The sequence below is a fragment of the Ctenopharyngodon idella genome, chromosome 7 (assembly GCF_019924925.1).
Source record: "Ctenopharyngodon idella isolate HZGC_01 chromosome 7, HZGC01, whole genome shotgun sequence".
Lineage (NCBI taxonomy): Eukaryota > Metazoa > Chordata > Actinopteri > Cypriniformes > Xenocyprididae > Ctenopharyngodon > Ctenopharyngodon idella.
Genome location: NC_067226.1, coordinates 20239287 through 20527644, shown reverse-complemented (window position 1 = coordinate 20527644; position 288358 = coordinate 20239287). Strand labels below are relative to the sequence as shown.

The 288358-nt window shown below is 36.8% G+C and overlaps 5 protein-coding genes and 1 long non-coding RNA gene across 11 annotated transcripts; 3 read left to right on the top strand and 3 right to left on the bottom strand.

The window, feature by feature from the left end:
- Positions 1–123697: 123697 nt before the first annotated feature.
- Positions 123698–240793, bottom strand: arap2 (ArfGAP with RhoGAP domain, ankyrin repeat and PH domain 2). Of its 3 annotated transcripts, none has more exons than XM_051901517.1 (33): positions 240651–240793; positions 217202–217981; positions 216007–216083; positions 214624–214700; positions 213593–213657; positions 212999–213310; positions 208140–208209; positions 200626–200746; positions 195165–195343; positions 186117–186223; positions 179735–179934; positions 174471–174556; positions 174217–174399; positions 170946–171120; positions 168310–168435; positions 156455–156599; positions 155901–156003; positions 155145–155343; positions 151353–151416; positions 150727–150890; positions 150368–150580; positions 149372–149477; positions 148636–148783; positions 146391–146459; positions 144358–144435; positions 143904–144021; positions 142947–143075; positions 141469–141605; positions 135790–135872; positions 133291–133326; positions 132985–133048; positions 129037–129159; positions 123698–128752 (listed from the first exon to the last, which is right to left on the bottom strand). In XM_051901517.1, exons 2-33 carry the CDS (start codon positions 217882–217884, stop codon positions 128423–128425), a joined length of 4770 nt encoding a protein of 1589 aa, XP_051757477.1. In that variant the 5' UTR covers positions 217885–217981; positions 240651–240793; the 3' UTR covers positions 123698–128422. The 3 variants fall into 3 exon arrangements, with proteins under 3 accessions (XP_051757477.1, XP_051757476.1, XP_051757479.1); XM_051901516.1 differs by lacking the exon at positions 240651–240793 and adding an exon at positions 232643–232787; XM_051901519.1 differs by lacking the exon at positions 240651–240793 and adding an exon at positions 232643–232787 and having other exon boundaries at positions 144358–144432.
- Positions 234518–244586, top strand: dthd1 (death domain containing 1). 2 transcript variants are annotated; one of them, XM_051901522.1, is made up of 9 exons: positions 234518–234836; positions 235676–236186; positions 238443–238767; positions 238965–239144; positions 239984–240216; positions 240328–240483; positions 240608–240897; positions 241959–242206; positions 244041–244586. In XM_051901522.1, the coding sequence occupies exons 1-9, from the start codon at positions 234518–234520 to the stop codon at positions 244104–244106; spliced, it is 2328 nt and encodes a 775-aa protein (XP_051757482.1). In that variant the 3' UTR covers positions 244107–244586. The 2 variants fall into 2 exon arrangements, with proteins under 2 accessions (XP_051757482.1, XP_051757483.1); XM_051901523.1 differs by lacking the exons at positions 241959–242206; positions 244041–244586 and adding an exon at positions 241493–241622.
- On the bottom strand, positions 243826–247314 carry LOC127516699 (uncharacterized). Its single transcript, XR_007931048.1, has 2 exons — positions 246512–247314; positions 243826–244585 (listed from the first exon to the last, which is right to left on the bottom strand). It is a non-coding gene; the product is annotated as an uncharacterized LOC127516699 (long non-coding RNA).
- Positions 247315–247458: 144 nt separating this feature from the next.
- per1b (period circadian clock 1b) lies at positions 247459–268129 on the top strand. 2 transcript variants are annotated; one of them, XM_051901520.1, is made up of 18 exons: positions 247459–247677; positions 254045–254891; positions 255397–255650; positions 256107–256228; positions 256572–256773; positions 256911–257105; positions 257230–257415; positions 257523–257676; positions 258506–258749; positions 258911–259019; positions 259113–259269; positions 259375–259493; positions 262106–262429; positions 263291–264102; positions 264294–264492; positions 264686–264878; positions 266193–266343; positions 266437–268129. In XM_051901520.1, the coding sequence occupies exons 2-18, from the start codon at positions 254518–254520 to the stop codon at positions 266755–266757; spliced, it is 4116 nt and encodes a 1371-aa protein (XP_051757480.1). In that variant the 5' UTR covers positions 247459–247677; positions 254045–254517; the 3' UTR covers positions 266758–268129. The 2 variants fall into 2 exon arrangements, with proteins under 2 accessions (XP_051757480.1, XP_051757481.1); XM_051901521.1 differs by lacking the exons at positions 247459–247677; positions 254045–254891 and adding exons at positions 255744–255946; positions 260585–260731 and having other exon boundaries at positions 255513–255650.
- Positions 268130–268842: 713 nt separating this feature from the next.
- pcolceb (procollagen C-endopeptidase enhancer b) lies at positions 268843–280152 on the top strand. Of its 2 annotated transcripts, none has more exons than XM_051901525.1 (9): positions 268843–269135; positions 271554–271662; positions 271739–271997; positions 272462–272586; positions 274674–274810; positions 276701–277242; positions 277326–277400; positions 279313–279483; positions 279644–280152. In XM_051901525.1, the coding sequence occupies exons 1-9, from the start codon at positions 269047–269049 to the stop codon at positions 279772–279774; spliced, it is 1638 nt and encodes a 545-aa protein (XP_051757485.1). In that variant the 5' UTR covers positions 268843–269046; the 3' UTR covers positions 279775–280152. The 2 variants fall into 2 exon arrangements, with proteins under 2 accessions (XP_051757485.1, XP_051757484.1); XM_051901524.1 differs by having other exon boundaries at positions 268855–269135; positions 277320–277400.
- A 1415-nt stretch (positions 280153–281567) lies between these two features.
- On the bottom strand, positions 281568–286787 carry paqr9 (progestin and adipoQ receptor family member 9). The gene has a single exon (XM_051901526.1). It carries the CDS (start codon positions 285295–285297, stop codon positions 284173–284175), a length of 1125 nt encoding a protein of 374 aa, XP_051757486.1. The 5' UTR covers positions 285298–286787; the 3' UTR covers positions 281568–284172.
- Positions 286788–288358: the final 1571 nt, after the last annotated feature.

Below are 288358 nucleotides of genomic sequence, written 5' to 3'. Positions count from 1 at the left end.
AAGTAATGGATTAATAAGACCAAGGATTGCCTGTTTTATGTGCCCAAAATGAATTATATTTCATGTTTAATCACAGGGGCAAATCCCCAAAGCACTGGCCGAGATGAAGCTGTTCTCGGCGGGCACTGAACGGCTGCTGATGGCCTGGAGCTCGCATCTCTGAAAACGTCTAAACAAATTGTAAAATATGCGCTATGATTAAGTATGAGTCACATATTTCAGGTCTAAGCAACTACATTCTCGCCTAAAAAAACTCTTAAAACTACAGTTCGTGGTACAGCAAGTGTAGTATTTGCAAAAAATACGGTGGATTTGCTCGGCCGCCATAATAGTCGCTTCAAGCGGAGTGATACAAACGGTGAAAAGGTAAGAGTGCTGTTATCACTAAAATATTGCTCGGCTATCAGCCAATCACATTCGAGAACCAGAAAGAACTGTAGGATTCATTATATATATATATATATATATATATATAATGAATTTCAGCATATTTTTATATTTGGTGTGTTTTGGTGTGCAGCATTAAGTTTGTCAAACTTGATAATTTTCAGTGTGGTCTCAGACTTTTGGACCCCACTAGATGTACACCATCATTCAAAAGTTTAGGGTCAGTGTGTTTTTTGTTTTTGTTTTGTTTTTAATTTATTTCATTTGATTTTTTTTTTTTTTTTTTTTTTTTTTTTTAATAATACTTTTTATTTAGCAAGGATGCACTCAATTGAAAAAAAAAATGACAGTAAACACTTTTACATTACAACAAAAATCTCTAAAATATTTTTGTTTTTTACTTTATTCATCAAATAATTCTGTTATTTTGAATTGTAATAATATTTCGCAATATTACAGTTTACTGCATTTTGTTCAAATAAATGCAGCGTCTGTGAGCATAAGACGCTTCTTTAAAAAAAAAAAAAAAACATTAAAACATTTTCAGTTAGGGTATACCATATGCATGGAAACCTATACATTTTTCTAAGTATTAATATTTAAATCAGGGGAAAACAAATAAGGAACATCAAATGATTATAAGAGGCATCTCCATAAGCTTTAAGTGGTAGGTGCTGCAGAGATGATCATGGACCTAAAACTGCCTCTCTTCATCAGCAGACTGGCTGTGTCGAGAGCTTTAATGGACTTGCAGAGAGCTGCTAAGTAAAACGCCTTTATGAGCACAAGTACAAATGTTATGTTGATGGCATACTCTCTCTCTCTTGTATCCTCTGTAAAGGAAAAAGCAAATTAGGAAAGTGCTGTGCTTGCATTTTATACATTGCATTGCCATTGCTTTGAGTGCTTTGTAAATTGTGTTCTAGCAATGATCTAGGTTAAGACGTTTTTTTTTACATTGACCTGAAAAAGTAGTTTGTCAGCTGCTGAAAAACAGCAGACACTTCAGACAGAGTGCTGTTGTATTTCTCCACACTGCATTATTTACTGTAATGCACCAATACATCCACATTACTTTCAGTCCCCCATCCCCACACAGACACATACTTAAGACTTCTTTCAAATGCATTTTTGATTTTACAGCCCATTCTTTGTGCTCATTTGAAAGTGGGGCGGTACAACAAATATCTGTCAAAGGCAATTAACATTGTTGAATCCTGTTGCTCATAGTATGGTAATTTTACGATTGAACTGCAAGGCAGGAGATTTGATAAGTGAACTTGTAGTGCAGTCAAACCGCTCGCAGGAATTAGAGCACTAGAGGCATGAATTGAAAATATGACTTCCTCCTGTGAACACAGTTTGTACTAAAAATGTCAATCTTTAGTAACTACGAATGAAGACTTAAGTTCTTGTAGGCCACTTTTTTTTTTTTTTTTTTTTAATCATGGACTACCATACATTATCAATGAGATCTCTTTAATATCTCAGTTGTTTCTTCTAGACAACAATGACATGACATGGAGAGTATGGAGGCTTCCATTATTCCAACACACTCTCTTAGCAATTTGCACGTTTGGCAAAATGGTGGATAATTCCTATGAATTTGTAAGATCTCATTTCTGAGATAATGCTTACACCCCACTAATGGTCAGGTTTAGAGGTGGACCTTCCTCACTAAAAAAAAAAAAATCACTCATTTCCATATGAATCACATCATATGAATCCATACGAAATCGACACCTCATAAAAAGTTATATATTCTCGCTAGATCGAGTTTGATTTTTCATCTGAGTAAAAGACCCTAGTAATCTCACATGTGTCTCCTCTAGTTTCAAAAGAGATCTCAAGAATATCTCAAACTTTTTTTTTTTAATTTGCCAATATATACAGATGTCTGCAAGTAGATTTCAATATGAACTCAAACAGTTCTCATTAATTTTTGCAAGATCATGTTATCTGAGCTGTTATGTACATTCATTGTTTAGCTCTATATGTACATCTATAAGTGTCTATATTTAAATTTAATAAGGAATTAGAAACATTTGAGACAAAGTTGATACTTATATGAAATATGTCTCCTGAGCTATGAAAAGAGCAACCTCTGAGCAATACGATTTTCCTATTTTGTACACGATTCTTTAGAAAATGCTCAGAAAGCAGCTTACTGTTGTGTGAAATTTGACATTAAGAATCTTCTATGTTTGTCTGTTCTGCAAACCCAAGGGCTGCAAAAATGCAATGTTTAATTTTGCTCTTTTGGAAGTGCAAGGCAGACTGGAAATCAGCTCATAACACTATTCGAAGCTTATCTGAATATGCATTAATCCAATTGTAGAATATGAATCAGCTATGTGGCTAGTTTGAGGATGTCAGTGAGGCTAACGAGAAGAACCAATTCAAATTATGATGCGGAGGACTTCATATTGGGATTTTGACAGGATTAAAATCTTTTATCTCCTAATTTACACTGTGATGAAGTAAATACTAACTAAACACCTCTCAGAATGTTGATTATTTTTATTATTAATATTTTTTTCACATTTTCATGAATCACTCAAAACCATCAAATAGAAAACTGAACAAAGGGGGCAGAAGTGGCACTCATTTGTAAGTCCCAGAAATCCCCATAAGAGTTTTGGCAGCCTCATACTTGCCACTACTGCTGTCATGTGATGAGCTGGCCTCTGTCTGTGTCAGCTATGGTTGAAAAAAGGCTCAGATTCATTCACAGATACAGCACTATGCAAACAGTCAAAGCTTTCCCTTTGATCCTCTTCAGAGGAGAGGAATATGTCTCTCTGGTGAGCCAACCCTTTCCAATTAATTTATTATTTAAGGTAAATAATGTGTTACTGGAAGCCATCTTATGTCTGTATTATACAGTGCTCAGCGTAAATGAGCACTCCCTTTGAAAAGTAACATTTTAAACAATATCTCAATGAACACAAAAACAATTTCCAAAATGTTGACAAGACTAAGTTTAATATAACATCTGTTTAACTTATAACATGAAAGTAAGGTTAATAATATAACTTAGATTACACATTTTTCAGTTTTACTCGAATTAGGGTGATGCAAAAATGAGTACACCCCACAATAAAAACTGCTACATCTAGTACTTTGTATGGCCTCCATGATTTTTAATGACAGCACCAAGTCTTCTAGGCATGGAATGAACAATTTGGCGACATTTTGCAACTTTATCTTTTTCTATTCTTCAAGAATGACCTCTTTTAGAGACTGGATGCTGGATGGAGAGTAATGCTCAACTTGTCTCTTCAGAATTCCCCATAGGTGTTCAATTGGGTTCAGATCAGGAGCCACTGAATCACTTTCATCCTGTTCTTCTTCAGAAATCCAACAGTGGCCTTAGATGTGTGTTTAGGATCATTGTCATGTTGGAAAAGTGCACGACGACCAAGAGCATGGAGTGATGGTAGCATCTTCTCTTTCAGTATAGAGCAGTACATCTGTGAATTCATGATGCCATCAATGAAATGCAGCTCCCCGACACCAGCAGCACTCATGGAGCCCCACATAAGGACACTGCCACCACCGTGTTTCACTGTAGGCACCATGCATTTTTCTTTGTATTCCTCACCTTTGTGACACCATACAGTTTTAAAGCCATCAGTTCCAAAAACATTTATCTTGGTCTTATCACTCCAGAGTATAAAGTCGCAGTAGTCTTCATCTTTGTCAGCATGGGCCCTGGCAAACTCTAAGCAGGCTTTTTTGTGCCTGGGCTTTAGGAGAAGCTTCTTTCGTGGACGGCACCCATGCATGCCATTCCTCTGCAGTGTATGCCGTATTGTGTCACGGGAAATAGTCACCCCAGTTTGGCTTTCTACTTCTTTAGATAACTGCAGTGAACTTGCATGCCGATTTTCTTCAACCCTTCTCATCAGAAGACGGTCCTGTTAACTTCCGTGGATGACCTGGACGTCTCTGTGAGATGGTTGCAGTTCCATCTTTTTTAAATTTTTGTACCACTTTTGCTACAGTATTCTGACTGATAAGTAAAGCTTTGCTGATATTTTACTTTTCTGGTATAAAGAAATTATTTTCTTTCTCAGGTCTTGTGATATTTCTCTTCCATGTGGTGCCAGTGCTGACAGCATGAAACGGGAAGGGGTTTTAACACCCTTTTATAGTCAACTGTCTGCTGGACACCTGTGTAATGAATAATTAGACTCACCCGTGGTTGAATTCTTGTTAAATTAGACATTTGTAGTCTAAAATTTAGCTTTGCTCCAGAGACTTTCAGTGGGGTGTACTCATTTTTGCATCACCCTAATTTAAGTAAAACTGAAAATTTTGTTTTACTTAAGTTATATTATTAACCATACTTTCATGTTATAAGTCAAACAGATGTTATATTAAACTTAGTCTTGTCAACATTTTTGAATTATTATTATTTTTTTGTGTTAATTGAGATATTGTTTAAAATGTTACTTTTCAAAGGGGGTGTACTCATTTACACTGAGCACTGTATATGTAGACCTGGGTCTCTTCAAATAAAATAAACATAAAGTGATTACCCACAAAACAACCTCCCACTATACTGCTACTGATAAAGAAATAAATCAGTTTAAATTAGTTATACAAATGTTTTATTATTATAATTATATTAAAATAATATTATGTTTTCTATATGTAATTATTATTCACAAATTATTCATGGCTCTGGAGAATGATGTGGGACTACAGACAGACTGGAAATGGGAGGAGCCGGTAGATGGAAACACCACAGCGGGGATGATAGAAGAAGGACCCAGGGAGAAGCTGATGAAAGAAGGATCCAAATGACAACCCAAAGCACAGTCATGATGAAGGCCCATGGCAATGGTGGGAGGAGCCAGTTTGGAGTTAGAGATCTGACCATCAGCGGTGGAGCCAGGAGAGTTGGAGACCCAGGTAGAGCCGAGGAGACACCGTAGGTCCTGAAGGCCAAGGCGAGTCGCGGTGATAAATGGCCAGGCCAGGGTGCCGGAGGACTGAGGGGCAGCCGGTGGGACCAAGGACAAAGGTGAAGCTGTATGAAAGGCGGAGCCCGACAGAGCCGAAGAGGTGGTGGGGTGGAAGCAACCAGAAATCTGTGGCGCAGGCAGAGCAACGACTGACCAAGACAGAGCCACAAGGACGATGGGACCAGCAGACACATGAGTCTTTGGGGGATTACCTCTTTTAAATCCTCATTAAACAGCACAGAAGCCAGGCACAGCTGACCCTCGGCAGCGGGAGTATGGGCGGGGCTCCAATCCATCCCTTCGTACTCCACTAGGATGCCCACAGGGACTGACGATGTAGAGCTCACGCACCTGGTCAGACTTTCCATGCTCCAGGGCATTGTTGGGCTTTGGTATTGGCTCTGGCACTGGCTTTGAGGCGGGCTCAAGCTCTGTGTCTGTGGTGGGCTCTGGCAGGATGTCCATGATGGGCATTGCAGAAGGCTGCTTGGATTCTGGGTCTGAGGTGTGCTTGGGGGGACATCTGGGTGGATGGACCCTTGAACAAGAGAAGTGGGCATGAAGGTGGTGATGTCAAAGTCCTCTTCGACCGCCCCCATTATCATGGGGGAACCCACGAGCCACAGTGCGTAATCGATATATTGCTGCAGTGTGCAGCTGGAGTTCCCCACTGGCAGCAATATAATGAAGTGGTCATCAAGCCCAAGAAGCAGATCTTAAGTGTGTCGTCGTTCCAGGAATGGAACCCCCTGGCTCCATTATAATGTCCTCTCTGGTTCGAGGCAACTAATGAATTACTAGAACTAAGGCAAAACAGTGACAATGAAAACTAACAGCGACAACTTCGCTCAGTGCTGCTGACAATGCTAAAATACCTCTGCTTTCAGGTGTGTCTTTTACTCAGATGAAAAATCTGTGTGTTTAATCTATGTTTATTTCTACACACAGGCAAAATAATCATCACAGATACAAGTGATTACAGTTTGGAAAGAGGAAAGCGGACTAAATCCAGCATAAACTCCGGCACAATCTGCATATTTTTAAAGTCACTACCTGAACCTCACAGCGATTGGATGTTGCCCATGTTTTTCACTTGATATTGAAGTTGAGAACTGCCCAACCTTTTGATGCTCTCAATGCTTTCCCCAGTCTGCTGTAAATCCCAAAATCCACACAGCATGTGTGAAGCTCAACTTCCATAGGAATGAATTGAAAATGCTTGCTTTGCTCTACTTGCTCCATGCTAGTGGACACACACCATAAGACTAGAAACTAAACAAGATGAAATAGAACATGATTGTGACTAATTATAAACAAAATTATTTATTTATGTAAAGTGTGATCATGGTCATTGATTTATAGGGTGTTGTTTTGGTATCATCCTCTTTAAACTTTGGGATTTTCTCTGGCTTTTTAGCTTTTTTTTTTTTTTTTTGCTTAGTTGCAGTTCTTAAAATGCAATTCTGCCTCCAACCTAATCTTCCATGTAGGTAATGAATAAATAAATCTCCTGGGCTGCGATAACTTGATGATTATGCCAGAAAGTGTTCTCTTAATAGATCTTTGTTATTACTTGCATTTTGAGAAAACCACTTAAGTAGTCCAAGAAGTTAAGCAAACGCCTGCTAAGCGACCAATACACCCAGAAAACACGTTCCTTTCCATGAGATGTGTGTGAATGGCATATATTTTACTCAGTCGAATACTCCTTTGTGATTTGACAGTGTCAACTGTGCCATGGGAGAAGGGAAACATTTCCACATCCCATCTCTCTGCAAATAGCAGGTGCCATAAACACAGAAGATTAAAGATTGCACTCATAGCTAAAGTGTGCATGCTGACTGCTTATTGTCTGCTGTTTAGATATTGCCAGAGGGTAGAAACATGACTTCTGTGGAAAACCTGGAGTTCACAGAGGCTTTTAAAAATCCACTGTGTGAGTATGTATTTGTTTATGTAGAAAGAATGAAAAAAGCATTTGTCTGTCTCCGTTTCCTGAGTCTTTGAAAGCAGGCTCTCTGAAGATTCACATTCGGTTTCTTGGAAGCCAAATGTGTCAGTTTTCAAAATATACTTTTATGTCTTCCGGTGTCATAAAACAGAAAATGAGATGAAATGTATCGTACAGTCCCATGTAACGTCTTGTCTTTGTTGAGCCAGAAATTAAGTGTCATGTTCATTTGAAGGCTCTATCACAAAAATAAAGAGGAAAAACAATTATGGCATTTCTCAGTTATGAGACTGTAGATGAAAACCTTGGATGAGTTCTTGGAAACATCATTGAACTGTCACAAAAAATTACACTAATATGTAACTCGGCAAAACTAAAATGCAACAGTTTTACTGAAGGTTAGTCACAGACTGAAGTGTGAAACCAATCTTCATTAAATTCAATTTCAACATGCTCTTATTGTAAGGAGAAACACTGTAAGAGAAGCTCCTCATTAATATTTTAACATTGCAGAGAAAATCATCAATTTTGACTTAGAGGTTAGTTTTGATTTAAAACTGTCATAAGTGCCATGAGGCTTTTGTTAATGTCTGGGCCCTCTGAAACAATTTTCAACTTTTCCAAGCTGTGGCTGTGATACTGATAAAGCTTTTAGCTTGGAGTCCCCCAGTGGACTGCAGGACACAGAGGTGAGACATATTGACTGCTAAACTCTACCTGTTGGGAAGCAGTTTGTTCTGATTGAGTTTCCACACACTCTCTTACACACATATGCGAGTCGCACTCTTCAAACCCAGCACAGATGGAAGAGCAGCTGTAATCAGTGACTTGGAAAAGGTGCCTTGTTGACGGGGTTTGATGTTTGAATCCCTTGGTTTCGCCCGGCAGAGAAAGAATCTATCGCACAGCTTTTTTTTTTGCTTTTTTTTTTTTGCTGCTTTCCTTCATCTTTTCGTGAAAGAAAGTCCACTTGCTCACAGGCAGTAACACATTTCAGGTATTTTGCAAGAAGCGGGAAACAATGGAAACTGTGAGAGCTTTTAGGGACAGTGATATGTTTGGTCAATCAAATAGACTGTATCAAATAGCACTTGGCTAATTTAATTCATTTGCATAGACATGCTTGTTAGCAAAACAAATTCGGCCCTTGCTAGGGCAGGGGATCCATCATCCACAGCCAAAGCAGCAGATGTTGGGAAGCAACACCTTTACTTGCATATCAAAGAAGCTGGCAGATTATTCACAGAGTTTGTACAGAGTTTGTTTTGGAGCCAGACAAAAATGAAACATTTTGTAAACATTATTTATTGCAAAACAATTCACACACTGCATATTACCTTCAATTTTGTGGCATTACTTTATGGTAACTGAAAATCCACATGGACTGAGTGATTGCACCAGTTCTACACTTTTAATCTTTTGTTCAGGTCTGATACATCAATGTGTATGCTGTTCGAGAGGTGTTTTGGGTATTATGTTACATGTTTTTTTTATTGTTTGGTCAATGTTCTTGCAAGGCCATGGGAGTACATCTTTGGATATCACCTGCAAGAAGCTTTTTAAGAAGCTCAAATTTTTTCCCTCAGGTTCCATTTTTCAAATTTTTCCTGGAACTGGTGTAGTTTCTAGTGCTGTTGTTTGTATTTACTTAACTTTTAGTGTTTTTTTTTGTTTTGTTTTGTTTTCAAGGCTGATCTGTGAACTTTAATTTCCTGTAATTTCTGTTCATAGGCAAACCCAGACAACAGTTAATATTCATACTACAGGAAGTCAGTGAATATGATACAGTCTCCTCCAATATCATGAGATAGGAAAATTTCCTCTTTGACAAGTGTCTCATCTCAGAGATTGTGTGTGTGTGTGTGTGTGTGTGTGTGTGTGTGTGTGTGTGTGTGTGTGTGTGTGTGTGTGCTTGTTTTTGTGATTTATGAGGACACAAATTTGTATAATGACATGGGTATTACACTGGTATTACAAACATGAAATATGAGGACATTTCATGAGTCCTCATATTTAAAATAGCTTTAAAAACATACTAAACAATGTTATTAAAAATGCAGAATGCTTTCTGTGATGGGTAGGTTTAGGAGTAGGGGTAGTGTGGGGGATAGAATGTACAGTTTGTACAAACCATTACGCCTATGGAATGTCCTCACTAAGATAGCAAAACAAACCAGTGTGTGTGTGTGTGTGTGTGTGTGTGTGTGTGTGTGTGTGTTACTGATTAAAGATATTGTAGCGATGTTTGCTCTACCATGATTTTTCTTACCTTCCAGCACTGCATTTACAGCAACTTCACACTGTAGGATATCTGCACTTGTTGAAGTGCTTGCTTGCTCGCTGGGAGCCACATCTGTTCCCGCATCACAAGGTCACTCTGCTCCATTATTTGCATATAGTTCTGAAGGAGAAAATCTGATGTGGGCATTGCTTGACAAACATGTCATGTTTTGTGTTTGAAAATGCATGATTTTGCACATCCCCCCTTTTGTACGATAAGAAACCAATAACTTTGATTTATTTTATGCATTATGAAATGTAAAATGAGTCATGCAACACACTGATTCCTACAGATGATTGATGCTATCAGAGAACAGTGTTTGTGTAGATGTGCACATATGCATTTGCTTGCGTTCTTTATGTATGTGATAAGGCCATGCATGTCTGCATTTCCTTCCTCCTACACATCAGTGTTTCTTCTTATGCTTTTCATTCAAGTCATGCAAATGCAATGTTTTATTGGATTGATGTGATTATGAATGCTTTTAAAGAAATATAGCAACCATCAACCATTGTATATTGAATAAGTTGCATATAATAAGCAAAGAATGTTGCTTCTCAGTCCTTCATTTCTCTTTTTTTCTCATGTTTATTCCAATCTATCTAAACACTTAGATTATTTTATTTTATTTATTATTTGTTGAGCCAGAATAATTCTATGTTACACATGGGGTAATATCATTATAAAATGTAAAACTATATGTGAAAATATAAAGGGTTTAAAACTATTTCGAAGTAAAAATGTCTTTTTGCAAATAAATATGGGTGTATTTTAAAGATGGAGACACAATGCAAAAAAAAAAAAAAAATAGCACTGTTAAAACACTCACTGGTCTGTTTAGCTGCTTTTTGTGCCATTGCATTTGATAGCATGTGCTATGAAAACACAGGCCAAAAGCAGGAGATTAACAGCTCTAGAGGCAAAACTACTCATATGTCCGCTTCTTATATCATCAAAGCAGACCACTTTGACCTTTAACTCCAACATGATGACAGTCAGTATGAGACTGGTACTGTCGGTCTCCGTGGACATGACCCCTCTGCCCTCAAGCTGTGACATGTTAGCAATCATCACACTCTAGTAAACACAAACTGTCTGCTCTTTGTGTATCCATTGTGGGTGTTTGTGTTTTATGGACGAGCTGCTGTGAATCCTTTTTACATGAGAAAATGTTAATACAATGTAGAGACAGACATAAAGCAGTTTACTGTTAACATACATGACATTTAAACTGTCTGCAGCCAGGGCCTAAAAGTAACACTCGCCAAGAGCCAAATGTGAGTTAAAAAAAAAAAAAAAAAAAAATAAAATATCGGTGATGGCAAGTGTATGAAACTGTGCAAAAAGACAGGAAAGGGAACTGAATTCTGAATTGAGCTCGCTTTCACATCTTCTTGCGCTCGAACAGACAAATTCACACAAAATTTTGTAAAAAATACAAATGCCCGTCTCGGCGAGTATCCTAGTAAACACAGACGGTTATCTCTAAAGTGAACATAGTTGAGAAAGACAATGCACGTGTACAGTATCAGTATATTGGAACTGTGCATTGTCTTAAAGTGACAGCATCCTAATATTCCTGCTGCTGTCTGTTTTTAATGTTAATCAAACAAAGAAAAAAATCTTTCACTGCTCTTAACTGTAATACTTTTGTAACTTTATTAAGGATTAATCTATATTTAATTTATACTGTGAAGACTATATGCAGTGTTATTATGCATTTGATTACTTTATTCAATTTCTATACCTGAAAACTGTAGACCTGTCATGTGCCATGGTGGATAAACACTCATGATCAGGAGGAATGCAGAAAGGAAGACTTTAGTGATAATCCAGGAAACAGGAGAAACACCATCAACACAAACATATTACATTGATGTATTCCTCCTGATCGTGAGTGTTTATCCACCATGGCACATGACAGAAGAACTGACCGTTAAAACACCATCCTGGTTGAGGACCGCCTCTGGAGATCCATCTATTGCTATCCTCCAGCAAATCCCCAAGTCCTCAGCGCAGTGATGATGATGGCCGCCATTCCAGAGCCTCGTCGCAAGATGGCCGTCATCCCTGAGCCTTGTCGCAAGATGGCCGCCATCCCTGAGCCTCGTCACAAGATGGCCGCCATCCCAGAGCCTCGTCACAAGATGGCCGCCATCCCAGAGCCTCGTCGCAAGATGGCCACCACTCCAGAGCCTCGTCGCAAGATGGCCGCCACTCCAGAGCCTTGTCGCAAGATGGCTGCCACTCCAGAGCCTCGTCACAAGATGGCCGCCGCTCCAGAGCCCTCGGTCAAGATGGCCGCCGCCACGCCTGAGCCCTCTGTCAAGATGGCCGCCGCCACGTCTGTAGTACATGTCTGTATTATTCGTTGGTGTTTGATGGTGTTACACTTGTTTCCTGGATTATCATTAAAGTCTTCCGTTCTACATTCCTCCTCATCGTGAGTGTTTATCCTCCATGGCACATGACAAGACCTACCTAAAAAACCTGAAAAGCACTGTTTTTTTGTTTTTTGTTTTTTGTTTTTTTCATTTGTATATTTGTTCTATTATATTTGTTTGTGCTATTGCTTGTTGTAATTTGATTATTTGTTCCTTTTTTGTTTACCAAAATATATAACAATATATAAAAATTATATATTAGTTAGGCTAGTATCTAAACTTTTGGTGTCTCTCATTACTGGCAGGTGTAGCAAAAAGTTAGTTTTAGGCCCTGACTGCAGCTATTTCATCTTTCTCATTGTTGCCTTATATTTGTCATGGGATTCAGAGGTGGAGACTGTAGATGAACTCAACAGGCAGGATTTTAAAAGGTTTGTGGGATGTCAGGAAATGCAGGTAAGTATATAGATGATAGATGAAACAAAGACAACACTTAACTTGAAATGAACAGTTCTTTGTTGGAGGTGAGACGAACACACGAGGAGACCAACCTGAGGGAGTAAGCACAGCAGAGCAACAAAGAAGCAGATAGGCGATGGAGAACAACAATGACTCAACAATGGAAAAATCCAAGTAAGTATTTCCAACAGTTAAGATCAATACGAGCATCTGAACAGTCTTTGGTAAACAATGACGAGACCAGACAAAGAGTGTGTGTGTGAGCAGAGTATAAATGCTGTCCTTGATGAGTAGGTAAATGATGACTAGGTGTGTGCAATTAGAATGCAGGTGAGACTAAACGATTTGGGAGAGGGGGAACCTGGTGACCGTGACATCATTGTCCTGAAAAATTACTGCACTCAAACTAACACTATTTCAGCAAGGTTATGTCACACAATCCACATGTTGCAAACTAAACCAGGGGGTTAGGGATTAGCTGGTTATCTGGTAACACTTTAGAATACTGTTAAGTCATTAATGAACAACTACACAGGAACAAATAGGAGGCGCAAAATTAACACTCTAATAACTACTATTAAGTAACAAAAAACCAGAGATGGAACTCGAGTCTGTGACTTGGACTCGAGTCGCACTTAAGTCGCAAAAATAAACGACTTGCGATTTGACTTGGACTCGTGAACTACTAACTCGAGACTTGACTTGGACTCATGAACTATTAACCTGAGACTTGACTTGGACTTGAAGACAGAGACTTGTGAAAAAATACAAGTCTTTTGGCGTGACATTCCCGATTACGTTCTCGATTTACTACCCCACACGATGGCACAAAACACCACATTTTACTGTCTATTCATTCCCAAATATGTGTTGCAGCAGCGAATATCACAAATCATCTCTAAACACACCAAGCCATCGAGCGCATGACGCATCTGAAGGCACGCAAATTCATCACCCATTAGAAAACTTAAATTAGCAACAAATAATAACAATATAGCCAAGCCTTACCTTGCGATAAAGTTTGTCATTTCATTTGAAAAGCAATCAATTAATCCGAAGGGAAGCTGCGGTGTTACACAGCTGCAGAGGCTTGCTTGTAGTCCATTTTCAAGAAGTACATGTTCATGTACAAGTACATGTCATTTTTTATTTTTTGCCCAAGTATTTGATAATGCATATAATATCCAGATTTACCATGTTAAATTGTATTTTATGACCCTGTCCATCGACTAATTTCCACAGATCTGTTTAAGTCGCAGTGCGTTATTATATTGCCTTATCACAAACGAGACACACAGATGGAAATGTTGTTCGTTGTTTTGTTTACTGTAATGCTTGTCTATACATAGGTTTTGTTACCGCCGGCGCTCACTGGAAGACTACATTTTCCAGCATTGCTTGAGATCTACAGCAAACTGCAGCAACTCATACAGCTCAAAATACACAGCACTTTTTTCCTTGCGGTGGTTCTAAATGGTATATTTTTGTATAAAGTTAGAAAGTAATAGGCTATAAATGATTTAAGTAGTATTTTGTGTGCTTTATTAGACAATTTTAAAGTAAAAGTAAGCTGTTTTGTTATTTAAATACACTGTTAATTACAATAACAACTAGCTGAAAAAAAATATATTGATAAAAATAGAACAAAGACTTGACTTGAGACTTTACTTGGACCACTAAAGACTTGAGACTTGACTTGACTTGGACCTCAAAGACTTGAGACTTGACTTGGACTTGGACCTCAAAGACTTGAGACTTGACTTAGACTTGACCGCAAGGACTTGTGAACATCTCTGCAAGAAACTGCTCAACGCATTAGTAAGTAATAGTGCTTAGTAGAATGTGGAAGTTCATTATTAGCTAATCAGTAACTACTATTCTTTCATTCCTCCCAGAGGACTACTAAGAACTACTATATACAGATTTATAATTAATGGGAATAATGCATAATGTATTCTAAAGTAAAGATCATGGCAACCCACTAGTAATGATTCAAGTATTATTAAACCCTTCAGAAGGAATTACTAATTATTTGGATCAGTAAGTGAAAAACATGATAACTCTAGTAATGATTGAAATCATTGTAAGCTTTTGAGGTTTTTGTAAGGTTTTGGATAGTAATTCTTTCCAATGGATTTGGTAATATTGAGTCATTACTAGTGGGTTACCATGATCTTCACTTAGAACACTGATCCAAATAATTAGTAATTCATTTAGAAGGATGTAGTAACATTTGAGTCAAAACCTTACAAAAACCTCAAATGTTTATAAATGCTACCATGATCTTCATCTTAGAATTAATTATACATTATGCATTATTCATATTAATTATGAACCTGTATATAGTAGGGGGGGGTGTTACTGATGTGTTCCTGTGTAGTTAGTTATTCATTAATAATGGAACAGTATTCTAAAGCGTTACCGGTTAGCTTCTGTAGTTAGTCTCTGCTTGTACAGTAGATGCTGTTACTACGCAACATGTCACATGGTCTGTCATATGACATTTACAGCTGAGGTGATTGGCCTGAAATGTTTCCTGTGTCAATGAAAAAATGACAGCAATAGCTCTCTCCAGGTAAGTCTTTGAACTAAACACATTATTTTATTTATTTTTTATTTTAATAAATAAATATTTCAGACTTACTTTATAGTTCCATCCGTTTTACTTTACAAAATAATATGATGCAGAGTCTGATGAATACTAAAAGTGTTCTGGCATTACAGTGAAGCGTAACAGTTAAAGAACTTAAGTGTTTTGTTGTGAAAATGTCCAAGAGGAAGTCAAAACAGTGCTCAAAGCCACAGCTGTGGTCTATCATTGTGTCAAGGAGTTTAGATTACATTATTTCATCAAAGCTTCCAAGGTTTAAGAGCCCTTCAGATGCTCCATTTAAAAAGAGCGACAAGATCTGTTATTAGTGCACAACCTAATCCTTACAGCGCAGAAAGAAAGAGAGAGAGAGAGAGAGAGAGAGAGAGAGAGAGAGACTGAGAGAAGAAAAATCACACATCTTTTAGAAATATCTTAAGGCTCATTATCTGGAAGTGTCATTGGGACTTCAAGTCAGGATGAGATGGAGTTCAAATAAATCCTTGTTAGGTCTTGAGCTGATGAGCCTCTCTGATACACACATTCACCCATTTCTCTTTCTCTCTACACGCACACTCACACACAATTTTGCTCATTCCTACTTCCCATTTCTCCTTATTTTTTGAAGGATTTACTTCCTTGTAATCTGTTTTGGTTAAATACACAGGCAGTAAATAATCTGTGAGGTATTTCTAGGACAGTTGAAGTGTAATGTATTCCTATTTATACCATATATAAAGGTGCAGTCACATTAGCAAAGGTCTATTGTCAATAATGTAGTGTTCTATGAAGCACAGCTCACTCAAAAGTCACTTTCAAACCAAGCAGCTTTCTGTTGGTTAATGTGGCGAATATGTGTAACCAACTTGATTCCGTTTCAAAATCTTTGTGAGGAAATCTTTTGCCCTCACACGAAATTCCAAATTGCATGGATTCCCATTAAAATGATTACTTTTCCCCTGTAAAAATTTGCCTAACAATGGTAAATGTCACTGCATCTTAAAGCCCAAAGTATACTTTGCGTACAGCAAAAAGCATAGCCTTTGAAAGTATGATCCATTTGAGTGCATCTCAATCCAGCCGGGTCTCATTGTTAATACTTATAAATACGTAACTTTCAAAGACACAAAATGTACATTTTTGTACATTTAGAAAGGTGCTGAAACTACAATATTGACGTATTTATAGCACTAAAACGTAATAATACTTAAGTTTTTTTCAGCGAAAAAAGTAAAAAATTTACGAATCTTTCATGTCATAAAGATGTAAAATTTCCCTTTTATCGTTTTGTAGATAAATGTAAGATCCCTAAACACAAATTCGGGGAACCTGTAAGGACAGTAAGGACCCTGGCTCACTACACATTGAAATTCTGATGGTGACATTGTGACCGGTCCTACTCGACCCACTCTGAGCGAGATTCAAACAGAGTCTCCGGCATGGGAGGCTAAAGACTGTAGTCTCTAGCATCAGTTGCTAACATGCATCTTAGGCAGGGGAGTGAGGTTTATTCACACAGCTCTTACTAACTGGCCTCCATTACAACATGATAGCGTTTTCTTCGTACAACATCACTACTGGTATTTATGAAAAACAACACAACTTTTTTTTTTTTTTATGTTACCTATAATGTATGTTAATGCTGAAATATAATTAAGTAACAGTTTGTTGTTTCAAAACATCTATCACGTGTCATTATGTTTGTTGGGTTAGCTCGTGTGATTGATGTTTTGTGCTTCAGAACTTCTGTTAAGAGAAGTTCTCTCTCTGTCTGAGACGTCTTTGTGCGCATGCTTCAGGTCTGTCAGTCAGCGTGAGTAAGATTGATTTGTTTACATCAGCATGAGTTTTAAAAATCACATTTCATTGGTTCAGACTCATACCATCAAAAATTCACTATTCACAAAGTTGGAATACTGCGCTTTAATATGAAACCAAACTTGGACTAATGAGGAAGTTGCTGAGGGGAAGTGCGAGTGGTGAAGCGAGCAGAGAAAAACTGCATTTTTTATGGACAAAGGAAAGGTATCTCAGAAAACATACAAATAAAGATACTTTTAGATGTTTAATTGCTATTTGAAGCATTTGGATTGCTAGATGAGGCCTTAATGAACTCATTTTTGTGAAAACCTCAAATTCGACCAAAATTGTCATTTTTGACTTGTTTTGCCATAATTAGCCCATGCACATTCCGACTCATTTTGCCAGCACGGGTCACATATACTGACTGGCTTCATCTGTCTCCTATCCACCAATAAGCTGGTGTGTGGTGGGCATTCTGGTGCAATATAGCCGCCGTCGCATCATCCAGGTGGATGCTGCACATTGGTGGTGGTTGAGGAGATTCCCCCCTTCTATATGTAAAGCATTTTGAGTACAGAGAAAAGAGCTATACAAATGTAACAAATTATTAATTATTATTAAACACTAAAACACATTAACAACACACAGACCTTTGGGCAGCCATTGCAGTCATTGCCTCTTTAAAATCCTCTTACTGAGACCAGTTTATTCAGCTCATTCACTCATTCAGTGTGATGATTTGCTCTCTTCTTTTAAATTAAAAAGTAATAAGGGACCCAAATGAATTGATTATTTCAGAATCCAGTCGTGTGATCCCTGAAAGGAAAAGCTTCATGGGTAATTAAAAGTCCATCAACATGGCTCATTCTTTAAAAGACAAGAGACAAGGAATACACACCAGAATACAAAGGATCTCGAAAGGTACCAATCTAATGCAAATCAAATCAAAAAGTGTTAATGTTATGCTAACTTTTGGTTTCCCAATATCCCAAGGTTTACTCAAAATCATAATTGCCTTTTATGTGGTCTCTCCAGAGCAGCGACTGTGGTGGCCGAAAAGCGGCGTCTGACATGTGTACCTCTTTGAATTCAGTTTTGTTCCATTAATAACATAAGTGCTTATGGGAGGGCCGTGCGCACTGAGGCCAATTGTTAAAAACAAATTTTTGTTGAATGGTGTGGTCGCATGCTAATTAGCCCCTTTTACCACCAATCACTGTGCAGATGGAAAGGCAGAGCTGCATTTATGTTGTAATTATCTGGTGACACAGAAAGGTGTTGGGGATTTTTGTGAGATCCCTTATTGAGGTTTTGTTCAGAATTCATAATGGGCCACTGGTCACATTGGTGTCACAGCAAACAAAAACTTGGGCCAGAAAAAATATAAGGCAAAAAAAAAATCGAAGCAGCATAAACACAATTAGGCGTTTGTGATGTGTTTACAGTCCTAATGCATTTAGAATAGGACTCAGAATCCCCATCCTCATTATGGGTGGAGTTGGGGTCATGGAGTCAAAGAGACAACACAAATGGGAACGGGAGGATTGGTTTTGTTTATAAAGATGGAGGAGGAGGGTTCGGATTTAGCACAGGCAGAATAGTGATGACCTGTGAGGTACATATGGGAAACCACTGCTGACCCAGACATTTTTATGAAACAATTTGAAGAGGCCTCGATAGAGACATTCTGTGGGTTGCAATCTCGAAATAATCACTTCATAATTGAAGCATTAACATTCATGTGTGTGAGTGTGTGTGAGGGGTGACTATTCCATATGCCACAGTCCAGATAAAGGTCCAAATCTCATTCAGTCTCTGCTGTTTCGAGTAGCACAATTAGCCAATCATGGATATCCTTCATTAGGTTGTTTTTGCAGTTACCATGGCAACAGGGCACCTGTTGCTGGCAAACTTTCCTTATGAAATACATTTCCTTGATGGTTAGAAACACTGAATGAAAATAAGTGTTTGGCTCACACACATTATATACATTTAAAGGTATCCATGTTTTGACCATGTGTGATTTTATATTCCTAAATCTGGAATTACAGTGAAACATAAAATGATGTCCCTGACAGTTACAGTTAGCACTAGCCAAGACATCTTGTGTAGCGATTAAATCATTAATGATTAATTGCACTTATACTCTCTATTATTTAACAAAGTCTACCTCCAATTAGTCCTGACGAGTATCACCATTTTGAGTTAGTATGTGACATAACACACACACACGATCTGTATTTCTACAGTTTTCTAATGTATATTGTAAACACCCCCATTTATACTATGAACTTCATATGAATGGGCTGTCTACATTTCACTGTTGCTTGACAGGGAGTGAAATACATAATAAGGACACAAATCATTCATGCTTTCCAAACCCCCTTCATCCGGCCTAATGAGTTTAATGACACTTAAAGAGATACTTTAAAAAGACACTTAAAAAGATAGGTCATCAAAAAATGACAATTCTATCACCATTTACTCACCTAGATGTAATTCTAAACCTGAAATGTCTCTGTTCCTTTTATATATATATATATAATAGAAGTCAATGATTACCAAAACATTTGGGTACTATTATTCTTCAAAATATCTTCTTTTCAGTTCTGCAGAAGAAAATAAAGTTGAATGGTTTGGAACAATGATGATGATGACAGAATTTTCATTTGTGAACTGTCCCTGTTAGAAATGTCGCTCTATTCTATGCTTAGAATAGGGGCCTAAATGTGATGATACTGATTTCAGGTTTAAATATTTTCTCCTAATACAAATAGACAACTATAAGGAAAAACCATTGGTTGACTTCCCTATAAAGTGTAAACATTGTGGCTTTGTGACACTATTTACTGTTTGAGCATCCCGACCCTTACAAATAATGGAGCAAGACCATCTGGTTGATCGAGCAATGGTAGACAGGGGGTGTGTTTGGGAAACCAGTTTGAGAACAATCATTATTTTGGCAATTTTGTTAGGTTAAGTGTGAAAGACAAAATTATTAATAATAGTGTTAATAATAATTTATTAATAATACATTATTAATAATTATTACTACTAATAATTATTATTAGTAATAACAGGCACACCCAATTTTTTTTTCTTTTTCTTTTCTTTGGGGGGGTTAATGCTATTTCATGCATTCTGACTTATTTGCACTGGTAAAGAGTTTGATTATCATGCTAAACATGGCCAAAGTTTCAAAACACGAGTTGGACATATGACGTTTCTGTGCCAAAAATACTCTTCCAAATTTTTTTTCCCAGTATGGGCCTGAGTGACGTAAACGGGGGCAGAATTCCTTGTACGGGCACTTCTCCCGGAAGGGCGCGCGCGCACATGTAGACCAGAGAGAGCAAGAGCACGCCCATCAACGCGCATTTGGCTTTAAGGAAGTCGTCGGCAGCGGTCCACAGGTCACAGGATTTCACAAAATCAACAATGTCACCAAAGAAGTGTGTTTTTGGTTGTGAGGGAAAGATAACCTTGCTACCCAAAGAACCCAGAGTTAAGTGGAGCTGAGAGTTTTGTGCTCACGCATTACATTGATGCGCTCTCGATATTTGTCATTAAAATAACCATAGAAACTGATAGTTGCAATCATGTTTTTATTGGTTAAAATGAATGGAGAATATCTCGTGTTTTTCCGTGGCTGTTCGAGCCCTCGGGATCAGCGCTTATGGTTTCATAAACAAGGCCCAGTTCTACGCTGGATTTACAGATCATTTGAAACTGAAAGATGGGTCACAGCGGTAATGATCCCGGTCATGAGTCGGAACCACAGGTGGTGAGTAAAACTGCTTCAAATGTCTGTTTTGTTAGCAATAGGCGCCTAAGTGCATATAATGAATAACGTAGTGAATTCATAAATTCATTATTCATCATTCACTATATGCTATATTCATTATAGTGATTCAAAAGTTATCCATGGATAACGCGATGGTGTATTGCGTGTGTTTAAATATATTTGTTTAGCTGACCATTGATAGCTTGCAGCCGATCTCTACACAAAAGCTGGGTGTGCTTGTGACAGCTAGTCACTCTATCTCCGCTCACAACGACACGCCTCCAGGCACTCGGCTGTTTTCGGAAAGACTCGGTACAGCGTATGTATCTTTTATAAATATGATAAAACTAAAGATTTTTCGGCGATATGAAGGATGCTATACTACTCTATAGGTACTTAAGATTAACATGAGATTGGCAGAAACTGTGTGTGATACCCCCCCTTTAAAAGTGTTCTAATGTTACTTGAATTTAAGTGTGTTCTATAAGATGCCTGTAGGTGGCGCATCACGCTAGAGTGATGAGGAAGTTACGTTCTGGCAAAAAATCAAAGCAATTGATTTGTGTTGATCTCGTCATTTTCTACAGGTATGTAAAATTGTTTTTATTGACCATCAAAATTGACACTTGAGAGATTCATAAACGTTCAGTGATGATGTATGTCCAGTTTAAAAGTAACTGTCGAGTTTTTAAAAGATTATTTTATTCGCAGTTCAATCGATGCAATTTCCATGCGTAACTTAACTAGGAGATGTGAAACAATCACCTAAAATCACCGTGATTTTGATAGATTTTCCATGTTGAGCTGTATTATGTAGTGTTATATTGAATTTATTCAATGCATTTTTACCACGTGGAAAAGCTGAAACGTAAAATTGTGGGTTCCTTTGGGATTAAAGGTGCGTTTACGCCATGTTGTATCATAATTACGAGATTTCAACTTGTAAAAAGCGTTCACGTCCTAATTGAGCTAGTAATCACAGCTTGTAAAATGGGATATTTCTGAGAGCTCCAACCTGTACCAGCTGACCGCTGCAGATTCATTTAAGCATTGATCGTGGTGCCAGCTATGTTTCCACTCACCTATTTTAAGCGCATTTTGACATATCGCATAAAAATGTGCTAAAAGAAACGTATGCTCTCAATTGAGACAGATAAACTTTTTTTCCGATAAGAAAACCTGCACATAAACTACGATGAAAACACATTTATCGAATAAATTCCTCAATGTGCATCAAAAAAAGTCATGTGACTTTGCAATGGGACGACATAACTGGACTAACTAGCAGACCGATCTCATTGCAAAGCATCTGAAATGCTGTCTTGGTTGTTCTGAAATGCCTCAGCAATGTCTGTTGTCAAAGTGGTTCAGTATAATTAACTCCCAGACCTGTCTTACACAGCAGACATCCGCTTAATAACTTTATTGAATTTCGTCTGCCTGCTCTGAGGCACAAGTAATTTATTATATACGAAATTATTAGCCTATTAGCCTGCCTTCTCTCGCTCACTCGTCTCATTTGCTCCGGTTGAATATTGCTTGTATTGCACATAATTTTAGTAATTCCCGAATATTTCACACTTACACCAAAAGCGCGTGCACCAATATAGCCACCTCTAAAACAACTTGTGTTGTGAGTACCAAATTGATTTCTTTTTCATGGCTTATTGCACTTAAATGGTCAAATACATGCAAAATTATGTCAAAATTCCCATCTTGCCCAGTATTCAGGTGAACACAGTTAGTTTTGGAACATAGTTGAGAGAAAATGCATGTTATGTAAAAGTATATTGGATCTGTGCATAAGCTCTTAAAGTGACAGCAGCCTAATACACCTGCTGCTGTCTGTCATGATAATCAAAGAACAAAAGACTAAACAGAAAAATCACTCATTTTACTTTTATTTCTATAGTATTCCTTACCTGAATATTATTGTTAGAGCCACCTGAAAAAATTAAATCCATGTTTATTTCATTTGTCTCTTTATTCTATTGTATTTATTTGTACTATCATTTGCCGTTTTAATTGTTCTTATTTTATTACTGACTGTTTTCTTGATTTTTTTTTTTTTTTTTTTTTTTTTTTGTAAATGTAGTTCAGTGATTTAAATAAAGCCTTCCTGTGCTGTGTACGCCGTTACAACAAAATTACCCAAATTTTAAAAAAATTGACATAACAAATTATCTGTATGGCAGTCTATATGGCTGTTTTCACCATGGTATCGAAAATGGTATTGAATATCAATATTTTTTAAGGTATCACATCGAAGTTAGAAATTCCAGTATCATGACAACATGCCAACAAGCCACCCACAACCTAACCATAAGCTCAACTCTTCAACACAATGGTAACCAGAAAAACAACATATAACAGAAACTCTTTTAAATATAAAACATAACTGAACATTAAACAGTAAGAGGTATTTTCCTTCACTCAAAAACACATAAAATCACAATTAATTTCAACATTTACTCTCCTGATCCAGTGCAAAGTGTTCTGGGAACTAAAAATCATCTGACCATTTTCAGTTAAATGCAACAAAAATTATTCATGTAATCCCAACACAAATGGATTAAGTAAACTTCAATTTTACATGTATTTAAGTAGATTGAACACAATGAAATTAAGTTAGGACAAAATGTATAGCAACTGTGTTGCTTTAGCTCATTTTAATTAAGGGTGTATTCACACCAGGAAAGTCTGCTAGTTCACTTGCTTTGGTCCAGACCAAATACAATGTTGATTTTTTTTTTTTTTTTTTTTTTTGGTGCGGTTCGCTTTCACACTGCCCTTTTTGCAAGTGAACCAAAATTTGTAAACAAAACCACACATGTGCTAAGGTCATCCATTCATTGGACAGAAATTCTCGAGCAGAGAACCGTACCAGAGTTCGTTTGGAACCAGACCGAGACCACCTCTTCAGCTGGGTCTCGGTATGGTTGTTTGGTCCACACCCGAGTGCGATTGCTGTATTCACACTTGCCCAAAAGATCTGTACCAAGGGGGGAAACGAACTTGAGTTCGATTCAATCGAACCAAACAAGACTTAGTCATTTGAACAAGTAATTTGAACCTAACCAATAGTGTTAACAAAAGCAAATATGAGATAAAAACATTTGCTGAAGTAGCTATGACATTTTTATCTTTCTTCTAAAAGTCTCTTCTAAAAGAGATCTTTTGTTTTATCACTGGACTCATACCGGAGCTCTCCACATAACAAGTGCAATGTTATAGTAGGTGAGCTAATGAGCAAGTTTACTATGTTAGAATAGCCATAAATATGGAGCTGGTTATGTGATGCAAACATCAAAATGTGTAATTTTTTGTTTGTGTAATGTATTTTAATGTAAAATGTAAAAAAATAATAATAATAATTATTTTTTCAATGCTGCAAATCGGATTGCTCCAACTGAATTTCATTGTATAAACATATGCAATGACAATAAAGACCTAACCTAACCTAAAAATGTATTAGTTTACAAATCATGCAGTATGGTAAAAGTGTTGTGAGGTCATGACATGGTACTGTGCAAGAATCTGTGCAAAAAAAAGTCTTCATTAATTGATAATCTGCCCCATAATCACAGTTTGTGTAAAAAGGAATACAAGTTATTGCCGTTGTACTGCCTCTAGTGTTTATTTCAGCTGAATACTGCAGTGAATTGCATGTATAGGTGTGTTTTTGGAGTTTTGTAAAATGTAGGTAGTGGCACGTATTTCCAATGAGCCTAGGTTGGCCACTTTGAAGTTGTCTAATTAAAATGCAAACTAAAACTAGAGAAGTATTAATACCATGGAGGGATATTTCCACTCAAAAGTAATGATATATTGTGGTGGTGTTCTTCCTTTGCTGCAGGAAATGCCCTCAGACTCACTCCTCCACCTGCACCATTTTTATTAAGCATCTGGACTACTGCTGTTGCTTTGTAGAATTTTAAACAGCCTACTAAATAAATTGTCAGTCTTGCAAAGGTTAGAGGAAGTAGCTTTTAAATGTTTCATCACGTATTTTGATTGTGGACACAGCCATAGCTGCTGTGTACCGTACATGTTAAGTCTTGGATGTGCCAAGCTTAATTTGTGCAGCCACTTTGAGCAGCTCTGAGAACAAGCTCTCCCTGCTGTCTGCAGGAACTGTCCCTGGGGGTACATCTGTGTGTGTGTGTGTGTGTGTGTGTGTGTGTGTGTGTGTGTGTGTGTGTGTGTGTGTGTGTGTGTGTGTGTGTGTGTGTGTGTGTGTTTGTGAGAGAGAGAGAGAGAGAGAGAGAGAGGACAATGGGACTGCTTACTTGAGCATAATAATCTTCCAAATATGTCTAAATAGTAAGCTTTGTGCACATGTGACTTTCAAGCTAAGGTCAAAGACAGTGATAAAGGGCAACACATTTGTGCTCTTATTCGTAAAATAGAATTGAATCTGATATACACACAAATCACACCAGGATTATTATAATTTTATTTTGTCAATTTTGTTGTTGTTTTTTGTAATTTAGTTTTTGCCTGCTTTCTTGCTAGCTTCTTATTTAATTTTTCCAGTTTTACGTTTTTGAATAATGAACATGTATTTAATTTAGTTTCAATTGTAGTATGTCAGTGGGTTTTTTATTTATTTATTTTTTTTATTGAAAATGCAGTTAATGGGTTTTCATTAATAATAATAATCGCAATGCTGCAAACCCTGCTTTATCCAAAGACTTAGCTTTTTTCAGATCTCTTTGTCTATCTGCCTGTCTCTTCAAAATGCACACAAACAAATATATACACACAAATATATACACGTTGATAAAGTCGAATAATAATATCATCCCGCATAGTCAAGCCAGATTAATGCAGCATTGCAGGCAATTATAATGCAAATATATGACAGCAGCATTCTAATACAAGCACATAGGTTGACAGGAACACAGGTGCTATACAGACAGCATTTCTGCAGTCCCACCGGTGATGTGCTTCAGTGAGGCGCGTCACAGCAGTGCACTGCAACCACACAGAAAAAAGAAAGAAAAAAATCTTAACTGAATTGTAATTAATGAGCTCCAATAGTTGCATATTTAAATGGCTTGACCTCTCCTACACACTTCTGTTGTTCAGTTTCTCTCAGGTATACGAAGCTGGTTCTTTTTCTCTCTTTACCTCTGTGTCTTGTTTCTATGAATTTAAATGTCTGCTTTTACTCCCACATACTGTAAATGCAGGGCCATGTTTTTTAGCAAGTCTTCCCACATATCAACACTGTCTCTTATGTTCACTGGAGAACTTGACAGTGAGGTCAGAAAAAATAGTGCTTTTATAAGTAGAGACTTTTGATAAACTTGTCACAATCCCACACTTCATAGTCTTCAATAATTTGAAGGCGAGACCTATAAACATCAGTACTGCGAGTCAGACCCGCACTGAAGCCACTAACATAAATAGCTCTCCTCCATTTAGTTAAAGCAGGCCGTAATCATGATTGGTCATGTCAATTCATCGCTGGAAAATTTCTGCATGATTTGATGCTAATTAAAGATGGATGAGATTTGTGATTTATTTATAGGAGAAAGAGAGAGTGAGAGCGATAAAACATAAACAAGAGTAATGTGAGTGCAAAAGATTAAGTCTGCACAAACAGTGAGTGTGTGCATTAATTTACATTTGTGATGTTTGCGGTGTCACTTTCAACAGATTTGAATCGACTATATAAAATAAAGGGTGACTGCTCTAAACAGCTGTGCTACTTTTAAGCGTGGGGTCTTATTCACTTATCCTGGTAATCCATTTTAGCCAGGCCCTAAACGTGCTGACATAGTGATGCGCCATATTTAAGTTAATTGTTATTCTTTCTGGTGCATACACATCAGACTTTCAAGTGTCCTTTGACCCACTTATGTAGGACTTAAATACATCTTTATATGTAATTTGGTAATTCTTTTTTATTTTATATATATATAGAGAGAGAGATAGAAAGAGAGTTAAAGTTCTGCTGACATGCATTTATGGTAAACTTTTAATTTGACATTATTACAAAAATGCACGTTTTAAAAGTATACTTAGTATAACTTTGCTGATTTTCAACCTGCTTTGTATTGTTACAGTGTAGGTTGTGATATGTCATATTCATGTAGCAGCAGAGGTGATGAGAGAATGCGCTTGAGAAACAGTTTAGAGAGGAGAAATTAATCTACATATAAAATATTGGTCACAAATTATTGGTCACTTTCTAAATAATAAAAGTATAGCGCATGTACTAATAATTATATATAAATAAATCAGTTTTTACCGATGCAAATATGTTAGAAACGACGCATCGCGATACAAATGCCACCTTGTATCCGAGACACAGTTGATGAAATTGATGCATCGCGTCATTAACTTTTATGCCGATGCACCGATGCGAATCGGTGAATCTTACCATCCCTAATGCTTACTACTCATTTTAAATATTACGGTTATCGCCAATACCAGTATATTGTCACACCCTTAATTAACACAATATCGATATTTCATGTCGGGTGGCAGTCTTTGAGCCTTCCCCTCCTTATTGATGATAGACACAGTGAGTCTGTGATCTATTTAACAGTTTATATAGTTAATAATAATAGGGGGGTATTGAGCTGCAGATGCTGCCTTGGGCTGTTAGTGCCTGGGGCCTCATTTATGAAGCGTGCATACGCACAGATTTGATCTTATAGTGTGCGTACGCTTAAATCCACGCCAACGCTCATATTTATAAAAACTGTCTTTGATGTGGAAAAGTGCTTAGAGCCACGTTAGGGTCTGAGCAGACGTACACACTTTTCATTGTCAGATTAGTGCAGGTTTTTGGAAATCTAAGCTATTCTTGCAGCTCGCTAAGGATTTGGACGATGACTGTTGATTTTTTATATGTAAATGACATTAATTAGGTGTCGTTTACAACGCGGAGAACTGAAACCATTCAGCTGCGCGCAAGTTCAAGATCATTTTCGATTTATAGATTGCACATCTGAAAGAGAGTCATACGCTCGTTTTCTGTGTGTACGTTCATTCTATGAATCACACGTACGCACATCTGAGAAATGATCGTAAGATCAAATTTAGGACGGTTTCTGTGCAACATTTTGTAAATGAGGCCCATTGTCACTAGGTGCACTGTATGGCAATCTTTGGCTACAGCTTAGCTCACAGGTATTTTTTTAGCAAAACTAGCAGGCATTTGTTCAGTATAGCATAGTGGTTAGTTAATTCCCATAGTGTCAACTCCATGACACAGTATTGAGTTTGTACTACCTCTTTAAGGATGTTAAGAAACAGTCAAAAAATGCACTCTCTTTAAATACACTAAAGTAGCCTTTTATTTCTCTTAAGTGAGATAAAAGTACACTTAAATGGCCATTTTTAAAAACATATACTTTTAAGATTTGAAGTACACTGCACATTCAATACAATTAAGTGCACATATTTTTCACAAGGAATGCCAGATCACAGTTGACTGCTTTGTCCTTGACAACAATGCACTCAGAACTGGCCTGCAAAATGGGTAATTGTTCAGCGCTAATAATGTGTTTACCTGATTTACATAATTCCTTTAGTGAATAGAGCTCTAAAACATTGGAAACATCACTATCATTGGACACCATTCATTCTTAGTGGATTCCTTCCAACGTTTGAAGCATTCCTGAAGTTTCACCTTGATGAGCTGTTTCGTATGCTAGTGTTTGGAGTTGAAATTTCCCACACTGACCTCTCTGGTTTTGTCAGCATGTTTTAGAATCTGATAGCTTAAATGTAAATCGACATGAGGTTGAATTATGTATCAGAAGAAAAGTTTCTGTGTAAGCGCGTCAAATAACTTTGTCAAAAGTCAAACTAGTACAAATGCATATTGTGGCTCACACAGTGGACTTTTTGTCAATATTACTCCATTTTTGCAGTAAGGTCTTATTTTCCAAGATTACTAATTGGTAGATATATCTTCAACTGTAGATGACATACACATCCAGTAATAACACCAGTCATATTTTACCACATAGATAATAGTCAATAATTTTCAAGCTAGTTGCAGCAGCCAGATTATCAAGAGGTGCAAGGGAGGAAAGAAATGATAGAAAGCAAAACGAAGTGTCAGCATGTCCCAGTGCCTCAGCGATCAGTTCAAGAACTCCCAATAGTTCACTCTACAAACTCATTAGTGCTCTGAATCTCTCACCTAACCCTCTGAAACTGCTAAATGCAGCAGTTTCCACCACCTCCTGTTTTCTTAAACCTACCTGTGTTGGGCAGTAGTGCCGCTATGAAGCTGTTAGTCTAAATACATGTCTTAGCAATGACGTGACTGGGAATTTTTTTTCTTTTTTTTTTTTAGTTCCTATGTTGTTTTATTGATTAAAAAGCAGGGTAGCAGTGTACGCCTTGCATCTGGTGTATTTTCTTAACCACTAATTTTCTTATTAACACACACACACAGGTTTACTTGTATTTATTTATTATTATTTATGTATTATATTTATTATTATTTATATATTGTATCTAAAGGGGGGCTTCTGGACTTTTCATAGTTTTGTGAGATTTTATCAGGTTTAGCTCACTTACTAGCTCACTCTAGATCAAATTACAGCTTACAATTTTTAACATTTATTATTTTAAAAGAAAGCAGCTTAAAGGAGCAAGCCATTTTTCCATGTAGTTTGTAGTGTAATTAGCTACTTTCGTTAAACAACAGCTTTTGGTTTAGCTATTTTAATGTAGACTGGCTATTTTTAAGTGGCCAAAAGTGATGATTTCTTTCTTTCTTGTTTTTTTTAATGACGAGACAAATTCTATTACAGTTTTTTTTTTATTATTATTATTCACTTTGGTGCTATTTTCAATCCAAAAAAAATCCAAACCGATCATTCTTTCAAAACCTGATCTCATGTTCTCATTCTAGTTGTACATATTTTCATTCTACATAATCACTGTTTCAGAACACAAGATCATTGTGATATGTAATGAAAACATTTAATCACCGAAACAACAGTATGTTCTTCTTTCATTTTAGTACTTTTAACAATCAGTTCATTCAATGGCAAACAATGCAAGAAACATGTTTTAAATCACCCTTGTTGCTGAAATAATTAGTTACACAGGTTACAGATGCCATATTAGAAAATACACTTACATTACCTAACTTACATAATTGGCATAAAATCCATTATGTTTGTAATAGTATCTATACACTGTGTTATCAAAAAGTGTGATGAAGTTATAAAATGACCATGAGGTTTTGTGCTAGAACAGAGTTTGCTCCCAAAACAGTAAATGTACTCACTGTACCATATTTATCTATACTGTAGATGAGCTTTATAAGAGTGAGTTATAGTAATGTGGCAGTCCCTACCATGCTAATCTGTTTACAGTATCACATAGCATACATACTGTAATGTAAAATGCTGCATTTGATGCCATCTGTCTCTCTTCTTCTGATGTATCTCTGATCAATCTGATGTTATACAGTCATTGACTGTTTCCCTGTTTTCCCTTGTACTTTATCCTGCTCTGTGTTCACAAATTGCAAATCTCTCTGTCACACACATACACACACACACACACACACACACACACACACACACACGTTGGGTTTCCATGTTTTATGGGGACATTTGTAGACGTAATGGTTTTTATAGTGTACAAACTGTATATTCTATTCCTTTACACTAACCCTATACCCCTAAACCTACCCATCACAGAAAACTTTGTGATTTTGTGTATTGTACTAACAAAATTGAAAATATGCTGGAATGTTTGAAAAAAGTGCACTTTTGATGATCTGTTGTGATATTATAACTAAGAGTTTTGAAAATGTACCAATTGCTTGTGAAAATTGCGCCAAAGCAATAAAAAAAAAAAAGAAAAAAAAAACTGTAAACCATAAAAATATGAGGAAACTATTTTTACATTTTTAAAATATTTTAAATATGAAGAAAAAACAAAACTCTAGACTTGGTTAAGGTATTTATCTGACAAAATTATTTGGCAAAAAAGCAAGTCACAGGTACAGGTTTTATTTTACTCTGCAAAAAAGAAAAAAAAAAAAAGAAAAAAAAAATGTATTGAAAACAAAAAGCTCACAGGAAAAAGCATACACTGACTGCAACATAATCATTTATTAATATTTTGTTGTTTTTCCTCACGTGTTCATAATTTCTTTGTATGACAGCCTGGCATTATCACAAATAAAACTATTGACTCCAAGTCCAAATATGTAATATGATTACAAATTCTTAAACAAATTTGCAATAATACTTAAATAAAGAGTGAGGATGTCCATTTTTACTAGCCCAGTCATCATTTTTGGCCACTACAGTAGTTCCTTGTGAAAAAGTAGTATACTCTAGCATACTTTAAAAAATAACTTTACAAAAATAATATACTTTTAAAAGAATATACTTATATAAGAATTGAATGTAATGTTTGCATGTTAATTGCATTAAATTAAAATGTAATTTAGTTTACATCTTTATTTGTCATTTCATAATTATGTTGTCTTTAAAATTTGGTTAAAGTGTTCTGAAGAATGTACCGACAAACATTTATGGTAAAACAAAATATACTTTAATGTCATTTCTATTGCAACTTGTATGTCATGTATTTAGATATATTTGTAATGAAGTTGCAATTTAGTACATTTAAAATATTTTAACTAAAATATTGAATTACACTTAACAGTTAAAATCATGTACTTTACATGTGCTTTAGTATGTTAGTCAACACTTCAAAATACGCAAGTGTACTACTTTAATGCACAACAAAAGATTATTAGAACATAATAGCCTGGTTTCACAGATTAAGCCAGGATTAGGCCTTAGTTCAATTACGACATTTAAGTAGTTTTTATAAACATGCCTTAGAGAACAAAAAAAAAAAAAAAAAAACATTAACAGTGTGCATCTTGATACAAAACAGTGGCACTGGCATATGTCAGTGCAAGTTGCTTGCAGTTAAAACAGCTCAATAATGCATTGTAGTCTGGGACTAGCTTAAGCCTTGTCTGTGAAACCAGGGGAATGATTTAAAATGTACTTCAAAGTAAAACTTTTAATTAGACATAATTACAAAGTGCACTTTTTAAAAGTGTGGTAATGTATGTTTACTCTTGTTTCGTATCCTGAAGAGAGCCTTTTATATCATTAATATTATGTTATCTGCATGTACATTTAAAAATAAATAAATAAATAAATGAACTTTTAAGATCTGAAGTACTCTACAAGTGCATATTCAGTACAATTAGATGCATTTCTTTTTCACAAGGTTATATTTCTTTTCATGTTTTCTTCTAACCATTCATTAGCTTGAATAAGCTAGATTTTCAGAGATGATTGCAGTGTGTGATCAGGCTTAGAAGCTTTATGTTTGCTATAAAGGATAGATAAAGCATATATGTGATAATGAAAGCGTTATGATATAGACAGCACTGCACAATGCTTTCATCTGTAATTAAGAGGCTCAGGTCTCCACTAATCATAAACAAAATATAATTCAGATTTTGTCCCCTTCAGCCCTAACTCTCATTAGCAATCAATCTGCCTTGACTCTACATGATTTTCAGCATAATAAATACCAATAACTTAATATGGGGGTAACCTTGCTAGTTAAAGGGCAAGCACTGTAAGAAGGGTCAAACACTTAGTGAGACATGTTGATGACAAGAAGACACATTTAGAGATTTACAGTTCAGCTCAGAGGCATTTATTGCCTCCAGTCAATTTAATTGGTTTCCTCTCTCGAGGTAAATAAATGATCACCAAAAGTTTTTCTGCCTCAATATGAATCAATCGAAGTAATGAGATGTCAGTAATATGATAGCAAATAAGATCATTTCATTGCAGTATGAAATAAACATAATAATAAAGAGTAGAGGAGCACAGAAACACATTCCATATGGCCGTTGGCATGTATATTTGTGAAATATTGACTGGGTTCAGAAGGACACGTACTAACAAGGTATTTCTATCAGCATTATTTACAGAGTTTGCTTTTATTTTTACCCATAGAAATTTCTCAGGGTGTAAGGTGCACTTTGAAAACTCAAGCCAATGCAGCCACTCAGAACAACAAGTCTAAAATTAGTACAGCATCTCTGGAGCAACGACGAACCTGCTCATCTAATGAAGTTTGGAGGCCATTAACAACATCAAAGCCAGAATCTGGAAATTAATTAGACTCCTCACTTTTTCTTAGAACATACTCTCTTTGAGAAACCTATTAGCATGTGCCATCAAGACATACCTGGGACGTTTCAGTCAGCGCTAGTTAATGAGGTACATTATGCTGCTATCTGCAGCACTCAATTAGCAGTGTATCTCATCTAGTATTGTTAAAATCTATACCACAAACAAAACGCATTCAAATGTCTTGGATGTAATGAAAGTGTTCTACGTTAGACATATTTACAGTATCTATGATATGACAGTGTCACAATAATATAAAAGGACCTGACATGGCTTGAGCGAGCAACCTTAGCTGTCATCATACTGTCATCCTATTTACTGTAGCTACTACTATAACATTGCAAACTACGACTAGACTGCATATTGTAATACTACTGGATCTCAAATGCATCTCCTCATAATATTAAGGTCTGTTATTGATGAGCACGGTTCAACAAAATACCAAATCTCTGCCCAGAAAAAGGTTTGTCGCATCAAAGGGATCGTGAGCTCCTTGTTAGGTTTAATGTCAAAAGAAACGCTGACTTTATGTGCTTTCTGCAATCATTTGGCATACTTCATTAAACACTACTATCTGACCTACTCTTGTGAAGTCACTTCAAAGGCATCGGCAACTGCATATTCTCTCTAATGAAGTGCTGCCGTGTACGCAAGCTCTGTAAAGACACCTGATATGAAATGTGAGGTGAATTACATTAATTAAGGACACATTTAAAACCAAAATATCCAGATAGTAGTTTGTAATGGTTTGTTGAAGATAACTACGGACCTAGATACTAACACTGTTTATAACTTTATATAAAATCTCAGCAATATGAAAAAAGCAATATTACATTTGGGTTATTCTTGTTTTGATTTAGCATTTCATCTTTGTAGCATTTCGCTAGTTCTGGTCCTTGAGCTTTTATAATAAAGGCCTTCTGATGCGAAACGATGCGTTTGTGTAAAAAAAAAAAAAAAAAAGAAGAAGAAAAAAAATCCATATTTAACAAGTTATGAAGTAAAATATCTAGCCAGACTGCCTTCCGTATTCAAGTTACAAAGAAAGTGTAAACTGGCATCGCGTCAGTTACCCTTTTTCCGTAAGTTGAATAGGGCCTTGTAGGACGTAGTGTAAGATTTTTGAACTGCTAGAGTTTTACACTTTCTTCGTAAGTAGAATACGGAAGGCGGTCTGGCGGAAGCTAGATATTTTACTTCATAATTAATTAATTAACCCATCCCCCCCAAGCCGTGTGTACATTTATGATGGATGGATGGATGTGGATGGAGACACTTTCTTCATACTCGTTTGGTAACGCTTACTGCCATTTTAAGGCTTGGATGCGTCAGGATATTTATTAATATTTCTCAGATTGTGTTCATCAGAAAAAAGAAAGTCATGTACACCTAGGATGGCTTGAGGGTGAGTAAAGCTTGGGTAATTTTCATTTGAAAGTGAACTAATCCTTTAAATATGGTTACTCTGACTTTCAGTGTATAGAATGATTGTACAAAAGTAATATCACAATCACAATCATGCTAATGCTAAATGTTATGTAGAACAGCACTATTGCTCATGGGATGTTGCTTAATTGCAGATTGTTCTTTGAAAATGCAAATGGATGCATTACTTTAAAAGTGACATGATTGTGAAATAATACACAGTGAACTCATAGAGGATGATTAGAAAGAAAGACCAACAGGCCTAGACAAATCCGTCACTCTCTGAGGATAAATAGTTGAATGTGCCAGTGAAATAGATTTAGGCCTACATGAGTGTGGCTTGTGAGTGTTTTCCCCACTCTGTGACAGAGCCAATCTGAAGCTGCCCTGAGCTGACCTCAGACCGAAGAGATTTTATTAGTGGTGACTTTCACTATTCAGGCTGCTAGCTCTGCTTCCATGCTCCTTTACTCCCTTTCTCCCATGTTCCCACACACCTTCATTCCTCTCTACTTGTCTGCCACTCAGAACCTGCCTCTTATTTCAACAACCTGAAATTTTGTCATATATTTCTTAGTTCCCTGTTCAAGCTCATACCTGTCCTCCAGTGAAACACTTGCTAGATCCAAAAAAAAAAAAGGAATTGCAGGAATTGGTCAAAATGCTTGAATTCTCTAACCAGAATTTTAGAAAGCATTCAACTAACTGTTTAGAGTTCATTTATGGCTATTTTTTCCCTTCATTCCATTTAAAGGTCAATACATATAAATCAATTCAAATCACTCTGGCATATGCACAAATTTATTATAAGTGAAAAACGTAAGTGGTCGAAACACTGGCATTGTAGAATGTAATATACAAAATGTACAGAATATGTCTAAAATGAATGTTACAATATTAACTTCATGTTTATTGAACTGTTGTAAATAGCAATATCAAATAGGCTACAAATAATATAAACAATATAAAGATGTGATTACAAAATGTTCACAGTACTTGAGACAGTTACGGCTCATTTTAAAATGTGCTTAACAGTACTTAAATGGTTCTAATGTTACTGTCAATCATGACTTAACACCATAACACACTATATATAACGCACAGTGATGTGTGTAACTGAGTAACATTAGTCATAAGGCAGTGACAGTAGGCACAGCTGGCATAATGTGCATAATGGGATGCAATAAATAAATAGGCACTGTCAAGTATGTAATAATACTGACAGTACTACTGGCATAATACAACAAGAATACAATGTATTTTTGGCCCATACATGCTTAAAAACCATTTCTGGATATTGTAAGCATCTCAATATCGAGTACTATACACTGAAAAATATAGTTCAACCTAAGCTAATTGGAAATACATGCCTCTGCCTACATTTTTGCAGAACTCCAAAAACGTACCTATACATACAATTCCCCACAGTTTCCAGCTGAAATAAAAACTAGTGGCAGTAAAACACAAATAATTGTTATTCCTTTTCACACAAATTACAAATTACAGGGGCAAATTATCGTTTGATAAACACATTTTCACATGGTTCCTCACACAAATTACAATGCAGGGGCAAATTATCGATTGATAAACACATTTTCACATGGTTCCTCACACAATACTATGTTATGACCTCAGAACATGTTTACTATATAGCTTATTTGATGTAGTAAACTTGCTCGGTAGCTCACCTGGTAAAAGAGCACAAAGGCTTGTAGAAGCAAGAAAAAATGGCATGGTTACTTTAGCAAATGTTGTTGTTTTTTGTTTTTTTCCCTCACATTTGCTTTTGTTAACACTATTGGTTAGGTTTAGGGTAGGCTTTAGTGAAGGCAGTGTTATTTTCACGCAATAGAGGATTAATTTTTTGCACAATATGTACAGCAACCAACTTCAAACTTTGCCAGATCTGTTTTGGATAAAACAATGCATTTTTAGCTCCACTCACTGGACATTTTACTTTGAAAGTAGAAGTGTCACACAATATAATATTATAATTTTGCATAAATGTTGTCACAAGCTTTTTCAGTGAGCCTGGGATCAAATAATTTGGTCTTAGAGGTTTTTATGTTGTCTTCATTATCCTAAATAATGCTCAAATCCCTATTTAGTAAAATGTTTCATTTTTATTTGAATTATTACTGCTCTTTTTTTTTATATACAAGATTTCATATGGTATATGTCCTTGTCCATCTTTACTTTTTATTTTATTTTCTGAGGGCACTGTGCACTCAAAGGCAGACAGAGATGCTAGCTGCCAGCTCTAAGGTGCCAGTCATCTCAGATACATATCAAACACAAAGGAATAGTTGTGGATTAGGGCCATGGGCCAAAATCAATAGCATGATAGTCAACTTCAACAGCAAACAGTCAGCAAGAAATAGTCCCCCACTGAGAACTAACATTTGCATTCTTTGTTTCTCCAAAACATACCAGCAAAAGAAATAAACATCTATTACTTTCAAACTGTGGAAGGAAACAGGCGGTTCAGCTCTTGATTAATAGGCTCTCTGTGCACTTTACCAGAGTATTTCACACATACCTCTATAAGTTTAACAAGTAGGAATGAGTGAAATAACAGCTAATGGATGGCTGTTGTTCAAATATGCTTTTCAGACCTTTTCAGCAAGATAAACAATGTTGTGTTAAACATTAATTGTGAAATTGATGAGGTGGTAATTCCAGGTTATGTAAAAAATGTCATCCAGGCCATTTTAATAGCTTGGTGTGTTGCTTTCCTTGTTATTCAAAGCTCAAACTAGGCTGCAGGCAATATTTTATAGCAAAATTAAACACTAAGCACCCTTTTCTTTCAACCAAACTTCCAAATTACAAATAGGTACATGCGTTGTGAGAAGCTATTAAAGGCAGCAACAATTTCAATATGCATGTTCAGTACAGCTTATGGCTAAGAACTGTTGAAAAATCGACCAAGAAACAGGTCTAAAGTGAACTCTGTTTTATATAAAAGTATGAAGCTCTCTTGGAGAAAGCCCAGCAGCCATGGATTAAGCCAGGCCTTCTCTGCTCTTGACAAATGCCATCTCCACACGTCTCCCTAAAGCCTCCCCAGGAGACCAGGGTTAAACACAACTCCATTACTTGCTCCTAGGCAGGAGCAATGGATGGGGAGCACATCAATCAAGCCGTCTTCTGCTCTTTAAAAATGTACTCGCCTCTCCCTTGCTCCAGCCTCCCTGCTCAAGGAGGTCGGCTATTGTTCAAACATCAATCGCTCAGACCTGTCAGCTGGGGCGCTCTACCTCATCTCAGCTGCCATGGAGATAGGAAAAGGGGTGGTGGAGGGAAGGGGCTGCCTGATGAAGAGGTATTTATGGCATGGGGGAGCTGAGAGCATGAAGGGGTTGTTGTCTTGGAAGTTGTGGCCTTTAGGTTCCCAGGGGTTTGGTGAGATTTGACACAGAGAGTATGGTATCTTTTAAAAAAAAAAAAAAAAAAAAAAATTGATATTAAAGATGTTCAGATGTTAAAGATGTTCCAGAATTTACTGCTGGAAACTGAACAATGGTTCTGATCTGTTTCCTGAACATAGAATTACTAAGCTCCCTCTTTCCCAAGAGCTAGAATGCAAGTATGTGAGCACAAAATCAGCCACAGAGACATGAAAAGATACAGCAAAAAAAAAAAAAAAATGAAATAGCCTAATTACATTGACCCATACGGCATAATTTTTTTTAAATATAATTTAAATATGCAAAAAATGACTATAGATTTTTATAGATTCTAAAATATATTGACATACAGTCAAACCAAAAATTACTCAGAGGTTTTTGATATTTTTGATATATTTTATTGGGTGCAGGAGACTATTTATGTAAGTGAGGATAGCAAAATAAAGTAAACTGTGATAAAAAATTTGGAATCAAAAATTATTCAGATACTTTGACCTGAACATGTTTTGCTTAAGTGTTATCTGACATAATTAAGATAATTTTTTTCTGACACAGTTTAACTTCTTGTCAACTTCTTGAGTTCTTGTCATATTTTATTGCCATTTTTTTAAACTATAGTGAATAAACTGTAATAATGAATGAAATGTTCAAGGTGTCTGAATAAATTTTGGTTTGACTGTATGTTGGATTATTTTAAACATTACAGGGATTTACAGTGCCACAGAATACTTAGATCTGACTCTAAAAGAAAGTGAAGTCTTCTTCACAATCTCCTGTGCCTGGTGGTTTCGGGCAAGATACACTGTGTGCCTGCCATAAGGGCAAATCGTCAGGTGCCTGCTGGGCCACTTAAGAGTACTGCTGATTCCCTCAGCATGAGGCAAGAGAGATCTGCTCAGGGTCAGGTCAAAGAGCAGAGTGGAATGCTAGGATGAATTTATTAGAGGGGGAGATAGACAGCAGAGGGAAAGGGAGGGAGGGGAATATAGAGGGAGGCAAGGGAGTAAAGAAACAGAAGAAATGGCATCACTGTCTAACAGGGACGATGGTACTTGTCAAACATGTCAGTGCATCCTATGGAGAGACGTTATCTCATTTTACTTTTAACCTTTTCTCTCTCTGCAGTCATACTGTAAAAGGAGGACAGACATATCAATCTGAATAAGACTACCCAACCAATTATTTATTTATTTAAAATGAATATCTATATATCTATCTATCTATCTATCTATCTATTTGTCTGTCTTTACAACAGAGTTAAACTAAGCCATAGTAAACTAGCAAATCCATGTGAGACTATTTTTTCATATTTTTCCAAAGACTAATTAAAGTCTAATTAAAGTCTAATCAAAATGGTATCCCTAATTTATACAAATATCTACACACACCCTTCCTCTACGTAGGATAAAAAAATCCTATTTTACACTGAACCTTTAAAAACCTCTCATTGCACTTGCCCTCAAATCCATTTCCCTGTGTTATCTTTCCACTGTACACAACAGAAGCCTTAATGTCATAAGCCTGTGAGGGATTGAAAGTGCACATATAAAAAAATAAATAACTAACACGTCCTCCATCTTTGCAGTTTGTGGAGTAATCGCAGCAGCCGGTACACTTTTGTTTTGTTAATAGGGTTCAATTAGGCCCATGGAGTGGTCTGTGCTGAGATAAGATGTCTCCAGAGCCTGGTGGGGGGGCTCCAGCAGCACTTGTAATGAATGGATGGAGCCTCTGTTGATGTGCAGTGATCATTAAGTAGCTGATAATTACATTGGGTATCTCAGTGTGTGTGTGTGTGTGTGTGTGTGCGCGTGTGTGTGCGTGTGCGTGTGTGCGTGTGTGCGTGTGTGTGTGTGTGTGTGTTAAATCCTGCTGTGTGAGGCAGTGGTACACTGATGAGTTTGGGAAGGGGAATAATCTGTGTTTTTGCATCCCCCTGATCTTCCTTTTTTTTTTCCTTCAAACTCTGTACCATAATTTCTGAGCTCTCCCTCATTTCCTCATTTTCACCATCACTCCCACCCTCCCTCCTTCTCCTTAGTAGGGCCTGCATGACAGCTCATTTTTACTACTCAACTAGTCACCCAGAAAAGTAGTTGCAAGAATTTAGTTCCTGAAATGTGAATGACCTAAATCAAGGGTTTTAGCATGAAGTATGGCGTTTTCATTTTTTTTCTTGATAATTACTGTGCCATAACCCCCACCTTCCTCAATTTTGTGATTTCCGCAGGATGCCAGACTCTGTTTACCAGCATGCATTGCAGCATAAACAAATCATGCAGATTACCTCATTGCTTACTGTTTTATTTGCACTTGTGTTGTCGTGTTTGTTGTTCCCTTTGGTTATGCGTCATGTGTTGTGCACATCTCTTTTCTTAATAATTTGATACTGAGTGTCACCATGATTGTGTTCTGTATGTGAAATGCTAAGAATCATTACTGTAAATCATTTGTAGTGTGCATATAACAAGCTGTTCTGCAGAGATTTTTTGTTTTAAGATGTTGCTTATGTCTCCTTTCATATAAAGTATTCTGAAAGTACCATTTAAAAAAAAAAAAAAAAAAATCCATATTTGGACATTATAAGTAAGCAATAAGGTATAAGAGGCTGTGCTGTATCATGAATAAGTCACGGCTGAAGGGCGTTGTTAGGCACGACGCAAAGCAACCCCTTCAGCCTTGACTTATTCACGATACAGCACTAGCCTCGAGTACCTTTTTGCTTTTATAAAACGGTTACCACACAATACAAACATTAAAGCCAAAAATATGTAACAATGCAAGATAATACATCGGACAAGATAATACATCGTACATTTAAACAGATGTTTTATTATGAACATAGGACTGACCTGAAGGAAAATGCTAAATCTGAATGCAGGTAATAAACTCGCTCACTCGAACTCTTTCTCACAAAACTCTTCTACATAATACAGTTAAGCTTCAATGAACAATATCAATTGAACAAACAGTTTACGTTGCTAAGAGTGGTTGCTAAGGGTGTTGTGTAGTGATACACAGAACCGTTGGGTGAAGCGGTCATAGCCGTGTTTTATCATGAATAAAACACAGCTATTGACCAATCAGAATCAAGGACAGGAAGTAACCGTTTTATAATTCACCAAAAATACACATTTTCCATGTCACTAACTAGTTGCAGGCCTAAACAGTTACTAAACTAGTTGGTGTAACTTGTTAGATTAGAGTATCAGACAAAAGCTACTGGATTGTCTCTGAACTGTTTCCCTCTCCTTGATTATATAAAATGGCACCATTTTAAGAATCATGGGATGAAGACACTGCACCTATGGCAAGTAGTCGAATACTCGATCTGCTGCTAACACTTAAAATATGATACTGCTGGTATTTGTTATACAGCTGACAGTTATTATCTTACCATGATCTGGCAGAATATTAGTGGTCTTTTGTTTTGTAGGTTGATTTTAATGTTGGGACATGAAATCAGACATAACACTTTTTAAAAAACAGCATGCAAACACCTTCTATAAGGTGGGCTATTGTTAAAGTTAGTGATGCTATGTAGTGGATTGGGTGGGTCACAGATACTATATGCTTTCTGCCCTGAACCACAGTGCTGTGCAAGACACGGCTAATTGAATAGTGCTGGCTGAAGAGGAAAAGACACTCCTGGAGTGTGCGGAAGGGTTTCAGCCAGCTACAATTAGACAGGGAAATGATGCATGAAATGGTGGGAGAGTGAATGAGGAGAGAAAGCTAAAGAAAGACAGAGAGAGAGAGTTAGAGCTAACCACAGCCAAACTAACTAAGAAAAATGACATTTTCAAAAGTAAGAGAGAACAAAAGTGTGATAAAGTGAGAACTCGAGTTGAAGTCAGAAAATGTGAAATCATGATTGAACTGAAGTTAAGAATGAGGGAAAGGCAAGAGGATAGGTGTCTTTGCTACATGTCATACTTTATCACAAGAGTTGAGAAATGTCAAAAAATTGCAGTGTAAGGTTTTAGTTAGCACCTCAAAAGACTGAGAAGTTTTCACAGGGGCTTTGAACCTGCAGCGCATATTAACTTCATCATCAGAAATTGTCCTTCGCTAATACTGCATTAGCCGTCAACATGAGGGAAGTCAGGCTTGTTTTAAGTTTGTCCCCATCATATTTTGTCCTCTACTGTACTGTGACGTATCTTGTGTGAACTGTGGGGACATCAGAGAGCAAGGGCTTTTAAAATGGCTTCCCAACCCTGTCACTACAGAGATGTGTTTAGCTTTGTACAGATATGGAAGAAGGGCTGTCATTTGTCCTCTGCATGTGAACCAATCTCCTGCTGTTCACTGATGTTGTCACACAAGTCATGCATGAGGAGATACATTGTGCCAGCTGAAATCACACTTTGGAAAATATCAGTATGAATAGATGTTTGCCAACGGGCTCAAGCAGGCTATACTATGTAGCTAAAACAAAATGATTTAATGATTTAACAGTTGTTACAAAATGTTCCACACAAATACATCCAGTGACTCATTCGGTTAAACTAACAGATAAGCATTATTTGTAGCACAACATTATTATTTGAAGTGATTTGTTTCAGTCATCTTGCTTGGAAGTTCCCCAAACTGGAAGTGCCACATATAATTTAGAACACAGTAGGGTCATTAGAAAAAAGGTAGATACTGTACTTAAAAGAGAAAAAAAGTAATGTTTTGCTGGTGAATACGATAGTTATACTGACACCTACCAGCATGGAAGTAGCAAAAAAAAAAAAAAAAAAAAGTTTTCCATTACCTATGACATTGTAGAAATACCCTGGGTTAAACTTTATTTTGATGGTCCACGTTCCACATGAGGAGGACATTAAAGATACATAAGATTACTGAGATTTATAATAAAGCTTGGAGGTGGAAGGACACTTGTTATTCTTGTTTACATCATATTGGACCTTACATTACCCATATATCCTGCAGACACTGTATGTTCTGGTATATTGCATCATATTATTTCATGTTGTGTGGTTGCGCAATGTGCCCTCTGCATAATGTCTGCCTAGTATTTCACCTGGATTTTCTAGTATTTCAGTTTACACAGTGCTCATTATTTAGTTACAATACACCTTGAACTGTCTTGACATGTAGCTGCAAACCAGTGGTCCTGATCAGCTATGATTTTGAGACAAGAGATATTTGTCATGAAAGAAAGTTTGTAAATTCCACTGTTTGATGAATTCCAATTTGTAAACTGGTTTGAGAGTCAGCCTCATTCAACAATACAAGAAAAAAGACAAGAAGAAAAGGCAACCCAAATATGTTGTGCATGGAGGACCAAAGAGGGAAAAGAGGTCCTATGTGTAGCATTGTGGGAAGATTTATTTAAAGGTTTGTAAATGATACTCGTTTTTGTCATATATAATGCTTAACTCATTATTTTACTTATTTTCTGAATTAATTTTGATATTTTGGTGCCACTTTATATTATATCTTTAACTATTATGCACTAATCAAACAAATTAATTGTTAGGTGCAATGTTCTCATTGTGCTTATGTATTGCAAAACATTTTACTGCTATTGAGGTGGATTATGGGTAAGGTTAGAGACAGGTATCATAGTATGGTTAGGTTTATGTGTTGGTTAAGGGAAGGGTAACTAAGATGTAACAACAAATATTAATCACAGATGTAATTACATAAAGGTAATTTTTAAATATATGTACAGTGTAAAAATATGGTGCAAGCAACATAACTTGAGAAATGGGGAAAGAAAAAGTAAAAGAGTAAATTATATTACAGAGGACCCTTGCAAACCCTCTTGACTTAAGGTCAATAAGTTAACCTTAAATACATTAATTATTCTATATTTTTCTTTGGAAAAAGAGAGGGGGGCTTGGAGTTCCCTTAAATTAACTAGCCCATATCCCTAGAAATATGCCTAAAGTTTAAGATGCACTTTTTGTCACTGCAATGCAGTTAGTGTGACAACAGTTGAGCTCAAAGTTGTTGAAACATACTAGGTGCCACATGCAGTAGCTAACAGCAGGCCTCCGCAGGTTGAAAAAGAGAGTGGAGAAGGGAATTTGAGAGTGAAGCTGTTGCCGCTCACTCCTCACTTGCCTTGTAGTTTGAGCAGCCACACAATTAGAAGAGGTGGTGGTGACTCTTAGCACATGAGGACAGTTAATCTGAAGGGTGTGTGGGACGCCAGGAGCTTGACAGCGAGTTTCAGATAAGAAGTCGTCCATTGGTAGTTGACTTGGATCGAGGAGGAACGGAAGGACTTGAATTGGGATTCAGTTGAGGAAGCACCCGCTGTGAGCAACGGTGCAAGAGACTGAGTTTGAAGGGCAGAAGCAGTAAAGTGTTCTTGAGTGCAGAGGAGAGGCACCTGGAGCAATGTCGAGGAATGTCAGAGAATCACAAGCACGCTAGCATCTCCGACACGTAACAGGGGTGTCAGGTACGTAGCTGCGTGGGCTCTCTAGAATGAGTTTTGAGACATGGTGGGTTGAGTACTTCATCCTCAGAGGTTTAGATCGCAGGCTTTGCTACAGCAGACAGTTTCACGGCATATGCGTGGGGACGACGCTGGAAGAATTGTCAAAAGGATGAGGTAAGTAGCTGTTTATATACCCTAAGCATTATGACTTGACCATGTGGGCATGTTTAAATGACGTTCCAAACTTTTTGGTTTGGATCTCCATTCAAGATTTGAACATTTTATCGTCAGTTTTGCAAAAGCGCTAATACAGCTTTGATGTTTGATTGTGTTCCTTGTAGATTAGTATGAAAGGCACAATCTTCAGAAACAAGTTATTTTGCCTTGCAAAATTTTGGCTGAAGACAACACAACTCAAATGCATACCAGCATGGGTGTATTGAACTCCGCCGCTCAGTTAAAACCAAAATCCTCTGTTTACATCTCAAGAAAAGTCCAAAGCTTAGTGTTGAAACCTGTGACACATTGCTGAGACCAAATTTGACCTTCAAAGCTTGAGAAAATTAAAGGCGTGACGGCCGAGTAAAACCAATCACACTTGCGCACAAGTTTGAAATTCTACACCTAACATACTTTAAAACAGCTTTCAGCACTAGCTTACGCTGCGGCAAGTGACAACACCGCTTAGCCTTGGCAGAAATGCTAGCTTTAAGATGATAAAATAGCTTGCTGAGGATTTGGGACCAAGGGCTAGTGGAGGTTGTGAAATGATTCGCTGAGGTGCCCTGTCAACGCCTGTCCAAGTGGCTGTGCGGGGAAAATGGCCTTTAAATGATCTCTAATAGAAGCCTGGTTCTGCTCACTAATGTCCGCTGTATGGGAGAGTGACTGCAGTGTGGAGAATCAGTGCTGAATGGCCCTTTAAGTGCAAAATGTGACATGATTGAGAGGGATTTGGGCTCTAAATCAACTCAAGGCATTTTTTACAGTGATTCCTGACCACTGTGAGCCACAGCAAATAGGCTTTGGAGCAAAGAGGGGAAAGCCTGGGGTGAGATAGTTTTGTCGTCTAAGTACGTACAAGGTAAACATTCACAGATATTGGCGTGCATTAATCTGCATATGTTACACTGTGGCGAAGACATGGAAATATCGCTGTGATTACTAATGTAATATTAGTATGAGAAACGCATGGCACTTTGGTTTTCGTAGCAATTTTTTGTTCACCAAGTAAATTATGTTTCTGTGCTTTGCAAATACTCACATCTCACACCTCCGGTCTTCAACTGCCATTCTCATTTATCTCCTTTATGACATCACATTAAACTCAAATCAGAAAGGACCATCAACGGACTTTCAATCACTCCGGATGTGCAGGACGCCACCGTTCTCTTCCATCTCTTCCATCTTTTCGTCCGTATCCCGCGTCCACCCCTCTCCTCCTCTTAATCTAATCCGCTGCAGTTTAATATACTGCCCTCAGCGCTCTCTCACAATGCCTTTAAAAGTAGGTTTTATGAGACTGCAATTTCATTCCAGCGGAGAAGCCGGTAGAGTAAATCCTATTCGCCTGTCGTCACACGGCGATACATTAACATGACAAAAGTGGTGGCTGCTGTGGAGTCGTGTAGTGTGCAGACAGAAAGAGAGAGAGAGAGAAATACAAAGATTAATTGAGGAAACCCTGAGCAAAATAGGCCTTCTTGGTTATTGAGAGTTTACTTTCATTTGCATAATGTGAAATTTTTAGCAATCTTTACAAAAGATAGGCATATGATATCAACTGATTGCCGAGTATGTGCATGTGTGTGTGTGAGAGAGATGAACTAGATTTCTCTTAAGGTTTCTTTCTCATCTTCTTAAAGATCTTTTTTTTCATTGCCTCTGTTGCTGCTCAGCGGGGGGTTTGTAGGGCACTATTCTTTGTAAAGCTGCTTTGAAACATTAGAAAAATAATCTGCAAACTATACAGGAAGAGTACAATGATGCTGTACTGCAAAATACAACTCTACTGCAGTTAAATGCTTTTAAACTTCTGTACTTAATTAGTATTCTGCAGTAAAACTACATTCAAGTAAAGTATATTTGTAGTCTGCTGTACAGCTGCTGTTCAGACTAATTGTGCTAATTACCATCCACATAATATAATAGCGGTTCACTACAGTATAAATACACTATAGTGGTAACTTGCAATTGTTACCATAAAGAGCTATTTCCTTGATTTAACCCATAAAAATGAATTTTGGTGGTATAAAGCAATGTATTAATGTGGATTTAGTGATGTTAATAATTTTGACATAAATTAAACTAGTGAATATAAATGTTTACATTTTTAGGTTACCATTTTTACAGTGTATGGTTCAGTGTAGTATATTTTCAGTTTGGTATGGTTCAGTCTTTGCTATTTCAGTGCAATACAAGTTACACTCAATACAGTACGACTGCAGTACAGTTGAACAAATCAACAACAAATGAACAAATGAGCAAAATGAACACACACCTATGTTGGGTTTTTGTGTGCAACCCGAATTCCGGAAAAGTTGGGACATTTTTTAAATTTGAATAAAATGAAAACTAAAATATTTTCAAATCACATGAGCCAATATTTCACAATAGAAGATAGATAACATAACAAATGTTTAAACTGAGAAATTTTACACTTTTATCCACTAAATGAGCTCATTTCAAATTTGATGCCTGCTACAGGTCTCAAAAAAGTTGGCACGGGGGCAACAAATGGCTGAAAAAGAAATTTTGAAAAGATTCAGCTGGGAGAACATCTAGCAACTAATTAAGTTAACTGATATCAGGTCTGTAACATGATTAGCTATAAAAGGGATGTCTTAGAGAGGCAGAATCTCTCAGAAGTAAAGATGGGCAGAGCTGTGAAAGAGTGCGTAAAAAAGATTGTGGAATACTTTAAAAACAATGTTCCTCAATGTCAAAATGCAAAAGCTTTGCAAATCTCATCATTTACAGTGCATAACATCATCAAAAGATTCAGAGAAACTGGAGAAATCTCTGTGCGTAACAGACAAGGATGAAGACCTTTATTGGATGCTTGTGGTCTTCGGGCCCTCAGACGACACTGCATCACTCATCGGCATGATTGAGTCAATGACATTACTAAATGGGCCCAGGATACTTCCAGAAACCACTGTCGGTAAACACAATCCGCCGTGCCATCTGCAGATGCCACTAAAGCACTATCATGCAAAAAGGAAGCCATGTGAACATGGTCCAGAAGCGCCGTTGTGTCCTGTGGGCCAAGGCTCATTTAAAATAAAGTTTCAAAGTGGAAAAGTGTTCTATGGTCAGAAGAGTCCAAATTTGACATTCTTGTTGGAAATCACGGACGCCGTTTCCTCCGGGCTAAAGAGGAGGGAGACCTTCCAGCATGTTATCAGCATTCAGTTCAAAAGCCAGCATCTCTGATGGAATGGGGGTACATAAGTGCATACGGTATGGGCAGCTTGCATGTTTTGGAAGGCAATATAAATGCTGAAAGTTAGAGCAACATATGCTCCCCTCCAGATGACGTCTATTTCAGGGAAGGCCTTGTGTATTTCAGCAGGACAATGCAAAACCACATACTGCAGCTATTACAACAGCATGGCATCGTCGTAGAAGAGTCCGGGGGCTGAATTGGCCTGCCTGCAGTCCAGATCTTTCACCTATAGAGAAAAATACGTCAAAGATGACCATGAACTCTTCAGCAGCTGGAAACCTATATCAGGCAAGAATGGGATCAAATTTCAACACCAAAACTCCACAAACTCATAACCTCGATGCCCAGACATTTAAAAAAAAAAAAACGTCCCAACATTTACGGAATTCGGGTTGTATTATGCGGACTTTCCAAAGATATGATTTTATGTAATACCTTGACCACACACAGGCGCACATATATATTCTTTAATAATGCCATTTTGTTGATTAATTTCAAACAGCTTGAGTAGTTATGTTCAGGTTGTGCATAAACTAATTTTCTAAAATATCTACATAAAATTTCTTGTGCATAGTGCAGTTCTTGATAACAGCTGTAACAGTACAAGAATGCAGGAACTACAAATCTGGACAAAGTTTGAAACTGAAGTACATGCGTCATCATTTATAAGTAGAACTGCAGTTTAGTGTATATATATATGGAAATTATTACAGTATTATCGCAGCTTTCAGCATAGTGTGATGTGGAAGCAGTTGAAAACTGCAGTTTTGAGTATTTCAGTATAAGTGTGGTGACTGGGAAACAAGTTACGTGGCCTTGTGGTTAACACATGCTTCAGTGGTAATTGGCATTTGAGTTCAACTGGTTTGAATCCAGGGGCACATTCAAGCTCAAACCGGTGTGCAACGTTTTGCTACGGTTTCCGGGTTGAACAACATGTTTCCTGGAAACGGTGTGCAACGGGTTTGAGATACGTTTTCTTTGTTTGGTGGGTGTGTCAAAAATGTCAGCCCAATCAGCAACAACTTGTATATAAACTGGTATTAAAGAGACAGCTCGCATAATGGGTATGAATGTAACATAAAAGTACTATACATATTTATATATTTTGCTATTGTATTTTGGAGTGACACTTTCATAAACTTTTATATTCTCCTCTGATTATATAATTGTAAATATTACAATATCATAGCACAACAATAGTGATAATCAATAATGATAAGCCTAATACTCACAATAAAAATAAGGTCATGTAGATCATAACACAGTCTCAGAGGTAAGAAGTGGATTATCCTTCATCTGAAATGTTTGTCTTTTCATTCTGAAATGCAAGGCAAATGTTGGACCACGATAATTAGGAACCACAGTTTCCACAAATCCCTTCACTCGATTGGGATGTTCTCTTATAGTGTCTAGCAATCCAATCCTGTCAGCTGCTTCCTACCACTTAAAGGGATAGTTCACCCAAAAATGAAAATTTTGTCATCATTTACTCACCCTCATGTCATTGTATGACTTTCTTTCCTTCTGAAGAACACCAAAGAGAATATTTTGAAAAATTGTGTTGTCATACAAAGGAAGTCAATGGTAACCAATACTGTTTGGTTACCAATATTCTTCAAAATAACCTTTTATCTTAGGTGAACTATTCATATTATTAAGCAAAAAAATCTTGAATCTTGAGCAGTTTTTAGTTCACTCAAGTTTTCCAATATACAATACTCATACTCATCTTTCTGGTTGTTGGTAAACAAAAGGCATTAGTTCATAGATGACCATTTCTATTTTGGCTGAACTGGGAGAGAGAATTTCCTGCTTGATTTTCTCATTTGCTTTGTAACTTCAGAGTCATAATGAAACAACAGTTTTTGTGAATTATTGTGTTTTTACCCTAAAAAATTCTAAACCTAAATATAAGGTATGTGCGGTACATTCTATGTAGTTAGAGCTTTGAAGCAACAAAGAAATGCTATCAGTGAGAGTGAAACACACAGCATTACTGGCATCACCCAAGTGACATTCAAAGACCACTGTCACCAAAGCAGATGGCCTCTCTCTCAGAGGGCCTGCTCTACTGAATGTCACACTAACCACTCACAATGCTGAGGATGACTGGAGCCGTTTGCGTGTTTAGAGAGAGGCCATATGGTAATGTGACAGTGTGTTTGGTGTGTGTCACTAAGGTGCTGTCATTAATGGACTGTGATAGATATTTCGCATCCTCCGGGTGTACCGATGATCACCCATCCATTAGCTGCTAAACACACCACCTCTTTGATTTTTACTCTCTCTCCCGCCCCACCACACACACACACACACACACACACACACACACACACACTGTACACATGATGGAATGACAACACTAGCTCTGAACGATGGTGGCCAGTGAGGACAGGGCTTTCATTTTGTGTTCTTCAAAAAAAAAAAAAAAAAAAAAAAAACTGCATACAGATTTGAAACAACATGAGAGTGAGGAAATAATGAGGATTTTTTTTTTATTATTATTTCTTTAAAATTGGTATTTGTGCTAAACACTTTCTTGTTGTTTTTTTACAAATATCGAAAATGCATTGAATGCATAGCTATCATGCACAGGTTGAAATAAAAATGCATTACATTTAAATTATTCTTGTTGATTAACACCCTAACTCTAGCCTACCTGTTGTAACACACTTGCTTTATGTTGGCTTCACATTTGTAACATTTCCCTTTGTAAATAAAAATAAAACCCTTGTGGATTCATTCTCATTCAGAGAGGCAGAGCAGCCCATCTTCAAAACTATGAGATTAATTCAGCATGAATTTTGCTGATTGACACTCTATTGTTGAGGAAATTGGCTCCTTCCTAAGCCAGGGCCATTTTAACCACACTATTACATATTATACCAGATTCATTCTCTCTGTGTAAACTGAGAGGAAGTGTGTGTAAAAGAGAGGAAAAATCCTTTCAGAAAGAGATACAGAGACCGTTCGGAAGACAAAGAGAAGTTCCTACACATCTATAAAACTGTCTATAGAAAATCTATAAAAGCTTGAACAGACAGATAGGAATTGTTAACTGAGACAGTTCATTTGAAATAAACATTGAGACCGCAAATTAAAACATGAAATAGTAGAGAGAGGTTTGGAGAATTCTGCATTGTAAGCTCACAATCAGAAGTTCAGAAGCTGCTGTTCTCTGCAGGCTTTTGCTGGTAACCTTCCTACATATGACATTATTTACATAAAGGACTAGGGCTTCCGAGAATATTAATTATTGATGGTAGCCATAATGAATGATTTATTTAAGAAAAAAGCCAATCTAAAGAAACAGTCTTCCGACACAACCTAGGTAGAATTATATATTAATAACTCAAGGACAAGCTGTCATTGTTCAGCCCTACCTAACGCTTCAGGGGTACAGCAGAGAAGAGACAGCTTTTGTACTCGCTATCACGCTTTAATGTCACTTTGGAAGAGTCTGAAATGGTGTTAAAAATGTGCAGATGTGTGTGGAAAGAAAAACATGTCCCTATTATTAGAATTTGAAAAGTTTTTGTTTCGAATATGGTTAGTTGGCGTGTCTCCACAATGTGTTTGTAGAAAAATAAATTCTTGTCTTAAAGGAATAGTTTACCAAAAAAAAAAAAGTTTGTCATCATTTACTAACTCTCATGTCGTTCCAAACCCCTGGTACTTTTTTCCCCACGCAAACAACAAATAAAATTAAATGAAATAAATATAAAAAATTGTACTGGTGCAATGAATGTGAACTGAAACATTCAAGCTTCAAAAGTATTATTATTATTATTAATTGCTGATGCAGTGTATATGAGCTTAACTGGCTTCCTCTTCTATGCTAATGACACTGTTACCCTTGAGGCTTTGTTGATGTTTACCCCTGTAATTTAGTACATAGTACTAAGACAAAACTAAATGAAACTGAAGCCAGAGCTTTTTACTTTTAGTATGAGGCTTATATGACTTTAATGTATGTGTCATATACAGGCAATGACAGAAGAGAGATGGATAAATTCAAACAGTTATGTTTATTGGTGAATCGGCAGGAACACAGTCCACAAACAGGTGAGAAGATAGTTACTTGAAGTACTCGAAGGCTTTATATAAATGTTAGGCTTGTCTCACAGGTTTTCCAGAGCACACAAACACAAGGGATCAGACAAGGAGACAAGGGATGACTGGATGACGTCTTGGATGACTTGATCGAGGTAGTCTCACATAGCCAGGCTTCAGACTGAAGGCAGAAGGTCTGGACATCATCGCAGCTTTCTTTGGCCAAGGACCACCAAGAAGAAGTCTGAACGACATGTAAAGCAACCAATCACAGTTTGTTTTGCTCCGTGTCATGTTTAGGGTTGATGTGCCTATGATAACAGACAGTGTGCATCTAATAAATTATTCATTAAAGAAAGTTGCACAAGTTTACTGCAACAATACAACAATGGTGCTGCAAACTTCACATACTTTTGAAAATCCAGCGTTTAGTTGATCCCGATAAGCATTCATTGTCACAGTTGTAAACACGACGGCTTTCTTCTTTCATGAGGGGGTTGGGCGTCATAAAGGCTTTGTTTCCAGGCGGACTGTTAAAGAATGAGACAACGGTCAATGTAGACGCAATTTACTTTTTAGATGCAGTGCAGCACTTCCTGTTTCTATGTCAGAACCTCTCGGATTTCATCGAAAATATCTTAATTTGTGTTCCGAAGATGAACAAAGGTCTTACGGATTCGGAACCACATGAGGGTGAGTAATTAATGACAGAAATGTCATTTTTGGGTGAACTAACCCTTTAACATTTGAAGAGTTTGGTTCCAAAATGTGATAAGCGCCATTTTTAAAAAAAAAAATTGAGTTTCCGCCAAAATCAGTATTGTATCTGGTCGGTATTGAAAAGTCATTTATTAATTTTGCGCCAAATGCGATTTCAGTCGTGTTATTCAGTCATGTTTTCTCCCTTTCTTTCCAAAACGCGACAAACGCCAGTCTCCTTTCTCTGCAGAGTGCAATATATCTGCTCAACCAATCACAGCGCACCATTCCACGCGCTGTAAACAGTAATGGCGGCACTCTGAATACACCCGGCATCCTAGTTTTCCTAATCTGCTTTGTACTTTGTGATCAACAAAAACAGAAAAATTCATAATTTTGACGGCATTGATGAACCTGTGGTGGTTTCTGCGGTGGGGAAGAAACGTAAGCCATCGAAATTTAATCATTTATGTGAGGAGATTAAGAAGATGAGGCACTCGAGTCGGGAGTAGGAAAAATGCCGACTGTTGCTTGTTCCACGACAGCATCAAACTTCTGTCACGGTCCCCAAAACTGAATCAAGGACAGTTTTTAAAAGCCATTTTTAATACCAATGTACTCGGTAAATGTGTTTATTTTAACCGTGCGGAGGCGCCAGATTCTCTTTAATCGGTAATGACAAACAGAGACATAATTCATTTATAATATTAACAAGATGACTCGTTGAACTAATTTTGGGAGCGACGATTGAATGTATTTTTAGTCAAATGCCTGTATATAAGATAATATTGACAAAGTTCAGAGGCTGTCATGTATGTGAATCAACTTACTTTGTTGTGTATTTTCAATATGAAAAATAACTTTTCTATTGATTGATTAATTGCATTTTGAAAAAAAAAACGTGTCATGGATGTATTGCATTTTGGGGGAAAAAATAATCATTTTAAATCCTTTTAAAATCAAAATGTAGATTTGAATTTTTAATGTTTTTATAACCAAAAGATGCTATGTGAAAGTTTGAAACAAAATAGTGATTTACATCTTGCCACTTTCTTGGTAAAGAAAACACCTTTTTACTCAAATTAATCAAAATGGAGTTATAGCATTTTGGAACCAAACTCTTCATTTAGTTTTAAGTTTTTGTGTTTGAAGTTTTAGATTTTTTTTTAAATAACTGTTTGTAAGTGAGAAGTGGCCTCTAAAGAAACAACATTTCAGTCCAAATGCTCTGCCTTTGCCTCACAGCTATAGTTACTTACATCTTGACTCATTTCAATCCAGTTCCAATTGAATAAAGGGTGACATGAAATGAATGGCTCCATCACAGTAATGACATTAGAAGGATGAAGACCCAGCCAGGTTTCTACAGCCTGCTAATACACAGCAACAAATGAATCAGACAGAGAAAAAAGAAGCAAGCAATCATGTTAGCTCTATATTAGCCTGTGAGAATGTCACTGATAGAAGCTGCAAATGAATGACAGAAAGTGATATACACCAAATCCAATAATATTGTGCCACTTCATGGTAACAAGTGACTGAAGCCCACAGTCACTCATCTAATTACAGGTATTTGGGTGAAATACCTTTTAGAAAAGATGGCAGAAGAGAAAAGTATGAAATGTTTATTGTGAATTTCAGTGAAGGTCCAGCTTGGCTTGGTTACTGACTCGTTTGGAAGACTGCAGACATAAACAGCATAAAGGTCACAGAACATGACATTCTATCAGATGAAAGAAAATGAAATCACCTACACACACTTCAGTATGCGATTATCACACATTAAGCACAAAGGTGCTTATGCCAATTGATTGTGCAGCTAATTAGGCATGATTTGAATTGAGCTATGATAATGACTGGTCAAAGGTCCATGTCATGAAAAAAAAGATTGCATGAGGTCAGTGTGCCCTTCAGTGTATGTGAAAGCACAAAAATTGGATTGGATATCAGTCTACCACAATAAGAAAAAAAAAAAGAAAAAAACAGTATGTGTTTGAGCTTTTTTTGTGCATTAGTTTTTTGTTTTTTTTGTTTTTTTTTTAAGAAATTTGTATTTTTCTGGGGTTCATTGTATTTTTATTGTATTTATTTTATTTTTTAAGTGTTATATTACCCTCTAGAGTTACTTGTATTTCCATCTTCTATAAGCAAGTTAGGCCAGCTTTTGAGTGAAATCAAATAAAACCAAAATCCATGTACACTGCCTGGCCAAAAAAAAAAAAGTCGCTGTTTGGATTTTATTAGGCAAATACAGTGATTATTATTTTTCTAGCATGTTATATGTTTGGCAATGGTTCTTTTAACCCTAAAAGATGGAGTGTGTAGCTTTTCATTTCTTAAACAACCATGTATTAAGATGTATCATGGCCATATTCCAGGATGACAATGTCAAGATTCATCAGGCTCAAATTGTGAAAGAACTGTTGGGAGGGAGCATGAAGAATCATTTTCACACATGAATTGGCACTGACCTTAACCTCCGTGTAAGTTTTTGGGATGTGCTAGAGGAGACAGAGTGCTCACCTCTTGCATTGTCAAGATCTTGACCAAAAATTGATGCACCTCTCAATGGAAATAAATGTGGTGATGTTATTTCCATCAAGAGGTGCATCAATTTTTGATCAAGATCTTGTATTGACAATGCAAGAGGGGAGCACTCTGTAAAGTCTCTTCCAGCACATCCTAAAGACTTTCAATGAAATTAAGGTCTGGACTCAGAGGTGCCAATTCATGTGTGAAAATGATTCTTTATGCTCTATGAACCATTCTTTCACAAGTTTAACCCTGGTGAATCTGGACATTGTCATCCTGGAATATGGCTATGATGTGTCTTCCTACATGGTTGTTTAAGAAATGAAAAGCTAGACACTCCATCTTTAAGGGTTAAAAGAACCGTTGCCAAACATATAACATGCTAGAAACATAATAATCACTGTAATAATGATCCATTCATAGATTCTTAAGTATTTGCCTATTAAAATCCAAATGGCGACTTTTTCTTTTTTTTTTTGGCCGGGTAATGTATTTAATAAAAGTAAGGCTTTGTTTATAGTAATTCTACCTTAAATATATTCATTAAATTGAATAGCCGTGCGGGAAGCCCTCAGGTGTTCTGGGATCTCCTACCTAAATAAAATTGGAGTGGTGTAGTCAAGGGCAGTTTAAAAAGCACCCATTGCCCCATTACAGTAATTAAAATCAGAAATATATCAATATAAATGTATTGTAGAATCTATATTAACAATATATTTTGGCCATTTTTTATATTTTGAAATATATTTTTAAAAACATAGTGGGGTTTGCATAGTCCACATGAGAACAAAACTGAATTAGAGCTCATGGAGGAAAGAAAATATTTAAATGCACTTTATTTTCATTTTTATATTACATTGTTATTTTCAAATACAGCAACCTGTGATATCAAATAAAATATATAGCAAACGTTAGATCTCCAGCCAGCAGAAGAATCCTCCGTATACATTCATTCAGGCTTTTACGAGAGAATTTTACGGCTCACTGAGCCTCATGCCCTGCCAGTATTAACAAAGGTGCGATATCTGAAACACACTACCATAAATCAGTGCTGTGTTAAACTGTTAATCTCTCCCTTTGGCACATATGAGTCACATGGCTATAGTCATGCATTATTTTATCTTGCTGTAGTAACAGGCACGTTTGTCCCAGTTTTTTTTATGCAAGCAAACACAATCTCAGTTGTGAGTGCATAATATATGAGTTCGGAGTGAGAATGTGAAGCATATGCACACCCACATGCACAGAATGTACTGTTAAACATGTCTTCTGATGGATATTTCACTTGCTCCAATAATTTACATAACTGAATCATACAGAGACACTTTGAGCAGACTTGTCTTTGAAGGAACCTCTTGACTTCTCTCTGACCTAGAGAAATGTCTCTGCAGTCACACATGAGCCCTTTGATAGTGCGGTATAACAGATGCATTGTCTATGCTAAAACCTGGGACTGCTGCGATATGAACCTGCCACGGCTGAAAGAGCCAAACCCCCTCGCCATCTCTTACAGCCAACCCTTGTCTGGACTCCCCCATGCCAGGCCAGGAATCAGAGGGCTTCCCTTGCCTGGATGTTCTATTTGGTGTCCTTTCCCTTTTCTCCAACCCATCAGTCCTCTCTTCACCCTCCCCTGACAAAGACATTGGCAGGGCTGCATGCCGTTCCATTCCCTGATGCCCGTGCTGGTTAAGCCGCTGCCAGCCTGATGGTCTGCGCTATTTATTGGTTTTTGCAGTTTTAGGCCACATTGAGCAATGCCTGTTGGTTACTGTTGCATGCCAAGATTTTAGTGGAATACAGTAGAAGATACGCATTAAGTATTATTCTTTCCTCTTGTAATATCTACTCTAATTTTACTCCACCAACACGTGACTTAATTCAGAGGATTCCATCAAAGCCTCAGCAATATTTGCATATTATTATGTTTGCATGACACAACCAGTAGTGTGTTTAACCACAACAGGTTTTATAGTCTTTATATTGTTAAAGTCCCCCTGTAGTCAATAATCTTATCTCTTAAAACTCAGCTTTGATCACCAAAATGACACATTTAAAAAATTTTCATCCTGTGAAAAAAAAAATAAAAAAACATTTTTGTTCATGCCTTAAAATAGCTAGAATGTAACTTTACACCCTTGCCTCATTTATTATACGCGGACCTATGAATATGTTAATTAGCCCTGCCTCCACTCACTCGCACGTGCTAAAGAGATCCACTCTGTGAACTTTTACTCAACTTACTGAGGTAAACGCTGCACAATGGTATCGCTTTTTACAACGCCAGACAGGTTTAACGGTAATTAATATGATTAGCGTTTTGCTTGACTACATTATCAAACAGCTAATAATGTGTTTCTAATGCTACACACACCTTGTCCCCATTCGCGAGTCAGACAGCTGCCTTCTAACAATCAGTATCCTTAGAAATGCTTTGAACACCTTAAAGGGATAGTTCACCCAAAAATGAAAATTAACCTATGATTTACTCACCCTCAAGCCATCCTAGGTGTATATGACATTCTTCTTTCAGACAAATATAATCGGAGTTATATTAAATAATGTCCAGGCTAATCCATGCTTTATAATGGGAGTGGATGGTGCCCCAAATTCTAAAGACAGAAAAAAAACGCACTCATCCATTAGCTTTCGCTAACTGTCATACGCGCATTTACGAGAGAGTGGCAGTTCCAGCTTATGACGTAGGACGCATGCACAGTGTGAGCTCCGGTGACGAACACGGAAGTGCAAAGGAGAGAGCAAAACAAATTACCGGTCACGAATTAAAAGTACAAAACTACGATTTCTTAAGAAAAATGTTGGAGGATTTCGATATAAGCCAAGAGAAGACTTTGTTTTTTGCCCAGCCATATTTGTTTGAACCGGAGTATACCGACCAGGAACTCCGGGAGATGGAGGAGGCTGCAGCAGCAAAACAAACTGAAAAACTGTTGGCCGAAGCATGTTTATATTGTCGGAGTAAATGGCAATCACTAGCGAAAACCACGTTAGCCAAACCCCGTAAGTCACATCACCAAAAACAGCAGGCTAAGAGGGAGACAACACACCCAGATTTCAAGCAGTAAATGGTGATATAGAAATACAAATAAAGCAGTAATCTGATCCGTGCAGCAAAACATACAAACAATCCATCCAGGTTTGAAGTGGCAGCCAGTCACGCACAGCGCTCTGCATCTCCCTTTGATGTCGGCGCACGTAATCTCAAGAATTTAGCTTTGTTGAAGCAACTCGGATATTCACAAGAAATCAGTATTTTAACACTAATAAAATGTAGAGTATAGCTCAAATAATTCGCTTCTTCACGTGGATTTCCTTTGCTGTACACAACTTGGTTCTCGTGAGACTAGTATATTCTTACCGGAGCTCACGCTGCGCATACGTCTTTCGTCACAAGCTGGAACGCCACTCTTTCGTGATCGCGCGTACGGCAGCTAGCAGAAGTTAGAGATTACGGTTTATAAAGTTGTAAATATGGACATTTTTCTTACACAAACGCATCGCTTCACTTCAGAAGGCCTTTATTAACCCCCCAGAGCCTTGTGGACTTCTTTTATAATGGATGAGTGCATTTTTTCTGTCTTTAGAATTTGGGGCACCATCCACTCCCAGTACAAAGCATGGATTACCCTGGACATTATAACTCTTGATTATATTCGTCTGAAAGGAGAATGTCATATACACCTAGGATGGCTTGAGGGTGAGTAAATCATGGGGTAATTTTCATTTTTGGGTGAACTAACCCTTTAACGTCAGTGGATATAAAAATAAAAAAATATTCCATTTCAAATAAATGTTGTTCTTTTGAAATTTGTATTCATCAAACAACCTTGAAAATAAAAAGTAAAAAAGCAGAGCAACAATTTTAAACATTTAAAAAATAATAATAAATGTTCCTTGCACACCGAATCAGCATATTAGAATGATTTCTGAAGACCATGTGACACTGAAGACTGCCGTAATGATGCTGAAAATTTAGCTTTGCCATCACTTTTATATTGAAACAGAAAACAGTTATTTTGAATTGTAAAAATATTTCACATATTACTATTTGTAATTAAATTATTGTATCCTTGGTGAGCATAATATTTTCTTTCAAAAACATTACAAAAAATCTTACAGACTAACTCTAAATTTTGAACGATAGTGTGCGTGATGCAGACAAAGAAAGAGTGAGAATTTGCCTTCCTGCTAGTCATATGTCTTATCCTGCACCACCAAAACTTGACTCTCGTGACATTGTCACTTTAACTCCATCAAGGATTCCATCAAAGCCTGAGCAACATTTGCATATTATTATGTATTTTAATATAATATCAATACATTAACATAAATATTATAATTTATACTATTAGATATCCAATATACAGTATAGATATTTTGTAACAAATGTCAGACTTTAGTGCTAAATTTGGGTCTGTTCTTCACACAAAGTTATCTTCTAAAAACTGGTAATATCGTGCACAAAGAGAACAGTCAAAGTGTACTTTTGGAGCTGCAGCTCATGCATTTAAAAAAAAAATCCTTTTCCGTCTTACAGAAAAATAAAAAAATAAATGATGACAGAATTTTCATTTATTTGAACTTTTTAAAGTTTATCCTTAGGTAAAGTCATGGAATCCAGAGTGGCATTTGAAATGCAAAACAAAAGTGACGTTTTGTAGTTGCAGGATAAATGTTGCTAGAGTTGCCGTTTATTTATGAGAGTGTGTTGTTAAAGGCATGTTGATACAATCTTGAAGTTAAGGAGTAGAGCAGCTAACCTTCCTAATGAGATCTTTGATGTTCTAAAGCACAGACCAAAGGGACCAACTGAGGAGAGCAGCTTTGCTTGTCAATAAGGCAAAGTGATCTGAATCTAATGTTGCTAAATGTTGTATTAAAGTGAACATTGTTATGTTTAAGAATGTAAAGAAAATATTGTGTTTACAAAATGCAGTAACAATCTATACAAATATAGATCTTCCAGAATATTTACTATTCATTATTATCTGCAAAAATTCTAATAATAATACAGTTAATCATTATCAGCACAAATTGTGCAGGCTTTGCTTAATCAGTGTATGCGCTAATTAGAGAGAGATAATATTTAATGATATTAATGATAATCGGAATCATTGAGAAAGAGACATGGTGGGAAAAGGAGCATACAAAGAAGATGCAAATATTTTTTGTGGATGTTTTAGAAAACAAGGTGCAGATACACAGGGAGAGCCAGCAGGAAAGCAGAGAAACAAGAAGGGACTGGAGGGCAACCACAGAGTCCCGGTCTGTTGGGACCAAAGTTTACAAGACACCAATTAGATATGATGAAGCAAAGCTTCTCCAAAGTGACTCAGATCTCCTGCAGCAGCAGTGCAGAGAATCTTTGTGCACTCTGTAGACCGGCTCATTAAGCAAAACATAGATAGGTCTTTGCTTATCACTGCTGAACACATGCAAACTAGACACTATTTTTCTCAGGCACTCTACCTTTTTACTTGCTTTCGCTCTCTGTTCTTTCGTTTATTTCTCTTTTAACAACAGAATGTCATCTCTGTTTGGACTGGTCATGTTATGACATGGGCAAAATACATTTTTGACACTCTGCTCCCCAAATACATGAAACATTAGCCTTATATATATGTAACCCACAGACAGACGTAATAAATGACCAGTAGTATCTAATGATTTAGATTTATGATATGAAGAAAAAATAAAATGTTGAAATATGGAGATGAGTTTTCTCACCAACAGTGGTATTTTAGCATTATAGTGAAATAATAATAATAATTAAAAATATTATTTAAAAATATTATTTTTCCTCATTGTAATTGCAATAGGCATGAGCATAGGCACATGCCTAATAATTCTTATGCATAAATCCGGCCCTGGACTGGTCACTGACCTTCCTTGATTACGCTCTCTCACTACCTCTTAAAAGAGAATAGGAGCCATTTGAGCTGAGAAACTTTCTTCATTATTAAGGGAAATGCAGGATTTATGTGTTGCCTTGTGCAAAGGTGAGTTCAAAGAGTTCTGCAAAGCCCCAGAATGATTTTGAAGCCCAATAATTAGAGGCTTGAAGCCTACACAAAGGCCAAAATTCAAATACGAACCATATAATATATTACAGTATTACTATCTCATCCATGTAGGTTGAGTTTTACAAGCTTTTAAGTAGGTATTTAAGTAGACTTTAATTACCAGATTGGATTCCTGTTTTGATTATTCATATTCAGCTCTGAATGAACTGACATAAGAACCAACAGATGATAGTCTGAGAAGAGAGACAGAAAGGAAATGCTATATGACTTTCACAAGCATGTTACTTCTGTAATAAACTGTTTCAGCACCCCAAAACAAGTGTGAATAGAGAGAATAATGGTGGGAGGATTAATAAAAATCAGTCCAAAATTCAACACGGTACAAACTGAATTGGGGTGCTTCTTGAAAAGTTTCAGAAATCTGACAAAACTCAAATGGACAGTAAAAGAACAGCAGAACCTGATTAACTACAGTACATTAAACAGTTTAACTAAAGTACATTACCATTCAAAAGCTTGAAGTCTGTAATTTTTTTTTTTTTTTTTTTCAAAAGAAGTTTCTTATGCTTAATAAGGCTTATTTGATCAAAAATAATCATAATAAAAAGTAATATTGTGAAATATGTTTACAATTTAAAATAACTTTTTCTATTTCAAAATGTAATTTACTGATTTGGTGCTCAAGAAACATTTCTTGAAACATAATTATCAATGTTGAAAACAGTTATTGTGGAAATATTATTGTGGAAACCATTACAGTATTTTTTCAGAATTCTTTAATGAATGGAAAGTAAACAACAGCAGTTATTTAAAAGTTTTTTGTAACATTATAAAAGTCACTATTGTCACTTTTGATATTACTGTCCTATATATTAATATATTAAAATAATATTAAAATATAAAAACAAAAATAACAAAAAACTTCAAACTTTTGAAGAGTAGTGTATGTGAGTTTTTAATCTTAAAATGTTTAATCTCTTCTAGACCTGACAATAACTGGACAAGACTGTATTAACAATTTCTATTATTGAGAAAACATTTCATGCTGAAAACCCAAACATTCAGGTCTGTGTTCACACTCTCCACAAACTATATGTGTCAATCTGATGAGTCTCTGGTAAAGTGGGAGAGAAATCTGGGCGTTGAACTGAAGGAGCAGTTGTGGGGAGACCTGTGCAGGAATGGAGTAGCATCTATAATGAACTCTAGGTTCACTATATATAAAAAAATAATAATAATTTTCTCCACCAGCTCTTCATTACCCCAGTCAAACTTTATAAATATGACTCCGGGATCTCTGCGTTTCTCTTTAGATGCAATGTGATTGAGGGCACATTTTTACACGGCACATAGCTATGCCCTAAAGCAGCCTCAAGCAGGCTGTACGTGATGCACTCCCTGCTATACACAGAGCTACAGTCCCCCTGGACACAGAACTATGTCTACTGTGCAGTTTTACCATCTTAATCCTAAAATCAGTTACTCTGTAAAACTTATGGAGATATTCCTGCCTTTTGCTTGAAAAAAAATGCAAAGAATAGCAAAGAAGTGGACTTTGTTGTCAGTGACAGGTATGGAAGGTATCCTAGTCATTGTAAATGTCCACCCAGAGTGCTGTATTTCTGATGAAAAATGTTTTTTGTTTGTTTTTTGTTGTTGTTTTTTTTTTTGTTTTTTGTAATATTACATTACTGTAATAATGTAATGTAAGACAGTGAAAAAAACTAAATAGAAACATGACAGAGAAAGAAAAGATATTGTGAAAAATAATTATTCTTAATATTAATGACTTAATCATGGCCACGTTTTATTAATTCATTGTCACGTTTTAGGTAAATTGTGGCCATGTTACACTAATTCTGCTAAAACGTGGCCAATATTTTACTAAAATTAGTACAACGTGACCATGATCTACCTAAAATGAGGAAACAAATGAATAAACTGGGAACAAATTCTTAATTTGTGGCCACAATATTATGTGAAATACAATATCTCTATAAGTGGTTTTAGGAGTCAATGTTTGTTTTACTTATATTTCATTGAACAAAAATATGACCTACAGGCCACAGCAATACATACAATTGATTTTGTAGACCATACAGAATGTACTGTAACAAAAATAGCATTTCACTCCAAAGAGTGATAATGCTATTATGAAGAAATTAAATATCACTGATCAATATTTACAGCAGAAAATATTTATTGCTTTTTGTATTCCTCATTTGTAAGTCTGTAAATGAATAACTTTAATGTAAATATTGAGCAGAAGTCATTTTTTCTACTCAGTTCAGGCTTGTGGAAATTAAAGTTCTACAAAATTATAATGTAAATAAAGTACATAAATATTACTCCAGAATGTGTCCCATATTTACAAAGAGTCTTTAAATATAGATTTGTAAGTAAAAATTTCACTAAAAAGTTATATTTGCTCACTGACTCAATATTATGTTGCAAAGTTATGTAGATTTTACTTAATATTATTATGTAAATGTGTGCAACAACCTGCAATTTTTAAGGGCACTGAACACTGTCTATTGTTTGTTATGGGAATAAAATTCATGCACCCAGGCCTGCATCTGCTAATCGTGCCACATGGCCTTTTGTATGGCCAAGTTATCAGGGTCAGACTTTCATGCACTCATACACTCTCATCTTTTCCCTGCATAATTGGAAAGTGGAAGGCAAGTGGAGCATCACCACAGGCAGACGTGATTCACTCCAACACATACACACACACACACAGTCATACTCACTGGTTCATCCAATGCTTCTCCTGTTACTGTGGTAGTAAGAAGGCGGTGCCTGTCTGTCCTCAAGCAATTTGCCAAAGGCTTCACACTGCCCTTCACAGCTCACTTGGCAAGTGCCCATTTGCAATGGAAAGGGAACATGAAACATGCTGTCAGGAATGACACCTGTATCACTACATTATGCACGCATGGTCCTTATGCATTAAGGTATGCACACACATACACAAACAAGCATAAAGTCACTCCTGCCATGTAAATCAAATGCACAATGGACACCATTTGAATATATGGACAATATCCAACTCCGGTAGCAAAGCAAAGTCACTGAGGCAAGCAGAATTCCAAATACTCCTCTGAGAGAATTAGCATTTTGCCCCCATGGGCAGGAAAAAAAAGAATGATGGAGGAAAAGAGGGAGAGGAGAGAAAAGAATAAAAATGTCAGAGTAAAGCCTTTCGGATTTCTCCTGACAGCAGCCTCAGTATCACTCCAAGGTTCTTTTCAAAGTTCAACGCCATTGAAGGTTATGGATGCCATAAAATCAATTCCCCTGGACAGATAAAAGGCAGAGAAATGCAATGCAGCTGTGATCAAAGTGCATTGTTTTGCTTTTTTTTCTCTGTCTCCTTGTGCTCCTTTTTTTTTTTTTTTTTTGTCCATGAGCTTAAGAGGTGTGTGGGTCAGAGATATATTGGTTTATGGTCAATCCAGGCCTATTAGAATGAAAATCTTTGGTACTGTAGAATAGGCTGGCACTGATATGTAAAGGATAATGTACAGCCAGCCAGCCGTAAACCCTGACAGGACGCAGACAAGAAGCATACAGTATCGACCAACTTTTTACTCAGATATTCACCAAATAATATTTGAAATATTTAAAAAAAGAAGAAAGACTATTACAAAGTACAAAACGGCCTATCACACTCTAAAATGATTTAGTTGTTTCCAAGTATTTTTGAAAGTTGACAACTTTCAAGTTCTGAATTTTTTCATTCAACTTAAAATATACAAAGTGTTCATTACAAAGACTAGAAATTGAAGTGCTAAATTTTTGAAAATGAGATTTGGGCTGTTTTTTACATTTCGCTACTTTGTAAGCAAATTGATTAAGTGTTTTAAAGGTGTATTTTTGTACAGTATATGTCATATTTACTATTTTATGTTTTTAAATTCTTTGGCATTTTGATATGGTTGTAATGAACTGAAATGAATTATTTCATGGAAGTGCTGAACTGCGTTCACTACGTCAACTGCGCATGACAGCAGTTGTTAAATAAAGCTGTATTTTTGTTTTTGAGCACAAAAAGTATTCTTGTCACTTCATAACATCAAGGTTGAACCACTGTAGTCACGTTGACTCATGTCTTTACTACCTTTCTGGACGTCAAAAGGTGCAATGACATTGCTGCCTATGTGTCTTATGGGTTTGGGACGACATGAGGGTGAGTACTTACTGACAGAAATTTCATTTTTGGGTGAACTAACTCTTTAATAGCCCTTTAAATAAAACAAAAAAATAGAATTAAGGTTGAACCACTGTAGTCACATGGACTATTTTAACAATGTCTTTAATACCTTTCTGGGCCTTGAAAGTAGTAGTTAAATTGCTGTCTATGGATGAGTCAGAGAGCTCTTGGATTTCATCAAAAATATCTTAATTTGTGTTCCGAAGATGAACGAAGGTCTTACGGGTGTGGAACAACATGAGGGTAAGTAATTAATGACAGGATTTTCATTTTTAGGTGAACTAACTCTTTAAGCGACACTGCTGGATGACAGCATCAACAAAGAAGCTAAAGCTTTACTGCTGGAATTGCTGTTTGGGTAAGTTATTTAAAATACTATAGGTATTTTAAATAATAGGTTATGTAACTGATTTTATTTAATTTTTTCAGTGACCAATGATATTCCAGAGAGCCACGTAATAGTTTAAGTGGTCATTTTTTATTTGTTTGAAATATGTCATGCAAACTCTGCCTTTTTCTGTCTCCATTTTTTTTTTAAATACTATCTTTTTCAAACAATTACACAGAAGTTCTCAAATTAAAGATCAGAGGTATTAACTACAGGACAAAACATAATAAATGTAGTGTTTGTTAATTTGCATACCATCCAACATAAGCCATCAGTAGCCTCCAGTCCACAGCAATCCATTTTGTGATTGAGTTTGTCAGTCTGTCCGAGGTGTTGGAGAGCACTGTCAACAGGGAGTAAGCAAGCAGAAATAATGACATCAGTGGACTCCACAACGATTATGCCCAATATTGCACAGTTAAAAATAGCATGAATATAACAAGGGACATGAGATAGATAAGGCCATATTATTCTATCATATCATGCCACAATTTTATACACATCATTGAGTTTAAAAATGTCTAGTGCTGAAGAAATGTCTCCAGTAAACATCATAGCAATATTAGGTTATTACGAATAACAATAATTAAACACATTATAGATTTATTGTACCTATAGTTTAAATGGCAGATGTCATAGCTAGCCTTGTAAATGCTTTGATGTACTGGAATAACTGTGAAGAGGAGCTTGTCTAAACTGATGTGTTTGAAAGCTCAGCTGGTGGAGTGCTGGACTGTACATGCGGATTCACCCTCAGAGATCAATAAACTACATATATGTCTATCTATCTTGACTCCAGCTGAGTTTGTTCAGGTTGGTTTTTCAAAGCATTTACTATAAATACAGATAACCACAATAGCACAGCACCCAAAATAAACCAATGGCCATGAAGTACAGTAATAAGAAACCTCTACAGTTCATAATTTGGAAAATATCCAAGATTGAAGAACCTTCTGTTTCCATAAAAACCTTCATTTGCTAAAAAGGTACAAATGTAATGATTCCAGCTGAGGTGAGAAAAATAAAAGTGCCAAAGAATGGGAAAGAGGCTAAAATAACTGTTCGGGTAAAAAGGAAGAGAGAGAAAAAGGGACATGGGGTGAAAAAAAAAACAGCAAAACAGCTTTTTAAAGGCAATTGAAAACCCATTAAGCAGTGACAGAAAGTGGAAAAGTGGGATTTGTTCATAATTATTGCATTCACAGAAAAAGGTCATGTAATAACCCTGCAATGGCATAATCACACTACACCAGCACAACCTGTATGTGTTCTAGCATTGACACTTGGTAAAAAATGAATGGAAGGCCCATGATTTATACATATTATTATGATCATTGTTGCTCAAAATTCTGTTCACACTTTATATTAGTATGATATAAATAGTTTATGATATAAACAGTGCCGATATGTAATTATATCAGGGAACAGCGTGTAAATAGGTACATATTGTTGCTGCTATCGCTGATATATTATATTATTGTGAATTACAGACTATATAATATAAATTGTTATATATGTTTACTAAATTAATTATATTAACTGTCACTGTTGCCATTAACTAAGAAAATCATTTCTTTTTTTCTTTTTCTTTTTTTTTTGTATAATATGCATCAAAGGTGTATTTTTGTTTAATTAGGCTCAATATCTTAATTCATGCTTTCCAAAACTGGGTTTCACGGACTGCTGGGGGTTCATGGGAGAAAGCTGATAATTACTTAAATACAAAAAAAAAATTAAAATAAATAATTAAAAAATAAAACAATAAAATTTTATTTATTTGCTTTATTCGCTTACCTACATATCATGTGACCATTGTCTGACACCAGAGAACCATGAACATGTCGATATGCTGTTAAATTATTGAAATATTAACTTAAAATCTCAGGGGGTATAGTACTTGAAAAAAAATTGGCTGACAAAAAAAAAAAAAAAAAAATGTTGCCTTTCTAGAATGATCTAGCTTATTTTCTGTTGAGGTCACAAGTCATGTCATAAACCATTCAGTTAAAACAAATCAATGCAAGACTAATTTGTGTTGATTTGTTTTTCTGATGCATGGATGACCATCTTCCATAGACACACGCACACGCACACACACACACACACACACACTCCTGGCCAAAATAAATAAATAAATATAAAATAAAAAATGCAAGCTCAAAATGGCTAAACACTAAGCTTTTAAACCACAAATTATTGGTCAGCAAAATTTAAGCAAATGCAGGAAAAAGCCATTGCTGCCTCAAAAAAAAAAAAAAAAAAAAAAAGACAGGATGAAGCATGAAGGAAGACGTGTCATTGTGTGGAGAGCCTTTTTAGCTGCTGGTATTGGTGAGCTAAGTCAATTAATACTTTGGTGTACAGGAGAATATTGCAGAATGGCTTGCTTCCCACAAATGAAAAGTTGTTATCTAAAGAGGAATGATCAGATGTCATTTTTTTTAAAACAAGACAATGCTCCTGCCCAAATTGCAAAGACAACCAATACTCAATCAGACTCATGTTTTAGCCTGGTCAGAGTCCAGATTTGAACACTATGAATATTTGGTCTCAAATGTGGTATTAAACTCAAACGAACTTCAAGGACACAAAGGACTGTGGTTCTACACCTAGAAACTTAAAAGGACATCAGCCATCTTGGTTGATTTTACTGGAGTTCAAGGACATGAAGAGGCATACAGCTTGCACCTGTGAGGCCTTAAGAAGGATCTTGGAAATCTTGGAAAGTTACAATATATGTCAATCAAGAAGATGACCTAACGTAAACAGCAGGACTATCAAAGACCGAGGAGTTAATTGCCTCTTTGGATACTGAGTTGATACGTCAGTACCCCCGACGCCTAGAAGCCCAGTGTGATTATTGAATTTTATGCTTTATTGATGTTTTATTTGCCTTTACATTTTTGTTTATTATAAAAAGTAGACAATTAAAAGAAATTTAATTGATTAATTGATTTTTAGTGTTTAAAGGTAGACTCAGTAGAATTTCAAATACACTGTTTGGAAGTTAGTCGGGCCGACACCAACAACAAACACGTAACCAATCAGCATTAGGGGGCGTATGACGGTTAGAGGAAAGAGATAGAGCAAGAGGGAGATTTGAAAATAAGAAAAAAAAAAATGCAGAATGAGAGATACAAAAGAGCTCAAAAGAATATCACTGGAATGAATGTTTATGACTGGGCAAGCGCTTTAGGACCCGCGTTTATATTAGAAAAGCTTTCCAGTGCTGGAGACAGCTAAGTCGGAAGGCCTGAAAACAGACACGGAGGCTGCTTTGATCCCGCTTCTCATGTGAGTAACACGGTTATGATTGTCTGGAGCTGCTGTGCTGTTTGCGATTAACAATGAATGCTTTTTATTTACTCTTGTGTACTGTATGTTCATTTTTTGTGCTTCCTTGTCGTTCATTCATCCTTTATTTTTCGTGAAGCATTTTGTTGTGCGTCAGCTGTGATAAACAGACATTCACTCACATTGTGTGTGTAACAGTGGCCAGATAGTAAAAGATGTGCAGGTAAACCACTGCATAATGACAACCGCTAGAGAATGCAGTGTTTAGCGTCATTGTTAGTGCATTTGCCTCACATGCCAGTAGCGATTGGGCTAGGGTTCGAGACTCAGAGCAGGGTTGTTGGGATTGGAGTGTGAGTTTTGGAGCCAGAGCAATGAAGAGAGGGGTGGGTTTGTTTGGGTTGATTTTAAATATCAACAATATCCAACAGCGTTGTTCAAAATCTGCTTACCGCACCTTTAAGTCTTTAAGCAAGAAGACTTCTGACTAAATTGTAACTAAACCAAATTGTAACTAAAAATTAACAAACTGTAATTAAAATAGACTCAACTGTACATATATGAGACAACATTACAGCACAAAGCACATAACATTACAATAATAATGGAAACAACTTATCCACAGTTATTGTTAGAACTTAAAGCGGTTTTGTAAGCTTGTTGTTTTGGTTCAAAAGGAACTGTAAAATGCGTCTGCCGGTTTTCTATTTTTCTCACTTTTCTATTGCTGTGACTAGCAATGCGTTTACAACTCTGAACATGTTGATGACGGGTGATGTCTACATGAGTTATGCAAATGCATCGGTTGACAGGCAGGTAGGGCATCCTATTTTTTTTTTTTTTTTTTGGGGATCTGAGACTTTCACAGAAGATATATTTGCTTTAATATTTGGCCCATTTTAATTATTGATTGCTATCAGGATATGAAGAGACTTTCAACCAAAATAACAAAAAAAAACAAAAGCCTATCCTAGCTTTATACATGTAATACACTATAAACATTTTTTTTTTTTTTTTTTTTTAATCCACAGTGCACAATTTACCAAAACATCCTTCAGGACCATCTGACTACACAAGAACTTAGATTTGAACCTGCAATATTTTAGTTTAGTGCTCCAGCTCCTAAGCATTAGGCTACCATCATGCTGGTCTATAGAATTAAAACTCATTTTAAATAGGAGTTATGCCAGAAAAGACATATCTCAGGACCACAGATACTTGTTGGTTTTCTTTCTGATTTATTGTAAACAAACCATGTAGCAGAAGTTGTCCACACACTGGAAAAAAAAAAAAAAAAAAATTTATTCAGACCAAAAAAGGTCTATCAAAAATATATCTTTAATTTTTCTTTTGCATGTGAAAAAGGGAAAAAAAAAATAAAAAAACTAGAGTGTATTAAAAACAGACAAGAGAGCAAAAGTTTCAGCCTAGTGCTTTTTCTTTTTGATTTAGAAATAGCAAGTCTATCTCTAAACCTTGACTGACAAAGTTACTCTTGAAAAGATGCCATGCATCAGACTGTAACTGGACCGAATATTAAACTGGAAAAAATTATGTTGACTGTCAGCTTACGACAGTTTGCTGACAGTTATATGTGATCATCAAGCACCATTTCAGACAGCAATTGGTGTGCTTGTAAGTGGCCACTGGTTGCGATGTTCCACAAGCCAACTTGAAACAACCCAGTTTTACTACGGGGTGTCACTTTTACCCATTGTTTTAGTTGAAATCTGGCCCCTGTATGTCAGTGGTCTGTCACACTCGGCGATTAGGAATGAAAGAGAGGTGACAGATTAAACGACTGCATCTGACATTTCTCTATGAGTCCTTGTCACATATTGCAAAGCCTCATTTTGTCAGCAAATCACTGTGAAGTCTGCCGAAATAAAAAAGGAGTACAACACAAACAGAGTTGTAATAAGCTGAATTAAGATGCAATTTGTGGAGTAACTGTGAATGTGTGCCACTGTTTTTGTCTTCTTAGACTTGCCATAGAAAGTATATGTTGTGCAGTAGGGGTTTGCAGTGAATCCATTATCTTTACAGTGTACAGTAGTGGACAAAATAGGACAAAATAGCCTATATATATATATATATATATATAGCCAGTAGAATATGCTAGCAAACAATAGCACATATTAACATGCTTGAGTTAAGCAGCGAAGACATTCACTTTATGTACGCATCCAAAGCCGAAGAAAAGCCCCACTCTTCACCACAATTTTAAACCCTGTGTAAATGAAACAGTTCTAAATCCCAGCCTAATCAAACATTAAACACTATCAAGTCTCAACAATTTCAACAGTTTTACTTTCTCTGAAAAAGTCCCATGGAAAGGATGCTGTGAAGCAATTTCATTAATGTCAACATCAGTTGTTGTTGTTTTTTTTTAATATTTGATCGGTTCACATCCACCCTGCATAATTTAATTTAGTACATTTCTCATTTTAAAGAATTACATTATTCGAAAGCAATAAAAAAAGAGGTGTGTAAAATTTGTGTAGATCACAAATAATAATTGAGTAAACCAGACGATCTGTTTTTCCACTTTTTTAGTGTATATAGCCGATATACCTTGTTTAAATTCATGCAATAACTGTTTTGCTTTTTTTTATTACTTCCCTTACATGAAAGAAAGCTAAAAGAAAGAAAAAAAGGTTCTGCTTGAATCGTAAAAATACTGTAACAACAATAGCATGTTTCACTTTTGTTTTTGAAATAAAATTCTTATTGGCTCCCACTGATTCTCCAGCAACTTTGTAAATGAAGCCTTTAACTGCATATCTGCTAGTTAGGTGCCCACCTTAAGATACAAAATATGAATATTTTACTTTTGGCCAACATGTTACTGTAATTACTCTGTCCTCAATTAAAACCATATAATCTTTAGATAATCGTTAAGGACTCCTCATGGCCAGAGAGCAAGAGCGTGTTTGTGCATTTAAATGCGTGCTGATCTCTCTCTGTTCTTTTTCTCGTTGTCTAGCTTTACTCTGTTACTTTGGCTCACATCCCTAAACCCCTGTCAGACATCTACTCATCCACAACCCTCTCACCAGGGGTGGGACAAGATGTCCAAAATCTCCTCGACCTCCAACCCTCTCCTGCATGTTTCGGTCAGGCCCTTCAGTGCTGCCCTGGTCCTCCTGAGAGAGTTATGCTGCCGATGCAAATATTAACAAACTGCACATCTCGTTGGCCTCCTGTTAAGATAACACAATTAGCATGTGGGCCCACCGCTCTGTCAGCAGAAGCCAAATCTCACCCTCAATACCAATTAACACAAAACACATCACAGAGTAACACTAATTTTGAGAAGAGAAAAAAGAGGTTGATAGGTTCCTATTTCCTTCAAGATGCAATTCTCCTTTTCACCTACTTCGGCAAAAGGCTAAGTTAATACCAAGTTTAGCTTGACAAACAATTAAGTATTCATGTATACTGCAATGTAAAACATGTAGTTATAGAAGGAGTAAAACTATGTGTCAACTGTATCTATCCTTTGAAGAAAGTACCAACAATAACTGACAAAATGAATGATATTTAATTAACTTATATATTAAGGTAATTACTGATATGCATAATAGTCTGATGTGCCTATATTAATTATGCTTGCAAGGAAATAATTTAACATTGTAATAATTAGGCACATTTTAATTAGTGAGATTATTGTATACATAATGAGGTGTACCACTTCTATTCGTTTAGAAATGGCAAGATATTTGTGTAAGTCACCACAGAAAAAGGTACCACATTACTGTTGCTTGGAGAATTACAATTTCACATAATTAAAATCAAATACGTTATGTAGTAATAGGAGGGGGGGAGCCTATTCAATTTTTTTTTTTTTCTCTCTTTACTTTATGCTGAATAAATATTTCCAAAATGTTCCATTCAAATCTTTTTCTTTTACTCTTTCTCACCTCTCAGCAAACGTCACACTACACTGCAGTTTAATTAAGTCAAGGGGAAACTTAGCACATTGTCAAGGTTTCCTTTGACAGATATTTTCACCTACTTCTTAAAGGCACAATATGTAGTTTTTCGCTGCTAGAGGTCGCTTATGCAAAACAAAGGCGTAGCTTGATGACACCTTGATTTCGCGAAATTATGGGTGGTGTTGTCTTCACGTCTACAGCCGGTGGAAAAGAATCAGACAACACTCGGGCAGAAATCATATTAATGGATGAGCTAATGTATTAAAGATTTATTAACATTACTGTAGAATGGAGCAGGGTGTGGCTAAATGCCATTGAAGCTGAACGAGGCCGCTGGAGCAATTGCTAATGAGAAATAATGATAATGCTACTCTGTGCATTCACTTGGCAGCTACTATGAGACACTTGTTGCACACTGCAGTAAGCTAGATCGATATTAGACATGATAAAACATGGTACTCGTGGTAAATCAAGAAAATGAGATTTAAACAATAAGACTTACTGTTTTGAGATATATAACAATGATTAGATTTCTGTTGATGAAAGTATCCAAACAGTTGCTCACCTGTCTAATAAAACACATAAGACATTAAAGCATCTTTGGTGTTTCCATGGTTTCTACAAAATAAAACCTGAAATTGAGGGTAACGTGGGTGTGGTGCCATTGATAGGCAACGCACGGACATGGTCCGTGTACTGGTTAAAATTGCTTATTTCTCTGAATTTAAACATTCTTGGAAACTTTTGGGATAATGTAAGTACACAACATAATATTGTTCTAGTGGTTTTTGGATATTTTAATCCAAAAATCTTTACATATTGTGCCTTCAACATGATTTCAATCTGCCAAACAAAATGGTATACCAATCAGTAGGATGTAAACATCTTCAGCCCCCTCCACATTCTAAGTTTCTAAGCCAACTGTATGTTTAAGAAGTTTCTTGTTATAGAATACACCAGTGAAATTCCCACTTACCAGTAACGCAAACTCTGGACACCTGTGCGTAACAGTTTAAGGAAGTTTAATGTTTTCTACAGGGACATTGTTTTCATGAGTTTCAGTGTTCCAAATCACAGGTGGAAAAACACAAGCATTTGATGGACGTACAAAGTCTGCCTGACTTTGATGTAGTGATGTCGCTTTGGTACGGTGGAGCTGCAGTCTCATGGGAAGTTGTGCTGAAGCTAAACAGGGGGAAATGCATGTCTAACATGCTCGGCTTTGGACAGTTGACAGCTGGTGGAAATAACAAAACAACCACTTCAATAGGACCAGAGAACATTCCAACACACTTTCCTACAGATCTGCCATGTTTGCCTTGTTCTGTCTTTGTTGAGTTTGTGTGCTCAGAGCGATTGGTGGTGGGGTGGGTTGGTGGGGGGACTGTAAAGGATCCAAGAACCCCAAAGAACAGACTGGGAGTTGGAAGCTTCAGGTGGCCTTGGAGAGGATCAGAGAGAAGAGAAGAAAAAAGAACCAGAGGGAGCAAAATATCAAAGTTTTTTCATCATTTAAAAAATACTTACTCAGGAGTTAGAGAGATGAAAAAGCAGTTGAATTGAAGTTGAAATATTCATTTGTATCCAGTAAAAGTGTGGTAGGGAATAACACTGTCCATTGATTTGTGGGGGAAGTGCAAAAGATCTGCAATACCTGTCTGTTAGCATTGCCATTCATCTCAAAGGCAGTTGCTCGGCAGACACAGGAATTCTACTATCAATGTCCATTAGTGTTCAGCTCTGGATAATTTTGGGCACTATAAAACATATATAAGTGACATATATGAAATGTTTGCAATTTATATGTTGCATACAAACACATTCTTTGTTAGAGTACACAAACTGGCCATCAATTGAAAAAGATGCTCTTTACAAGCATGAAGTTAAGTTGTGATTTGCTATTCATCACAGTCCCATTCATATCAGTGTATGAATTTCTTCTTTCCTTCAGAGATTCTGCTTGTTAACAAGCTTGGTAATGCTGAGATGATTCTATAAATAATATATAAAGATTTTGTGAGATTGTGAAAATTCTTAATAGAACAAAACTTACCACCATTGAGATGGTGGTCACAACTGAACAAAACCGATCATCATTGAGATCTTGTGATTGAACAAAACTGATCATTGTTGAGATCTTGTCACCAAACAAAACTGACCATAACTGAAATCTCATAAAGCAACAAAACCGGCTGTCATTGAAATCTTGTAAAAGAATAAAACAAACCATTGTTGAGATCTTGTAAAGGAACAAAACCATCTGTCATTTGAGATTTTGCAAAGGAGCAAAACTGACCATCTTTGAAATCTTATGATAGAACAAAACTGACCGTCACTGAAATCTCATAAAGGAACAAAACCAACCATCATTGCAATCTTGTAAAGGAACAAAACCTAATGTCATTGAAATCTTGTAAAGGAACAAAACTGAATGTCATTGAAATCTTGTAAAGGAATAAAACAAACCATCATTGAGATCTTGTAAAGGAACAAAACCATCTGTCATTTGAGATCTCGCAAAGGAACAAAACCGGCTGTCATTGAAATCTTGTAAAAGAATAAAACAAACCATTGTTGAGATCTTGTAAAGGAACAAAACCATCTGTCATTTGAGATTTTGCAAAGGAGCAAAACTGACCATCTTTGAAATCTTATGATAGAACAAAACTGACCGTCACTGAAATCTCATAAAGGAACAAAACCAACCATCATTGCAATCTTGTAAAGGAACAAAACCTAATGTCATTGAAATCTTGTAAAGGAACAAAACTGAATGTCATTGAAATCTTGTAAAGGAATAAAACAAACCATCATTGAGATCTTGTAAAGGAACAAAACCATCTGTCATTTGAGATCTCGCAAAGGAACAAAACCGACCGTCTTTGAAATCTCATGATGAAACAAAACTGACCGTTGCTGAAATCTCGTAAAGGAACAAAACCAACCATCATTACGATCTTGTAAAGGAACAAAACCGAATTTCATTGAAATTTCGTAACCGAACAAAACCGACCGTCACTGAAATCTCATAAAGGAACAAAACTGATTGTCACTGAGATCTCGTAATGAAAAAACTGACTGTCTTTGGAGTTGGGTAAAAGAAGAAAACTGATCGTCATTGAAATTCGAAACCGAACAAAACCGACTGTCATTGAAATCTCGTAAGGGAACAAAACCGACTGTCATTGAAATCTTGTATAGAGACAAAACCAACCGTCATTGAACTCTAATAATTGAATAAAACTGACCATTATTGAGATTTCTTAATAGAACAAAACTGACCACCATTGAGATCTCACAAATGAACAAAACCGATCATTGAGATCTCGTAACCGAACAAAACCGACCATGTTTGAAATCTCATTAAACAACAAAACTGACCATGTTTGAAATCTCATAAAACAACAAAACTGAATGTCATTGAGATCTTATAATGAACACAAACTGACAGTTTTTGAAATCTTGTAACAGAAAAAAATCGGACGTCATTGAAAACTGACAGTCATTGAAATTTCGTAACCGAACAAAACTGACCATCACTGAAACCTCGTAAAAGAACAAAACCGACAGTCAGTGAAATCTTGTAAAGGAACAAAACCTACTGTCATTGAAATCTTGTAAAGGAACAAAACCAACCGTCATTGAGATCTCATGACAAAAAAAACTGACTGTCTTTGGAATCTTCTAAAAGAAAAAAAATCAATCGTTGTTGAAAACTGATAGTCATTGAAATTTTGTAACTGAACAAAACTGACTGTCACTGAAATCTTATAAAAGGAACAAAACTGATTGTCATTGAGATCTCGTATTAAAAAACTGACTGTCTTTGGAATCTGGTAACATAAGAAAACTGATCGTCATTGAAATTTTGTAACCGAACAAAACCGACCGTCACTGAAACCTCATAAAGGAACAAAACCGACAGTCAGTGAAATCTCCTAAAGGAACAAAACCGATCTTCATTGAGATCTGGTAGAGGAACAAAATCGAATGTCATTGAAATCTCGTAAAGGAACAAAACCAACCGTCATTGAAATCTCATAAAACAATGAAACCGACTATCATTGAGATCTTATAATGAACAAAAACTGGCTGTCTTTGAAATCTTATAACAGAAGAAAATCAGCCGTCATTGAAAACTGACAGTCATTGAAATTTCGTAACCGGACAAAACCAACCGTCACTGAAACCTTGTAAAAGAACAAAACCAACAGTCAGTGAAATCTCGTAAAGAAACAAAAACAACCGTCATTGAGATCTTGTAAAGGAACAAAACCGACTGAAGGAACAAAACTAACTGAGAGCTGGTAAAGGAATAAAACCAACCGTCATTGAAATCTCATAAAGCAAAAAAACTGACTGTCATTGAGATCTCGTAATGGAAAAACTGACTGTCTGTGGAATTTGGAGACAGAAGAAAAATGATAGTCATTGAAATTTTGTAACCGAACAAAACCAACCATCACTGAAACTTCGCAAAGGAACAAAACTGATCGTCACATAAATCTCGTAAAGAAACAAAACCGGCTGTCGTTGAAATCTTGTAAAGGAACAAAACCGGCTGTCACTGAAATCTTGTAAAGGAACAAAACCAACCGTCATTGAGATCACATGACGAAAAAACTGACTGTCTTTGGAATCTTATAACAAATGAAAACTGACCATCATTGAAATTTTATAACCGAACAAACAAACCGTCACTGAGATCTTGTAAAAAAACAAAACCAGCCGTCATTGAGATCTCATAATGAAAAAACTGACTGTCTTTGGAATATCATAACATAAGAAAACCGATCGTCATTGAAAACCGACAGTCTTTGAAATTTTGTAACCGAACAAAACCAACCGTCACTGAAACCTCGTAAAGGAACAAAACTGACCGTCATAGAAATCTTGTAAAAAAACAAAACCTGTCATTGAAGTCTTGTAAAGGAACAAAATTGACTGTCGTTGAGATCTCGTAACGAAAAAACTGACTGTCATTGAAATTTCGTAACCGAACAAAACCGACTGTCATTGAAATCTTGTAAAGGAACAAAACCAACCTTCATTGAGATCTCGTAAAGGAACAAAACCGGCTGTCATTGAAATCTGACTGTCATTGAGATCTCGTAATGAAAAAACTGATTATCTGTGGAATCTAGTAACAGAAGAAAACTGATCGTCATTGAAAACTGACAGTCGTTGAAATTTTGTAACCGAACAAAACCGACCATCCCTGAAATCTCGTAAAGGAACAAAACCGAATGTCATGGAAATCTCATAAAGGAACAAAAAAAAAAGGTCATTGAAATCTTGTGACGATAAAACTGACTGTCTTTGGAATCTCGTAACAGAAGAAAACCGATCGTCACTAAATTTTGTAACTGAACAAAACCGACCATCACTGAAACCTCGTAAAAGAACAAAACCGACTGTCATTGAAATCTCATAAAGGAACAAAACTGACTGTCATTGAGATCTCATTATGAAAAAAACTGATTATCTGTGGAATCTGGTAACAGAAGAAAACTGATCATCATTGAAAACTGAACAGTCATTGAAATTTTGAACAAAACCGACCATCACTGAAACCTTGTAAAGGAACAAAACTGACCGTCACAGAAATCTCGTAAAGAAACAAAACTGGCTGTCATTGAAATCTTATAAAGGAACAAAACCAACTGTCATTGAAATCTTGCAAAGGAACAAACCCAACTGTCATTGAAATCTTGTAAAGGAAAAAAAAACATCCATCACTGAGATCTTGTAAAGGAACAAAACCGAATGTCACTGCAATCTCCTAAAGGAATAAAACTGACCGTCACAGAAATCTCGTAAAGAAACAAAATCGACTGTCATTGAAATTTTGTAAGCGAACAAAACTGTCCGTCCCTGAAACCTCGTAAAGGAACAAAACCGACTGTCATTGAAATCTCGTAAAGGAATAAAACCAACCGTCATTGAAATCTTACAAAGGAACAAAACTGACTGTCATTGAGATATCATAAAAAAAAAACTGACTGTCTTTGGAATCTCGCAACGGAAGAAAACCGATCGTCATTGAAAACTGACAGTCACTGAAATTTTGTAACCGAACAAAACCGACCATCACTGAAACCTCGTAAAGGAACAAAACTGACTGTCATTGAAATCTTGCAAAGGAACAAAACTGACTGTCATTGAACTCTTGTAAAGAAACAAAACTAACCATCCCTGAGATCTTGTAAAGGAACAAAACAGAATGTCATTGAGATCTCATAACGTAAAAACTGACTTTGGAATATCGTAATATAAGAAAACCGATCGTCATTGAAAACTAACAGTCATTGAAATTTTGTAATCGAACAAAACAGACCATCACTGAAACCTCGTAAAGGAACAAAATCGAATGTCATTTAAATTTCGCAACCGACCAAAACTGACCGTCACTGAAATCTCATGAGGGAACAAAACCGACTGTCATTGAAATCTTGTAAAGGAACAAAACTGACTGTCATTAAGATCTCGTAATGGAAAAACTGACTGAGTGTGGAATCTGGAAACGGAAGAAAACTGAGTCATTGAAATTTTGTAACCGAACAAAACCGACCGTCACTGAAACTTCGCAAAGGAACAAAACTGATTGTCACATAAATCTTGTAAAGAAACAAAACAGGCTGTCATGGAAATCTTGTAAATGAACAAAACCGGCTGTCACTGAAATCTTGTAAATGAACAAAACCAAACGTCATTGAGATCACATGATGAAAAAACTGACTGTCTTTGGAATCTCATAACAGAAGAAAACTAACCGTCACTGAAACCTCGTAAAAGAACAAAACCAACAGTCAGTGAAAACCTCGTAAAGGAACAAAACTGACTGTCAGTGAGATATCGTAATGAAAAAACTGACTGTCTTTGGAATCTCGTAACAGAAGAAAACCGATCGGCACTAAATTTTGTAACCAAACAAAACCGACCATCACTGAAACCGTGTAAAAGAACAAAACCGACTGTCATTGAAATCTCATAAAGGAACAAAACTGACTGTCATTGAGATCTCATTATGAAAAAAACTGATTATCTGTGGAATCTGGTAACAGAAGAAAACTGATCATCATTGAAAACTGACAGTCATTGAAATTTTGTAACCGAACAAAACCGACCATCACTGAAACCTTGTAAAGGAACAAAACTGACCGTCACAGAAATCTCGTAAAGAAACAAAACTGGCTGTCATTGAAATCTTGTAAAGGAACAAAACCGAATGTCAGTGAAATCTCTTAAAGGAACAAAACCAACTGTCATTGAGATGTCGTAATGAAAAAACTGACTGTCTTTGGAATCTCGTAACTGAACAAAACCGACCATCACTGAAACCTCGTAAAAGAACAAAACCGACTGTCATTGAAATCTTACAAAGGAACAAAACTGACTGTCATTGAGATCTCATAATGAAAAAAAATGATTATCTGTGGAATCTGGTAACAGAAGAAAACTGATCATCATTGAAAACTGACAGTCATTGAAATTTTGTAACCGAACAAAACCGACCATCACTGAAACCTCGTAAAGGAACAAAACTGACCGTCACAGAAATCTTGTAAAGAAACAAAACTGGCTGTCATGGAAATCTTGTAAATGAACAAAATTGACTGTCAGTGAAATCTCATAAAGGAACAAAACCAAATGTCACTGAAATTTCATAACCGAACAAAACCGACTGTCATCCGAATGTCAATGAAATCTCGTAAAGGAACAAAACTAACTGTCATTGAGATCTCGTAATGAAAAAACTGATTATCTGTGGATTCTGGTAAACTGATCGTCATTGAAAACTGATATTCATTGAAATTTTGTAACCAAACAAAACCAACCATCACTGAAACCTCATAAAGGAACAAAACCGGCTGTCATTCAAATTTTGTAACCAAACAAAACCGACCGTCCCTGAAATCTCGTAAAGAAACAAAATCGACTGTCATTGAAACCTTGTAAAAGAACAAAACCAAACGTCATTGAAATCTTGTGATGAAAAAACTGACTGTCTTTGGAATCTCGTAACAGAAGAAAACTGATCATCATTGAAAACTGACAGTCACTGAAATTTTGTAACCGAACAAAACTGACCATCAATGAAACCTCGTAAAAGAACAAAACCGATTGTCATTGAAATCTTACAAAGGAACAAAACCAACTGTCATTGAAATCTCGTACAGGAACAAAACCAACCATCATTGAGATCTCATGATGAAAAACTGACTGTCTTTGGAATCTCATAATAAAACAAAAGTGATTGTCATTGAAAACGGACAGTCATTGAAATTTTGTGACTGAACAAAACCGTCCGTCACTGAAACATCGTAAAGGACAAAACCAACTGTCATTAAAATCTTGTGAAAGAACAAAACCAACCATCGAGATCTCGTAACGAAAAAACTGACTGTCTTTGGAATATCGTAACATAAGAAAATCAATCATCATTAAAAACTGACAGTCATTGAAATTTTGTAACCGAACAAAACTGACTGTCATTGAAACCTCCTAAAGGAACAAAACCAACCCTCATTGAGATTTCATGACGAAAAAAATTGACTGTCATTGGAATATTGTAACCTAACAAAACCAACTGTCACTGAAACCTTGTAAAGAAAAAAACCGACAGTCAGTGAAATCTCGTAAAGAAACAAAACCAAATGTCATTCAAATTTCGTAACCAAACAAAACCAACTGTCATTGAAATCTTGTAAAGGAACAAAACCGAATGTCATTGAAATCTCGTAAAGGAACAAAACCAACCGTCACTGAGATCTCATAACGAAAAAACTGACTGTCTGTGGAATATCGTAACCAAACAAAACCAACCGTCTTTGAAAATTCGTAAAATAACGAAACCGACAGTCAGAGAAATCTCGTAAAGGAACAAAACCAAATGGCATTGGAATTTCACAACTGAACAAAACCGACTGTCATTGAAATCTTGTAAAGGAACAAAACCAACCGTCATTGTGATCTCGTAACGAAAAAACAGACTGTCTTTGAAAATATCGTAATCTAACAAAACCAACTGTCACTGAAACCTCACAAAAGAAGAAAACCGACAGTCAGTGAAATCTCGTAAAGGAGCAAAACCAAACGTCATTGAGATTTCGTAACTAAACAAAACTGACTGTCATTGAAATCTTGTAAAGGAACAAAACCAACCTTCATTGAGATCTGGTAAAGAAACAAATCCGAAAGTCAATGAAATCTCGTAAAGGAACAAAACCAGCTGTCATTGAAATCTCAAAGGAACAAAACTGACTGTCATTGAGATGTTGTTATGAAAAAACTGATTATCTGTGGAATCTGGTAACAGAAGAAAACTGATCATTGAAAACTGAAAGTCACTGAAATTTTGTAACCAAACAAAACTGACCGTCACTGAAACCTCATAAAGGAGCAAAACCGACAGTCAGTGAAATCTCGTAAAGGAACAAAACCAAACATCATTGAAATCTCATAAAGGAACAAAACTGACTATCTGTGGAATCTGGTAACAGAAAAAAACTGATCGTCGTTGAAAACTGACAGTCATTGAAATTTTGTAACCGAACATAACCGACCTTCACTGAAACCTTGTAAAGAAACAAAACTGGCTGTCATTGAAATTCTGTAAAGGAACAACCCAACCATCACTGAGATCTTGTAAAGGAACAAAACCGAATGTCATTGAAATCTCGTAAAGGAACAAACCTGACCGTCACAGAAATCTCGTAAAGAAAAAAAACGTCTGTCATTGAAATTTTGTAACCGAACAAAAGCAAATGTCATGGGAATCTTGTAAAGTAACAAAAGCGAATGTCATGGAAATCTTACAAAGGAACAAAAGTGACTGTCACTGAGATCTTATTAAAGAAAAAACTGACTGTCTTTAGAATATTGTAACTGAACAAAACCGACCATCACCGAAACCTCCTAAAGGAACAAAACCAACCATCACTGAGATCTTGTAAAGGAACAAAATCAAATGTCATTGAAATCTCGTAAAGGAACAAAACCAACCATCATTGAGATCTCGTAACGGAAAAAATGACTGTCTTTGGAATATCATAACCTAACAAAAACAACCGTCACTGAAACCTCGCTAAAGAAGAAAACTGACAGTCAGTGAAATCTTGTAAAGGAACAAAACAAACTGTCATTGAAATCTTACAAAGGAACAAACCCGACTGTCATTGAAATCTCGTAAAGGAACAAAATCAAATGTCACTGAAATCTCGTAAAGGAACAAAACCAACCATCATTGAGATCTCGTAACGGAAAAACTGACTGTCTTTGGAATATCGTAACCTAACAAAAACAACCGTCACTGAAACCTTGCTAAAGAGGAAAACCGACAGTCAGTGAAATCTTGTAAAGGAACAAAAGTAACTGTTACTGAGATCTCATAACGAAAAAAACTGTCTTTGGAATATCGTAATGTAAGAAAACCGATCATCGTTGAAAACTGACAGTCATTGAAATTTTGTAACTGAACAAAACCGACCGTCCCTGAAACCTCGTAAAAGAACAAAACCAACCGTCATTGAGATCTCGTAAAAGAACAAAACCGAATGTCATGGAAATCTCGTAAAGGAACAAAACCCAAAGTCATTGAAATCTTGTGACAAAAAAACTGACTGTCTTTGGAATCTCGTAACAGATGAAAACCGATCATCGTTGAAATCTGACAGTCACTGAAATTTTGTAACCGAACAAAACCGACCGTCCCTGAAACCTCATAAAGGAACAAAACCGACTGTCATTGAGATATCGTAACGAAAAAACTGACTGTCTTTGGAATCTCGTAACAGAAGAAAACCGATCGTCACTGAAATTTTGTAACCAAACAAAACCGACCATCACTGAAACCTCGTAAAAGAATGAAATCGACTGTCATTGAAATCTTGTAAAGAAACAAAACCAACCATCACTGAGATCTTGTAAGGGAATGAAACAGAATGTCATTGAAATCTCATACAGGAACAAAACCAACCGTCATTGAAATCTCATAAAACAATGAAACCGACTATCATTGAGATCTTATAATGAACAAAAACTGGCTGTCTTTGAAATCACATAACAGAACAAAACTGGTTATCATTGAAATCTTGTAATGGAACAAAACTGACTGTCATTAAAATCTTGTAAAATAACAAAACCAATCATCATTGAAAATTTGTAAAGAGTCAAAACTGAAATTCATAGAAATCTCGTGAAGGAACAAAACCAACTGTCATTGAAATCTTACAAAGGAACAAACCCGACTGTCATTGAAATCTTGTAAAGGAACAAAACTGACCATCACAGAAATCTCGTAAAGAAACAAAACTGGCTGATATTGAAATTTTGTAACCGAACAAAACTGACCGTCCCTGAAACCTCATAAAGGAACAAAACCGACTATCATTGAAATCTTGTAAAGGAACAAAACCAACCGTCATTGAGATCTTGTAAAAGAACAAAACCGAATGTGATGGAAATCTCATAAAGGAACAAAACCAACCGTCATTGAAATCTTGTAACGAAAAAAACTGACTGTCTTTAGAATCTCGTAACAGAAGAAAATCGATCATCATTGAAAACTGACAGTCATTGAAATTTTGTAACAAAACAAAACTGACCGTCCCCGAAACCTCGTAAAGGAACAAAACCAACCGTCATTGAGATCTTGTAAAAGAACAAAACCGAATGTCATGGAAATCTCGTAAAGGAACAAAACCCAAAGTCATTGAAATCTTGTGACGAAAAAACTGACTGTCTTTGGAATCTCGTAACAGATGAAAACCGATCATCATTGAAATCTGACAGTCACTGAAATTTTGTAAACGAACAAAACCGACTGTCATTGAGAAGTCGTAACGAAAAAACTGACTGTCTTTGGAATCTCGTAACAGAAGAAAACCGATCGTCACTGAAATTTTGTAACCGAACAAAACCGACCATCACTGAAACCTCGTAAAAGAATGAAACCGACTGTCATTGAAATCTTACAAAGGAACAAAACTGACTGTCATTGAAATCTTGTAAAGAAACAAAACCGACCATCACTGAGATCTTGTAAAGGAATGAAACAGAATGTCATTGAAATCTCATACAGGAACAAAACCAACCATCATTGAAATCTCATGACGAAAAACTGACTATCTTTGGAATCACATAACAGAACAAAACTGGTTGTCATTGAAAATTGAGTCATTGAAATCTCGTAAAGGAACAAAACTGACCGTCACAGAAATCTCATAAAGAAATAAAACCAAATGTCATTGAAATCTTACAAAGGAACAAAACTAACCATCACTGAGATCTTGTAAAGGAACAAAACACTGTTATTGAAATCTCATACAGGAACAAAACCAACCATCATTGAGATCTCGTAACGAAAAAACTAACTGTCTTTGGAATATCGTAACTTAACAAAACCAACCGTCACTGAAACCTCGGAAAAGATGAAAACCGACAGTCAGTGAAATCTCATAAAGGAACAAAACCAAATGTCATTGAAATTTTGTAATCAAACAAAACTGACTGTCATTGAAATCTTGTAAAGGAACAAAACCAACCTTCATTGAGATCTGGTAAAGGAACAAATCCGAATGTTAGTGAAATCTTGTAAAGGAACAAAACCAACCGTCATTGAGATCTTGTAAAGGAACAAATCCGAATGTTAGTGAAATCTCGTAAAGGAGCAAAACTGACTGTCACAAATCTCGTAAAGAAACAAAACCGGCTGTCATTGAGATTTTGTAACCGAACAAAACCGACCGTCCCTGAAACCTTGTAAAGGAACAAAACCGAATGTCATGGAAATCTCGTAAAGGAACAAAACCAACAATCATTGAAATTTCATAACGAAAAAACTGACTGTCTTTGGAATCTTGTAACAGAAGAAAACCGATCATCATTGAAAACTAACAGTCATTGAAATTTTGTAACCGAACAAAACCGACCATCACTGAAACCTCGTAAAAGAACAAAACCGACTGTCATTGAAATCTTACAAAGGAACAAAACCGACTGTCATTGAAATCTTGTAAAGAAACAAAACCAACCATCACTGAGATCTCATGACGAAAAACTGACTGTTTTGGAATCTCGTAACAAAACAAAACTGATTGTCATTGAAAACTGACAGTTAATCAAATTTTGTAACTGAACAAAACCGACTGTCACTGAAATCTTGTAAAGAAACAAAACTGGCTGTCATTGAAATCTTGTAAAGGAACAAAACCAACCATCATTGAAATCTCATAAAGGAACACTCTCATTGAGATCTCGTAATGAAAAAACTGATTATCTGTGGAATCTGGTTACAGAAGAAAATGGATTGTCACTGAAATTTTGTAACCGAACAAAACCAACTGTCACTGAAATCTCGTAAAGGAACAAAACTGACTGTCACAGAAATCTTGTAAAGAACAAAACCAACCATCATTGAGATCTTGTGAAGGAACAAAACCGAATGTCATTGAAATCTCGTAAAGGAACAAAACTGACCGTCACAGAAATCTCGCAAAGAAACAAAACCGGCTGTCATTGAAATTTTGTAACAGAACAAAACCGACCATCCCTGAAACCTCGTACAGGAACAAAACCAACCATCATTGAGATCTCATGACGAAAAATTGACTGTCTTTGGAATCTCATACCAGAACAAAACTGATTGTCATTAAGAACTGACAATCATTGAAATTTTGTAAATGAACAAAACTGACCATCACTGAAACATCGTAAAGGATAAAACTGACTGTTGTTAAAATCTTGTAAAGGAACAAAACCAACTGTCATTGAGATCTTGTAAAAAAACAAAACTGAATGTTATGGAAATCTCGTAAAGGAACAAAACCCACCATCATTGATATCTTGTAAAGAAACAAAATTGACCATCATTGAACTCTGATAATTGAACAAAACTGAACATTATTGAGATCTCACAAATGAACAAAACCGATCATCGAGATCTCGTAACCAAACAAAACCGACCGTCATTGAAATCTTACAAAGGAACAAAACTGACTGTTATTGAGATCTCATAATGAAAAAATTGACTGTCTTTGGAATCTCGTAACAGAAGAAAACCGATCGTCATTGAAAACTGACAGTCATTGAAACCTCGTAAAGGAACAAAACTGACCATCACAGAAATCTCGTAAAGAAACAAAACCAGCCATCATTGAAATCTTCTGAAGGACCAAAAGTCAGTTTTTTTGGGGTTTTTTTTATGTTACGTTACGAGATCTCAATGATAGTCAGCATTGAGATCTTGTAACAAACAGACTTACTTTGAAATCTCGTAACCGAACAAAACCGATTGTCGTTGCAAACTGACGGTCACTGAAGCCGAACAAAACTGACCGTCACTAAAATCTCATAAAGGAACAAAACCAACCATCACAGAAATCTCGTAAAGAAACAAAACCGGCATCATTGAAATCTTGTAAAAGAATAAAACCAACCATCATTGAAATCTTGTAAAGGAACAAAACCAACCGTCATTGAGATCTTATGACAAAAAACTGACTGTCTTTGGAATCTCATAACAGAACAAAACTGTTGTTGCAAAGTGATAGTCACTGAAATTTTGTAATTGAACAAAACCAATTGTCATTGATGCCTCGTAAAGGAACAAAACCAAATGTCATTAAAAATCTTGTAACAAAAAAACTGACTGTCTTTGGAATATCGTAACATAAAAAAACCAGTCGTCATAGAAAACTGACAGTCATTGAAATTTTGTAACCGAACAAAACCAACCATCACTGAAACCTCGTAAAAGAACAAAACTGACTGTCATTGAAATCTTACAAAGGAACAAAACCAACCCTCATTGAGATCTCGTACCTAAAAACTGACTGTCTTTGGAATATCGTAACATAAGAAAACCGATCGTCATTGAAAACTAACAGTCACTGAAATTTTGTACCCGAACAAAACCAACTGTCACTGAAACCTCATAAAGGAACAAAACCAACCGTCATTGAGATCTCGTAAAAGAACAAAACCAACCGTCATTGAAATCTTACAAAGGAACAAAACTTAATGTCATTGAGATGTTGTAACGAAAAAACTGACTGTCTTTTGAATCTCGTAACGAAAGAAAACCGATCGTCATTTATAACTGATTGTGATTGATATTTTGTAACCGAACAAAACCGACCATCACTGAAACCTTGTAAAAGAACAAAACCGACTGTCATTGAAATCTTACAAAGGAACAAAACCGACTGTCATTGAAATCTTGTAAAGAAACAAAACCAACCATCACTGAGATCTTGTAAAGGAACCAAATAGAATGTAATTGAAATCTCATACAGGAACAAAACCAGCCATCATTGAGATCTCATGACGAAAAACTGACTGTCTTTGGAATCTCGTAACAGAACAAAACTGATCGTCATTGAAAACTGACAGTGACTGAAATTTTGTAACTGAACAAAACCAGCTGTCATTGAAATCTTGTAAAGGAACAAAATCAAATGTCATTGAAATCTCATAAAGGAACAAAACCAACCGTCATTGAGATCTCGTAATGTAAAAACTGACTGACTGTCTTTGGAATCTCGTAAAGAAACAAAACTGACCGTCACAGAAATCTCGTAAAGAAACAAAACCAGCCATCATTGAAATCTTCTGAAGGACCAAAAGTCTGTTTTTTAGTTTTTGTTTGTTTTTTGTTATGAGATCTCAATGATAGTCAGCAAAGTGACAGTCACTGAAATTTTGTAATTGAACAAAACCAATCGTCACTGACACCTCGTAAAGGAACAAAACCAAATGTCATTGAAATCTTGTGACAAAAAAACTGACTGTCTTTGGAATATTGTAACCAAACAAAACTGACCGTCACCGAAACGTCCTAAAGGAACAAAACCAAATGTCATTGGAATTTCATAACCGAACAAAACCGACTGTCACTGAAATCTTGTAAAGGAACAAAACCAACCGTCATTGAGATCTCGCAATGAAAAAACTGACTGTCTTTGGAATATCCTAACATAAAAAAAACAATCGTCATTGAAAACTGACAGTCATTGAACTTTTATAACCAAACAAAACTGACCATCACCGAAACCTCCTAAAGGAACAAAACCAACCGTCATTGAGATCTCATAACGAAAAAACTGACTGTCTTTGGAATATCGTAACCGAACAAAACCAACAGTCACTGAAACCTCGTAAAAGAACAAAACCGACAGTCAATGAAATCTCATAATGGAACAAAACCAAATGTCATTGGAATTTCATAACTGAACAAAACTGACTGTCATTGAAATCTTGTAAAGGAACAAAACCAACCGTCATTGAGATCTTGTAACGAAAAAACTGACTGTTTTTGGAATATCCTAAGATAAGAAAACCAATCATCATTGAAAACTGACAGTCATTGAAGTTTTGTAACCGAACAAAACCGACCATCACTGAAACCTCATAAAAGAACAAAACCAACTGTCATTGAAATCTTACAAAGGAACAAAACCAACCGTCATTGAGATCTCGTAATGAAAAAACTGACCGTCTTTGGAATATCGTAACATAAGAAAAACAATCGTCATTGAAAACTGACAGTCATTGAAATTTTGTAACCGAGCAAAACCAACGGTCACTGAAACCTCGTAAAGGAACAAAACCAACCATCATTGAGATCTCGTAAAGGAACAAAACTGACTGTCATTGAGATGTCATAACAAAAAAACTGACTATCTTTGGAATATCGTAACCGAACAAAACCAACCGTCACTGAAACCTCGTAAAAAAACAAAACCGACAGTCAGTGAAATCTCATAAAGGAACAAAACCAAATGTCATTGGAATTTCATAACCGAACAAAACTGACTGTCATTGAAATCTTGTAAAGGAACAAAACCAACCATCACTGAGACCTTGTAAAGAAACAAAACCAACCGTCATTCAGATCTCGTAACGAAACAAAACCAACCGTCATTCAGATCTCGTAATGAAAAAACCGACTGTATTTGGAATATCGTAACATAAGAAAACCAATCGTCATTTAAAAAACTGACAGTCATTGAAGTTTTGTAACCAAGCAAAACCAACTGTCACTGAAACCTCGTAAAGGAACAAAACCAACCGTCATTGAAATCTTACAAAGGAACAAAACTGACTGTCTTTGGAATCTCGTAACAGAAGAAAACCGATCGTCATTGAAAATTGACAGTCATTGAAATTTTGTAACCGAACAAAACCGACCATCACTGAAACCTCGTAAAAGAACAAAACCGACTGTCATTGAAATCTTGTAAAGAAACAAAACCAACCGTCACTGAGATCTTGTAAAGTAACAAAACAGAATGTAATTGAAATCTCGTACAGGAACAAAACCAACCGTCATTGAGATCTCATGATGAAAAACTGACTGTCTTTGGAATCTCGTAACAGAACAAAACCGATCTTCATTGAAAACTGACAGTCATTGAAATCTTGTAAAGGAACAAAACTGACTATTATTGAGATCTTGTAATGAAAAAATGAATTATTTGTGGAATCTAGTTACAAAAGAAAACTGACAGTCATTGAAATTTTGTAACTGAACAAAACCGACTGAAACCTCGTAAAGGAACAAAACTGACCGTCACAGAAATCTCGTAAAGAAACAAGACCGGCTGTCATTGAAATTTTGTAACCGAACAAAACCGACTGTCCCTGAAACCTCGTAAAGGAACAAAACCAACCATCATTGAGATCTTGTAAAGGAACACAACGGAATGTCATTGAAACCTTGTACAGGAACAAAACCAACCATCATTGAGATCTCATGATGAAAAACTAACTGTCTTTGTAATGACGATCAGTTTTGTTCTGTTATGAGATTCCAAACTGACAATCATTGAAATTTTGTAACTGAACAAAACTGACCATCATTAAAGCATTATAAAGAACAAAATCGACTGTCATTAAGATGTCCTGACAAAAAAAAAGATTTTCTTTGAAATCTCGTAACAGAAGAAAACCGACAGTCATTGAAAATTCGAAAACGAACAAATCCAACTGTCATTGAAATCTTGTAAAGAAACAAAACCGACCATCATTGAACTCTAATAATTATTGAGATTTCTTAATAGAACAAAACTAATCACCATTGAGATCTCACAAATGAACAAAACCGATCATCATTGAGATCTCGTAACCAAACAAAACTGACCATTACTGAAATCTCATAAAACAACAAAACTGACCATGTTTGAAATCTCCTAAAACAACAAAACCAACCGTCATTGAAATCTTACAAAGGAACAAAACTGACTGTCATTGGAATCTCGTAACAGAAGAAAACCGATCAACATTGAAAACTGACAGTCACTGAAACCAAACAAAACCAACCATCAATGAAACCTCGTAAAGAAACAAAACCAGCTATCATTGAAATCTTCTGAAGGACCAAAAGTCTGTTTTTTTTATGTTTTTTTTTAAGTCAGCATTGAGATGTCATAACAAAAAAAACAGACTTACTTTGAAATCTCGTAACCGAACAAAACCGACTGTCACTGAAACCTCGTAAAGGAACAAAACCGACCGTCACAGAAATCTCGTAAAGAAACAAAACCAGCTGTCATTGAAATCTTGTAAAGGAACAAAACCAACCATCATTGAGATCTCGTAATGAAGAGAAGAAAACTGATCGTCATTGAAAACTGACAGTCATTGAAATTTTATAACCGAACAAAACCGACCGTCACTGAAACCTCGTAAAGGAACAAAACCGACTGTCACTGAAATCTCGTAAAAGAACAAAACCGACCACCATTGAAATCTCCTAAAGAAACAAAACTGAACGTCACTGAAATCTCATAGTGAAATGAAACCGATTGAGATCTCACAACTGAACAAAACCAACCATCACTGAATTCTTTTAATGGAACAAAACAATGCTAAGCATGCACAGAGGTCCTGGAGAGCATCAAACCAGAGATGTCACTTGAGAGAAAAATGACCAAACTGGCACAGTTCATGGAACAAGACAAAGAGTCCACCAAAAAACATGTTGGTTCGACACCATCAAAAGTGACACAGGTCTAGGCATAGACTTTAAAAGAAAGCAGAAGACTGGAAAGCATGGTGAGAGATAGCCCATTGGAGAGCCAAGAGTCTGATGCGACTGAACGGACAGTGATTGACCAATCAGAACTCAATATTGTAATGTGCTGCGCACAGTCAAGCAAGTTTTAGTCAATTTTTGCTCTTGTTCAAAATGGCCAGGAGAACAGTTCAAATGCATCTTTTGATGTTCTTTAAAGGTATGAGCTTGTTCATACAGTATGCCACTGTTTAAATCTGCAGAAACGTCCATTCAAGTCAAAGTTAACAAAGACCGCATCTGACAGAGTTTCTGGCTCTTTCTAATCAGAATAGAAAGAATGTGTGCTGTAGCCTATGTGTGAGAGACTGCATTCCATTCAGGAATGATAACCCTATTCTTTTTGTCTTTACTTTTTACCATCCAATGTTACAGCTTTGGAGCCCTGAAAAGTGTAGGGCTCAACAATATTTGTCATTTGGAACTCATTTATAGGGTTAATTAAAAAATATATTTATGTTGATAATGATTAAACACTTCAGTGCCCTTCAAAAGTATTAATTTTCATACTACAATATCTTTGAATCCCAGTATAGTTCATAGTTCAACACTCTTAAAAACATATAAAAAGGTTTTTACAGCAATTGCATAGAACCATTTAGGCTCCCTAAAGAAACTTTCAGCGAACAGTTCTTAAAAGAACATTTTAATAATCTTTTTTTTTTTTTTTTTTTTTTTTTTTCACTACAAAGAACCTTTTGTATAATGTAAAGGTTCCATATGATAAAGGTTCTTCATGGATCCATTGAGGCCAATAAATAACCTTTATTTTTAAGATTGAAGAATTCAATAATAACTCACTTTAGACAAAGTAGTTACTGCATTTAGCCTTTTCACAGAAGTTTGGATTTGATGCGAGAAAGTCTACTTATGTTTTTCCATTTTAATCTGGAAAAATAAGGAAAAAGCATGTTGATTTGTAGTGCACTAGTGAAACACTTCTGTCGAATCACCATTAATTCAAGCTGCTCTCAAGATGAGGAAGCAGAGCACATGGCACAACATCCCTTAGCTGCTGCTATTTATTTATTTTCATTCTTTAAATGCACCACAATGACACTTATAATGAGTCCAGATATACTCTGGGGTGAAATCACGAAACAGTATTTCAGCGCAAATAGTGTTTGTGCTGTGATATGCACGAAAGCGATTTGCCTGCTACAATTAATGTAGTGCATCTATAAAAAGAGATGATTGCATACATAAAAAAAATAATCAAAAGATTATTTACACATTTAACATAGCTGCTTCAGGTGTCTGGACCACAGCACAAAGTTCCATGTAAGCCATGTAACAGGTCATTGTGGTAGATTTTCCCCATAGACCCCTCTACTCCCTCTGTTACTGGCAAAGCAAATTTAGATCAGAATCATAAAATCATCTAAACCATGAGGTTATTAGTTCATTGATTACTCAATATGTCATGGAACTATTATATATACTATTATATACTGTCAGCTTCTCAAAGTTTCCACTGTTTCGACACAATCAACTTTGGTAAATACTTTTCTGTTCTCAAGAGTTAAATGTTAGGCCTGTAATGATAGTTAAGTATGGTTAGTTTTTAAAAAATCCATCACACCATGTAAACTTAGTTTTGGGGCACACTGGCACAGTTACTTGATTTGAAAATCAACACAAAAGTGCTTTCCACACACAATTCATTCTTAGTGAATTCCCCCTGAGATTGAAGTCAACACCATGTTCAGAATCTGATGGAAATGCACAACTCCATTTTTTTGCACAGTCTGCTGGGCACCGATAGCCCTTTTCACTTCTCTATCTTTTTCACCTCCCATCACTTTTATTTACCCTTCTCTTTATTCAATAATGGCATGAATGTCATCTCTCAGCCTGACAACCTTCCTCTCTCTTATTCTCAGAAACCCTCCTTCCGTTTTAACATATCTTCACCATTTTCTCCAGCTGTGAGAACAATAAGATATTACAGGTCCATTGGGTTTCACCCGAACCAAAGGAAGAAATCAGGTACGTGTGGCCTTCTCCAAGGGGAAGCCCTCCTGTGGCTTGGCAACGACCTGTGAGATGGTGGCAGCATTACAAAGTCACACGAACACCTTCCTGCTTCTGCCTGTACTGAGTCATGACATTCTGACGAGCGATGCCAGGGGGGAACAAACAAGAGTGTGTTGCCAATTCATTCATCAAATGTGGTTTACCCCTGTGGACTTCAGCGCATATGTGTGTGTGTGTCTGCCTTTCTACGCCCTTCAGGCACACCAAACTACTTACCGCCTCCTCGTGAATTTGATGCAAAAATGTGTGCAGTAAAGTGAGACAGTGTAGGTGAGTGTGTGTCCTCTACTTCACATGCTTTAGCTCAGAGAGGGCAGCTGCGGATGATAACGTCGGAACAACTTCACTTTTTCCTGTGCTGAAAGGTCTGTCACACCTCCAACATAGTGAGTGACATCAGAAAATGTTTGCTAACTGTAGGAGCTTTGTCCTCGTCTCACTTCAACATCTGTCTGCTGACACAAACAACAAAGAAAGTCACGCGTGTCATTTTAGATCACATCATAACACAGAAGTTGTTTTTCTCTATAGCGAGCACAAATTTGAAAATGGCTTCTCAGATGCACTTAAACTGTCTAGCTATACTCTGTATCATGACCTTCAAAATCTGGTACTTTTAGGTGATAAAAAAACTGATTTAGCCAAATTACTCAGCTATTATATTAGCCAATAATTGTAAAATTGAGCTGAGAGAGAGTAAGAGCCTATTTTAAGAGAAAATACAGCAATGATTAAAACACCTCGGGTGCTAAAACCGTCATTATTTTATTCTTTGTTATTATTCATAATCATTCTAAAACACATCATCATTTTGGTGATTACAACATTTTGTCTCATAAATTCTTCTGCTTAACAAATATTAGTCAATTACAGATCCATACAGCCCCAAGCGATGCAACTGCTTTAGCAAAGTTAAATGAAACCAATGCAAAAACACCTTACAGGAGAGCAATCAAGTGGACAGGATTTAAATGGTGAAATGAATAACTCTCTATCTTCAAAACTGGAATGACGCCATCGCTGCTCCACCGTATGGCTTGACCCACTGTCTACTACAGCCTCATAAGTCTTCACTGAGGAACGAACAATATGTTAATCTGTGTGTGAAAGAACAGGCAGCGAAGTGAAGGAGCAGCTGCTTAAGTTTAAAGTCCACTTTGAAATCTTGAAAACTATACAGCTAGTCATTTTAAAAGTTTGAGAGAGTTTGCACAATGGAAAAGTTCCAGGAAATCTGTTCTGTAAATCTGACTGAGCCAGTATAAATCTCAAAATGCTAAAGCAGCACTAGTATCATGTTAAGAGTGCAGGCATCAGTGATTTCTACACCTTTCTTATACTAGATCTCAACCAGCAAAGTCACATGGTCAACCAATTGAGCATGAGAAGTTTCTTACGCATCAGAAGCACTAGATTCAAAATGGTTTATCCCCAGGCCTCATCCTCTTGAAATTCACTATTCAGTGATTGTCATTACTGTCACACACTGATAAGCATACTGGTCTATCATGGCTGTTTACGCATTACAAAATACATATGTAACATAACTGGCCAAAGTTTAGTAGATTTGCTCAATAATGCAAGTTAAAAACAGAAAACCTAACATGATCTCATTAGTAATCATAAATATTCATGGCTAAAGTGTAGTTCTAGCAACTAATTTTGTGCAATTGCATAGACACTGAAATGTACTTTATAAATGTACTTAAATCAACATTTTACATTATCATTTAAAATATTTTGTGCAAGATTTTTTTTTAAAGAAATTAATACTTTTATTCAGCAAGGGCACATTAAGTTTATCAAAAGTGACAGTAAAGACAATAAAGACTTATATTCAGTAAGAATCCTGAAGAAAATATATCACAGATTCCACAAAACTATTAAGCAGCACAACTGTTTTTAACAGTGATGATGATAATAATAATAAAAGAAATGTTTTTTATCACCAAAACAGCATATTAAATGATTTCTGAAGGATCATGTGACACTGAAGACTGGAGTTATGGCTGGTGAAAATTTAGCTTTGCTATCACATGAATAAATTCTATTTAAAAAAAATTTAAAAATAGAAAATAGTTATTTAGTTTTCACTGTATTTCTGATCAAATAAATGCAGAATGAATGGTAATGTATATGACCAACTTTAGAGACGTCCAACTGTTCATGAATATTTGTCCGTTGGATAAACAGATTGATTTTAATGCATTAAAAGCAATAAAATTCATTAAATTTGTTCAATGTCTAGGCCTATACCTGCAAACATAAAGCATTTTATGTTTTAGATGCTGTCAGTACAATTCATAATGTACACTATTGACATTCATACAGTATGGTATAACCATACATACAAAAATGCAAACATTACACACAAATACCCATGAATACTAATGAAATCAAGCATGGAAATGAGAAACCATGTGGGAGCATCACAATATATAGAATATGCAGATAAGGTCTAGATTTTCTCAAGAAGGAAAACTAGCGAAGGCTGCTGAAAAAAAGAGGAAAAAAAACGAAGCAGCAGTTCTGTGGGTAAAACATCAAGTATTTGAGAGAGGTAGCTGAAATCACCCATTACCAAGCATGTGTTGAGTCTTGTAGTGGAATGGGCAACAGCTGCAGAAGACCACTCCAGGTTTCACACCTGTCAGTTACTAACAGGAAGATGGGCACATGAGCACCAAAACTAGACAGCTGAAGACAAGAAAAACCTTGACTAAGCCAATCCTTGATTTTTGCTGCAACAACACAAATGGTAGGAAGTAAACAACATGAATCCATGGACTTAACTTGCCATCAGTGTCGGTGGTACAGCTGGTTTGGTGTTCGTTTGCAATCTGTTTTCAAATAAAGCAATAAGGCACTAAAGGCATTTCACAGCAATAAGGCAAGTTACAGTCATTTTACAGGTATAGGGTGTTCCTCTTCATGCAAATGCAGAGTGCCTAAAACTCCCTTAACCGTGGTAAAATCACTGCGATGTGTGACCTCAAGGTGTTTAATGTATATAATGTAACTTGATGACAAGCTATCAACACATTTTTTCAGAAAACATATGGATTTATTCAATCCATTGTAACTGATGATTCTAAGACTGTCACAAATCATTCTCCCAAATTCAACACAACTTTATCTCTGTTAGCCAACTACATTGGTGACATTTTAATCGAAAGAATTAACAGTGCTCATATGCTCAACACAAATATGAAAATCAAACATATAATTTTGCAAGGTAAAAAAAAAACATAATGTGTATGATCAACGAATGTAAATTAAGTGACAATGCAGGACTGGTCCGACAGGGCAAGTGTCAGTTGTCACAGTCACGCCAGGCTCTCCAGTCACACACACACAGTGCTCACTCTCTCTCCCGAGTTCTAATCACCGTCACCTGCTCCTCATCACCGCAGCCCTCAGCACCAGTACTAAAGTGCACACCTCTCACTCATCGTCTGGCCTTGAAAATGGAAACAGACTCCTTACCTGCTCTACTTACCTTGGTGGTTCGGCTAGTAAGCCTTTTTTATCTCCTGTGTTGATTTCCCCTGTGTTTTCTTCATCTCTCCAATGAGCTCCTTCATCTTCGTGCCTAAAACCTGTGGATTAAAGATTACCTGTATTCATAAAGATTACACTGTGTTCATCCAGTTCTTCTACTAACGTCACCATTCACTATACCTGCAACAAAAAGAAATGCAAGTTATCCACCAGCATTCACTGCCATTCATCCATACAGTATGTTCAATAAACGACTGTTTGGATTATTTATATGTATTTTGGTCTTGTTTTATGCTGATTTCCAAAGCTTTGCCAGTAGAGAATTATAAAGGGAATTCAAATTCAAAATAACCAACATATAATTTGTTAGTGTGCTGTAATATAGTTAATATAATTTATACCACAGTCTGTCTGAAAACTTGATTCTGATTGGCTGGAGGTTGTGCATTAAAATCATTTATAAAATGGTTAGTTCCTGTACTTGATTCTGATTTTATTCACGTTAAAACACGGCTATGACCGCTTCACCCAACGGTTCTGTGTATCACTACACAACACCCTTAGCAACCACTGATATTGTTCATTGAAGCTTACTGTATTATGTAGAAGAGTATTGTGAGAAAGAGATCGAGTGAGCGAGTTTATTACCTGCATTCAGATTTAGCATTTTCCTTCATGTCAGTCCTATGTTCATAATAAAAAATCAGTTTAAATGTCCGCTGCAATATCTCATCCTCTTAACAGTTAAGGGGTTTTCCCGTGACTGACAGCGCTAGTCAAAGCATTTGTCAGTTGCGTCTTGTTCCGTGTTCACAGCAATTCAGACTTTGCAATAAAAGTCTTCACTACTGACTGACACACTTATAAAGACATTCTTTGCCGCCATCTAAAGGCGTAATAATGTAACTTCTGTTGCTGTTCACTGTCAGGGACTATTTTTTCCAGTGGAAGGAAGGCTTTTAGTGATTTTACTTCATGAAAGTTGCATTGATACATATTTTTTGGCTTTAATATTTGTATTGTGTGGTAACCGTTTTATAAAAGCAATAAGGTACTTGAGACTAGTGCTTTATTGTGAATAAGTCACTCCGCTTTGCATCGTGCCTAACAACGCCCTTCAGCCGTGACTTATTCACGATACAGCACAGCCTCTCGTACCTTATTGCTTACTTATTGCATAGCTAGCTGTGGATTATGCCTTACATAGGTTGCAGTTCCACACACATGTTGGGTTCATGTTTTATGGGGACTTTCCATAACAATTTTTATACTGTACAAACTATATATTCTATCCCCTAACACTAAACCTACCCAAAACATTATGTATATTTACGTTTTAAAAAAACATCACTTAGTAGCCAATGATTTATAAGCTGTTTTCCTCGTGGGACACAAATATCCCCACAAGGACAAGGATTTTAGATATATTTTTGTGGGGACATTTTGCCCCAATGACATAGGGTAGGCTAACATAGGTTTGTGTTGAGCATATGAGCATTGTTAATTTACTGAACCACACACACACACACAACACACACACACACATGCACAGGCATCAAGTAATGCCTATGAAGAGAAGTTTATTATAAAGTTGGATTAGTAAGGAGTCTTCTAACTACTTGTAAAGGCATTCTATTTCAAAGCATTGTTACTTACATAAGTATTGATTATTATGGATTGTGCCTGGGTGCCTTGGGTGCCTTCAGCTTCTCCAAAAGAACAAGAATGCACATGGTCATTGTGTATCATGTCCTGTCTCTTTACTGCTTCCTCTCTCTGTACAGTCATAATCTCATTGTCTCACTATTGAACCTCTCAACATGTCTTTCTTCCACCGCTTGCAGACATGTAGTGCCTCAGTGTGTGTGCGTCTGTGTGTGTGCGGTGTTTATCATAGCTTAAGCTCTCTATTCAGTTTCCTGTCATGTCCACCGTCCATCGTTCATAATGAGCTGGCTGTTAGCCAATCGCGTCATTTTATGCTGCACACTTATTCAGAATAAACATCCCTAGATGTGGGGGGAAATGAAAATGGTACTAATTAATTAATTTACAATATTATTTGATGTAGACCTATTGGCCATAGGACATTACATTTTCTCTGTGGACTTATGCCATACGATTTTCAATAAACTGTTTAATTTTTTTGCTATTAAAACGCTGGCGTTGCTGGTTTGGGGTCTTTACGGAGACGAAAGTGTGTGTTGTCATCGCCCTCTGGTGGACATTTGAGGTACTAACGCAGACTCAAATCTGAGATAAACACCTCTAATGAAAGATCTGTGATCTGTTATCTAGCATCTGCTTTTCTCAAATAAATGCTAACTTTTAGAATTATAATAAAAGCATAACATAACGTCATATAACATTTTCCTATTAAAGAAACAGTATACCAAAAATCATCATTTATTCATATGACTTTCTCTCTTCTGTAGTACACAGAAGGTTCATTTTTAACAAATATCTTTGCGGCTCTTTTTCACATACTGAAAATGAGTGAGAACCGGGGCTGTTATAGGTCCAAAATGAGCACCAAAAAGCACCATAAAGGCTATCATAAAAGTATCAAAATGTAGCCTATCAAAAAAAATAAATAAATAAAATAAAAGTAGGCTATCAAATGTCTCTTTAAATCGCCATTAAATCAAAATTGACTTTTTTATGGATATTGCGGTACTTATTATAAATTATTTATCCGTGCACAACATTATTATTAGTAGGCTATTATTATTTTATTCATGTGCCCTCATAATCTTTAATCAAAATAGCCCCTGCCTCTTGCAGCTCTTCTCTCTGATGATGTGTTAGAAAGGACTAACACAACTTCTGTTTCATGCCAACTTTAATGTATTACATTACATTCCTAGTCTTCTGAATCTATTCAATATCTTTAATCTAGACCCACTTTGTGAACTGGATGAACCAGTTAATTTATAAGATCAGGATCAAAAGATTTTTTTAGGAATCAGACTTGCTACTTCTCTCATGATGGAAAAAGACTTGGAATATTGTGCCTGAGCCCACTTTTATGAAAGTTTTACATTTTTGTTTCTTTTTTCTTTGTCATTTTGGAGCTTAGAAGCCCCAGAGCTCAACATGAGGATGAGTAAATAATGACAGAAGTTTCATTTTTAAACACATGCCTTATTCGCACTATTAGAACTACCAAGGGCAGAGAAGATGACAGTTCTTTCTCTAAACACTGTTTTATTGTATCTGCATAAAACACAGTTCTGCTTGTACAATATTTTATTACTGCATTATTTTAATATTTTACAAGCAGTGGCTAAAGACTGCCACCACATAAAACTACATTCAAGATATTTTGGGGGGAAACTAAAGATAGCCCATCACAGCTCTGGACAGCTTCAAACTTTGTTTTTTCTCATGATCTGGTTATTCTATTTCTTTCCTTCAGGCTCTCCTCTTCCTCACCATCTTCTCCACCCGTCCATCAGCCCATCCCTATTCTATCGCACACACACACTCACAGAAATACATCTGCAGGGTGTGTGTGAGTTATGGTGCTCTCTCCCCCAGCGCTGTTACGCCCTGACACGGATGGCCACTTCCTCCCATCATGCATTGTTTTGTGTTGAGCCCGTAGGCAGAACGTCCTGCCTCAGTATGAATGGGTCCAATCTCTCAATACTCACTGCTTTAGTCTCTCTCCCTCTTTTTGTCTCTCTCTCTTTCTCTGTCCCACTGATTGATGCCACACGATTCGGGCAAATTGCCTGCACACATCTTACCCAAGCAGTCTGGCAAGATCGTGTGTTTGTGCGAGTTTGTGAAGGGTTGAAGGAGAGAAAAAGAGAGCAGAGCTTCGCGAAGGTACAGCCAGCATGACAATGCAATCTGGCCCGAGGGGGAGAGAGATAGACAGACGGACGGACAGAGAGAGAGAGACGATAGGAAAGATCCATTGCTTTCCTCTTAATGTACTTGGCAATAGAGGATGCCGAAACCCGTGCCAATAAGGGCCGATTGAATCGCAAGAGGAAGGTGAAGGAATATCATCCCGTCTGTGTCCATTTATGTGGATATTTTCAGTCCAACAGAGTCTGGACAGTGAGAGAAGGAGATAAAGAAAGTCAAAATGTGTGTGCATATAGGATTTGGACCCTCTATGCTACAGATTCAAGGGGTCTGGTTAGCGCTCGGAAAGTGTGTGCGCGTGTGTGTGTGCAGGATTTGGGCTCTCCTCTGTACAGAATGAGCGATCCGTCTTGCTGGTGCTGAGGAAGCATTCCCATAATCCCACTGCTCAACTTCAAAAAGCTTTGTAAAAGACTACACAGCACCCTGCACCACAGTAAAACCCTCCCTGTCTTTATTCTCTCTCCTTCTCTTTCTGGCGCTTTTCTTCTCCTGTGTAGCTTCAGCCATCTCTGCCCCGTCTGACATGTCCTGCATTCCAATCTCTCTTCTCAATGCACTTCTCATCAATATTATATCACTTTCTCTCTTTCTCTTGCTCACTTTGACCATCTATTTCTCCCTCTGCACTCTTCTCCTTCTAACCCATCGCTCTTTGCTACGTTGACCAGGTGCTATAGGATTATTTTCTTTATGTATCGCTAACTCTCATGTGACCCGCCGAGTGAGGGGGATGGAGTAGAGTGCAACCACAGGGCAGCCGGAGGATGAGTTCCCTAGTCAAGGGCACAATGACAGGGGTCAGAGGAGGTGGCCCAAGTGGGATTTGAACCTGCGTCCTCCTGCTTTTTTCACCATACCGCCTGTTGTGTTATTTTCCAGTCGTCTGGTTTTCTAAAGAAACAGCAAATGTGCCAAATGGGAGATGAGACCTGTCTGCTCGGTGTATATTTCAACTACATCCTCAAGCTATACGTGCTGAAGCAAGCGAGGAATGCTTGCACGTGTATGTGCGCAATCGCCATTTGACCCGCTGCTCTTTCTGTGTTTTACAAAGTACAGAATTTTTAGTAAAACTCTGTGTAGCTGTGAAGAGTAGCAGACAAGCAATGCCAAAACATTAAAAACGGACAAAGACAGACCCTTCGATGATCTGTGTAGGCCTGTCCTTTTCAATTAGCCCTTCTTTTGTTTCTTTCTCTCTCTTTCAGCAGGAGGCTCAGGAATATTGAGTGAAGCCCAACCCCTGTTTCAAATATTGATACGGTTCTTACCAGGCCTCAGTGCCCTTCCTACATGACCGGCTTCTAAAACAGAAAGGAAAAAGTGTTTGTTTGCAGCTCTGCGATCATTACCGCTGAAAGTGATGTGTGTGTCTATGTGTGTGCATTTGTCTGATATTAAACTTGGCTTCTGACACTTGCATTAACTTCACATTTTTATTCCTTTAATCCCAAATACTTATTCCATTTCCTCCACTTACAACAATCTCACATATTCCCCTGGTACTGACCTTTTTCTACTGTGAAATGCAACTCTTAAATGCAATTTGCATCAAATTTCTTGACTAACTTAATGTCTTTAAAATGGTCATATCTAGAAGATAACCATAATCAGTGAAATTTTGCTGATTCCCAGGGAATGCATGAACTGATAAAATGTGTAGCTTGAATGCAATGAAAGTGTCTTTGGACAGAAGTGTCTGCCAAGTGCATAAATGTAAATGTAAGAAATTAGTTTCAAGCTTGCAGTCTAAATTAAATGTGAGGAAATGAGAAGACAGTGTACTGCAAAACAATGATACGAAAACATGTCTTTCATGCCAGTGTAGTCCGATTCATAAGCAAATGACTCTTATGAGGCAATTCTTTTACTGAATCATTTAATAAAACTCATGAACTCACAATAGTTTTTCTTGACTTTGGCAGTTTGATACACGCTCCGAACCACTGATTCGAAACAAAAGGTTCGTAAAGCTTCGAAGCTTCATGAAGCAGTGTTTTGAAATCGCCCATCACTAGATATTGTTGAATAAAGTCGTTATTTTGTTTTTTTGGCGCACAAAAAGTATTCTTGTCGCTTCATAACATTAAGGTTGAACCACTGTAGTCACATGAACTATTTTAAATATGTCTTTCTGGGCATTTGAAAGTGTTAATTGTCTTGCTGTTAAAGCAGGCCTCACTGAGCCATCGGATTTTATCAAAAATATCTTAATTTGTGTTCTGAAGACAAACAAAGGTCTTACGGGTGTGGAACGACATGGGGGTGAGTAATTAATGACAGAATTTTCATTTTTGGGTGAACTAACCCTTTAATCATGTCAGTACAGTTACTGAACCAACTTCTGATTCGCTTTCTGTAAACAGTAAATTATCATTACTTTCAGTAATGAAGTTTTGTGTATGATATATAATTCTGTCTTAAAGGGTTAATTCAGACAAAAATGAAAAATCTGTCATGCTTTACTCATCCTCAGGTTATTCCAAACCTGTATGCCTTTATTAATAATATATAAAACCAACATTCTTAATATATGTTGAAGAACGTTGGTAACCAAAAAGTTTCAGTTAATATCAAGTTCCAATGTATGGAAGAAAAAAAAAACACTTCCTATCTTAAATAACTACAATAACTAAAGGACTGAGAGAATAGCTGTCCATTAGACAAGCTCTTCAGATGCTTTTTAGAGCCATTCCTTCCTCCACTGCACTCACTTGCTATCTTTCTCAGTCTTCCTTCATCTGCTTCCAATGCACCTGTTCACCCTGAGTTGTTTACGAAAGGGTTATGGTTTTTTGAAGTGTTCAACATGTTAGAACAGTACTAATTCTAGTAATTTTGTAAATAAATGGGACTCTGAACTGTAGACTTCGTCATATAAAAGAGCAAAACACTTGAAAAAGTTTCACACTCACACATTATGTCCATAGACTTATACTGTACAAGCTGTCTCCTAAACCAACCCATCACAGAAAACTTTCTGCATTTTCACATTTTCAAAAAACATCATTCTGTATGATTTTTAAGCTGTTTTCCTCATGGGAACCAAAAATGTCCCCACAAGGACAAGGATTTTGGATATTGCCATCTTTGTGGGGACATTTTGTCCCCATAACATAGGGTATACCTGAATAACACACACACACACACACACCTAAAGGTTAAAAACACATGAAATATTTACTCATTTAATAGCCTGTCAACATTGTCATTCCTTTAAAGCATGACATTTGTTTGCAGTTCCATCTTCCTCTCACTCTCTTTCTTGCACACGCTTTCCCTGAAATGAATTATTGATTTTAGTTTTAAGTTGCGCTTCCTTTTTGTTTCCATTCTGAATATGAAAACATATCACTTTTTTACTGTTCCACTCTCAAAGCTCTCTTTTTTAAAGAGCACAAATCCATGAGCGTATGTGATCGTCTCCAGAGCCTCAAAATGCAGCCTCAGCATCCAGCCATTGATTTTGTTTCATCTTATTGAGTTTCTCCTTTCCTCTCCCCCGTCGCTCTCTTATTGTCTCATTCTCACCTCTCTCCATCATTGCTCAGTCCATCTCTTCCAGTGAGACAAAACATTAATAAATGCAAGTGACTAATAAACATGACTTTATTGTTTTTAGAATTTCAGCGTATTAAAAGACATTTAATACACTAAAAATACAGTAGAAAATGAAACCTGATTTTGAGCTGGGGGAAAAGGGAGTAAGAAAGACGACTCTCACTGTATGAACGAGTTCTTTTTAGTGAACTAAAAACATATGGCTCTCACCATATGAACAAAGTCTTTTTAGTGCAATAAAAAAGAAATAAAAAAATACAGCACAACCAGTAAATTCCGATTCACAAACAAATGAGTCTTATGAACTGGTTCTTTTCAGTTAATCAAAATACAGCATAACCAGTGAATTGCGATTCACAAACAAATGGCTATTAATGAACTGGCACTTTTTAGTGAATCAAAACATACAGGCAACTGGTGTAGTTTCATTCAGGATCAAATTACTCTTTTGAGCAGGTTCTTTTATTCAATCATTCAATTATTCATTATTATTCATTATAATCACAAACTTTTGGAGTTTATAACGTAAGTTCATGAGGTTTTTAATTGTTAGTACTTTTATACTTTGTAATAATACCAGTTTTTCAATTTTAAGCTTATAGTTTAAAGATTAGTTTTTGGTTTTGTTGAATATTTTATCTGTTAAATAAATAACAATTGAACTGCATAGTTAGTCCCCTGTTGTTCATTTTTTAAAATTAAAATGTTCATAATGTACCATGATAGAAGGTTCTCTATATAATAAACAGCAATATCTAATATTCAGAATAGAGATTTATTTCCTATAAGCAAAATGGATGATGAAATCTAAACTGAATCAAATCTGAATCAAATTGAATCAAGAGAATTTAATTGAATTAGGAAATGTGTATCAATACCCAGCCCTAATAGCAAGTAGATAAAGATAAATTAATTTGTCATAGTAAGAGAGTACTGAAATAGAGAACATCATTTCAATAATTTTGGTCATCCCTTGTCACAGCATGACATCACATTCAGTGCTGGCATTAGACTGAATAATTAGATCATAATAAAGCCACAATCATCATAAGATAATGTAGTTCTCCCTCAAGAAAGAGACAAAGGAGCACTATACTGTGCAGTCTGTCTGTCTGTCTGTCTGTCTGTCTGTCTGTCTCTCTCTCTCTCTCTCTTTCTCTCTCTCTACAAAGGCATCTTGACATTCTCTCTCTCTCTCCTCATTGCTCGCTGCTCCTGAATTATCTGTGTGCCACAGGAAGACCCTAATATCTCCACATACAGATCAATTCATCCCCATGTGAAAAAGAGGAAGCTATAGAGAGAACAGAATAGCCACCCCGATCTTCCCCCGCTTGTTTATACCGAAGCTTCCAGAGTGAATTGAATTCCTGAACACAGGCGGTCATCCGTTATTGAGATTACCTGATTCTGAGATTCAGAGTTTCCTGCCTCTGATTCACAGCATCTTCCTGTCTGCCTGCTCCCCGCTGCTCGGCTTCCTCTATACTTCCATGGGCTCATCATCTCATTCCAGTAGGTTTCACCAGGCTCAGACTTACACAGCTCATTTGAACTCTAGTACAGATACTGCCAGGCCACTTCATCCTCCCAGATGATGCTGAGATTCTCTCTCTCAGTCTATATAAAAACAGATGTGAAGTCATTTCCTGTGATTCTTGGCAGGAAATTCATGTGATTTCATGCGAGTTATTTTGGAGAAGGAAGGAGTGGCCTACTGCTGCCTGATCTGCAATATGAATATATGACATTTCAGATCCTCCTTTAAGACTTATTTTGGTGATAAGGACTTTCCGAGAGCTTCCTGCAATTCAAATGTATGCGAGTATATTGTGTGAATTATGCATTGCGTTGTGTTTTAGGGTTTAAGGAAATATCTGTAAACTTAACAGATAATGTCCTGGCAGAAAATTACCAGTACCTTTTCTGATTTTCTACAGATTTTTTCTTACAGTGCACACGTGCTGGTGTAACGGAGACCAGCTAGTAGTCACTGTGCGAGTAAAGCTCACTTTAGACTTTAGCCTCCTTGTTAGAGCGTCCGACTCCCACACCGGAGACACAGGTTCGAGGCCCACGCAGAGCGGGGCAAGTAGGACCTGGGTGAGGGGTTACATTGGTGCCGTGACCCAGGTGGGATTGACGTTTAGGGGGGTGAGTGTAACGAAGGACAGCTAGTAGTCGCTGTGCGAGTAAACCTCACTCCTCTGATCTCGAGATGCTCTAGCGACTGACGCTAGAGGTTGCAACCTTTAGCCTTCTTGTTAAAGCGTCCGACTCCCACGCCGGAGACCCAGGTTCGAGGCCCGCACAGAGCGGGGCGAGTAGGACCTGGGTGAGGGGTTACATTGGTGCCGTGACTCGGATGGGAGTCAGGTTTAGGGGGGTGAGTGTAACGGAGGCCAGCTAGTAGTCACTGTGTGAGTAAAACTCACTCCTCTGATCTCAAGAGATGCTCTAGCGACACTAGAGGTTGCAGCCTTCAGCCTCCTTGTTAGAGCGTCTGACTCCCATGCTGGAGACCCAGGTTAAAGGGTCCGAGTAGGATTTGGGTGAGGGGTTACACTGGGATGGACACCCTGTGACCCTACAGAAGACAAGTGAGTAATCCAAAATATACATGACTAAATGCTAAATGAACTGAGAATGCCTTTTAATACAAACTCACTTCATGAATTTGAATCAAATTTGTGTTGAGGCAGTCAAACAGGATGCAGTTTGAATTTGAATATATTGAAGTATAATTAAAATACAGTGGAATTCATATGACTCCAATTTTTAACCTGAAAAGCAAAGTTTGATTGAGCCTTGTAAGTGAATGCTTTGGAAAAATGCGTACAAAACTTTGAAGGTTTATAGGGCATACAGTACATAGTTTTCTGATTCATTCACCAATTTCTCAATCCCACATGCTTAACAGTTGCCATTTTAACAGCATCTTTGGATATGGTATCAAATTCAGAGTTCTTCATATTATTCTTTTATGTTAAATTATGTCTTGTTGTACACATTTAATACATTAAATATTAATTTGATATGTCCTTGCTCTATTATGACCTTCTGTTTAAAGCTGAAATCATATAGGTGTTTCATATATAATAACATGCCTCAAGTCAATTGAATATAAAGTGTATTCGGTTCAATAATAAAAAAAAAAACCCAAAAGGTTATTTTTGTTCTGGTCTCTGCTGTCTCACAGCACTGTATTATAAGTCTCATGCCCAAATACTCTAATTTCAGCACCACGGACAGAGTTTCATTCAATTACTCTGTGTCTGCGCTGCTGGAGGCGTTCTTTAAAATGGCTTAACACAGCTTATTTCTTCCCATTTCTTTTAGCTGTTGTGAGCACAATCAGCAAAGTAAAGCAGCTGCCATGTCAGCCCAACCGTGAACTCGGTATAGGAATCCCTTATTTTAGTTGAATTGGTATAGCATTTTCTCCCCGGTTTTCTGATTCACTCACCAGTTTCTCAATCACACATGCTAAATATTTGAAGAAATCTGTATTTAAATTTGCATAAATTTGAAAACTGTATTTGAAAATGCTTGCTAGAACTTGATTAAATTAGATCACTCAGTATTTTACTTTTGTTATCCAATAAACCTCTGTGGAGTCAATAATGCAATGAGAAACGCAACTACTCCACACTCTTCTACCTTATTTATTTGAGACACACTTGTTCACGGTCAAAACCCAGACAAACAGCACTCTAAATGTATGTTTAATACCTATGAATCCTCTTCGAAATAGCAATTAGCCTTTGGTAGTCTGACTATAACAATGGTCTAGATTTGATGCGCTGGGAGGCTAACAAACGTAATGGACTTTAAAATCGGCGGAGCGCACAGAACCAGCAGTTAATGGGATGCTTTGCTTTCCCTGCCCAATTTTTTAGTATAAAGGTCATCTTGAAATGTCAACGGAACATTGTAAATAAGATACTCTTTCATTTTGTACATAAACACGTATAGTCAAATGCTGGAGCTGCAGAGATGGAAGGTGCTCAAGTGGGAGCGGTGCAAAGAAATAAGCGCAATGGTGGAAAAAACACTTGCCAGGGGTACTGAAAGGAATAGGAATGAATTCCCAAATCGCATGGTTTCCATTAAAAAAACTCTCCTGACTTAAGTTTAACGGTGATTCTGTTGCAATACACTATGTAGAGAGAGAGATATATATTCATGGTATTTCCGCATCACAGACCAAATATGAAATTCAGCAGAGTTCACCTTGCCTTCAAAAAGATACCGTTCTCCCTCAAGAACACACACCTACACATACACACATCACACTTACGGGCTATAAGAAAAGTTTACCCGCACAAGCCAGAGAACAGAAAGAAATACTGACATAAAGTGATGGCAGCTGCACAGAGAGAAAATGTGCCAGTGCAAAACGAAGCACGACAAATGGAGGAAAGGAATTCTCTGGAAGAAACGCAAGAACAGAGGGGAGGGAAGTTGGAGGAGTGAAGGGTAGAAGAGCCCCTCGGGCAAGCTCACAGTTTCTGCCACTTTTAATTTGCTTGTCTAATTGTGCAATAACTGGCCTCATCTTCCAAAATCCTCCTTGAAATGTAGGCCTCCAATCACACCAGGCCAACCGCCTAGCGTCCGCTGACAAATTCAGCCTGACTGTTAGTGGGGACCAAATTGATCGCAGCAAGGAAGCTACTAAAAAGCCTCCATTAAGGGTCGGGGAGTGTTTATAAAGAGACTCGTTCAATAATCACCGTGCGTCTGCCTCACAGGCTGCGTCTGCAACTTTCCTCACTAAAAGGGCCCAAATGTTTTGTAGGCATGGATTATTGTCTTTACAAAAAAGAGAAATTTTAAATAAAATGATTAAATAAAATATTTTAAAAAAAACCTGCTCAACCAAGCCAAATGTCATTTGTAGATAATACAAGCTGATTATCACAGCTGAGGTAATTAGAAATGTTCATTAATGTTATATATAGCATAACTATATATAATCACTGATGGAGATGTGAGATGTTTCTGTGTCTGAACAGTAAGAAGCAATGTTTGAAATGTGAAAGAAAGAAGCTATTTTAAATCAGTTCCATAGATATGATTAAGACACTTTGATGGCATTTCTTCTAGGTTTTATGGACATCTCAATGAATTAGTCAAGGTCAATTTTTTTTTTAAAGTCAGGGTAAAAAAAAAACAAGAATCTGTGGCAAAAATCCTTGTCCTTGTTGAAAGTTACATGTAACTAACACTAAACCAAACCCTAAATCTATAATAAGTACATGTTGTTAATTAATAGCATGCATTACTTATTTGTGTAATTACGTTGTAAGGATACATTAAAATAAAGTGTGACCAAATCTATTATTTTACTCACTTTTTAAAATGAATTTTCCCCTTAATACTGTATTTCTTGTTGCCACAGTTAAAGGGTTAAAGATTGTTGACTGTAAGAGGACAGTAAAAACGAGCAATACAGAGGGAGGGCAACTCTGCTTTTTTTAAAGGAAAGCAGGGAGTATTTAAGTGGCAGCTGTGAACACATGTCAAAAGAAATTTGGGTCATTCTTTCTTTAGCTTCCAGAGATATCATTTCAGTCTCTATCACTTTCACACATTCGAATACACACACACATACACGTACACACACAAAGACGCTTAAGTCTCCCTAAGGCCTGTTTTGAGCTAAAAAAAACAAATAACTTGACCCTCAGTTTGTGCTTCCATTGTTGAAATAAGCATTATATAATGTGATACTACATGTATGTAAACATAATGCAATGCTAACTTCCTCAAATTAACACTACCTCACTCACAATGTTTTTGTGAAGTATGAATATGAAAGATGTACAGCAATCAAATTAAGACACCACAGGTGAATAGGGCAAATATTTAGGAAAGATATCACCATACTTCCACGGTTGATTGTTCACAGTGCAAAAAGACAGCTGTTTTGTATTGTTTAGTTGAAATGAATGTTTAAATATAGAAATATTAGAGTTTAAGGTTTTTACAGAGGAGTATATCTCTTTTATAATTTCATAAATCATAAAATGCTGTCAACAGCCTAAAAAAAATATATTTCACCATGTTTTTAGGAATAAAACGTTATATAAACCAAGTGAATGATCTATGAACAAATCCCTCAGTAGAAAACTTCAGAATATATATAGGAATACAACTGAAGAGTTTGGTGTATGTACGTGCCACTGAAGTGGAGTTTTCCAGCTCAGTGCATGAGAAAAAAACTCATTTTGATAAAACAGTCTTTAAAGATATGTATTTGTAATCAAATTCTAAAGATGCAAATAAATAAAGTGTAATAAAATAAACACTTAAATGTGTATTAGGGATGTTTTCTACCCACTAGTCTGAAAGAAGACATGGTTTGGAAGAAAAATAGCCTAAAATCTCAAAATTGACTAGTGCATGAAAAGCAGTAGTTTTGCTTTGTAGTGTCTTAAACAAATGCAAAAATATTTAATCAAATGCTTCTCAGATTGAACAGACTGTCCTGGTTTAATTCGCATACTGGCAGCTCAAGATGGCTCATGCAAACTGACACATGACTGGATGGCAGAGGTGACAAAACTCCATATTTGAAAAAGGAAGGAGCGGAAAAGAACACATGAAAGAGAGAGTGTGTGTTTTTTGTGGGAAATTAAGTAAACACAGCCTGTGGCAAATGAGAGTGGAGATGGTACACAGACCCCGGAGAATGGATGTGTTTGATTTTTGGAGATGGAGGCAATGGGTGCATGTGAAAAGTAAAAAAAAGAAAAAAGCCTGAAAAATAACTATCATGTGTCATAATTCGATGTGACGTGAGTGTTTGTGAGAGAGTGGATGTCAGTGGACATAAAAGTGTAGCCGCACCGAGAGCGTGTATGAAAATGTGCACAACTCTTTCCATGTTCTATACAACAACAGCCCTGCAGTCATGAAACTGACCTCCAGCTGATACATCTCTCACCCTGGATCTTGATCACTTTCTCAGTCAACTGTGTGAACATGTCTGTGGACATCATATAGCACAGATTTCAGCTTTAAAGGGATGGTTCACCCAAAAATGAAAATTTAGTCATCATTTACACACCCTCATGTCGTTCCAAAAGCAATCTTTTTATCTGTGAAACAGAAAAGATATTTTGAAGAATGTTGGTAACCAAACAGGTAACCATTCACTTCCCTTGTATAGACAAAAAAACACTTAGACATTTCTCAAAATATCTTCTTTTATGTTCCACGGAAGAAAGTCACACAGGTTTGGAATGACATGATGGTGAGTAAATGATGATAGAATGATCATTTTTGGGTGATTTATCCCTATAAATCTGTTTTAAAGGAGCTGTTAACCAAAAAATGAAATTTTTAAATTACAATGATTGTGGACCGGCACTTTTAAGCTTTAAAACAGAGACAAAATCACCATAAAACTTGTCAATTGCATAAAATTTGTCCATTTAACTTATGTGCTACATGCCAAGCCAAGGCCATCCCAAACATTCCAAGCCATACAATAGCTTTGTGTGAAGAACAGACAAAATTATTCACTGTTAATCTTCCCCTGTGAGTTGTTAACTACTGCAAATGAATCATTGAGTTAGTGAGTCAACTCAAGAAACAAATCAGTCCATTCCGTGAATGAATCATACAGACCAATCACACATTATATGAACTGGACCAACAGATTCATTGAAAAAATCTGATTCATTTGTGAATCAGTCATCACTATCACCAAGAAGAGATTTGCCAAGTTTTCAGTGAATAACACTAATTTTGGTCACAAATCTTCTTTATGGCTTCAGAAGAATAAAGGCCCATTCGCATCAAGGACAATAAATATAATGATAACTATAAACTTTAAATATTCTTTCTAATTCTTTGAGAATAGAGACATCAACACCACAACTATAACAATAAAGACAGAGAAACAATATCACTTTCAGAATGTTTGATAAACAATAAAAAACAATGACATTTATTTTTGTCATTTTTTGCAAATTTATCTTTTAAGTTTGGAACTACATGAGGGAGAGCAAATACTGACAAAGTTTAATGAATAAACTGACTTATGAGCTTAGATATGCTTAGCATGTTATCAATAATTAATCCGCTTTTGTTTGTTTGCTTTTTCACCTTTTTTTCTTTATTCACCAGTGTAATTTTCTTTGTCACTCTGTACCATTTCTACCCGTCTCTTGCCTTCAAATGCTTGTTACCACAAATCTCCCAATTAACATCCTCAGTCATACTTTTGGCTCTATATTGAAGAATTAGGAAGCTAAAAGCAGTCTGTCTGAGTGAGTCTGTGGAGTGATGCTTTAGAGTAAATACAAATCAATACTGCCGTACTAACTCAATTTCCTGTTAGCGTGAGGCTACATACAGCTTTTCACTGAATTAAAGAGAGTCAGACAGGATGTGCAGTTGTATCTAACATAATATAATTGCAGTGAATATGGAAAGCCTGTCTGCTTATTTGAGCATGTAGCAAAAGATTCTACGTGTCGAATGGAGATGATAGACTGTGACTAGCATTGTATTGAGACCATTAGGTTTTAGAAGCTTCTGTTGATTGAATCTGTTTTGTGGAACCGAAAAAAACAAGCATGTGGTTCATTCTTGACAAATGTGAAAAAATTAGAGATAAAGTGAGGCTTGTATCTGATGTAACATTGTGCTTAATGGTTTCAGCAGTAGCATGTTGAACTCTGTGTATTTGTTCATTTCCTGCTATTCATCTACTTCACCCTGTTCCATGTTCTTCATCTGTAACCTCTCAACATCTCTTTTTCCTCTACTGCATGTAGAAAATGGTTTTGGTATTGTAATTAGACAATAATTTGTGAGCTCAGAGTTGCTCTGCACACAAGTATGTGCTAATCTCAGTAATTAATCCTCATTTACTTAGTTTCTCAATAGACCCCATCACCTCTGTTTTCTCTTTTTAACCTAATCTGTTAATGTAATCATATTCACTTTTTGGCCAAGAGTAACTTGTTTTTTGCACATGCGCAGATCAATGGTCACAGATGCACAGATGCATACATGAGTGTATATAATATATTGTTTTTTTTATATATTTATAAAAATGTAATGGCGGTCTGTTTTTTTTAAGTGGGATTTTTCCATACAATAAAAAAACATTTAACAACAAAAAAACAGTAAACATTTCCTTTGTAATCGCTTTTATTTTAAATAAAAAACTATAATTTATTAGTTTTTGATAGAAACGTAGAAGAAGACAGCTACTGTCTTCTACGCACTGCTCTTCTTTTATGCACTTGTGTTATGATGATGATGATGCTAGCTCCACGGTCATTTAATAGGCCTATTGCTGCAATGTTTCTTTTACGCGGCTGAAAATAACTGTGCTTTCTGTTACTGAGCCTGTGTCTGTCACTCGTCCTCTTAAAAGTGGAAGCTTGTGCGTAGCTTTGATGCATTATATTGAAACTTTGTTGATGTTGTTATTGTCATGCGTGTTCTGGTTATTTGCGCATGATTAAACATGAGTCTTTATATGGCGATAAAACAAAGCTTTGTTGCGTTTTTTTTTTTTTTTGAAGTGGGGATTGGGGGTGCACCAACCCTGTTGGGACATAGAAGGGGGTGCGCAGGAAAAAAAGTTTGGGAACCGCTGTTTTAATGAATGACCTTGAAATCATGTCACAGGTCTTTAAGCCATTAATGTTCAGTCGTTAAAGACCCTTCCTAGTACTCAAATTTGTTTTCACGACATATTGCGGCACATCCTAGGGAATTAGGGAGTGGAATGAGACGAACCTGAACTGTGTGTCTGCACCGACCGATACATGCCACCCTCGTTCACCAAACAATGAGGAAAAGCATGGCAACACAGAGGACAAAGCCTGGTTGATTGCTCTTTGTGGTGTGGACCGTCTCCGTTTTTCAACCCAATGAAAGCTACAGACTTAAGCTGATGTGACAAATTACAGAGGCAGGCTCACAATGGCTTCCATTCTCAAGCCCTAGCAGATATGAGAAATGGTCGTAGCACATCTCCTTCTGTAGCGGGTATCTGTTTGCTTCAGCTTTCGGCCTGTTTCATTTATTCAAAGTATTTACTGTCTGAGGAAACGAGAGCTGTGGTGAGGTCTGGACTGACATGGGCAGCCATGTGTAAACAGAATCCTTCATTAAGATAAAAAGCAGGCGGCAGGTCTGATAAATGCAGCAGATAAATAGCTGTGGATATTTGTCTTGGCCGTGGAAAGTGAGGTTTCATCATGGCGGCACTCCTTGGTTTCTAAGTCCTCCTCTTTTGTTTTTTGTTTTTTTGTTTTTTTTTTAACTTTCTTGATAGTTCACCCAAATAAATTAAAATTCCGCTTTCACCCTCATGTCGTTCTAAACCTGTATGACTTTCTATGAAACAAAAAAGAATATATTTTTGGGAAATAGGGGGTGGGGGTGGGAGGGTTGACGTGTGAAGTGCTTCCTCATGAGATTTACTTGTTTATTTGTTTGTTTCTTTGTTTGTGTATTTTTGCAAAATGGTATTTGTGGTATCTTATCTATCATCCACACATTCAATGTCGGCATTCAAAGTGATAACTACAGTAAAGTAATAGCCTAGTTAACAATTACTTTTTGTTTACATAGGATATATGATGTATTTTATATTATTTAAGCACCTGGAACCTCATCAGTTTGACACAACTTTCTACTTCAAAGTGCCATGGGAAGTCAAACTAACTTTACTAAACATTTACTTTTTTTATTGATTATAGCATTTGTTAAGAGAAATTGCAACTTGCACTTTTAGAAAGTATAGCTACAACATGCCACAGTTGTAATATAAATCTAGAGTGAAAAATATATTTCATTAACAGATTATCTATTATAAATTCTACAAAATGCAGGATGACGTTTTCTCCTCTTTCATGTCTTGTTAGTTTATGTGGCTGTTTTAGATAGTTTCACTTTCTCTATAGAGTTTTAAAGTTGTAAATTCTCAATAGAATTCAAATGGATTGCGCATTTTATCATCACCAACACGATAGGAACAGCTTGTACAAATCTTGGAGCACAGTATGTGATTTGTGCGCCACAAATTCACAATTAAATAAACTGGGCTTCAGTCATATTGCGCTGATAATTGGTCCATTCAGTTCGATTGGGAACAGCTCTGAACATGCGATGTATATAATTATTTAATAGCCTAATTCTATGTTTCCATTAACCATGGCATAAATATTGGGGGACCACGGCATAGACACAGATGAGACACATGGCAAACACTATGGCAACCTATGACAGAGACAAAGGAAACTGAACTGGGATCAGTGCAAAACTAACAGGCTAACAACTCAAAACCAGAAACAGATGCAACACATAGAGAGTGTGTTAAAGGTAACATACAAGCTCTATACTAGAGGCAATGGATTAACTAAATCCAAATTTTGAAGTTTTTCCATACCAATGCTTTATGGACCCTTGAGACTTTAAATTCACATGTACCTGGCTAATTTCAAAAGCAATAAATGCAGAAGGGTTTCTATATGTAAAAAAGATTGGTACAGTGGTTCACCTCTAGTACTGTATGAAGCCCTTGTTAGCTTTGGTGGCTTAGAAAGGAATGTGAGCATTTTTCGCTGTGTTGTGGCTTGTTGTTAATTTATATATGCTTTTTTAAATTTCCTTTGTGTTGTGCACTATTGGGCCACTGTATCTTTCAGTGTTGTCATGTAGACCAACAGTGTGTTGACCCTTATTGGGTTGGTTTCCTCTGTTCATTTATTATTTAGAGCCCATTCTAGTGGACATCTGTCTGTGCCATGTTCATGTAGAAAATGAAGACAGAGAAACCAGATGGAAGTTTTTATCCAACCTTCTATTCTTCAAGACTGCAAACATATGCAGAAAAATAATCAGGCGAGCCACTACCGTCCCAGTTTGTCTATGACCTGAATCGCCTGTCTGCGTAAACACTAGTGGATGATGCTAATTAAGACAGGAGAGAAAGACTTATTAGAGTGAAAACTAAAGCAGGAAAAGTTTAGAAAATTTCAGAACTGTGACTACATAACAGAGAAGGATAATAAATGTCAGCCAATACTCAGCGAGACAACTATCTGTAAAATGTTAAATATATTAAAAACATACTTATTTAAAATATATTATATATTACCTAAAATATACAGTTGCAAGAAGAAGTATATGAACCACTTGCAGAATCTGTGAAAATGTGCAAAATTTTAACAAAATTATAGAGATCATATAAAATGCATGTTATTTTTTATTTAGTACTGTCCTGAGTAAGATATTTTACATAAAAGATGTTTACATATAATCCATAAGACAAAAAAATAGCTGAAATTATCAAAATGACCCAGTTCAAAAGTTTGTGAACCACTGATTCTTAATACTGTGTGTGGTTACCTGGATGATCTACGACTGTTTTTTTGTTGTGTGATGGTTGTTCATGAGTCCCTTGTTTATTCTGAACAGTTAAACTGAGCTCTGTTCTTCAGAAAAAATCTCCAGGTCCCAAAAATTCTTCAGTTTTCCAGCATCTTTTGCATATTTGAACCCTTTACAACAGTGACTGAATTATTTCGAGATCCATCTTTTCACGTGGAGGACAACTGAGGGACTCGAACACAACTATTAAAAAAGGTTCAAACATTCACTGATGCTCCAGAAGGAAACACGATGCATTAAGAGTCGGGGGGTGAAAACTTTTGAACAGGATGAAGAGGTCCAAATTTTTCTTATTTTGCTTGAATATCATTTTTTTTTTTTTTTTTTTTCATTTAGTACTGCCCTTCAGAAGCAACAGAAAATACTTGCATGTTTCCCGGAAGACAAATTAAATACAATTTACCTTGATCTTCAAATTCCACATGTTTTCACCCCCCATCTATTAATGCATCATGTTTTTTTCTGGAGCATCAGTGAATGTTTGAACCTTTTTTAAAAGTTGTGTTTGAGTCCCTCAGTTGTCCTCAGTGTGAAAAGACGGATCTCAAAATCATTCAGTCACTGCTGTAAAGGGTTCAAATATGCAGAAGATGGTGGAAAACTGAAGAATCTGCAGGACCTGGAGATTTTTTCTGAAGAACAGAGCTCAGTTTAACTGTTCAGGACAAACAAGGGACTCATGAAGAACCATCACAAAACAAAAAAACAGTTGTAGATCATCCAGGTAACCACACACAGTATTAAGAATCAATGGTTCACATACTTATGAATGGGGTTATTTTAATAAATTCAGCTATTTTTTTGTCTTGTGGATTATATGTAAACATCTTTTATGTAAAATATCTTACTCAGGACAGTACTAAATAAAAAATAACATGCATTTTGTATTATCTCCCTTATTTTGTTAAAATTATTAACATTTTCACAGATTCTGCAAGTGGTTCACATACTTTTTCTTGCAACTGTATTATACCTTTTAATGTTTTTATACCTTTTATAATGTTTTTGAAAATAGCAGAAACGTGACTGCATAACAGAGAGGGTTACTAAAAGTCAGCCAGTACTCAGGCAAGATATCTGAAATTTCCACTTTTTTTCTTTTTCTTTTTTCCCCCCGTAAAATACTGACTCCAGTTTAATTAGCCGACTCCCCACAGAGACTGATTGAGTGGCGTTCAAGTTGCCAGCTAAAAGCAACTTTAGGGAAAAGGGTTTCAATTGAACAAGGCAGAAGTTTTTGGTCACTGCGACCTGAGATAAATTTTATCTTATAGCAATGTTTTTGAGTGGTTTTCAATTATGGCTGGCCAAAAAATAAAAAAAAACTGCTGTGACTCAGTCTTTAGTAGAACTGAAGGCTAGACATCTAGACAGAGAGACTGAGAGAGAGAGAGAGAGAGAGAGAGAGAGAGAGAGAGAGAGAGAGAGAGAGAGAGAGAGAGAGAGAGAGAGAGAGAGAGAGAGAGAGAGAGAGAGAGAGAGAGAGAGAGAGAGAGAGAGTAAAAAGATGATAAATGCTCTGACAAATTAGGTTAAAGTATTAGTCTGGCTTGCGCTGGATGTAGCACTGGCAGCATAAATATGACAGAATGAACGCAGCCAAAGTTTGTTATCGAAATGCAAGTACAGGGCAGCAGTGATGCAGTCAGTGACAAATTGATGTCAGAGGCTAGCATAATAAAAATCATTTACTGTTGCCGTAGTTACCCAACCCACAGTTATGCATGCCACAAAAAACACTAATAACTGATCGCCAAGGTTAAACAGTCCGATGTACATGTAGAAGCATTGGCTTATGTATATTAAACCAATATATTTTGTCTAATTCAAACATTTTTTTTTCTTTTAATAATACAGTTCTTTTTTAATATCTAAATAAGGCTCTTGTCTTTGATTACCTCTTTCTCTTTCTGATTTTCTCACTTACATACAAGCAGTGTTGAAGGCATCTGCTTTTTTTGAGCGTTTTCAGCGTGTGGGTGCTGGTATTATCTCCCATCAGCCCTATATTGTCTTTCAGCTGCTAATTAGCCACCATTATTGTTCGGTAGCCAATCAGAGATCTTGCTGTCCGACGAGAGTTGCTTTATTTACATCAGATAAAAGGCATAATGGGATGGGATGGATTGTGGTGATGCACATTATGATCCAAAATCTGAGCTCCTGTGCCAGCTGAACAACTGGTGCAATACCATTAGGGTTATTAATTTTGATAAGATAAGGCTTGTAATGATTCATAACCCCCTAAATCTCATCTCATCCATGAATAATTTAGAGGGAATATCAGTTTATTATCTGTTAGTAGTACACATATGTTCCCCGGCTTTCATTATGCTCTGACTCTCTTGATTAGGTGTAGCTTATAACGTAACAATGGGTATTTAACCTCTGAGGCCTGCGGAAGGCGCTGGAGAACAGAGGCAGCGGATGCGCCGAAGTGTGAATAATACAGTAAATTGCCGCAATGGTCTGTAATCGAAGTGCACAAACAACCAGAGTGTGATGAATGCAATTTTCATAATTCGCAGATAAGATTGCGGTCTTTTATTCGGCTAGCCTTCTGTATCACTAAAAACATTGTCTACAGAGTTCTCTTGTTTTTCCAGTCCTGAATGTAATATCGGCCCATCTCCTCTTAGCTAGCAGGCAGCAATGTTGCTGTGTATCCAATTGGAGTGGCCAATATCCACATGAAGATCTGTGTCTTTGTTTATGCTGTGGGCACAATTGTCTCCATTTGATTTCATCGGAGTGGACGTATGTTAGTGGGAGGACAGCAATCAGTAAAAAGTTAGCGCCTACAATTACAGACCTGATGAATAAATCTAATCTGTGATTTTTTGTGTATACAGTAGCAATACTATAGAAGCTGTAATTGTGAGAAACTTTGAAATAAGAAATAGTCACAGTGTGAGATCAAATTCAGAACTGAGAGATACACTAGAGTTCAAAAATTTGGGGTCATTAAGATTATTTTTGAAAGAAGTACCATATGCTCATCAAGGCAGCATTTATTTGATCAAAATTTGTGAAATATTATTGCAATTTAAAGGGATAGTTCACCCAAAAATGAAAATTGATGTTTATCTGCTTACCCCCAGGGCATCCAAGATGTAGGTGACTTTGTTTCTTCAGTAGAACACAAATGATGATTTTTAACTCCAACCGTTGCCGTCTGTCAGTCGTATAATGCATGTCAGTGGCGTTGCGCATCCGGTTAGTGAGGTCTGAATGCGTTCTGATGACGGAAGTGATGTCTCGCGTGTTTTAGAGGTAAAAAAATGATATAAATACTGTTCGGTTTCTTGCACAAACCGATCGTTTCGTGTCTTAGGACATCAATGTGTCATCACGAGCCGCAGGGTTTAATTTGGATTTGTCTGTGCATGTTTTTTTGACTCTTATAGATTGTGTTCCCATTGACATGTATTATATGACTGACAGACGGCAACGGTTGGAGTTAAAAATCATAATTTGTGTTCTACTGAAGAAACAAAGTCACCTACATCTTGAATGCCCTGGGGGTAAACAGATAAACATCAAATTTTCATTTTTGGGTGAACTATCCCTTTAAAGTAACTGATTTCTACGGAGCCCCTAAAAGGACACGATGAAGAAAAAAAAATATGAGATGGAGGAAAAATGATAAGTCAATGCTTTTGCATTCCCTCGCATAAACATTTGCGCTCCGACGAGAAACTTTGCGTTCGCTCACAAAGAACACAAAAGTTTTGCGAACAAACGCAAAGGTTTTGTGAACGAACACAAAGTTTCTCAGGGGAACGCAAACATTTTGCGAGCGAACGCAAAGTTTCTTGGGAGAATGCAAAACATTTGCCAAATAATTTTTCCTCCCATCTAATTTTTTTTCTTCACATGTCCGTTTAGGGGCTCTGTATTTTTGAGTGTACTATCATTGATGTTCCAAACATTTGGGATGCTCAATATTTTAGTTGAAACCAGGATACATTTTTTTCAAGATACTTTGATGAATAAAAGGTTTGGTAACATGCTACTAACTTCGCAACTACATGTTATCTAACTCTCACTAGAGTATTAGTAGACTGTCTGCTTAATATCTGCTGACAGTTTATTTTGATGGTCCCCCAACAAACATTCTACTGACTATTTTGCAACTACATGTCAACTACTAACCCAAACTCTAACAGCTAACCCTAACCTAACAGTCTACTACAGTCTACTAATACTCTAATGAGAGTTAGTTGCAAAGTTAGTAGAATGTCTGTGGACTATCGAAATAAAGTGGAAGGTTCAAAAGAACAGCATTTATTTGAAACAGAAATCAATTATAACATTGTTTTTACTGTCACTTTTGATCAACTAAATGCATCATCCTTGCTGAAAAAAAGTATTAATTTCTTTCAAAAAATAAAAAATAAAATAAAAAGTCTGACTTAGCCCAAACTTAGTGTATATATATTCACAATAGTGTTACATAGTGTCACAATTGGGAGATATAAAGTCACAATTACAATAAATAAATAAATAAATAAATAGTCAAATCTCTTTATATCTCCTATTGGGAGATATAGTCACAATTATAAGAAATGATGTCACAATTTATAAAGTCACAATTACCTTTATATTTTTGAATACTCTGAATCAGAAATAGACTCCCATAAATGTATTCCATGTGTATTGTATACAGAAAATCAATTAGGTTTTAAATAAGCATATTATAGTTCATTAATGCACTGCAGAAACACAGAAATAAGAGGTCAGGAAAAAGCGACATTGTAATGCCTCACCAGTTATTTAACACTCTTGCTGCAAAAAGCACACTATCATTTATTTAATTAAGCTCTTAAGTCCATCATTTGAATAGTTTAACATTAATTGTCCCACAAGAGCCACTCGGTGCCTGCGGTGTCTCACTGTCCCACCTTTCCTATTTTGTTGCGTAAATTAAAAACCTAACTTGCTTTATTGACTGTTGTAATCTCCCTGGACTGCTCAGTGTTTACTGACTAATAGCATGAAGGGAAGGTTATGCATTAGTGATGAAATCTGGAAGCTTGGTGGATGCTTGCTTTTCAGTCTTAACAGTGAATAGTCTTTGTACTGATAAAACAAAAGCCTCAGAGAAATAACAGACTAAAGGGACATGCTGCATCTTTTATGAGCAAATGTTTGTGTCATATTAGCTTAATCTCTTTTTTAAATGGATTTTGAGGAGGTTATATGGGAGCTTTTTCCTGGCGTGACTATTATTGTAGTTTGGCCAGTCCAAGAAAGTTAGTAGTAGGACGAGTGTGAAGGCAAACATTTGCTACCAGTAACGAAATTACAAGTAACTTGCGTTACTTAATCGATGCTGCGTCTGCGATGCTTCAGGACGTCATGACAGAGGCATTTTCTCCAGTCGACCACGACGAGTTCCGTCACATGTGTGATACTGGCCAATAGAAGCACAGAAGCGCCTTCCTACATGCTTTCAAACATGCAGAAACCGAAGAGAGATGTGGTTCCTGCTAGGTGGATGTTGGTGGAGCTATGGCAATACGAGGGACTCCTCGAGGGACTACCGCGACAGAGTGAAAAAAGGTAAATAAAACATGTTACCTCAGTTCTCTTTGGGGGAAATTCTAATATGCATTTAATCCAGATATGTGTCCACTTTTCTGACGACAAGACAGAGCAAAACACGTTGCTAGTCATTGTTTGTTTACGCTCACGGCACCTTCTGTCAGTCGATAGTCCCGCCGTCTCGATGACAGCACTCACGAGATGGTAAGCGATGAATAGTCGGGTAGTCAAAGTAATGCATTTCTAACTACACATCTGAGTTACTTTTTCAAATAAAGTAACGCATGTCATTTTGTTTTCCTTCAGCCCGAGAAGTGAATTCATTTCACTTTTGCTGTGCAAGGGCCTTTACATTTGCCAAAAACAGAACTTTTTTTGTTATTAAAAAACAAACCGACAAGCCCAGCCCAGATGAGAAAAATTAACAGAAGAGTAATGTAACACTACTTTCCATAAAAAGCAATTAAGTAACACAATTAGTTAGCCTACACTGTAAAAAATTATTTTATGGTTTTATGGTGAAGCAAATACTATATAATAATTTTTATATGAAAAAGTTAGTTCAGGCAAGAATTTAAAAAACTAAGTAAATTCTATATTAGTACTCAACTTAAGCTTGTAGAAATTAAAGCGTAAATATCAACATTATAAAATTAAGTAAAACTACTCAACTTTTCTGATACCCATCATGCACCATCATGCACTGGGCATTGAATAATTAATGAGGTCGATTTTTCGCTGTTTTCCAGCTTTTTTTACACTGTTTTATCATTGCTTTTGTGGTTATGTTTAATAACTTGCCATTTTGTGATATTTGGAGTTCATTTTCTAAAATGCCGCATTCACACTCAAAACGACCCATCGAATGTTACCATCATTTTGTATTGTGTACCAAGTACTGAGGTCTCTGTGTTCATGTTACGTTCTTTCAGATGTTTTTCTATTTGTTTGGTTAGGGGAAGTTTAAGAAGTAACATTTGAAAGTATGTGTATGCATATACAGAAGTGGTAGGAAGGCCGAGAGACAAGAAAACTCTGTGTAAGGTGCTTTATTGCTCAATGGTGCACAGTGATTAAGTGTAAGGGTGTAATCAATATTTACAATATTTACAGTATTTACAAAGTACGAAAAACAAATAACAGTTCACAACAAAAACAGAGGTGGGAAGGGGAGCTCGAGATGCCAAATCAAAGAAATAAATACAACAAAACACAGCTAGCTATTTTAACAAACTAAGGTGACTACCAAAAAGAAAATGTGGAAAGAAAAAGGTCTTCGGCGTAGAAACGCCCTAACTAACCTATTCTGTCTAACCCAAAAAGCAAAAAAAACATACAGCGAGTGGCACTCTCTCCTAACCTAGTGTGTCTAATACAGAAAACAAAATGTCCTACTTGTGCACAATGTATGTCGCGCGACTTACTTACCTGCCCGCACCTTCCCAGCCTCACACACAACGTGACGACTGGAAAGACTGACAGCAAAACGCAACTGTACACTGTACAAACAAAATCAACAAAGGACTCTTCAAACAGGTAATAAACACACATACAATATACAATAAACAATATCGTGACAAAAGAAAAAAAAAAACAGCGCAATAAACCACAAGCAAACAACCAAATAGAAAATACGAATTGAGCCAAACAGCTGGAAACGCGGAGGAGATACGGGGTTTTTAACCGGGGCGTTGAAAGATGATTGGCAGCGTGAACCGGGGACGTCATCAGAGTGACAGGCTGATGGACCAATGGGATCTGGAACACACAAGACAAGACTACCACACATACATAACATGACGCACACACAGCGCGTTAGATGTTTCTAAGTAAAGCATTCACTTTAAAAGCATGGTTTAATTCAGTGTTATATTGTTTGAGTAAAATGTATTGCAAAAGAAACTTCAACAAAGTAGAAATTACTCAACCTTTTACTGGCCAAGTTAAAATTACTTATTTTCTTCGTTAATTTTACTTATCTTAGTTAAGTAGAGTTACTTAATTCCATATTTGAAATTTACTTTAAAAATATGCATGCAAAAACTTGCGAAAGAAAAATTAAGTACATTTTACTTATTGTTTTTTACAGTGTACCTTTTAGGGGAGTAATGCATACTGTAACGCATTACTTTTAAAAGTAACTTTCCCCAACACTGTTTGCTACTAAAAATATAGGGCTATTAATGTCCTCAATCAAAATAAGCAAAACAAAACATTTAATAAAACTTTCAGAAAACAGTAGCCAATATAATTGCCAGGTAACAGATGCAGCCCAACTAATTCATTCAAAACGCCTGGATTTCACCACTACACAGCGACCTTCTTTTGTGTGTCAAAGTCACGCATAATGTTTTCAATTATTTGAGGTTCTTCATTCCCAACACTCCTGCCATATGGTGACCTTCAGATGAGAGAAAAGCGACAGCATGTGCGTAACAGTAATGCTTAGGAGGGAAGCACCGTGAAAACAGGTGAGAACAAACACACATGCACTTTGAGTGACAGGAGCACAGAAGCGACATGTTTCAATCAAAACCTTAACATGTGGCGACGCTCAAGGTGTCAGCATCTGACAGTCGTCATTTATAAAGACGGTAATTAATTCAAGTGTAAAAACTTTAATGAGGGAGATGGTGCAGGTGTGTCACTTACACCTCTGGATGATTACAGGCAGTAAATCAGACAGAGACAATACAACACATGGAATACAACCTGATTAACACTTTAGTAACAAAAACACTCAAATCAAAATGGCAGCAGCATTCTCTTACAAACAGACCATAAACCAAGGGCAATTATGCAGTATATTTATACAGACGTTAAGGAGTTGAGAGAGCACTCATAAAATGACTGCAAACAAGTAATTCAACACTGCTGATGCAACCTATCTATACAGTATATTTACAATACATACACACTACAGTTCAAAAGTTTGGGGTAAGAATTTCTTTTATTTATCAAGGACGCAATAAATGTATCAAAAGTTAAAGACTTTTATAAATGTTATAGAATATTTCTATTTAAAACAAATGCTGCTATTTTGCTGCAAATGCTGCACAAACATTTTAACATTGATAATCAGAAGTGTTTCCTGAGCAGCAAATCAGCATATTAGAATGATTTCTGAGGGATCATGTGACACTGAAGACTGGAGTAATGATGCTGGAAATTCAGCTTTGTCATCACAGAAACAGATTACATTTTAAAATAAATTTAAACTAATATTATTTCAGAATATATTTTGATCAAATACAGTAAATGCATTTGGTGAGCATTATTTCAAAATCATTAAATAAACTTACCAACCACAAACTTTTGAATGGTTGAGTATGAACCATTTAACTTTAACTATGTTTATTCACATGTCATAGGACTTTAGCATATTGCATGTTTTGACGACAGGCAGAGTGCATGATTACCATTTTAAAAACGACCATGAGATGCAGGCAGCTGTTAAGTGATTCATAATCTACATAAAATGTCAACTATAAATATTTAATATCAAACTGGGTGACAATATTCAATGTGTATGCTCTCATACTATTATGCATTATTCAACAACTTTGGAGGGTTTGGAATGGTGGGTAATTTCTGTATCCAACTATAAATGGGCACAAGATTCTCTTGAAAAAACATGTGGTGAGACTGTAATGACTAATTCAGCTCACTTCTGAGCAACCACTTTCATTACATGGAGGTTTGATAAGTTCTAAACAGATCAATGCAATTGGAGCATCATTGTCTGGTAGTGTCTTCAACCTCGGCTAGCATGAAAACAGAGGAATGTGAATGAGGGAAAACAGCAGGGCTATTTTTGTATCCAACTATGAAATTCTCTTGAGACAAAAAAACAAAACAAGCTTGGTAGATCTTGAAGCACAAGTACTGAAATTATCGAAATTGAACTAAAACTAGTTGAACTAAACTGATGCTGGGTACACACTAAAAGATTTTTAAAATCTTATAAGATTTTCAAAATGTGAGAGACCACAAACATGAGGACAAAAAATCCTAGATTTAACCATTTTGTTCCTATAGTGTGTGGTGTGCCGTAATGTGACAAAGACAGCACACAAACAGATTTTCAACCAGAGTCCCGACTGTGAACACGGGAAATCTCGCAAAATCTCTCGAGACTCCAAAATAAACATGGCGGATGATAGACAGGAAGAAATTGCGATGATAGTGTTTGAAATGATTTTGACAGAAAATTCACGGGGGAAAAAAGAAAAGGGTTTGGGTGAAGTGGTGAAGATGGCGGGAAAATGGTCTTTACTTTGTGCTGCACCGTGACTGCGTTTGTTATGCTTCCGTCTTCTGTCAGCTCGCTTTCTGATTGGATATTGTTTCGTTTCACGTGATAATCTCCGGAGTGTGCGCGCGTTTGCCCTCAGGGTTCCCCACACACATCAGGATTTCTGATCGGGAATGGCTCAGACGTTCTCCCGAGCAGATTCAGTCACTCTTAACACACCTCACACCACAGGAAAATCTGATAAGATAATCTGTATAACCATCAAGATAATCTGAACATTACCTAGGATTCATTGTCGGAAGGGGACAAATCGGCCCAAAATCAGCCCGATTATCTTGTGGTGTGTACCCAGCATAACACTAAAATGACTTTGTATTGTAAAATGACTTTACAATAAGGTTAAATTTCCGAATGCATTAGGTATCATGTACTAACAGCATTTTCTACATAATTTATTAATCTAAATTTAGTGTTGATTTATAAACATACAATTGTTCATTGTTAATGTTTGATCATACTAGACTAATGTTAAATATGTTAAAATACGTACAAATTAACATTAAAAGGTAGACAATTTTTTATAAACACTTTTGTTATACTGGTTGAAACTCTCTTCACATCCTGATAGCAATCAATAATAGAAGTGATCTAAATATTAAAACATGTACATATATCATCTGAGGAAGTCTCAGGACTGAAAAAAATAAATAAATAAATTTCGGAGGGGTGGAATTTAAGTGGATTAAATGGAGAAGTCTGGCTTACATTACCAGAGAGAAGATTTAAATTACTCACCTAAATTATTTACCAGAATATCAAGTTCGAGTACGAGGTCAAAAGAAAAGAAACATATGCTTTGATGAATTTTTCAAAAGGGTAAATTTTCATGTCATGTCGACTTAAACTAATTCCAACCTTTTTGCAAAAAATGACCATTCCTCACATCTCAGAACAAGCTTTCACAATATAGGGTGCATCTGAAATTGCACCGAAATCGTAGGTACTATTTAAATTTGAACTTACTTTGTGACCGTTAAAAAACTATGTTCTACATAGTATGAATATGGCCAGTTTGAATGAAATTCAGATGTACTACATCCACCATGTTGTTACTGTCACGTGATTTACCAGTGTCAGTTGCGTTGCTTCACTGCCATTGATAAATCTTCTCCCATGGCCTCACGGAATAGTAAAGTGTCCATCAAATGCGTAGTTCAGAATTTCGGTGGAAGTAGTAGGTCATCCGGGTACTTTTCACTTACTGTTTTTCTAATACTATGCATTCGGACATACTATTCTGTTGGCGTACTGTTTTTTGCATACTATATAGTAGGGAAGTATTCGATTTCGGACATAGCGATGGAGATTTTAGATAATACTGGAGCATCATTGTCTAGTAGTGTCTTTTTCAACCTCAGCTTGATCTGTTTTGATCTGGTCTGTTTTATTTTTCTCATGTACAATGGAAGTGCAATGGACAAGACACCTTTCATTCTGTCTGTTTTAATTGTCTTTGCTCAGAGCACGTCCTGTTTTGTTGAGAACAGTACTTAGTTCATTAATGAGGTTTTGAGGCAACTGCACACCTGTGCTGGGCAACACGGCTTTCCTCTGTGATAGCTGGGTGAGAGCGCTGGGGTCATGTTGAAGTGATGTTCTTCGCTGAGACTGGAGTGTGTTATCAATCACCATTTCAGGCCTGGAGACACATGGAGTTTCCTCACCCCTTGCCAATTTATTCATCGAGTCTGATTGGTTGCCCTCATCTGTGGTCATTTGGTTTTGTGTCTTTGAACCTTCTATACTTGTAGTGACGACCGACTTCCCTTTAACCTGCAGAAGAGGAAAAAATGCATGGATATTCATAGCTATATGAGTCAAAGGCTGTTTTGTATGCAGGGAATAGACCTGAGGCCCAATTCCAACAACCATTTTGTGGACAAGACGATATGGATATGGTTTAACTGTCAACAAAGATAGAGATCATGTCCGATTACTAACTGTGCTGGCCTTTAGAGGTGTTCATTGAAGCAAAAATTCATTAAGCAACATTAAATGAAAAGGTTTGTTAAGTATTTATGACATTTATGTGAGTGTAGAGCAGGTTTAATGCTGACCTCTCTCTGGTGTTTGGATGTTCTGGTCTGTGCAGGGCTGTAAGTGGATGTTCTCCTTCTGCTCAGGTTATAAGGTAACGACGCACTCTGCTTTAGGTCTTTAGGCCATAAGTCACCTTCATGCTGCAAGCACATTTATGTTTATGCATTTGGCAGATACTCTCATCCAAATCAATATTACATTCAAGGATCATATTTTATCAGTTTATGCAGGAATCGACCCGATGATTTTGGCTCAATGCTAGCGCAATGCTTTACAGTTTGAGCTAAAGGGAATAGAAAGAGCAATTTCCAGCCAATAGACCCTTTTCACATTTCCGAGGTTCTCAGAAGCGGAAGTCATCATAATTGGGTAAACTTGAATGGCAGCAAATATAATTTTCGTTTTCCAATTTGCTTCAACAACAAAGGAAAAAAATCCATGATAGTGTTTCCACGACTTTCCAAAAGAGAGACAAAATATCGAGAGATAGATTACAGCAGTCAGAGAATGATGAGAAATCTGCCATCACTCCCTCAGCCATTGTATTAGAAACACACATGCAGCGTTAATTTTTTTTCTTTGTAATTTACTGCCGAGGTAATATAGCACAAAATGTAGCGTAAAAAATTAATATTATTTTATTATTTTTTAAAATCAAAATAAAAAAAAACTTTTCTACATTTGCAATGATGACAACTGTGGAAACATCAACATATTCAATTATTTTACAAGTGAGTGTAATAAACAGGAAAATAGTTTTTCATTCCCTAAAGAAAATACCAATGTTTGCAAGACAGTAAAAGCATATAAACTTGTCATAATGTCTACACTACTGTACAAAAAGCTTGGGGTCACTAAGGGGTCACTAAGGTTTTTTAATTCAAGGAGCAAGGAAATTGATCAAAAATGTCAGTAAAGTCATTTATAATGTTATAAAAGATTTCCAATTCAAATAACTGCTACTTGTTTTTTTGGGGGGGGGGGGGGGGGTTTATTCATCAAAGAATCTTGAAAAAAAAAATGTAGCACTGTTTCCACAAAAATATATAGCAGCACCACTGGTATATATAATAAATGTTAGCGTAATAATAATAGATGTTTCTTGAGCATCAAATCAACATATTAAAATAATTTCTGAATGATTATGTGACAACGAAGACTGGAGTAATGATGCTGAAAATTCAGCTTTACCATGACAGGAATAAATTACATTTTAAAATATATTAACATAGAACAGTTACTTTAAATTGCAATAATATTTCGCAATTTTTGATCAAATAAATGCAGCCTTGGTGAGCATACAGGACTTCTTTCAAAAACATTAAAAAGTCTAGGGTTCATAAGATATTTTTAACGGTAGTGTATGTTGTCAGCTGAGCATCACCACAAGGAAAAGCCAATCACAATATGCAAGTATGCAAATAGATAATTTAGTATGAAAATATTACAGTGACATTGTGGTGAAACTATTTAGTAAAACACCATCATTAATGTATGAGGAAAATCATAGTACTGCCTTCCAACTTTTACTTTAGGATTTTATTCATTTTCATGACATTTCTAGGTCTGGAAATCCAAATTTTGCCTGACATTTTAATATTTGCTATGACAGTGGGAACTTAGGTGAAAAAAAGTTGCAGACAGAAAATGTATACCTTACTTTTAAGCTTTAAGTCTCGGGCAAGCAAAAGACTTAAAACTTCCATATATTCTCAAGCAGCTCTAACTAACACTAACTTTCTGACCTTAATGATGTAGGAACAAATGTGCTGGAACATTCTGGACCTATTCCTGAGCTGAACACTCGCTAAGACAGCTCATACTTTCCACTGTGACTTTATGGCCTTTGAGTTGTTCTTCACGTCTACACCCTCATTTTAGCAGCAGAAGGTCTCATCTGCCTGTTCCTTTACCTACCCAGCACTGCTCTCCAGTTTCTATGGAAACCATGCCAAGCAGAATGCTGGGTGAAATGGAAGCAGCGAGAGGTTACAAGAGTCTCAGAGCACAGAGTATCAATTAATCTACCTGCATGGACTCCACAACCACTTTTGGCGCATGTAATAATGAGACAAAACAATATGTACACTGAATTATGGTACATGCCCTCCACTCCTCGTTTACTCTACCGCTTGGGAAATAAACCTCTCTGCGCCCCACCTCCCCAGAATGGGGGGGGGGGGGGGGGGGGGGGGGGGGAATTAAGAACTGAAGTGCTTTATTTTTCTTCCTCGTATCAGTTCAAAACCACAAAAGCAAGAATAAACCTCGACAATGAAAATAGTGAACCTGTAGGAAGTAGATAAGGATGAGGCATTAGGACTGAAGAGAGGGGCAGGAGAAATCTGAGAGGGTTAGTGGATTGGAGGAGAGATCTAAACAATGGTTAAATCATCTACTCCTTCTCTGCCATCTCTTGCCTTTAGTTTAAGTTATTAATACCGAATCAGCTGAGTCAGGCCCTCTGCGTGTAGCAGTGCCCAGCTTGTCTAAAGAAGAGTCTGCTGGAACCAGTGTTATTGTGGCAGTCTGCATGACCTTATTTCAGCTAAAAGACCTTTCCAGATAATGTGATTTATACTCATGGAGGACGACCTTGAAAACATTCCCTCAATTCTTAGGGCTAGTTTTCTTCTAACTTTCTCTGGAAAAAGGAAATGCAGCATTATAAAAAGGAAGTGTGGGATATCATGGACCTTATAAGTACACTTTAGCATAATAAAATAAGTACTTATTACAGAAATATTATACTTATTACTTAAGTGCAAAATAGTGTAATGTTTCTGGACACTTAACTGTGTGTTAAGTGAAATTATATGAAAATGGATTATAGTTTAAATTTATATTAAATGCAATTAGCTGATCTTTTTAGTGTTTTTTGACTCTCTTGTGTACATCTTTATATTACTTCTATTGTTTCTATTGGTTTTACTGCCAAATGCACTGACAGGCATCTATGGAAAACTCAATATGTCGAAACATGTCTGTATTGTATTCAAATATATTTGTCATGACACGTTTGTAATGATGAAGTTGCAATTTAGTACATTTTAAATATATTAACTTTAAATGTAATATTGAACAACACATTAAGGTTTAAATTATAATCAAGTATTCCACATTTAGTTTATAATGTTACTCATCAAAAAAGTGTACTGTTTTTTTTTTTTGTTTTTTTTATAATCTTTTTGCTGTGCATATTTAAATCAAAGATTTAAAATATACTTAAAAGTAAAAGTTTTAATTTGACATTATTACAGAGTGCACTTTGTTTCTTAAGGTTTTTAAAAGTATTACAGTCATAAAAACATTCTCTCATTAAAGGGATAGTTTACCCAAAATATAAATTCTGTCATCATTTACTCACTGTTTGGTTACCGACATTCTTTAAAATATCCTCTTTTGTGTTCAGCATAAGAAAGAAATTCATACAGGTTTGGAACAAATTGAGGGTGAGAAAATGATGACAGAATTTTCATTTTTGGGTGAACTATTCATTTAAGTGCCTTTTATTTCATTACCATTTTATTACCTGCAAGTACATTATATATATATATATATATATATATATATATATATATATACATACTTTTAAGATTTGAAGTGTACTACAAATGCACTTTCAAAACATTAAGCACACTTTTCCACTAGGGTGTATAGGGATGGTACCAGATGGTAATACCATGTTTGCCATATTCACGTACTATGGTATTTACAAGGCACTCCAAGGTGCTTTACAGAATACCTTCTATGTCCAAAAAAATAAAAATAAAAAAATGATGGTGATATCATGGTACTTTATGAAAGGAACTGATGAGAAGTGCCTCATTTTTGGTTGCTAAAGTGAAGCATTTCCAGATGTGGAACAGTACACATCTAAAAACTGCATTACAAAACCTCTTAACATTGTTACAAATGGGCATGTTAACTGCACATTATCAGCACTTAAAACGAAGAAAACTCACCTTCACTCTGATAATGGAGGTGACCCAGTCCTGCTGAGAATCATTCCCTTTACAGCAGAAATACCTTTTTCAGGGAGGATGAAAATGCATATAGTCAGAACACTGAAGCAATCAAGTGTCCTATTTGAAATTCTGTCATGCAGTTCTGTACTTCAAGTACTAAGCTGTACAAAACCTTAGTAAGTTTTTAGGCTGATATATTAAAAAAGGCACATATTATTCAGTTCCAGCTAAATGTTTTTCCTAAAACCAGTGCTGAGGCATATGATTGAATGAGCAATTAGGAACAGAGTTAATTGCACTTACCACTGCTGCTTTTCAGTAAAAACAGTAAATCCCCAACTGTTGAAAATTAGTCAGAAAAACAAGAAAAAGTCTTGCATTAGTTTCACAGCATTTCATTCAGGTTCTCCACATCAACTGCATTCAGCTTTTCCTGATGGTGCCACTGTCTGACCTCTTGAGAACCTCTAAAGTGCTAAGATACCATTAAATTCAGCTTAACTTTAGCAGCCAGCAGACAAGCACAATAAAAATGATGACCTATTTTGCTTGTGTAAGAGATTTATATCAATGGTACATGCCCTGTTATTCTTTACACTTTTACAGATGTAACTTTTTTGCTGACCTATTTCTCATTAATATATTTAATTCATGGTTCATGGTCTAAATGGTCGAAATGAAATGTTTTCAGACCTCACACACAGCATTTTGGTGATTGTGGCTAAAAAAAACAGCTGTTATTTCCACACAACTGGTCACATAATAAGCATAATGTGTTTCTTCAACTTCTGGCACTTTGTCCCTAGTGCTTTTTGAATAAAAAAAAAACAAAAAAAAAACTTCATTTTCTTTTTGCTACTTTTCAAATTTCTTTTTTTAAAACTGATTATATCAAGAAAGAATGAAATAACCAAACCATATTAATATTTATTATGTGCAAATGATTTGTATAAATTATTACTTCTGTCTTCTGTTTTGACATCATTTCCACCAAAATAAGCACTTCTACTTCTATTAAAATTTCAGTTAGTGCACCTGTGTACCAGTGAGACAACAGTGTCTGTGAAGAGCTTGCTTGAGATATATTATGAAACAGAAGATTTGACAAGAAAATAAAGAAAACAAAAATCAGGGAAAATATTACAGCTGATGTGCATATTGCATGTTATTTAGTTTCTAATCAAGCTGTACAGTAATTGTGCCATAAGTGTGAAAATATTATCCAAATGTGTGTATAAAAAATTCAGTGTATGAACCACAAGTTCTTTACCACAAATTAAGAATTTCTGGGAGTGTAATCTTAGGTTATCTTGGGTTTTTTTACCTGAATGAACAAATGACGTAAGAGTGCGAAAATGTCTTTTAAGGCTACGTCTACATTTAGATACATTTGAAAACGGCATTTTAGTTTCAAAATGCTCCCTGTCCACACTAGTGTTTTCCAAAAGTTGCTCATCCACAATGTAACATCTGAACATTCTTAAACTACCTTATTTCAACGTAATAAAAGCTTGTGATGACACCATAATAAAGTCCTCACGCTATCCTCATGGTTGAGTCCAGGTCACACTCAAAATCGTATAGTCTGAAACACAACTGTCATCACGTTTTGCCGCAGAATCTTTGCAGAAATGTAATATGAAGATTCTACAAAGATAAGTTCTCTTTAGCAACACTATGAAAGTAAATAGCAGGCACAACAATGCCGATATAACCCTATATATCTATGGGTACAATCTGCGTCACATGACTAAACGTGTCATCGTTTTCGAATACCTGCGTTTTCACAGTCCACACTGCAATGCGAAAACGTAGGAGTATTTAAAAAAAAACAAAAAAACAGAGTGTTTTCAAAAAGCTTCAGCTTTGTTGACAAAAACGCTGTCTCAATGTGGATGGAAAGCCAAAATGGAAAGAAAAAGCATTTTCAAGCAAAAACATATTAGTGTGGAAAAGGCCAAAAATAAATTCATTTTGTTAAGTCCACAGGAACAAAAGTGCCTATAGTTGAAGAAAGAAGATTAAAAAAAAAAAAGCAAAATAGTTTGCATACCTCAATGTAACATTAAAAAAATAACATGCAGAAAAGATTGGAAGTCAATTGGGGTAAAATGCTATTGTAAGAATCATGCCGTGGATACATTCACAAGGAAAATTATAAATAAATGATCATTAGCAAAAAAGACTTCAGCGCACTCATAAATTACACAACAGCCATAAATTACAAAAACACAACATTACTGAAATGAAACAAATCCACAGTTAACAATTTTCCCAGCAGGAGAGAGAAGAACATAGTACAGTGTATTTGCTAAATTACGTTTAATGAATTTAGTAATTGTGAGATATAAATCTTCTTTCAGATTGACTGTGATAGTCTTGTTTCTGAGGGGGGCATTTGGCACTAAACCAAGCTGCTCTGCGTGTTTGGCACAAAAGATAAAGACTGAACTAGGAACTCATTTGAACACGAACCTAGAGTTAATGTAAGAACATTTAAGAATCCATCTTAATTACACGTTTAGGATTATTAATACATCTTGTCTTTCAATGTGGCCACACTAATACTGAATAATTTGTTTCATAAAATTGTTTGTGGGCTCTACGTGCTCTGGATTTAAAATAAGGATTATAAAGAGGGTTTGGAGAAATTGTTGCAAAAGGCACCAGTTTGTTAATGAACTTGAGCAAGATGCAATTAGGTAACACTTTTGTTAAATGTTAAAAGAGAATAACTGCTTTAATTTATTTATTTATTTATTTTTGTGGTATAGCACTAGATAAATACTTAAGACCATTTACCTGCTTGTTGGTTTCAACTTCCTTCGTAGCCCTAAGTAACATTTAACAGATTTTATTGAAGCCTCTCTTTCTGGCTTGGTACTCTGTGGAAACAATGACACGTTTCAAAATCAACACAATGCATTTATTTAAAATAACGCTGTATCTACACATATTTTACAGTATATACAACCTAGCTCATTTTAATGCTGCTTTATTGCATGGATTACGCTTTATGCCAAGTTCACACTACAGGATTTTAAGCCCGATTTGCAAGTTATGCCAGGTTTACACTACAGGACTTTAAACGTCGGCAGATCGCTGTGCTGTTCAGACTACGTGACTTGCTGTGGAGTCTTGAAGTTGTTGTGGTGTTCACACTACATGACACTACGTAAATGATCCGCAACAGGGGGTTACACACTACACGAGCTGACGACAACTGTCACCCAACGACCTTATTTGAAAATGGGAAGAAATTAGATTAAATTTTGAATTAAATTTAATTAAAATTAAATGGACCCTTCCACACATAAGTTTAAAATATTCTGGCTGACCTCCCAGAGTTAAGGCCACCATTAGAATGTTTCCTTTATTGTTTCCATGACGGTGCGTCATGATTGTCACGTGACACACCGCAGCCACACTGTATGACAGATGTATCGCTTTTCTCACCATGTCATCAACTATCTGATATTCCGATTCTCATATATTTGCAAGTAAAGTGTTTTGTCATTTAAAAACCTCCATCATGATCTTGATCTTAATCTATAACGCGAGATGGGCGCCGCCTTGTTTGTTTGCGCTTTAGTTCAGAGAGTCCTGTCAGTCGGATTTATAGGCTACAGCACGTGAATTCCTTTACCGAAATACATGTGGCCGGTGAACTGGGAGAAGAATAGAGTGAGCTTTATAGTTACTTACACAATGTGTATCTGATATGAATAAACGTTGGCAAATTATAGGCTATTTGAATGGATTGTTATTGCTTCTTCCATAGACATCAGTGTATATTTCATTGGCTGTTGCGTCGCGACACGTGACACCACAGGATATCGAGTCAGCCGACAGCTCTAGATATTTAGCAGGTCGGGCTGTGATCAGGGGCAAATCAGCGAGTGATCAGCGCCTGCCAATCTTTATGTGTGAACTACTCAAAGAGGCATCAAAGACTCTCGCTGACGCCTCGCCAACGCCTCACCGACGCCACACAAATATCTAGCATGCCAAATATCTGGAGCTGTCGGCCGACTCGACATCCTGTGGTGTCACGTGTCATGACGAGCTACAGCCAATGAGAGCAATGAGCGCCGATCCCGAGCACCCACGGAAATGGTCGAGCACCCACGGAAAAACACGAGATATTCTCAATGGACGTGCGCTCGCAAATACACAGTAGTCTCTGCTCTCACTCAGATTCTACGCGTGCACGCTCACTGGAATTTAAAAAGCTTTCAACCACCAGAATTTCACGATTGACTGATGAAATAACACAGTATAGCCTACCTTTAAATTCGCCTTTGTTTCATGAGATAGCATTTTCGAGCTGATTTGAATCATTCAGTTCTCTAGTTATTTTATTATTGTAAATAGGTATTTAATGAATTAATTTATTTAGTGAATCGAAACTGATCATCAGATATCAGCCCGAGCATGACTCCCTACAACACTCATGAATCGAATGTGTTTTTGTTTGGTTGGTAATGTATTTGCGTTACTCTTCGCGAAACATGAATAACTTTTGTGTAATTAATTCATCAGGCACATCATCGAACGGAGAAAACAACAGTACTCTTGGAAAAATGAGAATATTAAGATATGTTCAAGGGGCACTTGTGTATCTGTATATTTCAGTTTTTGCTCATGGAAACGGAATAAAAATGTGTTTTATTTGGTTGGTCATGTATTTGCAAGTGTGTTTCGGTGTGTGTGTGTGTGTGTGTTTGTGAGGGGGTTCCACTTCTCGTGTGTGTTTTCGAGACAAAATGTGGTTTGGGGACCAGATAGAGTCATTGGGTGACAGAGTTGTTGTCAGCTCGTGTAGTGTGTAGCCCCCTATTGCGGATCATTTACGTAGTGTCATGTAGTGTGAACACCACAACAACTTCAAGACTCCACAGGAAGTCATGTAGTCTGAACAGCACAGCGATCTGCTGACGTTTAACTCCCTTGGGTCGGCGGTCACCACCTCGGTTTTTTTCTTACCAGTGTGAAAGAGACTTAAAATAATCCGTCAATGTTGCACATACAATTAAGAGTTATACACCATTTTAATCTGTGGAATATCTTCTTTTATTTGTGTACACTCAGAGTAAAAACAAAATGTTGTGTTTTTTGCAAAATAAAGAAAACTAACATGATGCGTGATCTGTCGTCTCCCGAACAAAGTCCAATCTGATATTCTCAGAAAATGAACTGTAACTTAGTGAATACTAATCACAAAAAAATTAGACTTATGTCTAAAGAAATGTTGAAATGTCAGGTTTTAAATCATGTAAGTCAAATCGAAAATAAAAATTCTGTGCTTATGTAATCTGTATGAAAAGAGACACATGTCAGAAGTCCGTGATTCAGCTCATTATCCACTAATGCGGCCACGCCCACGGAGCGAGCGCTATTCAGACGCAAATTCTGAGGCAATACATGTATACATCGTCTCAATCGTGTATTTATTGTCTTGAAAGCCATGGTTAGAGACCTCTGGAAGACATGCCGTTAGTTCCTGAATGTCCTGTTCTTCTTTAGATTAATTTGTGGACTAAAGGTGTACAGAGCGCCCTCCGGCTGCAAGTATGAATTGAAAACACAGAATCCAGCGTTCATAGTGATGACAATAAATACTGAATAAATATTACTCCTCTGTATAGAAAATTGATATAAACATATGAGAATCCATCAATATTTCTCCAAATGTGCATGCTTTTAAGCTAAAAGGCTATATGAAATGCCATAGAGGTAACATGAATGTTCAGACGTTTTGCATCACAGAAATACATTATATTTTAAAGTATATAATAGAATACCATCATTTTAAATTGTAATAATATTTCACAGTATTGCTGTTTTTTCTGTATGTTTAATATACACCATGATGAGCTTGAGACATGATCACAGAGGGTTTTTTCACAGCCTACCTGACTAAAGGGCCTCATTATTATGCAGCTCATTAGAGGTTCTTTATGCGATTCTTTTGTCTTCTCAGGTGTGAATTACCTCATTATTCATGATGATTCACGCCTCCATGCATACTGTGTTTCTTGACAAAAAGTGTCTTACAAAAACTAAATCAATATATTGTTTTATATGAACGAGTAGGCAGGATAATTTTTACATCATTTTGAAGCTAAAACTCTAGTCTACAACCTCCAATACCCAGACGTCTTGTGAACACAGATTTAATTTTTTTTTTTTTTTGGCTTTATTTCAGTGACTTAAGTTTTTTGTTTTTTCAATAACCACGCATAAACGTTATTCCTTCAAAAACACAAACATGTACATACATGTTCCTCACATATTATTGTAGCCTAGTTTGTGCTGAATACAGTGTAATGACACTTTTTCCATTAATATGTTTATGAACAACTGAAAAAAGCACAAATGTCAGGGCATGTCAAAACTTCTCCAGGGCCCCAAAAATCCTCAGACCCCAGAGGGTTAAAGTCCTGTAGTGTAAACTAGGTTATTTTGAGGTGTCCTTGTTACAGTGTAATTAGACATTTAAGTAGTACGTAATATTAATTAATTACATGTACTTACTATAGGATTAGGTTTAAAGGGTTAGTTCACCCAAAAAATGAAAATTCTGTTATTAATTACTCACCCTCATGTCGTTCCACACCCACAATACTTTTGTTCTTCGGAACTCAAATGAAGATCTTTTTGATGAAATCTGAAAGCTTTCTGTCCCTCCATAGTTATCTATGCAACTGAAACTTTGAAGCTTTGAAGTTTATAAAGAGATCATAGAACTAAACCATATGAATTGAGTGGTTTAGTCCAAATTTTTTTGAAGAGACTTGATCGCTTTAGATGATGAACATATTTAATTTAGGCTTTTATTCACATATAAACATTGATCAGCAAACATAAACAAAAGCTCAACCGAACCTGCTTGATGCGCAAGAACAAACCTCTTCCGGAAGATCAAACGTGCTGCGTAACACACAAGAACGAACCTTATTAGTTCTCGCACGTCAAGCAAACATGCTTTAGAGCTTCCGTTAACCACAACTGATGTGTGAGTTGATAAATGCTTATATGTGAAAAAAAGCCTAAATTCAATCTGCGAAAATAAGCAAAAATTTGGACTAAACCACTCAATTCATATGGATTAGTTTTATGATATCTTTATGAACTTTTTAAAGCGTCATAGTTATAGTCATGTAGCTGTCTATGGAGGGACAGAAAACTCTCAGATTTCATCAAAAAGATCTTCATTTGTGTTCCGAAAATGAACGAAAGTCTTACTGGTTTGGAACAACATGAGAGCGAGTAATTAATGACAGAATTTTCATTTTTGGGTGAACTAACCCTTTAAAATGCTACCTAATAATGCTATATATCTATTAGAAATATTTCCAAACAGTCACCAGGTACTAAAACTGATGCACATACTGTATGCAGAAAAGTAGAGTGAAAGGGAAAAAAACTGCTTTATTTCCCCCAGCTCATTCACTTGAATCAAAAGGGGGGAAAAATGGCAATTTCCTGTTTACAGCTGTTGGGAGCCCAAGGGCATTGTGTAAACTACATGTGCCGACAACACTGTTGTTGTTGCCTGGAAGGGATGTACTTCGTACGTAATGCACTGCAAAACACGAGCGGCACAGGCGAACACATCAACGGCGGCAAAATGAGATCTAACCGAGGATCCTAACTTACAAAAATGCACGAAACAAAAAACAAAGGCATCAGAATATCAATTAAATTTCTGCTTCACAGCCAATTCCCACCTTCTTCACTTGATAATTAGCTGAATATTCTGCAGCAGCCAGAAATTACACTAATTAAGAAAAGAACAGCCTTCATTCAGAGTGTCTTCGCCTCTCCGCCTTCCCTCCATTTCCCTCCCGGTCTCACACACACACATACACACATCCTCACACTTTGCTCAAATATCAGTTATTAACACATCTTGCACTCTTTAGGAGACTGTGTCTTAGCTCATGGAGCGTGTGCCCCTGAGGAAGAGCAGATCGGTGTGTGCACGGAGTGAATAAAGTAAGTAAAAAGAGATATTACAGAGAAAGAAACCTAACAGACTGCAGTCGTTTAAATCACTGTACTCAATTCAGGGGGTATGAGAAGTCCCACATTACTTTAATTCAAAATGAAAATAGCCATTACGGGTTTATTTGTTTCCTTTTTTTTTCTTCCATGCTTATTACAAGCAGACCCCTGTGATTGGCCCAAAGCAGGTAATTTCACATCCGCTGTGTTTTTTAATTACTATTTCATCTGTAAATGCATGCTAAGAAAACAAACAGAGCTAATATGAAATGCCAAGCTGGAAAATCTAAATTGGTAAACTGGCAACTGCTGACAGACTGCTGGTGAACAGCGATACTGAGCAGAGGCTGATCCTGATGAACAGTGGGGATGGAGCTATTTAAATATTACCATGAGCAGAGATACTTAAACACCCTGCAAACAATTTGATTTGTTAAAAAAAGAAAATATAAGAAAATATAAGAGACATACTTTTATGTCCTTGTATAACAGCAGTTTTTTCTTTTGTAGCACCAGGTATCGGTCCTGAAACTTATTGCCCAATAGCAGTTTGGAAGAACCATCTTTAAATTTGAGTTGCTCTCCTTTAATGAAGTCTTTCAGTTTATCTGTCACAAACACAGAAGAACACAAATAAGACATACTGAGTCATACCATGAACTATTTATGAGACTTACAGTACAAACTATATGTATACTGTAGCATTGCACCAGCGTGGCCCCACTGCTTCAAACTGTAGCAGTGCCATACATTTTTAAAATGTCTAAAGTTGAAATCTCTACTGCAACACATTTCCAGCTTAACACATTTGAGAGTCTAGCAATTACACATCCTGGCAAATGAATAAACCTTTGCATAACAGCACTGCTTAATATATATTAATATCTTTAGTGAGGCATGCAGAAAAGCTATTACTCAGCGCAGGTACAAAATTATGATTTCTGCCATTACTGATAGTTTCAATAGGAAACCAAAAAGTGTATAAATGCACTCTCTAAAAAAAACCTTCTTTGCTTTTCTGCAAGTACTCCATTCATCATCAAGAGTGAAAAATTGATCAGGAAATTGGTACTGAGGCTGTAAAAAGTTATGAAATCAGAAAACTTTATGACTGGTAGTAACTAGGACTGGATGATTTATCAAATATTCACACTATTTTCACAATGATTTTGATAGCTATACAGTTAATTCAGTTAATCGATTCAAAAAACTAAATTCAGTGATTTATTAGTGTCATCACTGGAAAATGTTCACGGGAGTCTCCATGTAGGATGTTTCATTATTAAAATCAACATAAGACAGATGTCTCCAGTTTTAACCTCACTTGCGAAAACGGCTTTAACATTGTTTATTCTGATTAATTACCAGGAATCAGTTCAAACTGTCTGTTTTCAACTCTAATTCAATGTTTTGTTTTGGTCCTCACCTGAACAATGTTCATTTTAGTATTTTACTAAAAATATGTGAACTGCACTGTTTTATTGATGCATAAAAATTAAAACTATTAAATAGACAATATCATTATTCCTTGTGTTCATTTAGTGAATAGAATACATATATACTGAGACATGCTGAAATTGTCAACGCTGGACAAATATGAGATATAATATATAATGAAATTAAAGGGACAATTCACCCTCATGATGTTCCAAACCTGTATGAGTATGAGTCTCTTTTTTTATTCAGATGAACACAAAAGAAGATATTTTAAAGTATGTTGGTAACCAGACAGTTGACAGTAGGTTAGCCATTGACTTAGTAACAACAGAATTTTCATTTTTGGGTGAACTATCCCTTTAAGAACTGTTCTAAGCATAACCAGAAGCTGATCTTTGAATGTGGCCCCAATTAAATGTCTGTAAATGTAATAGGACAATATAGTTGTTTCATTTTTGAATCATAGTTTGGAGCAATCTGCTGGGGTGAATTAGGACATTCATTGTTGGTACCTGAGTTGGAATCTGTCATTTTAGAACCAGAATATTTCTTAATGAGCAGGAAGGCTGAGCTGGGATCCTCCAGAGAGCTCCACTCCAATACCTGCTCCAGAATCTTCTCTTTGTAGTGTAAGGGCCGCTCTGAGCACAGAAAGAAATTAAAGGTAGGATAAGTGAAAGCAAATCTTCATCTGACTTATTTTACAACTGATTGAGACTCCAAGAAATAGAGGCCAGAAACATATGCTATGCAAATATGTGAACAAACGCTTCTAGCTGCGCAAGCTTGATTTCACACATCATTGTGCTCCAAAATGTGTCAGGGCACAATTCATCTAAGTATATACAATGGAACGTATGTTGCAATGCGGTGGACAAGCATGTGTGTACATGTGTAGAATATGTTTCTGGCCAAAAAGGCCAGACTGTATATTCTTATATCACTTCACTTAAAAATAACACATACAGATAACATGGAAAAACAAACAAACAAAAAAGAATCCTCCTCATCACCACCCCCTAAAAACTGTTTGTGCTTTGGGTTTGTCCTCCACACAAGCATAATTATGTAGTGCAAATTTGTAATTATCGCCAGCCAATCTGACTATGATTAGAAAACACACTCAAGTGCAAAATAGATCCATTATCAAGTTGTAATTTGTAAAAAGGAAAACACAATGCTTGCTATTGGCAAAAATCACTCTTGCACCACCTGTCTCCCCCTCCCACCAATGCCATCACAATCTGTTAATAGTTTCTCATAATAACCACCATGAAATAATAATAGTACTAATCATGCGCATTCACTTAGCTATTGAAGCATTTTAATGTGTCTGTAAGCTTTAGGAGGAACATTGTTAAATGCTCTAATAATTTGCTAAAAAAAGAATTCACTCATAAGTTACATTTAAGTTTTGATTTTAATTGTTTTTAGTGTATTTTAAAGATTTAACAGCAGCGTAACCATACCCATCTCTCCATTCTCAATGACCTCAAAAGTGGTCCAAAGATCTTGAGCTTTGACCTCCACTCCCTTCATCTCCAGAGTGCAGACGGCAAGCTCATCTGACCTCATGTTGGGAGACACCTTATAGAGACAGACATCAGTATCAATCTGTTATCAGTGTTTTTTAATGTTCATTTCCTTCTGCAAAAGGATTTATCTATTTTTGCTGGAGGAAAATTGAATGGGAAATAGGGAAAAAAGATATCAAAGAAGTGTCAAGAGAAAAAAAAAACACTCTGAAACAACCTCTATTAACTGAGGTTTATCTTGAATACTGATAAAACACAATTACTCTCACAATTAAATCAAACATGCCTTTGATTAACTGCAGTTTGATTTAGTCTGTGGCAGAATACCCTCTAGGTTCAGACACACAGACAGCCAGACAGTCACACACACCACAGAAGGGAAACAAACCTTGATTAAACAACACTTCTCTGGCTCCTTTTTTTCCAAGTAGACTTCAAATATCAGGTCACCAGCAGGAGAGAACTGCTAACACAGGTACACAGAGAGACAAAACACACATGACTTAGATTTAAATACTTATACTTTCATATAAACATACAGAAAGAAACAAAGAAAGAAAGAACAGCTTTTCTAAGAAACTAAGCACCCAACAGTATACAGCAGTCTTTATGGATAAAACACAAAAGCAATCAACAGCCCATTCAGTTCAGACCAGTGTCTGTATGTGTCTGACTAAATGACACACAGCTGGAGTCCCACACATCATTTAGCCGCATTACACAACAAAAGCTGGCAAACATCTTAGCTCATGTAAACCAGAGATTAAAGCTTCCTTTCTAAACTGCTTTGGCAAAATGTATTTAAATGTAGCGTAAATGACACATATGCTACTGTAACATTCTATAAGAACAGTGTATAAACACTTTTATTCAAATATTCTGTTTCATACAGCAAAACATGGTTATTTTTGCACCCAATGAATAGTATCAGTCAAAAGTTTGGACACTACTAGCTGAATACATGTTTCTCACAGAAGTGGTTCCCAACCAAGGGGCCCGGACCCACTGGGGGGCCTAAGCAAACTTCAGAGGGGGTTAAAATGATTTACATATATATAGATAGATAGATAGATAGATAGATAGATAGATAGATAACTTAATTAATATGCCAAACGCTGCATTTTAGTTTTTTTCTCCTCAATAAAAAAAAATAAAATAAATTATTGAAGAAAATACAGAATCAGAACCTTGAATCTTCATAAATAACAAAATGGAAAAAAACAAAAACAAATTAAATACCAGAGAAAATATCTTGGAGGGATAATGTGTATTAAATGTGTATTTAAATAATGTGTTGGACAATGGGTGGCTGTTGAGAACCACTGATCTAAAGGCTTTTGCTTAAAAAGAGTTTTTCATACATAAATGGGCCAATGACTTGACATTCATGCACTGTCCAGATCTATTAAATTTGTGGAAAATACTATAAAATCAATTTAAAACAAAAATGAATTAAAGGGATAGTTTACCCAAAAATGACAATTTTGTTATCATTTACTCACCCTCAAGTTGTTCCAAACCTGTATGAATTTCTTTGTTCTGTTGAACACAAAGGAAGGTATTTTGAAGAAAGTTTGTAACCAGGCTGCTTTGGGGCACCATTGACTTCTATAGTAGAAAATAAAATACTATGGAAGTCAATGGGGCCCCAAAACTGTTCAGTTTCTTCAAAATTCTCTTCAAAATATCTTACTTTGTGTTCAACAGAACAAAGAAATTTATACAGGTTTGGAACAACCTGAGTGTGAGTAAATGATGAGAGAATTTTCATTTTTGGGTGAACTATCCCTTTAAACACATCTCTTCTGTGATGATAATGATTTCAATTCATGAATTAAAAGTGATTTTGAGATTTTTGGGGGGGTCTAAAAGTCAAAAATATGACATTACTACTATTCTAAAATGTGGAAATTAGTAATAAAAAAAGAATGCAAAGACTGGTACTGTAGTGTGTTTCAGTGTGTAAATCTGTGCACAGTCTGATACAGGATTTTCAAATGCTTTAAGAATTTTCTATGGACCAGTTCAAACACTGTCCTTGCCCCAACTTGAACACATACACAGAAACTTTTTAAACTTGGACAGCAGCAAACAAAGGAAGATTAATCTGTTTTTCAGCTTATCTGTACGAATTGTTCCTTGTGCCAGCGAGGTATAAAGCAGGAGATGGAAAGGTTAGCTAGCACAAAGAGCTTGCTTGCTCTAATTTGCTCAAAACAATACCAATACAGGTCAAAGTGATTCTGTGACCTGTATAAACGTACACACATACATGCAAACACAAACAGGTTAAAAGCTAAAAGCACACATTTATGGACTGTAACATCATACTCTATAAAAATCTCTGTCTCACACTCGCACACACACACACACACACACCCCAACACCTATTTAACAGGAAGGTTAAAAGGGGTGACTTACTGTGGTGTCCTTCCACCTGGTGATAAAGCTGTTTTCTTTCTCCATTTGCCTAACCTGGTCTTCATTGACCTGTTTTAATGGACCCGCACAGATAAACAGAGATTAAAGCCCCTGTGCACAGTAAACAGACCTGCTCACATCCCCAACAGCAAAGACAGGGCATTTAAACTATTCAGAATGCATCCCATAAGAGGACCCGTTTAAAATGACACGTCAGAAAACTTAATAGTTAAAGATAATATTTAACTGTACAAGTTTGTTTACCCTATTTTTTTACATTTAGATTACCTTTGCCATCATCTAATGCTCACTTAAAGCTATTTTTACACTACTAACACTGTTAAATATGATCTCAAAGCAAATTTCCATTTTTTAAATGTTTTATTTAATTACACTACAATTCAAAAGTTTGGGGTCAGTAAGATTTTTTATTGTTTTTGAAAGAAGTCTCAGTAACACTTTACCTAAAGCATTTATGTATAACGCATTATAAAAGCGTATACTGCATTATTTTTATTGCATTAATTATGGCTTATAATGCATTGTATGGTATCATGAATAATTGTAACCACAGTTATAATACATTATTATACACCTTTAGAAAGTATAATGCATTAAAACACAACAAACAACCAATTTCAGAAGTAAAGGAATCTGTGAATATTATAATGTATTTTAACTTTGGTTACAACTATTTATAAAAATATATAATGCATTATAACATACATTTGGTTACAACTATTTATACTTTATGCATTTATGCTTTATGCATTATACATAAAGTCTTTAAGTGTTGCCAAAGTTTCTTATGCTGCATCAAGTCTGCATTTATTTGATCAAAAATAAAGTAAAAATAGTAATATTTTGAAATAGCATTACAAATTAACATAATGTTTTCTATGTGAATATATTTTAAAATGTAATTTATTCCAGTAATGGCAAAGCTGAATTTTCAGTAGTCATTCCTTCAGTCTTCAGTGTCACGTGATCCTTCAAAAATCATTTTAATATGCTGAATTGGTGCTTAATGTCGAGAACATTTGTGTTGCTTACTATTTGTGAAAACCATGATACATTGTTTCAGAATTATTTGATGAATAGAACATTCAAAAGAACAGAATTTATTTGAAATAGTTTTTTTTTAAAGAACGTAAAAGTCTTTACTGTAACTTTTGATAAATTTAACTCATCCTTGCTGAATAAACATATTCATTTCTTTAAAAAAAATCTTATTGACACCAGTTTTTTGAACGGCAAGGTATAATATAGCAGTATAACATTACAGGTGGAACTATACATAATTGATCAGAACATTAAGACTGTGGAGAAAAAGGTTATATTTTATTAAATGCTTGAGAAAATTTAGATATTTACTTTGCAGTATGTAAAAAAACTGAGCAGTTGGCTCATTTGTAATAACAATTAAAAAAAAAAAACAACATGTTTATGTGTATAGTAAACTTTTAATTTACACCAGCATATCATGTTATACTACATATTTCTCATATTTTTCTTTAGATTATAGCTTTTTGTCACACTAAACTTCACGTTTAACACACTCTCCTTATTTCCTTCTCCCTAAAAGTACAAGTGCGTGTATGTGTGAAGCCAGGGGGCCTATGAAAGTATGAGCGTGCCGAGGGGGAATTAGCACAGCGCATCACTGTAAATCCCATTACAGAGGCAAGCGTCCAAGTGCAACACGAACACCATCCCCTTCTTCACACACTTATACTAGAGCTGCACATTTCGTGGTGTTGAATGGAAATGCTTTTCACTGTTTATAGCACCATGAAGTTTGTCATATACTCTGTAATGGGTAAACAGCCACAGCTTGCCAGTTTGTTATAGCCCTCTTCAAATGAGGGGTTCAACACAGACAGGCCTGTTGTTCATCAGTTATGTATTTTCATGAGCAACATACAAGCAAGATACTATTTCTTGCATCAGATTCTTCTGTAACAAAGAGACTACTAATGAAGCAGAACCATAACAACTAAATCAACTCTCCTGTGTACTAACAATAGGGTTATAAGGGTATAAATAATTAATTAACACCACACACCTGTGAAATCATAAGAACAGCACTGTGAAAATGTATTTTGGCTCTCATACCGTGAATACGATGCTATGAATATGAGGGAAGTGAATATTGGAGCAGTCTCACATTTAGCAGGCTCTTGGGAATCGAGTGACAGAGATCAACTAGGTCTGAATCCTGAGAGAGGACACACGTTTAACTCACTGAGAAGAGCTGGATGTAATTGTTGATGAGGTCCTCCACCACGCGGGTCTCCTGAGCTGTGTGTCCCTCCGTTTGAAACAGGCATGAGGAGAAAACACATGCCAGCTTCGGTGTGCTCATCTGGTTGATGTGAGAGCACCTTTGGATCCTGTGCAGATGTAATATATGTGCATAAATATATGAATACTGGTGGACCTACATAAATCATAGATGAGTAAACACACACCGTCCATTCAAGTAAACACATATATACACTTCTGAATTCACTGAATAAGCCCTCTGTGTTCATTATATGTAAAAACTGTTGGATTCTCCACAAGGCTCAGCTTTTATTGGCACGGTGTTATTGTTTGCACAACTTTAAGGTAGTTTTATCCAGAAAGCTATGACAGGAAGTGAGCAGATTTAAATGAAAGCATATATAAGCAACAAAAACAAAGCAGGCAGGTGCAAACGCTGTGTAGACCTGAAGACAACAAAACGATTATTGTACATCATGGGGGAAATGTTAGGCTACACTCCAAATATGCCAAAAGGGCCAATTAAGCCTTCTTCAAACAATTACAGTCATTACAGAAATATTTCGAGCAATCTGACATACCCAGTGAGGGTTTGGAGTGCCCATGTTTACTGTGAGCTATTTAACCAGAATTCATCAACACAATACCAACTGGAAATGTTACTGGCTTGAGAGGATGTTATTGCAGATTGTGTTGTTGCGAAAAGAGGAAATTACCTGTACAAATGCTGCAGCAAGGCACCAAGAGTTGACCTGTTGACCTTGGGTAAACTCTGAATGTAGGATGAATATTTCTGCACTCTGATCTTCTCATCCTGTTCATCTGCATTCATGGACAATAAACACTTTAATGTAGAAATATACTGTTTTTACACACAAAGTTTTGTTAGCTTTACACAAATGACAAGATGAAACCTAAAAAATACTGGAAAACGATAAAACAAGATCCTTAAAGGTGTATTCAGTAATTTGGTGCTGATTTAAAAAGTATAACACATTAACAAAATAAATTGTTTTGGGAAGAATCATCTGAATGGTGTACACTCACATGAGATGAAGACTGCACTTTAAATAATTTTCTATAAAAATTGTTTTAATTATGTATGATGCGGGTCACCCCCTCTATGTATTTTTATTTTTTATTTATTTATTTATTTATTTATTTATTTATTTTTGTTGTTGTTGTTGAAATGACAGATAATCCTTACACTCACTGGCTGCCACCTCTGTAGATACGCTTGTAGCGTAGTGTTGTTTAGTGATGCAAAGAGCGAAATTACACAATGGAACACACTTATCATCATGCTTTACCAACAGAGACAATAGGAGAATCACTACATATACGGCTGAAGAAGAAGAAATGATCTAAAGCCAGAAGTCTGACAAAGACAAAAAATGAGCGTAAACATTGAAGCGACACAAACAAGGTGAGAAAATCCTAAATAGTTACTTCTTTTTTATTGGACTGGTATGGGAATTAATTCATGTATGGACCGCACTCTACAACTCAATAGTATCAGTGAAATTTACATGAAACTCTCATTGTGGTATTGGTACTTACAGTAAAGTACACAAAGAACAGCAAAGTTAGCTAAAGAACTACTGAATTCACCTTCAATAACAACCCATTGGATTTTAGAGTAGTTTTATCTATAATTAAACACAAATTAATGCTCATTCACAGGAACAGATTAAGTGGTTGGCAGCACTTACCAAGGGCAGAGATCCAAAAAGGGTACAGCTCTTTAGCCAATAGAGCATCTTCACTGTGAGACAGGAAGCTCTTGAGTGTGTCTGTGACATCCTCTAGACGGTGGTCTTGAGCTCGTAGCTTAACAACCCGAGCATCCTTGGTAAACTCCTGCAGGAGCTGGGCCACACACGCCGGGTCACCGTTCTTCTGGTAGATTCCATCATAACACAAACCTGAGGGGAATGGTCAAAGGTAAAAAGCTTTGCAAGATAACTTTTTAGTGTCCTTCCTTACAATATAAACATTTTATAAACTCTTTTTCAAAAATTAGAAAATGAAAAACAGATGATTAGATCTCATAGGAATATAAACGACTTACCATATTGGGTGACAAAAGCAATGCAGCTATCCACGATGATAGGAACATCATTTTTATTCATTTGCTGGTTGCCAAGAGCCATACCGTCTGTCCCAGCTGCCAACTGAATGGAAGAGTGCCACAGTGCAAAATCCTGCTTGGTTATGCCATGTACGTACACAGTTCTGTATTTTAAAAAAAGCACACAAAAGCACACATTTACAAATTAAAATATGATAAAAAAAAATAATCCCTGAAAAGAGCTATAACAGCATTGTGACATTCGCTGTACACTACCGTTCAAAAGTTTGAGGTCAGAAAGATTTTTTATCATCATCAATTATGAACAGAGTTGAGCTGCTTAATATCTTGTGGAAACGTGACACATTTTATTTCATGATTCTGTTTTGAACAGAAAGTTCAAAAGAACAGCATTTATTTGAAATAGAAATATTTGTAACATTATAAATATCTTTACAGTCAATCTATGTTTAATCAGTTTTAGGTGTCTGAATTTCTTTCTTTCAAAAAAAACAAAAAAACACTTAAAATCAGCCCTTTTAAATGGTAGTGTATGTTTACTAAAACCTCATAATGCAACATAAAAGACTGTGCTGATATTCAGTAAGGTATCCAGTTCACTGTACCTTCCACGCTCAACCATAAGTAAGACCTGAATCTTCTCGTCACCCTCCATTTGAGTGGACACAGCTGAGGAAAAAAAAAATACAGGAAAACCTTTGCTGAAGATGTTCACACTATTACCTATAAAAGCACTCTTAGATTAACTAAAATGAAAAGCATTAAGAGTGAAAGAAAGCAGTGAAATGTGAAGTGAAACAAATGATGAGAGATTTAGTGTTTTGTAAACTTTCCAGCTGGAATAAGTGGAGCAGAAAGCTGAGTGCTGCTGGTCATTAATTTCTACAGCCGTACATGAGAAAACTGCCTTACTGAACCCAGTAAGACACATGCACAGTTGTACATACACTTTCAGAGTCACTGTTTCTTCAACTAATCTTTCTCACATTCGTCATTTTTCCACACTCCCTCTTTTCTCTCTGTTTCCCTCAAGTACCAGACCGATATTTCAAATCATATTCAATGACCAAAACTCTCTTTCAATCTTTGTATTAGGTTTAATTAATTAATCGAATTCATAGACTCAATGACTTAATAAATTCTGAGATTAATCCATTTCAGAGTAATAAAAACAAAACCAAATCAAAACAGGTCAAGTGAGAACAAAATTACTCAATTATTTTCCAACTCCATGCTCAACCAAAATCAATCAAAACATATAACTTAAGTACTAAAAACAAGCACTTTAATTGTTGCACTTTAGCTATTATCATGGTTGGCAAATTTTGTTTACCAATGTTATTGAAAATGATTTTTTTTTAAAGTAAAAGAGTGCTTTTGGGCACACAAGCTTTATTAAAAGCCATTACTGAAAAGAGGCAAACATTCACTATCACAGTTTGATAAAAACAAACAGCACTCACTTCATCCTTTTAACCTCCCATGAACATTAACGGACTAAAACTTTTATTAAGGAATAATAGTAAAAAAAAAACCTAAATTAAACCAGCAGTGTTGTTGTGCTGGGGCTAACACTGAGATTCCAATAACACCTCTCTCGACTCTCTTTTTCTTGTTTACACATATATAGAAATCATTTACAAAGGAGGAATGGCTTCAGATTAAAGGTGGCGAGCAAGCTTCCTTTCCATTAAATGAGGGTTTAGATAATGTTAACAGATGAAAGAGAAGTCAATTTTCAAAGTAATTATGTTTAAAGTTCCCATCAGACATACAGTGTACCTCAAAAGTCTGAGACTACTAGTGAAAACAGTTTTGATTACAACAGCCAACAAATGTTGAACTAAAAGACGGGCACGACTTTTTAGAATGTCTTAGTATTTGTTTTCTCTCACTTTTGCTTTAATGTCAGCAACATTTGAGCTGCATGAACTCAACAAGTTTGTTTGAAAAAAGGTTTCCTCCAGCATGATCTGAGATGATCCAAAGAGCATCTTGAGCTTCAATCTGACCGTCTGAACAAAGAGTTACATGATCAATGTCAGTTTACTTTGATTAGTGAAACAGAAATGTGCAGAAACTGAAACAGTTATTCTTTACCATAACGTGTCTGTTTTTCAAAATACCAAAACTCTTTCTTTATATTTTCAATCTTTCTTTATATTTTTAGTTTTAAATTTGAGTTTCATCCTAGATTTTTAACATGGTCTCACTTTTGGACCCCACTGTACATGAGGCACCTTTTGTGATATTCAAGAACATCAGATCCTTATGGAGAACCTGCATGTACTTGCATGTCACATTTCAGGACCAAGCATAGCAAATTCTTCCAAAAATAGGGTGAATTCAGGTTGATTGGGACACTTTTTACCATTGAGATGACTGGAAAAAAGTGTCTCAATCAACCTGAATTCACCCAACATTGTCATAGTGTCATTCAGGATGCTTAAAGAAACTATTTTGAGGTGCTTTGAAGCATTTGCTTGCAAAAAACTATGTGATTCTCTTTCAAAAAGCCTCTTTGTAGACAAAATATAATGTATGACTTTCAGATGCCATTTCTACATAAGAGCTTTTCCATTGTTAAATGGATTCATTTGACATTGCTCTTCTGTTTGTGGCAGAAGCGAGTAAAAGATGTTGAGCTAGGGCAAGCAGTGAACTGCTGGTCTGTCTATGTCTGTGTCCTAATCTAATTTCACAGAATTGCAGCCCTTTGAGGCCCATATGTTCTGTCGCTATAGAGATCTTAAACCACTGGAGACGCTTCGTTAGCGTGCCACGCTACATTTCAAGGCTTCACGAACTGTTGAGGCATCACCCTCTTAATCCTGCCCTGAGTATGTTGGCTTTCTGGATTTGATCCCTTTTTTTGGCCTTGAACGGATTAGGAAAAAAAAAAGAGATTCATTGATTTTTCCCGCCTCGTTCTAGCGCAATTGATTGAAAATGTTGCAAATCTGGTCCATGGGTGCCAAGCTCATGTCAACTACCTCCCGCCCAAACACGATTGCCATCGGCAACTGTGGTCTCCCTTGGAGACAGGCGAGACGTGTGACCAGACGAGTCTTTTAGAGACGTGGGAACCGAGTCAAACATTAGCACACTGGGAATGCCAATGAGGAAATACTAGCAAGAGACAGAGGAGGTGGCACAGAAGACTAGGGCTAATATTTCAGATGAGATTTCAAGAAAATGATTGTGAGGCTCAAGGTGTCTCACACCATTACTGTGACAGTTCATCTCAAACGTCACTGATGTAATACATAGAAAGAATAGGAGATATGCATACAAAACACATACAAACACGCATTCAGAGATCAATTTCAGGATTAGTTCACCCAAAAAACCTGTATTATTTTTTTCTTCTGTGGAACACAAAAGAAGAATAATGTGCTGGATGCAGTTACAAGTTTTAAAAAGGATGCAGTTACACAATAGGAGTATCATAAAAGTGGTCCATACAACTCTTTCTTTGATGAACAGATCGAAATGTTAGTCGTTATCCACCGCTAATCTTCCTCTCCAGCGAGCTGTTACCCGCTGCAATCAGATCACTGAATCAGCAAACTGACCTCGAGAATCGAATCAGACCGATTTGAGAACAAACCATTCTAACTGGTTTTGTAAACTTGAACAACAAGAACAACTGATTGTCTGACTAATAAAAACACTGCAGCTTATATGATGAGCTCCCAAAAATGGCAAGAGAAGCAAGGACAGATAAGATTTTCAGTGAATAACTGAACTTAAATTAACTTTAATTAAAATACATTTTTATCTGTTCCTCACCATTGTTGTCATTGTTAACTAAAATTAAATGTTTTTGAAATTGCTATGAAGCTGAAATATTATAAATATTATATAACTATAGTCAAAGCAACATTTTGTAATTTTCTTTTAAGTTGAAGTACTAAAACTACTAAAACTGAAAAAAAAATAAAGCTATACAGAAATATTAAAACAAAACTAATAAAAATGACAAAAGCACATACCAAAATTATTAAAAAACAATCTAAAATGAAAATGAAAATTGAATATATAAAAATGAAAGCAAATTCAAAATATTATAATATTATATCAAATATTTTAATAGCAAATAAATACACTACAATAACATTATTCCTCACGAAAAGCAATCAGATTGGTCCAAAAGACTTGAAATATAGCACACAAGTTTCATGGACCATTTTCATGATACTTCTATGGTGGGTTTTTTGAGCATTTTAGAGATTAACAGCACCAGTCCCTTCATTATTTTGAAAGAATGGCCATGATAATTCTTCAAAAACTCGCCTGTTGTGTTCGACAGAAGTCATATGGGTTTGGAAAAACATAAATGAACTTTTGTGGATGAATCTTTCATTCTACTGGAATGTGTGCATATTTGTTCTCACTAAGCTCCTGTAGGCGTTTAAGTTGAAGAACTCCCTCCTCTTCATCTTCATCTCCAGAACAGAAGTAGAGTTCTGAGCCCACCAGGGCAAACCATCCCATTCGCCAATGATAAAGGTCATGACCCTCTTTATAGTGCAGTCGGCCAATAAGCTCACTGTCCTGCCTCAGCAGAGCTTCTGCCCTTGCAGGGATAAAACACTGAAAGAAAGAGAAAAATATTAGACAAAGCAGCCATGTGAGAGGCAGAGAGAAAACATTTAAAAGTCAGGGGCTTGTGCAGATCACACAAATAAGTTTCTAGTGTTTTCTGCCAAACAGAAACTGCAGCTAACCCTGGAGTTGCATTAAACCGGCATATAGAGATAGAAGTACAAACACAAACATTCTTTGAACATTCCCTAGCTGAGCTCGTGGAGTTACACAAACACTTCAGCCTAGACACTAGCAGCACCTCCACACTTCACTTAAATGGGAATGCATGTGTGTGTGTGTGAGTTTGAGTGAGGGATTAGAGGCAAGTGAGATGGATCTGTTTGAAGGAGTAATAGCATACATCCACTTGCACAAGAAAAACACTAACACACACCGACACAACACAGACAAAGACACAATAAATGACCTTCAAGAGTCGACGTATACAGTAGAGTGCGGCAATTCATATTTAAACACAGAAACAGCACATGTATGCTAAATCCCTGCAATGGTAAAGTTGTAATAAATCTTTAAAGACTTGTGTGCTAGAGAGTGAGTGTAACCTTGGCGATGGCATGCGTCCAATCTTGGTGTGCGTCTGAGGTCTCTGCTCCGAACACCAGCACTCTCTGAGAGCGCAGGTACAACTCAAAGGTGAACACTGACCTGAGGGAGGTGTGAAACGGCAATTAACACACACACAAAATGACTGAAACACACACATGAATACAGCTGTGAAACAGAAAGGATGGTGATTAATCTCTGTTAGTCTTTTGCTCTTACAATAAACAGCTGAACACTGGAGATTAATCCAGGTGGAAAGGTCATTCTCTTAATGGCTTTAACAGCTCTGACTTGTGGCCCACATTTTTGGACAGGGGGATTTTTTTGTTACAGCAGCGAGAGCAAAAGAATCAGAGAAAAACTGGTATTTCCCAGAGAGTCAGACTAATCGGGTTAGAGGTCGGTTAGCATGTCGGTTTCCTCTCATTTCTTTATGTTGGTTAGTGTATGGAAAGTTTGAGGTGAGGTCACATCAAAAACACTTTCCGTAACCTCAAACCCACAAAAGGTCGTCAAGCGCAAAAAAGGGTGTGAGAGAAAGAGAAACATGTACCCTGTTTCGGTGATGCTCTCAGTGTTGTTGATGGCCAGGCTCACTACATCGCTGACGTCAACCCGGCCTATGGGAGTGGCGATCTTCTCGTTGTCATAGTAACTAAGAAATCCACCTTCCAACGTACACCAACGACGGACCATGTCTGAAACATACATACAAATACACAAACATGAAATGTAACTACTGAGAAGAACTAGATTCAGTGGCATATTCTTAGTGGTACTTTCTGTTATTGCTCATACTTAGGTATTTTAACAAACTTAAGCACATAAATTCTGCACTGTTGAATGATACCTCAAATTGTGCAGCATTTATAAGTGTCCATCCAATGTACAATGGAAATTTGGTTTGATGGAACTACTTGTTGTATTATTCACGTGTAACATAAATGTAGCAATATTTATCTTGTGGGCGAAATTTCATGGGCGAAATCATTTCAATAGGAAACCGCACAATAGGGAGTATTACATAAAGGCAAAAAAGTTCCCGTTTTTGAAAGTGACTTCTGTTTGTGGTGCTTCATGCATTGCTACACTAGTGACAACGCCTGTGAAATTTTACAGAAATTCTGCTAAAGTGACTGCACATTTACAACTGCTTTAAAGGAGGATTGCAATCAATATTTAAACCAGAAAGTCAGAAAGTCAACGTTGATTTGGACCAGTAAGCAAACACCTAATAACACAGAACACCCTAGCAACATATCACCAACCTCTCAGAACATGTTTATAGTAGCCTCTCCATTCACTCGGTACACTTTAGGATCTGCTTGGTATTCTGAGGAAGGCCTTTAAAACTATATGTCCACTGGCAATAATGAATGAAATTTCCATAAGTAGCTATACTATATCACTGTTCTTAAGAATTCAAAGCAGATTCACAGCTACTTATATGATGGATTAACCCACAGTTATTAGTACTTTTTGAAACAAGTTATAAATACTTTATCTACTACTATTTTAAGGAGCTTAAGAGCTAAAATGATCCTTAAAGAATTCTTAAAAATGTAAACCACCTACAATCCATAAAGATCAACCAGAAATGAAAGAAAAAACTGTAAAGGATCTCCTCAAGACTTTGATATCCTAAAATAAATTACATTTAAAACTGCCAAGTGCCATGCATTATTCAAATGTACTCATTTAAAACCACTTTTATCTAGCTTATTATTGTTGTGTTTAAGTAATAAATAATTTAGCAGACACTTATATCCCTAGTGTCCTATTTGTACAGTTCACTTGCTACTGGTTCAGTCCATCCAGTCAACAGTTTTCTGATTATGAGCCCCATTCCCACTACACCATCTTTTCCTCACACAGACCACTTGCTGGGTGCAAAACTGGTTGTGACATGTAAAGTACACGTCGAGGGACAAAACGATATTGAGAGTGTGTTGAGTTACAAAGCACGATTCAAATAAATCTGATGAAATAATTAAAACCAAAGCAACAAGTAACAGTGTCCTCCCAAAGGATGCATTTAAAAAGGATTTAATAAAACAAAACTGATATTTCATTATGAGAATTATTAAAAACACTGATAATTCATTTTGTGTGTACAAATGGCTTTAAAGAGGTGTTTAAAGATTCAACAAAAACATGAATGCTACCAACAAGCTTTTAAAACCCTGATTCACAGAAAAGTGCAGTTTAAATATATCCAAGATACATCGAGGCATGTTAACGCTGTAATGGGGTATCAACTGTGATATCAAATCACTGAAAATCCTCTATAAGTAGTAAAATTCAATATATTCTCATGAATCTGAAAGGGCTTCCATTCATTATAAATATTTAACTGAGATGTTACACTCTTTTTCCAACTATTACGTTGGAAATACTGTGGCGCTTTGTTAACACTCAAACACTAAAATATTCAAAGCATAAGTCATCTTCATATACATGTAATACGATTGTCATTTGTCTTGTGAAAATGCTGATGGTCTTTTTCTGAGTGGAAAGGGTTGTATGATGTTTCTGGAGGGGTGCTATTAGACAGAGCAATGTATTTTAACTTTGTGTTACAGAGACACAATGTTTTGTTCCTGACAATGCCTCACCTGATTTATCTACAATACTGGCACTTCATTAATCCAATTAGCAAGGGTTTGTGGGGGAACAAACCGTTCTGTCTGCAATCTCAGCACGAGAGTTAAGAGACACTAAATTATGGGCGAGGGGGGGTTATCCATGTGACATGCAGTGTGATATTCAACTTTTAAAGTGAGAGTACAACAAATGTTGATCAGTGAGAAACTTCAGGTGACAGAGATGGTATTTGGTGACCATTTGGCAATATCACATGGGTCCAGACGCAGCTGGCATTTACTATCAACAACCATCCAATGCGGCTGTCTCTCAGTATTGAGTGTTGTGTAGTACAATAAATTGCTGGTATTTATTTCCCTCAAACCTCTTCACCTCATCTGTTTGAACCTCTCCAGCTCAAATGCCACCACAATAAGTGTGTGAAAACCCTTTTGTCACTGTCTTTTCATTTTCTTGTTTACAAGGCTATGGATATATAATCTATGAACCAGTGCTTCCCAGAAACTATGGAGAGAGGTGTCCTTTTCATTTGTCATTATATTTGAATTTGAACTGCATGTGAGCCAGGGGTCTTTGTCAACTTCATCAGTGTCTTTATGTGAACTGAAACCATTTATAAAATTTCACATCAATATCTCAACACAAGCTTCAGGTGGGGTTGCTGAGGTCAAGCCTCTTAAAAGTCAAAATGATAAAAAGGAGATATGATAGTCTTTTCACAAGAAATTTGCACATTTAGATACTCTATACACATTTAACATGTGCTTGCATCTTGAGGAGGCTTGAGGATCCCTGAAAGGTATGCAAATCTCCAGTATTCCTGTTATGTGAAGCTCATTTTCTTCAGATTTGTATACACCCATAGGCCATGGCTGTCTTTACTTGCGATCATCCAAGGTTACATGGGTAGACAGGCCTGAAAGATGGATGTGCTCAAGAGAATCATTTTATTCGGTAAAATACTAAAGGTGAAAAGAGACGGAGACAGAAAACATTTAAAAAAAAAAAACTGCATACGATTTATACTCGTCGCGTCTGAACGAGTGCGAAGGTGCGCGCCACAAAAATTATGTCATCGTGGTGTGGGCGGTTGTGCGTGATACCGCATTTCACGTGGCGGTGTGAAAAGCATTTTTTTTTTTTTTTTGTAACTCTGCTTTAGAAAATGCGCAACCTCGAAGCAATTGTGGTCGAGCAGGTACATCTGTGCCAGCATCTATCCCGGCACCCAGTTTGCGCGTGTCTAAATTAATTAACTAAAATTAACAGGCAAAGAGTTCAAAAAACAGCCTCCTTGCCCAATAAGAGACAGGCAGAGAGTTCAAAATTGGCCTTTTTTGTCCGACATGGGACAGACAGAGAGTTCAAAAACGGCCTCCTTGGCCGATACAGGCCAGGCAGGAAGTTTAAAACTGGCCTCCACTTTTGGTTTAGGCTCCTGGATGAACTTGGCCTCGGAGGTATGCTCCTTAAAGGGATTGATGGCCGGCTCATGCACCTGGTCAGACTGGACTTTCCTTAACTCTGGCTTCATCTCTTAATGGGGCTTTGGCTCTTTATCCGTGGCGGGCTCGGTAATGTAAACCTAATAGGTTTTTACTTTTCTCACTCTCATCGTTGTTGATAGGGGATCCGCACTGATGTAAAACCTACTTGTAGAATGTCCCTCGAGGGCCAGAGGCTGATGTCTTCGTAGTGCACAAAGGAGACAACCAGATCTTGAAACCTCTGCATATGCTCCTCAATGGACTGCTCCTCCTGGGAGAGGAGGATGATCTGAACTGCTGCTAGATCCATTGGCAAAGGTCTGATCTTCTGTCATGAAGGGGTTGCAAATAAATGGAAATAAAAGAGCTAGATTTATCTGAAAGCAGTGTTCCTTAAATCAAAATAAACTCAAAATAACACTTTTTTTTTCCAAATAACACTACAGGTTATTTGGAAACAAACCCACAGAGAACAGAACAAAACCTATAGTGAGACGAGATCTGACAAAGAACAACTGAAAATGAGCACTATAAATACAGAGAGAAACACTAGGAACTAAATGAGATAATTAACAAGACACAGGTGGGACACGTGAGGGTCAAAAACCATGGCAACTGATGAACAAAAACAAAGGAAATTGAACTGGGAATAGTGCAAAACTAATTCAAAAGTCCTACTACAACACAGTCCAAATGTGACAATATCTCAACTATGTCAAATTCCAGAATAATGAGACACTGGAAAAAACAAGCTGATATTAAACAAACTATATAAAATTAGGCCTATTTCAAACCACACACATAAGGGAAGCGACAATCCAACTACAGCAGCAGGCACATATTGTGTGTTCACATTGTGTTTCTGTTGCATAACCTGCTCTATACTGAAAATAAAGTGATTTCTGAAGTGATTTCTGTGCTACTGTATTGTAATCAGGAGTTGGCCATTGAGATATATTACAAACATGAGGATAAATGTAACATGAGGAGTGGGATCATATTCACAACCAGATGGTAATTAATCTACACAGAATGACACTAAACAGCAAACTAAAGCTATAAACAAATTAAATCAGCTGGATTCAGACAGATTTACTGAAAAGAAACTGCCGTAACTGTGCATAAAACCCAACAAATGTCTTAAAAGTCTTCAAACAAGAGGTAAGTAGTTTACTGAAGACTTTCAAATTGCCTCAAATACAACTATATTGGAAAGATTGTTAAATAGGTTTAAATCGCATTTTGTGAACTGAATTATGAGCTGAAAAAAGAAAGGCTCAGCACCAAAACTGGCACCTACGCTTCTACTACGCAAAGTGAATACTGTAATCCATTAATAAATGTGTGCTGCTTTTAAGTGCAGTGTAAAACTGTTGAGAGGTATCAGAAAGAAAATCTAAAGGTCAAATCATTGTGAGCATTTGTTTATAATGTGTGAGTAAAGTAACTAATATTCATGTGAGTTCAGTGTCTGGAGCCGAGTATAGCACAGTTCAGATGATTTGTCATCAATAGACATGTCTCAAAATAATCTTGTTTTACCATTTACACAGGCGGAAACCTCATGGGGTACTTCTTTCATTTGCGGATGGACATTGTTTGCTATGAAAGGGTCACAACATTGATCCAGATGAAAGAAATGAATAAGCCTCAATTGAGAAGTTGCCCCGGCTCTGAAACACACAGCTACCAGCAGCGACAGGCAATGGGAGCTTGTTTTAGATGCATTATACCCTTTAGAGGATGGGGCGTTTCACAAGTACACGCACACACTGAGGAATGCCGCTGCATGATTTATAAAGGGGCAGATGTGGTTGTTTTCTCCTCTTCCCCTGAAAGCACGCTTCCTCTGCGGGTGTCAGCAGAAACTCAGTGAAGACACACACAAAAACACACTCTATCACAACACGCACACACATCAGGGTTGGGCAAAATTCAGAATTTAAGAATGTGCTTTCAATTCACGATTGTGAATTTGAATTGGCGACACCCCATAGGATGTGGAAATGGAACTGAAATGCAAGGAAGATGAATTTACTGAACTGAAATTCAAATTTCATCCAACGCAACAAGAATAGGTAATTTAGGAGTTCTGTTTAAGGTTTCCAGCATGATACATGTTTTTTGGCTCCATTTTAAAAGAAAGAGAAAGAGAGAGAAAAAAAATAAGTTAGAGCATTCTGTTAAATTAAGAGCAATAAGAGCAATCTTCCACCATGGTCCATAAAGTAAAAGTTAATTAATTAAAATATAGTGAATTATATCCATTAATTATACATTTTTAGGTCTCATTTCCAACAAGATTATATAAATATGTTTCATGTTTCTGTATACCATATGTAAACATGTTTATGGATATAAAAGGATGTAGGGAACAACACATTCCATTGGCAGGGCCCTATTCTTACTGCAACAGTGGTGAACGGTTTGCTACATTTCAATTGGATCTTGGTGGACTAGCACAAACAAATGTCCAACACACACCATCAGATAATGAAGCTAGGACAACTGACAGACACCTCAAGCGCAGGAAGGACAAGGCTTCTTACTGGTCCACAGGCAGTTTCTGCCCTGCACCCAACTTGAGACTAATCGCTAATAAGGTTTAAACCAACTACCTTCTTTAGGAGTTTTTGGATGCAAGAGCAGTGGCTGAAACAAAGGGAGGCCACAATGATCCATCTAATCCATTCATAACTATGTTTAGAAACCTTAAAACTGATGTAAACTACACAACATCCATATCATACTTTTTCAGAGAAATAAGTATGCTCAGTGACAGCTATTTGTAGTGCAACATCTTGCACAAATTCAGCTGTTAATGTATAAATGAATGCATGCATGACAGTTCAGTCTTTTCTGATCTTGTTCGGACTCTTCAGAACATTGCCAAAGGCATTCTGGTGGTGGTTTGGAAAGTGAGAAATGCATTGGTAAAACTTTAAAGACACTTTAAAGACTTCCATGTGCTTCATGCAAATGAGTTCCACAGGGGAAAGAAGGGTGGACCACAATAGACACTCCTTTCAACAGACACTCCTTGTTCTTAGTCTCCGGATCATCCAGTGAGATATTAACAGATACACCCCTGTTCTGAGTCTCAGACAGAAACAGATCAACAGGTTCTGAGACTCCCATCTAGAGAGACTGTAACAGATGTCTCCAGCCTACAAAGGGGAGACAGAAACAGATTCCATGTTCTGAGTCTCCAGTCTGTGAGGAAAGAGGTATTAACAGACATACTACATTCAGTCTGTCATTAAGTATTCACTCTCATGTCGTTCCACACCCGTAAGACCTTTGTTTGTCTTCGGAACACAAATTAAGATATTTTTGATGAAATCCGAAGGTATCTGATCCACACATAGGCAGCAACGACATTGCACCTTTTGAGGTCAAGAAAGATACTAAAGACATCGTTAAAACCGTCAACATGTCTACAGTGGTTCAACCTTAATATTATGAAGCAACAAGAATACTTTGTGTGCGCCAAAACAAAACAAAAATAACGACTTTATTCAACAAATTCGTCTGTACTGTCATACTGGTACACTATTTTCGTTGCAGAGCTTCAGTGATTACGTCCGAACGGTGGCTCAGTGAACTAACCCTTTAAGCTTTTAACCCTTCGACTGCCTGTTCCAGATTGTTAAGGACCTTCTGCACCTACTTCTGGACCACATCTGCGTGTTGCAGATTTTAGGACTCTTTTAGTGGTGATCAGCATTTCACAAAGCTTCATGTTCAAGGCTGTTGAAATGGATTCCGACTCCTTTCCACACTGCATTGTTATCCAGCACAACCAGTGGAAGAAGTCATCGCCATTGGACTCCTCACTCGATTACGTGGAATGTAAATATCACTTAATTAAACCTCTTTCCAGAAACCTTGGCATTTTGTATATTATCAGTATATGATTTTCTAGTTTACAGTAGAATATAGCTGATGCTAGTTAATAAACAATCTTTCATTGATTTGTTTGATGAAAAATAAGGTTCTTCACCTTATTAGTTTCAGAGAAACAACAGATAACATAACTCTGCCATAGCCACGTCGTATGCACTTTATTCCTTTATCATTCACGGTATTCATTTATTAGTTGTGTTGACTTACTCTTGTTAATAAAATTTTCTTATTACACTTGTGTCTTCCTTGTTTTAATAATACAGAAGAGGCTCTACAAGTTAATGATGTCTCACAAATCCTTAAGATTGGTCAGATGACAAACTCCCTCCAATTTACATAATTTTATTTATTCAACAATCATCTTTGATTGTTATTTTATTGTTAAGGCATAATTCAATTCTTAATTCAATTCTGAATACTGCAATTCTGATTATAAATAAATTGTTTTTAAAATGTCAGTGCCAGATAAATGGGAGGTATGTGCCTTTGTCTGTAATCTTTGTGTTGGAGATTTGAGGAGAGTTTAGAGAGCTTAAGTAGAGTAAGATATAAAGGAGAAGAAAAAGTGACATGATTGGGTAAAAAAAATATATACCTCTGTAAGTACACGAGAACAGAAACAGTACACTGCTATGGACAGAAACAGAGAAGGGAGATGAACACAACGAAAAGTGAACATTGAATATTTAAAACATTGAAGCATGAAAACACTGAAGCAACATTTGAAACATTGACGTTATAATCAGAGGTTTTGGGTATTTTCTGATCATGCGTTACATCCAGTGTTATAGAACTAAAAGCAGCAACGCTACATTGTCTACATTTTTAATAGCGTTTTTTATCGCATTTTTTTATAGCGTCACAGTATCTCAGTGTAGCAGAAAAATATAGCTCAGATTAAATTATAAATACAAATCATTACATAGTTAGCTATCCACCTTATATCCTACGCCCCATGACGCTTTGCGCGAATTATGGGTTTAACTTCCATTAAGCTGTAAACAGTCAGTAAAAGGCTCGCTCTATGAACGCAATAATACGTTTTTTTCAAAACTGGGTACAATGAGATGACATTATTCTACTCACCCTTCAACCAACGAACATTAAAAGTACATTTAAAAGTGTAAAAGCATCAACAAGGTACTTTTAACAGGCCATGAAAAAGCGCGATTCTTTCCACAGTAATAACAGACGGGTTAAATATAACTATAGTGATATCTGTATTATGTGATATACGTTGCCTTAATAAAAATTGTTCATGAACTTCAGCATTGCGTGATACTATTTCAAAGTGATTTCCATCATTTTTACAGATAATAAATTGTATTTACCTGTGAAAACAACCCTGGAAAGAGACGTTAGGCTTTGAGGAGGAAAAACGAGAGATTCTTCATGCATTCCAGTGAATTATTAATAGGATATATCGTAAATTATATCGGGAGAACAGACCACAAATGTGCAATATACGTTGCCCTTTTTCATACTATTACAGCGGCATGCAAAGGGACAAAAGAAAATAATCATGAGGATAGAAAGCAGCGACTGAAAAGTGCTCTTGCCATAGATATTCTTGTTATAACATGTTATGTTAAAATACCAAGCGTTACGTTATTCTCATGATGTCTGAAAATAAAACATGAAAGAAAAATTGAAAGCTCGTTCAGTCAAAGTGAAGGATAAGCTTTAATGTTCCCCAAACCAGAAGTGCAACCCATAATTCTAAACGCAGGTCAGGAATAAGGTGGATATAAAAAGTTATTGCCCCCTTAAGTAGGTTCAGTGTAGTTGGCTACTTTTTGTTAGTAGGATGTAGTGTCTGCTTCTGTTATGATAAAAGCACACACAAACATGTTGCTACAACCTAAAAGTGAAGTCAGCGCAACAACCGGACAGCATCGAATCTAGCAGACCATGCTTTTATTAAAATCCCCAGGACAAAACCATAAATTATTGACATTAGGTTTTATATAGAGCGTTTTAGACCATTAGCGTGAAAGGTTTTAAAGGCAACCTCAGAGAAATAGCTTTGAAAAAATACTCCTTTTTTGGGAGTGGCACAAGCAACATTTTCCAGTTGATTAAACAAGTTCAAATGCAAGTAGTCAAGTAGTACCTTTGAATATTTCAGAAGAGACTACTATTATGACACCACACTGTTTTTATATATATAATAAATGAAATAACAAGGTATTTTCGGCTGTGACATTACAATTCTTTTATAGAGCCGTGTAAGACTATTTTACACAATGTTGCCTTAAGAGAACAAAACCAGTAAACAATAAAAGGTGGAAGCAGCAAACCAATGACTCTCTAAATCAGCAGAAATCAGACACAAAAACTAATAAAAAACAATTTTGACTATCTGTTTCTAAGAAGACCAGAATTAAAAGATTTTTATATTTTTGTGAAGATAAGTGAGATGTTTTTCTGAAGAGTCTGAAGAGCTAGCGTGTTGCGGGTGGTTGCCAGGGCATTGTTATGCAGTTGCTAAGGTGATCTGAGAGTTGAAAATGTAGAGATGTAGTTGCTAGTGGGTGGTACTAGGTGGTTGATAACTGGCCAGTCCCACATCACAATGACATTCTGGTGTCTGATATGGCTCATGTCCCTCCTCCTATGCGATAGGATTTTTTGATTTATCACTTCCCAGGCGAAAATTGTTTGAAAAGTAATACCACACTGAAAAACATTGTTTTTTGTTTTTTTTTTGTCTATAAACACCCCTGTGAAAAAAGCACACTTTTAAAGAGTACTTATTACATAAATAAAATACTTAAAAGAATATAAGTGCAAACTGTATGTAATGTTTTCAGACACTTAACTGCATGTTAATTATAGATTAAATTTATATTAAAAGGTGCTCCGTGAATCGGTTCAATCCAATTTGTTTTTTCTCCTATTTACACAGCCAGGACTATGTATAAACACTTTTTTAAAACACACAGACAGCAAATATTCACAAAATTGTTTGTTTAGGTGTTGATTTAAATTTTCAATAGCGTTTCTCAAAATTCACTTACTGTACCTTTAAATAATCTCTATTTTTAATTTGATAATTATTACTTATATTGTCTTTGAAATATGGTTAAAGTAAGGTTGCTGCTTAAAGTATTGACAAGCATTTATGGTAAAATAAACTTTAATGTCAAATTGAATAAACTTAAACTTGTATGTCACGTATTTAAATATAATTATACATTTGTAATGATAAAGTTGTAATTTAATACATTCAAAATATATTAACTTAAAATGTATTATCAACATTTATATATTCTGAGAAAAAGATCGAGTGAGCGAGTTTACCGGCATTCAGATTTAGCATTTTCCTTCAGGTCAGTCCTATGTTCATAATAAAAAATCTGTTTAAATGTCCGATGTATTATCCTGTCCTTTTAACAGTTAAGGGGTTTTCCCGTGACTGACAGCGCTGGTCAGTCTTTTCAATGTAAAAGTCTTCGCTACTGACTGACACACTCATAAAGACAGTCTTTCAGTGCATATTCAGTACAATTAAGTGCACTTCTTTTTTTCACATGGGGATGAATTTTATCTATACATTTTAAGATACTGTGGTTTATAGACATTTCTCCAAAAAAAAAGAAGAAAAAGAAAATATTAAAAAGTTGTCACTGCACAACTGGCAAGTTAGGAAGTTTTCAGATTCTCATCCACTTTGCTAGTTTCTTTTGTGCAAAGAGTAATGAGGCATCTGTTTATTATCATAACAGACGTTCTTTAAACTTTCAAACAGTCATCACATTTTCTTTTAAGATACTTAGAGCTGCATTAAACCATTTTCAACTATCAGAGTCTAATTCTAAAACACAGCTTGCTTATTTCCAGTGCTCATAAACACACACGTACACACACTGTGGTATCGGGGAAAACAGACAGAGGACCAAAGCGGGCTACCACAGCTTGAGACAGATGTCCCTCGGGATACAAGATAGAGACGAGCTGAAAAAAAAAAGAAGAAGAAGAAGAAGAAAGAAAAAAAAACAAGCTCCTACAGTGCAACATGTGCTCCAGATGCTTGTGTTACTCCACCAAGAGTCCAGCTTAATGTAGGGCCCTTTACTGGCCCCGTCCCTAGAGAGAACTTCTGTCTAACCACCAGTGGCCCTCTCCAGATGTTTGGAGGAGAACAACGTGAGCACAATGGGTGCCAGAGATATGATGGGGAAACATACTTGAAAGAATAACATCTTTGGAGGGGATTTAGTGTAAGAAGGATGGTGTACTCGAGTGTAGGGGTGACAATACTATTGCACAATTATGGTGCAACCATTTCCAGCCATGAGTGAGGATAAACAAGAAGTGCAGATGAATATTCATAATTACTTGGATGAATGAATGAATAAATGAGGAGGTGGGCATTTGGATGGACGAATAAAAGGACGGACAGACTCACCGGGTCTTCCTTTCCTATCCAGAGTGGCCTTGCCAGCATTCATAGAGCAGTACAGAAATCCATCCATAAAAGAAGGAACATCAGCCGAAAAACTGCTGTTAAATACTGCTTCCAGCTTAGGAAAATCTATAGAGAGAGAAAGGAGGGGGAAAAACAGAGAGATTAAAAAGAAAAAAGAAGAACAGCTGATTAGGAATAATCCTATAATGTGGTGAGGACGAGAAATGCTGTTTATATGGAGATCAGTCGCATTATATGCAAACCCAGCTCCCTATTCCTGCTTCTTTCAAGTGAAATTCAAAGTTTTTAAAAACTATTTACCTCAGAAGCGTCTTGATAACCAGTCAGTCTTCATTCAAGGTGTCAAACAGCTTTTAACAGCTAAATTTCATATATTTCTTTCTCATTTTCCAAGGTTATTTGTTTATAAGGCTTGTAAAACTTCCATCCAAACATTAAAGCTCAAGGTTAGAAGATTTGACTGCTTCCTTTCTCCACCCTACCTCTTCATCTGCTCTCCCTATTTGCCACTTTAAATTTTTACCCCTTTTTCTGCCTACTACCTTATCATGTTCTGATTCAATTAGCCACTATGCTCAGGTTCAATTTTCTTCGGGAAGGCCAGCAGTACCGACAAGATTTTATCATGCACTTCCAGTCACCAACATGGAAAAAGTTCAAATAACTTTAATTGAAAAGCCTTTTAATTGAGGGATCTTTCTATCCAATCATCTCTTCCCTCCAGCTACTGATACTTCTCTGTTGGAACGAGGAGGATTAAAAGTGATAATGAGATAGGATGGAGGAAAGTCCAATTTGGTGATCTCTGCACACATGCCTCAAACATGCAAATAGAAAACCTGCATAAGTAATATATTCAAATGTATGTGAATGTGTATTTGGGCCGTAGCAATCCGAGAAAAACAATAGAACTTGTTGCAAGTTGAATGTGTGTGCATGTGTGTAAGACGATGACTGAATTATCCGACTGAGAATCACATTTACAAGCCATTAAGTTAATGAGGCCACATCTCCGCACAGATTTAGAGGTTACACAAATGTTGTCCTGCTGTTGTTACGATGTTTGTAAGCTTAACAAAACATTGGCAGAACACTGTAAAACATTTGTGGCTGTGCTGATTGGAGAATTGCTTAATTAGGATCGTTGGCACACTTCCTGTAAAGGCCCCAAATGAGCAATGTAATGACACACACAATCTACAGCTAATTATAGACACTTTCAGGGGCAATGTCGTCTTGAGGTAGGGATGTGTGTGTGTTAAAGTCCTCCATCAGCCTGTGTGAAATGCCAGTTGTGATGAAAATTTGATGGAGTACCAGTTAGAATTCATCAGTCAGTACAAAGAGTGTGTATTAAAATGCAAAGCAGGACACCAATAAAACTTTGCTTTAAAGTACAATGTTATTTATGATCTACACTAATGTTTAAAAGTTTGGGGTCAGCAAGATTTTAATTCACTTCAATTGATACTTTTATTCAGCAGGGATGCATTAAATTGAAGTAACAAATAAGGACATTTATAATGTTACAAAAATGAATGCTGTTCTTTTAAACTTTCTATTTATTACAGAATCCTAAAAAAAAAAAAAAAAAAAAAAATCACAGATTCCACAAAAATATTTAGAAGCAACTGTTTTCTACATTGATAATGACATGAAATGTTTCTTAAGCATAAAACGCATTAGAAATCTATTAGTAATCCACATTAGAAATCCACAAACTTCTGAACGGTAATGTCCACACTATGTAGTCAGGTAAAAAAAAAAAGTGACCAGTTTACTAATTTGTGTCTTACTATTTGTTTTTTTAATATATATTTTATTAAAGGAAGAACAGTGACATATTACATACAGATAAAAAAAAAAAACAATGTTCCTTTTGATTTTACAATTTTCCCCTTACCCTCAACCCACCCCAGAACGGTTTAAAAAAAAAAAAAAAACACAACAACTAATAAACATAATAAATAAACAAATTGGAAAAGCATTGGAAAAACAGAATCTCAAAGTTCTGATATTACAAACATCGAGGAAATTGACATGGTTGTAAGCCCATTGTGTCTGATTTATTTATTTGTTCAAACTTGCACAGGCGTTAATCATTTAGTTTGGGGGAAGAGTTGCACCCTTTTCAAAATATGAGATCATCGGAGTCCATACAGAATAAAAACGTCCAATCAAGTAATATTCTCCTCCGAGCCAAAAGACATGCAAAAGCACAAGCATCTTGACAGTTTTTAGACATGACCACACCTTGCTCAGGTACTCCAAAAACAGCCATTTCAAAGCTAGGTCTGATATCCTTACTATATGCCTCAGACAAAATTTTAAATATAGTTGTCCAGTAATCAAGCAATCTGGCAACCTTTCTTATTGAAAACAGTGCTACCTAATATTTTTGTGGAAACTGTGATACATTTTTTGAGTTTGAAATACATGTTTTTACGGTTATTTTTAGTGAATTTAATGTGTCCTTGCTGAATAAAACTATTCATTTCTTTTAAAAAAAAAAAAAAAAAAAAAAATTGAACAGTAGTGTATGTGTGGAGGCACATATTTTACAGGATTTTGCAAAGGACAGTGCTCTAAACACGTCATAATGAATTGACACACACCTGAGAGCTTGTTGTGGTAGAGGAACTCCATCTGTAGCCTCTGGCCTGCTTTCTGAGCCAGTAGATATGGCGTTGAGTGCTCAGGGTCGCCTGTCGCACACATCACATCTGCCCCACTGAAAACAAGGGCCATGGTATGCAGGACGTCAGGGTGAACCACTGCAGCACACAGGGCCTTCACACACACACACACACACACACACACACACACACACAGAGGGGAGGGGAACAAATCACAACTGAGCATCAGTGATAGGCAGAGCACAGCAGCATTTTCGGGCACACAAAAGACTACACTGAAACTGACAGCTTATGATGAATTAACTAACAACATTGTCAAAAGTACCGCTCCTTTGCGGCTATGAGAAACAAACATTTGTTGCGTGCAGCTTTACTTGGAATCCTAGTATGGAATAACATTGACATTGACAGGAAACGGGGCATCCAAAGAACAAATGCAGTCAGTCCAATTAAAAAGAGATGGAGGGAAAAAGAGTCAATAAATACAATAGTGTGTGTCTCTGAGAGAGCAAGAGAGAGAGAGAGAGAGAGAGTTGGCAGGAGTAATTCAGTCGAACACTGCTTTCATCTAAAACAGTCTGATCTAGCCAAGCTATCGATCCCCCTCAAACAAGCTAGATCCGCTGGAGAACAAGGACACTGAGACAGTAAACCACACACATACACACATGTACTCCAATGCCGATACCTGCCACTACCAAGTACAGTGGAATCAAAACTGGCGAAAATTATTTTATAACGTAACATTTTTCATTATAAATTACTGTACCGTCTAAAAGTTTGGGATCAGAAAGATCAGATTACTTTTATTATGTAAGGATGCATTAAATTATCTTTTACATTGTTACAAAAGATTCTATTTCAAATAAATGATGTGAACTTTCTATAGATCAAAGAATTTATGCAGCAACTGCTTTCAGCATTGATAATGTTTCTTGAGCATCAAATTAGCATATTAGAATGAAGGATCATATGACATTGAAAACTGGAGAAATGTCTGCTGAAAATTCAGCTTTGCCATCGGTAATGTATGTTATTAGCATAACAATGTTAGTGAAAAGATTAACTGAAAAAAAAAATAATATGAATATCTTAGTATTTGGTTTGTCTCACTTTTTGTAATGACAGCAACACTCAAGCTGCATAAACTCCAGAAGTTCATGTTAAACCTCTCCAGAATGATCATAGATGTATGTCCAAATAGTCACATGATCAGCATCACTCATTTACTTGATCTGTGACATAGAATAAATAAAATTGTATGTTTTTTTTTTCATCTTATTCTAACTTTCATTTATTTTACATTGTTCAATGTGACTTTACAAATTACAACAAAAAAAAACATATCACCAGTTCCCTTTTATTCAGTGTCAGGGTGACCTTAAAATGTTCTTCCAATGACATAAACCTCAAGGGTGTCCCTTACATGTTCTCTAGGTCACATTTGCTAAAGAGACTTCCACTGGAAGTCACTGAATCTAATTGGTGTAGTTTATACAGCTGCTGTATAAAGCTCACAGCTGCATGTGTGCACACATAAACATCCATTTGTTTTCTATCATGGTGGGGACTTCTATCATACTGAACAAATTATATTTTCCATCTGCTAAATCTGACCCTCACATAAACCTTTCTGCATTTAACATATTCATTACCACATTAATAATATGCTTATTAAGGCATTTAACTTTGGCTGGTACCAATGAGTGTGTTTACATGCACCCTCATAATGCAACTGTAATGGGATTTTGGAAATATTGCGATTAATCTTTACCTCATGTACAGTAAATGCAATACTTTGATGAAACTAATACGATTAAACTCATAATCGTAGTAACCATACTCGCATTAAACTATGTGGCGTATACCCATTTTAATCACAAGAAACAAGCATGTAAACACCTTAATCGCAGTATTTCGCAGTATATTAATCGCAATTCACTTTGATGAGCTCGGACGTACACGGATGCCGTGTGTCGTTCACACAACTTCATGAATGAACTCCGTGACATTATTCTGTTTTCCCTCCACTCTGAATCGCCAAACTCTGTCAACACAACTCGATGCGCATTTTCTTCTCCGTATCTTCATCCAGAGACAAAGAGACACAGCGTAGGCAAACCCAGTTACAGCAGCATCCTTACTCTGATTATTGGAAATAATCGCATTATTGGTGCACATGTAAACATAATCAGTGTAGGTGATTCAGGTTTTACTGTTTTCTAGGCCAAACCCGACCCACAAAGAATTGTTTTTGAATTGTTGCTATATCTCATGAACTCAAAACCACTGCCTACCAGGATGACTACTGCTTCAAACTTCAGGCTGAATAAAAGTATTAGAAAAGAACTCAAATGAAAACTTAAAGACATATATATCACATCAGGGCTTAAACAAAAACTTTGAGAACAGGGAGGATTTTTCTGGAACATTTTGTTTGTGTCTGTCCCAGACGTACCCATCCATTTATAATCTAATCTCACCTCTGTATGTACCTTCACTATTTTCTTTATCTTCCTCTCACTCTCTTTGTCTCTCTCTGACACACACAATCACATAACTTTTTCAGAAGAACCCCTGAAAACTCCCCAGTGCTGCTCTCATCTCACACACGCCTAATCCACAGTTCCAATCCTCTCTCCCCTTCTCGTTCCCTCTCTTTTGCCCCCCTCTCCGGAAAACAAAAGCAGGCTTGATCTGTGTTACTGCTGACGGTGAGGAAAAACAGCATCTTTTGGCTTAGGAAAGAGTAATGCGGGCAAACTCCGTAGGAACAATAAACACACACACACACACATAAATACAGCATAATGATGAATTATGCACAGGAAATCCTGTTAACTCATAACACATTCATTATCATCTGTTCAATTTCTTTAACGTGCTTTTGTCAAAAATGTTTGTTTTCTGACTGTAATTTTAAGTACTTGCATTATAGTTGCCGTATTTTGTGCTACGTGAAAAGATTCAAAGTAGAATCTTAACATGGTTAACATAACCCTGGCAACCTGTTCTGAAAATTGGTGAGAGCCAGTTACCATGGTAACCCTAATTTACACCTGGGCTACCAGGTGAACCAGAGCAACAACAGATGCACACACACACACGCACACGCACACACACACACACACACACACACACACACACACACATCAACATCTCCAGGCCTAATGGGTCTTTTAATGAGGTAGAAAAAAAACAACACTAAGTCAAAGGGCCAATGTTAGCACACAGACTCTCTCACACAAACCTTGTTGAGTTCCTCCTGAGTGTTTACACCTTCAAGAACTTTCTTGTACTTCCTCTTTTTGTACTTCCTGCGAATAAAGGATGCACGCTGCTCCGTCGATGGCTGCTTGCAAAGCTCATCCTCTGGGGGAATATTTGCTGCCCAGAAGCTGTTGGAATTTTTATTCCCAACCTCTAAAAACAGCTAAAGAGAAGAACAGAACGTGAGGAAAATATATTTCATAGTAAGAAATAACTGCCATGAAAGATCTGTACCTCAATAAGCTCGTTGGTCCATATGCTGCTGTCTAGCTTCATACTGCGGACCTTCGAGATACCAGGACCCAGGAATCGATGCTGACCTGGAAACAGACACTGATCTGAACTATTCACATCTAAAACAGGCAGTGTTAAAGGGGTCATGTTAAAGGGATCATGAAATGGAAAATCAAAATGTCCTTGATATTTACACATATAAGAGGTTACTCTATATAAGAGGTTACTCTAAAATAAAAGCATACTCAAAGCTAACTCCCCTGTTTTTGTTTTCCATGAAATGCCAGGATTCGAAATCGGCCCATTCGCGATGCCACAAATTTCCTCTATGTGCCCCTTAACATACGTATGTAAATCAAGGAGGTGTGCTCTTAAAGGGTTAGTTCACCCAAAAATGAAATTTCTGTCATTAATTACTCACCCTCATGTCGTTCCAAACCCGTAAGACCTTTGTTCATCTTCGGAACACAAATTTTTGATGAAATCCGAGGGTTTCTGAACCACCAGCGTGATTTCCCCAAACCAGGTCAGCGGAAATCCCGCCCTGGAGCCGATTCTAAAGATTTCACTGGCCATGTCAACCACAGTAATGATTGCCTACACCAGTGGTTCCCAAACTGGGGTACGCGTATCCCTGGGGGTACGTGAGGCGACAGAGAAGGTACGCGAATAAAATGCCGAATTTTGCCGTTCATTTAATTCTTCCCTACCTTAAAATAACATTAAAACCGATCATGTATTTTCTAACAGGCACAATGCTGTAACTACATGACAGCCAATAAGCAGCGCGCATATGGGTGCATATAGGTTGCGTGCAGAGTCTGCTGTCTTAGCAAATCGCGCTACATGACTGTCGTTCTAGACAATGTACCTGTAGATTTAGCACTTACTAGCATGAAGAATAAATGGCCTGGCACAAAAGGTGCATAAAGATCAATTTAAGATTCAAACTCTTGATACAAAACATAGCCTACCTTTTGTGAGTTCTTGTTTTTAATGTTGATAATATTATACAAGCAAGAATGCAAATCCAAATATCCACACAACAGTTCAATAAACAAAAGGGTAATATTAAGTGATGTTCTTCACAGTATTGTCAGTATTTGCTCTATTTTGCAACGAAAGCAACAGCAGAATTACAACACAGCGGTGTTTCGAGAACGAATCTGCGGCTTTGAACGAATCGTTCGTGAAAGTCATGATTCAATGATTCATTCATAAATACAGCCACTTGCTTCGCTGAACGAATGACTCGGTGACTCACGCATTAAGACAGTGACTTACCACCATCTACTGGCGGTTTTAGTATTTAAAATAATCACTTTTCACGTTTTTAGCATTGCTCATTTCTCTATTGAAATATATATTTTTTTATTTAAAACATTATTAATGTTGTAAAAGGTATTCATAAAGATAAAAAAAAATGCACTAGAAAGTCAATTTAGGGGGCAAATATTGTCCCTTAATGGAAAATTTACAATCTAAGAGAGAGAGGGGGTACGCAGAAGGATGGTAAATGCCTCAGGGGGTACTCCACTCTAAAAAGTTTGGGAACCACTGGCCTACACCAAACACTGATCCCTAAACCTACCCGTCACTGTAACCTCAGCCAATGAAATTGGTTGCAGGGCGGGGATTTCCGCTGAACTGGTTTGGAATTCACGTGAACCATGCATAGGCAGCAATGTCATTGCACCTTTTGAGGTCCAGAAAGACATTGTTAAAATAGTCCATGTGACTACAGTGGTTCAAACTTAATGTTGTAAAGAAACGATAATACTTTTTGTGCACAAAAACAAAACAAAAATAATGACTTTATTCAACAATTTCTTCTCTTCCCTGTCAGTCTCCTACACTGTTGACATAGTAAACACAGTGCAGCACTTCCGGGTTCAACATCAAAACGCAGACTCCTGTGTCACCATCACAAGCATACATCGTGCTGCTCATGTGTACAGCATTGGCCAATATTGAGCGGGCGTTCTGACGTAGAACACGGAAGCGCTGCACTGTGTTTACAATGTCAACAGCATAGGAGAATGACTATTGGACATCGACTATTTTAACCATGTCTTTATTACCTTTCTGGGCCTTGAAAGGTGCAATGATGTTGCTGCCTATGTGTGGTTCAGAAACCTCTCAGATTTCATCAAAAATATCTTAATTTGTGTTCTGAAGATGAACGAATGTCTTACGGGTTTAGAATGACTTGAGGGTGAATAATTAATTACAGAAATTTCATTTTTGGGTCAATTCATCAATCACAAGAGCGATACTGCTGTGGAGTAAGAATATTGGAAGCAATCAAACTACTGGAAATGTATAGCATTTTTAAAGATGTGCCTGAGTGATTGAATTAGAATGTTTCCATTTGTTTGTCTCATTTCACAAAGGACACTAAATATCTTGTATTGAAAGCTATGACAGTGCCAAGTATTTTGTCCTCAGAGGTAATCGCTGTGGTTGCATTGTTTCATTTTAATCTGACTCGGGCTCAAACATATACAGCTCAGGCTATCTCAAGCATCAAAACACATGTCATACATGCTGTGGAGGGGTGTGAGGATATGGTGTGATGAAGTTTGCCAATCACAGCAATGGCCGTTTTCTGAAAAGAGGTAACATCCCTTGAAATTAAGGGTTTGTGACAGAGAGTGAAAATGAGGAAGGAAAATGATTATTTTTTACAAATATTTGAACTTTTATGTTGTAAAAAACTTTGCTAACTTTATAAACTAACCTCCAGAAACATAATATAAAGATCTGATAGTGCATTTCATAGCCCCTTAAATTACAGTATGTAAAATTCACATAGACAGATGCTAAAAATTCCTGTTAACCTAAAGTGTACTGCTTAACCTTAAAACTAAGTATGACTTCACACTAAATAGCATAAAGCCACAACTTGTACGACACACATACAGACAGAGTTACGCTCATTATAAATTTCATCGTATCCTTTCCAGGCACTCTTTTCTCCAGCCTGCCACAGCTATAATTGCAAATGAAAGGCGCGAAAAAGCCATTAATTGCTAATGAATCATAAGTAATTAATTGTGTTTGTTGGTCTGCGCATTTATTTCGCTGAACTCCAGGCACTGTCGTAGTTGTTGTTTATGCAAGAAACAGATGAATTAAACATGGCAGGGAGAAACACATATTTGAATATGGAGTGTGTGATTTTCCAGCATAATTAGCAGCATTTTAAAGTACCAGTTTGCCATCAAAGATCATTAGAGCCGCCTGAGAGCCGACGGGACTAAAGATGCTTTGTGTACGTGTCAGTGTCTGTGTATGTATGTGTATTAAGGGCACTCACTGAGGGTTTTATAGCGCCATCTAAGAAAACTTCTAAGACATGGAATGTTTGCATCAACAAAATCTTATTTAAAGCATCAAAAGAGAATAAAAACCATCAGAAAGGTGGGAAAAATTTTTCTTTGTTACTTTATTTGAAACTAATAAAAGAAAGGAAGAGTGGAAAATGTGCATACCGAGAGTTTCTATGGTAACCGCAGCCTCACTTGAGGAATGTCTCCAATCAGGACTTCATTTGAAAGAGCTTATTGCAATTACACGTGTAAAGAAACAGACAAACCTGAATATATGTCACACAGTCAGAGATATTGATTGATAGAGTGTGTTAGAGGATGAGAGACGGGGTAAAAAAAAAAAAAAGACAGAAGTGAATGAGAAAAAAAAAAAAACAGGCAGGAACGCTAGATAAGTATTATAAATGTGAAGATGGATCGTGAGAAAGAGAAATCAGTTCACCTGTCTCTCTCTTTCACACGCTCTCCGTCTCCTATCGAAGACAATTTGCTCTCATTTAATCGTTAGCCGTTCGTTATATTCCCAGTATTACACTTTTGCTCGCCTAATTGTCGGCGGCAGAAGCGCAGCTAATTAAAGTGTCTGTGCCATAGATTCCATGAAGGCTGTGGTGCACATTTAGGGAAAGTGTCTCCCCACTCGATGGCTTATTTAGCAGCCATTTGCACATGTTCAGCCAGTGTTTCCTCCTATATCATGACCTAATGCAACATTAAATGGCTGCATATCTGAAATAATGAGTTAATTTATGGTGTGGGAGGGTGGTCAGAAAAATCTAAGTAAAGGCAATTATATCAGGAAAAAGAGCAGAGGAACAGAGACAGAGTAAGATCGAGATTAAATATATTCAGTGGCTAAGGCAAGAGGCAGCTATATATATATATATATATATATATATATATATATATATATATATAAACTGTGTGTATATATATATATATATATATATATATATTTATAAATAAATATATACATATATATATATATATATATATATATGCGCGTGTGTGGGGTACCTTACTATACTAAGAAAAAAAATATGCAAAACTATGCTATGAAGACCATTTAGTCTGTTCCTGTAAAGTACAAGTACGGAGCAAATATAACTATGTGTGTGTGTGTGTGTCTGTGTGGTTGTTTTATAATTTTCTATGATGCAACACTGTTTTCGTAAATCACACATGTTGCGACAAGTTTTCAGTGACAAACAAGTTGTCTGGTCACAACCAGTGAGAAGATATTTAATATTTAATGTCCAGTTAAACTACCATTCAAAAGTCTGGGGTCAGCAAGATTTTTAATGTTTTTGATGTTTCTGAAAAGACATCTCTCATGCTACAAATACAGTAAAACAGTAATATTGTGAAATATTATTACAATTTAAAATAACTCTTTTCTGTTTTAATATATTATAAAATGTAATTTATTCCTATGATGACAAAGCTGAATTTTCAGCATCATTACTCGTCTTCACTGTCGCATAATCCTTCAGAAATCATTCTAATATGCTGATTTTGCACTCAAGAAATAATGTTTGAGACAACTGTAAAAAGAAATTTTAAAAGAACAGCATTTATTTGAAACTTTTAAAAAAAAATTGAAAATATGAATATTTTTGGTAACAATATCAAAGTATTTACTGTCACTTTTGATCAATTTACTTTTGATTTGCTGAATAAAACTATTCATTTCTTTGAAAAAAAAAATTGCACTGACCCCAAATTTTTGAATAGTAGTGTATATGGAGTGAAATTTTAGACCAATGAGATTTCACAGTGGGCGGGACTACACAGTGCAATGCTGTAGAAATAGAACCCACGTGAACTTTTACTGCTTGATGCTTTAGAACAATGAGTATGGTTAAGATATTGTGTGTTTCATGTTCCAGTCTTGTGTTTGTTCTTGATCTTGTGTTCACAATTGCTTCTCACCAGCACAATTCTTGCAGATGACCACACACAGGTTGATGGAGGCCCATTCCGGCTCAGGGGCCTGACAATCAGCACACTTCCTGTTGGACTTGTTGAACCAAACTTTCTCCAGCACCTCGTAATTGCACAACGTTTCTACGATGGACTCCTGAACTGCCTCTGTCCATTCCTCTCGCTCACGCTCCGACTCCACTGTGAAACTGACACAAATGATACAGAACTCTTATAAACACCTTATCAGACTGATTACACATTCAGTTTTACAGTACATGATTTTTTAAAGGCAATCAGGGGGAAAAAAAGAAAGGGTTTTTGTGTCAAGTATATGGCTACGTTCACAATGCAGGCAAAAGTGGCCCAAATCAGATTTTTTTTTTTGCTCATATGTGACTCAGATCTGATTTTTTTATAACAGTGTAAACAGCACAAAATGTGTGGAATCTGATCTTTTCCATTCTAGGCCATTTCTATATGTGGTCCTAAATCAGATACAGGTCTGATGTTATGCAATGCGACTTCAGTCTAAACAGTCTTATCAGAATTCATAATTCATATCATAAATCTAAATCTAGATTATGTCACAATTCAGCACTGATGGACATCACTCCAAAGATTTTAAACACCGGTAGTTCTTTGAATATGGAAGACAGCAGCAAAGTTAGTCAGTGGAAGGTAAAGTAAAACTTGAGGAAAAACTGTATGAGAAATACGTTGCTTTCTTTCTCCTCATTCCCCTTATCACTTGTGCATAAATTCGCTGGCTTTTGCAGCATATAACCTTATAAATGAACAAATAAATGCTGACTTCAGTAACCTCCGTGTTTACTTCTGTATGACATTGTGCTGCGTGCCGTCTTTGTTATCGTTCTTTTGTGCAGGTCAGGTCAGATCAGGACAGTAACCACTAGTTCACACTTAAATCTGATATTGGCCACATTTAAAAGATAATGTGAACAGCTGAACAAAACAATCAGATCTGAGCAATAAATCAGAATTGAGCATTAAGGCTTGCAGTGTGAACGTAGCCTAGTGTGCACAAAAGTGCCAGTAAAGCTTTGCAATCATCTGCTTCTGATATACAGTCTTATGTTGTGGTCATATTTACCGCTGTACAGAGAAAATCCAGTCATTTGGAATCCACGCAATCAAGAAATTTGTGTGAGGACAAATGATTGCCCTACACAGATTTCGCATCAGGTTCATTTGGTCATACAAATTTGCTGCGTTGACAAACAGAAAGCTGGTTGGTTTGAAAGTGACTTCTATTTGAGCGGTGCTTCATGCATTGCTACACTATTGACGAGAGACAAATGAGCTTTTTTTCATGGACATTAAAGGTACAGCAACCTGTACGACTGGTTTTCTTCTGTGGAACACAACAGGAGAAGTTCTAAAGACTGTCACACTTTTGAATGGAGACTTTTATAAAAGTATCATAAAAATAACCCATGTTCACAAATCAATCTGGTCAAAGTCTGCAATGTTTACATCTCACTGAAGGGAATCATGACTTCAGAAGAGTTGGATTAGAGAGCACAAGTCATATAGACCATTTATGATGTGTTTATGGCACTTCTGTGTCCTTTTGGAAGTTTGAAAGCTTTAATCCCCATTCATTGTTAATGCATGGAAAAGAGCGATTAGCACATTTCTTCTTTTGTGTTCCACAGATGCAAGACATAAAGGTTTGGAATGACATGGAGATGATAAAATGAATGGTCCACAACTTTGGGTAAACTATCCTAAATTCTAACAGATGAAGCCCAAATCTGGTGCCGTCAAATTGTAAGATGGGACCTGAAATCCCTAACAAACAGCACTGACTCAAAATATGGAGAGCCTGTGTGTGTGTGTAAACAAAATATGTTATGATAAATATAAAACAACATATTTATAATAATTCTTTTTATAATAGTTTTATCATTAAAAACAAAAAAACCTAAAACTGGACACAAATCCAAAGTTATACTTGTTAAATTTCATCCTGACCTAAAACCCAACAATTTGAGTCCCACTGGGTTCAGGTCAAGTAGCAGGCAAATAACAACGGCAAACACCCGTTTTTCAAATGTTCGTTACTGCATTATGATTGGCAGCAATGAGACAGTGCAGCCTAATTGTAAAAACCAGTAATAGCTCTGAATCTGCTTTCCATTTCCATTATGACCCCCTCTGCGCCCATTATTTTAAATGAGCACAGAGACCTTGATATGTCATTTCTGAGAAAAATTCCAATTATTTTGCCAACAACTAATACTAAATAGTCGGCCAGCCTCACATCGCTCAACGTTTAGAACGCAACTACAAACAGATCAATATCCTGTCCGGTCCACAAAAACAAAGATAGAACATAAAGAGGAAAAATCTTTAACAGTGCGCACCAGCCAAAGAAAGAGAGCGATAGCTTTTCATTGTTTGTTGTTGTTATTGTTGTGTCTTTTTTTTTTTTAGCCAGGGAACTGCATCAGCCATAAAAGGATCATTAAAAAACAAACACGAAAACATCTCATCGATTAGGCCTCCGCAAATGGCTGCATTGTTGGAAACATCAGCTTGCGTGGGGTCACAGGTGAGCGATGCCTGTACTGTACAGCTGTTATAACAGAGCTGATGTTTATAAAGAAAAAAAAAAGAACAAGAAAGGAAGAAAAAACAGATCAATAATGAGCGTGCTTCAGATGGATAGTATCAGAGCGGCAGGACAGTCATAATGAGAGAGTGGCTGCTAGAAAATAACAGCAGGCAACAAACTCTGAAAAAAAAAATGATACTAAAAAGGCTCAAAAGGAGAAATCGACTGAGTTTCCTCTCCCTTTAATAAATCTCACACTGTCCACATGCAAGCACTCAATTTCATTATACACAGGCAAAAAAGTTTCAACAGTTTGACACTAATCTTTTTGCAAACTTCAACTGTTTAATCCATATTTTATTTTGGTTGGTGCGATCACTTATACTAAGCAGTAAGTACGCTCTAATGAACCAAAGCAAAAGTTTCACCTCTCCTGGAGAAATGTTACAAACTAGATATTGGGAGGAAATATGTAAGAGAACTATAATAGTAATTAGAAAGGTTTCAGTTTACACACTGAGGGTTCAGCTAAAACAATTCAGGTACAGTTCCTGATCTAGTTGTGAGAAAAGTTTATAAATACTTTTTTAAATACTATGAATACATTCTAGGTAGAGATTAGGGGTGCAACGGTTCTCGGTAAAAAAAAAAAAAAAAAAAAAAAAAAAAAAAAAAAAATCGAACCTAATATGGTTTGTAAAATAGACAGAGTTCAGATAATGTATGTTTCAGCCGATGAATACGCATTCTGGCTTCCCAAAACGTTACAACAGCGAAGATCAAATCTGTCACTCTTTGTAAACTGAGTAGTCGTTTACGCAGTCATCACTTGGGTGTTGATAGCTCGCGAGCGCAAGTGAGACACGAACAGCACACGTTGCTATCCGTGTTTAAACTAAACTCATTTAAGCCTTGCTAATTTAAACATTCATGAGCAAGACGCGAAAGAGAACTTGCGCGCGCTATGAGAAGATTTGTGTGTATGCGCGGCTCATCCGAAGCGCGCACAGGCTTATCTCAGCCAGCGCGCAAATACTGAGTTCTCTTTCAAGTCTTGCACTTGAACGAACAAATTCACACAAAAATTATGTCAACATGCCCATTTTGGCGAGTATCCTAGCAATAGTCGGTTATGTCTTAAGTGAACTTATAACAGTCGAAAAAATACAACGCATGTGTAACAGTACTGGATCGTGCATTATGTCTTAAAGGGAAAGAACTACTGCCTGTGTTTTTAATGGTAATCAAACAACAAATGACTGAATAGCTTTTGTAACTTCAATAATGATTAATCTTTATTTAATTTATACCGTGAAGATAATATGCAGTGTTATTTTATATTTGAGTACTTTATTCATTTTCTGTTAGATACCTGAAAAACCCTGAAAAGCACTGCTTATTTTATATGAATCTTTGCTCTATTGTATTGATTTTTGCTGTTGCTTGTAGTTTGATTATTTGTTCTTATTTTCTTTATTTTAATTTGACAGTAGTCTTATTTTCCCTGAATATAGCACATACCAAACCGTACCGAAACCATGACCCTAAAACCGTGATACAAACCGAACCGTGAGTAATGTGAACCGTTGCACCCCTAGTAGAGATGCACAGATACTAAATTTCTTCACCGATACCGATAGCGGATTATTCAGAGTGGTATCTGCCGATACCGATAACTTTAATACCTTCTTTTAAATTAATGATAATTTCATTATAATTAATAATTAATCATTATATTTTTAATTACTATATTTTGAAAGAAATGCAAATAAAAACTCTCCATTTCATCAACTTGTTTTAGATTAACTGGTATCAGTTATGAACAAACACATTACTCAAATTAATATTAACACATTAACTAAATTCTGAAGATTAAATGAATATTTCTTAACTTTCTGAATGTTATCAATTCATATAAATACTATTAATATTCAACATCAAACTGTTTTTTTTTTTAGCATTTTCTTTACACAAAGCCCAAACGCAGTGCATTTTCTGCCCTCTTTTGATTGACAGGATATATCAGCCCTGACTATCAGCTGTTTTTAAATTATCGGCCAATAGCCAATAGCGTGAAAATGTGCTTTTATTGGCCTATAGCGATTATTGGCCGATATATCAGTGCATATCTAATTCCAGTATTATGGATTTCTGCAGGAATGGCTAATGTTGTTTTCATAGTTATTTTCTATAAGGTTGCAAACGTATTTTCATCTTTGTTTTGGGATATTAATAATAAGGTATAGACATTTCTTGCTTGAAAATGACAGTGATTTAAAAAGTAAATAAATATCCAAACAATAAATTAAAGTCGGCATGAAATGGAAATTGTGATCATTTCTTACCTATTGTGACATATGTGAGTGAAGTGGCTTCTTGAACAAGACAAAAAAAATTAGCGTGGGACTTGATTTTGTCCATCAAGAATTGATTGGACCATTGGATCAGTGTGGTTTGCCCACCCCCTTGTCCAGCGTCATTGGTTCCGGAAGTATTTTTTCCATTCATTTCTCCCAGAGGGATTTAAAAAAAGTCTTTGATAAAGCGTTATAAGCCATGAAATAAACCAACCAGCTACGAGGTGAATCATAACATTACAAGCTTTGATTTGAAGCCAAAAAGTATCTATGAATATCAGTAGCAAATCCTAACTAATTCTAACTGTTTTAGAAGATGGCCATGTTGAATGTTTCATTTTTTTTTTTTTCTCAATATTTAGATCATCTGCTGTATTAGAAGAAAAGCAACTTCATAATATTATACACCCTCCAACATAGCTTAATTTTAGAATGAGATTTTGGGGTGAATGCAGCATTTTGTTTTCTACAATCAACACATTTTATATTCTTTCTATGTTGTTTGAGGACTCTTCAGCATGTTCTTGAACTTTTGGATTGTAGGATACCCACTCTAAGGTAATGCAGAAATGGTGCAGAGTTTCGTCCAGGAGCAAACTGCCTGACTCTGGACTATGGGGACTCAAAACATCCTTCCAGAATTCTTCCCAGACTTATGTGCTTCAACAACTCTTTTTCTAAGATTCTCTGAAATCTCATTTGATCCAACTATATTGCACTTCAACACAATCCAGTTGTGAAGAGCAGATCAACAAAAGTATTTAAATGGCAGAATAGGTCAATCCCACACTTCAACTGCTGGTACAATATGACTTCAAACAATAGTGAGTTGCCTTACTGTCTAATGTCTACATAGGCAACTCTGTTAATGCTCATTCAAAAATAGTGCTCCTCTTCAAAATACACTCAAAAGACTCAACTATTGCTTGCAGTTGATTCCAACATCATCTGAAGTTGCTATGCTAATGGTTTGATATAAAAAAAGAAAAAAAGAAATACACAATATTGACATACACAGCATTGAAACAAAAGCCTATATAATGTATGATACAGCACAATTTTTTGTGTAATTTCTCTTGGAGGTAATTTTCCAAACAACCATTCTGCAAATTATGAAAGCATATGAAATTTGAAAATGATTATGCAATCAGAAACTGTATTTGAAATTTAGTGCATCTTTGAACTCATATTCTGAAGGCATTTAATAAATTTATATTTACACTAAGAACACTTAATCCTCCAAGTCTAACCTTGAGTGAAACTTTGATGTTTTTTTAAGCATAAAGTGATATTAAGGAAGCCCAGGTAGAGGCTTAATTCTGTTTGAAGGTCATCTGAAATCTGTTTAAAGCAACATCTACTGGTCAATTTATGCTAATATTTTATTTTGATAAGAGATTTTCTTACTTTCTGGGCTTATGCTAATACAGTATATAATAATTTAGAAGTTTACCAGAAGGATTTGAAAGGTGTAGTGATCTCAAATCCTTTCCTCTCAACCGGTTTCACACACGCAGCCGTCAGGTCCACTGCAGCGATGGCCAGCCCTGCATTAAAATCCTGTGAAGAACCAGCATAAACATCAAAATAAAATCTTTATAAAACACTCAACTTTTCATATCCACATATATTATCAGGAACAAAAATAAAAAAATATACATAGTAGTGTAAATGAAGCAGATCAGTCACTGCCGCACAAACAATCCAACATATTCACAGTCAGACATTTTGTGTGTCTGTTTAGAACACTGTAGCTGGAGTCAATCAAGTGAATAAGGGGGAAAAAAAATGCCAACTATAAAATGCAAGGAAACTTGTGTGAGAAGGGTCAAAGAGAGCACAGAACAGACACGGAGCTCACTGGAGGGTGAATACCTGCTGATCCACTGATGTCTGAATGAATGACAAAGTTTACAAGCAGAAAATTCGCAACAAACTTTCTTTACAGACTTTATCAATTACTTCAAGGACAATGGCGATATGAAATCCTCAAGGGAACAAGAAAAAAGGAGCTGACAACAGTCAAAGGCTACTTTATCGACCCTCTCAAGACATTTTTTATATAAGTATGAAGTGTAGCGAGCAATTTTTTATTATCATTATTATTATTTCAATCAAGTTATTATTTAAGTCCTGGGCCACTCCAAAACTTTTTTAAAGCAACTTATTTAATTTTGTACGATTAAAGGTCCATTCACACCAAAGACGATAACTATAACGATAACAGTAATGATAAAGATATAGTTCTAATAATCATTCTAATTATAAAATAAAATCCACACCATGACTACAATGATAATGACACAGAGAAACAATATCACTGAAATCACTTTCAGAACGATTTTTTCCAGCTGAAGATAGATAAAAACATTGACAGCCAATCAGAATCAATCCTACTCTAAAGGACTTGAGTATTTAAAGCTGCAGACGACAAACCTGCAGCGCACACTTGGAAAAAAACAGAGCGTTATCGTTTGTTGGCGTGGATGCTAAAATAGTTATAGTTATCCTTATAGTTACTGTTATTGGTGTGAATGGGCCTTAGACATGTTATTCTAGTTTTCTAGTCTTTGCAGGGGACCCTTTTAAGTGAACCAAGCCAAATAGCAAATAGCGACTTGACAGCTGTGTGAAAGAGATCAGCATTTGGCATTTTGATAATGACTTATTTTGTGTTTTGAGTGTCATGAGAGCCAGTAGATGATGACAGTTTTCAATATAAAGCAAATGATTTGTGAAAGGTGAACTCGATTGGACTTACCAAATATAGTCGTGAATATGTGATGTCTGCCACAGCATTCAAGACACACACTCTTTTACCCACAAGAATCATGCAAACTGATTATCAAAGAAATAAATCTTTTTTTGGAAGTTGCATTGAAGACCAACTGAGGGGGTTCAACAAGATGATTTTTGCAAAGTAAAGGCCCGTTCACACCAAAAACGATAACTATATTAGTGTCCACAATAACTGTTGCTTTAAAATTTTCAAGCTCTTTAAAGTTGATGGATTGTCATGATTGATCAGCTAGAAAAAAAAGATTCTGAAAGTGATTACAACTCTGTGTCATTATCATTATAGTTGTGGTGTGGACTTCCCTATTTTCATAGAATAAGCACAATTGATAAAATGTTATAGTTATCATCCTTGGTGGCCTTAAAGCGATAGTTCACCCAAAAATGAAAATTCTGTCATCATTTACTCACCCTCAAGTAGTTCCAAACCTGTATGAATTTCTATATGAACCAAACAGATCTTGCCCCCCATGTACTACCATAGTAGGAAAAATAGGAAAGAAATTTATACAGGTTTGGAACTACTTGAGGGGGAGTAAATGATGACAGTTTTCATTACTGGGTGAACTATCCCTTTAAGACTTTTCTGAAATATGTCTTATACAGTAGATAAAAATGAAGAAACTTCTGACTGTATCATGATTTGAGTGCATTAAAATCTTCGATGAGAGAGTAAACCAATTTTGTCATATGTAATTAAAAGGAAAACTCCCTCAGAGAGACTCAAAAGTATAGTGGCACATGCCAAATCTAACAAGAGAGAGTCTGGTGTGAACAGATTTGAATAAAGTTAGAGAGAGATACACACTGATGAACAGAAGAGCTTATAACCGCAGTGAGGTCATGACCAGAGAATGACATCACAAATGCAGTCCCTATTGAACAGAGAAAATTACTTATAATACACTGCAAGGTCTTTCGTATGAGTATAGACAACATTTCAACTTTGTCTATGTTGAGTAGATTTTTTTTCCACTGATCTCACTGCAATAGGATTGCCTTTTCTGTCAAGGATACATGTGATGAGGTCATTAGAATTTGGCCAAAAGAAGGTATTAAAACTTTTCACAAATATTGCATGTGGATTGCATGTGGTGTTACAAGGGTTACATTAGGGCAGAACACTTAGAATTACCACCTTAGATTCAAAAAAGAAAAAATGATTGACAGTTTGTTGGTCAATCCATTATGTGTGTATGTGCTCCAATTTTTGTTTGTTCCAGTACGCACATTCTAAATGTTGTATGGCCCTGGTTTAAAAACAGCATTACAAAACGGAACAAAGAACAGGGGTCTTGAGATGTTATTCTCAAAGCTGAACTACTTTTAACCTGATATGGTGTATTAAAATTGCAGGATTTGTGTCGAGAGCTGAATAGCGAGCACTCAAATAGCAAAACTCAATGTAATGACCAAAGAAGTCCATCTGATGTAGGTCTCTAGACAAAACAATAAAAAACAGTTCAGACGGAACACTGCCTGTGTGAACAGCCTTTTTTTTTTTTTTGTAAAAAAAAAAATATTATTTGCTCAGCTAGTAAAGACACCTCAGTGCTTAGAGCACAAATTATTTGATTGCAGATACGTGTGAAATTAGTTTGAACTTTGATCCACAGCATACTCTCCATTCCAGTAAAATTACAAAATTAAAGGGTTAGTTGACCCAAAAATGAAATTTCTGTCATTAAGTCACCTTTTGAGGTCCAGAAAGATATTAAAGACATCGATAAAATAGTCAACAAGACTACAATGGTTACAGTGGTGTGCACAAAAACAAAACAAAAATAACGGCTTTATTCAACAAATTTGTCTGTCCCCTGTCATACTGCTATGCTATTTTCATGGCAGAGCGGCTCAGTATTGGCCAGATCTGGTCACGTGAGCAGCACGACGTATGCGTATGATGCTGACGCAGGAGCTGGCCAATACTGAGCCCACGTTCAGACATAAACACTGAAGCTCTGCAACAGGGGACTGACGAATTTCTTGAATAAAGTTGTTATTTTTGTTTTGCTATCGTGCACAAAAAGTATTCTCGTAACTTCATAATATTCAGGTTTAACCACTGTAGTCACGTTGACTATTTTATCAATGTCTTTAATACCTTTCTGGACCTCAAAAGGTGCAATGATGTTACTGCCTATGTGTGGACCAGATACCCTCAGATTTCATCAAAAATATCTTAATTTGTGTTCTGAAGATGAACGGAGGTCATACAGGTGTGGAACGACATGAGGGTGAGTACTTAATGACAGAAATTTCATTTTGGGGTGAACTAACCCTATAAATGCAAATGTGTCAGGGTTCTGTCACATTGGTCTGGTTTATTCTTAGTTTGGTGACAGAGCCCAGACACTCCCACTGTCTTGTCACTGTGAGCGTGCAGTTCCAAGTTGGCTTGGGCCGTGCGCTTTCATCTACGTGATATGTTGTATGTGCAGAGAGTGGTGTTCGGATCCCGTCACTTCTGTCTAGTTCGGTTTTGGTTCAGTGTCGGGGTTTGGTATTCACGCTCCATGTTTTGTCTCTTTTTGTGAGCGCACAGGTTGAGTGTTCATTCACTCGTCGTCTCGTGTGTTTTTGTATAGCGCCTGGTTGATGTTTTCATTGGCCAGAAGTTCTTGTGTTGTCTTGTTCTGTGTAGCACATAGCTTGTGTTTTTCTTTGGCCAAGTGCTTTCATGTTGTCATGTTTTGTGTGGACACGCAGTTGGTGAAAGCTCTCATTGGCTACGTGCACGTGTCATGTTTTGTGTTGTTTTTGTCATGTCTGGTGTGAGCACATGACTTGTCATGTTCGTTTCTATGTGCCATGTGCTCTCCTGTCTATTGTCTATTTGACTTTTGATATTTGATTATAGGTTTATTTGCCCCACCTGCTGTACCTCATTAACCTCCTTAATTCCTCTCCTATTTATTCCCCTTATGTTTTCAGTCCTGTGCCAGTTTGTGTTGAATGTATCTATCATGTCCTGCCCTGCTTTGCCCATTGCCCTATGGGGCAGTTTTTGTTTTATTTTATTATTAATTAAAAGTCCATTGTTCCCTGCATCTGAGTCCTGGCCTCATTCCTCCCTGAAACCCAACAAAATGAATGTATCTCTTATAAACATACAATGACAAACCTTCTAAAAACAAGCAAAACAGAAAATTGAACCCTCTAACCTAACATACTGTTCAAAAAAACATATTTTTAGACCAATGTGTCCTGCAGTCTTATTGGGAGCTCAGACCCCTTAAGGCTGAAATTCTAGAATTGCCTCTGACTAGAGATCGACCGATATGGGTTTTTCTATAACCGATGCCGATGTTTAGAGGTCAGGGTCAGCCGATGGCCGATATGTGCTGCCGATTTTTAGGGCCGATATCTTGAAGTTTTCCCCTTCATTTGCATGCTAAAATGTCACACTAATAATAAGTGGATGCACAACATTTCTAAACTTAACATCATTTATTGAACACTGACTTGATTTACATAAAAGTTTTAGAGCATTTATCAAGCTGAATTTTTCAAGTGTGTTGGAACATAAATGTAAACTTAAATATACATTTAAATAAAATACAACTTTATAAATAAAAATCAATTAAAAACTTTGTCATGTTGCACAGCCTTGTATGCAAGGACAGTGCTAAACTCTTAGTGATTTCTGACATTCTTGACAGTTAACGTTAGACAGGTTTAATGAGGATAATAACTGTGCGACATATATAGATATATCTATCTATATATCTATATATCTAACTATCTATCTATCTATCTATCTATATATATATATATATATATATATATTATATATATATATATATATATATATTATAGTCATTGGTCGGAACACATCATTTTATTAGGCTGATGTCCATTTCGCATTACACAGTTGATGGAAACATACGCAGATGCGCATATTCTTGAGCTGAATTTTCATTAATGCAAAGTTGGATGAAAACCCGGCTATTGTCTGCATCAAACCATGCTTCCGAACAAACGTCATACACTTCTGCGCAGTGGCTTAGCACAAATCCGCGGGGGTTCAACCAAGAGGAGCCAATGGATATCACACAAGAAGCAACGTGCAAACTTACAACTGAGAAGAATAGTATTTCGTGTTAAACATTTTTTTTTTTTTTTTTTTTTAAGTTGGTGCTTGAAGTAGCCTAAAGCTGCTCTTAATTTTCATTTATGACTGCAGTGTTAGGAAATATTATAGACTGTTAATAATTTTAATTATAGGTCTAATTCATTGTATAATAGACCTAAAAAATGTTTAAAACATTTTCAAAGAGGAGCTGATAGCCTAATCTTTTATTATCCTCACAGCACGTCAGTTATGCGGTAATGTGCTGTGAAATTATTGCGGGGCAAATTTATTATAATATTAATTTAATAATAAAAGTAGCTTACCTAATAGTAATAATAATAGACTAGAAGAATGTAACAGGCTTACATTAATTGGAAATGCCAAATCCTCTTAATATTGACAATATTTGTCGGAGTAATGTAGCCCTCAATCACGCTGCAGTGTTTGTGAGAGCTGCCGCCTTCTCCACCACAAGCACAGAGTGAAATTCTCCGACTCAGATACAGGAAAAATAAAACAGAACTTATAACTAATATGTTATGTATGGCTAATATGTTAGCAAGCAAGCTGCTGGTAGTTTTGGACTACAGACCTTAAAGTTAACTACAAGTAAGCGAACCTTCAACCAGCTGTAGCATTATGCCAGTTCCCGACGGTTCTATGCTATCCGTTGTTTCTTTCACTAAGTGAAGCAACACTTCATAGTTTACTAGTAATATATAGTAAATATATGGCCATAGGACTTTGAAATATCAGAATTTAAGCCTTAGGCTACCTTTATCTCCCAGTACTGTTGTTAAATCTTCCAAAAGTTTCAAATCACATGCGGCAGCAGCACATTCCACCGCACCAATAACACAGGGCTGCCCGCGGACGTGCCTGGCTTTAAATCGGCGCTACTAAACACGGATATCGGCCGATGCCGATATACTAAAAAAAGACAAATATCGGCCCGATATATCGGTCGACCTCTACCTCTGACATCTTCTAATTGTCCTTTTATACTTTAAACTTTAGCCATCAGAGACCCTGCAAAGTGCCATTCCAACACCAATGTGTTTAGTCTTTTTGTGTTCTTTGTTTTGGAGCAAATAGTTTAAGCAAGGAAATCAAAAATCGATGTAGCACTAAACTGTAGTGGCATCACGTGATTTGGGCTTGCCTGTTAGGTTGACTTTCATTACCTTGGGGAAACATCATGGCCTGACCTCAGATGAGAGAAGGGCAGCACACTTCATCCTCTCCAAGTTGGGAAGGGGGAAAAAAAACAGCATCCTGGGCAGCTCGTTCATCTTGTTAAATTAAATACTCCACTTCACTGAACATGAACCGAGCTACCCACCACCGCACCTTTTTCCTCTCCCTCTCAGTCTCCTTCTCTCCATCTTGATGCTCCTTTGTGTTTTCTTCATCCCTCAACAGTCACTGCTGTCTTCACCTCCCTCTGTTATCCCTCCGTTCTTGTCTCTCTGCCCAGTTCCTCCTCCATTCCCTCTTTCCCTCACTCCTTTCCTTTTGCCCTATGCCATTTTCTCCTCCACTCCCTCCCGTTTCTCTCACCACTTGTCGGAGTGATTGCCACGGAGGGGATTTAATGCAAAAACAATACAATCAATTTCCATTTTCACTGCTCTCTTTCTCCTTCTCCCTCCCGCATGCTAAATCGGCTGACGAAAAACAATTTCCTTGCAGAATGAAGACAAAGATGTTTGCTCGTGCTAATAAGGAAAATAATGAAAGACAAACAGAGATGATAAAGTGTGTGTGCCGCCTATTCACACAGAATAACCTTCTCAGCTTAATCTCATTTAAAATTGAGACCAATTGGGTATAGATCACATACATATGCATGCGAGGTGTTATGGCTTGTGTGTGCATTGTAATAACTACACTTTCAGCATATGGGCTCATTCACATAGGAAGGAGCACAAAACACATGTCCTACACCTTTAAACGTGTGAAAGTTTCAGTTCTTTCACGACAATGACAAAACTACGTCTATCTATATCACAAACAATGGGGGAATAAGAAAAAAGTAGTATTTAACAGAGGAATAAATAAAGTAGTATTCAACAGAGGAATAAATAAAGTAGTATTCAACAGAGGAATAAATAAAGTAGTATTTAACAGAGGAAAAAATAATAATAGAGTAATGATGGATGGATGGATGGACATAAGCCCCTTTCACACAGAGATTCCGGAAAATACCCCGATAATGTGTCCCGGGATTTGTTTGATTGTATCGTTTGATTTTGGTTCATTCACACTGCCAGTGATTTTCTGGAATCTGTGTGTGCGTTCACACATGTCCCATAAAGATCACGTAAAAACATGTGACATCGATGTGACTTGTAATGTCTCAAGTTTGTAATGTAATGTCTCATATACCCCTTTTCCACCAGCACGAACTGGGTGCTAGTTCAGAGCTAGTGCTATTGCCAGCCTTCTAAGAACCGGTTTGCCTTTCCACGGACTAGAGAGCCAGCACAGAGCCAGGTCTTATGTCACTGTATACGTCTCATCTTTCACAGCAACGCTAGCGTGGCAGTGCCAAACACAAACACACCAAGCTTGTTCGAGATGCTTTGGCTTCTCACAGAGCGATTGGCGCATGCTCTACAAACGCTCCCGCGGACCCGCAGCTCCGATACATCTCGAACAAGCCTTCCATCAACAATGGCGGACGTTTCGTTACTACTGATGCTCATGGCTTTGCGAACCTACATTGGCATCCAAACACGGCTCGCCGTAATTTGTATAGCCGGAGATTACAGTCAAGCTACTATTAGCTTGATTAGCTGCTATTTCAAAAATGGCGGCCACAAGTTTCTTGTTGGTCACGGTAACCCCGCCCCCAGCCCCTGACGCAAGTGGTTCTTACTTCTAGACCAGCAATGTTTTGGTGCTACTTACGAACCACTTTTCTTGGTTCAGAGCTGGTGCTTTGGGTGTCGAAAGACTGATTTGAAACTAGGCTCTGGCTCTGAACCAGCACTCAAACTGCCTTGGTGGAAGAGGGGTAACAGTGTCTTATGATCTGTGATTTCTCTCTCGAGAAACCACACTAATGCATTTTTTTCTTCTGATTCGATCATAAACTGACGCATCATGTTCCAAAAACTGGCAAATGATCTCAGCTTCGGCGTCATCACAACGACACACACTTTACGGCATTGATTACCGCCTTTGTTCACACAGGGCACGTTCCGGGACTGATCCCGGCAATGTTACTAGGTCCCCATCCCAGGATCATTCCCGGGACGTGTCTGTGTTCACACAGAAGGCACTCTGGCAATTTTATGGCAATTTTCTGGGATCAACGTGTTGCGTGAAAGGGGCTACACAGACTGGTTAAAGCAATGGCTAAGTGCAATGAAGTTTGAAGGTAGACCGAACAACAAATAAACACACAAATAGACAGATAGGATAGATACCTGTAGATAGACAGATAGCCTGAAATCAATAATTAGCTTGGTTAACGCTAAGCGACCCACAGGCTTGGAGACCTTTCACATGGTTGTTGAGCTGTGGCACTCATTTTGAACCCATGCGGGCGGCAGCAGTATGAATTCAGATCAACATTTAACAAAGCCCCGAAAAATCAAAAAGTAATAAGATATATAGATCTACCTGGTCTGTTTTACAGATTCTGAAGCTGGTTCCCATGAGGCTGAGGTAGACTCTTCCTTTGAGGCCACGCAGCTCGACGTAGCCACTCTTGTTTGTGTTATTTTTGCGAGGCTGATGGGAAATAGAGGACTGGGAGCTCACTGCAGTCTGGAGAACCTCTAGCCAATCCTGACGTTCTCCTTAGAGGGAAGACAGAAGATGGAGGGAGGTAAGAAGTGGTGTGCGTGCCTGTGGAGGAACACTGCATTCTGTTTGATGTATGTTAGTGAATGCGCAGGTATGCATGCGTACGTGTGGAGACACCATGCCATGGGAATAAAAAGGAAGGAAAAAGTGTCTAATATTATTGTTATACTTTATAAACTTTTAAATCTGCAAACAAAGCAAGTATGCAAAAGCCCCTGTGTCTCATTGTATTGTGTCTGCCTCTGTGTTTGTGTTTGTGTGTGTGCGTGTGAGATGGGGGAAGGAAGCCTGAGAGGGTTCTCTTGTGCTGTGTTTAAATAGGGCTACAGGGGCTTGCACAAATTCGGTGCAAGCACACACACTAGCCAAAAAACATTAACAGCTGGATACTCTTATCCTCTGCAGGTCTACAGCACCTGCCACATCCAGAGAGAGAGAGGGGGGGAGGGTAAAAGAGAGAGAGAGAGAGAGAGAGAGAGAGAGAGGGTGGTAAAAGAGAGAGAGAGAAAGAGGCGGGGGGTAAAAGAGAGAGAGAGCAGGATCTCATTTCAATAAAGATGAGTGTTTCTGCATACAATGTCATTTGGATGAGACTTAAAATGTGCTTGTAGTCAGCAAAAGAGTTTTAGGCACAATGTAAGTGTTGGAGCATCAGATATTTAACAATATTTGGCTTCTTAACTTAAGTTCAGTTCTATTTTATGTCTAACAATGTCCAATTCCTCGTCTACTAACTCAGCTTTGGTCCCCTGTGTGTGTTATTACTTGGGCTGTCAACTGATTACATTTTTAATTGTGATTAATTATTTGTTAATTGATTGTGTTTATTTTTAAGGATAGAATACAAATTTTTGATTCAGTAATGACACTCGTATGTGCATATCTGCATATCTATAAACTAAAGCCACCTGAGATAGGTAGATTTTGGCAATATTGCTCTTTACTTGCCTCACTCACACATCTCATTTTGTATTCCTCACACTGCACAGGAAAAGAAAGACTGAAATACAAACCTGCAATAATGAAAAAATAAAACATTTCCCACACTTTATGGAGTTTTACTCATAGGTGATAATTAAATAACACCAAGGAGTGTAAATAACTTTAATTTTGTTAAACATTTCACCTGGGTTTGATTTATGAATATGATATAATCCATTATTAACATTTTCTCCATTTATTGATAAATGTCAGATAGAAGGCTGTGTGTGTATCAAGGTCAGTTTGGCTGGTTAGCATGGTCCCAACATGGGGTCAATAAGAAGTTAATACTTTTAAAGAATTAAATTGATTAAAAGTAACAGTAGACATTTATAATGTTACAAAAGATTTCCATTTCAAATAAACGCTGTGCTTTTTTTATATTTATCAAATAATCCTGAAAAAAAATGTATCACGATTTCCAAAAAAAATATTAAGCAGCACAACTGATTTCAATATTGATTCCATGAATGAATTACATTTTAAAGTATATTGAAAAAGAAAAGTCATTTTAAATTGTAATAATATTTCATAATATTCCTGATGCTTTTCCACCGTCAGGCCAAACTGTTCTCATTGCTTAACCGTTCCATTCCATGCCGATCTGACCCAGTCAAAACAGATATGGTTTCATTTTCCGCTGTGGGGATGATAACGGAGCTATTTGGAATGTAATACCAACAGGCGTTGCCTTGGTAAAGCAAGAGTATACAGATGGGATGAGATGTAAATAGTGACCACGTTATGAATGATGATCAGATATTACTTTTAATTCTATTATTAACTTGTGTTTATTCGCTCAAATAGCACGCTTGGCCAGCTAAAGAAAAACTGGTATCCAGGCATCAGACAAGTGACCAATCCGTGACAAGTTAGCCAAATGTGCTGAGAATTCCGGGCTGAGAACGTTTTATAATCGTGTGGTGCCGAAACAAGCCCAAGTGGAAATATAACAAACCATTCCTTACCGTTCTTAGAATAGCTCGGCCCAATGGTGGAAAAGCAGCTTTGTTTTCAGATAACTGGATCAAAAAAACTTGACAGGAGAACTGAACACCCACGAGTTGCCATTAGCAAAGATTGCAGATTATATACACTTTCTTGAAAAACATGAACTGAGTTAGTAGCCCTAGTTATCAATGAAATTGACCATGGATTCAATACACCATCACACACAGTTACAAACTGCACTTTGTGGTTACCTATAAAGTCTGAAACCTCGAAAATTGGTGGCTGTGAAAGATTCTCTTTTCCTTTCTCCATGAAAACATTGTTATTCAGAAAATATTACACTCACTCTCAGAAAGAGGAGACCTGCACAGCTGAAGACTGCCCCAGAAAGTGTACACAGTCATGAATGTTTGCTCACTCATACACACACATACACACTTGTGCATCTAAATGATTCCCAGTGTGCTCGATCTCTAACACTAATTCTCATTCTTATCTTTTGTGCTCATCCCATGACCACCCACATCCAGCTCTTTCATTCACTCACTCATTCTCTCTCTCCTCCTCTCTTGTGTTTATCTTAAGATTGATGACTCTTTCAGACTGCTATAAAGCTGTTTAAAGATGCATGAGCAGATCGGACCAGTGCTCTCTCTCTCTCTCTCTCTCTGTTTGTCTCTGAATTCTTCTTATGGTGGAAAGTACAGTTAAATGCATGCCTAAACTGACTTCCCTCAGAGTAATTCACTTTCAGTGGGTCAGAGGTCATTACACAAGAGCTGGGGAGAATGGAGGTACTGATGAGGCCATTATTTGCTGAAATTCTAAGACACTATGGCACACAGCAGTGCTATTAGCCAAAGATTTACCACAGTAATTGCGGTGGGGAAAGCAAAAGGCCATGTCAATAACATGGTAATTGATTGGCTCATGGCGAACCCCTCACACTTACACTGTTTTTTACTGCAAGGTAAGGAAAAAAGTTAAATAATCTCACCAGTCTGAATGGCCTTGAGAAAGTTCAACTGCTCCGTTTACAAATAATGACAAATCATATATGACATGCTTAGGTCTACAGATTTACAGTGGCCACAGAACGTATTGGGAGATTTATGGCATGCTTAAAAATGTTTGAACTTCATTACATTAGATAACAAAATATCAAACCAAGAGGGATCTGCAAATGAAATGCAGTGACATACTGTACATTTTTAAGTGTGGTTTAAGTGGCCAAATACATTTTGATGCCATTGTAGGAGAAAATTCCTTTTAAGAGGCCATATTATGTACAAAGCCTTGACTTTGTTTTAGGGGTCTAGAATAGGTTTTCATTCTTGAAAGGGGGGGTTAATGCTATTTCATGTATTCTGACTTATTTACACTGTTAAAGAGTTGGATTCTCATGCTAAACATCGCCAAAGTTTCAAAACATGAGTTGGACGTATGACAGAGTATTTCTGTGCCAAAAATACTCTTCCAAAACCTCAAACTTCGCAGCCTTTTTTTTTTTTGAGTATGGGGCTGTGTGACGTCAAAGGGGTCGGAATTCCTTGTACGGGCCCTTCTCCTGGAAGAGCGCGCACACACACGTCAACCAGAGCGAGAGAGCAAGAGCACGTCCATCAACGCGCGTTTGGCTTTACGGAAGTCGTCGGCAGCACTGCACAGGTCACGGTACTTCATGAAATCAACAATGTCACCAAAGAAGTGTGTTTTTGGTTGTGAGGGAAAGATAACCTTGCTTCCCAAAGAACCCAGAGTTAAGTGGAGCTGAGAGTTTTGTGCATACGCATTACATTGATGCGCTCTTGATATTTGTTATTAAAATAATCATAGAAACTGATAGTTGCAATTATTGGTTAAAATGAATGGAGAATATCTTGTGTTTTTCCATGGCTGCTCGAGCCCTAAGGATCAGCGCTTATGGTTTCATAAACAAGGCCCAGTTCTACGCTGGATTTACCGATCGTTTGAAACTGAAAGATGGAGCGGTCACAGCAATAATGATCCCGGTCATGAGTCGGAACCGCAGGTGGTGAGTAAAACTGCTTCAAATGTCTGTTTTGTTGGCAATAGGCGCCTAAGTGCATATAATGTAAACAACACGAACGTAGTGAATTCATAAATTTATTATTCATCATTCACTATACGCTATATTCATTATAGTGATTCAAAAGTTATCCAGGGATAATGCAATGGTGTATTGTGTGTTTAAATACATTTGTTTAGCTGACCATTAATAGCTTGCAGATGATCGCTACGTGTGCTCGTCACTCTTTAGCTCTGCTCACACGGCACGCCTACAGGCGCTCGGCTGTTTTCGGAAAGACTCGGTACAGCGTATGTATTTTTTATAAATATGATAAAACTAAAGACTTTTGGAGATATGAAGGATGCACTACTACTCTATAGGTACTCAAGATTAACATGAGATTGGCAGAAACTGTGTGTGAAAACCCCCCCTTGAATGTTAAAAAAACATTATTTTCCACATATTTTACTTTGTTACAGCACCTCTCTTCCCAGTCTGTAAGAAACGCTCCATTTAGTTCCATTCTCAAGGAAGCCCCTTCTTCCGAAAAGCGCAATGTGCTCTGATTGGTTGGATGGACCAGTGTGTTGTGATTGGTCAGTCACTTCAAGCGTGTTTTTGAAATGTCACGCCCATTACCATAACCACGTGTTTCAACACACGACTAACAAATCCCCCTTTTTTTACACTCCCTGGAGAAAACTCAAAATTACAATTGCGGCATTTCAGGGACTTCAGAACAGTGCTAACTGATATAGAGAATAACTCCCTTTGGAGTGGACGTCGTGCTTTGAACACACACTAGAACTAGAACTAACTTTCAGAGCCACTAAATGCTCACACAGTTTTAAATTGATCCTGAATAATTACAGTTAAACTACCAGGCTACTCTTTAAAAACATGTCTCTCTATTAAAACCATAATCGAGCCTTTTCACAGTCTTTAGATCAGGCTTCATTGCAGCTTAGTAATGAATATTAAGAAAAATATTGTATAAAACATGCAGGCAATGGCGTGGCAACAACATGCACCAACAGGGTGTTTACTGTACATTTTAAATCTAAAGCCATCATCATCATCGTCTTGGTTGTTTCAGCTTCTCTTTGAGTCTGGTTTCTCTCTCTCTCTGATTCTGTGTGCTGTGGAAGATCTACTCAGAGCATCTTATCTTATAGCATAGATGGTAAGATGATAAAAAAATATGAGTGAAAGATGATAAAAGATGAAGAGTGGGAGTGAATTGGTATGAAAAGGATTAGTGAAGGGGGGTCGAAACGTGAGATAGCAAACGTGAATAGCAAAGAGGCTCACCTTCTTTCTCTGCCCGAAACACAAAGGTTCTTACAGAGGTGACCACCTCAAACTTATTTTCACCCAGAGCACGAACTTGTTTAACTGCTGAAATAGGTATCAGGCCCTTCGAGTACATCTCCTGCAAGGAATGAGTGAGACAGAAAAATAATTCATAGCACAAAGAGCACATGGACAGACAAACTACCAAAACAACTACATTTTTGTCTCTCAAAATCTTAAAAACCTCATACACCTCATGAATTTGGTTGGTGTATATACATACACAGTATTCCCTTACTTCACTTTGTTATTTTATAATTGACAATTACTAATATTCTAAAATGCAATGCAAATTAATAATAATAATAATGAATGAGTAGATGCATTAACACTTTTGACTGGTAGTGTACAAACTGCAACATCAATTTCATACATTGTTTCCAACAGAGAGCTCAATCCAGCTATAATACATCTGCTTTCTATAAAAAAGGAAAAAAAAAAAAAAAGAAAAGAGGGATTGAGTCAAGCACACACTCACACACTCAAGCAGGCCTGATTCCTAATACCAGTCCCCAGCTAACGGGCTTGGCACTCCAGTATTTATAGTCTGATGTTTTGTGGGGAGAGATGAGGGGAAACAGAGCTAGTTGTTTAGAGAAAGGAGTGTTTGGTCTGTGTGCTTCAAACCAACATAAGCCTCCAAAGCAGCAGTAGAGCTCTGTGAGACCTCCTTTAGTCTAAAGAACTCATACACAGCACTCCAGCCGCTCTGAAACAGCAGACTGTGATGGATAGGAAAGGGCAAATTCAGTGGAGAACTAAAAATGAAGATAGAGAATGAGGGGGAGACAAGAGCTCTGTTTTAAAACCAAGTGAGCTGCCTACGCAGGTAACATTTTAGGCAACATAGGTGACAAGTCTGTTCTAAAAGGTAGACATCTTCATTGAGCGACCTTGCTTTGGCCGAATACTAAAGTAGTGTTGCATACATCTTTTTGTGAAACAGGAAATCCCAGAATGCACTGTGATGATTTTAATGTTTTAATAAATAACTTAATATATTTTAAAATGTAATTTATTTCTGTGACAGCACAGCTGAATTTTAAGCATCATTACTGCAGTCTTTAGTGTCACATGATCCTTCAGAAATCATGCTGATTTGCTGCTCAAGAAACATTTCTTATTGTTATCGATGTTGAAAACAGTAATGCTTTTTAATATTTATGTGGAAATTATGATACATTTCAGAATTCTTTGATGAATAGAAAGTTTAAAAGAACAGCAATTATTTAAAATAGAATTTTTTTGTAAGATTTAAAATGTCTTTAGTCACTTTTGATCAAATTAATGCATCCTTGATAAATAAAAGTATTAATTTCTTTAAAAAAAAAAAAAAAATCATACTGACCCCAAACTTTTGAACAGTACTGTATACAATATAAAATAATAGTATAAATAAATTATTCATTAAATACTGAAAAGTATAAAAAATATTTTTAAGTGTAATTAATTCAAAAATAATGATCAAAATAATTTTACCAGAATTTTTATGTATATTTATGATTAAGTATAAAGTTGTTCACCTTTACTGAAATCAGTTTAGTCGAGTATTATGGAGTGCCATTTGTATAATGCACAAGTTGCTGCCTATGTAAATTGTTCCAAAACATTTGCTTATCAAGGTTCCATTTCAATAAGGATGCCTTAGAAGAGAGCAGCCTATGCAGACAGTAGGAAGTGATGTAGTTCACTGGGTTTAGGTTCAGAACTAGAGTGAGCTACATAGTGAAAAGAGCAGATTGAGACAGGGGGAGAAAAAAAAAAAATGAAAGAAAGATTCATTTGTCCATTTCAGTTGGCTGTTAATTATTATGATGACCTTGCACTATTTCTAGAACTCGTCCATCCAGAAATAGAAAAGAAGATTTAGTGAGGGACCCCCTCCTCAGCTAATGCAAATGGAAGAGGTAATGCCAAAGATAGACAGGAAGAGAGAGAATGAGGGAGAGAAAGTGAGAAAGCAGAGAGAATGAGAAAGAAAGAGGGATATGATAGCTTGGGGATTGCTTTATAGAGAGAGAATGAGTGAAGAACCAAGGGATCAAGGAGGAGAAGCTCACAAAGCGGAGGGAAGCGTGAGATTGCGAGCGAGAAGGAGAGAGAAAGCGGGGTCAGAGAGAGCGCCATCTTCTCAAATTAAGGCAGCATGTTAACAACGATGGCTGCAGCTAACCCTAATTATGGTAGGGGGCAGCCATCACCTCTCTCCGGGATTTCACTCCTCGCTCGCTCTTTCTCTCCAATTTTGCATCCTTCCCTCCTCAGCCGCATTATGGCCGCAAACTCACTGGCATTTTAATGAGACTTCCTCTGTCTAAAATCTGGACAGCAGCAGAAGAGAGTAAAGGGGGATAAAAGTGAAGAGGTGTGCATGTTTATAGGAAGCTAAGTGGCAGTAATGAGGCGCTCTCTAAGCTGGCGTTAATTATTCATTATAATTACAATTTTCAGGGTCGGAATGATGAAGGGGGTTTAAAGAGTACATGTGCAAACGCAAGCGCATCCATTAAGAGTTTAGAGACAGTTTAAGTAGGTGTGTGCTTATACAAACACACATATAACTAAGGCGTATGGTGCACAAAAAGTTTATAGCAGGATGTACTCATATGGTTTGTGCACATCTGTGATGACGTCATGCTCACAGCAGGTTGTCCTATACATGCACTTTGATGATCAAGAACACATACATCTGAATATGCAATAGAGTTGAAGAGAGTGACTGATGAAGTCTGCATTTGATCAGAGAGACCCAGAGAGTGCTGTAATGCCATTAGCTTTTGTTTTCACCAGTGCTGAGTTAGTTCTGCAGTGGAGCCATGGGGACACCACCTGGCAGAGGGATGCTAATGCAAGTGAGTAAAGTGTGAAAGTTGACTTGAATATATTGGGTGGAGTAAAAACCAATTTGATGCATTTGCATTTTTTTTGCATTGTCCAACACTAGCCAAAAGCGCACAACTGAATATAGTATTCTAAAAGATCTGCTGCCATACACTATCTGCCAAAAATTTGGAACAATTAAGATTTTTTCATGTTTTGGAAAAAGTCTCTTATGCGCACCATAGCTACATTTATAAAGAGCAATATATGTTAATACATGTTAATATATTTTAAAATGTTATTTATCACTGTGATGGCAAAGCTGAATGTTTAGCATCATTACTCCAGTCTTCAGTGTCACATGACCCTTTAGAAATCATTCTAATATGCTGATTTGATGTTCAAATATTATCAGTTATTACTGGTGCTCAATTATTAATAATTGTTCTTAATATTATCAATAATGAAAACATTTTTTGCTGTTTTTTTTTTGTGGAATACATTTTTCAGGATTCTTTGATGAATAGAAACTTGAAAAGAACAGCATTTATTTGAAATAGAAATCCTTTGTAACTTTACAAATGTATTTACTGTCACTTTTGATCGATTTAATATGTCCTTGCTGAATAAAAATATCCATTTCTCTTTTTTAGAAAAAAAAAAAAAAAAAAAGTACTTACTATAAACTTTTGAATGGTAGTGTATCACGGTTTCCACAAAAATATTAAGCAGCAAAAACGGTTTTTAACATTTTTAAGGAGCAAATGAGCATATTAGAATCATGTGACACTGGAGACTGGAGTAAGACTGGAGTAATGGCTGCTGAAAATTCTGCTTTGCCATCACAGGAATAAATTACATTTTAAATAAAATATATTAAAATGAAAAAAAAAAAAAAACAGTTATTTTAAATTTACAACATTGCTGTTTTACTGTGTATTTGATCAAATAAATGCAGCTTTGGTGAGCATAAGAGACTTCTTTCAAAAACGTAAAAAATAAATAAATAAACTTTTGACCAGTAGTGTATAAGTTACAGGTCATGGGAAGCTCACTTTTGCCCTAAGCTGGATGACTACAACCATCAAAACCAGAGGGGTGGTGAGAAAGCTTTCCACAGACACTCCCAGAGGACTTTTGAGCTTTTCTGGATTTTCTACACTGTTGTACTTCAGATACGAGGTAACTGATCCCAACCCAAACATCTCCACACACCCTGCGTACCGACAGGTGACATTCTAAACCTCTTTCACTCACACATAAATGCTAAAACTCTGTGAAAGTGTTACTAGGATCCCCTGATGTCGCAGATCTGGTCGCAAGCTTGATGAAACATCAGGTAAGTTTGGGGGAGACCATACCGCTCCGTCCCCGAGGGTCCTACAGAAAACCAGTGGGAGCGTGATGCTTGCCTCTCTCCCACGCTTAAGGAGGTCTCTGATTGATGACATCATTATGTGATGTCAAGAAGTAAGCAGTGATTGAGATTAACCATTTCAATCAGAGAAGAGAGACTAAGGAGAGAACGTGTCCGCTGAGGACAATCAGTTGGAGGACAATTTCTTTGAAACTCTCCTTAGTTTTCTTGATTAGTGATGCTTTTCTGTCAAATTTTGCTCTATTATTAATATATAGAAGGAAGCAAGTATGCAACCATCCAGCAACCAAACATAAACACACTAAAAACTGCACAGAGGAGAAACTTATTCATGCCCTGGAAACCACTCACAACACCATAGCATAGCCTCATGGCTGCAGGTTTTTTTTGCCACCACTCACACGCAATGTCTAGTTAAAGGGTTGGTTCACCTAAAAATAAAAATTCTGTCATTAATTACTCACCCTCATGTCGCTCCACACCCGTAAGACCTTTGTTCATCTTTGGAACACAAATTAAGATTTTTTGATGAAATCCGATGGCTCAGTGAGGCCTGCATTGACATTAAGTTAATTTACACTTTCAAATGCCCAGAAAGCTACTAAAGATATATTTAAAACAGTTCATGTGACTACAGTGATTCAACCTTAATGTTATGAAGTGACGAAAATATTTTTTTGTGTGCCAAAAAAAACAAAATAACTTTATTCAACAATATCTAGTGATGGGCGATTTCAAAACACTGCTTCATGAAGCTTCGAAGCTTTATGAATCTTTTGTTTCGAATCAGTGGTTTGGAGCGTGTGTCAAACTACCAAAGTCACGTGAACCATTGAAATTTCTAAGCATTTCAAACACTTATGACGCAACCTGAATTCCGGAAAAGTTGGGACGTTTTTTAAATTTGAATAAAATGAAAACTCAAAGACTTTCAAATCACATGAGCCAATATTTTATTCACAATAGAACATAGATAACATAAATGTTTAAACCGAGAAATTTTACAACTTTACGGAAAAAATGAGCTCATTTCAAATTGGATGCCTGCTACAGGTCTCAAAATAGTTGGGACGGGGCATGTTTACCATGGTGTGTCATCTCTTCTTCTTTTCAAAACAGTCTGAAGATGTCTGGGCATCGAGGTTATGGGTTTCTGGAGTTTTGGTGTTGGAATTTGGTCCCATTCTTGCCTGATATAGGTTTCCAGCTGCTGAAGAGTTCGGGGTCGTCTTTGACGTATTTTTCGTTTAATGTTGCTCTAAAACCTTTATATACCTGTCAGCATTCATAGTGCCTTCCAAAACATGCACACTGCCCATACCGTATGCACTTATGCACCCCAATACCATCAGAGATGCTAGCTTTTGAACTGAATGCGCTGGAAGGTCTCCCTCCTCTTTAGCCCGGAGGACACGACGTCCGTGATTTCCAACAAGAATGTCAAATTTGGACTCGTCTGACCATAGAACACTTTTCCACTTTGAAACAGTCCATTTTAAATGAGCCATGGCCCACAGGACACGACGGCACTTCTGGACCATGTTCACATACGGCTTTCTTTTTGCATGATAGAGCTTTAGTTGGCATCTGCAGATGGCACGGCAGATTGTGTTTACCGACAGCGGTTTCTGGAAGTATCCTGGGCCCATTTAGTAATGTCATTGACACAATCATGCCAATGAGTGATGCAGTGTTATCTGAGGGCCCGAAGACCACGGGCATCCAATAAAGGTCTTCGGCCTTGTGCCTTACACACAGAGATTTCTCCAGCTTCTCCAGAATCTTTTGATGATGTTATGCACTGTAGATGATGAGATTTGCAAAGCCTTTGCAATTTGACATTGAGGAACATTGTTTTTAAAGTATTCTTTTTACGCACTCTTTCACAGCTCTGCCCATCTTCACTTCTGAGAGACTCTGCCTCTCTAAGACATCCCTTTTATTGCTAATCATGTTACAAACCTGATATCATTAACTTAATTAGTTGCTATATGTTTTCCCAGCTGAATCTTTTCAAACTTTATTGCTTTTTCAGCCATTGCCCCCGTGCGAACTTTTTTGAGACCTGTAGCAGGCATCAAATTTGAAATGAGCTCATTTTGTGCATAAAATTGTAAAAATTTCTCAGTTTAAACATTTGTTATGTTATCTATGTTCTATTGTGAATAAAAGATTGGCTCATGTGATTTGAAAGTCTTTTAGTTTTCATTTTATTCAAATTTAAAAAATGTCCCAACTTTCGTGTTGTAATTAATGACAGAATTTTCATTTTTGGGTAAACTAACCCTTTAAGACTGCAAAAGTCACCATAAACTCGTAATGCATGATGTCACTACAAAGGAACCTCGCTTAATTTAGAACAACCAGGAAACCCTAATTACTAAATGTAATACATTGGATATTGATATTGGCAGATATGACATTCCAAAAGTAAGAAGTATCATGCACAGGGAAGTCAAAGATAGTAAGTAAAGATATTTATAAAAGATTTCTATTTCAAATGAATGATGTTCTTTTGAATTTATCATGTAAAAAATAAAAATAAAAATAAAAATATCCACAAACGTATTAAGCAACACAACTGTTTTCAATGTGCTGGACCAACAAGTTCGATTCACGACAGCTCCAACTTGCAACCTGTCCTAAAGGACATGAAGGATCTGCTGCCAACGTCTTGGTGGCAGATACCACAGGACACCTTCAGTGGTCTTGTAGAGTCCATGCCTTTGCGGGTCAGTGCTGATTTGGCAGCACGCGGAAGACCAGCTGTATATTATGCAGGTGGTCATAATGTTTTGGCTCATCGGTGTATATCCTACAAAACGTGTGTGTGTGGCTGATGGTCCTCTTTTGATTAGGCTTAAAAGGACTAAAAGAAATACATGAGCACAATACTCGCAGGTGCACCCAAAGCCCCTTCCTCCATTTCTATTAGAGCATCCTCTACCCCCACTGTTTCACACTGATGATATCACCCCATTCCTGCATCCAGTGCTGTTTCTGTCCTACTGCGATAATACTACCTATATCTGCAAAAAGAGTGACAGTCGACAGCTATGGAAGATCATTTCAGTTTTATCCCACTGCAAGTGGAAATTAAGAGAGGGATTTACAGCAGTTTGGACATTCTGAGATACTTTAAACTGATTGTACATGCTGAGTTTAAAACTGACACCAGGCTTCTAGGCTTGTCTCAGCTCTCCCCACTCAAACTGAAAAAAAAAAAACATGACATGGCAGTGCCTTGGTGTGTGTGACAATTAGGGTGCATCACCTTTTCGCTGTTGTAGTAAGTGAGATTTCCTCCTTCAAGCTTCACCCATCTTCTCTGAAAGACGCGATTCCTACAAGTACAAAATGAAGTGTCATGTTGACAAAAGTCAAAACTAATGTGGTGGATGTTTCACAACATTTTTCATGTTACAAGATTTAAATGACTATCATTGAGGATTTACCAGGGTCATAAATTATCACTGCCATTATAATAACTGGCATTGTGGTGTGTCAAGTAATAGCTGTACAAAGAGGAAGAGAGAAAAAACAAGAACAGGAAGGCTGTTTTTACAAGTGGTTCAGCATGTGTGAAAACGTATACCGAAATAAAGGGGGGGACCATGCTGTAGCTTTATCCCCACCTCTGTTAAAGCACTGCATGCTTGTTTTTAAATGATTCATACACTACTATTTAAAAGTGTGGAGCCAGAAAGATTTCTTTATGGGTAATAACTATTGTTTGTTGTTAACAAACAATAAATCATAAACAAACATTATATAATGATTAATAAATCTTAACTAACGTTAACTAATGAACTTAGTAAACATTGCATAATGATTAACAGATCATTATTTAATGTAAATTAAAATGCTTACAAATGTTATTAAACTCAATACATACGATCATGCACTTCTTGAAAATATACAAATTGTAAATTTGTAAATTGTGAAATGAAATTTCAGTTCATATATTACCTAATGCACCTTTTTTTTCTTTTTCTTTTTTTTACATTTACAAATGTACAAATGCAAAAAGCTGTTTGGTAGCTATGAGTGATCTGGATGTTCAGCAGAAAATTAAAAAATATATATAAAAATGATTTTATATTAGGTGTCTTTAACTATGTACTTGCGCCAATAATAATAATAATTGTTAGGTAAAGTGTACTTATTGTGTTCATGTTCTTATGTACTTATACCAGTAATTACAATTACTGGGTAATAACTAGGTAACCTAGAAACCTAATAACCATGAACCTACACATAAACCTACCCTTAACCCCTGTAGTTACCTTATATTACCCAGTATTTTTTGGGTAAGCACACTGTAAGTACATGCAAGTACACATAGTGGAAAATAAAGTGTAACCCAAAACACTCTTCCTGCTACTGAGGTGTGATATGGGGTATGGTTAGAGACAGGTTTGGTGGTATGGGTAGGTTTAAGGGTTGGTTAAGGTGTCAACAGTGTACAGGGGGTCAATTTGTTTACTGTAATGGAACACAGTTCAAACGATTTATTATTTTACATTGCAGGGCTTGACACTAACCACCCCCAAATGCAGGTGGATTTCATAATGGGGTTGAATTTTAAATATAATATATACATATATCAATGGTCTTTTAAAAAGGCACCTGAAATAATAAACTACGTGAAATGTAGTGATGTCAATAATATTTTTTCGATACATATTGATACTGAAATATCTGAAACGCTTCCAATACTCATTTTCCGCAGAATAGATACACGATACCAGCTGCACTTTCTCGCTCTCTCATGTCTCGGACAGCGAGTTGACACACAAACCCGCCTTCCTTCACTCACTCGTTTCATTTGCTCCGGATGAATATTGTAACACAGGGCTTGAATTTCGGCGTGGGATTGTACGTATTGCGCATCAATTTGTACTTTAAATACTAAATTCTCAGTACTAAATTGAGTTCTTTTTCACTGCTTATTGTGCTTAAACAGTCAAATACACACAAAATAATGTCAAAGGCCGCAAAGGATCCATCTATTGTATCCTTCATTTCACGGGAAACGAAAAACGCATTTGGAGGCCGCATTTGAAGGATTAAAACAGCCTTTGTCGCGCTGTAGTGACACAATCGGCCTTCAAATGCCACCTTCGAAGGATGCTGCCTCTGAATTGGGATGTAGCCAGAGAGTTATGTTTTAAGTGAACGTAAACAGTTGAAAAAAAAAACGTGTAACAGTATAATGGATCCGTTCGTCAGATCTTAAAGTGACAGCAGTGTACCTGCTGCCAAATTATGAGACAGTATTACAAATATCTACAGTATATGGCAGTTTTTTTCCCATGGTATCAATGTTAAAATTGTGGCCAGTGAAAATGCTGAGTGCTTAGTAACTTTGGAAAACCACTAGCCACAGTGGCTGGTGAGCAAAAAAGTTAACGCCACGCCCTGTTACATTGTTTCGATAAATGTAGTATTCTCAAGTATTATAGATTTTCAAGTATTTTCTTGATTTGTTTTCTCCAGTTGATGTATTATTCAAGGAATATCCTGTTTAAGGATATATTAAACTAAGTTGAGGCAATAAAAACTTGTTTTGCACCCAAATTACAATTATGTGTTATGTCTTTAGCAAGCATTTAGCTAAACTACAACTAATCACCCTTTACACAAACGTTGTTACATCTAAAAGTCCAATGCACATAAAGGTACTAAATGATTAATAAACGTTTATAAACATTTACAAATAATGAACAGTTTCAACTTTAGATTGGGTACTGCAAAAACATGAACAAATAATAAATAAATGATTTGTAAAGATGTGTAAAAAGGGTAAATTCAGGTAATTTGGGACACTTTTGCCATCAAGATAACTGCCCATAAAAGGTACTAAATAATTAATAAATGATTTGTAAAAATTTGTAAATAGTAGAACTCTGCATACACACCACAACAAATGAAAACCAAACGTGTGACCTTTATAGACTCATAACCAGAGTTAATGAATAATATGTTTACATGAATAGTGTAAAGTGCTTAAAATTACTAATTAAACTGTGAATGTAAAAAAGTGCATTAGGTATAAAATGAACTTTAATGACATTTGTTTTATTTACATTACTTAATGATTAATAGATAATTTAAAGATTAACAATCTCATAGCTATTTGAATATATATTAACCAATGATCTGTTAAGCATTATATGTTTCTTTATTATTTATTAATGAAGCTTTTAATCATTGTAAACATCTGTCAAAATCATTTGTAGATTTTATAAAAAGTGCATGATATTATGAAAGTTTATTGACATTTGTAAGCCTTTCAATTTTCATTAAATAATGATCTGTTAATCATTATGTAAAGTTTAATATGTTCATTAGTAAACATTAACAAGCACATCTATTTCTAACTATGTAACTAATGATTGTTAAGCATTAGGTAATGTTTGTTAATGATTTATTAATGAAAGTTAATATAAAGTGTTACCTTTTTATGTTTTTGAAAGAAGTCTTTATCTGCATTTAATCAAATATACAGTAAAAACAGTAATATTGTGAAATAATATTACAATTTGAAATAGCTCCTTTCTATTTTAATATAATTTAAAATGTAATTTATTCCTGTGATGGCAAAGCTGAATTTTCAGCATCATTACTCCAGCCTTCAGTGTCACATGATCCTTCAGAAATCATTCTAATATGATTTGATGCTCAAGAAACTTCTTATTAACAGTTATTTTACAATTTCTAATAATGTAAAAGTTATACATACTTTTGATTTTAATGCATCTTTGCTGAATAAAATTAATTAATTAATATATATAAAATCTTTATATATATATAAAATCTTTTGAACAAGGAGGTGGTCTTGGGTAAAATTTCCCAAGCCATAAAATACAAATGGAATTAAAAAGGAAAACTGAAAGGAAAACCAGACCCTGCTTTGGTGCCTTCATCTCAATGTGATCATATATATATATTAATGACAAATTTTCATTAATTTTAGAAAGCCAACAAACAGAATGAGGCCACTTTGCAATTACAGTCCACAATGATTAAGTGTTAATTGACTCAACATGTGATGTTAAGTTGATCAAGATATCAACAATCCAACATAATTTGATTCTTTGAATTTTAACAAATGAATTATCAAGCATCAGGTCATGTGGTCAGAGGGAACACAATACTGCTCTTAGAACTGGAGCTTTTAGCAATCAATGTTGTTCAATTTGAAATGTGTGCTGTGTTATGGGACTCTATGGTGGATTTCAAACAGTTTCCAGCTTCAAAACAGCCGAACATTGGGCACTTCACAGTCAGCTCACAGCGGTGTGGAATACAGCTTCCCCTGTTGTGTGGCTTTGACTTGAAATGTGATGCATGAGTCATGTGGACTACTTTTATAGTCATACACTGCTTTTATGCAGTGTATACACATACTTTTATGGTCATACCATTTTATGGTATGCACTGATTGGAAAAAAGCTGCATGAACTGCCCCTTTTGTGTCTTACAGTAGAAATAACAGCATATGGAACTAGAACAACACTTTTGTGTAATTATTCCTTAACATTGATACATTAGGCGCTTTTCCATCATCGGGCCGAATGGTTCTCAAAGCATAACCGTTCTATTCCGTACCGATCCGGGCCAGCTGGTACGGTTGCGGTTCCATTTTCCACTGTGGGGCTGATAACGGCCACTCTTTGGAATCTAATATAAAAGCGTCAGTCGTTGCCTTGGTAACGCAACGGTTTACTGATGATATGAGATGTAAATAATGACCTCGTTATAGAGGATGATCAGATATTTCTTTTAATTTTATTATTAATTTGTTTACCTCGCTCAAATAGAGCGTTTAGCCAGCTACAGAGAAACTGGTAGCCAGGCAACAGTCCAATGACCAATCCTGAGTGGCGACGTCACTTCACAGATTCTACCATCCGTGTTAGACAACCGTGCCGAGCCGTACCAGGCTCCAGTGGAAACACACCTGGAACCGTTCCGTACCATTCTAAGAACCGTTCGGCCCGACGGTGGAAAAGCGGCTATTGATATGTGCTTTAGTACTCAACTGACAGCATTCCCAAGAATAATCCTAAAAGAAAAGAGAAAAACAAAGAGTGTAAAGCATCAAACAGAGGCCTGCATGGTCCTTACCCTTGAGGGGAGAGTTTGTCCAGCCAGCCTGCTTTGGCGGCAGAGTTACGGATCCCATAGAAGCAGGCGTAGGGAGAAATGGAAACTTCTATTTCAGAGGTTAGGTCATCCAGTGCCATACTGTATATGTCATTCACATCTGTTTGTGCCTGGGCCACAGCTGATGGTCCAGTGCTCAAGAGAAGAGCAGGAGGTGTAGGATGATTAGAAGGCGCTTGGACAATGGAGTAATCATCATCATCATCAACATGTTGCTTGGAAAGGGCTTGCTTGTTATTGTGTGATTTTTCTTTGGTTTGTGTCTGCTTGTTTCTAAAAAAAAAAAAAAAAAAAAAAAATTAAGAACCACCATCCCACTGAGCATACATTTGTTAAGACTACTTGCTTACTTATACTTACTTTCACTTACTTACCTTATTCCAAACATACAGGTCATACAAGTTTGGAACACCATGAAGGTGAGTTAATGATAACAGAATTTAGTTTTACTGTGTGAACTATCTCTTTAAGAATAGACTTCACATAAATGTTTATTTTAGAATTAGGATGTTGAAGTCCAAGCTAAAGGACACTGAAGTTCAACACAGTGCTTACCTCAACGTCGGCTCTTCCAGGTTCTCTTTTACTCCTTGATTGGACATTACATCTTTGCCCAAATCCTGAAAAACAAACACAAGCAAAATGAAACTCTACAACACTGCTAGACACTTCTATGAACTTTAAGTAAAAGCAAGCCTATTTTCTAAATTATGTTTTAAAATACCATTCACCCCCTTTTATGCACATCTCATGGCATTTTCAGACCTGTAGACCAAAATAGCGACTTAAATTGTTACGTTGCTTGCATTTTATCCACTGTTTGTTTAGCTTTCACAGAGAAACACTTCGAAGTGTACCAAAATGTGTTACATATCTATAAATTATCAGTAAGAGCGGGAATAAGGTTTTTTTTTTTTTTTTTTGGGACAGCATTTTTGCAATGCACCCATTTCGTAGAGCAGTGACATTTTAGGATGAAGAGGTGCTTTTTGGTTTTCAACTGCAAAAAGTAATGTTGCTCACATATAGAATTAGATACTCCTGCTTTTAACATAATATATTTCCCATTATGAATGATGAAACAGTTTGGTTGCTTGGTCCTTTAGGTCGGATTGCTTTCTCGTCATGCAAACCTTTCTTCATAAGTTGAATACGGAAGGCGGTCTGGCGGAAGCAAGATATTTTACATTATAACTTGTTAAATACGGATATTTAACAAGGCTTCGCTTTAGAAGGCCTTTATTAACACCCCGGAGCCGTGTGGAGTATGTTTTGCTTTGAATGAATGCACTTTCTTGAGTTTTATACTGATTGGTCTCATTCACTGCCATTATAAAGCTTAGATCCATCAGGATATTTATTAATGTACTCCGATTGTGTTCATCTGAAACAAGAAAGTCATATACACCTAGGATGGCTTGAGGGTGAGTAAAGCTTGGGGTAATTTTCACTTTAAAGTGAACAAATCCTTTAAGAATAGCAATATACTCTACAAGGTCATTAGATCATTAGATTTTACCACTGATAATATGTTATTCATTTTAGCACAACAAATTCCAGGATAGATATTTTTGGTATTCACTTACCATTTCATTTTCTGCTGAATTGTACAGAAAAATCTCTCCATATGGGGCAATGGGGGACAAGGTCCTTTGATGAGATGCTGTAATTAACACAACAGGAAAGAGTCATTTTGACAAAGCAGGTAGTGGTTTTGGTGGTTTGAGTCTTTGAGTAGGGTAAATGAGAATGTAAGACAAAGAAAGAACGAGGCGTGAGAAAAAAAAAAAAGAACAAGCATAAAATGAGATCCCACATAATGTCCTTTAGTGCAGCCAGCTTGGAAAATGTACCAAAGAGGGAGCAGCTTGGGTGACTGGTTGTCAAGGTGACAAATGACCACCATATCTCTGCGGAGACAGTAAGGGGCAGCATGAATTCCAGACTGTTCCCTCCGGACGGACACACACATAGATATATAGCTAATAGACAGGGCCCCCCGCAAGATAAGACCCTACTGTAGGGTGTTTGATCTAGACGCAGCTATGTTATCTATGATAGAACTGTACTGTATTGTATCACATCTTAACCCAGTAGCAGAGATGTCATTTCAGATCAGCATCATCGTTTATCATTATCAAGAGTTGACCTTCTAACTACAGATGATACGCTTGCTCTCTTTCTCTCTCTCTCTCTCTGCCCTGTTTTATTGGTCTTCTACAAGAACCTGTTTCAGGAAAATAGTGTAAATTGCTCACTGAGCATTTTGTAAATGAACATAGGATATCACAGTCCTTTTTTGCCACCTTCTATGCTGTCATCCTTAACATGAAGGTGTCAAAATATTATTAAACCATTGATTAAACATTGATTTTTCTCAGCGTATTATCCTATTATCCGTACTAATTCCCTTGTTCCCACTCAACACTTTTTAGTTGGAGTACTTAAAACTTTTCCTTTAAAACTTCATCTACCTTTCCATTACATTAGGTTGTAGATGTTGTAGATATAGGCATTATTAAACCACTTTTATACCCAAGTCTGGATTCTGGCTTCAGTGTAACTTTCAATTCTCGACTACACACACACACATACACTCACAGTCTCATGCAAACAATTTCCAAGCTATTCCTCTAGGACACTAAAAGTACCTTTCTCGCTGCAATTACAAACACTGCGACACATTCAGAAAGAGGACACAATGGAACATTTCAAAGCCAAAGGCAGTTTCAAAGAAACCCACAAAAGCAAGTTGCTGTAGGTTTGGCAAACTAGGCTTCTCCACATACATGCAAAAGGAGATAAGAGAAAATTCCATTGAGAGACTGCAGTACTGGCTTTGTCACTTTCGCAGTGAATATTTGAAATCCCTTTTATTTTAACAGAGTAAAAATGGCTCAATGACTCAATCATGAATAAAAAAAAAGATATAAACCTCTAAAACTGAAATAAAGTGAAGCATAGTGTACCTTCTTGACTGCTTGTGGGGCAGACGGGTCCCTCAGACCTTGTGAGACGGTCAGTGTTGCTGTGTGCTCCCTCATTCCTGCACACACATTTGAGAGGATAAATGTGTGAATGTTTGTTACTATCTGAATGAATGAATGAATGGATAGATAGATAGAAAACCCACACAACATTTTACAGTCCCATTATGTGACACTCAAATGAAGACTCCACAATATTCCCATGCACTGATCACTAAAGGAAACAGATCCCTTGGGAGAAGAACTAAATTGTTTCTTCAACTATGGGCACTTTAATTTGTCTACCAGCAATTTCCAGCAGTTTATATACCTGTGAAACATGAGTTCTAAGTGTCAGTTGTTTTTGGAAATCATGAACATATAGACCACAGTGTCATATGTTCATGACACTGTTCACAGACTCATTTCCAACACATGTCAATAGTACTGGTGAAAATGCTGATGATGTAAATTATTTTTTAAAACATTTTTGGAATAAAATGGCCAATCTGTTGTTTTGCTTAGGCTAATTGCTTAGTTTATATACCATAAACACAATTTAAAAAAACAAGTATATAAACATAATTCCTTGAATGTTTGTGTACTGACAGTATTATGTCTCATATTTCCCACCCCAAAATGACATTCAGTTTCATTTTAAGTAAGATCCTAATGAGTAAGATCTGCTGTGTCACCAAGTACCACTAGTTTTGCCAAACAATTGCAGGTTCTGAAATGCATCTTTCCAGTATCACAAATAGTGATGCACTGAATTTTTGGCAACCAAAATTATTCAACCGAAACACTAAAAATAATGAATTTTAGGCCGTAATTTTAGAGGGTTGTAATCATAGACTGAAACAGCGCTTTTATGATGCCATGTTTTGACTGTTAATTGTCAAACTGGCAGGATTTCCAGATGTAATTAAAGAAACTTTATTTTCGGTTTCGGTTGTCCAGCAAAATGAAAAGTTTTGGTAAAAATTTGGTTAAAAAATTCGAATTCGAGTCCTGGCTCATGCTCCTTTCCTGACCCAACGCCCTTTTTCTCTCACTTTGCTTCCTGTCCTCTCTCCAGCTATACTATCTAAAGAAAAACATCAAGAGAAAAAAAAAAAATAAATAATAATAATAATAATTATATATATATATATATATATATATATATATATATTTAAAAATTTGTATATTTACTCACCAGTCATAAGGAGGTTTGAAGGGATGTTCAGGGATCTCTGGTACAGGCCTGTGTCGTAGCTTAAAGGAGCGGGAGGACCTCGTCCTGGAGGGTACATCAACGAAGGGGCACCTCTCATATATTTCATTTTCAACCATTTCTCCCTGAAACCCTACAGAAGCTAATTCTGAGGGAAAGTCATCATTCTCATCTGGAATAGGTTCTTCTGAAAAGTTCTCCAGTGATTCGCTGCTGCCCTGCTCAGAGGCGGAGCTAGAGCTGGAGGAAACAGCATGACATGTGACATTAGGAAGTGTATGACAACCAATGGCCACTCGCTCTGAGTCAGCAATAGTCCTTGCAGGAACAGTTTGGCTTGTCATCTGGATCTTATTGCCCTGAGGATGCTGAGATGATGTTCCTCTCTTCTTATCCTTGGGAAACACTTGTCTAGGCCTTGGGATCGGCTTTCTCCTCACTGGTACTTTCATAGAACTTCCATCCAATTCCACCATCAGGGTCTCCAGGCTGCTTAAGATCCTCCGTCGGTGACCTGTGGGAATATGGTCCATTTTGAGAAGCTTCTCCTCAGTTAGGCTCCTGAGGTCCTTAAGGTAATGGTAGCCAGCCTGGGCAAAGCTGGAGGCATATTGGGGCAGGTGCAGACTGGTCAGCCACACAGTAATCTCCTGATCAGGCTCCATCGAAGATGAGACTCAGGGGTCTTCAGTGGTCATGAAATCTACCATATGCCATTGGATGACAAGGTTGAGACCAGTTGAAAAGATGTGGGAACACACCCTATAGGGAAAATAAACTTGTGTTTAGGGGTGGGCGATAAGGCCAAAAATATCTTGTCACGATTTTATTCAGGCAGGATCTGGATCCTATCACAATTATTTTTCAAAAGTTTGCCAGACCATTTAGGGTAAAGAAGGGGTGGGGGATATGATCAAAATTCAAGCACAATAAGACGCGAAAGAGAACTTAGTTTGGTACTCGCACGCTGTGTGACAGGCTTTTAGTGTGTGCACACGCTTTGGGTGCATGTGCTTAGAAAAGCTTATGTCAAAACAGCGTGCAAATAAAAAAGCTTAACTGGCAAGGCTTAAAACACACTCAAATAATAACCTTTCTTTATGACGAAGAACTGCAATGGGTGCGTAACGCTACCGCTGCGTTGCTAAACATGATGTGAATGTACATGGCGTTGTACAATATGCTGCCAGAACTGCAACTTGTAGAACGCACTGTAGCACAATAATATGATCTCTCTTTAAAGGCAGATCATGGAGACATTTTAATTGTTCATGATATCCCTCACCCCAACTTGTGTTTATGAATAATTTTCTTTGCATTAAAAGGGTCATGACATCAATCATATTTTCCTTAAAGGTACACTATGTAACTTTTGGCCCTCTAGTAGTTAAAAAAACTGCATGCAATTTGTGAAAGAACTTTTGGTTGTGCTTTAGCTCTGCGTGACTGTGCAGATGAGAGAGCTACATATGGCAATTTATCTGTTCAATAAAATACCTTACTCACCTGATGAGTAATAAAAGCGGCATGTCAACCTTTCTTGCTCATTGTAATAACTCACCTATGCCACTCCCAGACCATACATGTGTCAAAGTAGCCAGAGCAACTTTTACGATGAAGCACACGGGCGAGTGACATATGTACGCAATTTCCAGTGAAAACCATCCCGTCAGGTCTAAAATATAAACACTTATAATAAGCTTACCATAGTGAATCAGGGTAAGACAGAAACTAGTTTTGGAAGAAGGATTAATGATGTATTGAATTTTGAACAAAAAAAGTTGTATCTTTAATTTTTTGACATATAAGGTGTCTTTGTACCATTAAAACATCCAAAGTTTCATAACTTAAAACATTCTCCTCAGAACAAAAAAAAAAAAAAAAAAAAAAAAACCCCATAAAGAACCCATTATAATCACTGATGCTGTCTACACTGATAGTATACAGATGCCCATTCAATTTCTGACATACTCACATGCTTGAGTTTCTCCCAACAACAGGACAAATGGAAGAGTAAAAGAATGTTTGTTTTGACGTGTCTGGTTTAAACAGCATGTTTGTGTCTCTGTGCAGCCTTTAAAAGGACGCCAGTGTCAGGAACAAGTGGATGGTTTATTTTTAATGGTGTCTAGGATCGCGTCAGAGGATTATATGTTTGTTTAGAGCATTTGACTGCAGGTTGTTTAGTAAACAATGCACGGTATAATGGAGAGTTTGGAAAGAAAATTTCGTTGAAAGATGAAGCAACCAACTGCATTGGATCTGACAGCAGCGACATCTCAAAGCATAAATAAACTGTTTCTGCTTTGCCTGTAAATGACTGTTTTATATGGATAATGTTTTCAAAACACTCACGTACAATAGTGAGGAGCCATTGATACTTTTTTCTATACAATGATGTTAGCCAATCAGAACAGTGACTGTTTACTGAGTCTGACAACTCTTAAATGAGCCGGCCCCTAAAATAGATCATTTCAGACAGTGGGTCAAAATTTCAGAAAGAGGGTATAAGTATAAGTGAAACTAAAGGAACATTTTAAATTAATAAAACAAACTGGTTAAGTTCTGGGTGTTTTGGAGTTGTATATATTTAAACCAACACCTCATTCACTTTAAGTATGAATCATCTTGACAGAATAATAAAATATGGTAAATTTGAGGTTTTGTAGCACAAAAACCTGCATCTATTTTACATTGTATTTGCAGAGGCCACATGTATGAACATATACATAAATGAAAGACAATGCAACAAAATACACTGGTGCTTAGCCATTCACAGTTTTAAAAGCAAGCAAAATAACCATGAGATCTATCCACGATACCACATGAAACCAGTGAAGCTGAAACAGGGATATGTAAAGTCTTTTTCTAAGGATCAGTGCTTCCGCAGTGCAAGATACAGACGATTTATTATTTTTTTGGAGAGCCGTCAAAAATAACAATCAATTCTACTTTTTTACTGCATTGATTTTGGAGTGAAATGTTGGCAATGATTCATAAATTATAGTATACAACCTTTTAGGAGAAACATCTAAATAGAATACTCAAGATTTTGATGTTTAGATTCAACAAGTGAAGCAATAAACCAAATTAATCTAGCAAGAAATGTCTCTATTTATAACCGCTACCTATATTTCATTCCCGTCCTGATTTTTTCTTCTTTTCTTTTCTACAATTTTTTTTACAGAGAGGCATTCTAATCTCTTTTCTATCGCAATGTCGCAATGTGATTAAAACTGAGCAACCAATACGAGTTGCGCTTTTGGTCATGTATCCGTATATGCTGTTGTTACATAAAACTACAAGTTGGTGGTGCACACAAACAGGTTATTTTGCTAAGCAGAAGTTAATAGCAGTGGAAAAATCTGGACCCGACTTTCTTTCTCTGTACGCTTGTATTTGTTGTTGTTTGATAAACAGCATAGCAAATAAAAAATTAACAGCCTTTTGAAAACATGTAAATGCTGACTGACTGTGTGACATCAGAAATGGAAAGTTGCACAGCGCTTACATGTATACATGTTCTTACTGCAACATTTTGAACAATGAACAATAATCATAATTATGACATATCAGTCATAGCAAATCTAATACTGAGAATAAGAAAATTAATTAAAAAAAAAAATATATATATATATATATATATATATATATATATAGGTATAACAGCATCTTGATAAGCAAACAGCATATTATACTTTTCAGAATGTACGTTAGTTTAGTATTGTTATATGTTAATATATAGTAACCAGTTGATGAAATTAATATGACATCCTCAAATTTCATTGGCTACACAATTAGCTTTTGTAACTAACCATCATATTGCAGAAGTCAAATATTGTTACAGCAGACAGAAGTAGATTGGATAGTGTCTGTATAATCAGATAACCAGCCATCCACTGCCCAAACACTTTTGTTCAACTCACAAAATATTTCCATTTTCTGCCATGTTATAAATAGTTTTGTATAATCACAGTATAAATGTATGAAGGTTGACAGGAACAAAGGCACGATAAATGACTAGCTGTCCACGGCGTTCTGTTCAAATAGCACATATCAAATGAACTCACTCTCAAAATTTGGTTTTCACTCCTGTAAATTCCAGGTAGACCCTTTAAATAACCAAAGTGACTGTAATTTTCTTTCATAATTAAATTATGCACAAGATAACTGCAAAAAAGACTGACAATCATATTTCACTGCACTTTTTTTTTTTTGGTTGCTACTTATATCAATTACATATTACGTACCATCTTGCTCTTTCTAGAGAAAAATTATATTGTTGTATGGAAGTATAGTATTGGAAACATGTTGACTCAAAATGTAATGAACCTAAGATTAGTTTTCTTCATAAGCAAGCTTTCAAAAAAAAAAAAAAGTTTCCAAGAAACACCCATATTATATTTAACAACAACATTCAAATTAAAAAATAAATTATATTATGCATAATGAAAATAAAGCCTATTCCAGGATGATTAAGATATTTTGCTTTTGCAACATTAGTTCCATGACAACTCAGTAAATTCCCCTGCGAAACACTAAGCAGCATTTCTTCAATACTAAAATTCAATTAACATTTTCACAAGCATCTGAAACAGTTCTTTCAGTCACTGCAGAGAGACTGAGTAACTTTATAAGCGTGTGAATATTAGTTCAACAGCGTTTAAACAGCTCTTTTAGTACGCCTTAGTGTTCTCTGCTTCTCCTTTTCTCAACATCACTTCTTTTTTCAAAAATAACCACAGAGCATTTTTTAAAAGTTTTTTTTAATTGTTCCCATCTTTAAAAAAAGACATAAAAATGATGTTATTTATTTTTGTCAATACTGAAATATAACTGAATCTCAGGGTACAGTTCTTTGACGATGTATTGCACAGTGAACCTGGATGAAAAACAGTATGATACATTACATTCATTGTATTATTTAAAGGTAAGGTCATTTAAAAATGCTGTTTGTTTCAGCATTCAACTGTAAGGTAGTCAAGTTTTCAAAATGTAAATTTTATATATATATATATATATATATATATATATATATATACACACAAACACACACACAGTATCTCAAATTTGATGTCCCTGCAAAATAACTCAACACACAGCCATTAATGTCTAAACCGCTGGCCACAAAAGTGAGTACACCCCTAAGTAAAAATGTCCAAATTGGGCCCAATTAGCCATTTTCTCTCCCCGGTGTGTTAAATTTGGTGTTATCGCTCTCACTCTCTCATACTGGTCACTGGAAGTTCAACATGGCACCTCACGGCAAAGAACTCTCTAAGGATCTGAAAAAAAAGAATTGTTGCTCTACATAAAGATGGCGTAGGCTATAAGAAGACTGCCAAGACCCTGAAACTGAGCTGCAGCTCGGTGGCCAAGACCATACAGCGGTTTAACAGGACAGGTTCCACTCAGAACAGGCTGAAGGTACCTAAACCCTATTGAGCATCTGTGGGGCATCCTCAAACGGAAGGTGGAGGAGCGCAAGGTCTCTAACATCCACCAGCTCCGTGATGTCGTCATGGAGGAGTGGAAGAGGACTCCAGTGGCAACCTGTGAAGCTCTGGTGAACTCCATGCCCAAGAGGGTTAAGACAGTGCTGGAAAATAATGGTGGCCACACAAAATATTGACACTTTGGGCCCAATTTGGACATTTTCACTTAGGGGTGTACTCACTTTTGTGGCCAACGGTTTAGACATTAATGGCTGTGCGTTGAGTTATTTTGAGGGGACAGCAAATTTACACTGTTATACAAGCTGTATACTCACTACATTGTATCAAAGTGTCATTTCTTCACTGTTGTCACATGAAAAGATATAATAAAATATTTACAAAAATGTGAGGGGTGTACTTACTTCTGTGAGATACTGTGTGTATATTTGTATATATGTATATGTATGTATATATGTGTGTGTGTGTGTGTGTGATATATTATTCGCATTTGACAACTTACAACTCCCACGTTATAGTTGGATGCATTTTTTGTGGTATTTTGGTTAAGCTTATTTGTAAGTAAGCACATTTACAAATGAACTTTATAAAATAAATTTACAAATCTCACCATCATCGAGTCTGTCTGTGATTAGATGAAGAAACAGAAAAAACTGAGAGAAACTAAATCCAGAAGAACTGTGGCAACGTCTCCAAAACGCTTGAAGAAACCGACCTGCAAAGCTACAGTACTGTGATAAGTTTAAGGCACTTGTGCAAAAAAGCTGTAAAGTGGGGATGCTTTCAAAAATAATGTCATCATAAATATATTTTATTTATCAATTAACCTGTATTTACTAAAACAAATCAACATTTGGTATGACTACCCATTGCGTTTAAAACAGCTTTTGTCCAGGTACACTTGTGCATATTTTTTCAGGTAGCTTTGCAGGTAGATTTCTTCAAGCATCTTGGAGACATTGCCGCAGTTCTTCTGGATTTAGTCTGTCTCATTTTTTTCCTGTTTCTTCATGTAATCACAGAGAGACTCAATGATGGTGAGATCAGATCTCCATGTGGAGCATACCAGCTGTTATCAGACACCTTTACTTAAAAAAACAAAATCTCACTGGATTATTACAATTAAATGACAAAAGGAATGTTTGGAAATGTAAACTGATATTTCCTACTGACTCACTACAGCAAAATATATAAATAACTGGCTTAAAACCATTTTTTTGTTGTTGCTTGTGAATAAAAGCCTAAATCCAATCTTTTCATCATATAAAGCAATCAAGTCTCTTCAAAAAAATTTGGATTAAACCACTCAATTCATATGGATTATTTTTACAATCTCTTTATGAACTTTTTGAAGCGCCAAAGTGGTAGTCGCGTAGCTGTCTATGGAGGGACAGAAAGCTCTCAGATTTCATCAAAAAGATCTTCATTTGTTTTCCGAAGATGAACGAAAGTATTGTAGGTTTGGAACGACACAAGGGCAAGTAATTAATGACAGAATTTTTATTGTTGTGTGAACTAACCCTTTAAGGAGCAAGCAAAAGCATCTTCAGTGACCTTTTAAAGGGGTACTTCACTGGCAAAATGGGCTTTCAATAAAACATGGATTATACTGGCTTATACAATAGAAAGGTGAAAAAAATGTTGAAATTGGTGCTACCTGACTAGAACAACAACAAAAAAGGCTGTTGTCTTCCCTTGTGCCAAACAGGTAGGAAAGCATCAACATCCATAATGCACTGGGCATGTTGCCATTCCAAGGCCACTCCCACAGTCTGCTATAAATACGCTTACCAGAGTCAAATACCTTGCTTTAGTAGGAAATACTTCTTAGCAAACCTTTTGTCATAATGGTGTCGGCTTGAATTGTTCCCGAGTGCAAGAATTCAAAGAATAAACATTTAGTGGGAGTGAGTTACTTTCATTTTCCAGTTGTTAGTCTAGTACGTTGTAGGCAGTGGCTAAAGGCTGCAAAGAATTGTAAATACGGTGAGAAAATTTCAAACTGGATGACCATGAACAGTGTTTTAGGCCAAACAGAGGGGAAAAACTGAAAGAAACTGCCATTCTGTCAGTTCTGCCTGAAGCAAAACACTGTCATATACAGGTATGAAAGCTGTTGCCAATGCCATATTGTTTCATTTTTACCATAATGCTGTTTAAAGAGTAGACAGTTTCAGTGATAAACCCTTACAATAACTGTTCCGATAACAACCCTCTGTCAATCAGACTGTCTGTGGTTTTCACGAAAGCCCTGGAGCTGTCAAAAGTTTGGCTGACAAATTTGAATTTCTCCATCCAGGTAACACGGAAAATGAGTAAACATTGTTCATTTATATATACTACCAACATTTTAACAATACAAAGCAGGTTGAAAATCAGCAAAGTTACACTTTAAATGGTTAGTTCACCCAAAAATGAAAATAACGTCATTTATTACTCATCTTCATGTCGTTTTACACACGTAAGACCTTCGTTCATCTTCAGAACACAAATTAAGATATTGTTGATGAAATCCGATGGCTCAATGAGGCCTCTATTGAGAGCAAAGCCACTGAACCTCTCAAGATCCAAAGGTACTAATTTAAAATAGTTCATGTGAGTTCAGTGGTTCTATCTTAATATTATAAAGTGATAAGAATACTTTTTGTGCGCCAAAAAAAAATAAAAAAAATAAAGACTTTTCAACAATATCTATATGGGCCAATTTCAAAACACTGCTCCATGAAGCTTCTGAGCTTTATGAATCTTTTGTTTCGAATTAGTGATTCAGATCTCCTATCAAACGTCTAAACTGCTGAAATCACGTAACTTTGCCGCTCCGATCCACTGATTCGATTTGTAAAGCTCTGAAGCAGTGTTTTGAAATCAGCCCATATAGATATCGTTGAAAAGTCCTTATTTTGTTTTTTCTGGTGCACAAAAAGTATTCTTGTCACTTTATAATATTAAGATAGAACCACTGAATTCATATGAACTGCTTCAAATATGTTTTTAGTACCTTTATGGACCTTGAGAGTTTCAATGGCTTTGCTCTCAATAGAGGCCTCACTGAGCCATCGGATGTCATCAACAGTATCTTAATTTGTGTTCTGAAGATGAACGAAGGTCTTACGGGTGTAGAATGACATGAGGGAGAGTAATTAGTGACAGAATTTTCATTTTTGGGTAAACTAACCCCCAAAACAGAAAACTCTAGTCATGAATATGCATGCATGTCACCCAATGCAAAAAAATATATATATTAAAATATATTAAAAATATATATATATATTTAGGAACCAAACAGATTGAAACTGTTTCTTGGTGGTTGTTTTTGTTTTGTTTGATTTTATTTGTTTTAGTTGTTGATTTTATTGGGATATATAGCACCTCAAAAAGAAAAGCCAAAAAAGTAATAAAATGGAAATTATAATCCATTACTGGGTAACACTTTATAATAGGGTTCATTCGTTAACATTAGATAATGTATTAACTAACATGAACTAACCATGAGCAATACATTTGTTACTGTATTTGTTAGTCTTTGTTAACATTAGTTAATAAAAATGCAGCTGTTAATAGTTTATTCATGTTACTTGACAGTACATTAACGAATGTTAACAAATACAACTCTTGATTTTAATAAGGTAAAATTGGTAAATGTTTAAATGAACATTAACAGAGATTAACAAATGCTGTTCCTTATTAGTTCAGGTTAACTAATGTAGTTAGCTAATGTTAACTAATGAACCTTATTGTTACCCATTACTGCAATACACTAATCCATTGGATTAAATATATTTTACAAAACACAACCAATCTGTACAAGAAGATTTATTAAAAGTAATTCTAGTAGCCAGGCTGCAAGGTATTGTTCACTAAACATAAAAGACTGCTTTTGTTCAGTTCAATTTAAACTTTAAACAAATCAGGTTTTTCAGATCTGAAAATCTGTGTCTAGGTAACTGGCTAAAGATCATGTCTTTGGCACAAACCAATGCTTTCACAACCTCTAAACCTGCACTGACATGTATCAGTGTTTTACCAGTTCAGACATGGGCACATATATTTCTTGAATTACACAGTAGCATAGCATATCCCGATAATGCAGCAATTCACTTGTTTCCACCCTGAAATGAGTTGCAGATCTGTCCTGTTACAGTCGCAGACAACAGGTACATATGCAAATGATAAAATCTAACCATATAACTGGACATCGTTATTGCAAGAAAAGGCTTCTTAACTTGTTTTTTAAGGGAGGAGAAAATATTTTCAACATCTGTTGAACTGGCTACAAATTTATCTGTCACAGTAGAAGCAGGAAAATAATTCAGATGCCAACAGGTTGCATCTCATCCCTCAAAAAAACATGAAAAAAAACCTATCCTAAGGTAAAAGAACATTAGAATCAGGCTACATTCAATACAGTTTCATTCGTAGTGAGGATAAACATGGTTTGTATTTTGTGCCGTGAATTATTGTCTGATGAGAGCTTGAATCCATCAAAACTCAAGACATTTAAAGGATTAGTTCAATTTAGTTTAAAATAAAAATTACACCAAGCTTTATTCACCCTCAAGCCATCCTAGGTGTATATGACTTTCTTCTTTCTAATGAACACAATCGGAGAAATATTAATAAATATCCTGACGCATCCGAGCTTTATAATGGCAGTAAGCGTTACCAAACGACTATGAGCTGAAGAAAGTGCTTCCACCCACATCCATCCATCATAAACGTTCTCCACGCAGCTCCGGGGGGTTAATAAAGGCCTTCTGAAGCCAAGCATCAGTTACACTTTTTCCGTAAGTTAAACAGGGAAGGCGTAGGACGTAGCGTAAGCTTTTTGAACTGCAAGAATTTTACACTTTCTTCGTACGTTCAATACGGAAGGCAGTCTGGTGGAAGCTATATATTTTACTTCATAACTTGTTAAATATGGATATTTTTTTACACAAATGCATCGTTTCCCTTCAGAAGGCCTTTATTAACCCCTAGAGCCATGTGGAGTACACGTTTATGATGGATGGATGTGAATGGAAGCACTTTCTTCAGCTCATACTCATGACCCCTGACACTGCCATTATAAAGTTTGGATGCGTCAGGATATTTATTAAAGGGTGAGTAAAGCTTGGGCTAATTTTCATTTGAAACTGAACTAATCCTTTAAAAACCAACACCCAAACACAACTCAAATGTTATGAACACAAAATGTTGAAATTAAAGTATTGATATCTTCAAAGAATCACAACAACTCAACAAAACTCTAAATTGCACTTGCTCTGATTTATGCATTCAGTAAATTCTCAGTTTCTTCAGGAATGTTATTATGCATATTTTTGGGCCTAAGCACTTCATAGCAATATCATAATAATAAATGTCTTTCAAAGTTTGTTTTTACAGACAGCCTACTTTTGGTTCAGCAAACAAAACCAACAGAGACAACAAAAAGGTATGCTTCTTGAAAGCTCAAAACCAAGAACACAAAAGCGTTTTAACTTCATTCTACAAGTACAAACAGGTTCAATCAATTGCTCATCATTATGAGTAGGGAATATTAATCTGAATGCACTGGAACACCCAACATGCTTCACAAAATACAAAGAAGGCTAAACTGTCAGGTGGACTTTTCCTAAACATAAACAGGATTTATGTATGTGGAGAAATGTCCCTCTTTACCTGCAAAAATGCTGCAATACTAGTCTTTATAACAAGCACAAGCATGTAGGCCCGTGTAAATGCAAAGTGATTACAGTGAGAAGAATGTACACAAAGAATTTGCTTAAAGGAACAGTTCACCCAAATTCTATTTTTAATAATGCCGGGTACACACTGCACGATTTTCAAAGTAATCAAATCACACTGTTCTTCTTACACTGCATGACTGGGTATATATCATTTAGTTGCTGTTGTGTGCACACTGCATGTTACACAACGGATCAGTGACAGGGGGTCACACATTACACAACATTTCAATAGGAAGAATCGCCAACAACTCTGTCTGGTCTACAGATTACGTTTCACAACCAAACACACGCCAGAAGCGATACAGGAAATAATGTAAGATCATGCATGAGACGGTTGGATTTCTTCCTGTTAAAAATGATAGCCCACAAGAAGCTTGTGATCCAAGTTGTCTGTGTGGAAAAGAAATGTTTTGTTGCAGATCTATGACTCCTCCCCCTGAACTTTTCCTTGCCCTGTATCTTGCTCTCTAATTGGCTGTAGGCCGTCGCCGATGTAGTCTCAGCCTCAGACGTCACGCCCACGGACCGTTGGCTGAACGTCTGATGACACAATTAACTGGAAACACTTCAGGATTTTCGAAGTTGTTATCTGGTTGGTTGAATTCTACAGGATGTCTGGGAGACGTGTGTGTCACATTCTTTAATGGTCCGCCTGGAAACAAATGGCGTGAAGCCAAACCCCTTCGTGGAAGAAGAACGTCATCGTGTTTACAACTGTGACAACGAGCGCTTACCAGGATCAACTAAACACTGGATTTTCAAAAGTATGTGAAGTTCTCGGCTCCATTGTTGCAGTAAACTTGCACAACGTTCTTGAATGAATAATTTATTACATTTATTACATGTCCTTACTATTATTGTAGGGACATCGACTTTACATTTTCACGCCCCTTAACATGACGTTGAACAAAGCGAACTGTGATTGGTTGTGTTACATGTCAGTCAAACGTTCTCTTGGGCGGTCCTTGGCCAATGAAAGCTGTGATAGAGTCCAGACCTTCTGCCGTCAGTCTGAAGGTCTGGCTACGTGAGACTGTTGCTGATGTAATTTCCAGTCAAAACAAATTTCACATTGCAGGACCTCCAGTTGCAGACAGGTTTAGATATTTAGTATGCTGTCAGTATGCTGCATACTGTGGAAGCTTGTTTCCGACACTGAATAAAAAATAAAGGTAATTCCGACTTTTTATCTCAGAATTCAGACTTTTTTCTCACAATTGCGAGTTTACATTCTGTAAATTCTGAAAATAAGAAGTCAGAATTGCGAGATATAAACTCACAATTGCGAGTTATAAACTTGCAATTGCGAGAAATAAAGTCAGAATGGCAAGATACACTATATTGCCAAAATTTTTGGGACGCCTGCCTTTACGTGCACATGAAATTTAATGACATCCCATTCTTAATCCGTAGGGTTTAATATGGAGTTGGCCAACCATTTGCAGCTATTACAGCCTCAACTCTTCTGGGAAGGCTTTCCACAAGGTTTAGGAGAGTGTTTATGGGAATTTTTGACCATTCTTCTAGAAGCGCATTTGTGAGGTCAGGCACTGATGTTGGCAAGAAGGCCTGGCTCGCAGTCTCCGCTCTAATTAATCCCAAAGGTGTTCTATCGGGTTAGGGTTAGGTGCAGGCCAGTCAAGTTCCTCCACACCAAACTCGCTCATCCATGTCTTTATGGACCTTGCTTTGTGCACTGGTGGAACAGGAAGGAGCCATCCCCAAACTGTTCCCACAAAGTTGGGAGCATGAAATTGTCCAAAATGTCTTGGTATGCTGAAGCATTAAGAGTTCCTTTCACTGGAACTAAGGGGCCATGCCCAACCCCTGAAAAACAACCCCACACCATAATACCCCCTCCACCAAACTTTACACTTGGCACAATTCAGTCAGGCAAGTACCGTTCTCCTGGCAACCGCCAAACCCAGACTCGTCCATCGGATTGCCAGACAGGGAAGTGTGATTCGTCATTCCAGAGAGCACGTCTCCACTGCTCTAGAGTCCAGTGGTGGCATGCTTTACACCACTGCATCCGACACTTTGCATTGCACTTGGTGATGTAAGGCTTGGATGCAGCTGTTCAGCCATGGAAACCCATTCCATGAAGCTCTCTATGCACTGTTCTTGAGCTAATCTGAAGGCCACATGAAGTTTGGAGGTCTGTAGCTATTGACTCTGCAGAAAGTTGGCGACTTCTGCGCACTGTGCACCTCAGCATGCGCTGACCCCGCTCTGTGATTTTACGTGGCCTACCACTTCGTGGCTGAGTTGCTGTTGTTCCCAATTGCTTCCACTTTGTTATGATAACACTAACAGTTGACCGTGGAATATTTAGTAGTGAGGAAATTTCACGAATGGACTTATTGCACTGGTGGCAACCTATCACGGTACCACACTTGAATTCACTCCTGAGAGCGACCCATTCTTTCACAAATGTTTGTAGAAGCAGTCTGCATGCCTTCAATGATTTGGAGGGGTGTCCCAATACCTTTGGCAATATAGTGTATAAACTCACAATTCTGACTTTTTTTCTCGCACTTCTGACTTTTCTCAGAATTGTGAGATATAAACTCACAATTCAGACTTTATAACTTACAATTGTGTGTTAACAAGTCAGAATTGTAAGATATAAACTCACAATTCTGAGGAAAAAAAAAGTCAGAATTGTGAGATAAAAAGTCGTAGTTACCTTTTATATTTTTTTATTCAGTGGTGGAAACAAGCTTCCATAGCATACAGCTGTCTATGATATTTAACATGCTAAATATCTGATGGCATCTGACGGGCATCTGCAACACATCTGCGCTTCTTTCAGATCGCGTCTTTGATCCTACTACACGAATGTAACACATTAACAAGCATCGATTTGTCTCTGATTTCGGGCATTTGTCTGCAATTTCCTCGAAACTGTCGGTGAGTGAAAATCATGGCTAAAGTCCTCCTGGGAAGTTCGTATTTAGGAGTTGGGAAGTCGTGTTTAGGACGTCAGGTGTGTTCAAGTCACTTTCGCCAGAGCAAGTTGGGGTGGTGTACGTTCTCTTAACTTATTACACAAAAATACAGCAAGGTTTTTAAACTCTACTTCTAGAAAATGATGAACAAAGAATGTGCATCAGGTGTGTTTTGCTTTTTAATGTTTTTAATTACTTTACGAAGCAAGTGTAAACTTTATCATTACATGTTATATTACAATGCTATTATATTTTGTGCAGGGAATTACGATTATTTTGTTGTAAATAAAAAAGCTTAACAATGCCACTGATAAATACCTATAAATATTGTGGTATTCTGCCACATTTCTCGCTGATGCTCCCAACGAGCTTGTGGTGGCGTTTAAGTGCGTTCAACTGGTAAATACAATCTTTTCAACATGACTTGAATGCACCATAAAATCACACAGTGTGTACCCGGCATTACTCACCCTCATGTTATTCCCCAACTTTTGTGAAACACAAAAAAGGATGTTAGGTAAAATGACAGTCTATGAAAGTAAAAGGGGGGTATGTCATTCCACCAAACATCTCCTTTTCTGTTCCTCAGTATAAAGTCATACAGGTTTTGTAACATTATGAGGGTATAATGATTCCAGAAGTTTCATTTTTGGTTAACTTTAAGAATAAGGACATTTTTGTCTTGCTTACGCTGCTGTCTCCATTTTACACTTACTGTACACAGTCATGCATACCAGGAATTTCTCTCTCATAAATATCCAACACTAAAGAGCAAAGTCCAACTATTAGAAACACATTCTGTGCCATGTTTTACAGTATATATATATATATATATATATATATATATATATATATACACACTGTAAAACTGCTGCTGTGTATATATATATATATATATATATATATATATTTATATATATTATATATACAGCTTGCATGTTTTATTTATGTAAAACTACATCCAAAATATCCTTCCGATAACAAGACAAATGTTATCAGTAATGTAGAAACTATTTATTTTGCATGGAAACTAGAGGATACGTGAGAACTTTAACTTATGAGCGCAACATCAACAGGTTGAGGGAGTGTTTACACAATGAGTGTATGAGCAAAACACACTACAAAACTAAAGGTTGTAACCCAGTTTACAAAGGCTAACAAGTTTGCCTAACTAATCTGAATTGTGACCATTTAAATACAATAACACAATTTCATAACGCCGTGAACGAAAGTGACGCGCTGAAAGCGAAATCTCTCAAGAGAAAATGAATCAGGTCCTTTCTAGAAACATACCTCAAACAGTGAGCAGCCTCCTTGTTGTCAAACTGGCGCTGTTACTTTCTGACGAGAAGTTGTCACTATCTGCTTAGTTTGAAAACTTTTGTCTTCATGCCGTAGTTTCTTCCCATCAAGCGAGCGTTCCGGAATTCGAGTCTAGGCGCGCGGCTCTCCACGCCTACCTGCGCCAGGCCACGCTGACGCGGCTAGTGCCCAAGCAACCGCGCCTGAATACAACACCACAGTAAACATGTCGGACACATGCCCAGATCATCAGGTATATTAAATTACAATAAAAAAAAATACAATTATGTAATTGAAAGGGGAAAAAAAGTCTCTTTCTCAGTCTTTGAATCACTAACACCGTCTCTCACTCTTCTGCATGTTGCAGCTTGATGCGCCTCCAGCGACGTTTTTTGCAGGAATACGTTTCAGGTCAACCCAACCACAGCGCATACAGCTGCTGGGCTAAGTACATTAACAAATCTCATTGTTAGATTACTCTTTTCTTTCTTATACCTATAGGCTTATAATGCTTATAGTCCCAGACTAAAATACATGTTTGCGCTGTTTTAACTAAAAGCAACTTGCTTTGACATATCTTAAATTATATAAGTGCCATTGTTTTGTCTCAAGATGGCATGGAAAAAAAGTTTTTAATATGACTTTCATAATGTAATAAGAAAAAGGCTCAATTTTGTTTGTTTTAATAAACACCCACTCGAATATAAAAGTGCCTGAAGTTGAAGAAACACTCATGTACATCCATGACAGTGATATATAAAAGATAACATATAAAAATATAAAAGAACAAGCCTGACAAATAATAGTTGTGTTGATGAAAAGCTTTGTCAACTCCAATATTTATGCGCAATTCAATAATTTAACCACACGATGGCGCTGAATTCCAGCATTTTCATTTCCCTGTGTTTGATTTTTGCAATGAAGTAGGCCTACAACAAGGAATCTGAAATATTTATTCTATATTTTTCAAATAAACTTTATATTTATTTCCAGGTTAAAATACAAAAGGCCATTATATATCCTGCTCTTATTTTAGATTTTGTGATGTCAGGTCTTATTGATCATGTTGTTCACTGGAGAAAAGAGACTCTTCTGAATGATGATGTCCATAATACAGAAATATAAACTCCACTTTCCACTTAATGCTTCTGTCCTAGATTGTAAAGACAGCTAATTTAGAACATTAGAACTAGGTCTTTGCCATTTTGTGTGCAATATTCTTAATGGTCCACGGGTGTTTGGTTGTCTACAGTAGTTTCATTTGACCACATGATGGTTCTAAAGCCCAACATGTTTTAATTTCCCTGAGATTAAATAATGTCAAGATGCCAGAGAGGTTAATTATACTGGAAACTACATGTGTGTTGTCATTTGGTGATGAAGTGAAAGCTATTTCAAGTTTCATTGCATTTAGTTATCTAAAATGTTTGCAGGCTTATTTAAAATATCTTTCTCAGATCATAAATACATGAGTTTTACTGTATTTTTGATCAAATAAATGCAGTCTTTGTGACCATATATATAAATATATCACTACATTTACCAATACAGAGTATTTGCATATTTGCCTATAATATCTGTACCTCATTGACATCTGAGCCATTCACAGATGTACACATTACTCTTTTTTTTTTTTTTTTTTTTTTTTAGAGTCGTCTATCTCTAAGGGCTGCTTTTGTGTCCTGTCACGCCTTCTGTTTGCCATGACAACCCTATTTTACAGGCCTGAGGTGGTAAAAACTGGGTTTACCAGTGAGAGAAGGAAAGACAGTGAGGAAAATCTACAGTGTATAATCTGCTTTTTCTCTACTAATAATCAAATCCTTAGTTTATGCTTTAAGGTTTTCAGCGAACACATTTGAAAATATGGCAGATCCAGCCAGTCAGCTAACAATCTCGCAAGAGAACAATCTGTTAAACCTCTTACACGAAGCCGCCGAGGAACTGAAAGGACTTTTACAACCAGCGAAAGCAAGAGAAGAAACAGGCCATAGAGATTCAGCTGGACTTCACACAAGGCTTTTTCAGATCCTCAGGATGTTTTGTGAGGTTCAGACCCAAAGAGTGTGCGAGCTGAGAGAGGTTCTTTGCGGTACAGCAAACACACTCACCGGGCTTAGGATGTGCTCTAATTTGACACACACATTCCCAGACACGGAGTCTCAAGAGAAAACAGCTGTTGTGGGTAAGTGCTTCATGAGAGGCTTGGGATCTTCATCAAGAAGGTTGAGGAGAGCTTTATTGCTTTTATTGCTTATATTTATTTTATTGCTTTTAGCTTTATTGGCATGACTGTGATGGAGTACTGCATTGCTGAAGCATTCGTGTATTGCATATAGTATATATAATAATAGTATAAATAATTAAAAAAAAAAAAAAAAAAAGATGTATGAAATAAATAAGTAAAAGAAAGTTCAACAAACAGACTGCAAAAAAAATATAATAAAAATATAAAGACTCTTCCCTCAAGTAATAATCGTAAGGGCTCTCTGAATATGACATTCTCAAATGTAATTGGCTAGCTTTAAAATCTACACTTCAGTAGTGAAGGATCGTGTGACACTGAAGACTGGAGTAATGTTGCTGAAGATTCAGCTTTGTCATCACAGGAATAACAGTACATTTTAAAATATATTAAAATAGAAAAATTGTTTTAAATTGTAATAATATTTCACAATATTACTGTTTTTACTCTATTTTTGATCAAATAAATGCAGCCTTGATGCAGCATAAGAGACTTTTCAAAAACATTAAAAGACCCCAGATTTTTGAGCGGTAGTTAATTTTAGTTAATTTGTTATTTCCTTAATTTATTGATTCAGTTTTCCATAAAGGATAACTTTTGGGATAATAGCTCTTCCTTGATCCCATGGTCATAAATATACACACTCATTTAGAATCTCTAGATATTCTATATCTATTTTTGCACCATTTTAGTTAATCTGTTGAACTTTTCTATGCCTTTTATTTATTCTATACACTTTTATACACATTTTAATATTTTTTTATATTGTGTATTTTTAGATGCTTCCTGTGGATCCCACTTTTTGACTGACCAAGTGACTGATGTCATCCTCAACGTCCTGGAAGATGTCCACGTCATTGTAAACCAGTTCAGCGTAATGAGCAAGAGACTTGACAATGGTATTGCTTTTCTTACTGAAGTCAGTGGAGAGAGAGGTGATCTTACCAGTACTGGACCTCTGGATACTGCAGACCACATTAAACCAGAATCATATGACATCAGTATTCCGCTGGACCAGCATCCTGCAGACCACTTGCTTGCAAATGCGCAGTCAATAAGTCTTCCAGATCCAGTAAAGCACTGTACTGTGTGTTTGGATGACAGAAACAGGAGTGAAGAGAGCTCACATGAGGAAACAAGAGTAGACTCGCCGTATAAATCTATGGTGACTGACTGCAAGAACTGTCTGAACATGAATGTTGAGGTGGAGGAAGAAAAAGAAGGAGAGGAAAGAGAGAAAAGCAGAGGACAAGACAGTGAAAGACTGAAGCATACATTGGTAACTGTTGGGTAAGTCTATATAAGTAATATGGGGCAGGTGTGGAGTAATGATGTTTCACAAATAAAACAGTGAGAAAATATTTCATTCAACAAGTATAAAATTAATTATTACTTATAGTCTAAAGAATCCAACCTTTTTACATTCTAGACTATCTGACCCTGAAAAAAACCCAAATAAATAAATACTAACAAAACCACTTTGGTTAATTTTAATTTCATTAATTTCTTAAAGTGACACTGACCTACACTATATTGCCAAAAGTATTGGGACACATCTCCAAATCATTGAATTCAGGTGTTCCAATCACTTCCATGGCCACAGGTGTATAAAATCAAGCACCTAGGCATACAGACTGCTTCTACAAACATTTGTGAAAGAATGGGTCGCTCTTAGGAGCTCAGTGAATTAATTCAAGTGTGGTACCTTGATAGGTTGCCACCTGTGCAATAAGTCCATTCGTGAAATTTCCTCACTACTAAATATTCCACGGTCAACTGTTAGTGTTATCATAACAAAGTGGAAGCAATTGGGAACAACAGCAACTCAGCCACGAAGTGGAAGGCCACGTAAAATCACAGAGCGGGGTCAGCGCAAGCTGAGGCGCACAGTGCGCAGAAGTCGCCAATAGCTACAGACCTCCAAACTTCGTGTTGCCTTCAGATTAGCTCAAGAACAGTGCGTAGAGAGCTTCATGGAATGGGTTTCCATGGCCGAGCAGCTGCATCCAAGCCTTACATCACCAAGTGCAATGCAAAGTGTCGGATGCAGTGGTGTAAAGCACGCCGCCACTGGACTCTAGAGCAGTGGAGACATGTTCTCTGGAGTGACGAATCACGCTTCCCTGTCTGGCAATCCGATGGACAGGTCTGGGGTTGCCAGGAGAACGGTACTTGCCTGACTGAATTGTGCCAAGTGTAAAGTTTGGTGGAGGGGGTATTATGGTGTGGGGTTGTTTTTCAGGGGTTGGGCTTGACCCCTTAGTTCCAGTGAAAGGAACTCTTAATGCTTCAGCATACCAAGACATTTTGGACAATTTCATACTCCCAACTTTGTGGGAACAGTTTGGGGATGGCCCTTTCCTGTTCCAACATGACTGCGCACCAGTGCACAAAGCAAGGTCCATAAAGACATGGATGAATGAGTTTGGTGTGGAGGAACTTGACTGGCCTGCACAGAGTCCTGACTTCAACCCGACAGAACACCTTTGGGATTAATTAGAGCAGAGACTGCGAGCCAGGCCTTCTCGCCAACATCAGTGCCTGACCTCACAAATGCGCTTCTAGAAGAATGGTCAAAAATTCCCATAAACACACTCCTATACCTTGTGGAAAGCCTTCCCAGAAGAGTTGAGGGTGTTAGAGTGGGCCAACTCAACATATTAAACCCTACGGATTAAGAATGGGATGTCATTAAAGTTCATGTGCACGTAAAGGCAGGCGTCCCAAAACTTTTGGCAATATAGTGTATATTGCAGTCATCTTGGAGAATGAAAATTCTGTCATTAATTACTCACTCCAAGACCACACGTTCATCTTTCGTTCATCTTCGGAACACAAATGAAGATATTTTTAATGAAATCTGAGCTTTCTCTCCCTCCATTGACAGCCAACACAACTACCACTTTCAAGCCCCAGAAAGTAAAGACATCATAAAAGTAATCTATGTGACTTCAGTTTTAATTTTATGAAGCGACACGAGTGCTTTGTTGTGCAAAAAAACATAATTTACCACTTTATTTACAAAATATTGATCTCCAACGCGAGCTCACGCAACAACGTCTGCTCTCGCTTTAACATAACATGTAACACACATTAATATTTTGTAAATAAAGTGGTAAATTATGTTGTTTTGTGATTCAACACAAAAGATTCATAACGCTCTGAATCTTCATGAAGCAGTGTTTTGAAATCGGCCATCACTATATAAGTCATTATTTAGTTTTTTTGGCGCACCAAAAATATTCTCGTCGCTTTATAATATTAATATTGAACCACTGTACTCACATGAACTGATTTAAATATGTTTTTGTACATTAATGGATCTTGAGAGAGGAAATGTCATTGCTGGCTATGCAGGCCTCACTGAGCCATCGGATTTCAAGAAAAATATCTTAATTTGTGTTCTGAAGATCAACGAAGGTCTTACGGGTGTGGAACGGCATGAGGGTGAGTAATTAATGACAGAATTTTCATTTTTGGGTGAACTAACCCTTTAATGAGGAAATAATACAGAATCCATCTTTAACAATTGTATTTTGTTATCAGACTTGCAGACAGAGCCAGATCTTCAGAGTCTCCCAGAGTCTGCTATATAACCGCCCCATCAGAAGTTGTGAACATCTTGACTTGTGAGGTGGTTGATGGTCTGAGTTCTCTCATGGTGTCAGGATCAGAGGAGCTGGTCAGCACTGTTCTCCGCATACAAAACTCCAGCCATGTCAAATGTCCCTTCCCACTCACCATAGCAGTGCCGTTCCAGGCGAGATACCGTGGGAACTACAGAGAGATCACCGTGAAAGTGGTGGATCCAGAGCAAAGAGTTAGCTATGTCACACCTACATCTACTGAAGGCTTCTATGGGGGTCAAAGGGTCTGTATTAAAGCTCATGCAGTTTTAATTTACATACTTTTTCTCTCTTTTCAGTCATTTATTTGTGTTGTAAAAGGCTTAAAACAGAGGTCATTATAGATTTTCATAGATTTTTGCAGTGCAGCAAGGTTGATCTTATTTGTAGGTGCACAACTATTGCTTGTATGATATTTGTGTTTATTGTGTCTTTTCCACAGGGTTGGTTTGCAGTGGTGCGGGTGTACTCTCTGGGTGTGTTTGCGGTTCTGTCCCGTTTGAGGACAGAGAGTTTTACAGTCCCAAGGACAGGACTGTCTCACAAACTCAGTGTGGACTCCAGAATATGCCTCGACTACTTGCCTGGATCCTTCATCGCACCAGTTGTCGCTCAAGTGACGGTACATTCAGAATTTCTTTTCAATCAGGTTGAATCACAATATAACAGATCTATCATGTAAGATGATTTTCAAAAAAAAAAAAAAAATTGTTTTGTGAGGCAAAAAGGAGAGCTTTTTTTCTGATTGGAGCACATTATTAGATCATTAATTTTTTTTAACAAATTTGAGCAAACATGTCCTATCTAAAGAATAAAATGCTCTAAAAGATAGCTTGTTATGAAAATTGAATAATGTACTGCAATGAAGTTGCTTGTAAAGCCGCCTTTCCACTATCTCCAACATTTGCATACGATTGTCACATTTCATGGCAGTCGCACAAATCTTTATAATTCGTCATGAAGCGACCATTACTCTTCACTTATTAACCATGATAAAATGAATTAATAATGAATGTATGGATATGTCCATACAAAACAAATGACCGCCAATAAGCTTGAATAAAAATCATAGTAGGTTTTCTCAGGATAATCAACCTAAAAAATTATATAATAATTATAAAGCAAATATTTTGCAGATAATTATTCATAACCACCAAATTTACCGAGATAGGGTCTGAAGAATAATGTCTAGTGGGAAAATATTGGTAATTATCAGCTCACGTTCATAGTATTGACTACAATGTCATTCAGTCGAGCTGTAAAAGTTACAAATATTTCAGCACAACCAACGCTCAAAACAAAACCCGAAAATTCTGCATGCACATATGGTCAGAAATCCATGCAGCTCCCATACTACTCTCCATTGGAATTTGGAAATGAATGTCTTCCGGTCTGTCAAGTGAAAATGTAGCTCATGAATAAGTGCATACTGTAAATAGAAGCCTTTCTTTGTCTTTTTAGGTACAGCCAGTGGATGCCTTTGTTTTATCCTCTCTTAAATCCAAAAAAGATTCCTACCATGCTGCTCTCACATCAACCCCCTTACTTTACCTAAGCCATCCATCAACCCTGAAATTCAGACGACCTTTGACACTCATCCTGCCCTGTCCTCCTATCTCTGAGAAGAGAAAAGCTGGAGAAGACACTGACAGACCCACTCTTATATCAGGAACTTTCTCACCCCAGCAGATTAGGTACATTTATTTATTTATTTATTTATTTATTTATTTATTGTCAGTGTTGAGACTGGAGGAAATTAAATTAGCAAAGAAATGTAAAGAAGTGTTTTTTTTCCTCTGATTCAGAGTTGATGGTGCCTCGGTAAAGACTCATAAAGAGTGTAAAGAGCAGCTGGTTGTGCTGGGCTGGATAGAGAACTGTTGGAAAGTACTGGATAAAGTCAGTGTAAAGAACCTACAGAACAGCTTGGTCCGTTTTGAGCTACCAGAGAGCTATGAAAGGTACTGAGTGACCAAAATCAATCTGTGCGAATGTAATATAAAAATATTTCAAAAAGAAGACAATCTTTTAAAAAAAAAAAAAAACTAGTGCCCTCCTACATTTAAAAACTTGCTCTGCCCTCAGGTTAATAGTCCTTCGCCTTCAATCTTCTGTAAAATCTTCCTACCTGACTTCATTAGTTGAAGAACTGGAAGAAACTGTAAAGATCTTCTCAGTCACAGTTGTGCTCCATCATGAGCGTCTGGACCCCAGCAGTGTGGTTGTGGCCACCCTGCCCAGAAGAGATGTTAGCGCGGCGCTGTGTGAACTCCAGGCCCTGGGTTACTGTGGTCCTCCAGAGCCCTCGTCTGAACTCTCCATGAGGGAGGGAGAACAGCTGCTGCTCAGGTTCAGCGGGAATATTACCTGTAATGGTATATCAAACAAATTGTTTAAAAACTTTAAAAAATATTTTAGCTTGTTCTAACATAATCAGTCTTGTATTATTTCAGAATAGCCCGTGCATATTCTATACTTTCTATATTAATTTGATATTTCTTTATAAATAACTGGTGAACAACAGTGCCTAAAAGGCTGTTTAATCAACCCATTTTCATAATCAGAAGCATCATGCTCATTTAAACAATATCACTGTTTTAATAACAGTTAAAAATCAACCTGTGTGAATAACTAATATTGTGAAATATTACAATTTACAAATTTAATATATTTTAAAATATATGAATGCAATATAACATATAATATGTATTAATATATAAAAATTAATCATATATACCTGTGGCAAAGCTGAATTTTCAGCATCATTCCTCCAGTCTTCAGTGTCACATGATCCTTCAGAAATTATTCCAATATGCTGATTTGCTGCTCAAGCATTCTTTGATGAACTGAAAGTTAAAGGATTAGTTCACTTTCAAATGAAAATTACCCCAAGTTGAATACGGAATGCGGTCTGTCGGAAGCTAGATATTTTACTTCATAACTTGTTAAATATGGATATTTTCGCTTCAGAAGGCCTTTATTAACCCCCCGGAGCCATGTGGAGTATGTTTATGATGGATGGATGTGGATGGAGACACTTTCTTCAGCTCATACTCGTTGATCCCGCTCACTGCCATTATAAAGCTCGGATGCATCATATTTATTAACATAACTCCGATTGTGTTCATCAGAAAGAAGAAAGTCATATACACCTAGGATGGCTTGAGGGTGAGTAAATCTTGGGGTAATTTTCATTTGAAAGTGAACTAATCCTTTAAAAAGAACATCTGTTTGAGATAGAAATCTTATGTCCTTGTGGTCACATTTGATCATTTTAATGCATCTTTGCTGAATATAAGTATTAATTAAGAAAAAAAATCTTACTAATTTTATCTTGCCCAAAGCATCAAGTGAGTCAGGCCTTTCACTGTTAGATTTGTTAGAATGTTAGCTTATCCACCATATGTGTACTTGTTTCTGTGTGTGTCTGTTGGAGATCCCATAGGTAATGAACAAATAGATTCACACATAATCACATTCCACAACCAAAGAAGAAACCGGCTGTATTTGAAATTAAAAGAAGTGGACCCCTTCGGCAACTACAGCTCTCTTCACTACAAAGGCGTAACCAGTTTATTCAAGGTCACCAAAGGTCAGCTGGTCTGGAATGGTGACAGGGCAGCTGTGTCTAAGGACTATCCTCTAGAAGAGCCTGTCTGCCGGCTGGCACTCACTCTTCCCAAGGTAAGGACTTATTCTTAAGGTCAGCTGCACCAACAGATGCCGACCAAGGCAGACAATCATTAATTACATTAAATATTAATAAACAGGGCTTTGGTGTGTTTGAGGTCAGTCAAATAAAAGCAAATGGTTAGATACATTACTGTTTAAATATAATTGTGGATTTTCAAAATGGGATATATTTGAGTTTCATAGTACCAATTTCCTTGCGTTACCACTTTTAGTACGGCCAGCTACTTTTCCTTGTGTATTTATACTTTACCACACAGTTAATATGCCTTAGTATAACTGATTGGCTTAGAATTAGTTTCTAGCAACATGCTCAGTTTTTAGTGTTGCTTGTTTAGAGGCACTATTTGCAGTAAATGCCCCTTCACAGTTGCACAGCTAAATGTGTAGGTCTTACATCAGTAGCTCCAGAAATGGTAACAGATCATTAGGGTGACTGTAACAATCCCAGAGAGGAAGCACAAAAGACTCTGCCAGAACACAGACACTCAATATATATATATATATATATATACTCACTCAATCACCTGGTTGTCTTATGAGATTAACCCCCACTTTCACAGACAAGGCTTAAGCCTAGTCCCAGACTAAAATGCATGTTTGAGCTGTTTTAACTCAAAGCAACTTGCACTGGCATATCTTAAAATATGTTACTTCCATTGCTTTGTCTCAAGATGCACACTAGTAATGTTTTTTCTAAGGCACGCTTATACTTAAATGTCCTAATTGAACTAAGGCCTAATCCTGGCTTAGGCTAAGCCCTGTCTGTGAAACCGGGCCTAAGTCTCCTTGATAGATAAAACAGAGAATATATGTGGATGTGGAAGTTGCACTCAGATATAATTTTGTAAAGTTGAATGTGTTGTCCAAGGTGTGTGGGCTTTCTTTCTTTTTCTTCTTTTTACTTTAAAGACCTCAGAAAATCCACATTTTAAACTAAAAGCCTCAAAACTCTCTATTGCACTACCATTCAAAGTTTGGTCTGGTGTCAGTAAGATTTTTAGATTTTAAGATTGCAGTCCATCACTTCTCAGAATCCACGACCCGACAAACGCTGACAGAAACATGTTCAATCATGAAAACGAGCACTGACCAACGGCAACAGACGCTGACAAGGGGAAACACTGATCTGACAAAACCTGAAGAAGTGCCTGCTGCTGTTGGCTGGCGTCTATCTGTTCAGAGTAAATTTTCCTTTAAAGAGAAATAAAACATTTCTTAAATCAAGGAACTTCTACTTGAGAAGCAAAATGACATAAAATAGTGACAAAAAAAATAGTGTTGTCAAATCAATTAATCGCATTTAACATAAGAGTTTGTAAATATAATATATATATGTGTGTGTGTGTGTGTATGTATATATATATATATATATATATATTTTATATATATATATAAATATGTGTATATATATAAATTTGTAAATATGTGTACACACACATATTTACAAACTTCTATGTTAGATGCGATTAATCAGGATTTGACAGCACTAATAAAAATTAAGTCATGTTTCCAGAAAAAAGTTATCAAAATGATCAAAAATTAAATTAAACATGCTTAAAACAAGAAAACATAATATCTGCAAAGAAAAAATGTCTGCAAAGAAAAATAAATGTAATTCAAGGTGAAAACAACTTTATTTTTCTTACCCCATTGCCAGATATTATTTCTTTTTTAAGCATAAACTAAATTTTTAAACATTTGTCAGAAACTAAGACTTCTCAAGTAAATGAATCCCTGAATAATTTTTAGATATTTGTATTGGTAAACAAAAAATAATCACTTTTTAAAATGGTTTGTAAGTCACTGTTGTGTGTTTGTTACTTAGAGTGCAAGAACAGTCTGTCAGCCTGTGAGTGTGAAAGTAATACAGCACAGTCAAACAGGTATGTGAAATCTACTTCACCATTTGTTTATTTTGTGCACTCCAGCTCTCTCTTCTATTTTCCTCCATTTTGGCCTGTTTTTTCGTTTGTTTGTTTGGTTTGCTAAGTTCTCTCAGATTTTCATCCTTCTCAGTTTCTGTCATTTAAAAATGACAGAATGTCAGAAATGTTCTGTGCACCTGTGGACGCACACATGCTAACAGTGTTTGTCCTCCAGACCCTCCCTCGGATGAGCTGTTATCATGGCTCTGTGATGAGCTCACTGAAGACGATGCAGCACTTCTCGTTATGTCCCTCCATCTCCGTCGCTCTGCTGTCCAGATTGCTCGACTCCGTGCACCATACAGCCTCTCACAACAGGCCTTTCACATTCTAACAGCATGGAGGCGGGGCCTTCCTTCCTCGTCTCCGAAATGCCCCATACTGGCCCACTGCTTGACCCGCGCAGGGAGGGCTGACCTTGCCAGAGAGCTACTACTCAGGGAAGCTGCACATTACAAAATGGAGGAGAGAAAACCAAGAGAAACATGAAAATCAGGCAACCAGGAGAGACCTGTGACAGTCAATATGCCTTTATTACATTAGAAATGTAGAGTCTGTTGTTTTGTATACAATACAGTCAAATATAACTACTAGTCAGTTGACACTATGGAGTGTTATATTTGACTGCTTACATACTACAATGCCATCCTTATTCATAATACAAAAGGCTGCATTTATTTGATCAAAAATACATAATATTACTGTTTATTTACATTATTACAATTTAAAATAGATGTTTTCTATTTTAACATATTTTAAAATATAATTTTTATTTCTGAGTTGGCAGTTTTTTGTTATTATCAGTGTTGAAAACAGTTGTGCTGATTAATATTTTGTGGATACTCTGATACATTTCTTTTAGGATTTTTGATGAGTAGAAATTTATTTGAATTTATTTGAAATTTAAATCTTTTGTAACATTGACTTTACTGTCATTTTAATCAACAGAATGCATTCTTGGTGAATAAAAGTACTAAAAATTTCTTTTTATGTATTATAATTTCTTAAAAATTAAAAAAAAAAATCACTGACTTACTGAACTTTTGAGCATTAGCGTATAAAGTAAATTAAAATGCAATATGACTATTTACTCATAATAATGATCATTATAATGGCTTTGCAATGTATAGCATCATAACCAAGTATATAAATACATTAATAGTCAATAGTGCAATAATACAGTAAGTGGCTTTTTTTTTTTTTTTTTTCTGTTTACCAGCTTGAGGGCATGACAGAGATGTATGAATGGAAGTGACCAGTAGATGGCGCTGACATGTCAATGAAAAAGTAGCTTTGAAAGAATCATGAAGAACTGCTGTGCACTGCTAAATGGAAGCTCAGTGTCTACTTTATGCCAGGAAGTGTGAGGACACAACTCCTGCTCCAGTGCATAATAAACAGATAGTAGGTTGGGATTGAAAACGTAAGAGCAAAACAGGGTAAAACTGTAATAATTATAACATTTATTTATTTGTTTATTTATTTAATTTAGTCCATCCCTAATTCACTATGTGTTACAGGAATAATCAAGGTGTATGTTAGAGCACATAGATAATGATTGTTATTATGCATCTGTGTGTATGAGATGTTTATAGAAGAAACTAAAGAGACATTTTGACACTAGTAGCCTACTGAATATATCTTATTTATCTCTGAAATCATGTGGTATAATTTTTGAACCCAATGTGAGCATGTTGCAATGCCCTTTGACAAGTTACTGTTGTTCTTTTTTCAGTGTTATCTTAAAACAGCTTGTAATTTATTGAATTCACCCTAGAAATGTATGCTATTATATAGCCTTATACACAACTTTGATTATTGAAATAAAATAGCAGGTTTACCGATGAGTCCTGTATTGTAATGATGTTACACATGACACCGAAGCAGTGTAAACAAACAGTGTATCTAGTAGGCCTACGCAGCGCAATTTCTCATGAAGCTCCGTGCCGAAACGCGCGTATTGTTTTCAGAGAAACACGTGATCAAATAAAAACTCACTTTCTTTCCAGTCACGTGAATGCTTCACTTTTACAACGTTAGAATCGGTTTGAATACAAACCACAAGGGTTTATGGAAATTCAAGTCCATTTACTAACACTTTTTTATGTATAGCCTATATTAAACTATCACAACTATTCTGCCATAAACAGTATAAAACCCATAAAATAGTTAGAGCACCATTTACTTTATACAACTCTGTTGGTCACATTATTATTATTATTATTACTCTGAATTTATTACCAAACTTTAATATGTGAATTATATTTTCAGAAAACTGAACATTTAGCCTTGTCAGACTTTTATTTGCGTTTAATGGATGAAACAACGTAACTGCGCACTCTGGTTTCTAGCTGCTATAGATTTGACCTACCACAAGATGACACTGTTTTCGACTCCTGATGCTTCGAGTCTTTTCCCGAAACACTAAGAGAAAAGCAAGACGCTTCTCCATCCACTGTTTTGGCTTCCTGCAGGGTATTACTGCTAAATGTGGGCTACTTAATGCAGCCTAACTTCAAACTGTACTTTACAGAAATTTGGCAAGCGGGTGGCCCAATTTTACCAATCGGGTAAATGGAGGTCAAGCCTGTTTATGACGCTTTTCTGACGACGATGATAAATTCATCCATACAGAAACAGCGAGCCACACCACAAGCCGCGTGAGTCTGAAGGGCGTTGAGGAAGCTGCTTGACGTCACCAACAGCCTGCCTCTGAGGCACGTGGAACTGTGCATGGCTCATTCACCAGCACCAAGTTTTACATTTTAAAACAGTAGTGTTGGGAAGTCCCATTTCAGCCATTCTTTTAGGTTTTCGCGTGATCCCTGAAAATGTCATGCTCTAAAACCATAAAGCTATATATAGGCACATATTGCTGTAGGCTTTATTTTGTATTTTATTATTATTAAGGGTTAGATATTGTTTGCTTCTATTGCTTTCCTCATTTGTAAGTCGTTTTGAACAAAAGCGTCTTCTAAATGATTAAATGTAAGGGTGTTAATACTACTGTAATAATTTATTGTGGTCTAGTTCAGTTTGCTGCATCCACGACTAAGCTAAAAAGGGTCATAAGGACCTATTTATAATTGATTCTTATTTGAACCTGAATCTAATAGGAATATGTCGTACTAACCCACAACACTCACTCTCATGTATTACAACAACAACAGGCGCGCTGCAACGTGACAGCTGATGAACGTGTGCCGAGCGCCCTTGGCATCGGCCAATCAACGAAAACTTCGCCATGAATGGGTGGAGTCAACCAATAGGATTCGTGGTTTGCTGCGAGCACAGCCAATTGAATGCCTGGATGTTTTAGACCGATTGGAAAGCACGTGTACTCGTGTGTGTCTGGAGTCATGGGGAAACAAATCTCTATCACACAATAGCAGCGCAATGCCAGTGGACTGCAGATGCTAAAACGTCGTTTTCATGTTCCGTCGACTTCATAATACCAGGGATACATTGTAATACTTTTCCGACATAGGAAAATTTGTCTTCTGGTTCAAGAGAAAACGGAGCAGCAAGACTCAGAAGGTAAGGCCAACATTAATCAGGAGGTTATATTTAGCATGTTTCTTCTGTCACGAATGAGCCTTTTATACTAGCGATGTCCTGTTAAGTTGATTTTCTGTTCGCATGTTTACAACATTAGATTTGTCCAGCGGAATGTGCTGATTTGGATGAAATATTTTGCAAATAGCCACTGACCGTTGCACAATAAGCCAACATAATGAAGCTGGTTGAAATGCAAACATCTTAACTTATACCATGCCATCATATTGTGTGTCTTACAGTCTGTTCAATCTGTCCCATGCTTTGCTTTAAGGTTATCTACATTTTTGATGACATAGCTTTGTGCATGCGAGTAAAGTAAAACTGTGACGCATCACGCATACAAATACAGTCTTCTTTGGCTTGCCAGAGTCCCCCAAAATCTCTGTTAATGAAAAGTTAAAGTTACCATACAAAGTAAATTGATATAAATATGAGATATAGAAAGGAAATCGTGTGGAAAGCGAAGCAAACATCTTGTAGTCATGTAATCTTAATTTAAGGGTGTTATCATTATGGATGATTTGTCATCCCTGTTGCTGGTGTGTTGTTAGTTCATTATGCCACTTTAAATAAGATTATTACAATGTCATTGAAGTGTAGTAGTTAGTCAACAATATAAAACAGGTTTATTTTAACTGAAATGAAAATACCTTGTTTTAAAACACTAGAACAAGGTATTTTTCATAAATCTCAGGTCAGGGTAAGTTGTGTCAGTTTTGAGTGTCATTAATTTATTGATTACAATATTTGTTGGACAAACCAGTGGTTTGGTAATTTTGCACTTTGCGGGTTCATGAATTGTTTTATGCTTCATAATTTTTTTATTGTTTGCATTTGGTTGAAAAGGAGATAATAGGCTTTGTAATGTTGTGGTTGGGGCATGTTGTCAGTCACAAAAGTTTAACTTGTGGTCAGTAAACTGGATTTTTTTCCTGAGCAAGAACAGACTTTAAGGTTTATGCCTTAACAGAAGCTAACTTTTGAAAATAAACCTAGAGAAATATTCACTTGAGTAGCATGTGTGACAACTAGCCCCACTCTCATTATCATATTGTTCTGTCTAATAGATTGTTGTTGTGGATAAGTTGGTAAGGATTAAGCATTCACAATTGACCTCCTAAAACTAAGCAGGGAAGCTTGATAATATTGTCTATACAAGAATAATTGGCTGTAGGGCACAGCCTTTTAATGATTACTGCTTTTTATTACTGTAATTGCCAGAGGAGTTCAGTCTGTTCAGGCAAATAAATACTGATTTGAGAGCTGTAATTTTTGCAAATCCCTTTATGCCAATTAGATTGTCATTTCACAGGCAACTGAAAGTCTGTCCTTCTGATTTTTACATGTCTTGTACTGTAATATATACAGCTCAGCTGTATGATTGATTACGTGGTCTTGTGTAAAACTGATCTGACACTGTAAACTCCAGCTGAAATGTTTTCAAGTTAAGGGGATGAATAATTGTATTTTTAAAATATTTTTAGCCTATGTGTTGGACCACACAGATTAAAAGTTTTCATTAGAAAACATTTAAAAAGGCTTAGTCCTGCATTAGGGCATTAGTTTGCAAACTCCTAGGGGTTCATGAAGGAACTGCAGGTGGCTGATGAAACTGTGATATTAATGCCAATACCAAAATTAATTAAATAAATTGTATACATATTTTAATTGTTTTAAAATTAAAGCAAAAATGCAATATATATTAATATTTGTTATTTATGAAAAGTTTAAATAATTTTGATCACAGGGGTTCAGCAGAAGAAACCCTTTATGATTTAAACTAATACCAAAGACTAAAGCCTTTAGGAAAAAAAAAAAAAAAAAACTGATCTGATGACAGTCTCAGCTTCAAGGTGGCATCAGTCACACGAGATTTTAAACATGCAAAATACTTTAGACCCTGCAACGAATGAGAGTAACAGGATATGTCATCCAGGGATTCTGTTGAAGAAATAATAAATGGTAACTGACAAGTAATACGTTCAAAATATAGGCTACTGTACTCAACTTTCTCAGATTGTATTCTTTGTATTGGATGAAGAGGTCGATCTGTGACATTTAGGTCCTCTATTGGTCAAATGTCTTTTGTAAGTATTTGCAGATCAGAGTTCACCAAACTCTGGGGGTCCCTCCCCTATTTATTTCAGTGTATTCTATGGAGCTGTTCATAGACCAAGACTACTGTGTCATTGATTGAGTTTTTTTATTTCAGATATGACAGATGGTTAATGCTGTTCATCTGGAGGTCTTTTCCTGTATAAGTGTGTAGCTCTTTGTTGTTAGTTGAAAGTCTGGTTATGTGAGGCTAGATGACAGTTCAGGGAAAACGTGATGCATTGCACTGGGGCAACATGACATTCTTTGCATTTCAAAACAAAAGTGGTTTCGTTTATTTTTCTCTCTTTCTCTTTTCTACGAGTAGTTTTGACTAACTTTAATACTTTAGTTTCAGTTACTGGATAGTTCCATTTCTTTTTAAATTAAAAGTGATGTAGGATTATTTCCTAATATTCCAGTTACTGTGCAGTGACAATGTCATTTCTAGTTTGATTTCCCCAAAAATGATAAGAAAACGCACCTCCACATTACCCGCACAGATGGTCTGTCAAAGCACGTGACACCCCACATGAAATAATATGCTTATGGCCTTGTTTTTAAATAAATTGCTCCCAGTCTTTGAATAACTTGGGTCGCACATTTTTCCAGAGCAGCTCGCTCTGTGAACTCTGCCATTTTTGAATCGTGTTTGCGATTAGTACATGCGTTACTGTAAAATGAAATCGCGTGGGTTCTCTGTCACAACGCACATTTTCAACTAACTTATAATAAACTTTTTTTCATTATCAGTTAAATAAGTTTTTGCAGCGCAACAGTTCAGTGACAGCTTATGGGATGCCTGTGAAATCACATCCAAACATCTGCAGCAGCAAAAACAGTCAAAGTGCAAGTTGAACTGATATCACGTACTCAGGTAAAACTGGTCTGTTAAAACTCAGATTGATTTTACTGATTAAACATACCAATAAAAGCTGTGATAGAAGCAGTTCTTCCGGACAGCACTGTGGAGCGCTCAGCCTGATTTACCACGCACGCGGCGGAGGCGAGGCTGGGACAGGCAGCGCGCGCAGACAGTGAATCACGACTGTAATGGAAGCGAAGATGCTTTGCAGAGAGTAGCAGTTCTTGTGTCGTTCAGTAGAAACTACTGAAGGAATAGAAGGTGAACCGTTTGTATATCCGTTGGATTGAGAGCGTCTGATTAAAATGTAGCCAGTTTCTCCACACTTTAATTTGTGCACGTCCGCATTAGCGTCAGGCACCCCAGCGGGAATGTAAATTCGTTCATGCGCAGAACGAAACTCATGACGCATCGTGTTTTTTCATCTTGTTTATCTATTTATTTATTTATTTATTTATTTTTTTCAGAGATTTTTCTGTCTTTTTTAATTAAGTCTAATAGTTTTTAATAAGTGGAGATTAATAAGAACAATAAAAGAAGAAGCATTGAAATTAATATAATATTCACTCTTACCAACTGATAGACATAGAAAGGTTCAATTTGTGTTAATAATATAGTTTTATTAGTAGTAGTAGTATTAGTATTGTCTTTTTGAGCTTTTTGGGTTTTATTTATAAAAAAAAAAGGAACAATAAACTGAAAACAGGAAGTTAGGGGTGAGTGAGAGGTAAAAGGACATGACCAACAGCTCTCATATGTCCTGAGCATATGTACTAATTATATTTTTAATTTAAAAAAGATTGTAGACACAAACTTGCTCTCCCTTTAATCCACTGATTTTCAGTTAGACATTTACTGTACACCAAAGAAAATATTCTGGGATGTGTATTTTATAAATGCTCTTTATGTAGGCATATTTTCTAACATCTTCAACCTCCACTACATATGTAATTGTAAAATGAACCACCAAGTGGATGTCTGACTAGATCTTAGACCTACAAAGCATGGTCTCTCTTCTGTATCCTATAGTTTACATGTGTGATGCAGCTTTCTGTTTCTTTGCAGAACATGGACAAGTGTAAACAGGTGCAGAACAGGTGTCATAAGTGCGTATGCATGAGGAGAACGCCCACACACAAATTAATTCCAAACAAACAGCCCTGATCTGGCCCAGAAAAGCGAAACACATGGTCTGTCTTAATAAAAGCAGCATCTGTGAAGATTGTTTACTTGCTCCATGTTGATAAGGCATCTTGATATAACTGATGCGTCCATTGGTCACTGTGTACGAGTGACATTCCTTAACATTAAGACACTTACCTCTTAGTATGGAGAAGTTATAATTACCCTTTTAACTGGACACCTTTCTCTGAAAATGTATATCAGTTTCAAAAACAGATTGCGTGCTTTGCTTAGTACTTTCAGAAATGGCCTTTTCACTTCCTCCCTTCAGCTGCCTCATGATTAGAACATTTGGCATTTTGTTAATGGATGGGATTTAATTGCAAGGCAGTTTCCTTTTAACACCTTTACACTTGTTGTACTCTTTGTAATGACTTTTTGGACACATCAAGCTAGTCGTGGGCTAAAAGGTTCATGCTGATCAAAGCTGTGCAAATACTCTTAATCTGTGTCTGGTAAACCAGCTATTTAAGTGAATTATAAATAGTTCAGTAACAGTTCCTTATGCATCAAAGAATCTCTAAAGAAAAGGATGTTTATAAATTCTAACAAAGAGTTCTGATATATGATTCCCATCTGGAAACAACTGATTAGAGATTTTCACATTTAACAAATATTACTTATATATTATATATTAATAAACAGTGCTTTGGTGTGTTTGAGGTCAGTAAATGGTTAGAAAAGCAAATGGTTAGATACATTACTGTATAAATATAATTGTGCATCTTCAAAATGGGACATATTTGAGTTTCATAGTACCAATTTCCTTGCATTACCACTTTTAGTACGGCCAGCTACTTTTCCTTGTGTATTTATACTTTACCACACAGTTAATATGCCTTAGTATAACTGATTGGCTTAGAATTAGTTTCTAGCAACATGCTCAGTTTTTAGTGTTGCTTGTTTAGAGGCACTATTTGCAGTAAATGCACCTTCACAGTTGCACTGCTAAATGTGTAGGTCTTACCTCAGTAGCTCCAGAAATGGTAACAGATCATTAGGGTGACTGTAACAATCCCAGAGAGGAAGCACAAAAGACTCTGCCAGAACACAGACGACACTCATATATATATATATATATATATATATATTACTCACTCAATCACCTGGTTGTCTTATGAGATTAACCCCCACTTTCACAGACAAGGCTTAAGCCTAGTCCCAGACTAAAATGCATGTTTGAGCTGTTTTAACTCAAAGCAACTTGCACTGACATATCTTAAAATATGTTCCTTCCATTGTTTTGTCTCAAGATGCACACTAGTAATGTTTTTTCTAAGGCACGCTTATACTTAAATGTCCTAATTGAACTAAGGCCTAATCCTGGTTTAGGCTAAGCCCTGTCTGTGAAACCGGGCCTAAGTCTCCTTGATAGATAAAGACAGAGAATAAATGTGGATGTGGAAGTTGCACTCAGATATAATTTTGTAAAGTTGAAGCCTCAAAACTCTCTATTACACTACTATTCAAAGTTTGGTCTGGTGTCAGTAAGATTTTTTTTATTGTTTTTTAAAGTCTCTTACACTCACCAAGGCTGCCTTATTTAATAAAAAAATACAGTAATATTGTAAATAACATTTCATTATAACTCTTTTCTATTTTAATACTCCAGCCGTTACTCCAGTGTCACATGATCTTTCAGAAATTATTCTAATATGCTGATTCGCTGCTCAAGAAACATTTCTTATTAGTGTCAAAAACAGTTGTGCTGCTTAATATTTTTGTGGAAACTGTGACATTTTTTTCAGGACTTTTTGATGAAAATCCACATGGTCTGCCATGTGAGACAAATACCTAAGTTGGTGACCTGATGTCTTTTTGTGTTTACATAGATCCTTGTTTTGCTCCCTGTAGTTGGTAAATGCAAAAGACAAAACAAGATTGTGTAGTTGAAGGTAGAGTGGATCTAGAAAGTAGTCTTGGTAACCAAGGAGACCAGAAAAGGCATAGCAGTGAATGTGAAATATCTGAGCTCTCACGTGCAGTATCCGTCTGTATCTGCGCAAATGCTAATAAAAGCTAGTAATTTACCTGGTTGAAAAACAAAAACACTCCTGAAAAGAACTTCCTGTCAAAAGACCAGGCTGTTCACAAATAATTTTATATCTTAGCTAAAATTAGGCTACCTCACTGAAGATGACTAACCTGCTCAGTATGTCTCTTTGTCCATATGCTCACCTTTTCTTTTACTCCTTTTCCTGGCAGTTGTTCTCCGAGAAGAGATAGAGTGACACAGAGGGCAAAGAGAAGACCGAATGGACAGAACCCAAGGAGCCTAAATTCCCAGCGGCTGTTTTTTTTTTTTGCACTTTCTCTAGCATTGTCATACTCCATCTGGCTCTGTGGTAGCAGCCAAGTCTGTTTCGTAACAACCAGTCCTGTCTGTTTTTCTGAGATGAACAACGTTTTCTGCTGTTAACAAACAATTTTACATTTGCACTACTTGGTTTGACCAGTAACTGCTTCCAGAGGAGCGAAAGAACAAAGGACGGGGTGCCGAGACACCCGGATATACCATGATTCTTGTTTGCGGAAGAAATCTGTGAAGAATATTTACACCAAAATGATTTCCCACTGTAGTTCAAGCAGTCCAACTTAGTGAACTTATTCAACTCTGTGTAATCTATTATCAGGTGAATCTTATCACCTTGGCAACCGCCTATTCGTACAGTATTATTATGAGTGATGACAACTCAGACTCCGCCCCCAGCAATGATACAGCTAGAGGAGCAGGAGGAGTTGAGAAAAAGGCAGGGCTTGTAAACAGATCCTGCGGCATGAGTGAGAGCTCTCCCTCATCGAATCCGGTGAATATCAAGACAGGAGGGGCATCTGATCCCAAGGGACCCACAGGTGACAACCGTGGGACAAATTCCGATGATACGGATGGACTATCAAGCGGAAATGACTCTGGGGAGAGGGAAAGTGAAGGTGGAATGGAGAGAGGCAGCGGATCCAGAGGGAGACTGTCAAACCGAAGTTATCAGAGTTCCTCTAGTCAGAATGGAAAAGACTCGGCCATGTGTCTGGAGACTACGGAGAGCAACAAGAGGTGAGAGAGAAAATCTTTTCAATACAACAACTTCATTGTGGCCACAGGCTGTCAAGCTCCAGAAAAGACAAAGTATCACAAAAGTGGTCCTCGCTTTTTTTCAAAGTCTTCTAAAGCCGTACGATAGGTTTGTGTGATGAACTGCCTGACATTTAAGTTATTTATTGACTAATAATCTCCCCTTAGCTGCAGTTCTCAAATCAAATATGGCATCTAAGGTTACAGACACCAGAGAATGGCATTTGATGATATTAATGTCCTGTCTCTGAAATCAAGTCAGTAAACTTTGGTTTGTTCATTACACAGAGCTATTATATAACTTCGGAAGACTTGTAGCACACCAATCACTTTTCTTATACTTTTATGGGGCTTTTTTTTTCCTCCAATTTTGGAGCATGACATCCCCTTGCCTGCAAATGTGTCTACTTTTGTCTTAAAAAACATCAGTAAACTGCTTTGAACAACATCTAAATTTGACTCTTGTTTTTGATCTCTGCACCCTCAGCTCAAACTCGCACAGCCCTTCTCCACCCAGCAGCTCTCTGGCTTATAGTCTGTTGAGCGCCAGCTCCGAACAGGACCCGCCGTCCACCAGCGGCTGCAGCAGTGATCAGTCTGCTCGTGTCCAGACACAGAAAGAGCTGATGAGAGCCCTGAATGAGCTGAAGATCCGCCTGCCACCAGAGAAAAAGATGAAGGGGCGCTCCAGCACCCTTAATGCCCTCAAATATGCCCTCAGCTGTGTCAGACAAGTCAGAGGTGAGCGGGAATTTCACATTTAGGTTTTGTATGCTCTGTTTTACAGGAAAGGCTTAAAATGAGTTAAAGGTGATGTATGCAATTCTTTTTCAGTGTTAAAATACTTTCTCCAGCTCAACTATGTTGATTAATTTCGTCAAACAAGGTTAAACACTGTGGCTCTGTGGTGCTATCAAAACATTGCTCTGTTTGAGCATCCCGACCAGCCCAATATAGTAACTTTGGCTCAACCAATGGCACGAGTTTTGGGTGGGACTGTCTTTGTCTAAACGACGAAAGATGAGGAACATGTTTAGGTAAAGCGTTTAAAAATAATCACTATATTTTGCAAATCTATTTGCTGCCACTAGAAGTACAGGAATTACACACTTCACCTTTAATAGTAATAGAGTTTGTGCTTCCAGTGATGTATGTATTAATATAAAGGCTTTTCTTTTTATGCTTTGAATCTTGCAGCCAATCAGGAGTATTATCACCAGTGGAATGTTGAGGAGTGTCATGGCTGTAGTCTCGATCTCTCCACCTTCACTGTTGAAGAACTGGACAATATCACTTGTGAATACACACTCAAAAATACAGTACGTTGACTCTCACACAAACCCATTGTAGAAAAGTATTTGAATATTGTTGTATGAAAAGTAGTGTTGATGTACGTTTTTTTTTATTTCCAATGAAGACAAGATGAAGATGCAAGTCAAAGAATTGTCATAATGATCCAGAGTTTTCTTTCTCGTCCTCAGCTCTCTTACTGTAACATGGCACACAGCTTTACTTCTTTTCTTCTTTATCCAACTCCTGTTTCTGTCATGGAGACCTAGACAGTTGCTACAGAAACAATAACTGTATAACCTTGCTGTTCACTGACACTGACAATGTACAGTATTTGTAAGAAGTTACAAAAGAGTCTTTTCTCTTGTGCAGGACACGTTTTCCATGGCGGTGTCGTTCCTGTCAGGGAAAGTTGTGTACATCTCACCGCAGGGCTCATCTCTTCTGCGTAGTAAGCCAGAGAAGCTGCATGGGGTTTTGTTTTCTGAGCTGCTGGCCCCTCAAGATGTGAGCACCTTCTACAGCAACACCGCACCCTGCAGACTGCCGCCATGGGCCTCCTGCATCGGCTCTGGTATGTTTGTGTGAGGTGTATTTTGGTTGTGTTATGGCATGTTACAGTAACCAGAAAGTGTCATAATGCTTTTGTCTTAAAGGGATAGTTCACCAAAAACTGAACATTCTGACAACATTCTCTCTTTCCCTTTATAGTCTCTCCACCAGTGGACTGCACCCAAGAAAAGTCCATGTTTTGTCGCATCAGTGGAGACGTCTCATCCGGTGGTGATGTAAAGTATTACCCGTTCAGACTGACCCCCTACCTGCTCACACTACGAGACTCTGACATGGCTTACCCACAACCCTGCTGTCTACTCATCGCAGAGAGAGTGCACTCAGGATATGAGGGTACTTTTTTATTTTTTTAAAAGCACATCAGTTTTTCACCACATTTTGAAATAAATTGATAGAAAAATAAAAATGCCTTTCTAATCTTTGTTTTGGTCTTGCTTGCTCTCATTCCCTCTTTCAGCCCCTCGCATTCCGCCGGATAAGAGGATATTCACTACCAGTCACACCCCCAGCTGTCTCTTTCAGGAGGTGGATGAGCGGGCAGTTCCTCTCTTAGGGTACCTGCCTCAGGACCTGGTGGGAACCCCAGTGCTGCTGTACATCCATCCAGATGACAGACCTATTATGGTGGCCATCCATAAGAAGAGTGAGTCACTCTCCCTTCCTCTCTCTAAACTTTGTCCATTTCCTTTCTTTAATGAGAGCGGTATGGCACAGCTTTTCACTTTCTCTCTCTCTCTCTCTTTCTCTCAGTTCTACAGTTTGCTGGGCAGCCGTTTGAACATTCTCCCTTGCGGATGTGTGCACGTAACGGAGAGTATCTGACCATTGATACCTCTTGGTCCTCTTTTATTAACCCCTGGAGCAGGAAAGTGGCCTTCATTGTTGGACGCCACAAAGTCAGAACGTAAGTATTCATGTATATGAGTACACACAAGACACGAAATTAACATTGAGAAACCCTTGCTATTTGTTTAACCTGATGTTAGTGATTCAAATCAGACTTTGCGATAAGTGATTGATCTTTTTATCTTATATTTATGTACACTACCATTCAAATATGCACAACTAGTTCCATCTTCAGTGCTAAAACACCTTGATTTTTCGACCTGTGCACACTTCTAGACATGTGCACACACAGACATACACACGTAATTCCTCAATCCCTTACCACCCACACACACCAGTATGTAATGTGTGGACAGTCGATCACACTCAACAGCACATGTTGTGTCATGCTGACACAGACAGATTTTTCATCAGCTCAAAATGTACCAAGGACCATTTATTTTCTCCCAGCATGCAGAGACTCACAGGGCTTCAAGCTGCTACACACACACATACACATGTAGACATCAGCACTGCTTCATACAGCCATTCAGTTTATCAAAATGTGGCCTATTGGAAATGAATTGTCTTTGTTTGGTCAGTATGGTAACACACACAAGAGTTTTTCCCAACACTGTTTGGTTAGCTATTTTATATAGCATTATAAAAGTCAACACCAGAATTTGACAAAATGGTGACAACCATAATAGATTTGCTTTGTTGATTTCCTGAGTCTCATAATATAATTGTAGACATGCAAATTTTAAAGTGAGAGAAACTGAACTGTTGCCTTTTGATGAAATGACTCACTAGAATGATTCAAACTAACAACTAATAAACACACATATTATATTTTTTTACTGTACTATGTACATACACATATTTACCTCTTGATTCTTTCTGTCCAGCTCTCCACTGAATGAGGACGTCTTTACGCCGCCGAGGGGTCTGGAGGAGCGAACCCTGTCCCCAGACATCCCTCAGCTCAGTGAGCAGATTCACAGGCTCCTGGTGCAGCCCGTCCACAACGGCAGCTCTCAGGGCTACAGCAGCCTGACCAGCAACGGATCCCACGAGCACCAGCCCAGTGCCGCCTCCTCATCAGAAAGCAGCGGGCCGGGTCTGGAGGACCCCTCACAGTTCCACAAACCAGTAAGTGTTTAGAGACACAAACCTTAAAACCGTTTGTGGTCTAAACAAAGTAAGATTACACATGAATTATAAGCAGTAACAGGCGGTTATATAGTTTTACTTCTTATTGGAACTGTTATTGGAATAAAAGGATTTAATTAAATGAACTGCATTTTAAACAGATGACCTTCCAGCAAATCTGCAAAGATGTTCACATGGTGAAGACCAGCGGACAACAAGTCTTCATTGAATCCCGCAACCGACCTCCTCCTAAAAAACATACCACAGCAGGTACACAGACACATGCAGTTTATTTTGAAATCGTAGTTTCATCTCTTTTTTAAGGTTGTTTGTCTAAAGATGTTCTCTGTGTCTGACAAACAGGTGCTTTGCAAGCAGGTGAAGCAGCAGAGCCCAGCAGCAGTCTCTGTCCTAGCGCTGCTCCACCCTCGAAGTGCTCCGTACCTTCCCTGATCGTGCCGAAGGAGCCACCCACCACCTACTCTTATCAGCAAATCAACTGTTTGGATAGCATCATAAGGTTTGTGTTTGCAGAGTAATCACATAATTGTATAGAGAGCAATATCTGTGTGTAAATAAAGACCAATGGCAGGTCCTGGACTCAGTGTTTTGTTTGGTTCATCAGGTATCTGGAGAGCTGTAACATCCCGAACACGGTGAAGAGAAAGTGTGGCTCCTCCTCCTGCACTGCCTCATCCACATCCGATGATGACAAACAGCAGGACGCTCCAGGCAATGCTAAAGGTGGGTTCTGCAATGATAAACTAAAGCAGAACAGTACTAATCATGTGTGTTTCAATGGTAGTTACATGTCTTAGTTGTATGCAGTATATTGTGCAACACCTCTACCATTATTACTACGACTACCATTCAAATTTGACTGTTATACCAATTTTGATATCACAGCAAAACTGAAATGCCAGTTTTGAGCAAATTTCATTTATTTAAAGGTTTGCATAAATATTAACAGGTTAAATGGGAACAATGGCATGTATATACACACTGAGTGCTTGCATGTTTTCTATTGAGCTTGTAAGCATTTGACAAACTAATGAATACTACTATGTGATGGTTTGACTCATGAATATTAATTATGTAATGTGTCATTAGCTAGGCTTTCTCCATAGCTTGAGAAGATTAATAAATCCACCACAATTCAAACAAATTTAGTGTTAATACTGATTCAATACAAAAAAAAAACTTTGCATACAGTTAATGTACTGTATATCAAATATGATTATGCAAATGGTCGTGTTTGCATTAGTATACCACTAAATTTGCTTGACATTTTAAAATTATACATTACTGGTCAAAAGTTTGTGGTCAATAAGATTTCTTTTCTTCTTTTTTTCCTTTGAAAGAAATGTATACTTTTATGAATTAATCAATGAAGCATTAAATTAAATACATACAGTATAATACATTCTAATATTACAATAGATTTATATTAGTTCTTTTTAACTTTCTATTCATGATATAATCCTGATAAAAATGCATCATGGTTAAGCAGCATAATTTTTAACATTGATAATCAACATATTAAAATGATTTCTGAAGGATCATGTGACACTGAAGATTGGAGTAATGATGCTGAAAAATGAGCTTTGTCAATTCACAGGAATAAATTACATTAAAACATCTTATTTATTTTAATAATTTTTAAAAAAAAGTGTAAAAAGATTAAAAATATTTCACCATATTACTGTATTTTTGATCAAATAAATGCAGACTTGCTGAGTATAAGAGACTTCTTTCAGAAAAAGACCCCAAACTTTTGAACAGGAGTGTATATAGCTTAAGACATGCTGTGTATTAACAGATACTTTAACCTGCAGGTCCATCTGTGTCTCTGGTAGAGGAGAGTGCATTGTTACCCCCACTGGCCATGCACAGTAAAGCTGAAAGTGTCGCGTCTGTCACCTCCCAGTGTAGTTTCAGCAGCACCATCGTCCATGTGGGGGACAAAAAACCTCCCGAGTCAGGTGGGAAAAAGTCAAGTCAAGTGACCTTTATTTATAAAGCGTTTTATACAATACAGATTGTTTCAAAGCATCTTTACAGTGATAAAATGAAAATAATGATCATTGATGCAAACAGAATTCAATATTGCTGTAGAGCAGCTCAAAAGAAGAAAATAGTGTCATTGTTCAGCTGAGGTCAGTTCAGTGTTGGTTCAGTTCAATCTCTGTGTAAATTTCATCAATTATGAAATGAGTTCAATTCCGCATAAAGCAGCTCTGCAGAAAAGAGTGATGTCAACATACAGCTCAGTTCAGTTTTCATCCAGTGTCAGTGCAGTCAAATCAATAATATTGCGGAATATTAAGTGTCCCTAACTAAGCAAGCCAAAGGTGACAGAGACAAGGAACCCAAACTCCATCAGGTGACAGATAACCTTGGGGAAAAACCAGGTTCAGTTGGGGGACCAGTCCTCCTCTGGTCAAACAAACCATCATGGTGTGGGTATGATTCCAGGCTTCATCACAAGTCAGATTGTGAATTGGAGTTGAAGCTGGCCATAGGGTCTGTGCAAAGGACTTGTTTGGTTCTCGTGGTCTTTTTCTGAGGGTCTGTGCCGTTGGCTGTCGAGCCGACGAGGTATTCACGGGATCTATCTTTAGGGCTCGTCTAGTTATCATGGTCTCCGCTGACATTCAGGGTTGCGTTGTGGTCATCTCTAGGTGCAGGTCTACCATCTGGACTGGATACAGACCGGATCTGGCTGACTACTGGATAAGAATGAGACAGACAGACCAATATTAGCATAGGATCCATTACTCTTACAATGTAACAAGTACATTGGATGTTATGGGAAGTGTTCCCAGGTCTGGTTGACCTAATTTAAGCAGCCTAACAATCCTTTAAAGGATGTGAATTATAGAAATGTGATAGTGTGTTATGTGTATGCCAGGTTAAAAGATGTGTTTTTAGTCTAGATTTAAACTGACAGAGTATGTCTGCCTCTCGAACAACGCTAGGAAGACTGTTGCAGAGTTTGGATGCTAAATAGTAAAAGGATCAACGGCATGCATTTGATTTTGATATTCTAGGTATTACCATCTGGCCAGAATTTTGAGACTGCAGTGGACGTGAAGGACTATAAAGTGATAGGAGCTCGCTCAAGCACTGAGGAGCTAAACCATTTAGGGCTTTATAAGTGTTTATAAGTTTATAATGTGTGTCTGTAACATAGAGCAATCATGGTGTCAAATGTATAAAACTGTTGTTTTCAATTGCTAGATCTTACTTTGTCATGCAAGTGTCTTTTTCTTTTGTTCTTGTGGTTGTTCCTTGGACCCTAGTTTCTTTAAATCATCCCCACTTCACATTTTTCTGTTTTTTCCTCACTACCACAGATATCGTAATGGAGGACGCACCTCCTACTCCAAATGCTGCTGCTCCTGCCACTCAACCCCAAGCTCCTCCCACAGCCACGCCCTCTCTGCCCCCTAGCCCTGCTCCTGATAGGGATGCAGGAAGAAGAGGAGGTCCAGGAGGAGCAGGGGCAGCTGGAGGATCCAGAGGAGGAGAAATGTTGGGTCTCACGAAAGAAGTCCTGTCGGCTCACACACAGCAAGAGGAGCAGAACTTTATGTACCGCTTCAGAGACTTGAGCGAACTCAGAGTGTTTGACCCAGCCTCAGCTGTGCGCCAGCGAGCGACCGCACCCTTAGCAAGAGGTGAGGACATGCATAATATAGCTGGTGCCATAGGCCTATGGTAATATTGTTGAAGTGTTCGTCTTGTTGCTAGAACGATTGTTTTGTACACTGTAATGGATAAGATAATAACAGTAAGATTTTAAAATGGTTTCTTCTAAGATCAATATTTCATGTCCCTGTCATTATTTAAAAAGCTGTGTATTAAGTGATATGACTGTACATTAAGTGATACGACTGTACATTATCCCTTAAAGGGTTAGTTCTCCAAAAAATGAAATTTCTGTCTTTAATTACTCATGTCGTTCCAAACCCGTAAGACCTTCGTTCATCTTTGGAACACAAATTAAGATATTGTTGATGAAATACGAGAGGTTGTTTTTTATTATCCCCCATAGAAAGCAACATAATTACCACATTCAGGTTCCAGAAAAATAGTAAAGACATCATTAAAATAGTCAACATGACTACAGTGGTTCAACCTTAATGTTATGAATCAATGAGAATTCTTTTTGTGCAAAAACAAAACAAAAATTATGACTTCAACAATTTCATCTCCGCTGTCAGTCTCCGACACTGTTTACATTGTATAGACAGTGCAGGCTTCTAGGTTCTACATCCGAACGCCGACTCAGTATTGGCCAACGCTGTTCACGTGAGCAGCACGACGCATGCGTGTGATGCTGACGCAGGAGCCGGCCAATAATGAGTCGGCATTCGGACGTAAACACAGAAGCCTGCACTGTCTATACAACGTAAACAGAGTAGGAGACTTCTGTGGCAAGTAGCCGTGTAATGAGTGTGATAATGTACATATGTACATCTAATGTTAAACTGGCTGGATGTACATTATCCCTTACTATCTTATTTTCTTAATTTCAGGTGTGCGCTGCTCTCGTGATTACCCAGCAGCAGGTAGTAGTGGTCGTAGACGCGGTCGAGGAGGCAAAAGACTGAAGCACCAGGAAGCCTCAGAGCAAATGGGGTCTCGTAGCTCAGCCGGCCCACTAAGAGGTCTCCGTCCGGGGGTTCCCACTCTGGACAGGCCATCTAATTCCTCCATACCCATGGGTCCTGTAGCCAGTTCCTCTTCATGGCCCACCTCAGGGTCACAAGCTAGCGTTCACTCTGTCCCGTACCCACCCGGCGTCCTTCCTTTATTTCCTGTCTATCCCCCCTTCTCCCATCCCATCTCAGACCCCAGCATACAGGCGGGGCTACGCTTCCCCCTTCAGAACTCACAGATGGTGCCTCCCATGGTGCCCCCGATGATGGCGTTGGTATTACCCAACTACATGTTTCCACAGCCCAACATGGGCATTCCTCAGCCCTTTTACACCCCAAATTCGACTTTCCCTTTCCCCACTGCCAACATGACGTCTCCTGCTCCCTGTCAGATTCCGACCCCAGTCCCACGCGCACACTCTCGCTCCAGCACTCCTCATTCCATCAGCCAAAGAGAGGCAGGCGTGGAGCGAGAAGGAGCAGAGTCTCCGCTCTTTCAGTCCAGATGTTCCTCACCCTTAAATCTGCTGCAGCTGGAGGAGTCACCAAGCAACCGGTTTGAGGTAGCATCAGCTTTGGCGTCAGGGCAACAAACCACATCTCCTATGGTGGGACAAGGAGGTGGAGCGGGAGGACAGACCTCCTCTAATCAGAGAGGTTCAGCGTTGGATTCAAAAGAAAATGAAAATGTAAGAAAATGGACTGTTGCAATAATAATGTGCCTTAAAAAGGTTTACAGATAACATGCTTTACAGTAGTCAGTAGTAGTGTTTCAATTTTTTCAATCTACTTTTTGATTTTGATATCACAGCGACGTTCAGTAACATAATTTGTTTAATAAAATATTAGCACAGTAACTTTAAATTATTGTCTTTTGCAGGGTGAAGCAAATGATTCCAATCAAGACGCCATGTCCACCTCCAGTGATCTGCTGGACCTGCTCTTACAGGAAGACTCTCGCTCGGGCACCGGCTCGGCCGCCTCAGGCTCTGGGTCATCAGGCACTGGCTCCTCTGGGTCGGGCTCAGGATCCTCTGGATCAGGGTCCAATGGCTGCAGCTCTTCAGGAAGTAGAACTAGTGAGTGCTTAATGATAGCAATGAATATCCTTGAAAATTATATAAGTAATGATATAAATGGATAAATTTAGGCATTATGGATTAGAGTGTTCCTTAGTATGAAGGAACTGAATGTCATTCAGCAGTTGTTACTTGTTGAGAAGTGTCACATGTGTTACATAACTTAATTCCTCTCTTTTGTGTTGACTAACAGGAAGCAGTCAGAGCAGCCATACAAGCCAGTACTTTGGCAGTGTGGACTCATCAGAGAACAGCCATTCCCGCAAGCAGACAGCAGAGGGAGATGGAGAGGCACAGTTCATCAAATGTGTCCTACAAGACCCTATCTGGCTCCTCATGGCCAACACAGATGAAAAGACTATGATGACCTACCAGCTGCCCATCCGGTAATTTCAATACTTCATAGTTTTCAGTATGTCACTAGGGTCGGATCAGTTACATTTAGTAATATTTTAAATGGAACACTTTTTTTTTAAATTTATTATATATATAATTTTTTTTTTTTTCTTCTTTTTTTTTTTGCCAAGAGCTCGATCAGTTTCTTTTAAAATATTATAAATGGAATATTTTTGTTTTTTGTTTCATTTTGTTTTGTTACAGATATGGGGCACATAGCATGCCTTGCAAATTCTGCACTTATTCTTTCTCAAAATAACAAAAATATTCATTAAAGAACCAGAATCATATCCAGATTTTAAAAAACATTTAAATAGAACATTTTATTTTTGTATTTATTATTATTATTATTTTTTTTTTTTTTTTTTTTTGTTTCTTTTAAAATATTATAAATGGAAAAAAATTCATTTTGTGTTTTTTGTTTTGTTTCGTTTCATTGTGTTTCATTTTGTTACAGATGCGGGGCACATAGCATGCCTTGCAAATTCTGTACTCATTCTTTCACAAAATAACAAAAAGATTTATTAAAGAACCAGAATCATTAAATGGAGCCAAATCATATCCAGAATTCAAAAAATATTTAAATGGAACATTTTATTTTTGTATTTAATTTATTATTATTATTATTATTATTATTATTTGTTTTGTTTTTAACCAAAAGCTGGATCAGTTTCTTTTAAAATATTATAAATGGAACATTTTCATTTTGTTTCGTTTTATTTTGTTTAGTTTTGTTTTGTTACAGATGTGGGGCACATAGCATGCCTTGCAAATTCTGCACTCATTCTTTCTCAAAATAACAAAAATATTCATTAAAGAACCAGAATCATTAAATGGAGTTAAATCATATCCAGAATTTGAAAATATTTCAAATGGAACATTTTTTTAATATTATTTGATTTTTTTTTTTTTTTTTTTTTTTTTTTCGAGCTGGATCAGTTTCTTTTAAAATATTATAAATGGAACATTTTCGTTTTTCGTTTTGTTTTGTTAGATACGGGGCACATAGCATGCCTTGCAAATTCTGCCCTCATTCTTTCTCAAAATTACAAAAAGATTCATTAAAGAACCAGAATCATTAAGTGGAGTCAAATCATATCCAGAATTCGATTCCCACCCCTATACAACACCATTATTGATTTGTGATTATATAAAACATACATTTTGATGCATCTCATTATGACGCGAAATGTCACTTCACACACATCGTAAAAAGAAAAGCTTTCCCACACTAACACCATGACTACATACACACCCATTGTAAAAAGCCCAGTAAATGACCCAGTAAATGTGTTTTGCAACAGAGACAGAGATTCTGTGTTGAAAGCAGACCGCGCTGCTCTGAGAGCCATGCAGAAACAGCAGCCTCGCTTCACTGAAGAGCAGAAGAGCGAATTGAGTCAAGTTCACCCTTGGATCCGCACTGGACGCCTGCCTCGTGCTCTCAACATTTCTGTAAGTTTAAATCTCTCAGAGATTAACGGCCACACAATACACCACTAAACACTGAGTGGTGATTGTTTTATTTATATGCTGTGTGTTTCTCAGGCATGTGTGGGCTGTAAGTCCTCTCCTTCGGTCCCCTCTGCGACCCCCTTCGATGTGGAGATCCACGAGATGGAGTTCTGCAGTGTTTTAGAGGTGACAGAGGAGGGCGTCTCTGCTGAGAAACACACCCAAGCAGACACGGCAATGGAGAAGAGCGAGGCTGAGGGAGAAGAAGAGTCATGCAAAGACCAGGAGGCTGAGATTGATGGGACTATTATGACATCACAAATCAATGACCAAGAAATGATGATCGAAGAACAGGAAGTAACCTCACAGATTGAGGAGGAAATGGGTGCCTCACTTTCACAGATGACACACTAAAGACACAATGAGACAGTGGGATACTGATGACATCGTTTGTGTACTCATTAAATTATCCAGTTTTATTTATTTCTATAAATGAATGCTAATTAGCCAGGAAGGCTGACAGATGATGAATGTAAAGCAGAAATGCTTTGTTGAAAGACTGTGATATCACAACTTCAGGATATTTTGGTTATTGCAAAGAGGTTATGATCTGTTAGCAGTCACGATTTGGCGGGAAATAAGAGGTACTTAACTTTAGACCACTCTGGATTTGATCTCAAGACGCCACCTGTTTAATTCCAGTTCTTGTGACCCGCAGAAACTTATTTTGTGGTGTGCTAAACAACTATTTCAAATGTTGTCAAATGGGATAAGGGCCATTCAGACAAAAGATGACAACTGTAATGATTACTATAACTATAAAATTTTAATAATCTAATTCTATGTGAATTATCATTGTAATCACTTTCAGAAAGATTTATATGATAAAAACATTGATTTATAAACCATGTTATTGTCCATTGGTGTGGACTTTAATATTGTTATCATTATAGTTATCATCCTTGGTGTGAACAGGCCTTTAAAATGTGGTGTTAAGTTGATTTAGGTCTGTTTTTAGACAGGAGAACAGATTCACTGCCTTTGAGGACGGTCTAACTGTTTCTCACCTCGTGCTTTTTGACATTTCCCAAATGTTATGGAAATGTTATTGCAATTTTTTTACAGGTATATACAGAGTAGGATTTTTCGACCAAATTTACACACAATTTTTATTTTGATCGTTCTGTATATTTTTTTATACATTATTGGTGCAAAATTGTCAATTGTTAAAGCTTGGATGAATTGTGTGAAATGCATTGCGACTCGGAGAGAATCATTGGTCTGTTACAGTTCACCTTCACCACTACTTCAGATTTAGATGTCACTACAGTAACTTTCAAAGAGTATTTGTAGCTCAAGACGTCATCTTGTAGAGTAGCACTTAGCAAAGGGAAGCTTCAGAGGTCACGACCAGAAAAAGCTGCCACACGTTGCTGGGACGAAAGAGTGGAGTCTTTTAATGGTACTATATGTGAACTGTACCATCAAAGAGGAATTCGTTTTGAAGGGATAGTTTACTCAAAAATCTTCTTTTGTTTTCCACAGAAGTCATAAAGGTTTAAAACAACATGAGGGTGATTAATAGATGACAATGTTCTTTTCTGAGTAAACTGTCCTAGCAAGGAATGGGTGAAAATTGCGTTGGCAATCAGTTGGATGCATTTCGTTTTACCTTTTTTCTGTCAGTTTCAGTCATGTGCTCTTTGACTTCAAGTTGTCTTGGAACAGTTTGTAAGTATTTTGTGTATTTCTTTATATATGAAACAAATAAAAAGAATATGGTTCACACTGTTGTGGTCTGCACATATTCCATGAAACGAGGTTAAACTGGGAATTATAAGAATATACAATGATTGAAAAGCACACTGTATGCTTTGGACAAGGAAGAGGGAATTAAAATAAGCAGTTTTCATACCAAACCACAGGCTTTTAGTAGACAAGAAGACACAGTAGACACTGAGCTAAAAAAAAAAAAAAAAAAAGGCATATAATGGAGGTATTTCCAGTCAAACAAAAGCCCCCCCATACACACACACACACACACACACACACCAAACACGTTCAAATAAGTGTGACGCTCGCACACAAATAAGCTGATGATTATTGTACAGAGCTATATGAGAGTTATAAAAGGATTTTATGTTAAAGGGATTTAATAACATGTTTTCTTATGCCAGTGCCCTGGTAAGAAAGTTTGGCTTCACTTGCATTCTTTCTCTGCACCGCAGTGTAACGACAGGCCTACAGAGCAAAAGAAAGAACTATATAACCACCGAGCAAACTGAACATTTCTTTCACTAATTGTGCTGTTTATCTGCACGCATTTGCTCTTATATCACTTTCCAACATAATTATGTCTTTGAGCATTTAACAAGCAAGGAAAACAAACATAATTTACCCTAAAAATACTACTTACTGAAAAGGCATATCTCAAGAAAATCAGACAAAAGAGCAGTGGATGTGGTAACGAAATAGCGTGTTTGGTTGTTTATAGTTTTTCATTAAATTTTAAATGTTTATCTCTATGATTTAACAGCAGTGGCATCTGGGACACATAACTCGTCCCCTTCACTCACTTTTGCCCTCGTTTCTCTGCCTTTTGAATCCCTCTTTCAATCCTCCTGTCGTTCTCCACGCCCTCAAACTCGCCCCTCTCCTCCGTTCCCTCACTGACTCGTTCTCTGTGCCTCTTTGAGAAGAAGGATGTTGGGTGATGTGTGCGTGTGGCATTTGGGGCTTCTGTTTTTGGGGTTAGGATGGGTGCATGGACAAAGCCAGACTAACTTCACAAGGTAAGTGGGTGAAGGTTTGTGTGTTTGTGTTTGTGTGAACGTGTACTGGCACATTAACCTCAGACAAACGGCGTAAGGAACATTAGATTTTTCGGAGTATGCATTTTGTATGCCATTGTCAGTTTTTGTTACACAATTTTGCAATGAGATGTTCCATTTGAACAATGTAATGCAAATCTGAATTATTTGAAATTATTAAAGTAATGTTTGTTTATTTATTGTTGTTGTTTAAATATTAGTTTAGTGATTTGAGTGTGTAATTGCTTGTGTAATTTAACAGATTATATTTTTTATATCACTTTCCAAGGGAATGATTGAACTGGAAAAAAATGATTTTTAATTGCACCGTCAGACATCTCCTCACACAGCTATCATATGATCTTATATAAAAACAACAAGAAATCTCAACAGGGTGTTTTCAAGCACAGGCTTGTTTTACAGTATTAATAAAAAAGCCCTTGTTGTGTCTTTATGACTATGTACAGCCTGAGATTAACAACACAATGTTTATGCCACAAAAAACACCAAATTTTTTTTTTGAGTCTTAATAATTGTTAAATTTATACGCTATTCTGTAACCAGCCAATAAAATCAACACCTGTTTAATTCAGGGATAGCTTTGATCAGTGCTGAAAGATGCCTACATTTGTGTCGGATATTTCTAAATATGCATGTTTTGTGCATATCTCCTACTGTATGTTTTCTCAGTAAAGTTCGGCATTTACTCCATTCCTGACTCTGAAAATAGTCACTCAGATTATGATATGTGTATGTGATTGATGTGTAATGAAAACTGTGCAAGGGAGAAAGAGTGTCAACTTATGTATGTGACTGGATAGATTTGCTGATAGACTTACTGAATTATAAAAACGATGTCAAAAAGCTCAGTGGCCCTCTCTGTAACTTCACATGTGAGCGTGGCTGTTCATTTGGCTGTGGTTTGTGTGTATTTCCTTCTAATGACAGAACCAGCAGTATTAAGATATTGCAAAAAGAGGCACGCACTATAAATGTAGGAACAGGATCCAAAAATAACCCACTGAGGAAGAATCCACACACCACATACAGGGTTTTAATAAGCAGTGACGTTTGTGACTGCATAGTAGTTTAAGATGGTTTATTTGTTTATACACTTTTGTGTTCAAAATCAGTGAGATGAAATGTAACAAAACTGGTATGTGTTTTACAGTCAGTTTTTTGCAAATTTGCATAATGTTTGGGGTCAGTTTTTTTTTTAAGAAATTCAAACTTTATTAAACAAGGATGCGTTAAATTTATTAAAAGTGTCAGTAAAGACATTTATAATGCAACAAAACATTTCTATTTCAAATAAATCCACAAAAATATTAAACTTTTTCAACATTTAGCTGTTTTGAAATTTCAGCTTTGCCATCACAGGAATGAATTACATTTTAAAATATATTAAAATAGAAAATTATGTACAGTTATTTAAAAATTATTATAAACTGTAATAATAGTACACAATATCGCCGTTTTTTCCTCTATTTTGGATAATTGCAGCCTTGGTGAGCATAATAGACTTCTTTTAAAAACATTAAAAACCCCAAACTTTTGAAACCCCAAACTTTTGAAAAGTAATGTCATTAATTCATTTTGTTAAGACATTAAAGGATTAGTTTTCTTTAAAATGAAAATGACCCCAAGATTTACTCACCCTCAAGCCATCCTAGGTGACTTTCTTCTTTCTGATGAACACAATCTGAGTTATATTAATAAATATCCTGATGCGTCCAAGCTTTAGTGAACGGGACCAACAAGTTTGAAGTTCAAGAAAGTGCATCCATCATAAGCATATACTCCACACAGTTACGGGAGTTTAATAAAGGCCTTCTGAAGCGAAGCGACACATTTGTGTAAGAAAAATATCCATATTTAAGTTGTAAAGTAAAATACTTAGCTTCCGCCAGACCACCTTCCATGAAGAAAGTGTAAAGCTCTCACAATTCAAAACGCTTACACTTACGTCCTACGAAAATATGCTTTTTTTGTAAACTGAATACGGAAGGCAGTCAGGCAGAAGCTAGATATTTTACTTTATAACTTATTAAATATGGATATTTTTCTAACACAAACGCATCGCTTCACTTCAGAAGGCCTTTATTAACCCCCCGGAGCCGTGTGGAGTACGTTTATGGATGGATGCACTTTCTTGAGCTTAAAAATCATTGCCCCCATTCACTGCCATTATAAAGCTTGGGTGCGTCAGGAAATTTATTAATATAACTCAGATTGTGTTCATCAAAAAGAACAGTCATGTACACCTAGGATGGCTTGAGGGTGAGTAAAGCTTGGGGTCATTTTCATTTTAAAGTGAATAAAGACATATGCATTTTGAAGACACTACTGCATTAAACATAATTTATGTGTCCCTTCCTATTCCTCCTTCATGCTCTCCAGGCCCATATTCCTGTGTGGTGGTCATTTGGTGTCAGACTCAGGGTTTGTGGCTAGTGAGGGTTTCCCCTCTCATTACAAACCAAACTCCAAATGTACCTGGTACATCACAGTAAGTCCATCACCTTCAGTCTCTGTTACAGTATATTCCAGACATTATATTTTCATCACTTCTCCTCTCCCATCAGGTCCCAGAAGGTCATGTTGTGATGCTTCAGTTCAGGATCTTTGATCTAGAGGCGGATCCCACCTGCCGCTATGACTATGTGGATGTCTATAATGGACACTCATACACAGTGCAGAAACTGGGCCGATTCTGTGGGACTTTCCGACCCGGAGCCCTCATCTCCACCTCCAACACCATGATGCTGGAGATGGCGTCTGATGCCAGTACAGGAGGAAGAGGATTCCTGGCTTATTTCAGTGGGGGGAAACCACATGTTGAAGGTGGGATGACTTTAGTTACAGTTTTATCTTCGATAGCACAATCCAGACTTAGTTTTTAGTGTCTGACTTATGGTTGGTCACAGTTCATTCTGCAAATTATGTCATGAAATGGTTCAGTTAACAAATATTTTCTCTCAGGTTCTGTCCATAAAAATCCCAAAAGTAGTGTGTGTGGGATTCCAATTTGTATCATTTTTTGGAACCATACTTTTTGAAATGTTTATTTGATGCTTTACACAATAATGACTTTCGGAGTAATTTCAGCCAAATTTGACGTGCGATTAATTTGTGATTAATTAGATTAATTAATCGGCACATCATGTAATTAATTAGAACATTTTAATTGCTTGACAGCCCTTATATATATATATATATATATATGTATATATATATATATATATATATATATATATATATATATGATTTTGTCATTCTAATTGTCGTTCCACCCCTTTTCCCTACAGAGAATCAGTTCTGTGGCGGCAGGCTGATGAAGCCTCAGGGTTCAGTGAAGACACCGAACTGGCCAGAATCTGATTACCCAGCAGGCATCAGCTGCTCTTGGCACATATCTGTGGAGCCCAACATGGTCAGCCTGCAAAAATCAATTCACAGCTCCTTTTCTCATGCATTTGTCTTGTCTACTCTCAATCTGTTAAGTAATTAGCAATTAAGTCATCAGAGAATTAATCATATTTAGGTGTACTAGAGATGTGCTGCTATGAGATTTTGAGTATTTGTGTGCATATGGATGAATTTGAACTCTAGTGTGTGTTCATGATGACAGCAAACAGTATATGGTAGAGTATGTGAAAGACCTCATTCAGAGAAAGTGTGTAAGGTGGGACATGGAAAGAGAGAGAGCGAGAGAGGGCCATGAAAAGTGCATGAAAGAGCCTTTATACCTGTTTAAGAAAATTAGCTTTTTTACTTATGTAACTACATATCAAAGTGAGTGAGTGTGTGTGTGTAGTTCTGGTAAACCCTACATTATGGGGACAAAATTTCCCCACATTGATAGCGATATCCAAAATCCTTGTCCTTGTGGGGACATTTTTGTTCCGCATGAGGAAATCAGCCCTTAAAAAAAAAATTTCATTTATGTGTGCTATTAGGATATTTATTTTAAACTAAAAATAAGAAAGTATACTTTCAGTCTACTTTTTATGTACTTCTTAGAAATATATTTAACATTACACTTAGGTGTACTGACAGAAAAGTCTATGTATATTTGGCCTATACTTGTACTCAATCTTTTGATCGAGATATACTTAAAAGTATAATTAAGAATACTTAAGGGAGTCGGCCATTTTAAGGGCTGTCTCAATCAAATTAAAGTTATATATTTCAAGTATAAAAATGAATAAATAGCTAGTAACATAGAAGTATACTTAAAGTGCAAAAATAATGTATAGCGATCTTACTAACAATTAATAAGCAGTAATTAGAAGTGTACTGAGGCAAAAGTCATAGTTAATAGTTAGATAATAGTGAGAACTGGACTCTAATCTAAAGTGTGACCATAAATAGTAAACTATAATTATGATTAAGTTCACTTAATGAAAACTTACAAGTATACTTGGAGTATAAAACTACTAAGCTAGTAGGTTACTGAGAGTATACTTCAAAGTGTACTTTCATAAACTAATAAATGTGCTACAAGTATAGGCTACCTATAAGTTCACTTATAGTTGGCCTATAGCTGCAGTACAAATGAAAAACGTAGTTGTAAACTAGCTGTTTACTACTCAAAGTTTACTACTGTTACACTTGAAGTATATATAAAAGTATATTTTTATACACTAAAAAGTAGGCCAATTTAGTCTCAAGTAGTGCTGAAATACTACACTTACAAGTACATTGATATTAGTATACTTCTTACATGAAGTATACTTAAAAATACACATGAGCTGCGTTTAAGTCGAATTTTTTTTTATGCCCTTCCCTCGCTAACTTCCCTCCATTTCGTTCACTTGGATGTACATCATTGCTTATATTGCAGGAGTTCCCACTACTGGCGGAAGCCTTGAAATGTTGTTTAAATGGAGTTATGGAACGCCCTAAGCCCTTGACCACTTGGAATCCGCAATGGAGATGATTTATTATTTACATTTTTTTTTTTTCTCATGAATTTGTTTTACGCACCATTCTATAAGCTTGTATGTATGCTTGGGCATTTGGAGAAAATATAAAAAAATACACAAACGATACCAAAACAATGAACTATAGCAGTCAGCTTAAGGCAGCGACAAGTATTTTGCGGTTAAATGTCAAAATATAGTAGTCAACATTTGAAGTGGATCAAAAAAGTTCATCAAAGTTGTCCTAAAACCTTCTTCTTAGGACAACTTTGATGAACTTTTTTGATCCACTTAAAATGTTGACTACTGTAACTCCAACATCATACACTAGAGTTGTGTGGGGCCTTGAACTTCACTTAAGTACACTTAAAATGAACCTGAAGTATAGCCTACTTATTTTTGTAAGGGAGCTTATAAATCATAGTAAGTGGTTTTTATTTATTATTTTATTTTTGAAAATCTAAAAATGCCTAAAGTTTCCTGTGATGGGTAGGATTAGGGGATAGAATATACAGTTTGTACAGCATAAAAATCATTATGTCTATGGAATGTCCCCATAAAATGTGTGTGTGTATGTGTGTGTGCACATGCCTAGGTTATTGAGGTTAACTTTGAGAAGCTGGACTTGGAATTAGACACATACTGTCGTTATGACTACGTGGCCCTGTTCAACGGGGGAGAGACCGATAACTCTCGTCGTATTGGCAGATTCTGTGGAGACACGGTTCCAGAGTAAGTGCAAACCCAATGCATCACATATCATTCAACTCTATTCAAACACTATGACATTTTATAAGTCATTCAAACATCATTCTAAGGACAGAGTATTTTGTAATTTGTCTACACAGGAAACGGATGTTGTTGTTTTTTGCAAGGTCAGTCGCCCTAAGGGAAGCTATAGTGGAAGAATGTGCTTCCCAATTAGGAAATACTTTTTCTTGCACAGTCCTCTGTTTCAAAACAGCATACTATTTACAAATAAGACACTATTTGCACCTCAGTGTTTTGTAGTATATTATAAAGCAGTATGTAATAACATCATATTCAGTATATATTTATTAAAATCATAAATTGAAGCTGTCTTATTGGGACCTTACTGACCCTTAAAGCCCTTCCCTACATCTATCCCAAATCATATTGAACCTGCTGATCAGTAAAGGTGTCCATGAAGGTCCAGGAAAGGAGCTAGAGTTTTGAGCATGGTATTAATATGAGCTGCACGTGTCATGGTCGATGTGCCAGTCCGATCATCCAATTTCAGGTATATAGGACTATTAAAAACCTGTTAAACACTTTATGTGCACTAAAATAAACACCACTCTGAGCTGATATCATGCAATAGGAAAAGGGAAAAGATTGGTATCAGGTAAATGGGTATCGGCATGGTTTCCATTGTAATTTTGTCTAGTTCAGCCAGACAGTGGTGGGCAGTTAGTGTAAATAGCCTTTGATGATAAGATGGCAATAAACACTCTTAATAGTTCTTATAAATGTGTTTAAAATTATGTTCACCCAACTGAGATCCAGTCATATCAGTAGCCTAACAAAAGCTGCTTTATTTTACAAGGAGCTGGCTGTCGACGTGTTGAGATCACTTCTGTTAATGGACATTTTCAATCATTAAAAGAATCTTTGTTGACTGCTAAAAGCACAGTACCCGAAAACTATTGCTTTGCATGAATGATGCTGAATCCATGCCACTAGGTGTCAGCATAAATCCAAGACAACCGCCATAACATAAAAGGGAGCGTTCAAAGCAACATGTCTAAGTTCAAATTGACTGGTTGTTTGCCTCAATAGTCAGCTAATTGATATTAAGGAAGCCCTGTGTAATTGTGTAATTCACTGTTTATCACACTAATGTGCTTTAATGTTTAACCAGGAAGTTTGTTTTGAAATGCTTTTATTTTGTACAAAATGGAACAAAGTCACACCTGCGGTGTTCCCAGTCAAAAATGACCGGCCTACAAAAAAATAGCTTATTGGATTCAATTTTTTGTCAACTTATTTCTTTCATTTAGGGCAGGTTTTGTAATTATTTTTGAAACTGGTTGATCGTGGGTCTCATTGTTCTGATGGATGAAGTTAATCTCTATGAAAAAGAACGCCTGTAATACTCAAAATATTTTATTTGGGTACATGAACGTGTGTGTAAGTGTGTGGTAGTGCGAGTGTGCATGAATCCATGCATGCACAGGTCCAAGGCTTGTATCTTTGTAAGCACACATGTACATGTATGAACATGAGCATGATGAACATGCTCCTGAACACTAAATATTTCTCTTATTTTCAATCTCCCCCATTCATTTTCAGTGGACGGTCATTTTTGACCAATATAAGCTCAGATCAATGAGGCCTACAATCAGTCAGTTTGGGAAGTAGTTATGCCCTGTGTGAGTGAATTCAGTAAGTTTTAGTCCAATGCGATAACGTTAACTTTTTCTGTAAAAAGAAAATCCTCTCCGGGTCAAAATGACCCAAACACAACATAAAGGTTAGCCAAAAACTCACCCACTGACTTCAAAAATGCTAACTTGTTTTAAGGTTTTCGGAATCATTCCTGCAGCACGCTGTAATTGTTATTTGAAATAATTGTAATAATGCTCTTTATATCTCTGTCAGTGTGGTTGTGACCAATGGAAATGAGCTGCTCGTGCACTTTGTATCAGATCTGAGTGTGACGGCTGCAGGCTTCATGGCTCACTACAGGAGTATTCCCCGCAGCTCCCGCACACCCACTGCTGCCCTGGACACAGTACATGGGCCAAGAGTCAACACTTCACCTACTAAACCCACTATTCCACCAGCAAGACCTAAACCTAAAACTAAGCCTAGCAGGCCGACACCAAAAACTCCCTCAAAACCACCCAAACCCGTACCACCCAGACCAACTCCTAAGCCAAGATCAAAGCCCGCACCCGCACCCAAACCAGCCAGACCTACTCCCCATAAGCCTCCAACAAGATCTCGTGCTAGAGTCACACCAAAACCTGCCATAAAAGCAAAACCTACTAGAAAGCCTACACCTAAACCCGCAGTTAGACCTCAACCAAAACCAACAAGTACTACGGCAAAGCCAAAAGTAAAGCCTGGTGTCAAACCAACAACAAAGCCAAAGACCAATCCCATCTCAAAACCTGGGAACAAAACAACAACAAAAGCAGGTAGAAATGTTTCTTTAGGTTGTTTTTCCTTGCGTGTGCTAGACTACATGTTTATAATTTTATCTGTTTCTTCCAAGCCTCAGTGGACAACCCACTGTGTTCCCTACCATGCAAAAGAATAGGCACTCTCATGACCCGCTTCTGCCCCAGTCATTTTGGTGAGTTGCTTCATTTATATCTCTTTTATCCTGCTATTTCTGTCTACTTCATTCTCCCCTAATTGCCTGTCACAGACATGGACCCCAGAGGCTTTTCTGTAACTCATTTTGGGACTTTTAGTGCAGGCAGCTGTTCGCACTGTAATGATGAAGTAAATCTTAGAGCATTGCTTACAGCTATAGCGACTGTAACTGTCAAGACTCAAAACTAACAATAACTATAGCAATGTGTGGTAACACTTTACAATAAGGTCTCATTTGTTAACATCGGTTAATGTATTAACTAACATGAAATAACAATGAGCAATACATTTGTTACAGTGTTTATTAATCATTGTTAATTTTAGTTAATAAAATACTCTACAGTCGTTCATTGTTTGTTCATGTTAGTTCACAGTTCAAACTAAAATCGAAAGCGCGATAAGGCTTTATGTCCTTATAAAATCGCAAAAAAGATTGTCTGTTTGCTGCTCAAAGAGAACTGCGCACTTCGCTCGCGCACGTGATCAGCTCCACGTCGTAGTTCACAGGGAATGAATGCAGTGAACTCCATCTCTGCATAGTTTAGCGTTTCGGAAGTTATCGGGCACCAGTTATGCATTATTTTCACATTTGCATAGTTGATGATTACAGCATTTCACTAGATTTGTAATGAGACGCGACTGGTTTGTAAACTTGTTTTCCGCCAAAATAAAAGCTCGACTGCAGTTTCCGTCAAAATATACTTTTCTTTAAGTATAGAAATTAGTACAAAACTAATTATGAAATTTTCATTTATTTTTAGTGCATTTGTTTTACAATTTATGGGTATTACTGTCATAGGAATAATATAACTATTATTATTATTATTATGTAGTGTAATGTAGACTGGAACACTATATCACAACTAAAAGTGGGTTGAGTCCCTTTAAAGTCCTTTTGAAATCAAAATTTAAGTTTTTTTTTAGCTTTTAGTATGAATATGTTAGCCTTAAGGTTATGAATAAGCTGGTGTGTTCCAAAACAATGACAAAATTCACATTTAGGAGATATAAGAATTCAAAACTTACAGTCTCTCACTTCTGCTAAAATGGATCACGGATTTTCATGACATTACCTCAGACTTCAGCTTCTCATCAAATCTTCTGTCCAATCAAATGCTCTCTAGAATCTGAAGTCCCGCCCCCTCTTACACTATAAACACGCTGAAGCTGCAGCTGAAATCGGTCATTTGTTCACACATTTACTAGTTTTTATATAGTGAATGGCACATAGTGCACTATATAGAGGATAGGGAACGATTCAGTGTAAATATGCTTTCCATTGACGCGACTGAAGTCCGTTTTCATTTGAATTCTACAAACAATGCAATATTTTAAAGCAATATGGAGGAGAAACGGTTTGAGATCATGAGGAAAATTGGGTTTTACGAGCTCAACGGCTCTGGCCGAGCTGTGATCTAGGCAAAACGCTATTGGCTATTTTGAAAAAAGGGGAGGAGCTTCTAGATATATCCCGCCCTGTCTACCTGTTTCATTGGAAATTACATCAAAACAGTGAATAAAGCTGCGTGTTCCAAGGCACTTCAGTGGGCCTTTAAAATTCAGGTAAAGTCAATGCACAAACTTTTCTTTGTTTAATTTGCACACTGAATATGGGTTGGAGCTCTAAATTTTGAACTCTCAAAGTGCTCCAGATTGATGAATTTAACTTCAAAATGTACAAAATTTTCTTCCGGAGGGACATGCCCCCAGACCCCCCTACATGGACCAAGTTACACACCACAGTTGCACAAAAATTCCATGGGAAACACTGGAACATTAATTAATAATAAATATTTATAAGAAATATTTTTGGTTGATTACTTTTTTTATTGGAGTCAGAAGCATGCTATTGGAAAAACAAGCATCTTCTCCCTTTGTCTCTCTCACAGTGTTGACTGGTAAAGTGACATCACTGACCCCAGGATCTCAAGGCAGTGCTGAAGTTGAGGTGTCGGTCATAAAGGTCTATAAGGCAGGTAGACTTAAATTCCGAAAAAGAGGACCCACCACGTCTGCCACACTGTCAGTTACGTGCATGAAGTGTCCAGCACTGCGTAAAGGTGAAAGAAACACACACACAAAACTAGTTCAACCACAAGCAGTCTTGCAAGACTCATTTTCTATTACTGTATGACATTTTAGAATAAATTACAGGTTCATATTTTTCATAAATTCACTGACATTTAATAGTTTAATAATCATTGTGAATTTACTTCATAGGAGTGAACTATGTGCTGATGGGCAAGGTGAATAACGAAGGCCTTGGCATTCTGACTCCATCCAGCTTTGCCCTTCAGCATAAGGCAGTGCACGACAAAGCACTGGCCAACCTCGCAAAGAAAACATGTTGACCTCACAACCACCCTGACCACAATCCCACTCGGGTTTATTTTAATCATATCATCAAAGTCAGACAGGGAAAGGTCAAATCAAATTAATTAAATCCTTAATTACTTTTTTATATAACTGGAGGCGCAATATATGAGTTAAAGTCAATTTTCTAATACCAAGAGAACAGAAGATCCAGAAATCTGTGGTATGCTATGCGTTATACCACAATCTTTCAGTCATATTCAGGTATAAAGTACAGGGTACAGGAAATTTGCCAGTTTATTGTGTTTGTATTAGTAGGCTATTAGGTCTGTTTAATGTATTATGCAAACATTTTGATATGTCATTGTATTCATTCTAAATTATAATGCTCCTTTAATTAAAGATTATGAAACATATGTGAATTGTGTGAATTTAATCATAAATAACTAATTATAATAAACTTTCTTCTTCTTGTAATAGTCTTTGATAAGTGTATTATTGCAGAATAATACTAAACAATAAACTACACTATTGTTCAAAAGTTTGTGGTCAGTAATGTTTTTAAAGAAGTCTCTTATTCTCAAGGCTACATTTATTTGATAAAAAATACAGTAAAAACAGTAATATTATGAAATATTATTTCAAATTAAAATTTTTTTTTTTTTCTATTTGAATATATTCTAATTTATTCCTGTCATGGCAATGCTAAATGTTCAGCAGTAATTTTTCCAGTCTTCAGTGTCACATGATCCTTCAGAATTCATTCTAATATGCTGATTTGCTGTTCAAGAAACAAACTTTTCACCCAAAAATGAAAATTCTGTCATCATTTACTCACCCTCAAGTTGTTCCAAACCTGTATGAATTTCTTTGTTCTGCTGATGACAGAATTTTCATTTTTGGGTGAGCTATCCCTTTAATATTTTTGTGGAAACAATGACACTTTTTTTCCCTCAGGATTCTTTGATGAATGAAAAGTTCAAAAGAACAGCATTTATTTAAAAAATTCAAAATGATCAATTTTGATCAATTTAATGCGTCCTTGCTGAACATATTTCTTTCAAAAAATCAAATAAAATTTAAAATCTTACTGAACATAAACTTTTGAAAGGTAGTATTATGTCATTTTATTACACTATCGTTGGCTACTTACAGTATCTGTAAAAACAAGCATGTCGTGTCATGTATGTTTTCACAACAAGGTGCAAAAAGCCACAGAGGATTTCCTCCTTGAACTAAGGGTCCCAGGCCAATAGAAAACAAACAGCTGTATGTCTCCATCAAGTGGACACATCTAGAAAGAGGTGCTGTGTTTAGTGTCTGCAGTGAGCTGGAAAAGAGCCAAAACAGAGAGCAATGGAAAATGTACACCTCAGTTTCTTTCTCTTTTACATTCAAGGTATCTGCCCCACACTATTTACTATCTATCTGACAGTCTGAGGTCACTACTGCATATCCGGGATAAATTCGTGTGTTCTGATGTTTCATTTTGTAAAGTACATATCAGCAGACACACACAGGTAGAGAGGGGGTGGGATGTTTTGTGACATAAGAGCCCCAGCTGTTCCTGTTACTCAGCTTTAGTCAATCACACACACACACACACACACACACACACACACGGATATGTAAATACAGGCAAATTAATCTGCAGACCTGGAAATGTTGACATGACATCGTATTCTCAAAGGATTTCTCAGCTTAATGTTTATCTCAAACCACTTATTTGCCATTTCAATTATTTAAACATGTATATTATATAAATAAAAGAATGAACCATTTTTTAAACAGCACACATGTACATATTCATTTAAAAACAAACAGACAAAGCTTATTTACCATTGAAATTTATTGATCTCTAGTTTTTATCTCGTGATACACTTTGAAGTAGAAACAGAACAATAACTCATATATTAATATACACTGGTAAGTATCCTCAAGTTTCATGTTCAAGCCTATATCTTAATAAATAAGATATATTAGCATGATAGCACTTTATTTTACAGTCCTGTTTCATGCACAAACCCTTAACCTAACCTTATCTCATGTTGTTACCTTACATTACTCAGTATTTTCGTGGGTAAGTACACCGTAAGTACAGTGAAAGTGCATGTATACTGTAAAATAAAGTGCCACCGCATGATCTACTGAAGTAAACCATGATTATAAAGTCTACAGCAGTGGGCATACAGCATAGTTTCCAGTGCATTAAGACTATATTCTGTCTTCTCCCCTGAGAACTACAACTGTTCTAGACAAACTATTCTAGAACTACAATTTCTAATCAACCTGTTTTAAACACGATTTTTAAATATTCATATTTTGGTGTTTTCTCCAGAGTGAATATATTTGATGAGGTCTAGTTTCTCGAACATTCAATCTGTAGAGTATAACTATATATACCTTATTACAGATGTGAGGTGCTAACACAAACACAGCAATAAGTCAGAACTGCATGATGGCGAACAAATGATACGGACAATGCTCTGTCGAAATTGCTGAAACGTTCCAATTAAAACATGATAAAAATGTACATTAGGTCCCTTTCAGAATCACAGATTAGCGCAGAAAAGTTAGGTCATGTGTGCAAAATCATATATTCTGTCTAGATTTTAATACTACGCTTGTGCAACAAAGTGCAATGTAACAAATGATTTATCTCATCATAGAGTACAAATAGTATGAAGTACAAGGTTATAAAAGTTATTCATGAATAATGAATGTTAATGACGAAATACATAAAAGACTGAAGAAATGTTAGAATATGTCCTCACACCTATTGCAACTATTCGGCCTGCCTGACTTTGAAATATGAGGACAGAACAACAAAGACATGACATCTTTTTTGACAGCCACAACATCTGATTCATCAATGACCTCAATTTGTCATTCACAGCAACAGAAAGTCATGTTCACACAGAAATTCACAAATATTGTTAAACCACACCATACTCAGACTAAATAACCTGTATGTTTTGTCAATAAGCACTTACACTCTCATAAGAGCACCACTTACTGAAAGTGTCCGATTGGTTGAAGGAAAACTCAACCACCCAGTAGAAAGACCAATGATAACTCGAGGCTGTATTGAATACAACCAGCTAGTAGCACTTTCAATCCCTGCATCTGAACTAGGTTAATAACGATAATATACCACAGACAATTTTGTGCAGCCAACAGTTAAACTGTGTCTTCAAAACTGGCCTTTCCGGTAAAAACAGTACTGATATGTTTTTCAACAATGATATGGCTTCATTTTTCTCCTTACAGTCCTCCCACCAAGGCCTTCAACCAAATGTCAAGTCATTGAGAAGCGTATACAATCAATAGCAATGCATAGTTACAGACAGTACAGAGTATTTCAACAGAAATCTATAGTTACTACCTATGCTGTCACATATCTCAACTAAGGTCTATAACTGATAGTAATGATAATAGAGTGAAAAGGTAATGTTCAATAAAAATTGTGAAAGGTTGTGTAGTTTAGCACTGCACTGGTGTAAAGCAGCATGAAACCCCACCCCTCTCATTTCCCTTTGCCTCAAACGCTTTGGCTGAAGCGACGTGTGTTTGTCTGCATTTCCTGTTTAAAGGGTTTGTTAAAAAGAGGGAGGAAATGTGAGTGGGTGGATGAGAGAAAAAGCGAGATTGACACAGACAAAGAGAATTTCAATAATGAAGATTGTTACAATGAAAGGTGTCCTAGTAAAAGCTCAATAATGCCTCGTTTTAAATCCCTCATGAGTGAGACGTATGAGAACATTCTGGAACCAAAAAATAATTTTAACAATACAGTCTACGAGGAGCAAATGTGGCAGAGTCAGCTTGCTCATTACAGAGCAGCAAGTACTTTGACCTGCCGACAACAACAAAAAAAAACAGCCTCCCTTGAAAGTATGAAACCTGCTAAAAGTGTCACAGTTTTCGTCAAATAATGCCTTTTGAGAACATTTTTTGTTTGGCCATACCAAACTTAAAGGTGCTCACCCAAAAATGAAAATTCATCAGTAAAATCATTTACTCCTTTCATTGTTCTGTCTCTGATCACTGATCAGTGTTTTGATTTTAGAGGCTTACAATTTGATCTTAAAAACTTAAGAAGACCGCAACGCATGCATGTTGTGTTGATGCAAGAGCAGACGTTACTTTAACAATGTCATTACTACCTTTGCGGGGCTTGAAAGCGGTAGTTGCGTAGGCTGTCAATAGATGGACAGAAAGCTCTCAGATTTAATTAAAAAGATCTTCGTCTTAAGGGTTTGAGGGTGAGTAATTAATAACAGAATTTTCATTTTTGGGTGAACTAACCCTATAAAATGAAGAAATGACAGCAGTTCACACAGCAGAAATCAACATTGTTATAACATTGTTAGAAGAAAAAGTCCAAAATGCTTACACAGAGAGCTTTAAACCTGACCAGCATGTCAAGGTGCCTCCTAATGTCCCTTAAGCTTTTTTTGCTCTGGTGCGAAGATCTGATATGCCTGCCAGCCAAACAAGGCTATGATGCTCGCTATGCACCCCTGCAGGAGCACCATGACCCCATAGGTGGACCAGAATGTTGGGCCAGAGAGCCTAGGTGATATTACAGGTGATAGTACCAATGCTGGGTTGAGAAGCAGGGCTCGCATCTCCACTTTAATCATCTGCAGCTCATCCAAAATCGACAGGAAAGTGCAGCAATGGAACCACTGATGGCTGTGACCCCAGATATCAAAGTTCCCTGGAGAAAAACGTTCTGGGATCTTGCTGATATTGAAGAGGGCAGATACCACCAGCCAAAAGCAGTGGCGGTAGAAGAAGGCAGCCATGGTACAAAACAGATGAGGAGAGGAGGATGACGTGGAGTTTGCGGAGGGACTCAGGAGACGGTAGAAGACAGGAGTGGAGGAGATGAAAAACGGAAGGAGGAAGACGAGGGTGCGGACGGCATAGCGGTACTTCCGCCAGCGTTGTCTGGTGTTGCAGCAGGTGAGTACGCATATTATAGCAATCAGACAGGTGGACGGGATGTAGAGGCTTTCAAAGAACAGCTGGAACAGAGTAGGAGAAGTTGCAGAGTTCCAAGCCTCTTCATCAGCATTCAGCCTCTTCCTTTGGGAGGTGTTCTGGCCTTCGAATCCAATCTCTGGGATTCCTGCTTGAGGATGGATGTAATAGTAATATGCCAGCGAGGAACCCACCGTATACGCACTGATAGTTCCATAGTCTACGAAGAAACAGATTTCACGAATAATGAGCGACATGGAGTTGAGAAGATGAGCCAGACTGCTGGCTAGCAGCAGGTACAACACCCCCAGGAAGTAGTTCCAGAAGGGGTAGAAAAAAGGACTGCCAGGTTCTGGCGCTCCTTCCCACGTGAACACCTCCAGAAAGTGGAAGGTGAACACAAAAATTGGGAGGAAGTGTGTCCAGAAGTTTCCAGTCTCATTGGTGGGATGAAAAGCGGAGGCTAGACACTGCCGTAGGCTGTAGTTAGGGAAGCGATAACCAGACAAAATGAAGTTCTCAGTCACTCTCTGTGGAACATCAGTGTGACGTACTAATGGCAAAGACCACATGATTGGACCGAAGGATAAATTCACTGATTAACAATAAAAAGATCTCCTGAGCTTAGAATCATTATTGACTTAGATTCATAAAACTGCTAACATGCATAGTTAGCACTGCAATATTGTAGGTAGTCATTAAATAACTAGTATTGCTTACATAACGCTTGACTAGCAAACTATGACATCACAGAGACACATTTGTCGTTTGTCATTGTAATAATCCTTAAGAAGCATTTATCGGGTTCATGTGCAGATTTTAGCTGGAATCCCAAGGCTCAATATAAATCCCAACAGCAGAAATAATCCAAGTGCTGTTGCAAGTGCAAAGGTCAATGGCTCCAGGGTCCCTTTTTCCGTTAGTTCAAGTCTTGAATGTTATCAGCGTGGTAGAGTCTTTGTAAAACCAAGAAAACAACAATAGCTGAGGATGGCTGTCGATCAAGTCTTCTAAGTGAACGATCACCTGAGGTCCACACGACTTCGGTCACACATGTGAGCAAACAGTGAGCTTGTTTTTCAGTGCTGAAGGTCTCCTTTGCTTCTCACTGCGGCTGCATCTATCCTGCATTAAAGCTTTTGAAAGTAGGTCATGTGGGACACGGTCGTGCACCGGCCGGTCTCTGAAACCGAGCGTCACCCCTCGTTATATTATTCATGCTCCGCGTCCATAATTCATCGGTTAGATTATCACGTGCTGTCTCATGTAAAGATGTACGTTATATTATTAGATTGTCTCGAAAACAGCCATATCGCGCTATCTCACGGCAGTGTCTTACCTCAGAAGCGGAACAGAGAATATTTTTCACGATTCAGCTATCTGTGTGACAGCTAATTCCTCTTATTTTCGCCCATGTTAAGTGCAGTTGTGCTGGTTTAAGCGGCTCTTTGCTCGACAATCGCATTGCGGTTCTATGGGATCCTGCACGAGCTCTTTTCCAGGAAGGAGATATGTTGTTTCCTGCCCGACAGCACTTCTAAATAAACAGTCAACCGGCGTTCTGTCCCTTTATCGTTAGATTGCCCTTCACTTCTTGCTCAAATGCCGGCTGAGGTGCTGTCTGTCGCTTGTCCGGCCGTTACTTAATCAGGATAAAAGCGTCCGTGCTGCCAGCTCAAGCAAAGCCGCACAGCACTCCAACGTGATGTGTTTCGTGGTCATACGAGCTGTACTTTCTTTAGAAGTGTACAACAAAATCCTCAGTCCACAGCCAGTTTCAGTCTTTATCACACACACGCACTTATCTCTTTCTATCTTTCTCCCCCATGCGCTGAGAAAAACACCTCCCGGAGGCTATGCGTTTAGCTTGTGACATGACTGATTCTAGCAGACTTACAGGCAGCATTTTATTGTATAGTTAATATATTTATAGGTCTGTATTACAGTAAGTCGCATTATAGTTTTAAATTTTAGGCAAAGCATCTGGCTGTCTAAACTTTTCCACATTTTTGCGTTAAAGCTGTTTAAAACATAGCTAGCTTAGCTATACTCTTTAAAAAAAAAACCTACAAGCTAATGAGAAAAGGCTGTGCTACATTTAAATTACTTCATATTTTGTATTAATATGATAAATTGTAAATAGTCAGCTGTAACTTGATCTACTCAAAGTACTACAGAAAATAATATCTGTTCTGTGTCAGATGCGAGTAAAATCTTTTTTGTTGTTACAGTGTAAATGCAGCTTAATTTACATGATAGAGCATTTTGAAGTTTTGCTAGATTTGGTGACACTTATGTTTTTTAACTTTTTTTAAACTTTAATAGACAGGACAGTAGGAGGTAGCCTACGACAGGAAATATTGGAAAAGGGGAACAGGACCAGGAAAGGATCTTGAGCCAAGACTCAAAATTGTTTTGTTTTTTTAGCCTACTAGCAATAAAACACCCTTTGAATCACCTGATTCTTACCCATATATTATTTCTAGGTAGTTTGAATTCTTTATTAAGACACCACAACATTACATGAAACCTGTCACAGCAAACAGCACAGAGACTGTTAACATGTAAGCTTCTCTGCTAAATTATGCAAAACACACACATCCAGTAAAAAGCAGTCCATAGTGTTGCTCTGTAACTATGACAGGTGTCCCTATGATGAGCAGTGAGTTGTAAGAATAGTGCCATCATTAGAGAATATTGATTTTTTTTACACAGGCCAGCTGTTGGGCCAGCTGGCGGACTGGACAGCAAATGTCTTAATGTGATGATTTTGGATTATTTCTAAAGCATGTTATGATGGGACAGTATTCCTCATTTTGTCAGTGCAGTCACTTACAGTATAATCATAGTCCTCTCATATCACACACACAATGACTTTTTGAAAATGATTAGTACTATTATTTTTTAAAAAGAAAAATATTATGTACTCTTCTATATCTAAAGCCTTTCTCATTCACTTGGGCACAACATTTTGATAAAAATTTTAACGTTTTTTCCTGACATTTAAAAGTGCAATATGTAATATTTTCTGTCCGCTAGAGGTCGCTAGAAGCTTATTCAAAACAAAGGCGTAGCTTGATGACGCCAAGTTTGAGCGTGGAATCTTAGGACATGTGGTCTTCACCTCAACGGCGGGAAGAAATCATGTTAATGGATGCAATTATTAACGTTACTGTAGTATGAAGCAGAGCAGGGCCGAGTGGTGTGGGAGCTGAACGAGGCCGCTGGAGCGATTGCGCAACACACGCCACGAGCAGCGGAACTTTTATTATGCCAGTCGCTGGCGCCACTTCTGCTTTTCCAGTAATAAGTATGAGCTAACACAGCTCTGTTTATCATATTAGATACATTTGATTGTGTTGAAAATGTTATAACGTTAATCTGAGCGTTCGCTCGGCGGCTGCTGTGAGACACTGCAGTAAGCTAGATCGATTTTAGAATATCATATTAAATGCTGGTTGGCTTGTGTTGATAAATGGCATGCAATTAATTTTAAAACGTATTGTATGATGGAGAAAATTCTGTATTACTGTTTCTAAAAATAAAGCTGCATCTGATTATGCTATGTTAGCTACTTGACAAAATAGTGTTTTTCTCTGAGGCATGGTAAAGCATGGTAGTCGCAAAAAAAAA

Coding starts and splice junctions, on each gene's coding strand:
- dthd1 (XM_051901522.1), top strand. CDS start 234,518: ATGGCAGATCCAGCCAGTCAGCTAACAATCTCGCAAGAGAACAATCTG. Junction 238,768..238,964: donor GCTTCTATGGGGGTCAAAGG/GTCTGTATTAAA, acceptor TCTTTTCCACAG/GGTTGGTTTGCAGTGGTGCG. Junction 240,898..241,958: donor CGGGAATATTACCTGTAATG/GTATATCAAACA, acceptor TGTCTGTTGGAG/ATCCCATAGGTAATGAACAA.
- paqr9 (XM_051901526.1), bottom strand. CDS start 285,297: ATGTGGTCTTTGCCATTAGTACGTCACACTGATGTTCCACAGAGAGTG.
- pcolceb (XM_051901524.1), top strand. CDS start 269,047: ATGTTGGGTGATGTGTGCGTGTGGCATTTGGGGCTTCTGTTTTTGGGG. Junction 271,998..272,461: donor GGGGAAACCACATGTTGAAG/GTGGGATGACTT, acceptor TTTTCCCTACAG/AGAATCAGTTCTGTGGCGGC. Junction 277,243..277,319: donor CAAAACAACAACAAAAGCAG/GTAGAAATGTTT, acceptor GTTTCTTCCAAG/CCTCAGTGGACAACCCACTG.
- per1b (XM_051901520.1), top strand. CDS start 254,518: ATGAGTGATGACAACTCAGACTCCGCCCCCAGCAATGATACAGCTAGA. Junction 255,651..256,106: donor CTGTGTCAGACAAGTCAGAG/GTGAGCGGGAAT, acceptor TGAATCTTGCAG/CCAATCAGGAGTATTATCAC. Junction 256,774..256,910: donor GGCCTCCTGCATCGGCTCTG/GTATGTTTGTGT, acceptor TTCCCTTTATAG/TCTCTCCACCAGTGGACTGC.
- arap2 (XM_051901517.1), bottom strand. CDS start 217,884: ATGGAGCCTGATCAGGAGATTACTGTGTGGCTGACCAGTCTGCACCTG. Junction 195,344..200,625: donor GTTTCGGGCAGAGAAAGAAG/GTGAGCCTCTTT, acceptor CTTCCCTCTAAG/GAGAACGTCAGGATTGGCTA. Junction 128,753..129,036: donor CATCCAAACACCAGAGAGAG/GTCAGCATTAAA, acceptor CCTCTTCTGCAG/GTTAAAGGGAAGTCGGTCGT.